At 38.1% G+C, this 202082-nt stretch overlaps 18 protein-coding genes and 1 pseudogene across 28 annotated transcripts; 13 read left to right on the forward strand and 6 right to left on the reverse strand.

Annotated features, from left to right (window-relative positions):
• Positions 1-6213: 6213 nt before the first annotated feature.
• On the forward strand, positions 6214-12499 carry LOC131780983 (probable oxidoreductase PXDNL). The gene is made up of 6 exons (XM_059097622.2): positions 6214-6768; positions 9234-9477; positions 10005-10186; positions 10843-11126; positions 11483-12042; positions 12405-12499. The coding sequence occupies exons 1-6, from the start codon at positions 6214-6216 to the stop codon at positions 12497-12499; spliced, it is 1920 nt and encodes a 639-aa protein (XP_058953605.2).
• Positions 12500-26826: 14327 nt separating this feature from the next.
• On the forward strand, positions 26827-32747 carry LOC131781030 (peroxidasin-like). Its single transcript, XM_059097671.2, has 8 exons — positions 26827-26913; positions 27571-27612; positions 28318-28921; positions 29230-29473; positions 29643-29824; positions 30389-30693; positions 31284-31864; positions 32249-32747. Exons 2-8 carry the CDS (start codon positions 27599-27601, stop codon positions 32275-32277), a joined length of 1959 nt encoding a protein of 652 aa, XP_058953654.2. The 5' UTR covers positions 26827-26913; positions 27571-27598; the 3' UTR covers positions 32278-32747.
• A 3743-nt stretch (positions 32748-36490) lies between these two features.
• Positions 36491-62640, reverse strand: LOC136278896 (uncharacterized). Its single transcript, XM_066162062.1, has 3 exons — positions 61935-62640; positions 36959-37237; positions 36491-36722 (listed from the first exon to the last, which is right to left on the reverse strand). The coding sequence occupies exons 1-3, from the start codon at positions 62159-62161 to the stop codon at positions 36512-36514; spliced, it is 717 nt and encodes a 238-aa protein (XP_066018159.1). The 5' UTR covers positions 62162-62640; the 3' UTR covers positions 36491-36511.
• LOC131781037 (peroxidasin homolog pxn-2) lies at positions 42939-51626 on the forward strand. Its single transcript, XM_059097680.2, has 8 exons — positions 42939-43064; positions 45683-46187; positions 46495-47264; positions 47496-47674; positions 48097-48401; positions 48521-48777; positions 49399-49735; positions 50208-51626. The coding sequence occupies exons 2-8, from the start codon at positions 45688-45690 to the stop codon at positions 50284-50286; spliced, it is 2427 nt and encodes an 808-aa protein (XP_058953663.2). The 5' UTR covers positions 42939-43064; positions 45683-45687; the 3' UTR covers positions 50287-51626.
• On the forward strand, positions 60287-67936 carry LOC131780993 (peroxidasin homolog pxn-2). 3 transcript variants are annotated; one of them, XM_059097632.2, is made up of 8 exons: positions 60287-60401; positions 62655-63132; positions 63755-64533; positions 65022-65200; positions 65269-65582; positions 66019-66272; positions 67038-67377; positions 67472-67936. In XM_059097632.2, the coding sequence occupies exons 2-8, from the start codon at positions 62660-62662 to the stop codon at positions 67527-67529; spliced, it is 2397 nt and encodes a 798-aa protein (XP_058953615.2). In that variant the 5' UTR covers positions 60287-60401; positions 62655-62659; the 3' UTR covers positions 67530-67936. The 3 variants fall into 3 exon arrangements, with proteins under 3 accessions (XP_058953615.2, XP_066018154.1, XP_066018153.1); XM_066162057.1 differs by having other exon boundaries at positions 60291-60401; positions 62652-63132; XM_066162056.1 differs by lacking the exon at positions 60287-60401 and adding an exon at positions 61308-61350 and having other exon boundaries at positions 62652-63132.
• A 4424-nt stretch (positions 67937-72360) lies between these two features.
• LOC131780991 (peroxidasin homolog pxn-2) lies at positions 72361-81287 on the forward strand. Its single transcript, XM_059097631.2, is given in 9 exon segments — positions 72361-72472; positions 75986-76240; positions 76243-76462; positions 77096-77874; positions 78369-78547; positions 78622-78935; positions 79372-79625; positions 80403-80742; positions 80838-81287. Coding segments are annotated over 8 exon segments (2421 nt in total). The 5' UTR covers positions 72361-72472; positions 75986-75990; the 3' UTR covers positions 80923-81287.
• Positions 81288-86080: 4793 nt separating this feature from the next.
• LOC131781010 (myeloperoxidase-like) lies at positions 86081-94128 on the forward strand. Of its 2 annotated transcripts, none has more exons than XM_059097652.2 (8): positions 86081-86119; positions 88437-88914; positions 89550-90328; positions 90822-91000; positions 91076-91389; positions 91777-92030; positions 92809-93148; positions 93244-94128. In XM_059097652.2, the coding sequence occupies exons 2-8, from the start codon at positions 88442-88444 to the stop codon at positions 93326-93328; spliced, it is 2424 nt and encodes an 807-aa protein (XP_058953635.2). In that variant the 5' UTR covers positions 86081-86119; positions 88437-88441; the 3' UTR covers positions 93329-94128. The 2 variants fall into 2 exon arrangements, with proteins under 2 accessions (XP_058953635.2, XP_058953634.2); XM_059097651.2 differs by lacking the exon at positions 86081-86119 and adding an exon at positions 87398-87489.
• A 3487-nt stretch (positions 94129-97615) lies between these two features.
• On the forward strand, positions 97616-101875 carry LOC131780981 (peroxidasin homolog pxn-2-like; annotated as a pseudogene).
• A 2869-nt stretch (positions 101876-104744) lies between these two features.
• LOC131780980 (peroxidasin homolog pxn-2-like) lies at positions 104745-112041 on the forward strand. Of its 4 annotated transcripts, none has more exons than XM_059097621.2 (8): positions 104745-104858; positions 106924-107110; positions 107745-108523; positions 109097-109275; positions 109345-109658; positions 109873-110126; positions 110980-111316; positions 111404-112038. In XM_059097621.2, exons 2-8 carry the CDS (start codon positions 106929-106931, stop codon positions 111411-111413), a joined length of 2055 nt encoding a protein of 684 aa, XP_058953604.2. In that variant the 5' UTR covers positions 104745-104858; positions 106924-106928; the 3' UTR covers positions 111414-112038. The 4 variants fall into 4 exon arrangements, with proteins under 4 accessions (XP_058953604.2, XP_066018157.1, XP_066018158.1 ...); XM_066162060.1 differs by having other exon boundaries at positions 111407-112038; XM_066162061.1 differs by lacking the exon at positions 109097-109275 and having other exon boundaries at positions 109556-109658; positions 111404-112041.
• Positions 112042-113603: 1562 nt separating this feature from the next.
• LOC131780968 (peroxidasin homolog pxn-2-like) lies at positions 113604-122895 on the forward strand. The gene is made up of 8 exons (XM_066162084.1): positions 113604-113654; positions 116787-117249; positions 118479-119257; positions 120064-120242; positions 120318-120631; positions 120903-121156; positions 122010-122346; positions 122442-122895. The coding sequence occupies exons 2-8, from the start codon at positions 116792-116794 to the stop codon at positions 122497-122499; spliced, it is 2379 nt and encodes a 792-aa protein (XP_066018181.1). The 5' UTR covers positions 113604-113654; positions 116787-116791; the 3' UTR covers positions 122500-122895.
• Positions 122896-133668: 10773 nt separating this feature from the next.
• On the forward strand, positions 133669-141298 carry LOC131780967 (peroxidase mlt-7). The gene is made up of 8 exons (XM_059097599.2): positions 133669-133822; positions 135605-136091; positions 136300-137060; positions 137392-137570; positions 138323-138636; positions 139134-139390; positions 140063-140402; positions 140678-141298. Exons 2-8 carry the CDS (start codon positions 135610-135612, stop codon positions 140748-140750), a joined length of 2406 nt encoding a protein of 801 aa, XP_058953582.2. The 5' UTR covers positions 133669-133822; positions 135605-135609; the 3' UTR covers positions 140751-141298.
• Positions 141299-142356: 1058 nt separating this feature from the next.
• On the reverse strand, positions 142357-143868 carry LOC131780975 (low density lipoprotein receptor adapter protein 1-like). Its single transcript, XM_059097611.2, has one exon. The coding sequence runs from the start codon at positions 143750-143752 to the stop codon at positions 142712-142714; it is 1041 nt and encodes a 346-aa protein (XP_058953594.2). The 5' UTR covers positions 143753-143868; the 3' UTR covers positions 142357-142711.
• A 2977-nt stretch (positions 143869-146845) lies between these two features.
• LOC131780976 (DGAT1/2-independent enzyme synthesizing storage lipids-like) lies at positions 146846-154491 on the reverse strand. The gene is made up of 8 exons (XM_059097612.2): positions 154217-154491; positions 152583-152750; positions 151791-151864; positions 151167-151289; positions 150032-150095; positions 149430-149505; positions 148702-148765; positions 146846-148335 (listed from the first exon to the last, which is right to left on the reverse strand). Exons 1-8 carry the CDS (start codon positions 154425-154427, stop codon positions 148219-148221), a joined length of 897 nt encoding a protein of 298 aa, XP_058953595.1. The 5' UTR covers positions 154428-154491; the 3' UTR covers positions 146846-148218.
• A 292-nt stretch (positions 154492-154783) lies between these two features.
• LOC131781035 (uncharacterized) lies at positions 154784-157219 on the forward strand. Its single transcript, XM_059097678.2, has one exon. The coding sequence runs from the start codon at positions 154879-154881 to the stop codon at positions 156484-156486; it is 1608 nt and encodes a 535-aa protein (XP_058953661.1). The 5' UTR covers positions 154784-154878; the 3' UTR covers positions 156487-157219.
• A 5907-nt stretch (positions 157220-163126) lies between these two features.
• LOC131781039 (putative Polycomb group protein ASXL2) lies at positions 163127-171476 on the forward strand. Of its 2 annotated transcripts, none has more exons than XM_059097682.2 (13): positions 163127-163331; positions 163440-163519; positions 164463-164574; positions 164998-165031; positions 165351-165733; positions 166112-166291; positions 166840-166867; positions 167543-167622; positions 167914-168023; positions 168593-168666; positions 168936-169009; positions 169154-169185; positions 169293-171476. In XM_059097682.2, the coding sequence occupies exons 1-13, from the start codon at positions 163266-163268 to the stop codon at positions 170104-170106; spliced, it is 2067 nt and encodes a 688-aa protein (XP_058953665.1). In that variant the 5' UTR covers positions 163127-163265; the 3' UTR covers positions 170107-171476. The 2 variants fall into 2 exon arrangements, with proteins under 2 accessions (XP_058953665.1, XP_058953666.1); XM_059097683.2 differs by having other exon boundaries at positions 166115-166291.
• A 2464-nt stretch (positions 171477-173940) lies between these two features.
• LOC131780979 (26S proteasome non-ATPase regulatory subunit 10-like) lies at positions 173941-176909 on the reverse strand. Of its 3 annotated transcripts, XM_066162149.1 has the most exons (3): positions 176774-176909; positions 175235-175349; positions 173941-175029 (listed from the first exon to the last, which is right to left on the reverse strand). In XM_066162149.1, the coding sequence occupies exons 2-3, from the start codon at positions 175269-175271 to the stop codon at positions 174233-174235; spliced, it is 834 nt and encodes a 277-aa protein (XP_066018246.1). In that variant the 5' UTR covers positions 175272-175349; positions 176774-176909; the 3' UTR covers positions 173941-174232. The 3 variants fall into 3 exon arrangements, with proteins under 3 accessions (XP_066018246.1, XP_058953603.2, XP_066018247.1); XM_059097620.2 differs by lacking the exon at positions 175235-175349 and having other exon boundaries at positions 176774-176890; XM_066162150.1 differs by lacking the exon at positions 176774-176909 and having other exon boundaries at positions 175235-175499.
• Positions 176910-176930: 21 nt separating this feature from the next.
• LOC131780970 (eukaryotic translation elongation factor 1 epsilon-1-like) lies at positions 176931-179963 on the forward strand. The gene is made up of 4 exons (XM_059097604.2): positions 176931-177088; positions 177919-178119; positions 179157-179312; positions 179722-179963. Exons 1-4 carry the CDS (start codon positions 176972-176974, stop codon positions 179791-179793), a joined length of 546 nt encoding a protein of 181 aa, XP_058953587.1. The 5' UTR covers positions 176931-176971; the 3' UTR covers positions 179794-179963.
• Positions 179964-179968: 5 nt separating this feature from the next.
• Positions 179969-189801, reverse strand: LOC131780969 (leukocyte surface antigen CD53-like). Of its 2 annotated transcripts, none has more exons than XM_059097601.2 (9): positions 188717-189321; positions 186273-186353; positions 185581-185629; positions 184970-185022; positions 184632-184706; positions 183893-183961; positions 182899-182997; positions 182274-182357; positions 179969-181869 (listed from the first exon to the last, which is right to left on the reverse strand). In XM_059097601.2, exons 1-9 carry the CDS (start codon positions 188783-188785, stop codon positions 181492-181494), a joined length of 957 nt encoding a protein of 318 aa, XP_058953584.1. In that variant the 5' UTR covers positions 188786-189321; the 3' UTR covers positions 179969-181491. The 2 variants fall into 2 exon arrangements, with proteins under 2 accessions (XP_058953584.1, XP_058953586.1); XM_059097603.2 differs by lacking the exon at positions 188717-189321 and adding an exon at positions 189641-189801 and having other exon boundaries at positions 179971-181869.
• A 915-nt stretch (positions 189802-190716) lies between these two features.
• Positions 190717-198888, reverse strand: LOC131780973 (histone acetyltransferase KAT8-like). The gene is made up of 10 exons (XM_059097610.2): positions 198674-198888; positions 198514-198585; positions 197728-197897; positions 196675-196728; positions 195024-195188; positions 194275-194364; positions 193575-193715; positions 192854-192947; positions 192599-192749; positions 190717-191783 (listed from the first exon to the last, which is right to left on the reverse strand). The coding sequence occupies exons 1-10, from the start codon at positions 198873-198875 to the stop codon at positions 191567-191569; spliced, it is 1356 nt and encodes a 451-aa protein (XP_058953593.1). The 5' UTR covers positions 198876-198888; the 3' UTR covers positions 190717-191566.
• Between the last annotated feature and the right edge of the window lie 3194 nt (positions 198889-202082).

Genomic DNA, 202082 nt, shown 5'->3' on the forward strand with positions numbered 1-202082 from the left:
TTTGCAGAACTGAAGTCTGTGAGTTTTGTTTATAATGCTCTACTTAAATTTTGTTAGAAAGGTATAACTGCATGCTCGCAACACGTTAAAGAGTAACCCTAGTTGCAGGAAACTTTTTTGTCTTCCTTTGACAGTACAAAGTCTGTTACAGTTCAACGTACATTAAATTTTATCGTGTACATTTAGCCTTCGTATTCCATTTTTTATTTCAATATTGCTTCTTTGAAGGCCACTGAGAAGACTCAAACAAATCTTTAGTCGACAGATCACACACGAAATAATAATAACAGTTTGGTTTGTGTTATTGATACCTCGAATTTTTCGGTTAAAAGGCCCACCCGTTAAATGTCGCAAAACTAGAACGACAATGACTACTACTTTGGCCAGGGACTTCGGTGAGATTGAATTTTAGCGCATTACTAAATGACCATATAGCAAATTATAGAAAGTTTTCTTGGGCAATGGAGGAGATTACAAGTCATTCTTACTTCAGTTCAGTTCAGTTCAGTTTATCGAAGTTTTGATAATTATACGTGTTTCTTAATAATTCAATAAAAGCCTGCCACAGGTCCCTTGTGATCTTAAAGGACACATGCAACCTCTTCGTGTCTGATGTTATTGCAATTTTGGAAGCGATATTTTTCCAGGGATTACAATTATTTAATTCTCCGTGAATTCGAGAAGAAATTTGCATCCATTTTGACCTTTGAAAAGTGCATGTGGAAAACTTGCTTCCTCTTATTTCTGTACGAAACTGTGTCAAAAAACTTTCACTCACTTGTGTTGTTCGATGGCCATTTGGCATATTTTCATGCAAGGAATTATCAAAAATATGAGTAATAGAAAATCTCAATCGAATGAGCTTGAAAGAGAATTATATCCAAGCGTGGTATTTAAGTGTAAGCCTAAGGTCCAGGCATTTTCGCGCAGGGTGAAATAACTACCGATTCCAAACTCACCAACATTCTGTTACCAGAATATCAAAAACACGACTCTCTTCGCTTTACGACCGTGAAGGCAAATTTTCACTTCAAATGGAGCTAAATTGATCGTAGTGAATAAAAACATCATAAATCTCCATCAGCAATGAAAAGTGACTGAGCCACTCAAACGTCTCGCTTGTCCACAAAACTTTTTTCTGAGACTTCAGTTACGTGTTCCATGTCCTTCTACCATATAAGGTGCTATCCATTTTAAAAGTTTTACTTAAAAACCTCTAGGATGAGACAAGAAACTCTCCGACTAAATTTACCTCACATTGATCATTTGTTAAGAGGGTTTCATTGTTCTCATTCTTAAAATCTCAGCGAAGAACGGTAATGGTGAAAGAGGATGAAGAGAGTCTGGGAAACCTCCAGATGGGCCAAGAGCTCGGCCAGAATCTAATTTTTGGCCACTCAACATCAAAGAGGCTCACTGACATAAGTTTAAAAGCTTTGAACGCGTTTTCCAAATTCACTGAGCTGTGGTGTGATCAAATTCGTAAACTAAGAAGGGCGAGGGTCGACCCGCTCAGCGTTAACAACATCTTTACCAAAAATCGCATGCTCATAGAAAATTCACGGACTTAACATATGAAAATACAATCTTGTTCGGTGTTAACTAGTCCAAATCAAGAAACAAATGCATGCAAGTAAACTCTGTAAACATATGCAAACAAAACATTTTCAACTCTATTCAACTGAAGACTACGTATGGCACTGAAATAAATCTCTAACACCCTCAGGAAGATCGCCATATTTGGGGTGGCGACATCGAAGGGTGGTGCCACTGGACACGTCGGGACGCGCGGCGAATGGTGGGTGAACAAAACGACGGGATGCGTGGCGCCAAACGCGATTTTAAGAGCGTCAATACGTATTTTTATGGAAAAGCAACGTCGCATCCACGCTTCGCACTATTACTACTTAGTCAAACGCACACCTCACGGGGCGTGTTTTATTCAAGAAGTCAAGATAACTTACAGTGGCCCCTATTGTATACGAGATGCTAAGAAATGTCTTATAATGGTCCGCCAGTTACAATGCATGATTGTTTCCTAAACGACCTAGCACAAGTTTAGTCCAATATAAACGGCCTGAAATCACGCTCAAAATGTTCAAAAACACGTGTCCTGTATTGATACCTCTTTCTCTGGCACTTTGCAATCACGGCGTCCACTATAACAAAATACTGGCTAATATTTATAACAAACAACCTATCTAAAGTTGCGGAAACTTAAGTTAGAAAGCGCTCGCGATTGTGTCCTTAACAAAGTAAATCCTTGATCTCGAGGGTAACGCTTTTTTCTAGGGCATTGTATTGTCTTTTTTGTCCTGTTTGTGGCAGTTATAGTAAAGATTAAAACGCAAATCTTATAGATTCTACGAAAAAGTAGTTTACTTCGGTATTGGCATGGGAACCTTGGGCAAAAATGCGAAAGTGGAAGGTCTTAAGAATTTTCCATCCATGTTGGTCGCTAAGAGAAAAATGCTTAATTCGTTTATCATGGTAAAAAAATCTTAAAATATCTTGCGTAAAGTTTTATGTTGACGACAAAACCAGACTGGTCAAAGTAAGAAGGACTGTAAATCAAATTATTTTGTCCAATTTGCAAGATATTTGGTATTCCACTTAGCAGCCACTTACGAACGATAAATGTAAATAAAAAGGTCGGGCAAGTACACGTTTATCATCATGTTTTAATCACAAGCATCAAAGTTTGAGTCTTTACCAAAAAAATAGCCTGTAAATAAACATCGTCTCTTCTAATTCTGTTACGCGCATCAGATGCCGAACCAATCCTCTCATGTGGTTTTTTTTGTTTTTTTACGAGTCACTTTAAAACGATCGAATCAAACATCGAATGTTATTGATTCTGAAATCAATATTTCCTGGATCTTCCAAAAATACATTTGTTTTGAAAACAAAACATGCATTGTGCAAGTTTCAGAGGCATGTTAGGAAGTTAAGTTAACAACTGGACTTGTTTACTATAATCGTACTACACTACCCTTAAAAATATTGCGAATTTCCATCTTTCCTTCATGAGCACGTACGAGTAGTTCAGCGATTTCAACGGTGCATACAAGCAGTCTTCTACGTAACAATTCATAAAATCACAATGTATCGTAACAAATATCGAACTGGGATTGTGCTCTTTAAAAGATGTAGGACCTCATATTCGTTTTTCCTAGTTAGGAAAACGCAAGTTAAATAAAGTTGCTTCAGTTTTCGTTTTAATATTTAGTGCTTAAGCCGTACGGACTTCATATGTGCAACGGAGCATGGGGGAAATATCACTTCGCTGATATTGTTCAATATTTGAAATAATTTATTATAATATAATAAATTATTTCTAATATTGAACAATATCAGCGAAGTGAACAATATTATCGTTCGTTGTCAGGAATAAGTGTGAGCTTATGTGAGCTTGATCTTGCTCTACTTAAGCTAGACTCCCCACTTTTCCATTTGGCAATACCATCAAGCTTTCTTAGCGAAGGTAACGTGTTAATCTTGAGTCTAGGTAGCCGACAACGACTTCTTTCTCACTTTTTCTTTCCACCTCGGTATAATACAAGAAACTTAAGCCCAGAACCTTTTATCATAGTGAGGTTTTTTATATATGAAATGAGTTGAAAAAAAAAAACCTTCCTAGGTGCCAATGGTGGGTTGAAAAAACTTATAATAATTTTTGACACTTGTTCGAGAGTTAGATACGCAATAGTTAATACTATGTTTCATAAATGTTCCTGAAGTGGTTCTCAAACATTTTTACGTTTATGTGAGGTCAAACTGAAATATTTGTAAATTTTGTTCTGTCTTTTTTTTTCTACAAAGGTGTAACTTAACAAAAAAGCGAAGAGGAAACTCAACATGATGGCATTAATGAGGTATGTAAGTGTTTGTTGTTGGCGATATCATTTTGGCCTGTGCCTTAGAGTTTTGTGTCAAGAATTTAGGCCATGAGCGCAGTTTGTTACGTTTTCCGAGGACTTTCAAGTAACAGAGAATGCTGACGTTGCAATCAAAAACACAGTGACACCTTAAAAGCTTTCTTGCATGGATTCTTACTTGTGCAAGGAGTGTTATTCGAAAGAATTCCGTAACATCCAAGAAGACACGAGAAATTATGTCTTTTCTATACCAAGGCATTCTTTTTCAGCATTAAAATACAACTAACTCGAAAAAAGAACCGACCCAACGAACAACTAGGAAAAGGACAAAAGACCATTGAGGCACGAAATTAGAGAGGCAAAACGAGTGGAAGTAGAGTAAAAAACAAAAGATCAAAAGGGTGAAATAGTAAGATAACAAAGAAAGGTAACAGAGACGCACGGACCGAAAGGACGAAAAAAAAAAACGGAAGAACTAATCAGCGAAATAGAAGAGTAACAAACAGAAAGAGCAGAAGAACAAAAACAACAAATGCAAAAGACAAAGAGTCGACTAAGCTCCTTAACGGCCCTTTGCAACAATGAATTGGCCTCAAATAAACATAACACCGAGTTGTGCGTTTCCTCTTTACCCCCTCGACACATTCATCAAAGACAAAAAGAAAAAACATATAACGAACTATATAGTGGTTGGAGACTAAATTGAATGAATCACGGAAAAACAACGCAAGCGTTGCCGAAGGCACTCAAAAATTCAAATACTGCATGGAGTGTCACCTTTCAATTTTCTAGCCGAGGTCTCTAAAAGAAGTAGCAATGATTTTTGAAATAAAATCTACAATAGCGCCAAAAGTTACCGTATTATTCATTATACTATCGCCAAAAATCGTTAATCGTTGTGAACACACTTGCAGCGAAGTAGAATAGTTTGTCTCATGATGTGGTCAGCTCCGACGAGGATGATACTTCATCTCAATATTATTTATTGTCTTAATGGCGACGTGAATAAATCATAAACAGCTTTCAAGAGAAAGACGATGTAAATATAAGTTTTCGTTGAGGCAAAATTGCCACTTTAAGGTCATAAATTGTTTGGAAATGAGGGGGAAATCATTAGCGCATAAACGTAAACGCGCAAGCCAATGACTTTCCAGAATTTCCCATGGACTTTAAATGGTGAAGCTATATACAACGTATGAGAACAAGAGCTACCGTGACCTCAAATCGTAGATTGGGTCTATCTGGTGCTGTGAGCTCTCTGCTTCTCCCACGAATCTCTCCAGTTAATGTCAGATGGTGGGTGGAACCGAAAAGACAAGGCGGATGATGAGGTCTCATTCGCGGATGTACGTATGTAAAGTCTGAGTAATGTATAAATTAAGACGCGTGACCTCCGTAGTTTATTGATAATCTTGTGGAATGAAAGCCGTTGAAGTGAAAGACACCGAAGAAAATCCCTTGTATCTGCAATTAACTCAAGTTCTAAGCCTTCTTCATAGCCGCTCAAGTGCTTTTTACCGAGCAAACTAAATAACTAGCTTTGCATTTCTTCAAACAAATTAATAAAGGGGTAGGTTTCTGAAAAAAAAAGTAAATAAATAAAACTGTGGTGCTGCGTAGGTAGGGGTATTGCGAGATAATTGATTTTGACGAAGGGCTTGCACTCGAAAAATCAGCTTTAGAAACTCTTTACGATGGTCAAATTACATTATCGACTCAGTCAATAAAATCAAATTATTTCTATAAATAGGCGGTTTAGAGAAGCGGAAATGTGAGAGACTTTCCTGTCTGCCATCGAGACATTATGACTAAACCACCGCCATAAAAAGCGTTTGCCGCATAAAAAAAGAGATTTAAGTTTTCTATTTTGAGTTAATTATGTTGATATTTCTTTTCAATCACAAATAACTTTTTAGATCTCATTTTTCCTTTTTTTTTTTTTTTTTTTCTATTTCTCAAGACTCATCCAAGAAAGAAGTCTGGTTTTCCAGACTTACGGAGAAGTTATAAAATAAGAGTAATTTTTGTTTATTAAGACGTGCCTATGATTAGCCAAGAGTACTTATTTTGAACAAAAGGCTTTCTCTGGCTAACTTTTAGGGAGTTATGTCTTGAATATAAATGGTGCACATTGTCTTAAAAATAAACCTCGTATTGAGTCGATGGGAAAGTCAGGCGAGAGTTAAAAACCATTTAAGAGAAATAATGCAAGTGGTCTAAAATATTTAAGCGATTGTGCTCATCCTAACGTAATTATACATAGAAAAATTTTGAATTTGCACTGATTTAAAAAACTTGACACAGGTCTCTGCTATGTTTTATCTTGCTGATGGTAATGTGGAAGATCCCTTTATCTGTTGGAAATTTCTTCACGCGTGATGTCCTCCAATCGATACTGACAGAAAAGTGTGAGCCAGTGCCCTTGGCCGTTCAGTTAATCTGCTTCAGACGTCGTTACCGAACGTATGACGGCTCGTGCAATAACTTGTGTAACATTACAAAAGGCAGTGCCCTCAGACCGTTTGCCCGCCTTTTATCGCCAGCTTACGAAGACGGCACGTATGCACCTCGAACACTCGGATCGAACAACGAGTCACTTCCGAACGCAAGGAACATCAGCACGATTGTGTTCGTCAGCTCGACAGGCAACGACGACAACATGACACCGAATTTCACTCACGTAACAATGACGTGGGGCCAGTTCTTAGATCATGACATCACTTTAACCCAAGAAAACAACACAGCTGATTGTGGAAGTAACAGCCTCCCTTGCAGGGGACACGACGACGGATGCATCGGCATCGACATACTTAAGGGGAATGAATTGAAAGATAACCGAAGTGCAGTTTGCATTCCACTGCGTCGGTCAGCCATACAAGACGGCGAACAGGTTAGTGATGGACAAACTCGAGTCTCATTTCATTGCATTTGAAAGTTTAAAATACGTACCACTTTAAAAAGAAGGTCGAGATGGTGGTTCCCCAATAGCAATAAACAAAATAATTCTTGTTTCCTAATACTATCAAACATGTTAAGCTCTGACAATAAGTAAACATAATGAGATAAAATGAAAAGAAAAATCGGCTCAAAAGGCTGAAACAGTGAAAGAAACATGAGCCATCAATCTCATATCGAGAAGTAAATTGCCCTTTGCTACTCTCTTGATTACATTCTTGTTTTTATTGTTGTTTTTTTTTGTTGATAATCATGATTTTAAACAATATTATACTTAACAAGAATAAGTTTATTTTCTTGTCAGCTAAATTCATGGACTTTTAGCAAAATTACTAAATTTGACAAATAAATATATGTAGCTTAAGGATAAGAACATACCTAATCTTCCTCTGTGATGAAGACCATCATCTATGATCTAAGAAGACCAAGCATTATGTTGTCCATTATGTTGCCTGAACTTGGACTGACCCAGTGTGAGTTCATTCAGATTCCATGAGCATGCATCTGCTGAATGACAGCTGAGGTTCAGACTACAAGTAACTCACCAAAGTCTGATTAAGATGAAAGAAGTGAATTCTGACTTGATCATGAAAAAATTGTTTTTATGTTAGATTTTTGGACTAAAGCTCAAGTATAAATTTGCAAGTAGTAACTACATGTACCCAATGATCTCCAAGTTTTTTTTCTCACTGCTACAGTTGTTAACACTGCTGCTAAAGTTCTTTGCCAAAGTTGCATTTTTATGCAAACATTGATTTCACTCTCTTGTCAAAATTGTCAAGTGCTGAGCTTTAATTTTCACCCACTAATGAAAAACTCCATGCATAAAATTGTAAAGACTAAATTCCTTTGGATGCCCATTACTTTATAGTCCCTGTTTTCAACTAAATTCAGTTAACTTTATTTAACATTACATCTCATTATAACATTAAACAATCATACACCACAGTCCAGTTGCAATTTCTGTACTTATTGTTTTCTGGAACATTTGCCTCATTTGTCAAAACAGTTCCTCATCTGTAATTCAAGTGGAAAAAGGAGCGGTTCTGTTTCTCCTTGGCTTCTCAGTGGAAGGCAAACAACAATAGATCCTGATCAACACTGAGCTAGCCAAGCAGAAAAATTTAAAGCCAGTCATGAATTTATTTGTGTGATGTATTATCATCACTATCTGAAGCGTTTTACAGGCAGCATGAAGATATTTAAAGTCTTGGGTCCAGTTGTTTAACCCTTTAACTCCCAGATCAAATTTGTCATTCTCCTTACTGTCAACCACACAATCCTTATAATGTTAGTTCAGAGAATTTAGCATTGGATCAACTAATTATCCCCAAATTGATAATTTCTTTATTCTCATCACTTATCTGGTTGATATTGCATTGATATTGTAAGAAGAAATTCTGTCTTGGTCACTCATGGGAGTTAAGGGGTTAAAGGGTTAAAGAGCAGATAGCGCTATCCTACGGATAAATCGTTATCCAGCAGTTAAGTGTCAAGGAAAAGTACTACGCTATCCACCAGATAAAGATTTATCCAGTGGATAGCGTTATTAATATTCACCCTTCGAACAACCGGGACCTTCACCTTGTAGATGTAAGATCATGTTAAGTTTCCCCATGAATAGTAGTACAATTTTCTACCATAAAATCCCCGACTTCGTAAATTCCAATGTTAAAACAAACTTACCTTGATCTCATGTGTTCTTCCTTTACATCCCTTTGCTCACTAACTGCGATATTTGCGTGAGCGCTGCATAGCTAGCAAAAACACTTCCAAGTTTCCCCATCTTGACTATACGACTTTTAACAGATCAGGATCCCTTAACTACAGGGCCACATTTAAGACCTCAGTTGTATGATAATAACGAAATTCTGCACTTTTCCATTTGTCTGTTTTGGGTCCAACATCGAAATTTACGAAACAACAAACAACAACTTCAACTCGCAACTTTTGTGGCCAACTCAGTGAGACCATGCAAGAAATTCTTTCACAGGCTTACTACAAAGATATTTTCGTCGAAAGGATCTCTTCCTCGGCGTCTTTCGAATGCTTTGTCCACAACTGAGTTTTACTGTGGTTACATAATCCCGCCGACCTCCATTTTGAATGTAGCGGTTTGGTGGAAGACCGCTGGATACATTATTGTGGCGCATAAGTAGAAAGTAGACACATAGAAGGCTAGTTTCGCACATTCTATTAAATTTTATTTTTAATTTTTGCCTGCCTTTTTGGGTACCTCTTTTTAACAAAATTTTTTCATTAAACTAAAATACTGTTCTAACAATAAGCTGTAATTCATACTTTACATTTGTAAACGGCAACAGTAGATATTAGAGAAAACGAGCCAATGTTTTCACATTTATCCAAATTTCAATAATCTTATCTTTTAAATATATTCAGGTAAATTTGGTGTCAGCTTTCATTGATGGATCCCAGATATATGGAGCAAACAGAAGAGAAGCTGATCTCCTTCGTGACCGCACAGCTAACCTTGGTCTTCTTCGAGTTGCTTCATTCCCATTGAGCTCCGCCAAATCTCCTCTCCTGCCAAAAGCTGAGGCGCAGACATTCTGTAGGTCTCATAATCCTACGAAAAAGCCTTGTTTCTTGGCTGGCGACCATGCAAGAGTAAATGAAAACCCAGGTAACGTAAATTTCCTTTCTTAACGAATATCGCATTTCTAGTTGACGGGCATTGGTACTACACGTTTTACGAGATGTGTTCATATTTCCTCTTGCATTAGAATATCCCTGTAAATGATGGTTTGAATGATAGATGAAGAAAAATTTTCATATTTATAGCTTTCAAAGGGGGGGGGGTTTGGGTAATCACATGGTTTTCAGGAGAACAGAGGAGGGGAATCAGTCACCACAAACAGAATGTAACTGGGGACTGTAGAAAACAGACTGCCAAGAGGCTGGGATCATAAGGATATAACAGAGCCTTGATGGGGAATTACGTTAATTTTATCGTGACACAATAAAATTCCTCCGACCCCACCCAGGTGATAAATAATGGACGGTTCCTAAGCTGAACAGATTACTTGCTGTCCCCCAAAAAACACGATATTGTTGGGAAAGCCTATTCTTTGTCATCAATTTTAACTTTTCTTTCTGTGCCTTTCCAATATTTACTTTAAAAAATGGCAAATCTCTATGAATTGTTTACAGCATTGGTGGCCATGCACACAATCTGGGCTCGCGAACACAATCGTATCGCAAACTATCTTCATGTTCTTAATCCATCATGGCAAGATGAGAGGCTATTCCAAGAGGCTCGAAAAATTGTGATCGCTAAGTTACAGCACATAACATATAACGAATGGCTCCCTATCTTTTTCAATGAAGATCTGGTAAGTGTCTAAATGACATCGTTACCTTCGAAAAACATATCTATAGCTTTCTGCTGTTCTTCTTAAAATGTCCCTATCCCAAAAGTCGCGCAAACTTGCCTTGAAAACCTCGTCGTAGGTCGCTGTTGTCTGAAAAGTTGACTAGGAGAGCATTCTGTTCACCACCTTGTTCATTAGTTTGAAAATAAATTACCAACTCTTGCCAATCAGAATTCAAGAAAGAATCGGCAAAAGGGGTTAACCAATAAAAAGTTATTATATATTTTCTTACAAGAGAGTGACGTCACAAAACACGATTTTCGTAGACGTTCCCTCGCTTCCATTTCACCTTGGAGGGGGAGGGTACGGCTAGGTTGTGCAAGGTCATCCTCGCCATTTTAAACTTCACGAACACTTTATCTCCCCGAAGCGATGTAAATTCTCCGTGAAACTTCTCCCCATAATATCATTTACTTTATTCTTGACAAATTAAACTTGTAATGAGAATGCGCAACTGAACTTACCAGGTGAAAGTTGTTATCTAAATCTAACACCAAATTTACAAGGAAATGTGTAGCAGCTAGTGGGGAGAATTAATAATCATATCTTGGGAGTAAAAGAATAACACATCTTTTCTTAACTGTACCTTATGTACCCTATCTCTGTCTCTATTTCAGCGAAGACGTGCAAACATCTTACTAGAACCAAAAGACACTTTTTTTAGTGGTTATAACTCGCAAGTTAACCCAGAAATAACGAACGCCTTTGCTACGGCAGCTTTGAGAGTCGGTCACACCTTAATAAAAGACAACTTGGGACAATTTGGTAGGCAATTCAGACAGCGTGGGTCAATTTCAACCAAAGCTTTCTTCGACCCGTCACCTTTGTATGCACAGAGTGGTAATGGTTTGACTGGAATCCTTTTAGGACTTGTGACTCAAACGTCTCAAAAAGTGGATAGGTAGGTGTATCTTTTCTACTTTTACTATGGAGATGCCTGGAATAGCTCCTATCGGCAGAATCAGAGAATCCATGATAAGACCCTTTGATAAATTAAGTGATAAATTAATAGCTTAGATAAGCAGAGGCCCAGAGAAACCCGCAAGATAGTGAGGACAATGATTACTAGAATACCTCAAATCCTAAAAATAATAACGTTCACAAAATAACAGGGTGGCAGTCGAAAGAACCCAATGGTACCCACGGCGGCCTGTGGGACCGATGATGTCAATGAACGAGAAACGAAGATGATGCCAATAAACAAGAGACGAAATCTGAATACGGCGTAGTGATATTTAAAACATTTATACCTTTCAGGTTTTTTGCACCAGCCGTGCGAGAGAACCTCTTGATGAAAGGCTCAACATTTGAAGGTATCGTGGGCGATCTCGCCGCCATAAACATCCAACGTGGCCGTGATCACGGTTTACCCCCATACAATCAGTTCAGGGGTATGTGTGGTCTGGTGCGTGCCGCGTCCATTGACGATCTCACGAACATAAACGCGACACAGAGGGAACGACTACGAATGGCATACAATGATAACGTAGACGACATAGACTTGTATGTAGGGGGAGTAAGTGAGGCCCCTTTACCAGGAAGCATACTAGGTGGAACTTTCTCTTGTATTCTCACCAGAGGATTTGAAAATCTTCGCGTTGGAGACCGGTTTTGGTACGAGAGGAACGATTCCTACACTGGATTTACCACAGGTCAGCTGAATGCAATAAGAAATGCAACTCTAGCTCGAGTTCTGTGCGACAACTCGGATGGAATTCTGAAAATTACCCCAAATGTTTTCCGCGAGAGGAGTGGGTCCAATAACCTGACGTATTGTGATGACTTAAGAGTTGTCAACTTAAATGAATGGATGGAAGGTAAGTCATATAATTTACGCTAAAATAGACAGTGGTTTACGGAATACACAGCCAAACATCGCGGCGTTTTTTGGGATAAATATAGTTTCTAAGACAGCATTTAATTACGTAAATCAAATGAAATTAAATTAGGATAGTTTACTTCAATCCCCCGCCTCCCTTTACCTTGGAGAGGAAAAGGATTGGGCCATATTAAATTTTTATTTGAGCAGAGGGGAAGAAGAAAACTCACATCTCCTCAAATAAATCAAATTTATTTTTGCTTGATTTTTCTTTAACTTCCTTAAAAACCCCAAAGTCAGTCCAACCAGCTATAGAGTTCATCTTTTTAATTTCTTTTTTTTGTCTTTTTAAACCTATAGAACCAGGCCACAACGAATCTTGCCAATATGAGACTGTCGCTAAGGATGTTATCCCTCAGGATGTAAAGTTTTCTGACGCCTCTAAATCTGTATAACTATATTCTCTTATGAAGAAAGGGGATAAGTTTCTGAAGAAACTGTGGTGCTGCGTCGATGGGAGAGTATAACAGGTAATTTAGTGTGCACAACTAAGTTGAAAATGTAAATTGGTCATCGTAAAGAGTTTAAAGGCTGACACTTCGAGCGTTAGCTGTCGTCCATCGCCATGACGAAAGGGCTAACGCTCGAAACGTCAGACTTTAAACTCCTTACGGTGGTCAATTAACATTTTCAATTCAGTTGTTAACACTAAATTACTATATACTCTTATGGACAGGTCTTCCAATTCGGTTTTTTCCAGTTTTTCAAGATTCCTCTTTACAACTTTATAACAAACTGCGTACTAGAAATGTACATTTCTGATTGATACAACCACAGATATATATTGCCTATCACGGTCTATTCTTCTGGACTACAATGATCTATTTTGATACAAACCATCATGATACGTGGGAAGGGAAAATTAACTTGAAGATATTTGCATCACCGTTCAAACCACTTGTAATTCAAAAAGTTTTAAAATAGCTCATGATAAAATGACCATCGACAACAATTGATGCCGGTGCAGTGATGAAATGGAAAACGTAAGTTAACGAGAAAAAGATGAATAGCAGAAATCTACGTGTCCTTTTCCAATGCCCTTTTTGATATCATGTACACCAGATGAAAATAAAACAAAATGTAAGCTCATGCAAGGGCTTTTATTGACTTTAGTACGTGTCTGTTAGATTTTTTTCGATGAGGTTTTTGAACTGTGTAAGGTCTTTTGGAGCATTTACAACGAATGCCAGATATCTTTGTTTGTTGCATCATAATTAGTATTTTACATTACGCACCGGTGCAGTTCTAGGAGAGCGCTTGACGAGTCAAAACAGAACCTGACCGTGCGTGCTTTGTAAAGTAGATACAAGGTCAAAATATTTTGGTCGTATCTCTAAAAATTTCACCTCTCATTCTTAAAAATAAAAAGGTCTCTTTTCGTTAGGACTTTTTCCAATCACTGAGCTCAACACTGCTCTCCCTCAGTGTTGATATGGACTTAAGAGTCAGTCTGGCGGATATCGATCGTTGTTTTTACACTGAGGCATATCATATCATCACCTATACATGACACAAAAATCACGATAAAATGCGCTGAAAAAGAAGCCGTAAAAACGATGAACAAGACTTGTGGAATTAGCTGAGCTTAGGTCAGCCAGTGCTAATGAAATATGATCTAGAATCCTAAGAATCGCGTATGCTTTTTTTCCTGATCTACCTTGAAACAATCTAGTGTAAGGTCTCTACAGTGCGTTCACATTAATTTTTGTCTTTCCCAATCCCTCAGCTGTAATCAACTAGAGAAAAATAAGTGAATTTGGAGGTGTAAAAAATTAACAATTTAAAATTCAGTCTGTGTAAGGGGTAACTTCAACAGTTTAATCGATGCCTCAGTGACTTTGACCCCAGCTGTTGACAGGAACCTTAACAATGCATACCTTTAATACTTAAAATATCTCTGCCACAATGATACTTATGCAGTGAGTCAGCTGAAGTTTACATAAATTACCTCAAACTTACGAAAGGAAAATTACAATCGCAAAAGCCGCGGCGATTGAAACTGAAAGAAACAGTGGACCTCAAGACTTTTAAGATACATAGTGGGTTATCGTGAAAATACACTTAGCCATGATGAAAAACCCTTGTAAATCAAGCGTGGGCTGAAACACACGAAGGTACTTTCGGATTTCCGCAGAGTCACTTTAACTCAACTTCCTGACCAATTCGATTTTCTGAAGACGTGTTAGTTTGCAGGTATTACACAGAAGACTAATTCAAATGAAATAAATAGAATGAGTAAATGAAACTTAATGATAAAATTTGTTTCGGTTGAGTAATAAAATTTCCATAAAAAATTTCGTTACAAGAAATATCAACACGACTTAAAAATCTAAATGTCACCTTAAAATAATAAAAAAAAAGAAAATACGAATAAGATAGACCTAGAAAGTCTAATTTTCTTACGCTGTTTTAAACACCTTAAAAGATAGCACCGATCTAATTTTGTCCGTTATCAAGGTTCCATAATCGGTGCCAGGTACCCCAACACGTTGGTCTTTGGCAGCTTTAAGATGTTATTATTAATTGTATGATAGACAATACGGATTGTTTTCTCTGCAACTCTTAAAGTTTTCTCTCCCGCAGTGGACTATAACAGAAATTCTGCTTACTTATGCAATGAGTCAGCGGAAGTTTCCATCCTTCAATTTGAACTTGTGGGAGAGAAATCATAACCGTAAAAACCGACGCACGTGCCGAAAAGAAGCAGTAGACCGTATGAGAAGGCTAAGTTTTTCCTTGATTGCAATGTTTTCTCTTTCTCGAAAACTAGGGTAACGTTTGAACAATCCTCTAAAAATAAATTCAGGACTCCCAAAGCGTGTTTTATTATCAAGGTGAAATTGTTATTACTCATAATTAAAATTTGTACCGTTTGTATGAAATGCGCTTTACGAAGAAGTCACGTGAAATTCAGATGGAAGAACTTGTGTAATACGGATTAAAATTTTAGCTTGTTGAGATCATTGCTTTCGAATTCTAGCCTGCTCCCATTTGTTAGGATTGTTTGTTTGTATTCTCATTTTTTCAATCATCTACCGCCACGTATTGATGTTTTGCTGAACTTTCACTGATTTCAATCTTGATATCAGACAACTGTACTTTATTATCAATTCTAAAAGAGCCGACGTTATGGTGGTGCTCAAGGTAAACAGGAAAAAGCGAACGTTAACTTAATGCCGTCAGCATCCATCAGTTTGTACACCACAGTGAAAATAGTAGTCCTTTATGTATTCGGATTAGCAGATTTGTTATTCATTTCTGTTGGTTTGATTTAAAGATTATCGCTGCAAATTGATGTTTTGCGGAACTTTCACGATGTAATTCTTGATATCAGACATCTGTACTTCATAATCAATTCTAAAAGAGCCGAAGTTGTGGTGATGTTTAAGCCAAACAGGAAAAAGCGACCTTAATGCCGTCTGCATCTTTGTACATCACGGTGTACCCTTTATCTATTCGCTTTAGCAGATTTGTTATTCAATTCTATAATTTTGATTTTAAGATTATCAAGAGGTAAAGAGTGCAAGATTATGCTGCATTGGATCAGTTTCTCAATTCAGTAAACGACATACTCAAACTTGATTGCATCGGCGAGCAGGTCGGTCAGAAAACAGTGAACAAATAATTAAATAATTCTCACGGCCGAATCTAGAACTGTTCTGACGTTCTCAACTTTCCTTAACGAAGAACGCCTGAGAGCAAGTTACTCAGACTTAAGCACTGGCTTCCTTAAGATGTAATAAATACAGTGGATCACAAAGCTTCCTGACCAATACGTCTTTGTGGTTTAAGTTTCACCTCATTAATTGATTTCGAAATGCATGCGTGATAAACATTCGTTCGACCATAGACGTGGCAAAAAATATTGCAAAGATGACTGAATTATTATTAACAGAGTCCTATGGAGCCATTTTGTTTCCTCGTGCTACAATAATGATGGAATAAGCTCACTGAGAGATGATATGCGATTTTTCTTGTTGTGCTCTATTTACGTTGGTCCTGCGTGACCCCTCCTACTCCTCCCTTGGAAAAAAAAACAGACAAAGAAGTGCGCAGCTGTACGCATGTTAAAATATGTGGTAACATGTTCCGCGAGTGGTAAATAAATACGTGTTCAGCTTTCAAGAGTGGCACGACTTCACAAAATTGAAGAGTTCAGGAAGTTTAATTACAGTGACTCTGCAGAAATCCAAAACTGTCTTAGCGTGTTTCAGTTACTCTTGATTTATAAGGGCTCGAATTTTCTGCTTCGAATAAGCGTTATTGTTATGAATCGATCCGTGAAGGCGTAGCAGAAAACTGCCAAAAACGTTTAGGCTACATGAAATAAAAATTTTCATCGATTTTTTAGTCTTTGAAAAAAGAACCGAAAATCATGGAATAATGAAAGGGAAGATTCGAATATTAGTGGTTTGCTTCTGAAGAAAATCAAGAACAACAGTTTTGCATATGTCATATCTTCATCTGGGGATTTAAAATAAGAGCCGCGCAAGCGATGACGGCATCAAAGAATGATGAGTTTGCACTAAGTGTGCCGAGATGACGGAAATGTTTTGCGCATTTTGCGTGCTTTGTAGCCCTAGAAATTAACACGGAACCTACTATCAAAAGTGTCCTAATAATATGAATTGCATCAGAGTATGCTACTCACTTGCATACTTACTCGCCAATAAACAAAATAACCTTCATCCTCCCAACTTTCATAATCTTGCCAAGAGGTGGCCGATTGAAAAACTGAATAAAGTTGAAAGTTGAAAGTTAAAAGTTGTTGTAAATTCATTTCACGAGCCTTCTTTGGTCGCATACGAGCAAAGTGTCCTTCTGCATCACTTGGCGTAGCACTGAATACCTTCAAATAATCTGTGCTATTTATCATTAGAACTTCTGATGGGATACAGCATAGAGATAGATGACCCCTACATGTGCAAGACAAACAGCGTGTTGGCTTGGCTTCAACCAATATGGAGAAGCAGGCCTTACAAAAAGCTTTTCTATGCCTAAGATTATCCCTTAATATTGTTGGGGTTGTGGCTGATGCCTTCCTATCAATAGAGAAGTTAGCCGGTCGCATTTCATTAAATTACCTGCTCTCTATTTAGTGGTTATAACAGATAAACTTTGTTCGTCATAGATGGTTCGCAGGGTATCAGTTTCCTTCCTTATACTCGTACATGTAATTGTTTATCTAGATCTGTAGTAATCTCCTTTTTTGTGACAAGGAAAATCCTTTTCTAATAATCTCTCTCTCTTCAATCTTCAGCTCAACAATTTATCTTTTTGAAACATAGGTCTCACAAATATTATCACTTTTACAAAATTTTTCTAAGCTGACAAAATCGCAGGCGTATTTCATGGCCTCGACTTTTGGCCCAAAGCAAAGAGTATCAGGATGTGTTTCACCAACATGAACCTGTAAATTTCCATAAACAGATTGTGAAGAGGACATTTTGAAAAATTGTGCTTGAGCCTAAATACTATTATCATCATAATTTTCTCATTACTTCCTTATATTATTATCATTATCCCTATTATTATTATTATCATCATCATCATTATTATTTTTATTATCGTTATACTTGCCAGGGTCATAACATATATCGGAAAGAGTCTAGAATCGGTAATCGCATTACAAAACATTTTGTTTAAGCTGGTCCAGGGAAAACTCTCTTTTTTGGGAAAGGTGGTCTAACGAAGAATATGAAAAAGGATCAAGCCTTGTCATAAACAGTTATTTTTTACTTCTAACACAGTACTAGTTTGTTTAAGATTGATATAAATGTTCATTTCTCATTAACTTTTCTTTTTTTCTTTTTTAAAGAAAGCTTTTACATATAATTATATTTGCTTCATTTAGACATTTCGTTTAAAAGACATTCTCCCTAAGCCTGTAAATGCAGTTTTTCTTAATGTTATTTTGTTTTATTGGATTTATTTGCCATAAATAGTAAAGTACGATTAGATATCATTGGAGATTGCGCCATGAGAATTAAGTATTAATATAATTTTTCTATCATAATTATTACCATTATCATTCTTGTTATCAAAAAACGCGTTATTTCATAGAAGCCAACTTCTTTCAAATGGAGAAATTTAAAGTGATTTCTCCTAAATCTTAGGAGATGCGGTACTTTTTGCCCAAAATGACCGACAAAATCATAAAGAATTAATCCATGTACCCTTACGCTCTGTCTATTGTCAGTGAGTTTCTATATGAGCTTAATACAGAGGAATTTTGCGCAATGTTTTTTTTTTCTCCGCGGGTGATGTTTTCACGTGAATCAAGGTCTATCGTGTCGTGAAGTAAAAACCAGCTGAAAGTAAATACAATAGTCAAGTAAAACAAAGGAAATAATACACGAAGACACTAAACGATTAAAGCAAAAACACGCAACCTCCTGAAGCGCTGAAAAACGCGAGTAACCAAGTCAAGAATGATTTCAGTTTTGCGTTAGATTGGTTTAGAGGTTAGCGCAACCCTTCACAGGAAATGCAGATTTTTTCGACACTGCATTCGAATTTTATTTCCCAGTATATAAAAGCTATAATTTATGTGGCTGTTGGTGGAAATAAAGAGTAAAAAATCGTTTCCATACCAGATTCGTGAGACCATGGAGAGAAAAGTGGGTTTCGTGTTAGCTTCGTTCAACAAAAGTTATAATTTGTCGAACCTTACTAACAGATGGAAAATTCTAGCAGCCATTGTTATCAAGATGACGTAAAGCGACAAACAAATAACTCAATTAAGAAACACCCATATTACCAGTATTGGTCGAGGACAAAGTCGAAGACAAAGTGCAACACCTTCTAAAGTCATTTCGTGATGCACCTTTTCGTCTGCGGAAGATATCGTGACTTTTCCATTTTTGTGAGTTACCTTAATTATGTTGCAAGTTCTTCCTTTTATTATGTCATCTCATCACGTACGTTTTTTCATTAAAGTAGTCAATGATTTAGCCGAAGCCGAAGAGGGAACTTTCTAGCGGTTCAAGTGCAAGCGGTAAAAACTTCTGAAAACAATATTTTTTATGAGTTTATTTTGTTATGAAATAATCTTCCTTTCCTTTGAATCGCATCCCTTCCCAAAAAAGAAATCAATATTAAAAGCAACCAATATCACCTAGGACGCAAACCAGTGTGAATGAAATGAACCTTGAAGTCTTCAAAGGTTACGTTAAGTCTTATAACAACCTTAGCAGATTAAAAGCTATGGTGTCATTTTTAATCATTTAGTAATGTTTTAAACTAATGGTTGTCCGAGATGACTTTGAACATGAAGAATTTTTAGTCCCGGACTGTTTGATATTCATTCGATTTTTTTTTTGCGGACGTTTTTTCCGTGTCAAACCCAATCCCTATGTAACTCGTGATACTAGTCTATGACGAAGGTTATTTGAATATTATCTGAGATACAAACAATGAAACCATTCTCTATTTCTTTACCGAGCTCAAACATTACCATTTCTCTTATTCTATTTACAAATATGACGCTATCGACATTGCTGATCCTAGCAGTATGCAAGACGCGTGTCACATGAACTTCGTAATAGAGCTCGCTCAACGAAGAGTCTCAGTGGTAGAGCATCGGAGGTTCAATTCCTCATGGGAACTCAGAATTTTTTCTTTGTCCCACGCTAGTGACAAGACGAAACACATCTCTCTCTATTTCTTTACCGAGCTCAAAACTTACCATCTCTCTTATCCTAATAAAATCTGTGTTTTGTAAATTTGCCGGCTAAGCACATTCCATGTTCCAGTCACGGGGTGCATAATCCGACCACTGTAATTCGTAATGTTCCGACGGCAGCGCTACAAAAACATTCACATTACTTACTTAAACCTTGTTGATTAAACCGTTCACAAGAATTGATTCAAACTAGGGGACGCTTCCTTTTCATAACGGTGCTGACTCATTTTACCTCGTTTAAGCCAATTTGGATCCAGCTGACGTAGTAAATGTGCAAAATTAACCGGACTGTCGCGCTAAATTAGAACTGCAGAGAAAGCGCATCCAAAGAATGATTCCATAAGCAACTGATGATCAATTACTTTTTTAATTTCTCTTATTTCACCTTTGTCACCTAGTCAGTAAATTGAAACAACCACCCAAAGGAAAAAAAATGTAAACAATGAAAACACTCCATCAAAGTTTTCCTCTTACTGAACTCTCGCATTTCGATGGCATTATGATGGAGGAACGTGTTCAAGATTATGAGCGTTCATTGTTATGTAATCTTCCTGGAACTAACAAAGTTTACACTACGCGTTAACCAAAACAGAGAGAGGAATTTGCCGCAAATTTTAAGGCAATATCACTCTGTAAAATTTTATTTTCTAGCTTAGCACAACAACGGTTTTTAATGAAGCTGCTCCAGAAATTTAAGCAGTAGGCCGAAAATATCCAATTTGCAGTAGTGTCACGCGATAAACGATTCAGAAAGGCCCTTCTAGCTCACAGCTCTTTTTATGATTCATTTTTGTTCGAGCGTGTGATATGCGTGGTTTAAATGACCTAATTTGCGATAAATGACCCACTAATGGATATACTGATTCAACAATGGCTATATTGCTACAGTTTCACTAAACATTTGTAGACAAGTGCTTGGTCCAACATAACTTAATGTTTCAGGTCGTTTCAGTAAAAACCCAGATGAGCAAGCCAAGTAGATCGGTGTCATCTTCTGTTTCAAAGCTTTCAGTTAAAAAATCTCCTAACGTCAAAATACTTTAATGAAAAGCAACTGTAATTGAAAATCTTAGTTACATTTCTTGTTCTATTATCATTATTATTATTATTATTATTATTATTAGTGTTATTATTATCATTATTATTTTTAAAAAGTAGGAACCTGACAATATCCAGCCTTCATAATTTGTGTCGCATTAGCTTAGATTCTTACTAAGCAAAGGTCCTTTTCAATGTATGTTAACTCATTTAAAAGAAATCTTTATCTCTATTTGCTCACGTGCATATTGTTACAGCGATATCAGTCTCTCTCAAGCCTTGCGGGTAGATAAGTCGCGTCAGGCAATTTATAATTTATGTGCGTACTTCAAGAGCGATATCGACCCTCTTCATTCTGCGGTGGAAGATAAATCATAATTTTGAGTATTGTTTGTTTGATCATTAACCCCGTTAATGAATCACGTACTTGAATTTATTTGAAAAATAATTGACGCAAAGCGCTTAACAATAGATGTCACGGTAATGATATTGGGTAGTGTCTACAATGGCAAGAGTTTGTACTGAAAATCGAGATAATTACATTTCATGACGCAATTGTTTAAAAAACCTGCGCATTTAAACATACTGATGGCTCGATGGCCCGGTCTGATAAACTTCGCCGACAAACAAAACAACCCTCTTCTCTCCGAATTTGAAATCTTACCAAGACGAGGCCGAATGGAAAACTGTCTTCTTTCTGATCTGTCTCAGTTGAGGGTATTTGAATTCTCGCAGACCATCACTTCAAGTGCATCGCTTGAACTCGTCCAAAATCTATCGGGAGTTGCATAACAAGATATCCTAGTCACAGTTGATTAATTAAAGTTGTTTGGATCTCTTACATGAGCCTTCTTTAATCTTGTATGAGCAGTGTCAAAACTGAGTGTGTCACTGCAGCAGTTGGTCTTCTTGTGGCAATAATTACATATATTTCAGTTCTTTTTTGGCGTCAATCAGTATGCGCCTGTTTTCAGTGAACTATTGAAAAAATGATTCTCAGACAAAGAGATAGTAGAATTTTTCGAGTTCAAGTCTTCCTGTCCGTTTATTGCTGCGTGGGTTTCTTTCCAAATTTTATTTTAGAAGCGTCGATAGGGAATGTATATTGCATAAAATTCTTCAAGGACTTCCCTAAATCTGCACAAAGCCTTGTAGTACGTATTTCCGAAGACATTGCTTTGTTGGTTTTTTTCTTTTTTAATCTGTCCTCTTTTTGTATTGATATTACTCTCTGTCATATTTAGTAATACTTAATATACCACGACGTCAAAACATAAATCAAGTGACGTCATGGACGCCCACATACTTCCAGTGACAGGTGGGTTTTTATGCCGTAAACGGTTCCCTTAATCTGAAGTTTCGGGAACTTTGAAAAGTTTTTGATAATAAGTTTTATAGAAAGAATTCTGCGACGTCATCATGAAAGGTCGAGTTCCTCGCTGAATCTTTGTTTATGCCTAAGATATGAAATTAATGCTAGACGGACCCAATCGAAACAGCACTCTAAGAGCAAAGTTTCAGTGCCACTATTAAATATTTAAGCTTCCTTCTTTTAGCTTATTTGTTTGTTTTAAATTTTTCTTGTTCTATTCTTTCTTTCTCTGAAAGTGACAGTACCATATCCAAAATGAGAGATTTTGTGCCCGTTCTTCTCACTTTGAGATATGTTCACGCCTTACCTTCGAACAAAACTGTTAAAACCAGACTAGTCGATCAATAACCCGATTGCTAATCTAGTCATGTAGTGGTGCAGTGGTTTATTACACAGACCAATATTTTGTACGTCAGCTAATACGGTATATCAATTTTCTCCATCGAATTTCGGTCAGCTTCATACACTGAAATAGTTCACGTGAAGGCAATCACTGTCGCCGGCTTCGTCCTCTCTTCAGCTGGCACTACTCGTTCACGAAAAGCCTGATGATACATTGGCAGTCAGTTAAAACCAAACGGCGAAATTAAGACATAATTTAAACGGGGGGTGGGGGGGAGGTGGGGGCTTCTTTTTATAAAGGTCATTGGAGTAAATATAGATCTAACTGACGCAAATACTGCTATTCATTCTGTTGTATAGCGGATATCTCTTGCAACATTGAACTTCGTAATATGTAGTTGAAAACCTAATCACTTGACGACCATTACTTTTTAACTTTCTGACGTTACAACCATGTCATAATATATCTGCCACCTTCGCTACACATACTAAACATCCACACAATTACACTGCCTTTAAAATATTTTTTAGAGAAGATTAATGGGTATTCAAACCGATATATCTTGTTACATTAGATTCATCAGAAAGTGCTGCACATAAATATTTGGTTTGTCAAGCCAAAAGTAAGGAATGTTTCCACAGATCAAAACCTAACCAGTATTTCAAAGGGCGGATAACGCTATCCAGCGGATAAGTTTCAACAAAACGTATTGCGCTATCCAACGGATAGAGATTTATCGAGTGGATAGCGTTACCCACCCTCTGGAACAACCAAGTTTTTTTTTTTTGCTTAGGGCTAGCTTAGGGTTAGCACCAAAAGCTGAACGCTTATATCCCCATAGAATAGAGTCAAGTTTTCAAGATCATGAGCATTCCTGTTGTTGTGTAAACCTTGTGGAAACACGCACACTTTACACTTTACACTTCACACTCCACACTTAGACTAAGTAAAAAGTAAATAAGAGAGAAGTGCCCATTCATTGCGGGACTGAAATTCTGAGGTTTCTGCAATTTTATTTCAGTTCGGTACTTCAAGCCTTTATCATCAAGGTAAAAAAAAAAAACATGAATTGGTGTTATCTGAATCAATGGAGAAATAATTAGAAATATAATGTTTATAATTATCCATTTGAAAATCGGTGTTCATGCTTATTAAATATGTTACAGATATTCCTTCAGACCAGAGATATTTAAAACGGAGACAGAGGTTGATAAAATGAGAATTTACAGATAGCATGAGCGAAAAGTATCATTTAATTTTGACTAGTAAACGGAAGAATAAATCATCGGTGGACCATACCAAAATGATTTCCTTCTCCTGGTCACGTTTGATTTAGCAATAATGAGTTTGCAATATTTGAGTGAATGGCAAAATCCATGCAAAAATCGTTATTGAAGGAATAAGTCAATTTACCATGAATTTCTCGAGAGATTCGTCTTCTTTAGTTTACGGGAATTGAAGAACCCAACGCTCAGAACCATTCATTATTTTCTTATGTTGGATATTTCGTGTAGGTAAATACCTGGCGATTTGTTTGTGTTACAAGAAGATTCCGTTTTCACCTAGTCACGCAAACTCATTCGTGTAACTGGGAGAGCTGTTTACGACAACTGAGTGCTCAAAAGCAAAGACTTAAATATGGGCAAACGAACGAAGATTAAAAAAAAAGGTATAAGAAATAATTTCACGAAAGAAACCATAAGAAAACCTTCTTCAGCCTTACAACACCTCAGTCAAGATTCATTTTTGTTCTGGCGTCACATGCGTGAGTTAAGCGGTCTATTCATGACTAACGACCTTCCGATTCTTTAAAGGTTATATTGCCACTGTTTTTCTGGTCGTTTGAAGACAAAAGATGATATTGTGCGACAGTCACATATTAACTTAAAGTTTCAGTGCTTCAGAGAAAAGCCTTCTGATCAGCCGAATTTGTGTCACCTTCTAACAGCGACTAAACCTTTACTGTCCAAGTACTTACATGAAAAACAAATAGATGAAATTCGTAGTTATCTTTTTCTTGTTTTCTGACGAAAAGCACGTCACCGAAGATTTGAGAAAGTAGGAAACGGCTTGAGGTTCACAATATCACCTCATCTGTGTCATATCAGCTAACGTTTGTATGATTTGTTTGTATTTATTGACTCAGAGTATTCTAAACAGAGTATTTATTTCAAACTTGAGGACACACTTCTTTTGCTAGAAGATTAACATCGTCTTAAGTAGCAAGGGAAAGTCGAAACAGTGTCATTTTTGTTTTTAAATTCAAGGTAAAAAAAACTTAGACATTTAAAAAGACATAAATATCCTTCTGACGCACATGTGTATTGCAAGACCGATAATGATCCATCTTCAATCCGCCCGTGAATATACATAATGACGTAGTGTATTGTTTGTTTGTTTATTGTTATCGATAACGAAGTACGCTCTTAAAATTACTTGAAAAGCAATTGAGCTACGTTGTAGTATAACGCAAAGCGCTTAAAAACCAAAACTATTGGGTAGTTCCTACAATGGCGGGACTTAACTCACAATACCAAATCACAATAGTTCTTTTAATGACGTAATTGTTGTACATTTTTGCGCAATGAAACACACTGATGCCTCGATGGTCGGGTCTGAAAAAGACTTGAACAAAAGAAAAAAACTGGTTGAGAAGTAAAGCTTAGTTTGCAAGATGAAGAACAGAAAACAGTGCATTCCGTTTAGGCTTTTACAGTTTTTTGATCATGATTTGATTAAGTTATTTTATTGGACAACAAAGGTGTTGGTGCCTACATTAGGTAGTAAACGGGAAAAAAAAACCTCACTTTTATTTTGAATGAACAAATGCAACATTACTGTTCCCGATAGTTTTAGGTGCGCTCAACAATGAAATCATACAGACTATGTAGCAAATTCCTTTGGATGTTAGACTCATTTTGAAAGATCCTTGAAAGACCATTTTTCTGTCGCGTGACTGGATATAGACGAAAAGTAATTTATACCTTTATGAACGACACCGCAGAATTATACATATTCACCCTTGAATAGCGCTTATAACATAATCCCTTAAACACACGGAAAATTTTTTATTTTTGGAGACGGTGTAACAGTCGTGCTTTCACTTGAAAAAGAACAGAGACTAACTAAAAGAGCACAGAGAAATTAAGAGTACAACTTGTTTCCCTAAGAAGCATTTCCTTGGCATCGGTCATTTAATGCACCTTGTACACTAGATTTCAATATCATAACAACCCGAAGCTGAAACATCAATATCACGGCTGTATGGTGTCTGAATTCCACTTGTGAAATGAACTCTCAAAGAAAACTTACACGAAAGCTCGTTTAAACTGGGGTTGGGGAAGTTCATGGAATTTTTTAAAGTAATTTTTAAATTAAATGTTTAACCACCGCTACCTCGGCGAGGGTCAAATTGAGAGAATAAATATTGGCCTATCACGCAGCTGTCGCCATGGAATCTTGAAATTAAAATAAGAGACACAAGTTCGCAAATTGGACGAGGCATTCCAAGAAAGAAACCTTTCAAAACCTTTTACTCCTATAAAATAAACAATTTTTTTTCCACTAAGCATATGGTTTGATTTGCCTGTTTAGCTGGTTAACTATATACTAATTGCTGTAACTCATTACACTAGCTCCCTAAAGGCTTAGCACGGGGCAATTGTTTCCTCAAAGTAGCACACATTTGATCGACCGAATATTCTTAAAGCTTCATATTACAGTTTTCTCAAGTAACGAATGTTTTCATAAAGATCAAAATAGGTGAATGTAGTTGCAACGTTAACAGTGATTTTCAAAAGCGCCTTTTAGAAAGAAAATTAGCCAGGATAGTTGAATTGACGTGCTGGTGTAGTTTTACGTCAAAAAAATACAAATATATAATATCATTTGTTTCTTTGAACACATTTACTTCTGAAACCGATATAGGTTGATTCCGTGATCTATGAATCAATTAATTCAGGATGTTAGATGACTAAGGTAATGCTAATTTGTACATGCCAACGCATGGCTTCAAAATTACTTCCCTGTATTGAGGGACACCGGCCATTTAAGCCAATTAACTAATGCGTCATACAACAAACAAAAACAAAATATTGCCTTTGTGGGTCTTGTAACTCTCTTTGTGTTTGTTTGAAAATAATAGAGGACCAAAAATAAGTTAAGATATCAGCTTTCAAGGCTGACATTCTATTGTTTTGTCAAGGTAAAATTTTGGCCACTGAGTAGCAGGGCAGAGCCGACAGGATCATTTATAAGGAGGTACCCTTGTCACATCTGGCATTCGCAGCTAGGGTTTTCTACAGTAAGGGATACCTCAGGAGCGGAATAGCTTTGTCTTCCATTGGATTATTTGCCGCTTTGTCAATTGAAGGTATTTTGATGCTGGTTCATTTTTTGGAGTTTCATGTCTGTTTGCTTTCTTGTAAGGTGATTGGTTTGATTGTCTCCTAAACCCTGCTGGTGACAGTACCCCCTTTATCCCTATTTTTATTTCGAATGGTAAGGAGCAGCTTTCAGACAAGGGGGTTTTATGTTGATAAAAGGTCGATCTACAAGGCATCAAAGCATGTTCTTGTTTACGATGAGTTTTTAATTGCTATCGCTCATAAAAAAATTTTTTGGCAACATCATATCATGGATTGGAAGAAATAAATAAAAAAATGACATTATGGGGGACTATTCACTCTTTGTGGCCACATTCATGAAGATGAAAAGAGACTGAAGTTTTAAGTTCAGACATCAGTAGCGATTTTTGGTTTCCTTAGATTATAAGGTTTTACTTTGGAAACGAGTAGAAATGGATGGAACTTGCTTTCTAGTTTCGTGCTAACGCGGATCAGAAAGTACACAGTTAACTTAGCTCTCTTTGAATATGACAAACTCCTAGTACACCAGGTTAACTGAAGTAAATGTTTCTTAAAACAATTCATATGGACAATGTAGCAGTATAATAGTAACATGAAAACGCAGCTACCACCATTTGGTTAAAGTGCTGTTAACGATGCTGATACCATTCATTCATCAATAGGCACAGTAAGAGGCTGTCCAGACGCAAAATGAGGGCAACAAGGTACGTTTTAAAGTTAAAATGAAATTCATGACAAATTCTTGTTTGAAATACCTAGAATTAGAAACTTGTGAGACACACTTCCTCTCGTTCTAATACGGAGAAATTTTTGGCAATATTACGGTTTTATTTTATCAAGATTTCACTTGACTAAGATCTGGCCGCGTCAATCTCTAGTCTATGGGCACTTTATGGATCAAAAGAAAAAGTTATTTATTTTAAATATGTGGGCACCTATCTCCTCTCATTCATCATCATGCACAACACTTTATTCTTGACGAATTTCAGTTCTTAAATTGTGCATTACTTAAAGGTAACTTTCTAGCGGAAAAGACAAGTGGCTGATCAGTCCTAAGAAAAAAAAACAAGACATACATTCATCATTACAAAAAAGATCAAGTAGTAACAAGTTGAGAAATACAAAAACAAATTAAAAGAACATGATTGAATATTGGCCTTAAATTATTTGCTATTGCCGTCTTATCTGAGAAACTTTCTGTGTGAAGTGAAATTTCTTTAGTAAATTGTGCGACCCACTAAAGCGAAGGGATCGAACCGTTTACACGCGGGCGAATTCAATATACTCCAACGGACGACGCTCTTTACCTTATGAACACACCGCTGTCCTAGCTTGGCGTTGTCTCTGCTGATTAAAAACTCCCCATTGTAATGTTACTCACTTTCGCCTACGTTCCATTTGTTTTTCAGCTTCCTCGTGGGTGTTTTTCTTATTTTTGGTGCCCTAGAAGTACGTCGCACGTCCTGTTACATGGCAGCAACTCCTGAGTCAGATCTTGCAGATACACTTGTTCTACCTGGCTGCCATCGCCTTAACCTAAGAGAACGTTGTATCATGGGAGCTCAATCTGAATATCGCACCTTTGACGGCACATGTAACAACCTTTGTAATATTACCAATGGAGCCGCCGGTGTGCCATTTGTACGTGTTCCGGGCCTAGAACCTCCCACTGCTTTTGCACCAGGCTTCAAACCCCGAGTGGAATCGGTCATCCCTGGCAAACTTCTCCAACCATCAAGGAAAATTAGTACAACTGTCTTCGGCGGCACAGAAGATAATGTGAACGGCACTAATCCAAATTTTACCCACGTGACAATGACTTGGGGGCAATTCATAGATCATGATGTTACCCTTACTCCGTTAGTTCCAGGTGTAGAATGTGGGTCGCAGACTGAACCATGTCAACCCATGGACGGTTGCATCAACATCCCTTTAGTTAAGCCACTTGCTAATAATAGTACCCTACAGTGTATACCCCTTAGGAGGGCCTTACAGGATGAAAATGGCGAGCAGGTTAGTTAGAAATGACAACTGACTTTTTGTTTAAGATATGCAAAAAATAAATTTACAATGGTTAGTAACACTGATATCACATTGCAAGAAAAGGATAGGGAAAAAACCCGAGTAAAAAGTTAAAAATTTGAGAGCTGTTTTTCCTTTTCAAAACGAAACTCACATCTGAGGTGAGTTCCCGTTATCGCGTATGAAAGCAAAATGAACAAGAAGAAACATCGCAGGAGAAATAAGGAACCATCGTTCAATTAAAAAACGCACCTCTATGCTAAGCTAACTCCGGCATTTAATTCCTTTTCCTGTGGCAGCAAAACATCATAACTTCTTACGTGGACGCTTCAATGGTGTATGGTTCAAGCCTTGAAGCAGCAGAGGAACTGCGTGACCCAGAAAATCCGAAACTTTTGGCAATCATGGACCCCACAAAATCTGAAACAGAGCAGCGCTGTGCACTCCTTCCGCGAGCGGGGGGCGAAGCTTTCTGTAGATCTCCGAATACGATGGATAAACCTTGTTTCAAGGCTGGTGATGAGAGAGTCAATGAAAACCAGGGTAAGAGACTCAGAAAAAAATCTTTGTATCTGGCAATCACTGTTTTACCACTTTGGTTTTTTCCATTCGGCTTTTATGACCGGTATAGATCTTACTTATTGACCGATGTACGTAATGTAAATAAAATCGTCAAAAACTAATGCTAACGGGTCGTTCCTTTGATTGACAGCTCTCATGGCAATGCACACGCTATGGGTTCGTGAGCACAATCGTATTGCCAGAAAACTGGCGGAAATAAATCCAACATGTGATGATGAGGAAATTTATCAGTTGGCGAGGAAAATTGTGGCCGCTCAAATTCAGCACATCACCTACAACGAATGGCTTACAGTACTCTTCAGTGCCGAAGTTGTGAGTCGTACTATAGCAAAAAACTTACTAAAGTTCTTGTCCGTTTCACAAAAAGCCATAACCATATCACGTAACCAATCAGAACAAAGAAACATAGACGATGAGACCCAACAGCTTTATGGGAAATGTTCGTAAAGATACATAATCCGTAAATCACACTTCTCACTATTCTTGAAAAACCTTTGTTATGATATTCCTTTTCTTCCAGAAAATTGAAATAACTGTCATGTATCTGTGTACCCAGAGAGCGGCAAGGTCTCATCGTTCATTGTAAACGCTTTTTTCAAGTGTCAATGTTTTTGCGATCGAGTGTATAGAACGGTGTCTTAGTGACATGTTGTTCGGATACAACCCTTCGTTTGATTTGTTACCTCTTTGATACTCCTTGGATTCTTGCACTATTTTATTCACAATCCACGAACACTCAGATCTCAGTTATTTCTGTGCATGTGTTGCCCAATAGTCCATTACTTCTGCGGAAATGTTGCATGAAAAGTGAACGCGGAAGGTGTCGTTGCATATCAGCTAACTTGTTGATGGTTGTTTTGTTGTGTTTTGTCTTAGCTGGAAAAGGCAAACTTAACATTGGTGCCACCTGGCGAGTTTTTCAAGGGATATGATCCAAGCGTGGATGCAACAATTCAGAACAGCTTTGGTGCAGCAGTGTTGAGAGTCGGCCACACCTTGATTCGATCTTCATTCAACTTGATTGCGAATTCAAAGATCAGGAGAAGCAAGCGGCGCCTTTATCGCGGAAGTATTGCGACGGATTTTTTCACTCCACAGGACTTATTCCTTGGAATAAAATACAACTTCGTAGATGAAATCTTACACGGCCTCACTTTTGACTTAGCTCAGCTAATCGACAAGTACGTATCAATGCAATACATATACGAGTCTTAAGAGAGTGACAATTGATAAAATCGGAATTCTAATTCCCTTCAATACAAAGTTCCTAAGTACATTACACGTCTGATGTGTTACATATGTCCTTTCATAGCCCCTTCTCGATATTTTAAAATTCAACGTAAAACAATAGACCTCAGCACGAGACTCTGAAAAATCGAAGATTGCACCACTCCTCTGAAGGGTAAAAATTAGATTTCATACATTTTGTTAGTTATACCAGGGTTGTTATTAATACCTATAGAACGACACATGGAAATATGAACCGTTTCTAAAAAAGTGGCGATTATTTCGAAGGATTTTTGAATGAAAATCTACGAGAGTCTGTTTGATACAAGACTGAGTTGATTACTAACCCAAAGTTCATACAGTTGATTAACTAAACAGCTGTGCCTTTCCGTCATTATTGTTATTTAATGACACATCCTAAAGTGTCACGTCTCTTAAAAATCAGTGAAAGCACGACCTACATATGCATTTCGCCATATCTCACCAAAAATTTAGGAGGTCTAAGAAATGGTAATTAACAAAACATAACGATTTTCTTCTACAGCAACTTTGTTCCTGAAATTAGGGAGGATCTTGTTATTGAAGGACCTATGGACGGTATCAAGGCCGACCTTACTGCAATAAACATTGAGCGAGGCCGGGATCATGGCTTACCGCCCTACGTAAAATTCCGAGAACTTTGTGGAGCGGGGGAAGCGAAGTTCTTTCCTGATCTCTTGACCACAACAACCCAAGTAAACATCAATAAACTCAAACAAGTTTACGCAACTGTGAAAGACATCGATCTTTTCCCTGGCGGCCTAACCGAGTTCCCTGCTGAAGGAAGCGCAATAGGGTTCACCTACACCTGTCTTCTGACCGGGATGTTTAAAATACTTCGCAATGGCGATCGATTTTGGTACGAAAGAAGTAATTCTGTTGGGTTCACATTGCCTCAACTGGATGAGATACGTAAGACCTCACTGGCACGAGTGTATTGCGACAACACCGCTTCCATAATCTTCATTCAGCCAAAAGTCTTCCTTCCGCAAACGAACAAATTTGGAGATAATCCGGCAACAGATTGCGACAACCTGCCCATGGTAGACTTGGAAAAATTTAAAAAGGAGCCTGAAGAATCTAATGGTAGGTGCGGTTAATCTGTAGATGATTGAGCGGCAATGTGAGCAGCGACATAACGCCTAGCGCAAAAGGCAAAATCCGTAGGACAAGGTTTCAAACTTAGCCGGGTTTATCTATGTTGAGCTCTTTGATGAGAAGCCAATAGAATACAATTTACTCCTACTGTGCCCATTTTTACAAAGGAATATCCCGACGTACAAGCTTTGCACTTGTCAGGGAAACCTGATGAAATGCTGCGCATGCGTTAACTTCTAAGCATTCTAGTTGTTAATTTCTAAGATGTGTTGCAAAATTTATAATCCCTCCTTGTCAGATAAACCCAGATTGTCTTTCATTCGCTGTTAAAGAAACAGTTCTAAATATGTTATGTTTCCTCTCTCCATCTAGCTGAAGTACCTGCAGAAGTACCTGTCTGACGAGCTAAAGACCTGGCGTGTTCGATTTAAACTCACTGCTGATGAATATCACTGTTCTCTTTTTCATTCATTTATTTATTTAAAGGTGCCTCAAGTAAGCAATTAATAACCAGTTATTAAGTTAATCTATTAACCATCAACCAACTGTAACACTGATGTTATGCATTGTGTAACTGTTTTTACAGAAGGAATTTTGGCGAAAGATCAAGTGAAGAATGTGTGTAGCATGAGTTTTATGTCCGTGTGATATGATGGTTCATTTTTTCATGTTCGGTAGTTAAGTTATGGTAGTCCATGGTCACTTAAATTATTTATCAATTTAGTTGTAGACTTCAGTCGGTTCATGCCTAGTCAGAGGTAGACTGGGCCACTCATTCTAAAATATACATAGTTCGTATTCAACTCCAATGTATTACTAAGACAATGCCATGTAACTTTGCTGTTTAATTTGAGGAAATAAACCTTTCAGTTTGAAGAAATCTGCCTATCTGCTCGTAGTTAAGCAATTTCACCCTAGGGCCTCCGCGGAACGCTAGGTTCTTTGATTTACATGGGGGTGCGGATTCTCCTTTACGTGGTAAGTTCCTCTTTTTGCGTATTTGAGGATGAATTTCTCTTTAGGTATGAAAGTTCCTTTCTAAGATCTTTTGTCAACATAGTATCATGCAACAAATTACACCCCCACACATGATTAGTTGATACACTTCTCGTGAGCAACGTGAGCAACGTCCATGGGGTTCTTTCACCCCTCTCCCCATCCAATGTTGTCAATCGCCAATTCTTCTATGTCATCTTACAGACCAACATTGAAGAGGCAGAAGGGGCAGAAGGGGCAGAAGGTGCAGAAGGGGCAGAAGGGTGGGGGGGAGGGGAAGGTAGAATACTGTACCAGTCTGCAGTGTTTACAAAAAAAAAAACCATGAAACCAGCCGCAAAAAAGTTTAGGGCGAAAGTATTTGAGATTTAGTTTGCAATTGCGAACAAAAACAATCAAGGTTCCCAACAAGAAAATTGAATCAGATTAAATTTTTTGTGGAACTGACACTAAATCAGCAGCAACTAAGACGCGATTACCAATCGCCACTGTTGTTTAAATTTGTATCAGCTGAATTTGCAGGTAGTTCGTTAATGAAATGACGCTTCCTAATCCACTGAATATTCTCTTACCAGAGGGTCTCAATGGGGTTAACCGTTAGCCGTAAAACGGCCAAAATATTTAGCCGTTAGACGTAAAAATTGACAAATTTTAACCGTTAGTCGTAAAAAAAGTTAACCGTAAAAAATACGTCTGGTGGAAACAATGGAAAGGTGTTAACCGTTAGCCGGAAATTGGCCAAATTTTAACCGATAGCCGTAAAAGCCATCACCCCATCGAGACCCTCTTACCACCATATCTTTTTGAGTAACGACAGAAAGCGAGCACGATATCAATGTGAAAATGTCCTTTCTATGGCTTTTAATGATTCAATAATAAAAAACCTAGAGAAAACCCAATAACTTAGCCCTCTAGTCCTCTAAGCTTGATAAGGCGTCGAAAAAAATTCCTTAAGCTTTACTGTTTGTTGATGCCTAGAAAGCGATACCATTTAATAAGGGGATGGATTATTTCCATTAAAATCTGGACCAATCCTGGGCGGCTGAGAGAGGACACTAATAAGTGATTGACCCTCAGTTCCCGCGACCCAAAAGATATTGCAATGAGATGACAATACATTTGAAAAAACATTTTATTCTGAGTTGAGAAAAAATGCCTAGGAATACTCGAGCGAATGTACATGCTTCATTTCGGTAGCTTAACTAGCTGACCAGTAGGTTTGTTACAAGTTTATTGGCTTGTCTCTTGCAAGACAACAGCAAACTAATCAGAAAGTCTGTAAAGGTAAGGTTATTTTTTTTTCCATTTTACGGTTTTTTAGGCTGATTTGCTAGAACAATCGATTCGCTTTATTACTACGCAAGAACGGATCTTTTTTTTCCTGCTGATCTGTTGCGTTTTGGTTACCGCTTGTGCTACTTGCGCTGAATCGATCCTTGTGATCCTTATAATAGGCGGAAAATTTATGCATGAAGCCATTTGTTCTCGAAATGCTGCCAGTAGACGGACGCAGAGTGCGAGTCACAGATATTCAAATAAAAGAGGCACTCAAATTTTTAATTTCCCTCGAAAAAGAGAGGGTCGGATGGACCAGGAAAAAAATTTTTTTGATCTGCCATCGCCAAACTAGACAAAACGCTTTTGTTTTCCGCTGAAATTTTAACCAGACATGTCTTTCGTAACATGAAAGCTAAATGGTTAAAAAAGAATCCTGATTGTTTGTTTTGGAAGGCTCAGAGTCAAGACGGGTTCGGCTGAAGATAGGCGAAATTTTGGCGATTCCCAAAAATTTAGCAAGGGGTTGCACTTATTCAAGACTACTCGAAGACAGATTTTTTCACTAAAGAAAAACAAGAAATGCTCTATTGCGGTCCTTACTTCTTCATATTAGTTTTCCAAAGAAAGATAGTAAGCCGTACTGAGTAAGCATCGTCTCAATAACCCGGCTACTCGGTACAGTATATATTCTAGTCGGACAGTTCCCGCAGCCAAGATCAGCTGCACAGTCGCCTGCTGCTAAATTTGTAAAAGTGTTGTGAAGGAATGGTCTTAGTTCTTCTTATCCAACTTCCCAAGCTGAGTCTTTTTTTCTGAGTCTAATTTAACTAAACATCTTTGGAAAAAAATACACTTACGCCACATTGACTCCTCGAGGTGTCGGTTTGATCATGAAGTTAAACATTTTCTTAGAAATCGCTGGTTACTCGTAGGCGAGAGAACATGAGCAGCCAGCCCTAGCGTTTCCATTGTTATCTTTCTATGCAGAAATATCAACGAAATGTTGATTATTTGGTGCTTATTTACGGCGCAACTACTTAGGATTGCAAATTTGCAAGTGTCAAAAGCCGAAGGCGTTATTGACATCAGCGACGACGAAATCCGTAGATCAATACTGGAAGCCCGGGAGGAAATCTTAGATGATGGAAAGGAGGAATTTGAGAGCACAAGAGCAACCTGTGATAAACCTTATCATGCACAAATAAAGCCAGACCTAATCTATGGACAGCAGAAGGCAAGGATTTCGGAAATGATCACAAGAAAGCTTGCAGACAAAATTGGGTAAGACATGGGAACAGAAATGAAGGCTTTCACAGGACAATCATTAGGCATTTAAAACTGAGCGAATGATAAGGTTGTGAATACTAGGGCCGCGAATCAAACAGCAGCCATAGACAGGTACGCAGTTTTGCTCCATTTTCTGCGGTTTTGTTATGAATGAAATCTCAGTTTTATCGCGCCATTGCGGTGATCTCAAATCTTACCCTAAGAGTTATGTTTGTTTAACGATAAAATTAATCTATATCATATCTGGAAGCTTTATAAGAGCTTCCTTATCTTGGTGTTGGAAAATGTATGAAAATAATTTATTATCAAACGCCATTCAGTTAAAAAAATGATAAGCTAGTTGATTACCAGCCATTTTCTGGCGATCTTACTTTACAATTAGCTAGAGTAATTATTATCTTTTCTGTCTGTGGGAAAATAGTCCATTTAACTCTACAAACGAAGAGCAAATCGATACGGTAAAAGTTGATCCCGCGGAAGAATTTCCTTGAAATTACACTTTTTCTATTTTCGATTCTCATTAAGCTCGTTTTTGGGTTAATCTCATATCGAATTCCAGATCAAGAAAATAATTCTCAATTTTTAATTAAGCACGTTCATCACCTCTGTCTTTTAAGGTGACCATAAGTGTAAACAACTTATAATTTACTTCCTCCGCACTGAATTTACAACCAGGCAATTTGAACGAGCAGCACGTAGCTCTCACGTAGAGACATTACCTCGGGTACGCCCTTTCTTGTCCAAATTCTCTGTTTATCCTATTGCTGTGTAACAGTCTTCAAAGGCCATTTTCTCTTTAATCCATTTCTTTTTAAGTTCTACTTCCGTCAATAAGTTCGCTATAATTTAATATTGACAATCTTCAGTTCGGGCCATAACCATTTCTGGATATCGGTTTCGAGCTTTGTGATTGGGTGAGATCAAAACCAAAACAAAGCAAATTTGGCCAATAGGTGCTGGAAACAAGAAGAAGCTGATTTTTTTTTTTGTGGCGGCCATGTTGTAATGCGGTAGTAAGCTGAAACAAAATTCGCTAATAAGGACTGGACATAAGATACTATTAAAAATATTCGTTTATTTCAAACATTCAACATGCATGTCCTCGACATTCTCGCATTCTGGAAGAGCAAAGCGGATTCTTTCTAGCACAAATTCTTTGTAACGCTGTGGTCCTTCCACCAAGAGCGTCACAGGAATAAAAGCTCCTCCGCCAGCCTGTTTGTATCCGGAGAACTTCTGGGTAGAGCTTGGCCTTGATGTTACTGTCCGTTCTCCGTTGATTTCCCTTTTTGGGTTACAAGAAAACCAATTAAATAAGGTTGAACCAAATAACGCGCACTGATAACAATTGGGACGAGTGAGGTGTGAGATCGCGGAATCGGGACAATTTCATTTCTCTGCAGTATAGGTCGAGGAAAGACAATACCTTGCTTCTCTCCCATTTTTAAATAGACATTATCAATTTCAGTCTATCAACCCTTTACGAAAAAGTAATATTAAAGCAAGAAAACAGTAACTTACCTTTCAATCCTAGTTATTTTGCCACATCGGAGCAAAGCATGCAGCTGTATGTTTAGAAAGTGCTGAACCGTGCCGATCTGCTGCCCTTTGACATCTCCTAAAGTGTATGTCTTTCTCTGCGATTTGCTGAAAATCTGGACTTCTCTTAGAGCCTCTGGAATGCGTTCCATTTCTCGTGGAAGAAGACAAGTCAGTGCATGCGAGTCATACGTGTTGTCGTCTTCACTTTGAATAACAAGCGGTGTTCCACGTGGAGCTTTGATCTTGAAATTATGATACCTGGAAAATAAACGCCAATAAATACATGAGTGGGATAAAATAAAAGCAAGTAGTCACAATCTATATTAAGACGAATACACATGATCGAATTCAATGCAAGAGAATCATACAAGGTATTTTGCGCGCTATTGATCGATTCGCGGGACAATCCAGGTCTCAGAACACTACAAATTCGGTCCTACAGCTTTTAGTCAGCAATAATATGTCCTTTACAATTACCTTTTGATTTGAACACCCTGTATAGAAAGTTTGTTTAGGTAATCACTGCAAAATGTGAAAGCACGAGCGGTGTTTCTAAACGAGTTTCACAATTACAGACAAGTCCCTTGTGGTTTTAGACGAAAATTTCACTCTCATCAGTTCGTGTAGTTAAACTCCAACCTTTGTTTCCGGAATGCTGTAACAGAGACATTTCTTTATTTTCATCTTCATGCCGCTCTTATCGCACATTTCCCGGATACGATACCTAAAGATGTGAGAGCTCAGTGAACGAATACCTCTTTGTTTTATGTTTGCCCGAAGGAGAACTTTATCGCCGGATAATCACATTTATGTGTTAGATCCGTGATTTCCTGAAATTATTTTTTAGTGTGCATTCGCCTTGGCTGAATGAATCTCTCTGATGTCAAGATCGACATTGATTCGAAATTTCATCCAGAGCTCCGATTTAAAAGATTCTTTGTTTGTAGCACTGTCCCAGTGGCAGATTTGTGCCACAAAGACGACAAAGTGTCTCGAGATACTGAATGTGTTCATCCATGCTGTTGGCTTGATCTGAAATTCACAATGTAGGCTTATAAAGGTCCGATAAATAATTGTCCTTTTACTTTAAATTGGCCGGCCACAACGTATGGTTAAAATTTATTGTTTACACGATACTCCGATGGATCTGAACAAAGGAATCCGTCTGGTAGTTTGCACACTAACAGACTTTCAACATTCGTGCACTTGAGCAAAAACCTCGTGCACTCGATTGGAATTTTGACAAATTAGAAGCAAATTTATTCTAGTTTTTTAAAAGATTTTTTTTAGGAATCAAACCAACCGACCTCCACCCGACTTTTCAATTGTGTAATTGCTTGTCTTCTGTAATTTTGCAAGGTTTCATGGGATATGGGTAGGGAACGAAGTCGCTAGGGCTCGAATAAAGTAATGAGTGAGTTTCCTCGAGGTCCCACTACGACATCCATGTTGGTGACGTCATCAAGTATCCAGAAATGGTTATGACCCGGACTGATCTTTTTTTTTTTTGTCCGATCTCAGCCGCAAATGTTAGAAATTTAAGGTAGAAAGTCATTTTTATAGAGTCAACATCTCGGAGGAAAGTATACTTAGTATTCAGGATCTGTTTCATGTGATTCGCCAGTACATGTTAGTGTGAAATGATGATGGTGAAATGACGATGGTGAAAGATTGATAGCTTAGTAAGTGTCACCTACTTTTTTGCATAATTTTTGTGTACAATTTATTCCATTTAAACTGGGGAAATTAATGAAAACTTGTTCGAAGGGAAAAAAAGATAAAGCTAAAAGCGTCACGAGGCCCGAGGATGCAAATTATGACTTTGAAAGGAACAACTCGAGGAACGTTTTGAGTCGATGTTGTTTAAATTTTCATGATTTTCTCACAAATTATAAATAAAATTGTTCCATATGCTCTGACTTTTTACCGATCAAGTTTTTTAAAGTGATACTTTAAAAACCCTTGCTTCCAGCTGAATCAAAATGTACCGTGAACCGATGAAATGACGCGCTGATTAGTGCCAGTACAGGCATAAATCGGGTAAGTTTCGCCCACAACATCTCCTAAACGAGCACGGTGACCTATCTTTTTTACCGTAGTTTTCGAAGCAGACATTGATGAGGAACATTTAAGGAAAGTTTTAAAAGAATTGTTCAATAAATTTTGCTTCTGAAGAATCACCTTAATACGCACTCCTCCGTTGAGGAAAAGTTTTTTAGAATTTCGACCGCTGGATGGTAATGATGATCCAACCTTCACGCAACCCGGTTTCGAGAGCTCAAGAAAAGGGAAAGTTCGCAGTCCAAATTTACCCAGCACTGAGCAGAGCAGATGGTTCACATGATATCCTTCTATGTAAAGACCCATAGGTACCTATGAATAAAGGGAGTAATTTTCTAAAGAAAGTGTGGTGCTGCGTCGGTGAAAGAGTGTAACAAGGTAATTTAGTATCATCAACTGAGTTGATAACGTAAATTGGCCACCATGAAGAGTTAAAAAGCTGACGTTTCGAGCGTTAGCCCCTCGTCATTCGCTCTGACGAAGGGCTAACGCTCGAAACGACGGCTTTGAAACTGTTTACGGTGGCCAATTTACATATTCAGCTCAGATGATAGTACTAAATTACTCTCTGGTACCAATAGTTGCCCCATCTGCATTGCAAAATGGAACGTGCTGACAATTAACCATAGTTGTTCCTTTTATATCCTATGTTCTACACAGGGCAATATTTGGACCATGACATTACTCTAACCGCCCACCAAGTGACCAGTTGTTAAAAAATTCATGCCACAATTTGACAAAAGAATGCTACGGTATTTTCATCCCAGCTGACGATCCCCCCTTCCCCAAACTTGGTGTCAGCTGCATTGCTCTGAAAAAGGACGTCCCTGCTCCCAGAAGTGACCTGGCCGCACCACGATATCACACCAATATTTTAAGTGCCTTCATAGATGCCTCTCAAGTATATGGCGTGAACGAGAAGACTCTTTAGTCGCTGAAGGATATTGTAAAGGATGCAGGCCTTTTGAAGGAGATCCCACACCCCAGTGGTCCCTTATCCCATGGCCTGTTTCCACCATCAACGGGATTTTTGTCGCAGTGAGGACCTGGAGAGCCGACCGTGCTTCAAGGCGAGAGATGGCAGCGTTGACGTCAATGCAGGTAAACTGTATACAGCTTAGAGAAAAAAACGCAAAGTACGAAAGGAGCCCAGTCGCTATGTCTGAACGGATTTTGAAAATAATAACGAATCCAATTTTTAACTTTATAAGTTACCAGTTTCCACCTAAGACGTGTATGGCAGATAAAATTTAGATCGATCATCCGACATTTGGATCTTCTGCAATTTTTTCTAGCTATCCAAGTCATTTTGTTGTAATTTTCTCTCGACAAGACTATCAAATTTATGCCCGATTGGTCAGTTTATGACCAATTTATGTGTAGCCAATATAAATTGTACGTGAATTTCACACTTACTCTAATTTTTCTTTGTAAAGGTTTAGAGGCAATTCATACTCTGATGGTTAGAGAACACAATCGCGTTGCTAAAGAACTAAAATCAATAAATCCAAAATGGAAAGATGATAAACTTTTTTACGAGACTAGGAAAATTGTGGTAGCCCTGCATCAGCACATTACGTACAGCGAGTATCTACCAGAGATTTTAGATCGGAAAATTGTGAGTATAACTTGATAATCTCAACAATAACCTTAGGCCTTTTTGGAAAGATGCCGTCTAAACATGAAAAATTTCTCTCTAGCTTCCAGTTACGACTCTTTCCTCAATGTTCTTTATATAAGCGACTAAACATACGAATTTCTGGGGTTCGAACATCTCTTGCATTATTCTCCACATTTCAAGAAAGGAAACTCTTCCGACCTAGTGATCTGTGACCCATAAATTAATGTAATTTTTTCGATTAGTCATTTTAACTTTCGTCATTCTATACTGTCTAGTTTCTAGTTTCAATCTCTGTGCCTTAGGGTAAGTGGGAAATGAGGGAATACAGAACCACTTTTCGTGAGTGAAAGTCATTCTGTTAGTGGCTACCATAAGGTCTTCAATATATCGACGCAAACGCACTATTTAAGTCATTGTGCATGTCAGCGGCTATCTGAAAACTCTCCCATTAAACTAATGCAAAGTTCGCCGTTAGTCATCAGATTATTGGCTAGCTCAACGACCGTAATACAGTGTATATATATACGTTAACATTTTTCTGACTTTTAAATTTTACATACATAGACCGAAAAAAAAACGAGATTTATGAAGTTTATGTACTGAATAAGGTTTAAAATCCGTCAGTTCGGGTAATCTGCCGCGCGGGTGAACGGCCAGAAATTATAGTAAACAAAATAAAGACTAACAAAATAATTACGCTATTTAACTTAAAAGTTTAGGCTAAGGCTACGTGCGTGTGGTAAATTGCCTTTCCATCGAAGTTCTGCCAATGACCAGGAAGATTGCTGAATTTTGAGGTACTCAGTTTTTTCCAAGTTTTCAACGCTTTCAAGGCTATAATTTCGCGGACCAATTCGTTCCAAAAACACTCGACGCCCAATTAGTGCGGGCGTAACCAACTATTGCTACTGTTTCCTCAGATTGAGAAACATGAACTCAAATTATTGGACGAGGGATTCTATACAGGTTACAACAACCCTACCAACCCCTCCATATCTAATGGATTCGCGGTTGCAGCCTTTACATTCGGCCACAGTTAAGTAAAGGATATAATGAACCGATATGGTAAAAACTACGAAACGATATTTTGTGATGTCCATGACAACTGTTTACACCGGCGAATTTTGGGCCGACAAAAAGTTTATTTCAAACCAAAAAAAAATGCGTACTTTCAATTTTTAGAGTTGACGTTGAAGATGAAACGACAAACAATCTAAGGAGGAAGTTGAATATGGACGTTGACGAAAATCTAGTAATGTACGTAATCATATAACATACAATATTCCTGAATGGAGAGTTCGTGAGTGGAATGAGTCACGCTCCCAAGTCATTTGTCTTGGGCAGGGTGAGGTGTGAAATCAGTGACCGATTAACAATTGCCCCGTTCGTTGACTTAAGACTACGAAAAATTGTGTCAAGAATTGAAGACAGCGAGTTGTATCTCTAATGTTTCTATTTTTGTTTAGTAGATTCGACCTTTTTTCGTCGTTATGAATGTAAGTACTCAGTTCCTCGTGATATCTGCTGGCGAACAAAGTTATGTTCTTATTTCACTTTCACTTTAAATGAGCATTTTACTCCAACCTTCAGTTGTTAATAATGCTTTATGACGGTATTATACATTGGCCAATACTTTATAATTAGTGTATTATCACCAAAAACGCATTAAGTAATCAGAAAAAGAGGCTTCCCTCGCTAAAATGATACTGCTACCAAGTATCGCGAAAACCTCACCTAATATCACTTGGACAACTCGCACAAGCAAAAAACGCAACCTTTACTTTCTAATCTTTGTACTTAAAGCCGCCTTCTCCCTCGCCTATTATTGGTGCTTTCTGACCAGGTTAGGAGCGGTAAATGGGTAAAACCAAGAGTTACCAACGTGCATCGAAATTTTTCAGTTTTCATTCCTTTTAAATTAACACAAGTCAAACTCAGCCCAAGTGTTTAACGAATAATTTCCGCTTTCCGAGCACAACTTCCTCTATTCCATTTTTAGGGAATTATGGACACGTGAAAGTTGTAGGCGCAATGCTACAGATTTTCAAGAAAACAGGCTTAATGCTACACGGTGCTCAGAGTTATGATATAAATGTGTTTGCTACCTTTAGTTGCTCCCCACTGAGTTCATATGGAAGTTATCAAAAGTGTCACGCAGCAGCAGAAGTGCCACTTTCGAGTGACGGAGAGGAAGAGATCCACTTGAAACAGCTTGCGTGCAGAAAAATTTGCGTCTGCTTACGCCTCATTGTTCTTTCACGATAAGATCTAAGGGACAGAAACAATACAACTTTGGAGTGCAGTTCATGTCTAAAAATGTAAGTTCCGGGTTCGTGCTATAAAATCACTAACTTCACAAAGCTGTTCATTCGAATGCAAGATAAGAAGAGTTATCCAATTCAGGTAAGAATTACTTTCAAACATTCGAAAATACCGTTTTTTTTTTGTTCAAGACTTAATCATTTTATTTCCTGCAGACTTGAGCGTGTACATTCGCGTATTGAGCCATTTATTTTTCCACAAACTAAATCCAATTGTTCCAAAAGCACAGTTTGATAACTGGGTAATTCGTTATCTTCATTAAGTTATTTTCTTAAAGATAAATGTCCACAGTGACGATATACGTAAACTATTTTTAACAACGTAATAATCAAAATAAAAATTTAAAGCTATGGCATTAAGCCTGGTGGAATCTGATTGGGCCAATTTCGTTCCTAATTTTGCTCTTGAAAATTAAACAACTGTAAATCGTTCAGCAAGCTTATGTGTCTGAGGAAAAGTTTTCTCGAGAAATTTTGTATGGCATATAAAATCCGCGGGCAAATCACACACTATTATTTCATTTAATATGAAATTCACAGCACAATTGGCAAAGGATTTGAACAGATTTTGGAAAGGTTTTGTTGCAGATAGGTTTTGTTGCCCTTCTCTTCACTGAATGTCCGATATTTCGTCTTGTTCATCGTATTTCAAACTTTGGCTTAGATCGAACCGGGTTCTGTTCCCAAGTTTTGCTAGAGGTCGTTTCATTTAAAATACGCCCACTTGACCAGAATAATCTTCCTTTTTGCTTAAAAAAAACATTAAGAGCCGTGCCAAACGAATTAAGACAACCACACATGACTGATTTTTTAACTAAAGGAACTGACCAGAGAAAAAAGAAACAATTCTCGATAGAATTAACCAAATTATTAACTAACAAAGCGTTTTTTTTTTTCATTTCTGTGGGAAAAAAAATCGTTTTTGTAGATCTGTAAGCTACAAAAAAGTCAAAATTTCGTACTCTAATTTTCCTTGTTTCTTGTTATTATTAGTTCATTATGATAATTAATCCTTTTTAAAGCACAACAAATATCAACAGCAGACAAAAGAATTCACAATTAACTTAAACATGCCTAATACTGGAAACTCTTTAAGCAACGACACTTGAATTTTTGCTTAAACGAACAATATTATTATACTGCAACACGTAAATCCTTTCAGAGTCTTTTTAAGAACCTGAGTGCATATTAAGTATTTTGCAATACTTTTAAAGCATGATTGTAGGGGTTATTTCTGGGTGAAAATCGTATGTGTAACTAAAAATTTTGGTGGAGGGGAATTTTGATGTGTGACTGCTATTCTAGTGGCAGACTATCGTCTGACCTTTAGTGCTACAAAAGTTGATATTCAATATCAAGCATGCCAAATAACTTTTATTATAGAATAATTCAAATAGTACGCGCGCTCTGATTGGCCATAAAACCATTTTACATGAGCGTATGTAAACACGGTTTTCATATTGAATCTTCTCGCGGAGTTTTCCCTGCTATTTATTTAGCAGTAACTCAGTTTCTTTAAGTTTGTTTTGAGTACAGTAATGGAAGAAAAAGATTTTCCTAATTTTTCTTTGGAGTTTAATTTTCCCAGTATTCAAGAAACGACCAAAAAGCCAAATGAACAACAACGACAAGCACGTCGCTTTCCTTCGTTGCAAGAAGAGGCTCTTTCATTAGTTATTTTATAAAAGAAATGTAAAATGGTTTCCGTGTTTACATAGCCTCGATATGCTGGAAAGCTTCGCGTCGTGGTTTCCTACGCTTATCTCGTGTTCTCCCAACCTCCCGCGTGTTTACATCAGGCTACGTAAACACGGAAACCATTTTACATTTCTTCATTCTCCCATTTAACACATCGAGAATGCTATTCAATTCAGACGCCACAAAAGTATCAGGGAACTAGGCTTTAAGTTATTTACTCGAATTTACTCTGCTATTGCGTGTCCTGAACATTGCAAAAAAGAAATTATAACCAATGAAACTATAAAAAAGTGACATGGATGTACAAATTATTATTACACCTTGAGATTGCTATTCAATTCAGACGCCAGGAAAGTCTCAGGGAACTAGGCTTTAAGTTATTTACTCGAATTTACCCTGCTATTGCGTGTCCTGAACATCGCAAAAAGGAAATTCTAACCAATGAAACTATCAAAAAGTGACATGGATGTATTGGATATAAGATGATAGATAGCCAACTAGGCGCGCAGGTCCGAGTTGGCTATAGTCATCTCATGTACAACAAGCTCGAGTGGAATAATTTTTTTATAAAAACAACCCCAAATATAATATTTGATGATAAAATCTTATCAAATTTACCTTGTAAAAACAAATGGAACTTTACGATGTACAAAAACACTTCTGGTTTAACCCGTCTTCATGGCATTTCACATATCTATCGAGAAACTGTCAAATACTGCGCGCACGGTATTAAGCCTCATAACCCTGTGATGGCTAAGCCAATGAAACCACTAAATAGCATTACCAATGATCCAGTTTCTAATAAAATACATCATACTCGCAAAGAGGCAATATCGATTTTCACCCTTGACAGTTTTTAAAGTACGCGTACTATCCCGAGAAGAAGAAAAAGCCTTGAGACATGCTATTTTGATTGATAAGCATCATTTTAAACTGCATTTCCACGCTAATGATTAACAAGCAATTTCTTATAAAAATTTTGTCCCTTGTTGAATTCCTTAGCCATCATGGCCGTTTTTATCCTTAATGGTTTTGTTCTCATCTTGATCATGAGTCTGACGTCATCTTACGTCATCGACGACCTCTACCCGGACGAAACTGAAACTCTAGAAGACATGAAAAGCGAACTTCTAGAGTTAAATGAAATGAACTATATGGATCCCAACATGGACATTGGTAACAATCTGGACATGAGACAGGTTGAGGACATTGTTGTCCAAAAGGTTGCACCTGAGATCAAAGCTGCATTCGAAGCTCAGAACTACTCGTGTTGGATGGAAGCCCTAAAGAAGGTACCTTACAGACTAATATTGGAAAAAAAGAAAGACCAGCAACACGCTCTTCGAAAATTCTTCCAGGCATTGCAACATGGAAAAAAATCAACGGTAGACGCTCTAACGTGGTTGAAGGCCAAACAGAGCGAAGCTTGCAGCGCTTGCGCGCTGGCGAAACTCTGTAAGGATCCGGTGATTTGGAATCGTTTGGCCTTACCTGCGTCTTTGACAAGGTAAGCGTGAAGACAGTCGGCTAAATGTATTTATGGCAGTGTTAAGAGACAAGTTTCTTATATTTATAGCATAGCCGGTTGAGCACAGCTTGCAAAGCCTACTTTCTAATTAGTTTTAAGCTAAATTCCACAAGTATTATGAGACCAAGCAGTAAGAATATAATTTCCTCCATTTTCAGCCGAGAGTAAAAAGAAAACATGCCTATGGCTAAAGACCCTTGTTACACAAGGATGAAGATATAACATCATCCTGGTTTAAGGATAACGCTTCATTTATCTTTTTTCCCCTTTTTTTTTTCGCTTACAGTAAAAGGAAAGTCAAGCAATGCAAATTAAAGATACTGACCTTGGCGCACGCGTTCAACTACACAGAAGGAGAGAGAATAAGGTGTGACAAGAATTCCCGGTTCAGGGAAATCAATGGAACCTGCAATAACCTGGATAATCCCCGTTTTGGATCAATCCTTACTCCATTCAGACGTCTGGTGCCACCTGCATATGGAGATGGGATTTCGACACTTCGCAGAGCTCTCAGTGGAGACGAATTGCCAAACGCAAGGAACGTTAGTCGTTTTGTTCACGGCAGTAATGCAGCCCGCACAAATCCTGATTCCCCAAGACTGACTCACCTGACTATGAGCTGGGGGCAGTTCATGGATCACGATTTTACGCTAGCAGAGACACAAAGCATAAACTGTGAGTCGAGCAACTCAAACATAGAATGCATCAACATTGAAGTTCCCTCTGATGATGCTACCTTCCGAGACAGAGGCGTTACCTTCTTTCAGCTGGAAAGAGATGCACCTCATATGCCGAACACCATGTGCAAACTGACTCCGCGAGAGCACCGCAACACGCTAACAGCGTACATCGATGCATCTAACGTGTACGGTTCGACTGAGGAGGAGGAAAATAACTTACGAGCCTCGAATGGCTTACTGAGGATTCTGGAACCCCGTCACGGTTGCCCTATGAAGAGTTTGTTGCCTGCACAGCTGCCTGATCAGTTTTGTGTTTCGAAAGATCCAAATAGACCTTGCTTTGTAGCGGGAGACGAGCGCGTTAACGAAAACCCAGGTAAAAATACTAGTCTGTGCCAGCCATTACGCAAGATTCACTTAATAGAATAAAACCATCCAATCAATATGTATGTTGTTATCTGTCATGTCAGTATTCTTCTTGTGAGTATAATTGAATTTTGTTTTCGTGGATGGAATAAAGATGAATGTGATACGCCTATGCCTAGCAATAAAAGGAGTCAACATTGTTTTTACGTGTTTTGAACATCTTTTTTTCTTCGTTCTGCAGCTCTCATTTCCGTTCATACCATCATTACTAGGGAGCACAATCGAATCGCGACGTATTTTGGTGAGATGACACCATGGGATGGCGAGCAAATATACCAAGAAACAAGGAAAATTATTGGAGCAGTGCTACAATTTATAACATACAACGAGTTCCTGCCACTAATTCTGAGCCCTAAAACGGTAAGAAAAGTTACTCACTCCGAGGTTTCCCATCGAACCTTTTTGTCGAAAATCAGGCAGGATCCTCTTTATGTTAAATGCTGAAAATAATCACAGAAGGTTTTGCAGACGTTGTTTAGTGACGACACCCGGCATGAATTTCTGGGAATGAGAAACTCCTCATCAGCGACCATTGCATCATTTACTTTGCCTGTCTCACATAACGAGTCAATGAGTGCCCACGCTCAGAGTGACAAACAAAGTAATGATCAAATTCGATTGCAAATGCCCAGATAGATGTTGCTGTGTGGCTGTGGATGTTGCTCTGTGGCTGTCCGTCGTGCTGAAAGAAAGCTCGTTTCTTTACACGCTACTTTCCTTGAAACTGACGTAGATACTGACAGACAAATAATCTCTATTGTTTCCTTTAAAATTCTGCTCAGATCAAAAGAAATAACCTCAAGTTGTTGAAAGGAACCAAGTTCTTCAACGGTTACGACCCACGTATCAATGCTCAAATGTCTGCATCATTCTCTGTGGCTGCATTCCGGTTTGGTCACAGTTTGGTTCAAGAGGAGTTCATGCGTTTCACCCAAGATGGCTTTCAACACCACTGTAACAAAGCGGAATTTTCGCCAATCCCAGTACTGGACTTCGGCAACCCGACATACTTATATGACAAGTGTAATGGGGGTGTTGATTCCATCTTTAGAGGTTTGCTTAAAAGTCCCGCTGCAAAAATGGACGGGTAAGTGAAAACATAATTGTTATATAGTAGTGATAAGAATTGTACATTGTTTATGAGGAAGAAATCCTGTTTAAGTGCGTCTGAGTAAACATCGTTTTGCTGGGATCGTTTTCTTACAGGCGATTTTCAAGTTCCGTGCAAGAAAATCTGTTTCGAGGTGAGGGTGACTTGTCTGATCTTATATCCATAAACATCCAAAGAGGACGTAGTCGTGGCGTTGCTTCATACACGACATATCGCAACCGCCCAGAGTGCCAAATTAGTGCAAAGGTGAAAACGTTTGATGATCTGAGAAGAGCTGGCTTTGATCCAAACGACATAAACAAGCTGAGATCCCAGTACCAATCGGTTCATGATATCGATCTTTTCACTGGAGGTATGTAACTGAGTAAAATATTATTTTATGTGCAATCAGTGCTAACATTAGGAATCTTTAGGACAACTGATTTCTCGCATTGGTCAGCTTGTTCAGCTGGCTACAGCTTTCTTTTGGATGTGTGTGAGATTCTTTGAAACGAAAATACTCTTAAAGGATACAATATATAAGAACATATCATTTAACCGTTTAAATGATCTTAAAGTTTAAGATTTTGGGGTCGAAACCTGTAACACTCAGCTTCTAAGCGCTCTCAACCGAGCAAACAAGGGACCAAGTCAAAGGTAGTCTGATACTTTCGCTGTCTCATTGCCTCAACTCTAATATCGAGTCGTTTCAACCAGATTCAAAGGACTGGTTGAGAACAGGCATTTAGCCCGAGTTATCATCTCCCTCGGCCGTGAATCCATCTATAAAAGGCTACAGTTTATTACGTAGTACTTGAATAGTTAGATTTGTCCCAAATTCTCACTTCCGGTGAAGGGCACTCCCACATAAGAATCTTGGAGGTAGGTTTTGCCTTGCCACGATAAGCCTCTAAATAATCTTACAAATATGTAAAATGTCCCTCACAGATGGCAAAAATTAATTTACTAACTTCTTCATTCTCACATTTAAAAGGAGTGCTCGAACCTGTGGATTCAGACGGAGGAGTTCTCGGGCCGACCTTCCAATGTATAATAGCCGAACAATTTAAACGCCTCCGGGTAGGTGATCGTTTCTGGCATGAAAACGCTCCAAACTCTGCCTTGCACACCGACAAAACAGCTTTCACGTCTTGTCAACTTCAAGAGATAAGGAGGGTTAATCTTGCAAAGATAATCTGTAACAATGCTGAAGACATCCCCGCTGTTACAAGGAAGGCATTGGAACAATCAAGGATATTTGTCAGTTGCGATAAGCTACCTGACATGAACCTCAATGTGTTTAGACCAGGCTTCAAATGTCCGACTCAACGGTAAGAAAAGCTTAGTTTGAAACATTTGTTACTCGCACTCAGTCACTATGAAGCAAGGTTTGAAAAAGAAAAAGCCCCTCTTTTCCGCAGAGTCGGTTGATCTGATAAAGATTGACATTACATTTCAGTTCAATCCATCGGTGGGTAGAACTCGGGGAAATTAACCATGGAAATTATGTTGACACAAGTACCGAAATGCCTTTATTTCTTTACGGTTGACTTTAGAGATATTCAGGCGGCAATATATTTCATCCTCCTGAGAGTAACTTCATATTTATTAATTTCGAGAGAGGATTGAGCTAATCTTCGGCTAATTACTGACGACCAAACTATATTCAAACGAATGATGGCCACGATGAATAAAAAAATGAAAGTCACGACATCAATCACCACTTAAGCTCAAAATAGTTCATATAATTTTCATTTTATTTAAACACCTTATTGTCTGATTTTCTCTCCTTTTTCTCAACAGTTTGATGGCTGACTCCTCTAAGAGAGACACCGACTGGTATGGAGTTCCATCCACAGAAACATTTGACGAAACTTTTTAACCCACTTTTTCTCATCTTATCTTTTGTTAAATTTTTTTCACTTCGGCCGCATTAATTCGCTGACAAGTTGATATGATTCCACATACATTGGAGTATTCATAATTCGACAAAGTTGTTCATGCATGGAAAGACATCGTCGATGGCTATAAACGCATATTACGCTGAAATTAAACTTGGAAAAATGACTGGACTGAACATTCTTACCGTAACAAGGTTACATAACCTCTCGTCAGTTTTTCACATGAAGTACTTTATTACAAGAAGTTAACGACGCACTTTGTCGACACAATTTTAAAAAAAATCGCGTTAATTTAACGCTTCTTAATTTTTTAATTGAAATCACGCTATTTCACGCCATTGTTTACAGCACCTTTATTTCAATGACAAAACCTCATCTGCTCATAGCTCATTAGTCACTATCTGTCCGTTCTTCTTTATCAATTGAGTTAAAAATGCTGTTTCGAAAATTTCGCGTTAATTTCATCAGTGATACATGTAAACCAAACGTTTGGAAAGCCCTTATTACTTTGTGTAACGTAAATTTTCTTCACGTTGTCAAACTACAGTTTGACGATTACTACCAATTCATTCATGAAAAGACGAGGTGGTGAAGCGTCACCGTACCCGTAGGCTGAGGCATGAAAATCTTGCCCGCCATAAGAACATTCGCCCTCGAATCAAAATATTAAGAGCCATGAGATTGAAAAGTCTGCAATAATTTATGACAGCGGTAGCAGAACCCCCTACAGAATGTAAAACGAGAAATGCAAAGGCTATGGAAAACAAAACTGAGTTAAGTGTGTCTTAGATTGACGACCCCCAAAATACCTTCAAAACAGCTATGATCGACCGTCAAACTAAGCAACTAATAACGAGTATATTTTTAAAATTGTTCCGCGTGTTACCTTTTCATGATTAATTCTAAGTTAACACCAGACTGATGTTATTAAGAGCAAATGTCATGAACAGCCAAAGGAAAGACGAGGTTGACTAAGTGATTCTATGATCGCAGACGAATAATCATTTAATACTTAAGGCAATAATTACTGTAATGGGCTCTGTTGGATATGGTTATTTTAGTATGGACTCAATAAGTGGTTATCAACAGTAAGTTTCAAATAAAAGAAATTGACGATTCCTTTCTGGAAGAGGTTAAGAAGAGAAGCCGCAATTAGCCGCTGGAAAAAAAAATTGATTCATGCAAAACGTTTTGGTTAGTCAACCAACTCGTTTGTTGAACGCGTTGATGGCGGAAGATGGCGGAAGATGTGATTGACTTGGGAACCATAGAAAGTTGTTGTAGTTTTACGGTTTAACTTTTGCCCTACTCCACCGGCATATAAACGAAAAATAAAGTTCGCTCTTTTTCAGTCATCATGACTTAATAATAGTATAACAATAAATCTCCACTAGTCTAAAACTAGCTCATTTTACTTAAGAAACAGTCCTGGGTTATAGAAGAACTAACGCCAATCAGGACTTATCTATTTTTACTCGGTGGGATCCCCACTAATTTCCTAGGCGTCTCGTAAAATTGCCTCATTTAACAATAAATTGCGGTGAGAGAGAGGCAATATTTATAGGTGCCAGCACGGCACAGCAAACAAAGAAACAAACACTCATAACTTATCAAACACTCATTTGACTCAATGCCATTTACTTACAGTCACTTTCTTCTATCGTTTAAAAAGTGACCTAAGATAAACCTGAATAGATCATTCGTTGATGGAAATGTGAATGACGCAAAAAGGTTGACGATTACTGTCAATTCATTCACGAAAAAAAGACAAAAAAGACGATTCGGCGAAGCACTGGCGTGCCTGTAGCTTGTAGGCAAACATAGGAAATTCTTGTCTACCTAACAGCCAACAACCCCGGCCCAAGCAGCTCCTAACGAGAGTATAGATAATCGGTTATGCATACTCTACTTTCTACAAATAATCTTGTGTCAACCGGCTGACTGACGTCTGGTTGACTAGTACAAGGCGCGTTGGACGCCTACAAAAAAGATCATTCTAAAATAAATTTTAAAAAATCTCCATAGTTGTCCGATTCAGATCAAGCAAGTCACTGGATTTATCGAAAGAGGCGACTTATTTGCTCATCATGTTCTGTTTTCCTATAAGTGTAAATTGGTCACCTTAAAGAGTTGCTAAATCTGAAGTTTCGAGCGTCAGCCCTTTGTCTGACGAAGGGTTAAAACTCGAAACATTAACTTTAGAAACTCTCTACAGTGGCCAATTTGTATTATTAACTCAGTTAATAAAACAGAATTAGTTTTCATCGTGGTTTTCTGCGGGAGTGGGACCTTACGAGTCATAAGAATAGTCCGCAAAGATTCAGGACCATAGTTCCAATAATAGCAACTTTACAGAAAATGTTAAATTTGTTTGTAGGCAGTTATTGTTTCCTACAGCAAACCACAACTTATAAAAAAAATAACATTTTTTAAATGCTCTTTACCACAAGAAATCTCCCGCTCCCTTAATGCTTTAATGTTACCATAGAAATTTCCATAGGGTTAGAGGTTGAAATCCAAACTCTCCGCATACGGCAACAGGAGGAAAAACAAAGACGGTTAATAACTTTCTTTCTTTCATCTCTCTCTCTCAAATTGAACTACTGAAATCCTTAAAAAGTCCCCTTAAGTCTTGAACTTTAGCTTTACGGTGGAAGGAAACCACGGTTTATACACGGCATGTTATACCAAAAAACAAGCAAATTAACAAGCAAAGTAACAAGAAAACTCTGAGAATTTTTAAACACCATCATTACCACTTTATTTATAAAAATCGATCATTCAGACGATTCGATGAAGCGTTACACTGTATCTCTTTCTTTTGTCATCTCATGAACGCGTGAATTTGATGTTTACGTTTCCCCAAACAACCAGCTTCCTACCCACGCAAGACAAAGATAAAGTGTCAAATGAACTGAACACCCCTCAGATCACTGCTGACTGATAATTTAAAGTATCCACGGTCAGATTCAGTATCATTGACTGTCCCAGAGAATGCGTACTGCACTGGTAGAAATTGAAACAGAAAATTTACTGATAGCTATACACTGATAAAAAGTTAAGAAAGCCTTCTTGTCATTACATAAATGGCCATGGTAAAGCTTTTTCGTGAGTTTGGTGATAGCAGAAAAGGTAAAAGGAAAACAGCTTTGCTTTGTGGTAAGCTGGGAAAAAAGGGGGAAAATCAACGAAACAAAGAATGTGGTTTCAGTTTCTGCCGGAGTTCCCGTGTTCTTGCTTTTCCTGACAATATCCTCCAAAGAGTTCGAGAAGAAAAGTGGCTGCTCAAAAACCAATCGGTGCGGCGAAAAAGCGTTGATCTCTCTCCAAACTCGTTCTTTTGGACGTCGAAACAACCTTTCGCTCTACATTTCCTTCTAGCAACTTGCGATGTTTGCAACGTGGCGATCCCGAAAATCTTTGCGCAAACACAAGGATCCGATTACATTATGCTTCTTAGTATCATTATGTTTCCCGTGTTTAAGACTTTTAATAGGCGATCTCTGTAAGAGCGCTCCAGGGCATTTCGCATCGGAAAAAAGTTTTCCCTCAAACTTTGCCCAATAAACTATTTTTGGTAACAAGTAAATAAAACCACATTAGTTTCTGGAAATACCTCAAAATAAAATTTTTAGAGCTCTCAAAAGTCAACATCGAAAATTTCAAAAGTTGAATAGCCCTGTCCTCGTATCACACCGCATGCAACAAAAAATATTTTGTATTCTTAAAGTGTGTGATATATAAGGTGTATAAAATGCATTTCAATTTTGATATTCGTTTATTTAGAGGCTCGTCATAATTTATTTAAAAACACTCGTTGGACAGCTTTCTGAAATTGGTTAAAAGTACTCTTTCTTTCTCGATTGATATTGCTCAAGTCCAGACCAGACTATTAAAAACTCCGCTTTATTTCTGCTAATAAGATGTTTGGCTGAAGAAAAATATAAAAATATCTTGCACTTATTGATTTTCTTCGCCGAGGTGACTTCGAACTTTTAGCGATATTGCTAGCGTGACAGCCGATTATGCAAATTACTTCATTGAGCAAACTCCGACCGTTTTATATGAGTAGCTCAATAGATCTTAGATTTTAACCATTTTAAGTAGAAAATATAGTAGGACAGAGCTTTAAAACCACACCGATTAATACTTTAAGCATTTTAAAAGGCCAAAATTTGACAAATTTTATTATCTCGTGACGAAAGACGTCAACAACAACGTATCGAATATCATAATTTGATTAGCGCTCGCAAACTCTTTTTTACAAATTTGGCTTCTGTTATTTCATATTTGAGTTCTGATGGCTTACGCTATTCAAACCTGTATGAACATTTCAAAATTAAACTACAGGATTCTATTTAGTGTAACCGGCGATATTTGGTCGTCACATCTGTCTGCATAACAGTCTCTGTTCATAAGTTTGAAGAGTTCTTGTAAAAAAAGATATCGCATTCGCATAACGGCTGGGCGTTATAACTAGATTGCATAACAACTGCACTCCGAAATCATTTCCTCCATTCTTGCAAGAGGTGCTGCATTTGTATCTTGCATTTTGAATGCGAGTTCAAAATGTTCGCATATGTCTCATAGCATCTTGACTTTGAGACTAGACAACCTTGCTTCTCTTGCCAACGAGCACACATCATAGAATTCAAACATGATTGGATGTTTCAATCTATCTCATCCATTACTGTGTTCCTCGCCTCTCTCAAACACCCTTCGTCTACATCAGACGTGGATGCTTCTATCAAGTGGTCGTCTGCGTCGGTGGCATCATCCGATTCTTGTTGTATCTTCGATCGCTGTTTAAGGCACAATCTCGAGAAGAAACCCTGAATCTGTATGTTGGATAAGCACTCTGTTCTATCGAACATTCTCTCTCCATCTATTGTGCAAGCAGTTCGCATATCCTTTGCTACTTTCTCTGGGTTTGGTTTCTGCCAGTGTCTCATCCGATATTAAATTTCTGTTTCAAGTACTGCCTGAAGTTTTGCGAAAGCCGTTCACTTGCACCTCTCTTATGAAGAGCCCATCCCATGGGAAGCTTTGATGTATTTGTCAAGGGTTCTGTGGCCACTGCAACCAGTTCAGTCGAACTTTCACCCTCTAATGACAATGGCTGAAAGTAATGAACCCACTACCTCTTCACTTTGTCATAAAGACTTTAAGTCATGCTCGCAGGCACAGGACTTACATGATGAACTAACTAGTTCATATGGAAGTCAAGGTCGGCCTGGGTCTTAAAATCTTCATCGCAACCAGGTTCAGGGCATTGATAGGAACGTCGTTGCCATCATTGCTTTCTCCTGCTGATGCAGTTCGTCGAGCAGTAGTGGGGAAAAATGGAATCTCCTCCACCAGATCCGTCATTTTTTCTGTGGAAAAATTGCAATTTTAATTTTACCGAATAACCTTTCCAGGCCCAACATTAAACGCTCTCCAAACGCGCAGGCCCTCTTGTGTAAGTTGCTGAAAGTGGTAATCTTGATGTCCGAGCCCTCGTAGAGATGATACCAGCTTACTTTTGTGATAGCAGCCTGCTTCATCCGATCTTAGAAAGGCCTTTTTATTCCTGAATTTCGTAACTTTATGGTGACAAAGAGATTTTCTAGGACTGACAGCACTGAAAACCAGTCTTTTTGTACAGCTGTTAAGAAGGTGTACGTATCAGGTTACTTCCAGGCTTTCCTCCAGTCTTACAACAACGCTACTCACATGCCAATTAATTTCCCTCTTGGGAAACCATTCTGCTTGCTTTTCCCGGAACTTCATCGCTATGAACTTCACTGTCCAGTCAACTATTATAAATGCTTCATCTCCCTCCAAAGTATCGACAATTTGCTCTCAGGATATGCCCTCTCCATTCAAAGATCTTAGCGGCAGCATTTTTTGCTCCATACAGATAGTCTTCCGCTTGAAACCTACCCAATTGCATTGCGTACTCAGAAATAGCGCCTTTTACTTCTTCAAGAACACTCTTCAGCATCTCACAACTTCCCATAAGTGTGCCTATGCTTTGCGCAGACCCACATTTTGCCATAACTGAGTCTTCTACATCGAACAGGCCAGCCCTTGCAAAGATAAGCTCTCCTTCTGTGAAACTCTCTTTTGACAAATGGATTAAGCAGAGATGACTCTTTATTGAGTCAGTACTATGAGGCAAGTTAAACAAACCGGAAACTCCTCGTGAGTCTCCGAACGAAGTTTCTGAGGAACGCGACTGAAAACAGGACTTCTTTTGGCGAATACCGCTTCAAGAATTTAGTGTTATTAATCCCAAACAAACCAGTACCGAAGGAGACATATGAATTACAGCTAATACAATTACGCACTTTACAGTATAGATATAGCTAATTGTTGGAAAAATGAGGTCACACGTAACGTAATAATTTATTTCCTCAAAAATTGCGGAGTCCTTTTCCACAAGAACTCCTGGAGTTCTGAATAGAAACTTTCATAAAGACAGGTGTGCAGACAAAATTTCTCTTATTCCTGCCGACCAGAATTCGGATCCAAAAGGCGATGTTATCGCTGCTTTATTAAGAGGGGAGAAGCAAGTGAGGATAATTACACAATTGAATTATGTGACAGTGGTCACGGTGTATTTCATGTGTGCTGTTATCGCCGGTTACACTAAATAGAATCCTGTAGTTTGGTTTTGAAATGTTCATACAGGTTTGAATAGCGTAAGCCATCAGAACTCAAATATGAAATAACAGAAGCCAAATTTTCAAAAAGGGGTTTGCGAGCGCTAATCAAATTATGATATTCGATACGTTGTTGTTGACGTCTTTCGTCACGAGATAATAAAATTTGTCAAATTTTGGCCTTTTAAAATGTTTAAGGTATTAATCGGTGTGGTCTTAAAGCTCTGTGTACTATATTTTCTACTATATTTTCTACTTAAAATGGTTAAAATCTAAGATTGATTGAGCTACTCGCATAAAACGGTCTGAGTTTGCTCAATGAACTAATTTGCATAATCGGCTGTCACGCTTGCAATATCGCTAAAAGTTCGAAGTCACCTCGGCGAAGAAAATCAATAAGTGCAAGAAGTTTTTATATTTTTCTGCAGCCAAACATCTTATTAGTAGAAGTCAAGCGAAGTTTTTAATGGTCTGGTCTGGACTTGAGCAATATCAATCGAGAAAGAAAGAGTACTTTTAACCAATTTCAGAAAGCTGTCCAACGAAAGCTGTCCGGGGTAAGAAATAAGAAGTTCTAAACCAGTTAAGTTAGAGCTGTCTGGTTGTTCCATTGCGAAGAATCAAGTTGTCTTGCATGTAAGAATGTACTTTGTGTGATAGTTATCAATTCCAATTTTAAATGAAAATTCATATTTTTGTCAACCTTTAAGTCCGTAAGCGTCTAAGAGTTTGTAAACCTTCTACGTCTGTAAGCATCGTCCTTTACGCGTCAAAAGAGACCAGAACAATTTTTCGAAAAGTTTCGGAACGGGTTCTTTACTAGATGAGATTAAACTATACTTTATTCCAATTCCTTTCGTAAATAATCAGTTGTCTTTTACATAAAAGCCTAATCGTAATCCCGGGATAAATTTTCTCTTCTAAGGATATTGGTGATGATTGCAGCGTTCAGATGAACCTTGATTGAACTGTACAAGCGAACAAAACAACAAATGCGTGAACCACTGGGTTTTAACCAACAAGATTATATTAGCTGTCTTCACAATGGTACCACAATGCTAACTTATTATTCCCGCTCTTCATAGTGACTAAAAAGGTTTTTTTAACTTGTGTAAAGCCTGTTATAACATAGCTAGTAAATTTGTGTAATCAAATTCGATTGCGCGAGTGTGCTTCATATAACGCCTACGCCTCGAGCAACTCTTACGCTTCTTTCGTGCTCTTCAAACTTCCCAAGCGCTTCACATCTCAATGAAAGCACGCTAACGTATGAACCAATTGTTAATTATGAAATGAATAAATTACTGCCCGCTCAGTGAAGGGTCATTTCCGATGATATACGAGAGCGTTGACACTCGGCTTCATTCACGAGTTTAAAAAATAAACTGGCTTTGAATTTATACTGACCTAAAGATAACATTTTTGGGATCAAACCCTGCGTCTGTAGTTTATATTCTTCTTTGCTTTATTTCGCAGTTCAGAACAAACCCATTTCATTTTTACATATTGCGGTTCAGTCACAGGTCAAGACAGTCGCCTAAAGAAGTTAACACACCCAAGGAATACTCACCCACAGCTAATGTTCAAACCAAATTTATACGCATATACGTCAATTGAGGTTTACTATGACTTAAAAAACAAGGAAAATGAAGTCAATGAGTTAAACTGGCCAAAAAGCGCACGACAATTCTATGATAGATTTTGTAAAATAACCACTGGTTTGTTTGACGATAACGGAAGAAGTAAAAGGAACAAAAGGGTTTTCAGACAAAAACAGCCTCTTTGTAAAACCCTTTATTTCACCTCATTTGCCAGTAATTTCTCTGGTTACCATTAATAATTCTTTGACCTTGTTTTACATTCTCTTGAGAGCCACCTATTGACATCTTGCTGATTTTTTCCGCGTTTTATTTTTTGATCTCGTAAACACGGAAAATAATATTGACCTGAACATAATTAACTAGTTCCTTGTTAAAATACATTCATGTAATAACCTCAAACAACTTAATTAGTCGTTAGAGTTTGTTCGATAAATAACTAATACCAGGTACAATAAAGGAAAAAAAATTGCAGACTTGAAGTGCCTCTCACAAAAACCTTATCTCGGCAGCATTTGTTAATATTTCTCGGTTTATAATTCTTCGAATTCCTCTTCAGAGCCGAGTATTGATTACTGACAACACTGTTGTGTTTATTTTTAACCTTTGAATGCGGAATTTAGTAGAGACGTTTAGGTAATAGTAATAAAGACAATGAAAAAAATTAAAACTGAAAAATTCCTTGTTGAAGGACCTGCAGGCACTAAACTCAAAAAACTAATTAAATCAAAGCTACATCATAGATGTATGACCCAAAAATAAATTTAAGTCAACATCTTTTGGGACTTTAATTTAGATCCCTCAAGTAATCTTGAATGCGAAAACTGCAAGGCAATGAGGGTAAATTGGGCAGGTCAGCATCTAACGTAATAGCTTGTTTAACACTTGTTTACGCATTAGTATCGAAAGAATAAATCATCCGCGATCATTATAAGCAATGAAAAACATCACACCAAATTCAAATATTCTCTTTCATAATTCTTTACCTTACTGACCAGTAATTTCTCTGGTTATTATTCTTCGACCTTATTTTACATTCTCTTGAGAGCTGCTTATTGATCTCGTAAACGCGGAAAATAATATTGACCCTTAAAAGTTAACGAGTTCCTTGTTGGAAGACATCCATGCACTAAGCTCAAACAATTAGTTAAGTAGTCGTTAGAGCTTGTTTGATAAATATCCAAACTAGCGGGTACAATACAGAAAAAAAGGGTTTGCAGACTTGAAGTGCCTCTCACAAAAACCTGATCTCGGCAGCATTTGTCAATATTGCTCAGGTTATATTTCTTCAACTTCTACCTTCTCTTGAGGGCCGAGTATTCATTACTAACAATACCGTTGTGTTTTTTTTTAACCAATGAATGCGGAATTTGGTAGAGACCTTTAGTTAATAGTAATAATGGCATAATAATTCTTTGTCGGAGGACACACACGTACAAAACTCAAACAATTATTAAATCAAAGCTACAGTTAATTAATGTATAAACCAAGAATAAATATAAGTCAACATCTTTTGGGACCTCAGACTTCTAAAGTAATCTTGAATGCGAAAACTGCAAGGTAATGCAAATAAAATTAAGCCAAATGTTATCATTTCAACTGCAACCTTTTTGACGAGCCGCCTTTTCTAAAATTACAGACAAATCAAGTATTTTCCCTGTGTGATGAATCGATCGATAAAAAACCATTGTCTGGGGCAAACAATTATTTCAATGGCATTCAAAACTGACCACAACAAAAGACACAATAAGCTGAAAGAGTTCCTGTTTGGGGTTATAAATTAAGAAGTTTTAAGTCAGAAAAGTTAGAGCTATTTGTTCGTTCCAACGCAAAGAATCAACTGACTTGAAGGTAAGAATGAACTTTATGCTAAGTTAGTTATCAATACCAAGACTAACATCAATATTTCGTGAAGGTCTTTCAAATTATCATCTAGGTCTGTAAGCGCTTTATAAGCATATAAGCATCATTCTCGCGTCCGAATAGATCAAAAAAAAAATCTCGAAGGGTTTCGGAAAGGGTTCCAAAAGATATCAGATTAAGCCATATTTTGTTGCTTTCCATCCGAAAAGAATCGCCTGTTTTCAAATAAAAGACTTGCTCGTAATCACTGGATTAATTATCCCTTTTAGGGATATTGGTGGTGATTGCAGCATTCAAATCAGGAACAGAAAATACAAACACAGCAAAAAATTCCAAGACAACTAGTTTTACACAAATATGATTAAATTGGCTTTCTTCGATCCATCATGCAACAATGGTACCACGGTGCTAACTTTTTATTCTCATTTTTCTTAACGACTTAAAGGGTCTTTTGTCTGATTGACAGCCTGTTGTAAAGTGAATTGAAAAAGGTCCTCGCCGATGAACTATCAGAGCACCGACACTAGGCTCTACACACGAGTATGAAAAAGAAATGACTTTAAAAACATGCTGAGCTATATGTAATATCCATCTTCGTTTGTTTGTTTGTTTGTTCTCTGGTTTTATTTCACTCTGCAGAAGAGACCCGATAATGCGATATTGCAGCTCAGAAAAAGTTCAGGCATTCGCCAAAATTAAATAACATACACTTGGCGGAACCTCATGGCCCAATTGCTCACAGCTATTGTTCAAATCAAATTACTGACGTCAATTGTGGTTTAGAACCAGTGATTTCCTTGTTGGAGGACACCCTAGCACTACATTTCATTTGCTATACATCTCCGCAGCATAATAGTATGACGAAATTAGTTATGCCCAAGGAATAAGTTTTTTTTAGTAAACATTCTTATGGACTTCGGATTGCCAAAGTTATCTTGTAAGTGAACATGAACGGTTTAACTAAGCAAGGGTCATTAGGCCATGCATGATAATTATATGAAAAGTAGAAACCATTCTATGCTTTTAAAATTGTGAACCAAACTCGTGCTCGCACAATATTTTACATCTGCGTTTTAAAGTACTTTCCGTGCACTCTCTAAGCTTAAACATGCAACCGTACAGATAGAAATGAGAAATTTAAGGCAGAGTTCACAAGACATGCAAATCTGCAACAAAGAACTGTATACATATTAAAAGGTGATTGGGATTATACGAGACTGCTTTCTAAAGCAGACATAACTGACATTTGTATTTTAAATGAAACTTCTTTGGGATGATTTGCGAAAGCCAGTACCGGCAAACAGCGGACAGCTCTCTCTTGCAAATATATTTTGACGCTCAATTTTGAACTGTTCAAACGTTTGAAAAGTTTACACTACAATTCATTGGGATGAAAAATTTATTTCTTAATCTCTCAGTTACCAGAGAGTGAAGACTTTGACCCCTTGCTTTGCGGTGATTAATTTTCAACAATAATCTTGTTAGCTTCACGAAAGGATTCATCAACAAAGCAAACCTTACCTCAATCGCAGAGAGCGGCCGTTAACAACTATGTAGTAGCCCATCACCATCCTTTCACGATAGAATGAGTTGGGAAATATCGCCATTAATGGTTTGTTGTCAGAGAATATTAAAACTCTCCATACTTTCGCTATCACATGCCATAAATCTGACGAGGGGTTTGAATCCGCAACGCCTAGGTCAGACGTCGGATGCGAAGATGTCTTCAGTATTTGTTGATCAAACATTTCATCAATAATTCCTTGAAACACGCTACACGAGTTGTCCAAACGTATTCTTGCGTAGATTTTCCAAGACAATTTTTGCGAATTAGTATTAAATTAGTGTATGAGTTAGCTTTGAGAGAAAAACTTGCAAAGGGTTGCTCTAATTTCAGACTTTCATGTCTTAATGCGCATGTCCAAAATGAAGTTTTTATGCGCCGGTGGCCTTGATCGAGTTTTAGTGGTTTTCATTAGGAAAGTATCCACCTCGATTTCAAAGAATAAGTTCAAATCAAGTTTTATGTTGCTGTGACGCAGAAACCACCAAAGAAACAATCTAGTCTTGCGCTTATAAGAATCACGGCGAGTTTTAGAAGACTGTATTTTGCAAAAGTGAAAGTTGCTCATCAAAATTTCAAGTTCACTTTCAAAAGCAGTAATGTCATTACATGTCAATAATGAATTGATCGACCTCTATGTCGACGACTCCATATTACCCTATTTTTTTCTTCAGCAGACAACATGGTAGGACATTTTCTCTGTGCCTTGCTGCTTATCTTGGTTCTGGGATTTGAACAGGGATCCTCTTCTGTTTTGAACGACCCAGACCGGTTAGAGGAAGACACCTACACTACAGCAGACGTGGCGGATGACCTTGCCGAGCTGAATGACCTGGAAGTGGAACAGGTGCAAGACAGCGTGTCGGCCGACGTCTGCAAAGAGATCAAAGATGAATTCAAAGCCGTGCAGAAAAAGTCCATGGCTGAAGCCAAAAAAGAAAAACCTGATAGCATGATATTTTGGAGACAGGTAGAAGTTAGACGAAGTCTGAGAAGAAGCTTTCAGATACTACAACATGGTAAAAGATCAAAGGTGGACAACTCGATAGCGGTGAGGGCATTACGCAACGAAGCTTGTGCCAAGCATGCCATACAAGACATTTGTGAGACGACGAAGGTTTTGGACCTTTTAAACATACCTTTGAATACAAGAAAGTAAGTGTTTCCAAAAGCAGGACACAAAAATGACGTTCAGAGCTCAGTTACTTAAACTTACATTTTCAAAAATATCAAATTTAAAACCTTAAAATGCGCGCAAGTTATTTAGAACTTAAAAAAGTTGATGATCTTTCAAGGTGTCATGATCTCCATTAAGCAGGAACTCCTTAGCGACCTTGCTGCACCAAACAGCTCAACCGAACTCGAACCGAATTAGACTCCACTCAGTACAATTACTATTGCTAAAACCTTTTCAATGATATAAAGTTTGGGGTGGTTTCTTAAAAAGAAGCGCGCGCACGAATTTTTTCTTTTGTTTCAGCTCTTTAAGACACCCGCGAAGGATTGGATTAACCTTAATTCCTCAATTTTTCTTTGAACAAAAATCTGAACTCTTTCTCTCCAAAACATATTTTACTCTTTAGACCGTAATTTGTTGAGCCAAAGCTGCTAAAGTCAACCCTGGCCACGGCACCTCAACCTTGCTAATACCTTTATCGTCCTTTACAATTATCGGCGCGTTTGTTTTTTCATTTATAGCATTTCCAAATTTGTGGTGGCATTTTAGTTTCTAACGGAATTCTGTCAATAAACAAGTTATGTTTACTTTTCTCTTCAGGAGGAGGAGAAGAAGGATATGCAAGAGGAAGGTTCTTAAATGTTTAGAACACGAACCCCTGGGGAACATAAAATGTCCAAATAAGTCTGAGGAAAAAGCCCGTTTTAGAACAATTGATGGAACTTGCAATAACGTGAATCAACCCCTTTTTGGAGCAGCTGGTACTCCATTCATACGAGTACAACCAGCTGATTATGCAGATGAGATCTCGGCACCTCGCGTGGCAGAAAATGAAGACCAGTTACCCAACGCGAGAAACGTGAGTCGTTTCGTTCATGGCAGCAATGCAAACCGCCAAAACCCTAATTCTCCAAGGCTGACTCACTTAGCAATGAATTGGGGTCAGTTCCTGGACCATGACTTCACGCTGGCAGGAGAACAACATGTTATCTGTGAAACCGTTCCCTCTAATGAGTCAGAGTGTTTCAACGTTGAAGTTCCGGCCGATGATGACGTCTTCCAGAGCAGGGGTGTTACATTCTTCGAGCTGATTCGAGATGCTCCCTTTGAATTTAAGCTAGAGTGTTCACCAGGACCAAGAGAGCACATCAACACGATAACAGCTTTCCTCGACGCCTCCAACGTTTACGGCTCCGACGAGGAGGAGGCTGAACACCTTCGAGCACCCGACGGGACAATGAGAATTATGACAGCTCGTCACGGCTGCCCCTTGGGGGATCTTTTACCTGCACAAACAGATCCTGAGATACCGTGCGTATCAAAAGATCCTAACAGACCTTGTTTCGTAGCCGGAGACGAGCGCACGAACGAGAATCAAGGTGAGATCACCAAATCCCTTCATTCGATTCTCTGATTAAGACAAAAAGACCGTAGTATAGCGACCTTTTTCAAAGACGTGTCTAACGTATTCATATCGAATATTTACAATAAAACTATAAAATATTGTTACTTCTACACATGTAGACCACGCATTGTCAAAGGTTCAAGGTGTGAAGGCTTATACACAGACTTCCCTATTAAAACGTGACTGAAATGTTGGAATTGCACACGAGCTCTGTTTAACCCCTTTGGTCCCAAGATCTCAACACTATTGCTTCTGAATGTCAACCATACCTTATGTCGCGAGGAGAAAGTGCTTTTCGGTCATTTCAGGTCGTGAAATAACTCATACTCGACAAGCAATAAAGAGAGTGTCCTGCGTGGGCATTTTTCGGACATCTTCCAGTCGCAAGCCCTTCCATCTCCTCCTATATTAAATAGCTCTTTTATCTTCTTGCTAATGCTATATATTTCCTGGATACAACAGGTCTCATGTCAATGCATACGCTCTTCGTCCGGGAGCATAACCGAATAGCAACATTTTTTGATGAAAACACAGAATGGGAAGCGGAGCAGATTTACCAGGAGACTAGGAGAATCGTTGGGGCGGAATTACAATTCATTACATACAAAGAAGATCTGCCACTGCTTCTTAGCCCCAAAACGGTAAGTAACTGTTTTAATCTCTGTTTTTTTTTCTAATTCCAAACTGACTTCTTTTCTTCATTTTTTAGATCAGAGACAACAATCTCGCTCTGCTGAAAGGAACACGGTATTTCAACGGTTACAACCCTAATGTCAATGCTCAAATGTCTCAAGCCTTCTCTGCGGCGGCTTACCGATTTGGGCACAGTTTGGTTCAAGAGGAGTTTCTACGTTTAAGTCAGCATAGCTTTGAACACAAATGTAACAATGATTCTAAGTCAGAATTCTATCCCATCCCGGTAAAGGACTTTGGTAATCCAACCTACTTATACGATAAGTGTAACGGGGGTGTCGATTCCATTTTTAGAGGCTTGGTTAAAAGTCCAGCAGCCAAAATTGATGGGTGAGTAAGGAGGAGATTAATTTTTGATAGAACAGTTTTGTACGTATCTCTTGCCTGGAAGAAGCAAGCCAATCGATACGTTTTCATCCGAAGGGGGAAGGGAGGAGTTATTAAACGAAAGAGGAAAAGTGGTGGTTTTGCGAAAACCAAACAGTTCATTTCATGAAAACATCGAACGAAATATCGTTTTACCCAAATACTTCTGATTCAAACTTTTTACCTCGAGAAATTTAAACTCCGTGCTAGAATATTTGCTGGAAAAATATTTCCTATCAGGTAACTTAGAATGAAACGTCACTGCCAAAAAGTAATAAATAAGGTTCTTGAAAATTCCTATTTTTATAAATATTAATTATGAGTAGGATTATCAGTTACTCGATACACGATATTGATTTGCATACGATTGATCCTTGGGTTGGCCTGATTCTCTCCCCAGGCTCTTCTCCAAGTCTATACAAGAAAACTTGTTTCGAGGCCCCGGTGACTTGTCCGACCTCATATCCCTGAACATCCAAAGAGGACGCGAACGTGGTGTGCCTTCATACACCACATATCGAAACAAGTTTTGTAAAATTACGCCTATAGTAAACAGCTTCGAAGATCTAAAAGAGGCCGGCATTACCCAAAAAGATATAGATAATTTGAAGTCCCAGTACCAATCAGTCAACGACGTCGATCTTTTTGTGGGAGGTATGTCTGCGCCAGCTCAGCGTAATGCTGCCAATTAGCAAATTTTGATTGAATGTTGTAAAACCATATCACAAGGAGCCAATGAGGAGTGCAAGAAAAAGCAAGCAAACTGCCTCAAGCGTGGGAAACGCGAGTTATCAGTCCGTCTTTGGTTTAACTTTTTTATCCTCGTTGATTTGTTTTATAGTGACTCGAATTGTTTTCGACGTTTGATTGAATATTGCTTTACAATTTTTTAATTTAATCAAATGAGTAGGAGGTCGAGATATGTGCCTATTTGAGCTAAGTTCTTTTCCTTGCGTTTTTGTGGATCGAGACTGAATTTCTTGACTGAAAGTTAACGGCAAGCTTGGTTGAGGACGGATCTATTCCTTTGAAATTTTTCCTATAATTTCAGTAAATTTTCCAAAGATTTCTTTTGTTTCAACTGTCCGAAGACGAGTTCATGACTTTCTTAGCTTGTTACCACAATGCGGCAAAATCTTTTAACTTATTTGAACCAAGTACAAGCTATTTTTCTCCTTTTGCGGGATCAAAGCGGATGTTCCCGAACCATGCCCACTCGTGAAGCCAATTATAACGAAGGATTAGCTTTATCATGCCTACTCCAGGACCCACTCATTAACGAAGAAAAAAAAGGCTAGGCACTACGGAATGTATTTCACTTTCGTTCAGCCTACACAAGTGAAATAATTACGCTCTGGGGAAGAAGGTTTAAAATAGCGTTTGTGGTAATAATTTCTTTTTTGTTATGATTCTTCACAGGAATGTTGGAGCCGGCAGATTCAGAGGGAGGAGCACTAGGGAAAACCTTTCAATGTTTATTAGCTGACCAGTTCAAACGCCTACGAGAGGGTGACCGCTTCTGGCATGAAAACGCGCCAAACCCAATAAAGAACACTGATAAAACAGCTTTTACGCGATGCCAACTGCGAGAAATAAGAAAGGTTACATTGGCCAAGATAATCTGCGACAATGCTGAGAACATACCTTCTATCCCCAGGAGGGTATTGCAACAGTCAAAGACATTCGTCGATTGTAATAAGCTGCCCATAATGAACCTGGATGTGTTTACACCAAATTTCAGATGTCCGTGGCACGTAAGGTATGTTTGCAAGTATCATTGATGTGAAAGCAACTTCTCCTTAATTCCTTTCAATTTTGATTAACTGTTATTTGACTGTTTTGTTTTCCGACAGAGCCTGGGGTGACTCCCCAGACCTTGAGGATGAAGGTGACGATGGATTGACTGAGTAATTCGTCCACGAACATGGAATAATTCATCAGCCTCTTGACTCCGACTCGAAGATTTGTACCTTTTTTTAGAAAATAGTTTAAACAACTAAAATTCTTAAATGGAGTAGGAGAACTTTCAGCGAGATAGCTTGTTTATGAAATGTAACCTTTCTTTGTAACTGGCTCTGCCGTTTTCAAACTTACAGGGGATGGCACCCTTATTATTGCTATTCGTAGCCCGCAAGATGTTGCCATTGGTGTATCTGACAGGCAATAAGCTGATCTTGCTCTTGTTGTTGTTTTTTAGTTTTATGTAAGGAGGTTCCATGTGTAATTTTAACAAGGCTATCCAGATCATCAATTTTGGATGCTAGCCACATTTCGCCTCAGACATTAGTGCAGTAAAGTTAACTTCAGTGATGCATCAATCAATGTCTCGTTATTGACTATCAACTTACATGCGAAGAGGATCACTTTTTGAGTATCAGCCCTGGAGTCTAAGTTCAAGAAGATTTATGAACCACCTTTCTTGGTTGCTTAATCCATTACACAATAACATCAGTACGCATAATCTCCATACTGTTCTTGGTGTATCTTCTAAGGTGCTGAGAAGGAGAATATTTCAAACAATCAAAAGCTTGTTTAGTTGATGATCATTCTCTCTATTCCCGTGACCCTAATGAATGGGAAGATATTCATTTGTGAGGAAAAATTGGATGCTTGTCATTCGTAATTAATTAATTGTCAATACTCTGCATGAACTGAACTATCCGCCTCAGTATCGCCGGAAGCATCTTGTTTAAAAGCGATTTTCTGTTCATTGGAAAACTTGATGAAATTAACGAAGAGAAAGGCTTATGATTGGTCACCGGTTTAAGTGAGTAGTCGTGAATACAATTGTAGAGTTAACCCTTAACTTGTTGTAGCGTTCAGTCACTTTGCCACATGTGCAACCTCGAAACAGTTGAATTTCACTTCGATCCCCTTCAAACATCAGTTAAGTACAGTTGATTGAAAAAGCGAAAAAATAAATAAAAAGGTCTGTGGGTGAGCGCGTTAACCCTAGTCAGACATAAATTACTGGTTCGTGGATCTCCAAATCGTTTTTCGTATAAAACGGCAACGTCAGGCATCAGTAACACGTCCCTTGTCATTAAAGACCAACTGAACTTTGCACTCCATTTTCGATTTCCTCTTTCGGTAAAACTGGTGAATAATTTGACTCATGTGCAACCTTTTGGTTAATCAACCGGTTCGTGTTTCGTGTTCTTGTACGTCAAGGAGGAGTACTTGATGATTGCAGAGAATGCGATTGCCTTAAGGAACTCTCAACTCGAGCTCCCTGCTGAGAATACTCTAAAAATGTCGTTGGGTTTAAAATTAACTATAGCCCTACCCTCAGGCATTTAAAGGAAAAAACTTATTGCCGATAATACATTGCTTATTTTTCTTCTCTCTCTGCTTCGAAATCAGTGAGTTACATCTTCATTAAATTCCAACGTGTCTAAAACTAACTCAGTTGACTAACATTTTACGTTAGAAAAGAGACAAGGTTGATACGCTCTATCAACCTTGAAAACAAACAAAGAAACTCTCGCAACTATTAAAAACTCATTTTGATTTACTCATGGTGAATTTCCTTGCCATTTGATGGTGACCAGAAATAAAATTGTATAGATTAAATGTCCATTTAGCTTCAAAAGAGACAAACAAACAAACAAAAGTTTGGCAATCACAGCCAATTCGTTCACACGGCGGTGAAGCGCCACCGTGCCCTGGAACAGGGGTATGAAAATCTTACTTGCTCCAAGAATATTAACTATGGAATTCATATTTGAGTCAAAATATTAAAAGGCGTGAGTTTGAAAAGTCTGTAACACATTTATGATAGCGGTGGCAGGCTGTAGAACCCCATACAGAATGTGCCTGGGTAAAATGAGGAATACAATGGCTATGGAAAACAAAACAGCAATAAATATGTCCAAGATTAACGGACCCCCACAGAGGCTGTGATCGACCCTCAAAGCAGCTAGTAATGAGTGTATTTAATTGTTTCGCGTATTACGTTTTCGTGATTAATTCCAAGTTAACACCTGACTGACGTCCGCTACTGCCAAGAGCAGCCAGGTTTTTTTCAGCCTCTACAAAGGAAAGACAACATTGCTTCAATGGTTCTACGATCGCGGACGGATAATCATTCAATATTCAAGGCAATTATTACTATAATGGGCTCTGTAGAATATGGTTATTGTATTATGAACGCAGTGATTTGTTCAGAAATTAATCAGCAATGATAAGTTTCAGCCGCAAGAAGTTAAAAATTCCTTCGTGCAGGTGGTTAATAAAACAAGCCGCAAGTAGCCGAGGGAAAAAATAGATTCATGCAAAACTTTTTGGTTAGTCAACCAGCTCGTGTTTTGTGCTCCTGGCCAGCGTGGGCGCCAATTAGTGAGGTTGAACAAGTAATTAATGATGGCGGAGGATGTGATTGCCTTGGGGAAACTTTTAACTCCCTTAAAATACCATAGAAAATTGTGGTAGAGTTACAGCATCTACAGGAAAAACAAAGTTGTTACTAACTCATTTATTTATCTACGTTCTTCTCTTTCTCTTTCGAATTAAATGGCTGAAATCCAAATCAAATCCTTGCTAGTCTAGAATTGCCTCATTTCACAAAATAAATATTCCCAAGGTTGTAGGAGAAATAAAGGCAATTAGAACTTATCCTTTTTTTGCTCTCCTTTTTCTCGAACCCAGTGGGTGAGATCCCCAGCATTCCGAAAATTATCTCATTTCACCAAGATATGCGATCGAAGAAAGACAATATATATCGGTGTCTTTCCATTTTATGTGCCTGAGAAAAACCGGTCGATGGAAGTATAAAAATGACAAAAGTTTGACGATTCGGCGAAGCGCCATCGGACCGTGCCTGTAGACAGAGATAGAAGAATCCTGTCCACGAATGACCTAACAATCCGTCAAGCAGCTATGAACGAGTGTATGCAAAATCGGTTTTGCGTGATGTACTTTCCAAGAATGATGTTATGTCAACTGGCTGGCTGACGTCTGTTACTGGCTTGAACAAAGATTTCTACCGATTCATTCATAAAATTAATCAACCAGACGATTTGGCGAAGCATTACCATGGATCTGCTTTTCTTTTTTCTTCTCATGATTGCATAAATTGATGTTTGCGTTTTGCGTAAACAATCCTCGACCTGCAACACTCAAATCACTGCTACATAGCAACGTATAACATCCAGAAATTTCTTAACCCTTTTATCATTTTTTTTTAAGCTCATTTGTTATTAGCTCAGCAGGGGTTTCTGGTAGCTCTTATTGAACGTCAAGTAATAAAAAATCAATGCGAAGAGTCAGTTTATTTTGAAATTTATCATATCTATCTTCCTTGTTTAAGGTGCTCATTTATAAGGTTTATTCCTATTAGGATGCAGTTGTTTCTAAATAGCTTTTTATTTTCTGTGGAGGTTGCCAAATTAATTTGACAGCCCCGTCAGATTCAGTGTTATTGGTGGCACTAGTAGAAGAAGAAATTGAGATTTATTGATAGCTTCACTGACAAAAGCTCAAGAAAGCCTTCATGTTAAGCCATAAATAGCCATGGTGAGGCTTTTTCGTGGCTTTGGCGATGGCGGAAAACCTCAAAGGAAAAAATCTCTGTTCCTTGTGGTAAGCTGGAACAAAGCAGAGAAAAATTAACAAAGCAAAGGGTGTGGTGAGATTTAGCGGACTCTTAAGCTTACAAGTGTTTTTAATTTAATCACTGATTTCTGGTTTGCAACACGAAATCATTAGTCCATCGATCGTAAATATGATCCTATTCTACAATGCAACAGAAGTTTTGAGAAAAACTTTTAACTGTCGATTCATGATTCAGAATTAAGAGAAACAGAGAGTTAGTCTCTCCATCCGCTCGCCTCAACCCAAAGGGAGATTGACGGCAAATTGGGCAGGTCAGCATCTGACGTCATAGCTTGTTTTACACTTGTTTACGCAGTAGCATCGAAAAAATAGATCATCTGCGTCCATTACAGCCAATCAAAAACGTAACACCAAATTCAAATTTTCTCTTTCATGATGCTTTACCTTATAGGCAAGTTATTTCTCTTGTTATCATTCTTCGACCTTATTTTACATTCTCTTGAGAGCTGCTTATTGATATCTTGTTAATTTTTCTGGCATTACCACTGCGTTTATTATTGATCTCGTAAACGCGGAAAATAGTATTGACCTTAAACAATTAACGAGTTCCTTGTTGGAAGACATCCATGCACTAAGCTCAAACAATTAGTTAATTAGTCATTAGAGTTTTTTCGATAAATAATCAAAACAGCGGGTACAATAAAGGAAAAAGGGTTTGGAGACTTGAAGTGCCACTCACAAAAACCTGATCTCGGCAGCATTTGTCAATATTGCTCGGGTTATATTTCTTCAACTTCTACTTCCACTTGAGACGTTTAGGAAATAGTAATAATAATGATAATGGAACAAAAACCTGGCACTTAGTTCCTTGTTGGAGGACATGCACGTACAAAACTCAAACAACGATAAAATCAAAGCTAATTAATTGATGTATAAACCAAGAATAAATTTAAGTCAACGTCTTTTGGTACTTTAGATTTCTTAGTAACCTTGAATGCGAAAACTGCAAGGCAATGCAAATAAAATTAGGCCAAGTATAATCATTTCAACTGCAACCTTTTTGAGGAGCCGCCTTTTCCAAAAATAAAGACAAATCAAGTATTTTCCCAGAGTGATGAATCGATCGATAAAGAACCAATGCGTGTGGCAAACAGTTATTTTAATGGCATTCAAAACTGACCACAACAAAAGACACAATAAGCTGAAAGAGTTCCTGTTTGGAGTTATAAATTAAGAAGTTTCAAGTCAGAAAAGTTAGAGCTATTTGTTCGTTCCGAGGCGAAGAATCAACTGACTTAAAGGTAAGAGTAAACTTTATGCTAAGCTAGTTATCAATACCAATACTAATTTTTTTTAGTTATCATTTAGGTCTGTAAGCATTTAATGGTCTAAGTTAAGTCTATAAGCAAAGTTCTCGCGTCATAACAGAACGAAACAAAAATCTCGAAGGGTTTCGGAAAGGGCTCCGGACGATATCAGATTAAGTCATATTTTGTTGCTTTCCATCCGAAAAGAATCACCTGTTTTCAAATCAAAGACCTGCTCGTAATCACCGGATTAATTATCCCTTTTAAGGACATTGGTGATGATTGCAGTGATCAAATGCACAGAAAATACAAACACAGCAATAAATACCTAGACTACTAAATTTACACATATATAATTAAATTGGCTTTCTTCAATCCATAATGCAACAATGGTACTTCGGTGCTAACTTTTTATTCTTGCTTTCCTTAACGACTTAGAGGGTTTTTTGTCTGATTGACAGCCCGTTGTAACGTGAATTGAAAAAGACCTTGCCCATAAACTATCAGAGCAGCGACACTAGGCTCCATTTACGAGTATGAAAAAGAAATGGCTTTACGTAATATTCTTCTTGGTTTGTTTGTTTGTTTGTTCTCTGGTTTTATTTCACTGTGCAGAAGAAACCCAATATTGCAATATTGCAGCCTAGACAAAGTTCAAGGCCAGATTTGAGAAACACACGTTGCGGAACCTAAACGCTCAATCGCCCACAGATATTGTTCAAATCAAATTATTGACGTCAAATGTGGTTTTGAACTTAACACACAAGCCGAAAATGAAGTCGATGGGTTAAAATGACCAATTAGCCAACGAGAATTCTACGATAGAATTTGCCAAATGTTAGCCGCTGCCGTTCGTCTATTTGATGATAGAAGAAGTAAATGAAACATAGGGTTTCTTTTCAGATCAGAGCTTTGATATCTATGGTATTTTGCTGATTACTTTTCCACTACTTCAGACTTTATTTTCTATATAGTATGTCGTTTTAATTTACCTCACATTACGACGGCGGTTTTTTTCAAACTCACGGGAACGAGGAAATTAGAATTGATCTTTCGAACCAAAAACCAGTGACTTCCTTGTTGGAGGACACCCTGGCACTCCATTTCATTAGCTATATCTCTGCGGTATAATAATGTGACGGAATTGTTTAGCCTCAGTGTTCTCTGGCTTCACTTCATTGCGCAGAAGAGACCCAATATTCCGATATTGCAGCTCAGTCAAAGTTCAAGGCCAAAATTAAGTAACGCACGTCGCGGAACCTCTAGACTCAATCGTCCACAGCTATTGTTCCAATCAAATTATTGACGTCAAATGTGGTTTTGGACTTAACACACACGCCGAAAATGAAGTCGATGGGTTAAAATGACCAATTAGCCAACGAGAATTCTTCGATAGAATTTGCCAAATGTTAGCCGCTGCCATTCGTCTATTTGATGATAGAAGAAGTAAATGAAACATAGGGTTTCTTTTCAGATCAGAGCTTTGATATCTATGGTATTTTGCTGATTACCTTCCCACGACTTCAGACTTTATTTTCTATATAGTATGTCGTTTTAATTTACCTCACATTACGACGGCGGTTTTTTTCAAACTCACGGGAACGAGGAAATTAGAATTGATCTTTCAAACCAAAACCAGTGACTTCCTTGTTGGAGGACACCCTGGCACTCCATTTCATTAGCTATATCTCTGCGGTATATAAGTGACGGAATTGTTTAGCCTCAGTGTTCTCTGGATTTACTTCACTGCGCAGAAGAGACCCAATATTCCGATATTGCAGTTCAGTCAAAGTTCAAGGTCAAAATTAAGTAACACACGTCGCGGAACCTCTAGGTTCAATCGTCCACAGCTATTGTTCCAATCAAACTATTGACGTCAAATGTGGTTTTGAACTTAACACACAAGCCGAAAATGAAGTCGATGGGTTAAAATGACCAATAAGCCAAAGAGAATTCTACGATAAAATTTGCCAAATGTTAGCCGCTGCCGTTCGTCTATTTGATGATAGAAGAAGTAAATGAAACATAGGGTTTTTTTTCAGATCAGAGCTTTGATATCTATGGTATTTTGCTGATTACCTTCCCACGACTTCAGACTTTATTTTCTATATAGTACGTCGTTTTAATTTACCTTACATTACGACGGCGGTTATTTTTAAACTCACGGGAACGAGGAAATTAGAATTGATCTTTCGAACCAAAAACCAGTGACTTGGCCACGCTTAACAATTATATGAAAAGCAAAAATCATTTTAGGCTTTTAAAATTGTGAACCAAACTCTTGCTCGCACAATATTTTACTTCTGCGTTTTGAAGTACTTTCCGTGTACTCTTCAAGCTCAAACGTGAAACTGATGAAACCGTAGAGAAAGAAATTTAAGGCAGAGTTCACAAGACGTGGTCACCGTAAATCTGCATAGAAAATTTCCTCGCCCGGAAAAAAGAACTGCATACGTATTAAAAGGTGATTGGGATGATACGAGACTGCTTTCTAAAGGTGACATAACTGACATTAGTATTTTAAATGAAACTTCTTTGGGATGATTTGCGAAAGTCAGTACCGGTAAACAGCGGACAGCTCTCTCTTGCAAATATATTCTGGTGCTCAATTTGAAAGTGTTTAAACGTTTGAGAAGTTCACACTAGAATTCATTGCGATGCGAAATTTATTTTTCATTCTCTCAGTTACCAGAGAGTTGAGACTTTAACCCCTTACCTCGCGGTGATTAATATTCAACAGTAATCTTGTTAGCTTCACGAAGGGATTCATCGACAAAGCAAACCTTACCTCAATCGCTGAGCGCGGCCATTAACAACTTTGTAGTAGCCTATCACCATCCTTTCACGATATATCGGGAAATATCGCCATTGATGGTTTATTGTCAGAAAATATTAAAACTCTCCATATTTTCGCTCTCACATGCCATAAATCTAACGAAGGTTTTAAATCTGCAACGGCGACTGCCAAAGTCATACGTCGGATCCGAAGATGTTTTCAGTATTTGACGATCAAACATTTCATCAATAATTCCTTGAAACACGCTACATGAGTTGTCCAAACGTATTCTAATGAAGATTTTCCGTAGAGATTTTTTTTAATTCCTTCTAAAATAGCGTGTGAGTTAGGTTTAAGAGAAAATCTGGCAGAGTTGCTTTAATTTCAGGCTTTCATGTCTTAATGCGTATGACCAAAATGAAGTTTCATGCGCCGGTGGCCTTGATCGAATTTAAGTGGTTTTCTTTTAGAAACTATCCACCTCAATTTCAAAGAATAAGTTTAAATCAAGTTTTGTGTTGCTGTGACGCAGAAACCACCAAAGAAACAATCTAGTCTTGCGCTTATAGGAATCACGGCGAGTTTTAGAAGACTGTATTTTGCAAAAGTGAAAGTTGCTCATCAAAATTTCAAGTTCACTTTCAAAAGCTGTAATGTCATTACATGTCAATAATGAATTGATCGACCTCTATGTCGACGACTCCATATTACCCTACTTTTTTCTTCAGCAGACAACATGGTAGGACATTTTCTCTGTGCCTTGCTGCTTATCTTGGTTCTGGGATTTGAACAGGGATCCTCTTCTGTTTTGAACGACCCAGACCGGTTAGAGGAAGACACCTACACTACAGCAGACGTGGCGGATGACCTTGCCCAGCTGAATGACCTGGAAGTGGAACAGGTGCAAGACAGCGTGTCGGCCGACGTCTGCAAAGAGATCAAAGATGAATTCAAAGCCGTGCAGAAAAAATCCATGGCTGAAGCCAAAAAGAAAAACCTGATAGCATGATATTTTGGAGACAGGTAGCAGTTAGACGAAGTCTGAGAAGAAGCTTTCAGATACTACAACATGGTAAAAGATCAAAGGTGGACAACTCGATAGCGGTGAGGGCATTACGCAACGAAGCTTGTGCCAAGCATGCCATACAAGACATTTGTGAGACGACGAAGGTTTTGGACCTTTTAAACATACCTTTGAATACAAGAAAGTAAGTGTTTCCAAAAGCAGGACACAAAAATGACGTTCAGAGCTCAGTTACTTAAACTTACATTTTCAAAAATATCAAATTCAAAACCTTAAAATGCGCGCAAGTTATTTAGAAAAATGTATTTCAGTAAAAAAGTTGATGATCTTTCAAGGTGTCATGATCTCCATTAAGCAGGAACTCCTTAGCGACCTTGCTGCACCAAACAGCTCAACCGAACTCGAACCGAATTAGACTCCACTCAGTACAATTACTATTGCTAAAACCTTTTCAATGATATAACGTTTGGGGTGGTTTCTTAAAAAGAAGCGCGCGCACGAATTTTTTCTTTTGTTTCAGCTCTTTAAGACACCCGCGAAGGATTGGATTAACCTTAATTCCTCAATTTTTCTTTGAACAAAAATCTGAACTCTTTCTCTCCAAAACATATTTTACTCTTTAGACCGTAATTTGTTGAGCCAAAGCTGCTAAAGTCAACCCTGGCCACGGCACCTCAACCTTGCTAATACCTTTATCGTCCTTTACAATTACCGGCGCGTTTGTTTTTTCATTTATAGCATTTCCAAATTTGTGGTGGCATTTTAGTTTCTAACGGAATTCTGTCAATAAACAAGTTATGTTTACTTTTCTCTTCAGGAGGAGGAGAAGAAGGATATGCAAGAGGAAGGTTCTTAAATGTTTAGAACACGAACCCCTGGGGAACATAAAATGTCCACATAAGTCTGAGGAGAAAGCCCGTTTTAGAACAATTGATGGAACTTGCAATAACGTGAATCAACCCCTTTTTGGAGCAGCTGGTACTCCATTCATACGAGTACAACCAGCTGATTATGCAGATGAGGTCTCGGCACCTCGCGTGGCAGAAAATGAAGACCAGTTACCCAACGCGAGAAACGTGAGTCGTTTCGTTCATGGCAGCAATGCAAACCTCCAAAACCCTAATTCTCCAAGGCTGACTCACTTAGCAATGAATTGGGGTCAGTTCCTGGACCATGACTTAACGCTGGCAGGAGAACAACATGTTACCTGTGAAACCTTTCCCTCTAATGAGTCAGAGTGTTTCAACGTTGAAGTTCCGGCCGATGATGACGTCTTCCAGAGCAGGGGTGTTACATTCTTCGAGCTGATTCGAGATGCTCCCTTTGAATTTAAGCTAGAGTGTTCACCAGGACCAAGAGAGCACACCAACACGATAACAGCTTTCATCGACGCCTCCAACGTTTACGGCTCCGACGAGGAGGAGGCTGAACACCTTCGAGCACCCGACGGGACAATGAGAATTATGACACCTCGTCACGGCTGCCCCTTAGGGGATCTTTTACCTGCACAAACAGATCCTGAGATACCATGCGTATCAAAAGATCCTAACAGACCTTGTTTCGTAGCCGGAGACGAGCGCGCGAATGAGAATCAAGGTGAGGTCACCAAATCCTTTTATTCGCTTCTCTGATTAAGACAAAGAGACCGTGGTATATCGACCTTTTTCAAACACTTCTATAGCGTATTCATATCGAACATTTACAACAAAACTGTAAAATATTGTTACTTCTACACATGTAGACCACACATTTTCAAAGGTTCCAGCTTCAGGTGTCAAGGCTTACACACAGACATCCTTATTAAGACGTGACTGAAATGATGAAATTGCACATGAGCTCTGTTTAAACCTTTTGGTCCCAAGATCTCAACACTATTGCTTCTGAATGTCTACCATACCTTGTGTCGCGAGGAGAAAGTGTTTTTCGGTCATTTGAGGCCGTAAAATAACTCATACTCGACAAGCAATAAAGGGAGTATCCTGTGCGGGAATTTGTTATGCATCTTCCTGTCTCAAGCCCTTCCATCTCCTCCTATATTGAATAACCCTTTTATCTTCTTGCTAATGATATATATTTTATGGATTCAACAGGTCTCATGTCAGTGCATACTCTCTTCGTTCGGGAACATAACCGAATAGCAACATTTTTCGGTGAAAACACAGAATGGGAAGCGGAGCAGATTTACCAGGAGACCAGGAGAATCGTTGGAGCGGAATTACAACTTATTACATACAACGAAGATCTACCACTACTTCTTAGCCCCAAAACGGTAAGTAACTGTTTTCATCGCTGTTTTATTTTTTTTTTCGAATTCCCAACTGACTTCTTTTCTTCATTTTTTAGATCAGAGACAACAATCTCGCTCTGCTGAAAGGAACACGGTATTTCAATGGTTACAACCCTGGTGTCAATGCCCAAATGTCTCAAGCCTTCTCTGCGGCGGCTTACCGATTTGGCCATAGTTTGGTTCAAGAGGAGTTTCTACGTCTAAGTCAGAATGGCTTTGAACACAAATGTAGCGATGATTCTAAGTCAGAGTTCTATCCTATCCCAGTAAAGGACTTCGGTAATCCAACCTACCTATACGAAAAGTGTAACGGGGGTGTCGATTCCATTTTTAGAGGCTTGGTTAAAAGTCCAGCGGCCAAAGTTGATGGGTGAGTGGGAGATGAATTTTTAATAGAACATCCTTTAACGTATCTCTTGCCTAGAAAAAGCGAGCCAAAAGATACGTTTTCATCCGAAGGGGGAAGGGAGGAGTTATTAGGCGAAAGAGGAAAAGTGGTGGTTGTGCGAAAACTAAAACAGTTAATTACACGAAAACATCGAACGAAATATCATTTTACCCAAATACTTCTGATTTAAATGTTTGACCTCGAGAAATTCAAAATCCGTGCTAGAATATTTGCTGAAACAATATTTCCTATCAGGTAACTTAGAACGAAAGGTTAACTGCCAAAAAGTAATAAATAAGGTTATTGAAAATATCCTATTTCTTTATTAATCATGAGTGGGATTATCAGTTACTTATTAATACACGATATTGATTTGCATACGATTGATCGTTGACCGTTGGTCTGATTCTTTCCCTAGGCTCTTTTCCAAGTCTATACAAGAAAACTTGTTTCGAGGCCCTGGTGACTTGTCCGACCTCGTATCCCTGAACATTCAAAGAGGACGTGAACGTGGTGTGCCTTCATACACAACATATCGAAACACGTTTTGTAAAATTACGCCTATAGTAAACAGCTTCGAAGATCTGGAAAAGGCTGGCATCAACCGAAAAGATATAGATAATTTGAAGTCCCAGTACCAGTCAGTCCACGACGTCGATCTTTTTGTTGGAGGTATGTCTGCGCCAGCGTAATGCCGCCATCCAGCCAATTTCGATTGAGTTTTGTGAAACCAAATCCAAAGTAATCTCCATAGGGAGCCAATCAAAACTCAAAAAGAAAGGAGGGGGAAAAGCAAGTAAACTGACTGAAGGACAGGAAAACGCAAATGATCAAGTCGTTTTTGTTTGAAGTTTTTCATCTGATTGTTTAAGACGGGGACGTAACTTTTCTTGACCGGCCACAAAGAAAAGTGAATCAAAACAAATGCAATCCCGGACTACTTTATAGAGTGCATTTCGATTGAGTGTCGTAGTTCTAAAACCAAAGCGATCACAACTACCAATCAGTACATAGGCGCATATCACAAGGAACCAATGAGAACTGCAAGAAAAAGCAAGCAAACTGCCTCAAGCGCGGGGAAACGCGAGTTATCAAGCCATCTTTGGTTTAACTTTTTGATCCTCATTGATTGGTTCTAAGGTGGATCGAGTTTTCTGGACCAATAACAAAGCATAGTAAAGAAAAACCAAAGCAGTCTTGAATTGTTTTTGATGTTTGATTGAAAATTGCTTTACAATTTTTAATTAACTGAGTATTTGGTCGAGATATGTGCCTATTTGAGCTATTTCTTAGCTTGTAACCACAATGCTGCAAAATCTTTTAACGAATGTGAACCAGGTACACGGGTGTTCCCGAACCTAACCACTCGTGTAGCCATTCATAACGAAGGATTCGCTTTATCACGCCTACTCCAGGACCCACAAAAACCTTTGTTATGATTCTTCACAGGAATGTTGGAGCCGGCAGATTCAGAGGGAGGAGCACTAGGGAAAACCTTTCAATGTATATTAGCTGACCAGTTCAAACGCCTACGAGAGGGTGACCGCTTCTGGCATGAAAATGCGCCAAACCGAATAAAGAACACTGATAAAACAGCTTTTACGCGATGCCAACTGCAAGAAATAAGAAAGGTTACATTGGCCAAGATAATCTGCGACAATGCTGAGAACATACCTTCTATCCCCAGGAGGGTATTGCAACAGTCAAAGACATTCGTCGATTGTAAAAAGCTACCCGAAATGAACCTGGATGTATTTACACCAGATTTCAGATGTCCGCGCCAGGGAAGGTACGTTTGCAACTATTATTGATTTGAAAGCAACTTCACCTGAATTCGGTTTGAACTTTGATTAACTGTTATTTGACTGTTTTGTTTTCCGACAGAGTTTTGGGTGACGGCCCAGACCTTGAGGATGAAGATAAAGAAGGATCGACTCGACTGAGTAATCCGTCCACGAATATGGGATAATTCATCAGCCTCTTGACCCCGACTCGAGGATTTGCATTTGATTAATTCTAACTGGGTTTCATGTTTTAAGCTTAATTTGCGCATGATCAAATTTTAAATTTAAATTCTTAAAATGGAGTATGAAAATTTTCAGCGAGATAGCTTGTTTATGAAATGTAACGTTTCTTTGTAGCTGGCTGTACTGTTTTTCAAACTTACAGGGGATGGCGCCCTTATTATTACCATTTGTAGCCTGCAAGATCTTGCCATTGGTGTATCTGACAGGCATTAAGCTAATTTTGCTGTTGTTGTTGTTGTTGTTTCGTAGTTTCGAAACGATCGCCTTAGATATTAATGTAGTAAAGTTTACTTCAGTGACGCATCAATCAGTGTCTAGCTCGTTATTGACTATCAACTTACATGCGCAGCGGATTCGGCACTTTTCGAGTATCAGCCTTATAATCTAAGTTCACAAAGATTGATAAACCATCTCGCTTAGTTGCTTAACCCATTACAAATAACATCAGTAGGCATATTCTCCATACTATTCTCTGTACATCTCCTTGGGTGCTGACAAGGAGAATATTTTTAACAATCAAAAGCTTGTTTAGCTGATGATCAGTTAATAAGGGACCTTAATGAATGGGGTGATATTATGAGAAGAAATTGGATGTTGCACTCTTAATTAATTGTCAATACTCTACGTGAACTGAACTATCCGCCTCAGTATCGCCGGAAGCATCTTGTTGAAAAGCGATTTTCTGTTCATAGCAAAACTTGATGAAAGAAGAGAAAGGCTTATGATTGGTCACCGGTTTAAGTGAGTAGCCGGGAATACAACTGTAGAGTTAACCCTTAACTTGTTGTAGCGTTCAGTCACTTTGCCACATGTGCAACCTCTAGACAGTTGAATTTCACTTCGATCCCCTTCAGACATCAATTAAGTACAGTTGATTGAAAAACCAAAAAATAAATAAAAAAAAGGTCTGTGGGTAAGCTCGTTAACCCTAGTCAGACATAAAATTACTGGCTCATGGATCTCCAAATCGTTTTTCGTATAAAACCGCAACGTCAGGCATCAGTAACACGTCTCTTCTTATTGAACACCATCTGAACTTTGCACTTTATTTTTTAACCTTAGAAATTTCTACTTTTTGATCAAACTGCTGGGCACCGTCGCGAATAGACTAAATTCCCGACAGTTGTAAATTTAATTATTCACCAAAATGCCTTCGAAGAGTTCTACTTCGTACAGGGCACTTTTACCAGTTCTTTCTTTAAAAATTTCTCTCTGTAAGCCAGCAAATCTTGAACATAAAAAGGGGTCAACATGTTCCCCTAAGCTGTATTTTGGTTCACTCGATGTAAAGATCTCTGACAGTGACAGTGCATCTTTTTCTACAATACCCCCAAAGGCCCTGTTACGCTGAGTAAAAGTACATCTTCACAGAAGTAAAACCTTTTTAAATCTACACTCCGTGAAAATAAGTTTTCTGAATTCGGTGGATATTTCCGACTGCCGGGCATTTAGTCTATTTGAGATCTTGCCCGGTAGTCTTTTCAAGTGTCGACAACCAAGCGATTTTGTGGTTCGATAAGCTCGGAAAAATGATGTTAGAATCACATGGGATATGTAGACAAACATCGAGTTTTCCCAATAGCTTTTATTTGAGGTTTACTGCAATGTTTCCCTCCATATTTACTGAGCTTGAAGCTCTCCTTTACTGTCACGCCACAGTGGTATAGGAGACAACATTTTACGAAACCAGCGTGACCTCCCGAGCTTTAAAACATGCTTGGTACGTTCAAGCTAACCAAAGCCAACGCAATCCTTTGAATCGCTTGGTATTTCTAAATAAACTCGAATATTCCGAATAGTCTGTCCAAAAGCGTAAAATTCCTAAGTGGCAACAACAGAGCGATGTTATAGGATGCACAATCTCGGAAAATTTATCCAGTTAAGGAGACTCCATAGGGTTTCATGACTGCGTGAGCTTTAAAACTGTCAACATGAAAACAAACACGGCGGCTCGATACGATCGCACGATTGTTATCTGAAATGGTGTGTTAAAAACAGTTTCACACAATACATTTTTTCTGTGATGGAACCTGGGGTTTCCAGCAACTGCACCCGTAATATTCCTAGGCCTTCTACGCCTAAAGAAGAGGTCAACCGAAAAGAAGACACTGTGGGACAGACGAGGCGACAGATTCGAAAGTTTACACATGCTCAGATAGAGATCTTGGCGAAGTTCTATTCCATTACGTAATTTTTTGTGACAAAGAAAATAAGGATCTTTCGAGCAAGATTTATCGCGTTTCCTTGAGTGGAACTTCCCAAGATTTGCTGGACCGCTAAACATAATTGTGCCCTTCCTGGTGTCTGTTGATGAAAACAGTCATAAGAACAAATTTGAGACAGAGGAAGAAACAACAAATTTAGATTGCAAATAGCGAGAAAACTGCCATTGTAACCCCTATTTTTTTCGGCTTTTAAATAATCAGCAGGACAAATTTCACAAATTGTGAAAATTTAAGAGATTTTACCGAAGCAAAGGCAAAGCAAAATTATCGCTGGCGAGCGCCTCCCTTCGTGGAGCCTTTGCTTAATAACGAAAATCACTTTGATAATATTTACTACAGCAAACGATAGTCCGAACCTTACTCATCTCCCTCTTGATGGCTTTTAGTGACATAGAAAGGCGAAAAGATAAAAATTTCAGTCTAGAAAAAGAATACGCTGGCGCGCGCGCCAACATTGAGGAAAAACCCTATGGAGCCACCTTAAACAACAGTTTAATATTTAAATCGCTTGAAATTTCTAAACATCTGATATTACAAGTTTGGAAACAAACTTCTGATATAAGAAAGTTGGAAGAAACTTTTAATGGAAATTCTGTGAAAATTTCTGACTGCCAGGCATTTAGTCTATTTGAGACCGTGCCCGGCTGTCGGGCATTTAGTCACAGCGTAAATTGTAACCTTTTTAAAGAGCTGCATTTTCCAAGAATATAGACAAATCAAGCATTTCCTCGGTGTAAAAAATCGATCAATTAAAAACAATTGTTTTGGGCTAAAATTTATGTTAATTACATCAAATTTAATATCTGGAATCGCTCGACATTTCTAAACAAACATTTGATATTAGAGGGTTAGAAGAACCTTTTAGTGGGAATTCTGTGAAAATTTCTGACTGCCAGGTATTTAGTCTCTTTGGGACCGAGCCCGGCTGCCGGGCATCAAGTCACGCATAAATTGTAATCATTTTGAAGAGCTGCCTTTTCAAAAAAAAAATGAACAAATCAAGAACTTTCTTGGTGTAAAATTCGATCCATACAATAATCATCGTTTTGGGCAAATATTTATTTTGATCACATCAAAATTCCCACAACAAAAGACGCATTAAACAGATAAAGTTCCTGTTTGGGGAAGTAAGAAATTTTAAGTCAGAAAAGTTAGAGCTGTTCGGTAATTTCATTGCGAAGAATCAACTGACTCAAAAGTATGAATGAATTGTAAAAGTTAGTTACATGCATCTACACTTATACCTTAATCAATATTTCCTACATTATTTAATAGCCTTAGGGATATCAAAAAGTCTCTATTACTTTGGTCTAAAAGCATCGTTCTCGCGTCATAACAGACCAACAAATTATTCGAAGGGTTTTTGGAATGGCCATGGGTCCAAACGAGATCAGATTATGTCAAAGAATCGGCTGTTTTCAAATAAAAGACCTGAGAGTAGTTGCTGGTTAATAAGCCTCTTTAAAATTTGGTGATGATCATAGCCTTAGAAAGATCGGTTAACTGTAATCCAGTCAATGTTTGTAGACCATATAGAGAATAATACATGAGCGCGCCTAGATATAGAGTTTTTCTGTGAGTGTTACGGCATCTAAAGATAAAAAAAGTAATAACTTATTTATTTATGTACTTTCTTCTCTTTCTCCATTGAATTGAATGGCTGAAATCCAAATCAAATCCCCACTAGTCTAGAATTACCTCATTTCACGAACGAAATATTCGAAAATATCAAGTCCCCACTAGTTTAGAATTACCTTTTTTCACTAACGAAATATTCGCAAGGTTATAGAAGAAATAAAGCAAATTAGAGCTTATCTTTTTTTTGCTCTCTCTTTCTCGAATCCAGTGGCTGAGATTCCCTTGTGCTCCGAAAGATTATCTCATTTCAAAAAGATATGCGATAAAAGAAAGAGAACATTTATGGGTGCCTTTCCATTTGAAAGTGTTTCAGAAAACACGGCCGATGGAAATGTAAAAAAGGCAAAAGTTTGACGATTCGGCGAAGTACTACCGGACCGTGCCTGTAGTTGGAGATAAGAAAATTTTGTCCACCAATGACCTAACAATCCGTCAAGCAGCTATGAACAAGTGTATGCAAAATCGGTTGTGCGTGCTCTACTTTCCATGAATAATCTTATGTCAACCGAGCGATATTAAAGGTGCACAAGCTCGAAGAATTTATCCAATTAAAAAAAAAATTAATATTTGGAATCGGTTGACATTTCCAAACAAACATATCATATTAGAAGGTTGGAAACAAATATCTGGTATTAGAAGGTTGAAAGAACCTTTTGATGGAAGTTCTGTGGAAATTTCTCGCTGCCGGGTATTTACTCTATTTGAAACCGGGCCTGGCTGTTGCACATTAAGTCACAACGTAAATTGTAACCTTTTTGTAGAGCTTCTTTTCAAAAACAGTGAACAAATAAAGTGTTTTCACGTAGTAAAACATTGATCAATAAAATACCATTGTTTTGGGCAAATGTTTATTTTGATTACATCAAATTTAATATTTGGAATTGCTTAACATTTCTAAACAAACATCTGATATTAGAAGGTTGGAAACAAACATCTGATATTAGAAGGTTGATAGAACCTTTTGACGGAAATTTTGTGAAATTTCTCACTGCCGGGCATTTAGTCTATTTGAGACCGTGCTCGGCTGCCGGGCATTAAGTCAAAGCGTCATTTGCAACCTTTCTTTAAGAGCTACCCTTTCAAAAATATAGACAATTCAAATACCTTTTCGGTGTAAAATCGATCTATAAAATACCATTATTCTGGGCAAATATTTATTTTGATAACAACAAAAATTACCACAACAAAAGACGCATTAAACAGATAAAGTTCCTGTTTGGGGTAGTAAAAAAAGAAATTTTGAAGTCAGAAATGGGAAGAATCAACTGACTCGAAGGTAAGAATGAATTGTGTAAGTTAGTTACATGTATCTATACCATTACCTTAATCAATATTTCCTTCATTATTTAATAGCCTTAGGGTCATCAAAAAGTCTTTATAACTTTAGTCTCAAAGCATCGTTCTCGCGTCATAACAGACCGAAAAACTATTCGAAGGGTTCTTGGATTGGCCATGGGTCCAAACGAGATCAGATTAAGCCATCGAAAAGAATCAGCTGTTTTCAAATTAAAGAACCGAGCGTAGTAACTGGTTAATTAGCCGCTGTAAGAATATTGGTGATGATCATAGCGTTAAGAAGATCAGTAAACTAAACTCATCAATGTTTGTAGACCATATAGAGAATAATACATGGGCGCGCCTAGATATGGGATTTACCTTCGAGTGTTACAGCATCTAAAGGAAAAATAAAGCTGGTAATAACTTATCTATTTATCTAGTTTCTTCTCTTTCTCCATTGAATTGAATGGCTGAAATCCAAATCAAATCCCCACTAGTCCAAAATTGCCTCATTTCACTAACGAAATATTTGCAAGGTTATAGGAGAAATAAAGCCAATTAGAGCTTATCTATTTTTTTTTGCTCTCTCTTTCTCGAATCCAGTGGCTGAGATCCCCTTGTGCTCCGAAAGATTATCTCATTTCAAAAAGATATATGCGATAAAAGAAAGAAAACATTTATAGGTGCCTTTCCATTTGAAAGTGTTTCAGAAAACACGGTCGATAGAAATGTAAAAAAGGCAAAAGTTTGACGATTCGGCGAAGTACTACCGGACCGTGCCTGTTGTTAGAGATAAGAAAATCTTGTCCACCAATGACCTAACAATCCGTCAAGCAGCTATGAACAAGTGTATGCAAAATCGGTTGTGCGTGCTCTACTTTCCATGAATAATCTTATGTCAACCCAGCGATATTAAAGGTGCACAAGCTCGGAGAATTTATCCAATTAAAAAAAATTAATATTTGGAATCGCTTGACATTTCTAAACAAACATCTCATATAAGAAGGTTGGAAGAACTTTTTTGTCGAAATTCTGTGAAAATTTCTGACAACCGGGCATTTATTCTATTTGAGACCGTGCCCCGCTGCTGGGCATTAAGTCACAGCGTAAATTGCAATTCTTTCGAAGAGCTGTCTTTTCCAAAAATATAGACAAATCAAGTACTTTTTCGGTGTAAAAAATCGATCTATGAAAAAACTATTATTTTAGGCTAATATTTATTTTGATTTCATCAAATTACCACAACAAAAGATGCATTGAAACGATAAAAGTTCCTCTTTGGGGTTATAAAATAAGAAATTTTAAGTCAGAAAAGTTATAGAGCTGTATGTTCGGTAGTTTCATTGCGAAGAATTAACTGACTCGAAGGTAAGAATGAATTGCTACATGTAGTTACATGTATCTACACCAATGCCTTATTCAATATTTCCTACATTATTTAATAGCCTTAGGGTCATCAAGAAGTCCTTACAACTTTAGTCTAAAAGCATCGTTCTCGCGTCATAACAGACCGAAAAACTATTCGAATGACATTGGGTTCCAGACGAGATCAGATTTAGCCGTATTTTTTTTCAAAAATAATCGGCTGTTTTCGAATCAAAGACCTGATCGTAATTATTGGTTAATTAGCCCCTTTAAAGATATTGGTGATAATCATAGCGTTAAAAACATCAGCAAACTAAACCAATCAATATGTAGAGAAAAGTACATGTGCGTGCGTACATATGGAATTTCTCTTCGAGTTTTCGAGTCAATAGCTCACAATTTTCAATAATTGACTTAGTCCTTACTGAAAGAAGAAATCTTTCAGGGACACAGCCAAAAGGGCCTGTGGAAAGCCTTCCAGTTGACGATTTTCGTTCTCAGCCGCGAGAAATGCCATCACCAGAGCCACTGAATACGCAACTTTTGGTTTTTCTCTTCGTATTTTGGTTTTCTTCCCTTTATAAGAAAGTTTTAACGTCACCGTCTGAAAGCAATACGGATTTTTCAGTGTTTTAATATCTATAATTCGAGAAAAATTCCGTTAAACAACATTGGATTTAGAAGAATGAAGGCTTTGCTGTTTGTTCATCAACCTGACTGATTGACGCGAAAGGCGAGTGACGCGTCAGCAACTAATTGGCGATATCAAACAAACTTGAAAAAATATCGTACTTTTTCACGTGTGTTGTTACGGCTTTTCTCAGGGCTAGAAATCCTTGTATAACACCGTAGTTTATATGTCGTCAACCATTTTTTAGCAGTAAAATCAATAATTAATTGAATGAACTGTGTGTTGACGGCTCCAAGTTACTTCGTTTTCCATTTTTTAGACAATATGGCAGGACGTTTCCTCGGTGCTTCACTGCTCATCTTGATTGTGGGATTTAAGCAGGGATCCTCTTCTGTTTTGAACGACCCAGACCAGTTAGAAGGAGACACCTACACTACAGCAGACGTGGCGGATGACCTTGCCGACCTGAATGACCTGGAAATGGAACAGGTGCAAGACAGCGTGTCGGCCGGCGTTTGCAAAGAGATCAAAGCTAAATTCAAAGCCGCAGAGAAAAAATCCATGGCTGAAGCCAAAAAAGAAAAACCTGATAGCCTAATATCAGGGAGACAGGCAGCATCTAGAGCAAGTCTGAGAAAAAGCTTTCAGATACTACAACATGGTAAAAGATCAGTGGTGGACGACTCGAAAGTGCTTAGGTCGTTACAGAATGAAGCTTGTGTCAAATGCACCATACGAAATATTTGTGAGACGAAGAAGGTTTTGAACCTTCTAGGAATATCTTTGAAGATGAAAAGGTAGGCTTCCAAAACCAAAACACAAAAATGGCGTTCAGAGCTTAATTACTTAAACGTGCATTTTTAAAAATGTCAAATTAAATGCGCGCGATTTATTGAGAATAATGTATTTAGGTTAAAAAGTTGATAATCTTTCAAGTTGTCATGATCTCCATTAGGCTGGAACTCCCTAACGACCATGTTGCAGCAAACAGCTCAACCGAATTCGGACCGAACTAGATTCCACCCAGAACAATTACTATTGCTAAAAACCTGTTCAATGATATATAATTTCGGGTGGTTTTTTTAAAAAAAAGTGTGTGCATGGTTTTTGTTTTCTTTAAGGCACCCGCGAAGGATTGGATTAACCATAATTCCTTAACTTTTCCTTGAACGAAAGTCTGAACTCTTTCTTTCGAGGACATATTTTACTCTTGAGCTTAAGCCTACGTTTTTCTTTACACCGTAATTTGTTGAGCCAAAGCTGCTAAAGTCAACTCTGGCCACGGCACCTCAACCTTGCTAATACCTTTATCGTCCTTTATAATTACTGGCGCGTTTGTTTTTTCATTTATAGCATTTCCAAGTTTGTGGTGGCATTTTAGTTTCTAACGGAATTCTGTCAATAAACAAGTTATGTTTACTTTTCTCTTCAGGAAGAGGAGAAGAAGGATATGCAAGAGGAAGGTTCTTAAATGTTTAGAACACGAACCCCTGGGGAACATAAAATGTCCACATAAGTCTGAGGAGAAAGCCCGTTTTAGAACAATTGATGGAACTTGCAATAACGTGAATCAACCCCTTTTTGGAGCAGCTGGTACTCCATTCATACGAGTACAACCAGCTGATTATGCAGATGAGGTCTCGGCACCTCGCGTGGCACAAAGTGAAGACCAGTTACCTAACGCGAGGAACGTGAGTCGTTTCGTCCATGGCAGCAATGCAGACCGCCAAAACCCTAATTCTCTAAGGCTAACCCACCTGGCCATGATTTGGGGTCAGTTCCTGGACCATGACATAACGCTGGCGGAAGCTCAAGGAGTTACTTGTGAAACTGTTCCCTCTACTGAGCCAGAGTGTTTCAACGTTGAAGTTCCGGCCGATGATGACGTCTTCCAAAGCAGAGAAGTTAAATTCTTCCAGTTGGTTCGAGATGCTCCCCATAAATTTAAAGAAGAGTGTTCACCTGGACCAAGAGAGCACACCAACAGCATAACAGCTTTCATCGACGCCTCCAACGTTTACGGCTCTAACGAGACGGAGGCTGAACACCTTCGAGCACCCGACGGGACAATGAGAATTATGACACCTCGTCACGGCTGCCCCTTAGGGGATCTTTTACCTGCACAAACAGATCCTAAGATACCATGCGTATCAAAAGATCCTAACAGACCTTGTTTCGTAGCCGGAGACGAGCGCGCGAACGAGAATCAAGGTGAGGTCACCAAATCCTTTTATTCGCTTCTCTGATTAAGACAAATAGACCGTGGTATATCGATCTTTTTCAAACACTTCTATAGCGTATTCATATCGAATATTTACAACAAAACTGTAAAATATTGTTACTTCTACACATGTAGACCACACATTTTCAAAGGTTCCAGCTTCAGGTGTCAAGGCTTACACACAGACATCCTTATTAAGACGTGACTGAAATGATGAAATTGCACATGAGCTCTGTTTAAACCTTTTGGTCCCAAGATCTCAACACTATTGCTTCTGAATGTCTACCATACCTTGTGTCGCGAGGAGAAAGTGTTTTTCGGTCATTTGAGGTCGTGAAATAACTCTACTCGACAAGCAATAAAGGGAGTATCCTGTGCGGGAATTTGTCATGCATCTTCCTGTCTCAAGCCCTTCCATCTCCTCCTATATTGAATAACCCTTTTATCTTCTTGCTAATGATATATATTTTATGGATTCGACAGGTCTCATGTCAGTGCATACTCTCTTCGTTCGGGAGCATAACCGAATAGCAACATTTTTCGGTGCAAACACAAAATGGGAAGCGGAGCAGATTTACCAGGAGACCAGGAGAATCGTTGGAGCGGAATTACAACTTATAACATACAACGAAGATCTGCCACTACTTCTTAGCCCCAAAACGGTAAGTAACTGTTTTCATCGCTGTTTTAATTTTTTTTTTCGAATTCCCAACTGACTTCTTTTCTTCATTTTTTAGATCAGAGACAACAATCTCGCTCTGCTGAAAGGAACACGATATTTCAATGGTTACAACCCTAATGTCAATGCTCAAATGTCTCAAGCCTTCTCTGTGGCGGCTTACCGATTTGGTCACAGTATGGTTCAAGAGGAGTTTCTACGTCTAAGTCAGAATGGCTTTGAACACAAACGTAGCGATGATTCTAAGTCAGAATTCTGTCCCATCCCAGTAAAGGACTTCGGTAATCCAACCTACCTATACGAAAAGTGTAACGAGGGTGTCGATTCCATTTTTAGAGGCTTGGTTAAAAGTCCAGCAGCCAAAGTTGATGGGTGAGTGGGAGATGAATTTTTAATAGAACATCCTTTTACCTATCTCTTGCCTGGAAAAAGCGAGCCAATAGATACGTTTTCATCCGAAGGGGGAAGGGAGGAGTTATTAGGCGAAAGAGGAAAAGTGGTGGTTGTGCGAAAACTAAAACAGTTAATTACACGAAAACATCGAACGAAATATCATTTTACCCAAATACGTCTGATTTAAATGTTTGACCTCGAGAAATTTAAAAGGTTTAAAAGGTTAACTGCCAAAAAGTAATAAATAAGGTTATTGAAAATATCCTATTTCTTTATTAATCATGAGTAGGATTATCAGTTACTTATTAATACACGATATTGATTTGCATACGATTGATCCTTGGGTTGGTCTGATTCTTTCCCTAGGCTCTTTTCCAAGTCTGTACAAGAAAACTTGTTTCGAGGCCCTGGTGACTTGTCCGACCTCGTATCCCTGAACATTCAAAGAGGACGCGAACGTGGTGTGCCTTCATACACAACATATCGAAACACGTTTTGTAAAATTACGCCTATAGTAAACAGCTTCGAAGATCTGCAAAAGGCTGGCATCACCCGAAAAGATATAGATAATTTGAAGTCCCAGTACCAGTCAGTCCACGACGTCGATCTTTTTGTTGGAGGTATGTCTGCGCCAGCGTAATGCCGCCATTCAGCCAATTTCGATTGAGTGTTGTGAAACCAAATCCAAAGTAATCTCCATAGGGAGCCAATAAGAACTCAAAATGAAAGGAGGGGGAAAAGCAAGTAAACTGACTGAAGGACAGGAAAACGCAAATGATCAAGTCGTTTTTGTTTGAAGTTTTTTCATCTGATTGTTTAAGACGGCGACGTAACTTTTCTTGACCGGCCACAAAGAAAAGTGAATCAAAACAAATGCAATCCCGGACTACTTTATAGAGTGCATTTCGATTGAGTGTCGTAGTTCTAAAACCAAAGCGATCACAACTACCAATCAGTACATAGGCGCATATCACAAGGAACCAATGAGAACTGCAAGAAAAAGCAAGCAAACTGCCTCAAGCGCGGGGAAACGCGAGTTATCAAGCCATCTTTGGTTTAACTTTTTGATCCTCATTGATTGGTTCTAAGGTGGATCGAGTTTTCTGGACCAATAACAAAGCATAGTAAAGAAAAACCAAAGCAGTCTTGAATTGTTTTTGATGTTTGATTGAAAATTGCTTTACAATTTTTAATTAACTGAGTATTTGGTCGAGATATGTGCCTATTTGAGCTATTTCTTAGCTTGTAATCACAATGCTGCAAAATCTTTTAACGAATGTGAACCAGGTACACGGGTGTTCCCGAACCTTACCACTCGTGTAGCCATTCACAACGAAGGATTCGCTTTATCACACCTACTCCAGGACCCACAAAAACCTTTGTTATGATTCTTCACAGGAATGTTGGAGCCGGCAGATTCAGAGGGAGGAGCACTAGGGAAAACCTTTCAATGTATATTAGCTGACCAGTTCAAACGCCTACGAGAGGGTGACCGCTTCTGGCATGAAAATGCGCCAAACCGAATAAAGAACACTGATAAAACAGCTTTTACGCGATGCCAACTGCAAGAAATAAGAAAGGTTACATTGGCCAAGATAATCTGCGACAATGCTGAGAACATCCCTTCTATCCTCAGGAGGGTAGTGCAACAGTCAAAGACATTCGTCAATTGTAAAAAGCTACCCGAAATGAACCTGGATGTATTTACATCAGATTTCAGATGTCCGCGCCAGGGAAGGTACGTTTGCAACTATTATTGATTTGAAAGCAACTTCACCTGAATTCGGTTTGAACTTTGATTAACTGTTATTTGACTGTTTTGTTTTCCGACAGAGTTTTGGGTGACGGCCCAGACCTTGAGGATGAAGATAAAGAAGGATCGACTCGACTGAGTAATCCGTCCACGAATATGGGATAATTCATCAGCCTCTTGACCCCGACTCGAGGATTTGCATTTGATTAATTCTAACTGGGTTTCATGTTTTAAGCTTAATTTGCGCATGATCAAATTTTTAAATTTAAATTCTTAAAATGGAGTATGAAAATTTTCAGCGAGATAGCTTGTTTATGAAATGTAACGTTTCTTTGTAGCTGGCTGTACTGTTTTTCAAACTTACAGGGGATGGCGCCCTTATTATTACCATTTGTAGCCTGCAAGATCTTGCCATTGGTGTATCTGACAGGCATTAAGCTAATTTTGCTGTTGTTGTTGTTGTTGTTTCGTAGTTTCGAAACGATCGCCTTAGATATTAATGTAGTAAAGTTTACTTTAGTGACGCATCAATCAGTGTCTAGCTCGTTATTGACTATCAACTTACATGCGCAGCGGATTCGGCACTTTTCGAGTATCAGCCTTATAATCTAAGTTCACAAAGATTGATAAACCATCTCGCTTAGTTGCTTAACCCATTACAAAATAACATCAGTAGGCATATTCTCCATACTATTCTCTGTACATCTCCTTGGGTGCTGACAAGGAGAATATTTTTAACAATCAAAAGCTTGTTTAGCTGATGATCAGTTCCTCAATTCCCGGGACCTTAATGAATGGGGTGATATTATGAGAAGAAATTGGATGTTGCACTCTTAATTAATTGTCAATACTCTACGTGAACTGAACTATCCGCCTCAGTATCGCCGGAAGCATCTTGTTGAAAAGCGATTTTCTGTTCATAGCAAAACTTGATGAAAGAAGAGAAAGGCTTATGATTGGTCACCGGTTTAAGTGAGTAGTCGGGAATACAATTGTAGAGTTAATCCTTAACTTGTTGTAGCGTTCAGTCACTTTGCCACATGTGCAACCTCGAGACAATTGAATTTCACTTCGATCCCCTTCAGACATCAATTAAGTACAGTTGATTGAAAAAGCAAAAAATAAATTAAAAAAAGGTCGGTGGGTGAGCTCGTTAACCCTAGTCAGACATATATGTTATTTGCCGGCTGGGAGGTCCGTATGGTGAAAAACTGTTACCGAGGTCTTGAAAATACTGCCCGAGGCCGTAAGCCGAGGGCAGCATTTTCAAGACCGAGGTCACAGTTTTTCACCATACGGACCGACCCTTAGCCGGTAAATAACATATTTATTGTTTTTAAACTTGACGAAATTCTTTCCGAAAGAACCCGAATGATTTCTGGCCGTAAACACGGCAAGATCTTCCATAAACTGAACAATTTTTGAGTGAGTAAATGGTAGTTGAAATAGAGGTGATGCAAATTTAAGAGAGATGCCTCAGCGAAACATTTTCATTTCCGTAACGATAAAGGTGATTTAAAAGGCTTCCAAACAAACTTTGAAACATTATTTTTACAAGTATCTGTCACAATCTGACACCTGTCAATTAGAGAGCGCGCAAGAAAAAAAAAGTGTAGGAACATTTGAAAACCAACAGAACTAGTTTGGCAAGGACTGTCACGACAATGTTTTCTTCAAAATCAGTCAATGATCTAACGGAAAGTATTATTCACTCTCATCGACCATTCATTCATGTACGAAGATTTACCTCTGTTCATTAAGTAAACAGCGAGGAAAGTAATTGTGAGTAAATTCAATTTTTTTATTTTGAAGTTGTGAGAGTTTGCTCGTTTGTTTGCTGTAATGGCGTGTTTAATTCTGGTCTTTCCTTCACAAAAACTAAATTCGAACGGCACACTCCAACGAGACACAAGGGAATTTAATGCGGCCTTTTCTCAAAAAATTCCTTCAATTTCTGTTGTGCAATTTACGGTACAAATGTCCAAATTGAACGGAATTGGAAAGACTCACCGGGAGCGTATATTTGTTGTAGAACTTAAATTAAAACTTCGCTCGCTCTTTCACTATGAACAAATTGCTCGAGAAAATTCAGATATTAAATGAATGAAAGTTCCATCGTTTAGTTTAACTGTAACCAAATACCTCACGTTTCAACTTTCTGGGTACTTTTTGTGAACGATTAAAATTAATTGCAGACGGTTTTTTGGCCGCTTGTCAACCACCGTAATGACACTATTGTTTATACAAATTCATTCTGAAACCGAAGTGATTTGATAGAGAGAAAAGAGAGGATTCATAAGTTATTTATCGGCTTGAGGTAGTGACCGACGTGATTGCTAAAAAATATTGCCCAGCCGGAAAACGAGGTATATTTATGAAAAATGACAACGAAAGTTGGGATCTACTCGGCGACTCACGAAAGCGTTACCGTGGCCCGTGGGCAGAGATAGGAAAATACTAACCGGGTAAAGAACCAATCAGATTCCAAGATTCGTTACCGTGCCCTCTAAAAAAACAATAAAAGAAAATCTTGTCCACCAATGACCTAAAAAACCGTCAAGCAGCTATGAACAAGTGTATGCAAAATCGGTTGTGCGTGCTCTACTTTCCATGAATAATCTTATGTCAACCGAGCGATATTAAAGGTGCACAAGCTCGGAGAATTTATCCAATTAAAAAAAATTAATATTTGGAATCGCTTGACATTTCCAAACAAACATATCATATTAGAAGGCTGGAAACAAATATCTGGTATTAGAAGGTTGAAAGAACCTTTTGATGGAAATTCTGTGGAAATTTCTCACTGCCGGGCATTTACTCTATTTGAAACCGTGCCTGGCTGTCGCACATTAAGTCACAACGTAAATTGTAACCTTTTTGTAGAGCTTCTTTTCAAAAACTGTGAACAAATAAAGTGTTTTCACGTTGTAAAACATTGATCAATAAAATACCATTGTTTTGGGCAAATGTTTATTTTGATTACATCAAATTTAATATTTAGAATTGCTTAACATTTCTAAACAAACATCTGATATTAGAAGGTTGGAAACAAACATCTGATATTAGAAGGTTGATAGAACCTTTTGACGGAAATTTTGTGAAATTTCTCACTGCCGGGTATTTAGTCTATTTGAGACTGTGCTCGGCTGCCGGGCATTAAGTCAAAGCGTCAATTGCAACCTTTCTTTAAGAGCTACCCTTTCAAAAATATAGACAATTCAAATACTTTTTCGGTGTAAAATCGATCTATAAAATACCATTATTGTGTAAGTTAGTTACATGTATCTATACCATTACCTTAATCAATATTTCCTTCATTATTTAATAGCCTTAGGGTCATCAAAAAGTCTTTATAACTTTAGTCTCAAAGCATCGTTCTCGCGTCATAACAGACCGAAAAACTATTCGAAGGGTTCTTGGATTGGCCATGGGTCCAAACGAGATCAGATTAAGCCATCGAAAAGAATCAGCTGTTTTCAAATCAAAGAACCGAGCGTAGTTACTGGTTAATTAGCCGCTGTAAGAATATTGGTGATGATCATAGCGTTAAAAGATCAGTAAACTAAACTCATCAATGTTTGTAGACCATATAGAGAATAATACATGGGCGCGCCTAGATATGGGATTTACCTTCGAGTGTGAGCATCTCAAGGAAAAATAAAGCTGGTAATAACTTATCTATTTATCTAGTTTCTTCTCTTTCCCCATTGAATTGAATGACTGAAATCCAAATCAAATCCCCACTAGTCCAAAATTGCCTCATTTCACTAACGAAATATTTGCAAGGTTATAGTAGAAATAAAGCCAATTAGAGCTTATCTATTTTTTGCTCTCTCTTTCTCGAATCCAGTGGCTGAGATCCCCTTGTGCTCCGAAGGATTATCTCATTCCAAAAAGATATATGCGATAAAAGAAAGAAAACATTTATAGGTGCCTTTCCATTTGAAAGTGTTTCAGAAAACACGGTCGATAGAAATGTAAAAAAGGCAAAAGTTTGACGATTCGGCGAAGTACTACCGGACCGTGCCTGTAGTTAGAGATAGGAAAATCTTGTCCACCAATGACCTAACAATCCGTGCTAAAAAAACCTGTTCAATGATATATAGTTCCGGTTGTTTTTTTAAAAAAAAAAGTGTGTGCATGGTTTTTGTTTTCTTTAAGGCACCCGCGAAGGATTGCATTAACCATAATTCCTTAACTTTTCCTTGAACGAAAGTCCGAACTCTTTCCTTCGAGAACATATTTTACTCTTGAGCTTAAGCCTACGTTTTTCTTTACACCGTAATTTGTTGAGCCAAAGCTGCTAAAGTCAACTCTGGCCACGGCACCTCAACCTTGCTAATACCTTTATCGTCCTTTACAATTACTGGCGCGTTTGTTTTTTCATTTATAGCATTTCCAAATTTGTGGTGGCATTTTAGTTTCTAACGGAACTCTGTTAATAAACAAGTTATGTTTACTTTTCTCTTCAGGAAGAGAAGAAGAAGGATATGCAAGAGAAAGGTTCTTAAATGTTTAGAACACGAACCCCTGGGGAACATAAAATGTCCACATAAGTCTGAGGAGAAGGCCCGTTTTAGAACAATTGATGGAACTTGCAACAACGTGGATCAACCCTTTTTTGGAGCAGCTGGTACTCCATTCAGACGAATACAACCAGCTGGTTATGAAGATAAGGTCTCGGCACCTCGCGTGGCACAAAGTGGAGACCAGTTACCTAACGCGAGAAACGTGAGTCGTTTCGTCCATGGCAGCAATGAAGACCGCCAAAACCCTAATTCTCCAAGGCTGACCCACCTGGCCATGAATTGGGGTCAGTTCCTGGACCATGACATAGCGCTGGCGGAAGTTCAAAACGTTATTTGTGAAACTGTTCTCTCTAATGAGTCAGAGTGTTTCAACGTTGAAGTTCCGGCCGATGATGACGTCTTCCAAAGCAGAGAAGTTAAATTCTTCGAGTTGGTTCGAGATGCTCCCCATGAGTTTAAAATAGAGTGTTCACCAGGACCAAGAGAGCACACCAACAACATAACAGCTTTCATCGACGCCTCCAACGTTTACGGCTCTGACGAGAAGGAGGCTGAACACCTTCGAGCACCCGACGGGACAATGAGAATTATGACAGCTCGTCACGGCTGCCCCTAGGGGATCTTTTACCCGCACAAACAGATCGTGAGACACCATGCGTGTCAAAAGATCCTAACAGACCTTGTTTCGTAGCTGGAGACGAGCGCGCGAACGAGAATCAAGGTGAGGTCACCAAGTGCCTTAAAAAAGACCGTGGTATATCGACCTTTTTCAAACAGGTTTATAGCGTATTCAGATTGATTATTTACGATTAAAACTGTAAAATAACGTTACGTCTACACATGTATACGTAGACCACGCATTGTCAAAGGTACAGGGTGTCAAGACTTGTACACAGACATCCCTATTAAGACGTGACTGAAATGATGAGATTGCACATGAGCTCTGTTTAAACCTTTTGGTCCCAAGATCTCAACACTATTGCTTCTGAATGTCTACCATACATTTGGTCGGAGGGGAAACTGCTTTTCGGTTATTTCAGGTAATGAAATAATTCATACTCGACAAGCAATATAGAGAGTATTCTGCGCGGGTATTTGTCGAACATCTTCTTGTCTCAAGCCCTTCCATCTCCTCCTATATTGAATAGTTCTTTTATCTTCTTGCTAATGATACGTATTTTATGGATACAACAGGTCTCATGTCAGTCCATACTCTCTTCGTCCGTGAGCATAACCGAATAGCAACATTTTTCGATAAAAACACAGGATGGGAAGCGAAGCAGATTTACCAGGAGACCAGAAGAATAGTTGGGGCGGAATTACAATTCATTACATACAACGAATTTCTGCCACTGCTTCTTAGCCCCAAAACGGTAAGTAACTGTTTTAATCTCTCTTTTTTTTTTTGTTTTTTTTTTTCGAATTCCCAACTGACTTCTTTTCTTCATTTTGTAGATCAGAGAAAACAACCTCGCTCTGCTGAAAGGAAAACGGTATTTTAATGGTTACAACCCTGGTGTCAATGCTCAAATGTCTCAAGCCTTCTCTGCGGCGGCTTTCCGATTTGGTCACAGTATGGTTCAAGAGGAGTTTCTACGTTTAAGTCAGAATGGCTTTGAACACAAATGTAGCAATGATTGTAAGTCAGAGTTCTTGCCCATCCCAGTAAAGGACTTTGGTAATCCAACCTAATTATACGATAAGCGTAATGGGGGTGTCGATTCCATTTTTAGAGGCTTGGTTAAAAGTTCAGCAGCCAAAGTTGATGGGTGAGTAGGAGATAAATTTTTAATAGAATCGAACATTCTTCTAAGTATCTCTTGTCTGGAAAAAGCGAGCCATTAGATACATTTTCATAATGAGGGGGAAGGGGGGATTTATTAGGCGAAAGTGGAAAAGTGGAGGTTGTGCGGAAACTAAAACAGTTAATTAGACGAAACCACCGAACGCAAACTCATTTTATTCGAATACTTTTGATTGAAACTTTTTACCTCTAGAAATACAAAATCTGTGCTAGAATATTCGCTGAAAAATATTTCCTATCAGGTAACTGATAGGAAATATTTATTATTAAAGCAATAAATCCAGTCATTGAAAATATCCGATTTTATATCAATTATGAGTAGGATTATTAATACTCAATACACGATATTGATTGGCACACGATTGATCCTTGGGTTGGTCTGATTCTTTCCCAGGCTCTTTTCCAAGTCTATACAAGAAAACTTGTTTCGAGGCCCTGGTGACTTGTCCGACCTCGTATCCCTGAACATTCAAAGAGGACGCGAACGTGGTGTGCCTTCATGCACAACATATCGAAACACGTTTTGTAAAATTACGCCTATGGTAAACAGCTTCGAAGATCTGCAAAAGGCTGGCATCACCCAAAAAGATATAGATAATTTGAAGTCCCAGTACTAGTCAGTCCACGACGTCGATCTTTTCGTTGGAGGTATGTCTGCACCAGCGTAATGCCGCCATTCAGCCAATTTCGATTGAGTGTTGTGAAACCAAGTCTAAAGTAATTACATCAGCCAATCAAAACAAAGCAAATCATCATAGGGAGCCAATCAGAACTCAAAAAGAAGGGAGGGGGAAAAGCAAGAAAACTGACTGAAGAACAGGAAAACGCAAGTGACCAAGTCGTCTTTGTTTGAAGTTTTTCATCTGATTGTTTAAGACGGCGACGTAACTTTTCCTGACCGGCCACAAAGAAAAGTGAATCAAAACCGACAGATGCAATCCCGGACTACTTTATAGAGTACATTTCGATTGAGTGTCGTAAATCCAACATCAAAGCAATCACAATTACCAATTAGTACATAGGCACATATCATAAGGAGCCATTTAGAACTGAAAGAAAAAGCAAGCAAACTGCCTCAAGCGCGGGGAAACGCGAGCTATCATATAAACTACAGTGTTATACAAGGATTTCTAGTCCTGCGAGCCTTTACGATTCTCATTACGAGGTACTTTGTCGGAACATTTTCGGATTATGGCTGCTGAAACACGTATCACTTTCAATGACAGTGACGTTCAAACTTTCCTAGAAGGGGAAAAAACCATTATGAGAACTAGGCACAAGCTCTTTGTTTCCTTTTGCAGGATCAAAGCCGGTGCTACCGAACCTCGCCCACTCGAGTAGCTAATCGTAACGAAGGATTCGCTTTATCATGCCTACTCCAGGATCCGAAAAAAAAAAAAACGCCAGGCACTAGGGTATATCTGCATTTCACTTTCGTTAAACTTACACAAGTGAAATAATTAAGCGCAGGAGGAGGAAGGTTTAAAACAGCGTTTGTAGTAATTGTTCCTTTGTTATGATTCTTCACAGGAATGCTGGAGCCGGCAGATTCAGAGGGAGGAGCACTAGGGAAAACCTTTCAGTGTCTATTAGCTGACCAGTTCAAACGCCTACGAGAGGGTGACCGCTTCTGGCATGAAAATGCGCCAAACCGAAGAAAGAACACTGATAAAACAGCTTTTACACGATGCCAGCTGCAAGAAATAAGAAAGGTTACATTGGCCAAGATAATCTGCGACAATGCTGAGGACATTCCATCTATCCCCAGGAGGGTATTGCAACAGTCAGAGATATTCGTCGATTGTAATAAGCTGCCCGAAATGAACCTGGATGTGTTTACATCAGATTTCAGATGTCCACGGCAGGGAAGGTATGTTTGCAACTATCATTGCTTTGTAAGCAACTTCACCTAAATTTCTCTCAAATTTAATTAACTGTTATTTTACTGTTTTGTTTTCCAACAGAGTCTGGGGTGACGCCTCAGACCTTAAGGATGAAGATGACGAAGGATCGACTGAGTAATCCAGAATAACATGGAATAATTCATCAGCCTCTTAATTCCGATTCGGGGATTTGTACTTTGTTAGAAAAACTATAGGTTATTTTCACCTCGGTTTAATGCTTGCGCATGATATAGATCGTATTTCAAAGCATTAGAATTCCTAAAACGGAGTATGAGAATTTTCAGCGAGATCGCTTGTTTATGAAATGTAACGTTTCTTTGTAGCTGGCTGTACTGTTTTCAAACTTACAGGGGATGGCGCCCTTATTATTACCATTTGTAGCCTGCAAGATGTTGCCATTGGTATATCTGACAGGCATTAAGCTAATTTTGCTGTTGTTGTCGTTTTTTTTAGTTTTATGTAAGGAGGTTCCATGTGTAACTTCACAGAGGCTATCCAGATCATCAATTTTGGAAGCTCGCCACATTTCGCCTCACATATTAGTGTAGTAAAGTTAACTTCAGTGATGTATCAATCAATGTCTCGTTATTGACTATCAACTTACATGCGCAGCGGATCATTTTTCGAGTATCAGCCCTAGAGTCTAAGTTCAAGAAGATTTATGAGTTGCCTTACCATTACACAATAACATCAGTACGCATATTCTCCATACTGTTCTTGGTGTATCTTCTAAGGTGCTGAGAAGGAGAATATTTCAACAATCAAAAGCTTGTTTAGTTGATGATCATTCTCTCTATTCCCGTGACCTTCATAAATGGGGTGATATTGTGAGGAGAAATTGGATGCTTGTCATTCGCAATTAATTAATTGTCAATACTCTACGTGAACTAAACTATCCGCCTTAGTATTGAAGCATCTTGTTGAAAAGCGATTTTCTGTTCAAACCAAAATTTGGTGAAAGAAGAGAAAGGCTTATGATTGGTCACCGGTTTAAGTGAGTAGTCGGGAATACAACTTTAGAGTTAACCCTTAACTTGTTGTAGCGTTTGTTCACTTTGCCACATGTGCAACCTCGAGACAGTTGAATTCAGTAACTTCGATCCCCTTAAACATCAGTTAAGCACAGTTGATTGAAAAAGCGAAAAATAAATAAAAAGGTCGGTGGTCAGACGTAATATTACTGGTTCATGGGTTTCCAAATCGTTTTTCGTATAAAGCGGCAACGTCAAGCATCAGTAACACGTCCCTTGTTATTGAAGACCATCTGAACTTTCCACTTCATACTCGACAGCCTCTTTCGGTAACAACTTAGGGAAAAATTGCCGTAAATAGCCGCAAACCGGTGAATAATTTGACCCATGTGCAACCTTTTGGTTAATCAACCGGTTCGTGTTTCGTGTTCTTGGCTAGCGTGGGCGCCACAGTGGTACGTAGAGGTGGAGTACTTGAAGATTGCAGGGGATGTGATTGCCTTACGGAACTCTCAACTCCTTTTATGCCGAAAAATGCCATAGCAGTTGCTGTTGGGTTGAAGATTAACTACAGCTCTACACTCCGGCATTAAGGGGAAAAATTTATTGTCGGTAATACATTGCTTATGTTTCCTCTCTTTCTGCCTCGAATTCAATGAGTGACGTCCTCATCAAATTTCAGCGTGTCTAAAACTACCTTAGTTAACTTCTATTTTACGTTAGAAGAAAGACAAAGTTGATACGCTCTACTACATCAAACAAACACCCTCTCGCAACTATAAAAAACTAATTTTGATTTGCTCACGGTGAATTTCCTTGCCATTCAATGGTGTCGTAATAGTCTTGTAAGCGTATCGCGTGATACTTTCTTTCTAATTTAGTAATTAAGCTAAAGGTCTGATGACAGTTGGGTTACTTAAGATTTAGGTGTATAACTGAACGTAGCACGGTAATGGCAGACTTGTAGTAAGAATGTTCGTGATATAGAAAATCAGTAATTGTCTGAAATAATTAGATAAGGAATTGCATAGGGAAATTGTGCGTATGCGTTTAGACTGGAACATCCTGTGACGTTGCGTGAGGTGTCATTCGTGCCGCAATAGTGCGTGCGGGTATAAATTACAGAAGTGTTGATCGGCGTATAATGAGAAACAGCTGTTAAAACCAAGTTGACAGGAAATATCTTGGGATTTTTAGTAAATCACGAATAAGTAATGTCAATCATGGATTTACGTACTTCAGGCGTGTATTTCCGTTGTAATAGCAGATAAATAGAATCACTATCTTGTAACTGAGACTTGGGAACGATTGAATGTAGAAAGTTCGGATATTGTATGGATCAATTTTTTTGCAAATTCCTTGTTGGTGGACATGCATGTACTAAACTCAAACAACAATAAAATCAAAGCTACATAATTGATGTATAACCCAAGAAGGTAATAGTAATTATGGCAAATTCCTTGTTGCAAGACATGCACATCTGCCAAAATAGTTTGCAGACTTGAAGTGCCCCTTACAAAAACCTGATCTCGGCAGCACTTGTCAATACTGCTCTGGTTATATTTCTTCAATTTCTACTTCCTCTTGAGAGCCGAGTACTGATTACTGACTATACTGTTGTGTTTCTTTTTAACCTATGAATGTGGAATTTGGTAGAGACCTTTAGGTAATAGTAATAATGGCAAATTTGAGAAAGATTTTTTTTTTTTGCACACTCCTTGTTGGAGGACATGCACGTATTATACTCAAACAACAATAAAATCAAAGCTACATAATTGATGTATAACCCAAGATTAAATTTAGGTCAACATCTTTTGGTACTTCAGCTTTCTAAAGTGATCCTGAATGCGAAAACTGCAAGGCAATGCAAATAAAATTAAGCCAAATATAACAAATATCAGCCGCAACCTTTTTGACGAGCCGCTTTTTCCAAAAATAAAGACAAATAGTATTGACCCTAAACAATTAACGAGTTCCTTTTTGGAAGACATCCATGCACTAAACTCATACAACTAGTTAATAAGACATTAAAGTTTGTTCGATAAATAACCAAAATAGCGAGTACAATAAAGAAAAATGGGTTTGCAGACTTAAGTGCCTCTCACAAAAACCTGATCTCGGCAGCATTTGTCAATATTGCTCTGGTTTTATTTCTTCAACTTCGACTTCCTCTTGAGAGCCGAGTGTCGATTACTGACAATACTGTTGTGTTTCTTTTTAACCTTTGAATGCGGAATTTGGCAGAGACCTTTACGTAATTGTAATAACGGCAAATTTGAGAAAGATTTTTTTGGGGGCAAATTCCTTGTTGGAGGACATGCACGTTGTCTGTGCCAAATAGTCATTTTAATGGCATTTACAACTGACCACAACAGAAGACACAATAATCTTAAGAGTTCCTGTTTGGAGTTATAAAATAAGAAGTTTTAAGTTAGAAAAGTTAGAGTGATTTGTTCGTTCCAGTGTGAAGAATCAACTGACTTGAAGGTAAGAATGAACTTGATACTAAGTTAGTTATCAATACCAATACTAATTGTTTTTAATTATCATCTAAGTCTGTAAGGACTTAATGTTCTAAGTTAACTCCATAGGCATCGTTCTCGCGTCATAACGGACCAACAAAAAATCTCGAAGGGTTTCCGAAAGGGTTACAGACGATATCAGATTAAGCCATATTTTGTTGCTTTCCATCCGAAAAGAACCGCCTGTTTTCAAATCAAGGACCTGATCGTAATCACTGGATTAATTATCCCTTTTAAGGATATTGGTGATGACTGCAGCATTCAAATGAACAGAAAATACAAACACAGCTATAAATAGCTAGATTATTAATTTTACACAAATATGATTAAATTGCAATTGGCTTTCTTCAATCCATTATGCAACAATGGTACCACGGTGCAAACTTTTTATCCTTGCTTTTCTCAGTAACGACTTAGAAGGTCTTTAGTCTGATTAACAGCCTGTTGTAAAGTCGATCTATCAGAGCACTGACACTCGGCTCTTTCGCGAGTATGAAAAAGAAATGGCTTTAAAAAACATGCTAGGCTAATACGTAATATGGGTTAAAATGACCAATTAGCCAACGAAAATTCTACGATGCATGCTGCCGTTTGATGGCTATGGTATTTTGCTGATTACCTTCCCACGACTTCAGATTTTATTTTCGATATAGTATGTCGTTGTAATTTACCTTACATTACGACGGCGGTTAGTTTCAAACTCACTGGAACGCAGAAATTAGAATTGATCTTTCAAACCAAAAACCAGCGACTTCCTTGTTGGAGGACACCCTGGCACTAAATTTTATTAGCTATATCTCTGCAGCCTAATAATGTTACGGAATTGTTTATGCCTCAGGAATAAATTTTAATAAACATTCTCATGGACTTCCGATTGCCAAAGTGATCTTGTAAGTGAACATGAACAGTTTAACTAAGCAAGCGTCATTAGGCCATGCATAATAATTATATGAAAAGCAGAAATCATTCTTGGCTTTTAAAATTGTGAACCAAACTCGTTGTCGCACAATATTTTACATCTGCGTTTTAAAGTACTTTCCGTGTACTCTCTAAGCTTAAACGTGCAACCGTACAGACAGAAATGAGAAATTTAAGGCAGAGTTCACAAGACATGCAAATCTGAAAAGAAAATTTCCTTGCCCGCAACAAATAACTGCATACGTATTAAAAGGAGATTGGGATTATACGAGACTGCTTTCTAAAGCAGACACAACTGACATTAGTATTTTAAATGAAACTTCTTTGGGATGATTTGCGAGTGTCAGTACCGGCAAACAGCGGACAGCTCAGTCTCATGCAAATATATTTAGCAAACCTTACCTCAATCGCAGAGCGCGGCCGTTAACAATTTTGTAGTAGCCACATCACCACCCTTTCACCATAGAATGAGTTGGGAAATATCGACATTAATGATTTGTTGTCAGAGAATATTGAAAATCTCCTTATTTTCGCTGTCACATGCCATAAATCTGACGAGGGGTTTGAATCCGCAACGGCGACTGCCAAGGTCAGACGTCGGAAGCGAAGAGGTTGTTGATCATACATTTCATCAATAATTCCTTGAAACACGCCACATGAGTTGTCCAAACGTATTCTTATGCAGATTTTCCGTGGAAAGTTTTACGAATTCGCTCTGAATCAGCGCGTGTGTCAAACTTGCAAAGAGTTGCTATAATTTCAGACTTTCATGTCCCAATGCGCATGACTAAAACGAAGTTTCATGCGCCAGTGGCCTTGATCGAATTTTAGTGGTTTTCTTTTAGAAACTATCCACCTCGATTTAAAAGAATAAGTTGAAATCAAGTTTTATGTTGCTGTGACACAGAAACCACCAAAGAAACAATCTAGTTTTGCGCTTATACGAATCATTGCAAGTTTTACAAGACTGTATTTTGCAAAAATGAAATCAATGAAGCTTATCAACATTTATAAGTTTAATTTTAAAAACAGTAATGTCAATTCATGTCAATAATGAATTGATTGACCTTTATGTTGACGACTTCAAGTTACTTTATTTTTCTCTTCATTAGAAAACATGGCAGGATATTTTCTCAGTGCTTTGCTGCTTATCTTGGTTGTGGTACTTGAGCACGGATCCTCTTCTGTTTTGAACTACACAGACCGGTTAGACGGAGACACCTACACTACAGCAAACGTGTCGGCCAACGTCTCCAAAGATATCAGAAAGGAAGCCATGGATTTATGGAAGATTAGAAGGTAGGTTTCCAAAACCAGAACACAAAAATGACGTTCAGAGCTTAATTACTTAAACCTGCATTTTCAAAAACATCAAATTTAAAATCTTAAAATGCGCGCAATTTATTGAGAAAAATGTATTTTTGTAAAAAAGTTGATAATCTTTCAAGGTGTCATGATCTCCATTAGGCAGGAACTCCTTAGCGACCTTGCTGCACCAAACAGCTCAACCGAATTCGAACCGAATTAGACTCCACTCAGTACAATTACTATTGCTAAAAACCTGTTCAAGGATTTGGGGTGGTTTCTTAAGAACTGAAGCGCGCACGATTTTTTTGTTTGTTTGTTTGTTTTCTTTAAGGTACCCACAAAGGATTAGATTAACCATAATTCCTCAACTTTTCTTTAAACGAAAGTCTGAACTTTTTCTCTCGAGAACATATTTTAATCTAGAGCTTACGCCTACCCTTTTACCGTAATTTGTTTAGCCAAAGCTGCCAAAGTCAATTTTAGCCAGGGCGCCTCAACCTTGCTAATACCTTTATCGTCCTTTATAATTACTGGCGCGTTTCTTTTTGCCTTTTTTTTGTGGTGGTATTTGAATTTCTAGCGGATTTCTATTTATAAACAAGTTATGTTCACTTTTTTCCTTCAGGAACAGGAGAAGAAGGATATGCAAGAGGAAGGTTCTTAAATGTTTAGAACACGAACCCCTAGAGAACATAAAATGTCCGAATAAGTCTGAGGAGAAGGCCCGTTTTAGAACAATTGATGGAACTTGCAACAACGTGGATCAACCCTTTTTTGGAGCAGCTGGTACTCCATTCAGACGAGTACAACCAGCTGATTATGAAGATAAGGTCTCGGCACCTCGCGTGGCACAAAGTGGAGACCAGTTACCTAATGCGAGAAACGTGAGTCGTTTCGTCCATGGCAGTAATTCAGACCGCCAAAACCCTAATTCGCCAAAGCTGACTCACTTAGCAATGAATTGGGCTCAGTTCCTGGACCATGACTTAACGCTGACGCGGAAAAAAACTGTTACCTGTAAAACCGTTCCATCTAATGAGTCAGAGTGTTTCAACGTTGAAGTTCCGGCCGATGATGACGTCTTCCAGAGCAGGGGTGTTACATTCTTCGAGCTGATTCGAGATGCTCCCCATGAGTTTAAGGTAGAGTGTGCACCAGGACCAAGAGAGCACACCAACAACATAACAGCTTTCATCGACGCCTCCAACGTTTACGGCTCTAACGAGATGGAGGCTGCACACCTTCGAGCACCCGACGGGACAATGAAAATTAGGACACCTCATCACGGCTGCCCCTTGAGGGATCTTTTACCTGCACAAAATGATTCTGAGATACCATGCGCATCAAAAGATCCTAACAGACCTTGTTTCGTAGCCGGAGACGAGCGCGCGAACGAGAATCAAGGTGAGGTCACCAAATAACTTCATTCGCTTCTCTGATTAAGACAAATAGACCGTGGTATATCGACCTTTTTCAAACAGGTCTATAGCGTATTCATATCGAATGTTTATAATAAAACTGTAAAATATTGTTACTTCTACACATGTAGACCACGCAGAAGGTAGAAGGTGTCAAGACTTGTTCAGAGACGTCCCCATTAAGACGTGACTAAAATGATGAAATTGCGCATGAGCTCTGTTTAACCCTGTTGGTCCCAAGATCTCAACACTTCTGAATGTCTGCATAATTTTCTTACGGTATTAGTTCTTGGTAATTCGTAAATCAAATAATATACCCTTTTTTGATATGTACGCTATATCGTCACCTTTCTACTTGAGGGAGTGCTCGTGTTGCGAGGAGAAACTGCTTTTCGGTCATTTCAGGTAATGAAATAACTCATACTCGACAAGTAATATAGAGAGTATCCTGCGCGGGTAGTTGTCGAACATCTTCCTGTCTCAAGCGCTTCCATCTCCTCCTATATTAAATAGCTCTTTTATCTTCTTGCTAATGATATATATTTTATGGATACAACAGGTCTCATGTCAGTTCATACTCTCTTCGTCCGGGAGCATAACCGAATAGCAACATTTTTCGATAAAAACACAGGATGGGAAGCGGAGCAGATTTACCAGGAGACCAGAAGAATAGTTGGGGCGGAATTACAATTCATTACATACAACGAATTTCTGCCACTGCTTCTTAGCCCCAAAACGGTAAGTAACTGTATTAATCTTTGTTTTTTTTTTCGAATTCCCAACTGACTTCTTTTCTTCATTTTGTAGATCAGAGACAACAACCTCGCTCTGCTGAAAGGAACACGGTATTTTAATGGTTACAACTCTTGTATCAATGCCCAAACGTCTCAAGCCTTCTCTGCGGCGGCTTACCGATTTGGTCACAGTATGGTTCAAGAGGAGTTTTTACGCTTAAGTCAGAATGGCTTTGACCACAAATGTAGCAATGATTCTAAGTCAGAGTTCTTGCCCATCCCAGTAAAGGACTTTGGTAATCCAACCTACTTATACGATAAGTGTAATGGGGGTGTCGATTCCATTTTTAGAGGCTTGGTTAAAAGTCCAGCATCCAAAGTTGATGGGTGAGTACGAGATGAATTTTTAATTGAACATTTTTCTACGTATCTCTTGTCTGGACTGAAAAAGCGAGCCAATATTATCATTACAGCAATAAATCCGGTTATCGAAAATATCCCATTTCCGTAATATTAATTATGACTAGGTTTGTCAGTTACTCAATACACGATATTGATTTGCATAAGGTTGATCCCTGGGTTGACCTGATTCTCTCCCCAGGCTCTTTTCCAAGTCTGTACAAGAAAACTTGTTTCGAGGCCCTGGTGACTTGTCCGACCTCGTATCCCTGAACATCCAAAGAGGACGCGAACGTGGTTTGCCTTCATACACAACATATCGAAACACGTTTTGTAAAATTACGCCTATAGTAAACAGCTTCGAAGATCTGCGAAAGGCTGGCATCACCCAAAAGGATATAGATAATTTGAAGTCCCAGTACCAGTCAGTCCACGACGTCGATCTTTTCGTTGGAGGTATGTATGCGCCAGCGTAATGCCGCCATTCAGCCAATTTCGATTGAGTGTTGTGAAACCAAGTCTAAAGTAATTACATCAGCCAATCAAAACAAAGCAAATCATCATAGGAAGCCAATCAGAACTCATAAAGAAGGGAGGGGGAAAAGCTAGAAAACTGACTGAAGAACAGAAAAACGTAAGTGACCAAGTCGTCTTTGTTTGAAGTTTTTCACCTGATTGTTTAAGACGGCGGCGTAACTTTTCTTGACCGGCCACAAAGAATAGTGAAACAAAACTGACAGATGCAATCCCGGACTACTTTATAGAGTGCATTTTGATTGAGAGTCGTAATTCTTAAACCAAAGCAATCACAACTACCAATCAGTACATATCATTAGGAGTCATCTAGAACTGCAAGAAAAAGCAAGCAAACTGCCTCAAGCGCGGGGGAACGCGAGTTATCTTATAAGCGAGCCTTTACGATTCTCATTACGAGTTAGTTTGTCGGAATATTTTCGGATTAAGGCTGCTAAAACACTGAAAAATCCTTATCGCTTAAGGACAGTGACGTTCAAACTTTCCTAGAAGGGGAAGAAAACCAGCATGGGAACCAGGGACAAGCTCTTTGTTTCCTTTTGCGGGATCAAAGCCGGTGTTACCGAACCTCGCCTACTCGAGTAGCCAATCATAATGAAGGATTCGCTTAATTATGCGTACTCCAGAATCCAAACAAAAAAAAAACGCCAGGCACTGGGGCATATCTGTATTTCACTTTCGTTAAACTTACACAAGTGAAATAATTAAGCGCAGGAGGAGGAAGGTTTAAAACAGCGTTTGTGAGTAATTGTTCCTTTTTAATGACTCTTCACAGGAATATTGGAGCCTGCAGACTCAGAGGGAGGAGCACTAGGGAAAACCTTTCAATGTCTATTAGCTGACCAGTTCAAACGCCTACGAGAGGGTGACCGCTTCTGGCATGAAAATGCACCAAACCGAAGCCTGGACACTGATAAAACAGCTTTTACGCGATGCCAACTGCAAGAAATAAGAAAGGTTACATTGGCCAAGATAATCTGCGACAATGCTGAGGACATTCCATCTATCCCCAAGAGGGTATTGCAACAGTCAAAGGTATTCGTGGATTGTAATAAGCTGCCCAAAATGAACCTGGATGTGTTTACACCAGATTTCAAATGTCGGCAGAGAAGGTATGCAACTATCATTGCTTTGTAAGAAACTTCACCTAAATTCCTCTCAAATTTGATTAACTGTTATTTGACTGTTATTTTTTCCAGCAGAGTCTGACTGAGTAATCCGTCCACGAACACAGAATAATTCATCAGCCTCATCAGCCCCTTGACTCGGACCCGGGGATTTGTACTTTGTTAGAAAACTATAGATTATTTCGACCTCGGTTTAATGTTTTAAGCTAGATTTGCGCACGATGTAAAGTGTAGATTAAAGCATTAAAATTCATAAAATGGAGTATGAGAATTTTTGTTTATGAAATGTAACGTTTCTTTGTAACTGGCTGTACTGTTTTCAAACTTACAGAGGATGGCGCCCTTATTATTACCATTTGTAGCCTGCAAGATGTTGCCATTGGTGCATCTGACAGGCGTTAAGCTAATTTTGCTATTGTTGTCGTTTTTTTAGTTTTATGTAAGGAGGTTCCATGTGTAATTTCAAAAAGGCTATCTAGATCATTAATTTTGGAAGCCACATTTCGCCTCAGATATTGGTGTAGTAAAGTTAACTTCAGTGACGCATCAATCAGTGTCTCGTTATTGACTATCAACTTACATGCGTAGCGGATCACTTTTCGAGTATCAGCTCTAGAGTCTAAGTTCAAGAAGATTTATGAACCACCTCTCTTAGTTGCTTTACCCATTACACAATAACATCAGTACGCATAATCTCCATACTGTTCTTGGTATATCTTCTAAGGTGCTGAGAAAGAGAATATTTTTAACAGTCAAAAGCTTGTTTAGTTGATGATCATTCTCTCTATTCCCGGGACCTTCATGAATGGGAAGATATCCATTTGTGAGGAAACATTGGATGTTAGTCATTCGTAATTAATTAATTTTTAATACTCTACGTGAACTGAACTATCCACCTTAGTATTGAAGCATCTTGTTGAAAAGTGATTTTCTGTTCATAGCAAAACCTGATGAAAGAAGAGAAAGGCTTATGATTTGTCGCTGGTTTAAGTGAATAATCGGGAATACAACTGTAGAGTTAACACTTAACTTGTTGTAGCGTTTAGTCACTTTGCCACATGTGCAACCTCGAGACAGTTGAATTTAACTTCGATCTCCTTCAAACATCAGTTAAGTACAGTCGATTGAAAAAGCGAAAAATGAATAAAAAGGTCTGTGGGTGAGCTCGTTAACCCTAGTCAGACATAAATTACTGGTTCATGGATCTCCAAATCGTTTTTCGTATAAAACCGCAACGTCAGGCATCAGTAACACGTAACTTGTTATTGAAGACCATCTGAACTTTGCACTCCATTTCTTAACCCAAGAATTTCTACGTTTTGATCAAACTGCTGGGCACCGTCTCGAATAGACTGAATGCCCGACAGTTGTAAATTTAATTATTCACCAAAATGTCTTCGAAGAGTTCTAATTCCTCTCGTACATGGCACTTTTACCAGTTCTTTCTTTAATAAAAAGTTCTTTCTGTAAGCTACCAAATCGTGAACTTGGCAATAATTCAGCATGTTTCCCTAAGCTGTATTTTGGTTCACTTGATGTAGAGATCTCCAACAGAGGCGGCGCATCTTTTATCACAATACCCCCATATGAGATATGCAGACAAACATCGAATTTTCCTCATAGCTTTTATTTGAGGTTTTCTGCATTTTTTCCCTCCACATTTACTGAACTTGAAGCTGTCCCTAACTGTCACGCCACAGCGATCTCAAGGCAACATTCTACGAAACCAACGTGACCTCCCGAGCTTTAAAACATGTTTGGTACGTTCAAGCTTGACCACTGAAACAAAAACAACGTAATTCTTTGAATCGCTTGGCATTTCTAAATAACCTCGAATATTCCAAATAGTCTGATCAGAAGCATAGAATTCCTAATTGGCTCGGAGAATTTATCCAATTAAAAGACAATTCCATACATGATTTGGAACTGCTTGACATTTCTAAACAAAGATCCGAAATTCTTAAGAAAGTTGGACGAACCTTCTCATGGAAATTCTATGAAAATTTCTGACTACCGGGCATTTAGTCTATTTGAAACCGTGCTCGGCTGCCGGGCTTTAAGTCACAGCGTGAATTGCAACCCTTTTGAACAGCTACCTTATCTTAAATTATAGACAAATCAAGTATTTTCTCGGTGCAAAAAATCGATCAACAAAAAACCATTGTTTTTGGCAAATATTCATTTTGATTGCATCAAAATTATCACAACAAAAGTCGCATTGAACCGATAAAGTTCCTGTTTGGGGTTATAAAATAACAAATTTTAAGTCAGAAAGGTTAGAGCTGTTCGGTAGTTTCTTTGCGAAGAATTAACTGACTCGAAGGTAAGAATGAATTGTGTACGTTAGTTACATGTATCTACACCAATACTTTATTCATTGTTTCCTACATTATTTAATAGCCTTAGGGTCATCAAAAAGTCTTTATAACTCTAGTCTAAAAGCATCGTTCTCGCGTCATAACAGACCGAAAACGTAGTCGAAGGGTTTCAGACGAGATCAGATTAAGCCGTAATTTTTTTCCGAAAAGAATCGACTGTTTTCAAATCAAAGACCTGACCGTAGTTATTGGTTAATTAGCCTCTGTAAGGATATTGGTGTTAATCATAGCGTTAAAAAGATCAGTAAACTTAACCAATCAATATGTGTAGACTATATTGAGAATAATACATGGGCGCGCGTAGATATGGAATTTCTCTTCGAGTGTTCAACTCGTCACCTTACTCGTTCGCTGCGCTTACTCGTGAGCTATCGAGTTGAACATGAGAAGAGAAATTCCATATCCACGAGCAACATGTATTATTTCGATTATCGTGTAAACACAATAGTCTTTTACTGGAAAGAAAAGTCGACTTTATTAACGAATGAAAATAAAAGGATCAACGATCCCCGAATAAAAATTGTAATGTGCATTGGCGCTAAGGCTCGAGATGAAAAAATGCCTTAAATCACTACGAAATCAACAATGGGCGTAATTTTCAATAAATAATTAACTTAGTCCTAACAGACAAAAGAAATCTTTCAGGTACACAGCCAAAATCGGCCTGTGGCAAAACTTGCAGTTATCGATTTTCGTTCTAAGCCGCGAGAAATGCCATCACCAGAGCCACTGAATACGAAACTTTTGGTTTTTCATTTCGTGTTTTGGTTTTTTTCCCCTTCTAGGAAATTTTAACATCACTTTCTGTAAGCGATAAGGATTTTTCAGTGTTTTAATAGTCATAATCCGAGAAAAACTCCGTCAAACAACCATGGATTAAGAATAGTGAAGGCTTTGCTGTTCGTTCATCAACCTGACTGATTGATGCGAAAGGCAAGTGACGTGTCAGCAACTGATTAGCGATATCAAACACACGTGACAAAATATCGTATTTTTTCGCGTGTGCTTTTACTGCTTTTCTTAGGGCTGGAAATCCTTGTATGACACCGTAGTTTATATGATAAAGTATGTTTAACTGACCAAGATTGAATTGGCTTTTTTCAACAACATTAGAAAAACGGTGCCAACTTTTTATTTCCGCTTTTCATAGCGACTTATAAGGGTTTTGTTCAAAAGGTCTGTGCTGATGAACTATCAGAGCACCGACATTCGGCTTTATTTAAGAGTATGAAAAAGAAATCGGATTTAAAAACAGGCTAAGCTTAACCTAACATTTTTCGAGATCAGAAACAGAAGCAGGAGTTTGTTTGTTTTCTTGTTTTGTTTTTTTAATTTTACTTTGGACAGTTCGCGGTTAAGGAAGAACCCATTTCACTTTTCAGTATCGCGGCTAAGTCAAACATCAAGAAAGTCGCCAAAATAAAGTGACACGCCTGAGAACCAGTGACCCAAAGCTATTGTTCGACGTTGAGACGTCAATTGTGATTTATAACTTGACACGCGTCGATGGGTTAAAAAGACCTGTAATACCTCAAGAATTCTAAAAAAATATTGGTCAAATGCTAATTGCTGCCGTTGGTTTGTTTACCAATAGCGAAAAAAGTAAAAGAGACAAAAGGTTTTCCCAGACTAAAACCTCGATGTCAATAATATTTCGCTGATTACCTTTCTTCTACTTCAGATGTCGATAGTCTATATTTTGTTTTAAGTTACTCAACTTTTTCAAACTCGTGAACGCGAAAATTAAAATTGACCTTTCAAAGAAATGACCAGCAACTTTCTCTGTTGGAGGATGGCGAAAGACGAAATTTTAAAAAAATGTTTTGTAAATGTAACCCAAACTAATTTTCGTACAACATTTCACATTTGCCTTTAAATATTTATTCCGTGCACGCTAAACTTTAATAGGTTGAGAACTGTCGGCAGAATTCATAAAAACCTGCAAACTGTAGCGAAAAATTCCATGAAACATAGAAAAATGGCATAAATGAAAACGCTTTTAAAGGCATTTTATTTAAATATATATAAATTTACAGATGTAAACCGACTTTCGCGCTTAATATTTGAAACCGTCCAAACTTTTAATAAGTTTACACTACAATTTATTAGGATACAAATTTTTCTACGTTTCACTCAGTTACCAGAGAGTTTAGAGTTTAACCCTTAACTTTACGGCAATTAGTCTCTATCAATAATGTTGTCTGGCAACAAAGTGAAGCTTACCTCAATCGGAAAGTGCCGCCATTAACACCTTCCACATAATCAAATAAAAAGACCTCCTTACACGATATGCTGAGTCACATCATATCGCCATCGATGGTTTGTCGTCAGAAAATATGAAAAATCTCCATATTTTCGCTGTCACAGGCCATAAATGTAACAAAAAGTTTGAATCTCTGACGACAATTGCCAAAGTCGGACGTCGGAGCATGCGAAGATGTCTTCGGCGTTTGTTGATCAAACATTTCAGCGATAATCCCTTGAAACACTTTAAATGAGCTGCCTTAATATGTCATTATGCAAATTTTACGTTGGAATTTGTGGGAATTCGTTTAAAATTGCTGCGTGAGTCAGCTTTAAGAAAAACATTTGCAAAGAGTCACGTCTTAATGCGCATGACCTAGATGAAGCTTTATGCCTCGGTGGCCTTGATCTATTGAAATCGCATTTGAGTGGTTTCCTTTTAGAAGCTTTTCACCTCCATTGCAAAGAATAAGTTTTAATCAAGTTTTCTGTCGCCATGACGCAAAAACCACTAAAGAAAAATCTAGCCTTGCGCTTATAAGATTCCCGGCAAGTTTTTGAAGTCTTTATTTTGCAAAAGTGAAAAAGAAAGTTGCTTATCAAGATATTATATTCACTTTTCAAGGAATCGAGTCTGTGTTTCGCAAATCAAGTTTGCTTTTTAACAATCAATCAAGTGGGATCACAGACGGCATATCACTCAAATCTAAGGGGAATAAAAAGCATTTACAAAGAGAATGTTGTCGTCAACCATTTTTAACAGTAAAATCAATAATGAATTGAATGATCTGTATGTTGACGGCTCCAAGTTACTTTGTTTCGCTCTTCATTAGACAACATGGCAGGGCGTTTTCTCAGTGCTTTACTGTTTATCTTGGTTCTGGGATTTGAGCGGGGATCCTCTTCTGTTTTGAACGACCCAGACCGGTTAGAAGGAGACACCTACACTACAGCAGACGTGGCGGATGACCTTGCCGAACTGAATCACCTGAACACGGAACTGGCGCAAGACAGCGTGTCGGCCGACTTTTGTAAAGAGATCAAAGATGAATTCAAAGCTGTGGAGAAAAAATCCATGGCTGAAGCCAAAAAAGAAAAACACGATAGCCAAGCAGCATCTAGAACAAGTCTGAGAAAAAGCTTCCAGATATTACAACATGGTAAAAGATCAGTGGTGGATGACTCGAAAGTGCTGAGGTCGTTACAGAATGAAGCTTGTGTCAAATGCGCCATACGAGACATTTGTAAGACGAGGAAGGTTTTGAACCTTCTAGGAATACCTTTGAACATGAGAAGGTAGGTGTTTCTAAAACCAGAACACCAAAAAGAAGTTCAGAGTTTAATTACTTAAACGTACATTTTCAAAAAGATCAAATTAAAATCTTAAAATGCACGTGAATTATCGAGAAATTGTATTTTAGTATAAATGTTGATAATATCGTAATCGTTTGTCTCGCGATGTAGTTACTTGAGATGTAGATCACGAAGTTTCAACTGCTTACTGCTAATCTTCATCAGGCAGTGGGGTCGACTGCTCACGCGTTGCCATTTGTATCACGGCGATCTTATGTGACTAGCGGATTTTGATCCGCATTGTTGCGGTAAGCTTTGGTTTTCCGAGAGGTCAGACTCCAAGTTATTCCCACGGTGGTTTGCTGTCGTACCGGTCTCCCTTTGTGTTTCTTTATCGTTGGTATCCACGGGTCAGGAATTTTGATGACTTTATCCCTGTTGATGTTATCAGGGTGAAGTCTTATGTGGATAGCATCCTTGACTCTTTTGGTATACTAGTGTGAGTCTAAATCAATAAACTTTACTTCGTTCCAAAGCAGGTGGTGGCCGGTCTTGTTGACGTGTTCAGAAACGGCGGAGGTCTGGGTACGGACTAAACGTACATCCCTGTCGTGTTCTTTCATCCTCTCGCATAGGTCTTCCCGTTTCACCAATGTAGACTTTGGCACATTCACAAGGAATTCTGTAAACTACGCCGTCCTGTCTAGCTGGATTGACAGTGTCCTTTGATCATACTAAACGCGACCTAAGAAAAAGAACACGATCTCTGTTAGGTCGGAACTCCCGAGTGACCTTTCGGCAGGAAACAGCTACACCGAATTCAGACTCAATTGAACTCCACTCAGTCCTTTTACTAAAAACGTTCTCAATGACCCTTATAGTATGGTTTGGTTTCTCAAATGCAGCACACGATTTTCTTTCTTTTCTTTTTTTTTTGAAGGCACTCGAAAGGTTTGGGGTAACCTTTATTCCTAAACTCTTTTTAAAAGGAAACTCTGACCCTTCTCCTTTAAGAAAATAGTTTACTATGGAATTTACACCCACTCTTTCTTTACATCGAAATTTGTTACCCAAAACTTAAAAAGTAAAATTCAAGCCACGGTACCTCAAACTTACTTATACCTTACTTCTCCTTTAAATTGATGATTTTGTGTGCATTTTTAAATTTCTTGTGACGTTTGAATTTCTCACTATACTTTGCAAATAAACAATTTATATTTCTTTTTTACCAGGAAAGAAAGAGAAAGCAAATGCAGGAGGAAGGTTCTTGAATGTTTGGAACACCGACCGTTAGGTGACATTGAATGTCCACATAAGTCTGAGGAGGAGGCCCGTTTCCGAACAATTGATGGAACTTGCAATAATGTGGATCAACCCTTTTTTGGAGCAGCTGGTACTCCATTCAGACGAGTACAACCAGCTGATTATGCAGATGAGGTCTCGGCACCTCGCGTGGCACAAAGTGGAGACAAGTTACCCAACGCGAGAGACGTGAGTCGTTTCGTCCATGGCAGCAATGCAGACCGCCGAAACCCTAATTCTCCATGGCTGACCCACCTGGCCATGAATTGGGGTCAGTTCCTGGACCATGACTTAACGCTGGCGGAAGCTCAAGGAGTTACTTGTGAAACTGTTCCCTCTACTGAGCCAGAGTGTTTCAACGTTGAAGTTCCGGCCGATGATGACGTCTTCCAGAGCAGGGATGTTAGATTCTTTGAAGTGATTCGAGATGCTCCCCATGAGTTTAAACCAGAGTGTTCACCAGGACCAAGAGAGCACACCAACATAATAACAGCTTACATCGACGGCTCCAACGTTTACGGCTCTGACGAGGAGGAGGCTGAACACCTTCGAGCACCCGACGGGACAATGAGAATTATGAAACCTCGTCACGGCTGCCCCTTGGGGGATTTTCTACCTGCACAAACAGATCCTGAGATACCATGCGTGTCAAAAGATCCTAACAGACCTTGTTTCGTAGCCGGAGACGAGCGGGCGAACGAGAATCAAGGTGAGGTCACCAAATCCCTTCAAAAAGACCGTGCTGTAACGACCTTTTTCAACCACCTCTATAGCGTATTCATATCGAATATTTATAATAAAACTGTAAAAATATTGTTACTTCTACACACGCAGACTCGCTCCATCAAGTTGATACCCTGTCGAGGCCTCTTCACAGACATCTCTGTTTAGAAATAACTGGAATGATGAAATTGCACCTGAGCCCTGTTTTATCCTTTTGGTCCTAAGGCCTCAACACTACTTCTGTCATACATTTCTTACATTATTAGTTCTGGGAATCTGTTGGTAAATCAAATGATATACCCTTGTCGATATAATTCCTTATTCTTGTCACCTTTCTGCTTGACGGAGTACTCATATTGCGAGGAAAAACCAGGGCCAGGTTTTTCAAAGCACGATTAACGTAACCCAGGGTTAGTGCAAATTTTTTAATCAATTTAATGGCTTTGCAAAGGTATTATTCCTTTTCTTTTTTTTTTTTCCTTTTAGTTTTAAGTCATATTGAGATAAAACCCAACAAAACCTTAGCTTTTAAACACGCTTATTTACAGGAGAAATTAAAGCCAGGATTAACTATTAATCCTAGATTTACGTTAAACCCCTTTCGAACAACCCGGCCCAGGTAGTGAAAGGATTCATACTCGACAACTCTAAGACCACACCCACAGCAGTAAAGGGAGTATCTTGCACAGCCGTTTGTCGGACATCTTCGTGTCCCAAGCCCCTCTATTTTATCTTGTATTGATATCTCTTTTTAACTCCTTGCTAACGATACATATTTCATGGATACAACAGGTCTCATGTCAGTTCATACTCTCTTCGTCCGGGAGCATAACCGAATAGCAACATTTTTTGGCGAAAACTCAGAATGGAAAGAGGAGCGGATTTACCAGGAGACCAGGAGAATAGTTGGGGCGGAATTACAATTCATTACATACAACGAATTTCTGCCACTGCTTCTTAGCCCCAAAACGGTAGGTTTTGTTTTTGTTGTTGTTTTTTTTTACTCCTAACTGACTTCATGTCTGTTACCTCTCTTCATTTTGTAGATCAAAGACAACAACCTCGCTCTGCTGAAAGGAAAACGGTATTTCAATGGTTACAACCCTGGTGTCAGTGCCCAAGCGTCTCAAGCCTTCTCTGTGGCGGCTTACCGATTTGGCCACAGTTTGGTTCAAGAGGAGTTTCTACGTTTTAGTCAAGAGGGCTTTGAACACAAATGCACCGGTGATTCTAAGTTAGAGTTCTCGCCCATCCCGTTACTGGACTTCGGTAATCCAACCTACCTATATGAAAAGTGCAATGGAGGTATCGATTCCATTTTTAGAGGCTTGATTAAGAGTCCAGCATCCAAAGTTGATGGGTGAGTAAGAGATAATTTTCAATTGAACAATCTTGTTTGCATCTTTTGTTTGGAAAAAGAGAGCCATTTGGGGGATATTGAGAGAACGAAAGAGAAGTAGTGTGTAAAAGAGAAAACAGGCAATCACAAGTCAAAATCAAACGAAAAAACATTGTACCCGAATACTTCTGATTTAAACTTTTTCCCTCGAGAATGCGCTGTGTAGATCCGCACGTATTAGTAGGATTTATCAGATTCCATTGATCCTTGGTTGGCTTGATTCTCTTCCTAGGCATTTTTCCAGCTCTGTTCAAGAAAACTTGTTTCGAGGCCCTGGTGACTTGTCCGACCTCGTATCCCTGAACATCCAAAGAGGACGTGAACATGGTTTGCCTTCATACACAACATATCGAAACACGTTTTGTAAAATTACACCAGCAGTGAACAGCTTCGAAGATCTAGAAAAGGCTGGTATTACCAAGAAAGATATAGATAATTTGAAGTCCCAGTACCAGTCAGTCCACGACGTCGATCTTTTCGTTGGAGGTATGTCTGCGCCAGCGTAATGCCGCCAAATAGCGATTGAGTATTGTGAGACCGAAACCATGTTTAAAGTAATCACAAAAGCCAATCAGAATAAAGGAAAATATCATAAGGAGCCAATCAGAACTCAAAAAAGTGGGGAGGGGGAAAAGCAAGAAAACTGACTGAGGTTTACTTTTCGATTCTCAGTGATTGGTTTTGAAGGTGGTGAGAGTTTTTTGGACCAATCACAAAGCAAAGTAAAACAAAACCAAAAGCAGTCCTGAATTAGTTATGACACTCTATTTTGATTATTTATTGTGTTTGAGGTCGAGGTATGTGCATATAACTTAATTTACTTTCTTTTCTGGGGAGAGAAACAAACTCAATTGAAAGTTCATGGCAGGCTTGTTTAAAAATGAATTTATTTCATGGAAAAAATATAAAAAGTTTGTATCGTGTAATTTCCCAATAATTTCGGTAAATTTAGATTGATTTTCTTCGTTTTAACTATCTGAAGATGTGTATGTGACTTTCTTGTTGCCAGAATACTGCGAAATCTTGTAGCGATTGTTAACCGGGTACACGTCCTCTGTTCTTTTTTGCCGCATCAATGCAGGGGATTCCGAACCTTCCCGCTCTTGTAGGTAATTATAACACAAGACTCCCTACATCATGCCTACTCTAGGACCCAGTCGTTTTAATCACGCTAGACCGAACCATTCTGCATTCCACTTTCGTTTAGCTCATACAACTGAAATAATGAAGCTCAGGATGAGGAGGGGCAAAGGTTTAGGCGGCCAATTAAAATGAGATCACATGACTGAAAACGATCCATAGCGTTTATAGCAAGTGTTGTTTTCATGATTCTTCACAGGAATGCTGGAGCCTGCAGATGCCGAGGGAGGAGCACTAGGGAAAACTTTTCAGTGTATATTAACCGAGCAGTTCAAACACCTACGAGAGGGTGACCGCTTCTGGCATGAAAACGCACCAAACCGAAGCCTGGACACCGATAAAACAGCTTTTACGCAATGCCAGCTGCAAGAAATAAGAAAGGTTACATTGGCCAAGATAATCTGCGACAATGCTGAGAGCATTCCTTCTATCCCCAGGAGGGTGTTGCAACAGTCAAAGATATTCGTCGATTGTAATAAGCTGCCCGAAATGAACCTGGATGTGTTTACACCAGATTTCAAATGTCGGCAGATAAAGTATGTTTGCATCTATCATTGCTTTGAAAGCAACTTCACCTAAATTCCGTCTGAACTTTGATTCACTGTTATTTGACTGTTTTGTTTTCCAACAGAGTCTGGAGTGACGCCCCAGACATTGAGGAAGAAAATGACGAAGGATTGACTGAATAATCCGTCTAAGAACATGAAATAATTCATCGGCTTGTTGGCTCTGATTAAAGGATTTGTACTTGATTTGCGTAGGATGTAATAGTGATTTTATGAGTTAAAGATCTAAATGTGGGTAGAAAATTTTCGCGGATATAGCTAGTTTATGAAATGTGACGCTTCTCTGTAGCTGGCTGAGCTGTTTTCAAACTTACCAGGGATGGCGCCCTTATTTTTACCAGTCGTAGCCTAAGATATTGCCGTTGCTGTATCTGAGAGGCATTAGGCTGTTGTTATTGTTGTTTTGTAGTTTTACGTAAAGAAGTTTTCATGTGTAAATCGACAAGGCCATCTAGATCAACAATTTTGGAAGCTTGTCATATTTTGCTTTAGTTATTTGAGGAGTAAACTTCATTGATGCACCAACTGGTGTCTCGTTATTGATTATCAACATATACATACGGAGCGGATCACTTTTCCAATATCGGCCTCTTAATCTCAATTCACGAAGATTTATGAATCGTCTGTCTTCATCACTTGACCCTCCTTGACCCTCTCCCCCCTACATCAATATGCATATTCTCCATACTGTTCTCTACATTTCTAATGGTGTTACAAGGGAGAATCTGGTAACAATTAAGAGTTTCTTTTGTTGGTGATTCAGACCACCGTACGGCGATTTTCTTTCCATAGGAAAACTCGATAAAATAAGAGAAAGATTCATGATCGAAGAGAAAGAAGTCGGGGATAAAACTGCAAATCTAATTGTAGTGTTCAGTCACTTTGCCACATGTACGACCACAAGATAGTTTATCTCAGTTCAATCCATCCCCTTAAATCATCGGTTATTTAGAGATGATCACAATAGTGAAGAAAAGGAGTCCGGTGGCTGAACTCGTTATCCTTAGAAGGACATAAAATTATTGGTTTACGAATCTTCAAATCGTGTTTTGCGCTGTACGGAAAAGTCAGGCATCAATATCACGTCCCATTTGTGGAGGACCATTAGCACTTTGCAATTAATTTTCGACTAGCTCAATTGTCTTTACTTCTGATACCCTTTTGCACCTAAACTTAATCTTAATAATGTCGCATTGACAAATAATCGAGGGATTATCATTTGTTCGTTTACCATCTCTTTTCAAGTTAAAGCCTTTATGAATAGTTACGAGCCTGGGTGAGGCCCTAGTGATTTTAACTCAAAGAACAATTCTTTTAAGAGTTCCTTGCTCGTCAATCATCGTTCCCTATAAAATTGACTGTTCTTCGAGGTACGCCTGGAGCGTCAACCCTATCCTTGCATCTCTACTGGGCAAAGAGAAAGGGAACTGAAGTAATTCACATAGTCGTATGTCCTAAAAGCAACAGCTAAACCCGCATGAAGCTACAACAATTAATAACGAGAACTGCGCTTCTTAATTAACATTCAAAAGGTTTCCTCTTTAAAACAACTCTTGTCCACAAGACTAAGAATTAAAAACACTTTTTGCATGATCATCAAAGCATTGTCAGATAAACCGAGAGTTCATCAACGATAAGTTATATAGCCCTCTCAAACACTAATTGTCCACGGCCCACCAACGACTCATTTACGGTGCACTTGCACGTCACGTACAATGAAGGAGCGGAAAAAACATCATGGCCGTATGTACAAATTTTCCTGTTTCGCTGACGACCAATATAGCTGAAAACAAACATGGACAAATTTCGACACAAAACACTAAAAGAAAAAGCTTTGTTGTGTTTAAATATTTGTTACAGCTAGCTTAAATGTTGCCATGATTCTTCTTTGGCAATACATTCTTTCGTTACTAAAGTGCACAAGCACTCGGCTTTTTAATTCGTTTCAAAGCAACATTGACCTTTCCATTTTCTCGCACCGATAGACTGACCTGTTAATTATATCCAAATGAATTCACCAGGGTGCAAATTTTCTCTGAAGAAATAGTTCCAGTGATATTTGCATGACAGTCAAGCAATTGGCAAAATATTCGTTAGCCGTTTGATTTTGAACTCTGGAACAACAGCAAAGTCTGGAGGCTTCAGTGTAACTGACGTCAAACTTTTGAAAACAAAACAAAGCGTAAAAATATGCAATAACTGGCCATCCATCAATTTCTTGATTTTCAATTATTTACTGTGTATGAAGTCGAGATATCAGCATATAACTTAATTTACTTACTTTACGCTTATGGGGAGCGAAACAAACTCAATAGAAAGTTCATGGCAGGCTTGTTTAAACATGAATTTATTTCATCGAAAAAATTTTAAAAGTTTGCATCGTAATTTCCCAATAATTTCGGTAAATTTAGATTGATTTTCTTTGTTTTGACTATCTAACATGTGTATGTGACTTTGTTGTTGCCAGAATGCTGCAAAACGGCTGTAACGATTGTTAACCGGGTACAGGTTCTTCGTTCTTTTTTTGCCACATCAATGCGGGGGAACCCGAACATTTCCCGCTCTTCTAGGCAATCATAACAAAAGATTCACTTCATCATGCCTCCTCGAGGACCCAGTCATACTAATCACGCGAGACACTAAAGCTCTTTTGCATTCCACTACCCATCAAGTAGACTTGTAATAAATGTGTAATAAATGTGTAACAGATACTTACCTCGTTTAGCTTTATTTATGAAAATAAGACTGAATAATTTACGACACCACGATTTGGTCAGGCTTTTGATTATTTAAGACTGATTAAGAGAATGCGTTCCACGCTTCATAGGATTTTCGTCGAACGACCTTGTAGCCTTTCGGTTCGGTCAAATACAAAAACGGCTCCTGTAGGAGCCACCCAATCTATAAAGGTCATAACCAACGAAAGTTCTATGTATTTCACTGTTTGACCCCATTATTTCTTGTTTCCGGTCGCCCCAGCTCCCACGCACATATAAACTTTCAAAATGGCCGTCGGTCAATTAAAATTTAAAACTTGTCTTGGTTCTAACTTGTTTGCAATGTTCGATAGCAACTAATTTAGACATGACTCAATCTGGGGGCGAACTTGACTTGGTGGGGTCGAACTCGAAAAGTGTGGGGGCGAACACGTTATAAGGTAGGGGCGAACTCGATAGGGGGCGAAAGCGATGGATACCGTAACACGTCCCTGTTTGTGGAGGACCATTTGCGCTTTGCAGTTAATTTTCGAGTAGCTCAACTGTTTTTACTTCTAATACCCTCTGGCACCTAAACTTAATCTTAGTAATGTCGCATTAACCAACAATCGAAGAAATAACATTTGTTCGTTTACCATCTCTTTTCAAGTGGTTCTCATTAAAGCCTTTATGAATAGTTACGAGCCTGGGTGAGGCCCTAGTGATTTTAACTCAAAGAACAATTCTTTTGAGAGTTCCTTGCTCGTCAATCATCGTTCCCTATAAAATAGTCTGTTCTTTGAGGTACGCCTGGAGTGTCAACCCTATCCTTGCATCTCTACTGGGCAAAGAGAAAGGGAACTGAAGTGATTCACATAGTCGTATGTCCTAAAAGCAACAGCTAAACCTGCATGAAGCTACAACAATTAATAACGAGAACTGCGCTTCTTAATTAACATTCAAAAGGTTTCCTCTTTAAAACAACTCTTGTCCACAAGACTAAGAATTAAAAACACTTTTTGCATGATCATCAAAGCATTGTCAGATAAACCGAGAGTTCATCAACGATAAGTTATATAGCCCTCTCAAACACTAATTGTCCACGGCCCACCAACAACTCATTTACGGTGCACTTGCACGTCACGTACAATGAAGGAGCGGAAAAAACATCATGGCCGTATGTACAAATTTTCCTGTTTCGCTGACGACCAATATAGCTGAAAACAAACATGGACAAATTTCGACACAAAACACTAAAAGAAAAAGCTTTGTTGTGTTTAAATATTTGTTACAGCTAGCTTAAATGTTGCCATGATTCTTCTTTGGCAATACATTCTTTCGTTACTAAAGTGCACAAGCACTCGGCTTTTTAATTCGTTTCAAAGCAACATTGACCTTTCCATTTTCTCGCACCGATAGACTGACCTGTTAATTATATCCAAATGAATTCACCAGGGTGCAAATTTTCTCTGAAGAAATAGTTCCAGTGATATTTGCATGACAGTCAAGCAATTGGCAAAATATTCGTTAGCCGTTTGATTTTGAACTCTGGAACAATAGCAAAGTCTGGAAGCTTCAGTGTAACTGACTTAAAACATTTGAAAACAAAACAAAGCGTAAAAATATGCAATAACTGGCCATCCATCAATTTCTTGATTTTCAATTATTTACTGTGTATGAAGTCGAGATATCAGCATATAACTTAATTTACTTACTTTACGCTTATGGGGAGCGAAACAAACTCAATTGAAAGTTCATGGCAGGCTTGTTTAAAGATGAATTTATTTCATGGAAAAAATTTTAAAAGTTTGCATCGTAATTTCCCAATAATTTCGGTAAATTTAGATTGATTTTCTTTGTTTTGACTATCTAACATGTGTATGTGACTTTGTTGTTGCCAGAATGCTGCAAAACGGCTGTAACGATTGTTAACCGGGTACAGGTTCTTCGTTCTTTTTTGCCACATCAATGCGGAGGAACCCGAACATTTCCCGCTCTTCTAGGCAATCATAACAAAAGATTCACTTCATCATGCCTCCTCGAGGACCCAGTCATACTAATCACGCGAGACACTAAAGCTCTTTTGCATTCCACTACCCATCAAGTAGACTTGTAATAAATGTGTAATAAATGTGTAACAGATACTTACCTCGTTTAGCTTTATTTATGAAAATAAGACTGAATAATTTACGACACCACGATTTGGTCAGGCTTTTGATTATTTAAGACTGTTTAAGAGAATGTGTTCCACGCTTCATAGGATTTTCGTCGAACGACCTTGTAGCCTTTCGGTTCGGTCAAATACAAAAACGGCTCCTGTAGGAGCCACCCAATCTATAAAGGTCATAACCAACGAAAGTTCTCTGTATTTCACTGTTTGACCCCATTATTTTTTGTTTCCGGTCGCCCCAGCTCCCACGCACATATAAACTTTCAAAATGGCCGTCGGTCAATTAAAATTTAAAACTTGTCTTGGTTCTAACTTGTTTGCAATGTTCGATAGCAACTAATTTAGACATGACTCAATCTGGGGGCGAACTTGACTTGGTGGGGTCGAACTCGAAAAGTGTGGGGGCGAACACGGTATAAGGTAGGGGCGAACTCGATAGGGGGCGAAAGCGGCGGATACCGTAACACGTCCCTGTTTGTGGAGGACCATTTGCGCTTTGCAGTTAATTTTCGAGTAGCTCAACTGTTTTTACTTCTAATACCCTCTGGCACCTAAACTTAATCTAAGTAATGTCGCATTAACCAACAATCGAAGAATTATCATTTGTTCGTTTACCATCTCTTTTCAAGTGGTTCTCATTAAAGCCTTTATGAATAGTTACGAGCCTGGGTGAGGCCCTAGTGATTTTAACTCAAAGAACAATTCTTTTGAGAGTTCCTTGCTCGTCAATCATCGTTCCCTATAAAATAGTCTGTTCTTTGAGGTACGCCTGGAGCGTCAACCCTATCCTTGCATCTCTACTGGGCAAAGAGAAAGGGAACTGAAGTGATTCACATAGTCGTATGTCCTAAAAGCAACAGCTAAACCCGCATGAAGCTACAACAATTAATAACGAGAACTGCGTTTCTTAATTAACATTCAAAAGGTTTCCTCTTTAAAACAACTCTTGTCCACAAGACTAAGAATTAAAAACACTTTTTGCATGATCATCAAAGCATTGTCAGATAAACCGAGAGTTCATCAACGATAAGTTATATAGCCCTCTCAAACACTAATTGTCCACGGCCCACCAAAGACTCACGTTGCGCTTGCATGTCGCGTACAATGAAGGAGCGGAAAAACATCATGGCCGTATGTACAAATTTTCCTGTTTCGCTGACGACCAATATAGCCGAAAACAAACATGGACAAATTGCGACACAAAACACTAAAAGAAAAAACTTTGTTGTGTTTAAATATTTGTTACAGCTAGCTTAAATATTGCCATGATTTTTCTTGGTAATATACTCTTTCGTTACTTCAGTGCACAAGCACCCAGCTTTTTAATTCGTTTCAAAGCAACATTAACATTTGTATTTTCTCGCAACGATAGACTGACCTGTCAATTATATCCAAATGAATTCACCAGGGTGCAAATTTTCTCTGAAGAAATAGTTCCAGTGATATTTGCTTAACAGTCAAAGCAATTGGCAAAATATTCGCTATCCGTTTGATTTTAAACTCTGGAACACCAGCAAAGTCTGGAGGCTTCAGTATAACGTCAAACTTTTGAAAACAAAACAAAGCGTAAAAATATGCAATAACTGGCCATCTTTCGATTTCTTGATCTTCAATTTTCTATCCAGTTCTTATCCCGTGAAATTCATCACCAATTTTTCAGATAAACAGATAATCTGTGCGTTAATATCAACGAGCGCACCAAATTGTTTCGTTCGTATCTGATAGAGTAAAAAAGAAAGATCGCAGTGATGAAAGCCTAGCCGACTGACCAAGAACTCGATGCTCACTATGGTTATCTATGCCCTATCGACTTAAGTATACAAGAAAACCGTCTCTGAGTCCTTTGTGCTTTCTCTCTTTGCCCGTACTCGCTTTATCTAAGGAGAACAATAGTACCGTTCAACTGCCGAGCGAGTAAATTGGAGAAGTCTGGCATTGCTATCAAACTAGAGTTAATTTTTTTATTTCATTTTTAGGAATACTGAAAAACAAACGACTAACTGGCACTACCTTTGAATTATAAATTTCAGACGTATAATTATCGTCGAAGATATTTGGTAGCAATTGACTCCCCAGCCAATATCATTGTATTTGTTATTGTTTATTTCATACAATATATTGCTCTGTTTGTCTTTAGACTCTCGTCCTTAAAATAGCTTTTGTATTCTTGAATTTTTCCGCATTTTTCTTGTTATCTCTCCATGTGAAATTATCTATGGTTCTTTGCCTGCTTATCGATTTTTTTACTGATGAACATTGAACACCGCGCTGAATATACGGTCGGAATTTGACAAAAAGCGCGCGTATCAGAGATTATTTTGTGAACATGGCTTTAGATATTTTGCACCCCATTGTGTAGAAAATAAAACATAAGCAGCAAAAATAAACCTGTGACAATCACGTAACTATATAGAAATTAAGAAATAGAATTGTTAAAGGTTGATTAACGCGCGTGACAGTAATGGTTGGAATTTCACTTGAAGCGATTTGATTATAACGCAAAGCAATTGGCGTCAAGTTGCGTCATAGCTTTTTTGTTAAAAGTTAGTGATACACGAGTTATCTTGACAGGAGAGCAAAATATCGTGTCTAAGAGCTAACAGCTCTTTTAATAGTCGAGTGCAAAATGCTTTTTACAAAGTGACACTTTAAACTGACTCATTTTCTTCAACGTGCAGTAAATTGGCTTAGATTTAGGCTATCACGCGTGAAGCGCTTAGTCATGAGAGTCAGTGTAGGCGTGCGGTGGACGTTACTTTAGAAGGAAAATGGGACGTGTTTTATCACTCATTTCCACTCACCAGAAATACGAATCAAGCACATCTAATTTGTGACGTCCTTAAATATTTTTACTACAAATAGAATTCGTGTTTTGACTTTTTAGAAAATGTTGACCGCGGCTCGATAACCTGTTAATTATGCTATAAGTTTTTCAAAACTAATGCTGGACGATTCAAGAATTTTGTTGCTCGAAGCTGCGTCCTTCGATAGATAATTCGCGGCGTTTTCGAGCCAGCAGCGATCCCTCTCGGTAAATTAGATGAAAAGTAACTTTTTATTTTATTTTGTGGAGAGACTTATCTTCAGGAAAGGTTAAATGAGAATTACAAGTCACGTAAAGCTCCAATAGTGCCGATTACACTTGGAGATTCACGCATCATACGATATCCTTTAAAAACAAATGTATTTGTCTTCCAAGGGCCGGGGAAGTATTGCGCTATGGATTTGCGGTGTGCGGTTTTTTACACATTTGATTGCAGTATTTTAGTGGTTTTCGCCAAATTTCAGTTTCAAATGTTTCTGAAATTTAAGATCTCTGAAACTGTAAATTGCGCGTAGTCTCCATAGTTGTTAGTGACTTAACATAATAAGCGAAAGCACTGGCCGCAGAGGGAAGGCATTCCAAATACTGTCCATACTTTCATTAGACTTATAGCCGGCAACAAGTGGCCTCTTAAGTCTTTTAATATTCACAGAGTTCGCTTCATGGACTCAGCCACTATTTTGGAGAGATGACATCGACAATGATAGCAAAATTAATCGTCATTCCATGTACAAATAATCAAGTAAATGAATCGAAAATCTACCTCTAAAGGAATAACGATACAACAGAGCAGTTGGTTTAAATTAGTGTCACAAGTTCAGAGAATTTTGGTAGGGGTGTGTGCATTAGAGGCCATTGACGTATTCGCGTCAGCCAATTAGATTCTAGAATTTCGTGCAGCGCGCACCGGATGTTGAGCAGTAAATAAAACTTTGGGTACAAAATCATCCTGCGCAAACCTTAACTAAAGTCACGCACAAAACGACAAGAACTTACGTCTTATTTGGAGTCACCTGGCACGTATGTTTTATACGAAACGTAATTGCATTGCAGTCACGTAAGATTTATCAAAAAAAAAAAAGAAAGAAACCTGTGTGAAATTTGCAAACAATGTATTTCCTACACACGTATAGTAAATAAAATATTCGAAACAAAAAAACCAATAAACTTAAGACTTATCAAATCGATGGAAAGGTTTATTTTGTTGATTTAATTTTTTTCTTGTAGGTTGAACAATATATTTTATATGATCAGGGCTAATCACAAGTACATAATCAGGCTAATCACAAGTAAATAAAAAAAGTGGTATTTCGTTATTTTGTGGTTTTGTTTTGTTTTGTTCTTTTTGACGTTACAACGCTCATCTCATTTACATCACTTACGGTCTAGCATCGATCATACAATGAACCCAATAGTTTATTATGGTATCGGTCCTGCCTGTTACAGATCAACATCAAATCCTTTGCGATCAACTCAAGCAAATAAAGTTTCAAGAATTTTGGATGTAGTCACTATCTCTGCAGAGGCAATATCCTTGCTAAACATAGCATTAGTAGAAATCAAAAGGCAGTCGCTAATCGCCTCACTGCGTCTTCATGTTATTGTGGTAACAAGAAAACAAACATGCGTCATGCCGTATCGCCTAAATTGAGGGATTTGGGAAATTATAAAAACCGATGTTCCCTCAAATAAATTAACCAACATAACGTCATCTACGAAACCCAGATTTTACCGCTCTGGCTTGCGGTTACCGCTTGGACACAAATGAATTCAATTCATTTATCTATCCTAATTATGTCATAACATTTAGCACGACTTCTAAATCAAAAGCAAAAGTTGAATAAAAAAAGCATAAAGCAAAGCACAGAAATGACACCTATAGTTTCACAGCGTGCTGGAACTACGAAAACTGTAACACTAGTCAATGGATTTCAGGCCAATAGTGTAGAAAACTGCATCTGTTGTGTGATCATGACAGAGTCAAAGCCATTGTAGTTTTTATTCTGTTTCAATAATGGCAGTTTTCGCATGCTAAAGTAAGCCCTACGGCAATTCGGACGAAAGCGGAAAAAGATGGAATGAGGAAGATTTTTTTTGGAAACGAATTTGTATGAAGACAAAAATAATTATCTCTATATACAAACATCGTCCATAATATCACTATCTGATCTCTAATATCAACCTCTGAGTTGGATCTCAAGGCGTGAAATGCTGTACTTTCTATAACTTCCGCTGCCCTTTCTTGTTCGGATGTGATGAATGCGGAAAATTGGACAGAATTGCGGCCAGGTGCGACAACTGCGCAAATTCCGCTTTTTCTGTGGGCAGAGCGCGTCATGTAAAAAACGAGGCCAGTATCACCGTAAAAATGTCAATGTACTTTGATGCTAGCAATCTGTTTTTAAACGCTTTTCATCAAAAGCTTCAACCTCTACAGCAAACGGCTCAGTTCTCGCTAATTTAGACCTCAATTAGTCTGTAATTATACTAATTTCCAAACAGGAAAAATTCTCATCACCCACAGCGACAGTCGTGAGCAAACAGACTTCACCATCACTAGAAAGTTCAGCACCGTCAAGATTGCAGTTGCAAATTCAGAAGAACAATCAATTTACCTCACACATGTAAAACACAACTTTCGATTTTTACCAAATATTGGACTGGTACCGACAAATCTGTTTTCCTTCTCAATTCTGCTGTAACAGGGGACTGAAGTCTTAAAATTCAAGATCAATTACACCTGTTCAAATTAAGTCTTCTAATTTTCCAAAAGATACACTCAGAATTTGCCCAAAACTTCGAATAAAAAAGTGAATGTTTTGGTTATTGACATCTTATCTATTGTTTGTATGGTAATAACCCTTTCATCGATTATTTTTAACAAGTTTATTAGGTGTTACAATACAGAATGTCTTTCCTCTATCTTACTTTAATTAGTTTTTATCAATTCTGCGCTTTACTGAGAAATGTCTCGACGTGAACCTGCAGAAAAGATGCCTGTCTCAAGAAGAGAAAGCTAAAAATCATAAAAATACTTTTTTCCTTTTTCCCCTTGATTTACGTAAACGGAGCTCTCAACCGAAGAGTTGAACAAAGAAGTCTTTCATCCATTAAACCTGCTTAGAATTCTTAACAATACAGAACTAAAACTGGGTTGCGACACGAAACTTTTTTTTTTCCTTGAAGATTTAGATACAACTAGCTCGCTGATTTGCTGTTTTTTGAGAAGTGTAACGTGATTGCAAACAACAGTTTGCAATCAAACTAAACTATAAGAGTTTGCCCAGAAACGATTCGTCAAAAGGTTATCAGGAACGTTAACAAATCAACACCAACCAGGAAAAATCATCCAGTTGAACAACCACAATTTAACAAATAACGAGAAAGCAAATTCAAATGTTAACGCGTCAAAGTAATCAAGTTTGATAACACATGCTTGACGATTGCGGGAAATTTCGCTAAAAACATCGCAGGAAAAGCGACTCTGTTACCGTACTAGAAACAAACGAACCTCTTCAAACAATTCGCGTGTACATGGCCCACGTAAGGGAGTTGATGCACGCACGAATATTCAAACAATACAAATGAGTTTCTTAATTGAATAGCTACCAAACAATTGGGCAATAATGACCTCAGAAAAGTTCCGGGTTGTTGGTATAAAATGAGCAGTTTAAAGCAAAGGGATTTAAGTCAGAAACAGAGAGTTCTACCAGAAGCAGCCGGCTTTTGAGCAGAAGAAACGAAGGATTATCAGAGGTAACTAAAAATCTCGCTGAATTTTGGGTATGACTGCGATCATATGAACAAAAACAAAATTAGTTGGTAGTAGTCTGTTAGTATACGCCGAACAAATTTCGTGTTCGCTCCTCGAGCTTAAAAGTCTTGGTAGCTTTAAGAAGTTGCACCTACAGCACTTCACAGACATCTTTCAAGCTTTTTCAATTTGTATCAGATGACCTTACAGCGATAAAATCCTTTAGGACTTGTCAGGCCTCAACTTATATGGGTACCTATTGAGAGTGTGACCTACATATGTATTTTTACCAAGTTCGAAGTCCGCGGTTCCGCGGTTCCACGGTTCCACCTTCAAATCTTATTTAATCTCAACCAACATCGATTAAGCTGTGTGTTTGTTTTCGCCTCTTACTTTCATGACTTGATTCAGCTGTCCTTGTAACATTCCGTTTTGTGGCTTTCTTCAGTGGAATTCCAAAGTGATGTGAGCATTTTGAAAGCGTTTTGCTTTATAAGTTGTACTTGATCACCTTCTACATATCGCCATTGTCTAGCGATTTTCAAGCCTGAAAGTAGATTCTTAGAACTTATCGCAGAATTGTTTTTTAAGAATTCGTTTAACATCCCTGAAGTCAATTTTCGCATATCGCACTTACATGTAATTTCTGCTCGACGAGTCCTGTATTAAAGGAAGAATAACTGAAAAAATTTCCATAGCATTCCACTTCAGAAAAGCGAAGAAAAACCTACTGAAACTTAAAAGTGGATATAGTTCGAGATCCCTTTTGACTGCTTAGACAAAGATGAGAGTCGATCAACTTCGTTGTGGGTTTTGCAAAGTATGACCGTGTTTGTTTTCTCGGATAGTAACTACCTCCAGTATATTGCGTGAGCAGGGCACAAAATCTGTTCACTTCAGAGTTGACGTTTCATGCCGTCGGCATTTTCATCAGGCGTTGTGCGCGCAACAAATGTGTGTCACTCAAACAGGAAAGAATGTATTGTCGTTATGCTTGAGCAGTTAACTGCTCACGCGATGATGAAAACAAACGCATTAGCAGAAACACGTTCACATGCATTTTTCTCGCATCGCATACCTCTTTAATCTCTGTTCTTTTCATTCGATGCTACTTCTGTCGGAAAAAAAGAGAGCAAAACCGGAGAAAATTTCCACCATTCCCCCTCTTAGAAAAGTGAATAGGTGCGTGGCTAAATGCCATTTGCTAGGGTGACCTCATGTGATATATGATCCAAAATGGCCGCTATCGGATAATTTGATGCTGAAGTAGCTGATACTAGCTTCCACTTTGCCGACTCAAGATCATGTATTCATGAGTTTCCGATGATCACCACACGGTAAGATTCCCTTGAAGGGTCATGAATCCAAAAACACAAAAGTAATGAACAAATGAAATTTGCAGAATTTACGGTTGAGAAGCCATTGATGTAGAAGTTCATAGGTGAAATTTTAGGATTACTCCCATTTTGAGAAATTAGCAAGAACTGGTAGAGAGGAAAAAGTTGGTGGAGGACAAAGTTTTTTCATCCATCATACAAATGTTTTGAAAGTGTCAAACTTTACATTTTTCTTTTTAAACAAACGACAACCTTTTCAATTTCGCTTTGTTCTTTGCCACTGCCTTCCACCGTGACCTTTTATCCCTCTCAGGGTCACTCACTCAGGTCATTAAAAGGGCTTATTTGTATTCTTGAGTAGAAAGTGTAGCAAAGCTTTTATCGATGACATTTTCGAAAGCGCTCAATTTCGTTACCTGACATGTAACCTTTTCCTTTTGACTTTAGCGAACATGGTGGGCCATATCCACAGTGGATTGGTCCTATTACTGATCCTCGGTTTGGGGATGACGTCTTCTTACATTATTGATGACCCATACCCGTCCAACAAAGAAATGGAAACAGTGGAGGACATGACAGATGAGATGACAAAGTTAGACGAAATGAGCGCACGGGGCATAGACAAAAAACGAGAACAACAGTTAGAAAAGCGAGACGCCAAGACAATAGTTGAAGGGAAAGCTGACGCTCTTAGAAAAGGATGCCAAGATGAGGCCGAAAAAGAGTATGATGAAAAAATGCTGGCGGAAAAAGAAGAAAGGAAGAAAAATGCCCTACTTAAATACTACATATCATTACAGCATGGGAAAAAATCTGTCCAAGAAGGTGAAAAGTGGCTTCAGGCAAAACAAAGTGAATCTACTACTGGTTGCCTTGTAAGAAAACTTTGTGAAGATCAAGAAGTCCTTGCACCACTTGGACTTTCTTCGAGTAGGTAAGGACAAAAACTATTGTACAGCGTTCGATAGATTATTAAAAGTTTTTTATTTCTATCGCGTGATAGTTGAGGGTAGAGAAATCAATTATCACGCATAGAGATCGAGAGAGAAAATCCTATTTGTTCCAGTGTAAATCTAGTATGCGTGCTTAAGTACACGGCCTAAATGCTCTAATGCTGTTTGTACTCCTTAATCTCTACACAGTGAAGAGAAGGACTGCGCATTGGCCATTTTTAGGTTATTTGAAGGCGACGTACACCCTGATGAAAACATAAGGTGCAATCCAAACGCTCGTTTCCGAACAGCCGACGGAACTTGTAACAATTTGGTTAATCCTAAACAAGGAGCAGCAGGTGATCAATTTCAGCGCCTGGTGGAAAATGACTACGCAGATGGCATCTCGGAACCTCGCGTAGCAAAGGATGGCTCAGAGTTACCGAACGCGAGGACAGTGAGTTTGGAAGTCCACGGAAGTAACGCAGACCGAACCAATCCTGATTCTATGGTGCTCACCCACTTGACAATGAACTGGGGACAGTTTATGGATCATGACCTCACGCTAGCAGAGTTTCCGGGTATTAACTGTGAACCTCCAACCAAAGACCCTGAGTGTGTCAACATTGAAATTCCAGAAAATGATGTCATATTTAGGTCTAAGGGTGTCTTTGATATTGAAATGGAGCGAGACTCTCCTCACGTACCAGAAGAGCTTGGCAAACTTGCTCCACGAGAACACACCAACAGTATTACAGCCTACATTGATGCATCCAATGTGTATGGCTCAAGCGAGGAGGAGGAGGATAATCTTAGGGCCCCAGATGGGTCATTGAAAATTATGAAACCACCACACGGCTGCCCTCTGGGCGACCTATTACCTGCAGCTTTCCCCGAAACGTTTTGCGAGTCTGTAGATCCAAACACACCTTGCTTTTTGGCAGGAGACGAGCGCGTAAACGAAAATCAAGGTAGGGAGAGTACTTAATAGTTCACCAGAGGCGAGGAGGGTCCGGAGTGAAGAAGGAGGGAAACGTGTCGTCTCGTTTAGGGCTGCAAACGAAATGTCATCTTTAAAGGGACGAACAAAGCTCGAGCCATACCCAGACTAGGTCCATTCACGGGAATTAATTTAAGGCTTTCTGACGAGAACTCTTACGTTTCAGAACTTTCAATTTCTAAAGGTCCCTATTGGCTGCAAACCCGCCCTTATAGCCTTACAACTATTAAAAATTGAAAAGTAGACAGTTTATAACGATATGCTGATTTATTTCCTTTTTTTCTACTTTTTTTTTGTCGCAGGTCTCATGTCAGTTCACACTCTGCTTGTTCGTGAGCACAATCGAATCGCAGCTTTCTTCGGTAAACGTACTCAGTGGAACCCAGAGCGAATTTACCAAGAAGCAAGGAAAATCGTTGGCGCGATCCTACAATACATCACATACAACGAATTCCTGCCCTTAATTTTGAGCCCCAGGACGGTAAGAAAAACGCTTGCGTTACAGTAATACTGTACTTAAGAGACGAGGCGACTATGTGTTCAGCGTGATTCATTCTCGAATCGGTGCTGCGTTTTCGGGGTGGTACACGTAACCCTCGAAAAGCTTTCCTGAATCCAGTAGGATAGATGAGTGGTAGAAAACTGTCAGAATTGCAGAGGGCTCATCTCCGATGGAATTGCATCCGTCTAGAAAGAGTAATAACGGAGGATTCTGGGAGGATCACATGGTTTTCAGTGGAGGGGGGGGGGGGGGGTCAGGAGTCTTTAACACAGATTAAAGGGGGGACTATAGAAAACTGACTGCCAGTGAGGTGGGATGAGTAGAAAAGTACAGAGCCTACATCAATATCAATATCTGGGCAACTGCCCACCTACCCCTCCACTAACCCAACATTAACCATAACTTGTAATCAATTAACTGTTGTTGGGTTAGGGGAGGGGTAGGTGGGCAGTTGCCCAGATACTGATATTGATCCCAGAGCCTTATGGGATGACCAGGTGTATTTTATGGTGACAAAACCAAAACGGTTGGTCCCTAACTCATAATATAGCAGAAGTAGAACTATTTCTGTTAAAGTCTGACTTTTAACCCCCACTTTAACAGAGCCGCACGCGAGTTGCACGCATTCTATTTCATTCTGGTTAATGGTGGGATATAATACTGCATTCGCATCAGAAGTGATATTAAATCAAATTAATGGATCTTTTTGTTTGATTTCCATGTGCTTCTAGAGAAGAGACTTTAATCTGAATCTGGAAAGAGGGACAAATTATTTTGAAGGCTATAGCGAGGATGTCAACGCCCAAATGACCCAGGCCTTCTCAACGGCTGCATACCGCTTTGGCCACAGTTTGGTGCAAGAAGAGTTCAGACGTTTTACTCAAGATGGCTTTGAACACAAATGTGACAAAAATTCAAAGGCAGAGTACCTGCCTATCCAAGTGAGGGATTTTGGCAATCCAATTTTCCTTTATGACAAGTGTAATGGAGCAATTGATTCTATTTTTAGAGGCCTGATAAAAATGCCTGCTGCAAAACTAGATGGGTGAGTGAAACTTACAAAGCGTTAACTGATTAAAGAAAAGTTCCGAGGAATTTTCAGTGGAGTGTCAAAAGTAATCGGGATTGCTTTGATTAAATTTGCCTCACTTCGCTGTGTGATTGGTCCAAAAACCTCGCACTACCTTCTAAGCCAACAAGAATCAAAACAAACACCAATTGTGACTTAGTCACTTGTGGTTTCCCGCGCTTGATGTTAGTTTGAGTTCTTATTCTCTCCTAGTGATATTATCCTTTGTTGTGCTTGGCTTCTTTGGTTACTTTGGGTTGGTTTTATGACTGTTAATCGAAAAGCGCTCCATTTGGGTAACATGAGGTCTGGAAGGTTTGATTGGAAAAAACCCCGTGCGAAGCAAAATTTGCCATAAGCTATGGACGAAACGACACTATAGGGGCCTCTGCCTTCATTTTTGGCTTTCTCTTTGTTCACTTTCTTCTTCCATGTGTAAGGACGTTCACTGATGTTTATTGTTCTTATTGTAGGCGTTTTTCCAGCGCGGTGCAAGAACACCTGTCGCGAGGTGAGGGCGATATCGCCGATCTCATTTCCCTCAACAACCAAAGAGGTCGTGAACATGGTGTTCCTGGCTACACAATGTATCGTAACCTCCCTTTGTGCAACATTGCACGAAAGGTAAATAGTTTCGACGACCTTAAGAAAGCTGGCTTTGATCCCGAGGACATCAAAAACCTCAAAAAAGTGTACAAAGACGTCGAAGACATCGATCTTTTTACCGGAGGTAAGTTCGTTACTAAGAAGAGAGCGCTTTTTGAACGTCGTAGAGAATCATAACCAATGCATTAAGGCCGATCAGAACACGGGAAAATACCGCAAGCCGAGGAGAATTCAAAGTAAAAAAAATAAGCACGGCTGCCTAAGGCGGAAAGCCATTAAATTCTTTAACAGTGAGTCAGAAACGATTCGATTTTCATTTGTTCATTGGAGAACAGTGAGTCAGAAACGAAATTCACTTATGGGCTGAAAGCTACTGGTTAACCTGAGTGATTAGTCTGTATGGGTTTCAACTATTAAAAGATTAGCCATCGAAAACGGTGAGAGTATCTAAAGGCAAGCTCGTTAGCGAGCCTTTACTTAAGTGTTTTGAAGAATCACTTCTACACAAAAATTTGGATAAAATAGTACACAAGACATTGTTGATGACTGAGTTCTAATGTACAAACTAGCAGTAGACTACACTGAAAGGGAGAGAGTGGTACGAAAACAGCGCAAATTTATATTTCCAAAGCGTTGACTCAAATCATCATGTCAAGGGGTGAGGTTTCCCTGTAGCTTCTCTCGATTCTCAGTCACAATTTCTACACTCTAAAAAGATGATAAGAATCCAAATGCTAAGAAAATAACTACACTGCGCCGCTACCTCTCATAATGTTTACTATTTTGCCGTTAACAGCAATGTTGGAACCTGATTCCGTCAACGGAGGGCTCCTAGGGCCAACCGCTCAGTGTATCATAGCAGAACAGTTCAATCGCCTTCGAGGGGGAGATCGCTTTTGGCATGAAAACGCACCAGATTCAGAAAAGAATACCGACAAGACAGCGTTTACGCGATGCCAACTTCGCGAAATCAGAAGAGCTAGTGTGTCCAAGCTTATCTGCGACAACATGGACTTCATCCCTGCAGTCCCGAGGTTTGGATTCATACAGTCCAAGACTCTTGTTGACTGTGATAAGCTTCCAGAAATGGACCTTGGAGTGTTCACAACACGCATATGCAATATCCCAGCCAGAAGGTAAGATAAATATTCGTCATTCAATATCATCCAAACTTGAGATCAAATCGACCAATCAGGAAAAAGGTCAATTTCACATTACTAATGAGAAGTCAAAGGTGCAAGTTTTACATCTGATTGGTTAAGACTTCATGGCAGTGCCAACGAGTCCTCTTGACAATTCTTAAGGAATGGTTGATCTTAAACAATGCAGACCTTCTGCTACCCCGCAAAAAATTGCTGGATGACTATAATTAAAGCAGTTGCTAACCAGCATATTCTCGTTCTTTCTTTAGTGATAGCGTGAGTAATGACAGCGAGAGTGGTGATACCGAAGTGGATGACTACCGCTTGAACGACGAGTTGTAAAGATCACGCCGGTGGAACGATGGAAACAGAAGAAATAAAACCATTTTTTTTTGCCATGCGTTTCACAACACATTCATCACATTCACTTCATAATTAAGAAGAAGCAATTTTTGTGCTGGGTTGAATACGTTTTCTGCGCGTGTTAGATAGCTGTAATTTTCGCGACAATCGTAATGTTGTTTGTCTAATTTAAACTTTAGGAGAAGCTTTGAGAAGCCACTTTTTCATAAATATCTACCTTACCAACTCCTCATCATATTTATTTCAAATTGGTTGCGATTTCGATATCTGACTTTAGAGTTTCCAATTAGACGTTTCTTCTTTAAAAGGAGCGTTTGCTTGGCAAAAACAATTTCTTTAAAACGTATTCAACCAAATGCACATGAGAAGTAACAATAATTTTTAAGGCTGCTGCGTTCTTTTTTATTACTATTATTTTCGCAATAACTTTTTGGAACAAGTTCAATTCAGTAACCGCCAGGGAATGAGTACATGGATGCTTTGTAATCATGTTTGAATACATAATAAAATGATGAAAAATCTTTCAACATGAGGTATAGACGTCTTGTTACAAAAGAACTCGGAAAGGTTCTGGGTGGGAAGATTGGACCTCAGTTTGGAAGAAATTCGTTTCTTACGTGAAATACTCCTTCCTTTTTCATCTGGGATTAGTCCTAAAAATTTGCTCCAGAAATTTATCATATTTTAGTAACCTGTGGTGGTGTAACTATGAGCGTTTATCATAAGATGCCCATGAAAAAAGTTAACCCTTTAACTCCCACGAGTGACCAGGACAGAATTTCTCCTTACAATATCAAGGCAAGTGATGAGATAAACAAAAACATCAATTAAGGATTAGTTGATCCAAAACTTATTCTCCCTGATAACTTTAAGTATTCCCATTACCTGTTTCCTGGATGTTGTACGAATATTGTAGGGAGAAGTTACATGTTAATCACTTCTGAAACTTAAAGGATTAACAGCGTTCGCTCATAGGTCTGCGTTTGTTCATATCTTACAATGCTGATATCCTAAGATATTGATAGCGGATTCGGGCCGGATTTGGGTTGAAAGAGTCATTGTCCTAGCTCGGTGTTGAGCTGAATGCACAAACAAAAAAAGAAGTAACTTTAACCCTATAACTTCCAAGATCTGATCGTCAATTCTCCCCTCTAGCTACTACACATTTCCTTGTAAATTGATTACGAGAATTTGGTGTTCAATCAAGGCGATAAATTGTATCTGATGAGTTTGAGTATTCTCACTACCTGTTTGTTGTGTAATATATGGATACTATCGTGAGAAGTTACAGGGTAATCACTTCTGGGAGGTAAAGGGTTATGATATCTTTTGCGACACACGGCTCAGTTTCAGCGGCATTGCCACGACCTTCCCTCCCCCACCCCCCTAATGTAGGATGCAAGAACATTACGGGTCTATCTCTTGCAATTATTCCTCACAGCTCACCCGCGCCTATTTATGCTCCTCTTTGGAGAAAGGCACAGCGACAATGGAGGGTCTTTCGATTGATTTGGTTCTCTAGAAAGTCATTTTCCTCCTCTGATTTTAATATATTGCATAAGTTATGTGGAGAGCTGAAACAAGATCAAAATTCCAAAATGTTTTTATTTTGTTACGGATCATTCAAAAAACGTTGTCACAATTGGCTCCTTCCTTTTTCGAGCGGTTCGGTACATTCACAGTCTAGCTGAAATTCTTTCAAACATTCCTTACGATACAAAAATACTTGTCGCAACATAAACGACTGAAACTCATTAAACAGTTTGGTAACTTCTGGAGCACATTGCGGGCATATTTGACCCCGGATTTCCTTTACTAATCACAATATTTTCTCCGACTGCGTGAGAAATTCGCAAGCGTCCACCCTCTACGATTTAACAATAAATAACTTGTTACTTTAAAAGAAATCTAACTAAACCATTCGGCCAAGTTAAGAGTATTCAATAAATCGTCGGGCGAGAGTAGTTTTGGAAACTGCCCCACACATTCGGAGCACTGTCACAACTTTGGAAGCCATGAAACATATTTCCGGGATGTCTGCTTGACGGGGCTACGAACGCAGAGTTTGAGCGACACTTCGACCTCAGTTCAGCAAATTCTGTAAACTCTTCTTCCATTTCATCACCCTTTTTCATCTTCGAGGGATGCAGCGAAGACGGACGAGTTTCTGAGTCAGATACGATTGACGCATTCGCTTTAAAACCGTGCGGGGGATCCGACGCGCTCCGCAAGCGGCAATCTGCAACACGTAGAAGGTTCTTATTCTGTTTGGGTGCCATTGTCTTCGGAATTGTCTCTTGGACCGATCGAAATCCATTTACATTGAGCAGGGGAGATTCTTTCCGCGAAATTAATGCACCATTCAAATGTTCCGCTTTCGCGGGTTGCGCTCCGTCCAAACACTCACCGCCTATTCCATCCAAGAACGTGCTTTTGCCCTCATCGTTGCGTACAAGCATTGTGTTGCTTGGTAAACCTCGTGCCAGTGACGCTTGATAACTTTCGTAATTGATCGTGAAAGCCAGAGAAAGGGCCTTGAAAAGTTCTCGTGCCTTGGCTTTGCTTTCGCACGCGAAGACAAATGCCTTAAATGGACTTTCTGCCCTGTCTCGTGCAATGAACACAAAAGCTTTCTCGTGAAAGTTGTCGATGTTACAGAAGGTTACCTTAGAGATCGGGAAATTTGCGATCAGTTTTCCGCTCGCTTCCTCGCTGACGCTCAACCTTTTCGAACACAAGTTTAGGATCATTTTCTTCTGCGTCTTACCGTTGCCATTTTTCCTCTGCTCTTCAAAGACTGTGGCTACGGGTTTTTCTGTCTTTCCACTACCAGTCCCGCTTGCTCCCGCAACTTCTGCGGATCCAATGTACCGTACGCTGTATTGTACTCCAGCAATGACTCGATCTTTCTCGTCCGCATCACTGCATGTGAGTTGTTGGTGTCCTTTGCGGGCAAAACTCGGGCTCAGTTTTGAGAACATTTTTCTACTTCTGACTCGTTGAAGGTCTGGCGCTTATGGAAGGTAAGTCCTTTTAGAGCATATGATCATCGCAACGCGACGAATGCACTTATAAGGGCAGAACAAGTGAAGCATGATACTTTGTTTATGGTTCCACTCTTACGTAATGGGATTACAACCGCATGCGCAAATGTCAAAGCCTTTCATCTATCCGTTTAAAAAGAGATTAAGCTAAGTGTCAACACGAAACTATTTGGATAAGAATTTTCCAATACTCGAAGTAAAAACAAACATTTTTGCAATGCCAAAGCACTAAGTAGTGGGAATCTACTAAATTTCCCTGCTTCAACCAAGAACAACGTTCTTACAAATCGAGAAGAGATGAAACACAGGAAGTGAATTATCAATGAAACCTATTAGCTGGCATGTTATCAAAACCGCCAGTTCTTTTGGTTTCCAAAACTGTTGTGACGTAAATTCACATGATCTGATTATGCCCCCTATGAAAGTGTCATGTATAAGGAATAAGGACGTCATAAGCTTCAACCTAGTGCGTGGCATTTTTCCGACATTAAGTTACATTAAAAATTGTATCACAGGAACTTGTGACGATAAATGCAAATGATTCTATGCAAGACTTTTGAAAAAAAACTGCTTCCCTACGAAGCACTGTCACGTAAATACGTTTCAAAGCGGGAGAAATTCCTTAGAGTGATTAAATTTTTGGCTCCAACAAAGCAGTTATTTAAATGTCAATACGACATTCCTTTCATCCTCCATGAATTGAGGATGAAAATGAAAGTTGAATTGAAGCACGTTGCTGAAAAATTATCATAAAAGAACCACTAACGTAGCACCCGTAAGGAGTATTGAAACGACTAAACTATTTTGCCTCTATTATTTTCTATGGAACAAAAGTTAAATCCAACGAAAACACAAAAGAAAAACAAAGACAAAATACGGCAGAGTTCTTCATAAATTGGATCGCGATCTTCCATTTACCAGGACAAACAGGGATATACTCGCCGACTTGAATAAAATGACGTCATTAACAGAAGACGCAAAATCCACTGCGGCGATAAGAGCGTATATGCGCACATTTCTAGTAAAAAAAAGCAACAGAGCACCGAGTGGAAAAACCTTGCGCAGCTTCCCGGCTCATCTCTGCAATCTCATCAATGTGCGCACAAAACTTCCATCTACACAGTCTAGCGTAATCCTGAAGCAAAAGCTCCAAAATTACTCTCCGAAAAATGAGAATCCATAATGGCTGTTGGTATATGTGAAAGAGAAAGAAGTTCCTAATTTTCACATACTATTAACTTGTTAGCACGAGAAGCAACGCTGAAAACCTCCTTCCACTGAGAACTGAAGGCAAAGTTCCATTTTTAGGAACGCCTTTTGGCACGGAATATGCTATCGAAATAGCGTAACGCCCATCGTCTTATTTAGAAATTGGATTAAGTTGAATTACAGATTCCTTTCAGGCAAAAAGAAATCTAGTCAAGTAGATTCCCTCTCCACAGAAAAAAACTAATCACAATCATAAGCAGCTGCTAAAAAAAGCATTGGATGCTCTGGAATAGGATGTGCTGTGCCTTGTACGTGACCCATAATGAAAAACAGGAAGTAGCAAAATAACCCTAGGAAACTTATCTGGCATTTTCCGCCGTTCAGGCGGACAAACAAACAGATAATAATTAACAAAAATTGAGTGACGTCACGGCGACTACACGCTGGTTCACTAACTGCGCCTGTAGATTGCTCTAAGCTGTGCTGTCATCCAAAGCTGGACCTCATAACCGATTGGGCGCTAGTAGTGATATGGTATGCTATCAGGATGCGTTTCACAAGTTCTGATTTATGAACGTGCACCATGGTTCACGAGTCATTTAGAGATGCTGAATGATTGATTATCGAGAAAATGCGGAAAAAATATCACTCCTTAAGAGCCTGCGCCGAGTCGAACTTGGTTGACCAACGCATGGTCCCCTCTACTTTCCACTCCAGCGTCTGAACTGAAAATTTTCAGATGTTCAACGCACATAATAGTTTATCTCAACCTGTCCACCTCTCAACAACAGTACATGCGCGATACCCATTTTGTTCATTATTGCAGTCTTTCGACCGATCCTCACTTTTAAGGATTTTGAGGCTGTTAAAAGGATTACGACTAGATTGGTTTTTGGCAATGCTTTTCAAGGCAGAAGTCCAGCTCTTCCGTTTGAGATAACGCCGTACAGGATGGCGGAAAGTAGCCAGACGGTATCTTGCTTTCACTTCATACTTCTCGTCTCACTCACGTGTGATGCTCACCTCTTTCAGCATTCTTTGCTTCACTGCACGACAGAGGAAGCCCAAAGAGGCGGATGTCGTTTCTACTGTTACCAACCCACAAAACTTCCTGCCATCTCTATGTTCCTGCCCTCCCACATGGGCTTCCAGTCTTTCGCGACGTACTGGAAATCACTTAATCCTTTACAAACTAACATCCTTATGCATGTTCTCCGTACTGTTCTTTACACATTTCCTAAGTTCTAACAAGGAGAATTTGTGAAACCATCAAGAGCTTCGTTAATTGCTGATCGTTTCCTTTATTCGCGTGACTAAAACATTTGATTCAAGGCATAGATTGTAAAGAGAAATTAGAACCTTGTCACTATTAGGGATTGAAAGGTTAACAGAAAGCGCTTCTACGATACACGATTGAGGATTTAGGTATTACGATGGCTCCGAAGTTTTTAAGATCCCTCGAACATTGAATGAACAAGGTAATCCACCCTTCAAGACCGCACAAAATCAGCCGACGAGAGAGGAAAAATTTCAGCTTTCTGTCTACCTTTTTATGTCCATGCTTGGTTTTTGTTTCTTCAAAGCAGCGGGATAAAGTGTTAGCAACAAGGCGAGCCCTTATTGGCTGAAACAGCATGGTTTATCAAAGTACAGGAGCACAGCAAGCTAGGGTGAACTGTAAATGTAAGATTTTTGCTTCTGTATTTTTGCGAATGTGACCGAAATCAAACATTACTCATGGCTCAAACAAACACCCAGTCCTTGAGAAGCGAACGTTAATTATCAATGTGCAAAACCGATGTGTAATCAGTCGAGGGAGTGTATTTGTAAATAATAACAATGATAATCATCATCATTGCAATAACAACAATAATAATAATTGGTAATAGTTGTAATTTCAATAATCTGGCATTCTATAATACAGTATGTGATTTTGAAATAAACTATAATTACGTCAAGTTAATTTTGTACTCGATAAATATAAAAAAATTTAAAGATGTCGGATTTTTCATGTGTTAAAGTTTTTATCTCAACTTTTTTTTTAACCGTTATTAAAGCATCATTTAATAAATAATGTTGCGCTATACAGACATAAAAAATATTGAGAATTAAGAACTAGTGATTCCTCTCCACTCAACAAAAAAATCATAATAATTTTCAAGATATAAAGAGGATTTCACATGCCCATGTGGAGATGCCTTCCTATCTTAGAGTGCTGATGGCACCATGAGAAGATAAAATTCACATCTCCCAGTGGAATGAGACAATTTCCCATTTTAAGGAAATAAAATACATTTTCCATTTTGTAGCAAAAAGGCTTAATTCATTTGTAGTAATATTGATAAAGTAAGGAAAAAAAAAACACTTTCAAAAAAGCATCATCAGGGGTTTATCACTTTATATTTGAAAGACAAGTGCAGAGAGTTCGTGCTGTTCTGAGGATGTCATATTTTGGAAACTGGAGAAAAAACTAGGTAATAAACTATAAAATGAATTATGAATTGATGAAAGTAAAAATTTCAAATTAAAATATGATCATTGCAATTCAAGAGTGCTATGTCCCTATGCTGTACATGCACACTAAAGTATGAAGTCACTTATTTAATTTTGAAAGTGGAAATGTACAAAAATATAATATATTAATTTAAAGATTGTTACATACAAATATATATTAAATTTTAGTATTATTCCCCAGCTAATAATTGCTTTTCTAACTGAAAACAAATTATGTGATAATTCAAAATATGCCCTTTCTTTTTCTGTTCCTATCTAAGAGAAATAATTTGTACTGTCAGAAGTAATATAATAGACCTCTGGTTTGTATGTTTCATTTACCAATTCCAGGTCTCAAATGAATTCCCAGCTTTATCCCTTGTAAATTATGTGTTAACATGTACATGAATAAGTAGAAATTTGAAAGATAAAGTTCCCTAGAGTATTATCACTTGACCTGGGGTGGTAAATGAAACATACAAACTGAAGATATCTTTTGACTTCAGTTGCACAAATGTTTAATCAAGCATGTAGCTGGCTCTGAGATAAATATCACCTCAAAAATATTAAGTTAATATTAATCACAATCAATTGATTTGATTCATTAATTTTGTTCCCACCAATCAGCTTAGAAAATTTATGGTCAGGATTCACTGTTTCACTTACTTGTTATCATGTAGAGGCCTGAAAGAAATGTTAATTTACTTGGCAATTTTCACAGAGCTGTTTTTCAATTTCCATCTGTCTTGGAGTGCTGTAATGATGCTACCAGGTAACTTTTGGTGGGTCAGTATCAGTTCTTGGATTCCCTTCTGAACCTAAGAAAAATTGTTTTAGCCCCTTAACTCCCAGAGGTGATAAGCAATGTAACTTCTTCCTCTAATATGTATACATTATTCAGAAAACAGGCACTGAGAATACTCAAACTTTTCATGTAGAAGTTGTCATCTTGATTAAACACCAAATTATTGTAACTAACTAATAAGGAAAAGTGTAGAGGCAAAAGGGAGAATTCACAATCTAATCTTAGGAGTTAAAGGGTAAAACAAATTGGTCCTAGTTGTTTGAAGATTGAATGACCATAGAGCAATTCACTGAAATTACCTTTTGTAATGGAAATGTCACATTAAGACAAAGCAATACAAGGAACTATCACAGAATCAGTACAAGAGTTATGTCTGTACCTTCCCAGCTAATTCATCACTGGTCAATTTAGAATCAAAGTAAATAGGATCTCCTATGAAGGTTCTAAAATCAAAAAAAGAACAAAGAACAAAAAGAATTCAAGGGAAATTGGTTGAGTAAATGTGGGTTCATATTACAAAAACCCCTTCTCAACACTTAAACCTTTAACTCCCATGAGTGACCAAGACAGAATTTCTCCTTACCATATCAATACAATATCGAGCAGACAAGTGATGAGAATAAAGAAAAATCTTAATGAGGGGATTATTAGTTGATTCAATACCAGATTCCTCAAACTAACATCGCAAAAACTATATGGCAGACAGTTAGGAGAATTACTAATGAGATCTTGGGAGCTAAAGGGTTAAACCTTTAGAAAGGTAGCTAAAGCTAACCTCTACTAAGAAGAGCATTCCTCACATGTGATATTCAGCATAGACTTCAAAACAGTTTCAGTGGTAGTGAGTCACAACGTAACCCTTGTCACAAATGCTAAAACATTTGGCAATGAGCACTTGTTAATGAGGAAGCACAAAAAATCAGACCACAAATATTGAACAAACAATTTCAACTTGGAAAGAGTTTTACAGCTTACTCTGGGAACTTAATTCCATTTTCAAGCTGACGGATCAGACATTGTAAAACTTGGGTAAATTGGTCACTAATCTCCTCCAATCAGAGAATCATAAGTCAAAATTTTTTTACAATGAGCTTTTAAGAAATATACCTCAACTTGACAGGAAAACCACCATACAATGGAACAAGTGGTAGCTTTGTCCATTCATATAACTTTCGAAACCATTCTGCAAGATGGTCAATTAAAACTCTTATCATCTTTAAATTAAGATTAACTTGCGATGAAACCGTGTTGTATTCTTATAATGCTCTTCATAACTACCGGTAATTGTTCAAGTCAGAGTGGGTCTAAATCAAAACAAACAATCAGGCAAGAGTTTCATAGTAATTGTACAACCTTACTCAAGATTAAAACATGATACTAATTAAAAGTTTCAAACGTAGTAAGTCAATGATTTACCTTAGGGAACAAAAAAAGCATGATATTTGGACCCGCTGAACCCTAACACTGGTATTGCTATTCTTAAACCTGTTCTCTTTACATTTCCTACTGTGCTGACATAAAGGATTTGTTTGACAAAAACCAGCTTCTAAAATTAGTAATAATGTCCTTTGTTCTCATGACTTTCACATTTGATTCAAGGGGAATACTATAAAGAGATATTAGATGCCAGTCACTCTAAGGGGCTAATGAGTTACATTAGTTTTTTCTTCCTTCAGTCTCTTAAAATCATAAATATCCCTTGTACTCACTGCGTCCAATTTGAATGGAGCGGATGGCTTCTCTTACATTCTGTGTATAAACAGGATAGATGGGCTGTGGAGAGAATGACAGAGAAAAACCTGCATAATGTAAGAAACATGGAAGTGAGCAGTCATCTGCCCCCCTCTCCCCTTTCCACATCCTCCCATCCCAAGTAACTTTGCCATGCCGATGTTGTTGATGCAAAAGTTACGAAATGATATTTCGTTTACCAAGTGTAAGCGAATGCAACTGGAAGCTGCATTAGTTAAAAAATCTGAACTGACATAAGTTCAAAATCAGTCCAACTCCAACATCAAAACAAAAAGTTCACTACTGACAATATTTCACTAATTTTTTTACATGGAGCAAAGTAACTTTTGTATGGAGCAAAGTGACTTTGATTATGGAGCAAACTGACTTTTGATTAAAGCGAAGTGACTGGGGACGAAATGACCATGAGGTGAAGTGACTGGATACCTTTCATGTTCTAAGGGGTAAGACAGTGGGGGTCCTGTATGAGAAGGGGGCTGAAGAAGAAGCATTTTCCTATTCTCCCTTAACCTTATAACCATGATCTGAATTAGCTAAGATGAATTTCTTTCTGACTCTAACCTAAAAGCCAGGATGAACTTGAGACCCTATTGGGAGCTAGGTAACTGAGTATCCCGTATCCTTTTAATATTTAGCCTTAATATCCCTTATCATGTTAATTCCACTGTTTTGTTTCCCTAAAATCTCTCAGTGTAGCCTAAATATCCCATATTGCATTAATTCCTTGGTTTGTTTCCCTATAATTTCACTTCAATACCCTGAAATCTCTAGTTTAAATACACCACATCCCATTAATTTCATCCTCAAGTATCCCCTTTTTTACCCAAATGTCTTGTATCCCTATACCCCTAAAAGGACCTTGAGCTTAAAAGGTTATGCCTTTTTATAATTGATAACAGTGGCTGAGGTGAAATTGTGCATTAAAATATTGACAGGGCTAGAATTTCAGCTTGAAAACTGAATGGCTTTTCTTATATGAACTGAATACCAAATTCCACCAAGTAACCACACCAGCCAGGGTGCTAAACAGACCTGAAATGGAGAGCCTTTCAATTTCCCTAAAGCAGAATGAATCTGTGATTAAATACTCACCACTTTGGCCTCAAGAGCTACTTTGGCAAATCCTCGCCTTCCATTCCATATCATAGTGTAATATTCATCAGAAAACAAAGCTTCCCTAACACCTCCTGGAGAAATGGCCAATAAGTCACCATTCTAGAAAAAGAATTTCCCTCATCAGTGAACAACAAGAAACTTAAAACTATGACTGTGCACCTTTTTTTTTATAATGCCAACTAAAAGTAATTACGACAGCCTATTATATTTTTAAAGGAGGGTGCATGGCAAAAAAGCCCTTATTCCAGGTGATTAACTTGTAACTTCTCCCTAAAATAACCATACATTATCCAGCAAACAGGTAATAAGAATACTCAAACTTATCAGGTAGAGGTTGTTATCTTGATCTTACACCAAATTCTCTTCACTAATTTATAAGGAAATGTGTAGCTGCTAGAAGGAAGAATTAAAATTAACACACAGAGTAACCTTGGATCTTAAACTTAGAGATGTTTATTGTTTGCCACTTGAGGGTCAAAGACACACCTAAATCAAGTTCAATCCTGGGTTCTAGGTTATCACTGAGAGTTAAAAAGTTTTGGTCTTCTATTAATAAATTCAAATTAACTTTTAATCATCATTTATCAGCAAAATTCAAACCTTTAGAATCTCCACACATTGCTCTCTGGAGCGTCCTTCTACAGCTCCACAAACTTCGAGAAGCAACTGAATACCTTCAAGAAAATTAGGTATAAATAAGGTTAAAGGATATGGTGTAGTAACTATCAAGAAAAGAGTTTAAAGGTTCAAATTTTTGTAAGGGATCATTTACTGCATATGAGTGTAATGTATGTCTCAATCTGCTGTTACGACAAATTTACTTGATAATCAAGATTTTAATTTCACTCTCACTCACAGGAATTGTTCATTAAGCTAATGATTGGGCAATGTCTTTTTCTTTTGTTATTTTATCAATTGTTTTCAATCAAATTTACAAGCTGATTTGATATATTATTATGTGTGTGTAACCATCGGAGAGTGCAGACAAAGTTTCTGAGTGATACAACATTGTAAAAATCAATAGTCTCATATTAGTTTTTTGCTGTTTTGCTATAACATTAAGATCGATTTGAAGTGTCCTGTTTTTACTGATGTATAGGAAAGAAGTATATTGGTTTTACAAACTTAATTGCACAATAGATAATAACATGTCAAAGTTAGACAAAAGTTTTGAAACATTCTCTACATGCCCAAATCCATCCACCCACAAACCTGCTCAACAACTATTGAAATAGTTTGAATGTATAAAATTCACCATAACATATCTTTTCAAACCTGTTTTGATTTTTCCATTTTCTTTTTTCATGCCACTTTCCCTAATCCTCTGCAGATCATCAGTACAACTAGTAACTAAATATTATTTCAGCCTAGCAGGCCATAACAGCACAATACCTGGTATATGAAACAAAAATGTAGCTGCCACATTCCTCAGCCTTCTCTTTTTGCAAAGCAGTAGTCTAGATAGTATATAATACATATCCAGAGGCAAGGCCCCATGATAGTATATCAATAGTGCTGGTCCTTTGTCTGGTAACTTCTCCATTCCCACAAGGTCATAACCTTGAATGAAATAAAACAATAATTGACCTCAATTTTTGTAAAATTTCATAAGGTAGAAAACTGTGACAAAAAAATATAAAGAAAGAACTTAGCTTTGTAATGAGCCTGGAACAAAAAGTCAGAGTTCAATCAGAATCCCCAATCAGAATCAAACCCCAGACTTTTTTGTGTTTGGCAATGATCTCTCGGTGAATTAGCTTCAACTTTTTACCCTCCATAACTGACTGATATGTAACTTCTCCCTATAATATCCATACATTATCAGGTAAAGAGGTGATGAGAATATTCCGACTTATCAGGTATAAGTTATAGCTTGACCTTACACCAAATTCTCCTAACTAATTTACAAGGAAATGTGTAGCAGCTAGTGAGGAGAATTAACAATCAGATCTTGAGAGTAAAAGTGTTTAAAAAAGTCAATCTCTTCATAATAATTTCTTAGTAGAACATCAGAAATCAGAAATATCAAAATTTTAAGACTGTTTTCCTCATATTTATATACATATAGGTTATTTGGTTTAGGAACATAAATATTACATAACTTTCCTCTCTAGAATATTCATTTCTCTCAGTGCCCTTGCTTTCAGGCAAATGAGGAATCAAATTTCTAAGGATTTTCTTTTCTCCCATTAGTTTAAGGATAACACTCCCACAGCACGCCCCTGACCCAATGACCCAGCAAGAAAACATGAGCTACTGGGAGAAAAATTTGGCTCCAACCTGACTAAAATCACACCAACAAAAATAACTCAAAGGAAAACAGCTTTTTATGACAACTCAATTTGTGTTTTCATACAAGTATTGTAGTACTGAGTCAATCTCAAGAAATGGTTTTAGGTAAATTGATTTTGAAAGAGACCTCTATGAAATATTTTTTTTGAGACCTGGGTCATTGGCACCCTCTCGTGTTTCCTGTTTCTCAAATGAACGTGATGGTTAAAAAAAAAACATGCAGAGATTAACCATCCTTAGTTTGCTGTCTTAAAAAGTAGAATTACAAATACTTTTAGGTTTTAAGTAGATTTAATTCATCATGTATAGCATGGGCGGTAAAAAATAAGGAATATTCTATTGCAAAACTTGTAAGTGACACCCCTATGAGAGATCACAGGATTTCCGGCTCTAGTTTCAAGAACGCACACAAGCTAGCTTTGGCCATGCAACCGGTAAGAAACATTTTAACGTATGCACCCAACGTAAAATTGCTAAGGTTGACGAGCTAGCCTATTTATGAGGCTACAGATGTATATTACTAAAACGAATAGAAATTGTTTACGTTCAATAGCTAAAACGACTGTTTTGGGAAAATCTGCAAAAAAGAAGAAAAAAAGAAAAGCGCAAACTAGAAGAGGCAGCAAAATACATGTGCGTATGTGCATCGCGCACCCATGAAACCTGTCTACTATTTATCAATTTCGCGAAGCACTTGCAAGAAATACCTTCGTGACTAAAATTGTTTTTCTTACCATGCCAAAGGGAGCCATGCGCATCGAACACAGCTGCAACCGTTTGCATTGCACCGTCCCAATAATTCTCTGAGTATGCGTCGAAAATCTCGCGCCGTCTGTGACGATAAACGTGCAGAAAAACTGCAGCGCCATACATCATGATAAGCATTACAACTGGATAGACAAAGGCCACGACAAAAGGCGAGAGAAGGACCATTAGCCAGTCCATGGTTCTACTGCGCGACCTCACTTAACTACGCGCGGGTCGCGGTTCCGGTGAGATTTTTATCTTTTGGAGAGGAACCTGGTCCTCACTCTCTAATCAGTTTAATCAGCTGAGATGAGATGTATCCCTTCATTTCAAATGTCCTTAAGTGTACCCCGATAAAATAAAAAAGCGCTCCAATGGCTGCTTCGAGCAAAAAGATTAAATAGAACTTCTTATATTCACTGCTTACAAAATTTTCCTCATTTTCTTTTTTAATGTCAATCTTTAATTGCATATGTTAAAGTAACTCATTGTACTAACCTACACCACACCCTATTTAACCGCTGACATAGAGGAAGTATTCCAAACGGATCCAATTACGAATGCCGAAAATTTTACCGCTCCCTTCAAGACCAAACAGTCGCGATCGTGAGAATGCTATTTTAGCAGTAGAGTGACTACAGAAAAAGTGATGGATCCCCACCTACGAAATTTGATCTGGAGTGACATCGAATACAGACTCTTCGAGTTTGTTGATCGCTTTCCTTTGCCTCAAATTGTCAAAGTGCAAGAAGGTTACTATGGCCCAACTGAAGACTCATGCATTGGGGCCGAACAGATCCTCACGCTACATTGCGTGAAAACTACAGAGAAAGTTTTAGCTCGAGACAGAAAGAAACGAGAGCTTCATATTCCTTTGAACTGTTCACAGAAGGTCGAGCTTCGTCCCGCCGAGTTCAGAGGAATTTACGAAACCGTGGAGGAAATTAGTAGAATTCCAGCGAGATTTGTAAGGGTGACCCAAGGGTATTATCTGGAAGAAGAAGCAGTGAGCCTGAATCCCGGAGATAAACTGGAAGTGATCCGCGTGGAGCATGGAATTGGAGGGAAAGAGGACTGTGTCGTGTTCCTTACTGAAGAGCGCAACCCCATTCGCTTACCTTTTAGTGTCAGTGCTGGATTCCAGTCCCTGCTTGATGGACGGGAGTACTATCTGAAGGAGCTAATGATGTCGTCATTTAAGCTGCCAGTCTACTTTCAGTTCACTGAACCACCTTCTATCACTCGAAGATCAAGTGAGGGCGTTTTTAACACATCACTCGGGGTGCTGTCATTTGAAAAAGTGTATCAAGATTCTACCATTATTTGCACTACTAAAGAAGGTAGCGTTAGAACAGTGGTCAGCTGCCCCAAAGATCTTCCAGTCACAATCAATGTGGCTCGTGGGGCACTGTCAGATGACAAGGATTATGTCCGCATTTGTCGCTTGTTTCACGATGGGGTCAGTCTTTTGAAGATTGAGAACATGGAGATACAGAACATTTATGCATCGAGGAACACCATCAGGGAGTATGAGTATATTGCAGATGATTCATCACCACCCCCACCTGTTCCTCTCCGTGAAAGTGCAGAGGACTCTTCTTCATCCAGTAGTCAGGTACCTGGAGCAAGTAACTCTGATTCTGGTGATGACAGCCATGAATACACTTACATTGACGAACCTGTGCCAGACAAATTCACCCTTTCCCAAGACCTGAAGCCAAATGGTGTCCTACCATCTGATGGTAAGGCTTCAGCAGAAATGGTGAATCTTGATAAAAATCTGGATAAAGTGGCTATCAATCATGATGATGAAGATGATGATGCCTACCAAAATTATCCTCCTCCTGTCATGAAAGGTGTTGAACCAACCACAAATAAAGAGCCTGTCAAACCTCCACGAAAATCAAAAGAGGCAGCACAACAGAGTCCTAAAGAGAATAAGCCAGAGGTAAAAAAGATCCCACCAGCTATCAAGCCAAAGCCACCTTCAATAAAGGCCAAGCCAATGGGGAAGCAGAATGAGAAAGAGAAACAGTTTGTTGTACCAGATGATCTCTCCCAAATGTCCATAAGAGAAGTGTCCCAATTTTTGAGACATTACAGTTTTGAGAATTTTGTGGAATTATTTGCTGAAAATGAGGTGGATGGTGACCTCCTTGTCAATCTGACTGAGGAGGAGCTTAAGGCACTGGGGCTGAATGCTTTTCAGTGCAAGAAAATATCAAGACTTGTCAATGGATGGAGACCTAAAAAGTAACTCTGAAAGTAAGATACATGTACAAGCAGTATACATTTTCTAATTTTGGACATTAGAGTTGGTTCATAGTTTTAAATCTTGGTTAACTTTGTTTATAAAAAGTGTGCTCAGTTCAATATTTTCTCAACTCTTTAACACCAAATATCAGATTGTTAATTCTCCCCTCTAGCTGCTACAAATTCCCTTGTAAATCAGTTAAAAAAATGTAGTGTTTGATCAAGATAAATTCTATCAGATAAGTTTGAGTATTCCCATCACTTGTTTGCTGGATAATGTCTGGATATTATTAGGAGAAGTTGCATGTTAATCATCTCTGGGATTTAACAGGTTAATACGGTTTTCACATATATGATTTTTTTTATATATGAAATATGATTTGAGTTATCCTTGATTGTATGCTCTGATAGAGTATAAAAATCATCATCTATACATCAGTATGCATATTGTCTAATCTGTAGATTTCCTGATGTACTGACATAAAATAATAATAATAAAGTGAATATTTATACAGGATAGCCCTACAGTGCAAGAGTACTTAGTGTTATCAAAGGGGTCCTGCTTAAAAACATAAAATATAAGGATAAAAAAAGGAAAAAAATGACTTTGTTACTTATGCAAATGTAAACTACACTATAAAAAATATTCATCTACAGACTTCCTAAATAATAAGCTACCACTAATCTGCCTAGTTTTTATAGGTAAAGAATTAAAAGTTGAAGTGCCTAAAAAATAATATCTTTTCCAAGCAAATTCAAGTTTTACTGAAGAATCTTTGTAACAATCAAGAGCTTTCATTGGCAGCCATTTCCTTTATTCTCATGACCTTAATGTTTGATTTAGCAGCAATACTGTAAGGAGAAATTAGATGCATGTCACTTTTAGGGGTTTAAGAGTTATTAAGAAATTCAATATTGGAACCATTAACTTGTGTTATTGGTTATGTATGTTAATGGTATGTTTTTTTGTAGTTAGCAATGGTACAGTAACTCTTAACCCTTTAACTCCCAAGATCTCAATAGTGATTCTCCTTACTGTCTGCCATACAGTTCTTGTGATGTTAGTGTGGAGAATTTGGTATTGGATCAGCTTATAATTCACTAATTGATATTTTTCTTTATTCTCATCACTTGTCTGCTTGATATTGTATTTATAATGTAAGGAGAAATTCTGTCTCGGTCACTCACAATTAACACTAACAATTAAGTTCTCTTCTCTAATGTAATACATAATCCAGCAAATATTGATGATTACAGAAAATCATTTCAATTGTAGGTAGCATCATGGTATAACACTACTTAGAAAAAAACTATTTAACATTCTCCTTACATGTTCACAACAAAATTTTTAAAAAGCTAGATGGGAGAATTATTGGTGTAACTTTTGGACAGCCATGGTTCAAAAACTTGTTTCTTTAATAAGAGTTTTACTGAAATTGTAATCCTCAAAATATTTCATGTTTTATTAGGTGGCCAAGTTAAGTATTATGCTATACAGACTTGCAAGTCTTTAAAGATTTACCTGTTAACTTTGTTTATTGATAAGCTTTTACTATATGTAAGCTATTTGTTTAGTTATTGAAAGGAGACATGCAATGTTATAAGATACTTATTGTAAGAAACATGCTGGAATCATGTATGTTATCATAGACTTTTATATTTTAACAATGCTACAGGTAACATTTCTGTTCATGGCGTAAGAGAATTTTCTATATCAGTGGCAGCATTGGGGGGGGGGGAGATTCTTCCAGAAACACATTATTTAATGTTAATTAAATATCACAAAGTGTGGATGGTGAGCAAGACAGAATGTAATAATAATTATCCAATAATATATTCAAGGTATGATTTTTTGTAGTTAGCAATAGTACAGTAACTCTTAACCCTCTAACTCCCAAGATCTCAATAGTGATTCTCCTTACTGTCTGCCATACAGTTCTTGTGATGTTAGTGTGGAGAATTTGGTATCGGATCAGCTTATAATCCACTAATTGATATTTTTCTTTATTCTCATCACTTGTCTGCTTGATATTGTATTTATAATGTGAGGAGAAATTCTGTCTTGGTCACTCATGGGAGTTAAAGGGTTAACAATTTAAATTTTGTAATAAGCACAATACTTGCCCATACATATTTTGATTTGCCTCACTTAAAGCTTGCTGTAGAGTGATTAAAGGACAACAAAATAAAATCCATGTCAGATTTTGATTGAGTTTGGTAAGATTCCTGATAACTTGATAAAATTAAGGACACTTGTAGCTCCTTCTCCTTTCCATAATCCAATCATCTATGGGAATAAAAGCTAAAGATTACACAGTGAAGCAGTCATCAATATCCCTTGACTCTTCTCAACCAGCATGAGCTAAAATAATGAAAATGTTGGAAGATCGAAGTAATTTTGCTTCAACTTGCACTCACATCTGGCCTTTTCTCTGATATTCTTTATTTGAATTCTAAAAATAGCAGAAAACACATTTGGACATATGCTAATCCAGACATGATTAGATGGTCGTCATGATCACACACTTTATCTTAAACATCTTGGGAATCTTGTTCCCTGACAAGAAATTTTATTTGGTTCCAAGTGGCACCCATAGTTCACGTCTTCAATTTTAATGATATTTAGAGCATGCCAGCATTTTCTTGTTATCATTTTTTGGAGATATGAGGATCTATAATTGCACTTGATCCAAAGAGGAGAAAGTATGAAGAATTCTACAAGAACTATGATGCAGAGAAAGTTGCTGAACAGATGTGGGTCAAGGAACAAGCTCATCAAGCACAAGCAAAATTGCACTATGCTGAAAGAATCAATTATAGTGCACATGTATCACCAACAGGCAGGAACTAAACTCCTTTAAATAGCTTATGAAGTAATAAAAGATTTCTTTCTCTGCTATTCTAAATTTGCATTAAACTTAGTTTTAAAAAATGTGTTTCTACAGAATTATAAAACCAATTCTTAATCCATGCTTTTGCATTATAAAATGTGTTTTGCAGCTATGGAGTTTGGATTGTCAAGGTTGGGTTACTTTTGGTGGGATCAAGACATTACAGCCTGGCTCATTATAGCCTGCAGAGCAGGTGTCTTACTTGGGCAAGCTAGCATTACAAGCTAGCCTCCCCCCTGCCTCTCTATTCTTTTAACTGTCCCTCACCCCCTTGGTACAAATTCCTTTCTTTCCTCAGAGTTTGAATTGTCAAGGTTGGATTGCTTTTGATGGGATCAAGACAGAGTATAGCTCACTAAAAACCTGCAGAGAGCAGGTGTCTCATTAGGACAAGCTAGAGTTACAAGCTCACCATTGTATATCTGGCTGGACATATTTGACTTAGAGTTAGGAGGACAGGGTAGTGAGCTAAGAACCCCCCCTCCTTTCTTTTGACTGTCCCTCATCCCCCTGCTACAAATTCCTTTCTCTCCTCAGTCTTCTGCTGCTGTAAAATCAAAGATGGCAGCTATTATTTTCACCAAAAAATACTGAGCACTTGGTTGCCAAACTCATGACTGTTCTGTAGACTAAGCTCATGACAGAGTCTCCTTCTTAATCCCAAATTCACAAGTCTAGGTTTTGATTCCTAAAGGGGACTCAGAATTTTTCCTCTGTTCCATGTTTGAGAGAAGACACAAAATATCTTTCTTCATTCCTTGCTTAGACCCACCATGAAAAAAAAAGAGGGTTCAGTAAAAATATTTGTAATTGTATCAATGTAGCATAATTTTTCCACTGGTTTTGAAGAGAATTGCAGCACAGATATTGAGTCTAAAAGAAACTGTGGTGCTTCATCGGTAGGGAGTATTACATGATAATTTGGCGATATTAACTGTGTTTATGATTTAGATTGGCTATTGTCGAGAGCTTCTAAACCTGATGTTTTGAGCATGAGCCCAAAATCAGACCCAAGCATAATACATGTATGGTTGGATATAACCATGAGCCATTACAACAACTTTTTATCATACAAGTTAACAGTTCAAAAAGCAAGAAAATTATACAACTTTATTTTAGTTGATCATGAAAAACAGCCCGATTAAACTACCAGAAATGAATTCAAATGAGTTTGCACAAAATAAATTTTATGTCTTTACAAGTGTAATAGTTAAAGCAATAACAATCCAGCTTAAAAGGCTTGCTTTCACAAGAAGAAATATTGACACAAACAAGTAGAATTTAAGAAAAAAAAAATTACAGAGATGCAGCTTTCATCAATGTGTTGACTGTTGGAAGAAATCTAGAAGGAAACAAAGATACAATTAATGAATGTGCTGCTTTCACAATTAAGTATGTCATGTAGCCACCAATGAGCACTCTCCAGTAAGAATGCTTCTCACTACATGACATTCCTTTCCATGAAGTTGATTCCATACCAAATGTCATGCTCTTAACACAGATAAATGGAAAAATAGTGACCAACATTTGCCTATCAAAGAACCACAGGTACAAAAGTAGAATTATATGACTGTGAGATGGTATGTGAAGTTTTTCACAATCGCTATAGAATCCAATGGTTTTTTTTCCAAACTATCATGAAATTGCTGACTACAACTCAACAAGATCTGCTTTTATTTATTTTTTTATTTATTTATTTCTCTTAAAAAGTGGCCATCTTCAAGACAGCTGAATGGCCATCTAGCTAAAAGCTTGGTTGTCATCAGAAAATGTAATAGATGTGTAATCTGAATTGAGAAGCCAGCTTAGTAAGGATAAATAATCAAACTTCCTAGTAGCACTATACATCCAAAAAGTATTTCTCATTATTTACTGTTTCCATATCAAAATGAAATCAGGATATTTTTTTATTGCCAAGGGTGTGTTAATACCAGAAAACCCCCATAAAAAGACACATAGCGCAAAATGGAAGAACCATCAACAAACTCAAATCATGTTTGAAACCTGATCTAGGAATCAAACCTTAGCCACAGCAGTGCAAGGCCAGCACTCTTCCAACAGTTATATATTGGTCTCTTTCTGTTAATTATCTCCTTAAGAAGACTTACCTACTGTGCTTGTGCTTGACGAGCTTGTTCCTCAACCCACATCTGTTCAGCAACTTTCTCTGCATCATAGTTCTTGTAGAATTCTTCATACTTTCTCCTCTTTGGATCAGCATAGCCAAACTTCCATATGCAGCCAGCAATAATGCCCAGCCCAATGGACCTCAAAATAGCTCTTTGGAGGTTTTTCTGCACAAAGCCACGAAGTTGAGGAGGTGCCATAACTGAGGGAAGATGCCAATATGTGTATGTCATACAAACTTCTTGAGTTTCAACAACAACTCTTTATACCCTAACATTAACATTGAATTTCATATTCTCTGCACTGCATATTCTCTAGGATACTGAAATGAAGAATTTTTTTGACAACCAAAAGCTTCTTAAATTAGCAATCATTCCCATCATTCTCATGACCTTTACATTTGATTCAAGGGTGATATTTTAAGGAGAAATCAGAAGCCAGACACTTTGGGGGTGAAAGGGTCAAGGTTTCCAAGAAGCTTCTTTGAAAACATGGCACTGTATGCCCTATTAAAAGGTAAATCAGTGCTGTAGGCCCAAGTTCTCTTGGTATATCTCACATTTGAAAAGAATTATAAATTTAATTCAACTTCTTGCCTGCTTTGATAGCTGCGTTTGTAATTCACAAAGCAATCAAATAAGTACAAGATCGCAATAACAACAACATCATTTCGTTACTGGGTGATCATCGGGTATAAATTGCCCTAGGTTCGCCAGTTTAGCCTAAAACCGATTACGCTATTACAATGATATGTACGAAGTGTAATCTCTTCGTATAATTCCGTGAGTTTTTAAGATATATCAGCCTGGATTGAAATTATCCCGAACGATGACGATATTTCGGGCCCAAAATTGAAAGCCAAAAGCATTCAAGAGCACAAAAATAATAGGGATGTTTGAAAATCATAAATTAGACAAAAAAATAGAACTCAGATTACCTGAAAATCCACAAAATAGAGAGCTAAATAACCCTATGGTTTAATTCCACTTGAGTTCGCTCAAATTCGTATAACTAATACAGCTTCTGCGCGTAATCAACTTGGGTAAGTTTGCTGGCCGGATGTACCGTAAGACACGAACAGTGCACGAAATCTACAATACCAGTATCTGCGCCTGGCATGGCACCGATCCAGCTTATAGCTAAGGTCTTGAGGAGCCCATTAAGTTATTGCAAATAAGGAGTTGCAACATTCTCCTTTAATTGGTTTGGATAGCAAGGTAAAACATCGGCATTGAAGCGGAGTGTCTGAGAGATGCAACCGCCGGTCCGATCTTATGAACATTTCTGTTCTCCGCGAAAATTATCAGTTGTTATTGAGATAGACAGGAGCTCGTTCGCAGCTTATGCCCATAGAATATAGCGCAAACTTTGGCTAGTTTATGCCAAAATTTTTTTTTGCGAAAACAACATGCCTCGATCCAAGCTCTTTAGCGAAAGGGCTCAATCGCAGCTTATGCCCATATAATTTAGCGCAAACTTTGTCCAGGTTACGCCCGAATGTTTTTTTGTGAACAACAACATGCCTCGACCCAAGCTCTTTAGCGAAAGTGACTCTCACAAAGGCGTGGTGGCGCGGTCAGTTTTAAAAACTTCCTGTAAAATTGTCACGTGATCCGTTGTGTTCGTTCGTCTGGTGCAAAATGGCGGTTTGATCGTCTGATAGATTCGGCATTAGACTTCAAATCTTGCCCATGCCTGACAATTTCCAACTTGAAAACGATCGGATTCTTACGGTATTATCGAACGCTAACGGTTCTTTCGGGAAATGAGTACGGAGAAGGGCGAAACGAAGAGAAAGAAAGGTATAACATGGGCTGAAGCCGCCAAACAGGTAAACTGCAATGGTGACACAATGAATGCAATGTCAGCTGACTCGGAGCTCTACGATTTTTTCTAAGCAGTTACATCATTAATTGAGGAGTATCAATTTTACTTGTAGGTGCTAGAGAGGTCTACCGAGCCGCTTACACATAAAGACATCCTCAAAGTCATTAAGGAAGAGGGTTTGCGCGATTTGAGGTAAGTAACAGCGATGCGTTCTTCGCCAGTTTGTGATTGACAGACTTGAAGATTAGTGGCAGTTCATTGATTTTGTTGGTGAAGAGGTCCCTTTTTCGTGATCATGACGTTTTTATAAGGCCTGTGTAATATTTGACCCCAGTATAGTACAAACTCACCAACTGTAAAATGATTTTGAACAATCGAAACAAAGCTAAGGTATTTCGAGTAAAGTTGCGCTTTATGGATGCTGGCGACCTTTACTTTTTAATCTACAGTATAACATAGATTGGTACGAAGATTGAGTTTTTTCTTTATTTTAGCAGGACTTTTGAGCATTTTATTACCTATTCAAAATTGGCCGACTTTTTTTGGTTCGATTTTTTGCTACGAAGAAGATTGTATAAGTATTCGTGAATCAATTTAGAGGGGGAATGGGAAGGAATATACCAACTTTGGGATCTTGGACCATCTCCAAGTTCTTCGGAATTGAATTCCTTAAATATCAAATTTTTGTGGGCTATTAGCCAGGGAGGCTTTATTTTGATATTGCTCTGTTTGGTTTGTATATTATTTTGTTTCAATTATTTCCTTTGTTATTTATTTATTTATTTATTTGTTTTTCAATAGTTTTGAGTTCATGCACATTTTTAAATTTTTGTTGTCTTTTGCAATGAATGCTGCGTGATAGAGAGAATACACCATAATACCATAGAAGGAATTGAGATTTAGAGTGATAATAATTATTGACCATGAATTGAATCTTGCAAGGGTAAACATTCACTCTTAATGGAGTGTTGTCAGCCAAGTATCATCACCATCATCATTGCAGTTCCTTCCCCTCTTCCCTTGTATCTACCAAACCTCTTTGAATTCATAATGAAAACTATTGCATGTGACTTTTGAGTGAATCCTTTGCCCTATGATGACATATACTTCCTATAATCCTATTATTACTTGACAGCCGTGGGACAGCGCCCTTAGCGTGTCTTAACGCTATGCTTCACCATCACTCTCGTGGGCCAAATGATCTATTTATTAAAGTCGAAGGACGAATGAGTTGTTACCGACTCAATGTAAGTGCTGATGGCTTTGCAACCAGATTTACTTGAACAATAGTGATTTGCCAAGATGAGCATTTTACTGATAAGTAAGCTGAAATTCTTACATTGAATTGGGAATTAAACCCAAGTGGAATCCTGAATTTTCCCGTTTCCTTGGGAAAAACAAACTGGTTTCAATAATATGGAAAAGCAGTTCAAGCTCAAATTATTAAGATTTTCAAGAAACATAGAGTATGAAAAATAACGATTCTAATGTTTATGATTTCAAACCTAGCAGTTGAAAGAGTTTTTGTCTTTTTCCTTTCATGAAACTTTGCTATCTGTTTAATTACACTGGTCCAGTAGTAACAATTTGATAAGAGTTAAACTTAAGACTCAACCACATTGTGATTTATCTGTTCAATACTAAAACTGTTTGTTTTTTTTTCATTAAAGCCAAACAGGGTTGAAACTTCAGGAGAAAATTCTGGTGAGTTGCATTTCACTATGTCTCTTAGTTTAGTTAATCTTTAACTCCCATTAATGACCAAGACAGAATTTCCTCTTACAATATCAATACAATATCAAGCAAACAAGTGGTGAGAATTGAAAAAGCAATTGTCAATTAGGGGATTATTATTTGATCCAGTACCAAATTCTACTTAGTAGCATGATAAGAATTGTATGGTTGTCAGTAAGGAGAATTGTCAATGTGATCTTAGGAGTGAAGGGGTCAAGAGTGAAGCTTTTATATCCTTAGCGAATGAAAGATTTTTGGTTTCATATTTATTTTATTTGCTATATCACAGCACAAGACTCTGATTCTGACCTTATGGATATGACTGACGATGCAGAATTTAGCATGTTCCTTGATAAGGAGAGTGTGAATGGATCTCATCTCAACAATGGAAAAGTTAAGTTACCTATGGGAACAAATGACATTGTAATGCCACAGCTGAAACCACCGCCGCCCAATCTGTCCCCTAGGGAGACCAAACCAAAGGCAGCACTTACAAAAGATGGACGACTACAAAAAAAACGGGGTCCAAAACCTGGACCTCGCAGTCAGTCATCAAACAAAAGACCAAGGTTGAGTAGTACAAGGCCAGTGCCAAAGATGGTGTTGAAAAATCTCAAAGTAGGTACCATTGAAAGTGGATCAGGAAGTAATGGAAGGAGTGGGAATGGGAAAGTAAGTTTTGTTTGCTATTAATGCTATGCTTGATTTGATAAACGGTAGTTGAAATATAGCCTGGAAGTAAACGAATTGACATTGTAAGATTTTCTCTCTGACTGGAGGTTAATAGTACACACATCAGCTTTGAAAAATGTTTACAGTGGTCAATTTGCATTATCAACTCAGTTAATAAAACTTAATTATGTCATAAGATGAAACATGTTGAGTGAACTGTGAATGCCCAATTAGATTCATTGCCACCACTTGAAAAGAAAAGCAGCAGCTTTGAAATTAGAAGATAATCCTGTCATAAGCAGTTGCTGCAATTGGGAATTAATTTCCAATGTAAGCAGGGATGAGTATGCATCACAATAGTTATTATTATTTACTCAGCAGGTGAAGGCTCCATCCGTTCTCATTCCACCCTCATCCAAACTCATACCTCCATCTAGTGCATCTGTTACAGCCAATGCCATCGCAAGCCACAGCTTTCCCAGGGTTCCAAGTTCAGTTGATGGTCTGGAAGCTCAAGAAAAATTGGAGAAATTTTCTGACCTATGGACATCATCCAAGGTTGGTATCCTGTGGTGTTAGCTAGCTTCTACTTGGTACTTGATTGAATTCTCATGGTAGAGTTATGGGTGCTTTGGATACCTTTCAATGTTTTTTCACGCACTCAGCTTGCATTATTTTGGTTATGTCCCTGAGACAAACAAAGTGAAGTTCTTTAGCTGAAATTCAACTGTCAAGCCTTAACTTTTTGACTCATTGCAATATCACCTTGAATGAAACACTAAGGTTATGAGAAAAGGAACTGATCACCATCGGAAGAAGTTCTTGATTGTTACACAAATTCTCCTCATCAGCATGTAAGGAAATGTTTAGAGAACAGTATAGAGAATAACCATATTGATGGTAGGATGTAAAGAGTAAATTAAAAGGTTTTGAAAACTTTACAACATTGCTAGAAAGTTTTAAGTGTTGGTTGATGCACATGGAAAATAGATTGCATTTTATCCTAGACTGTGAATATTAATTGAACTGTGGTACATTCCTATGGTAGAATTGCTGGTATAAATTTTGTATTTCTGATTGCACTTATGGATTGAATCCTATTTTAGCCAAGAAGATACAAGAAAATGAGTGTTGGTGAGTGTTATCAGACTAATGCTTGTTAGCAATTATGGTTACATGTTTTGAGTATATTCAGAGAATACAGTAAATAGTTGACTCTTTAACTCCCAAGACTTACTAAGGGGATTTTACTTTACTTTATCATTACATTTTTAAGCAGAAGGGTGACGAGAGGAAAGAAAAATATTGATTAAAGGATATTGATTGATTCAGCAAGAAATTCTCAAAGCAAAAATCAAGAGAAATGTATGGGAGACAGTGTTGAGTATTGATGTTTTGATCTTGGAAGTGAAAAGTGTTCACGCATTTAGTCATTTTGCTGATCAGTCCCAGCTTTAAGATCCAACATGTTATTACCAAAACATGCAGTAAAGTTCAATGCCAAATTTATGAGCTCTCTGTATGCTGTGATCAGTTGTTCTCGTAACAGACATTTTGAATCCAAATTTACCAGTCTCAACTTTGGAATGTGACCTTTGAACCTAAGAAATATTGCACTTATTTCCTGAGTATCTCAGGTTGAACTCAACAGTGTGCTGTGTATAGAGGTAGTGAACAGATACTGTAACAACTCTTTTATCAGTGTTGTCCACCATTCTGAAAGCTCCTTACAAAATTGTGAAAGTCCTGAGCATATCAGCAGTATTCAAGGATTGCAGGATACTTAATGTATTCTGTTTAATTTTTCAGCTGCACAGTTAAAGAGAACTAAGGAAGGACGCGTAGACATACAGTCTCCAGACTCGATTCTCACTAGTATTCCCCTTCGTGTAAGTAATGTCCTTTGGTCATCATTTTTGTCACAGTCCTGCAAAGGAACATGACTTTTCAATATTTTGTTAACCCTTTCACTTCTCTTAATGACCAAGAAAGAATTTCCCCAACGATTTCCATACAATATCAAGCAGACAAGAGATGAGAATGAAGGAAAATATAGATAAGGGAATTATAACTTGATCTGATACCAAATTCTTTAAATTAACATCATTAGAATTTTATGGTACATTGTAAGGAGAAGATATATTGTGTTGAAAAATTAATTCTACGTAATCTTTTTGCAGTCTCTCATCAACCAGCGAACATTTAATATGTTGCCACAATGGTATCAGTACAAGTTAGTGACTTTACTACCAAAAGTTGACCGGGCAATAGGCCATGATGGAGCTTTAAGGTTTGTGCTTGGCATCCGTTGCTGATGCAAAGAAACAATATTGATCAAAACTTTGAGTCATTTTCATGTCTCAGTTAGATAGAGGAGAACCAGACAAGGGAATATTTGGATCTAGGTCATGATAAATGAATGGAGAGCTGGCAGGGGGCAGTACAACTCTTTCTCTTTCTCTTTTTTACGTCTACCCATCCTTCCCTACACAGGATAATTTAGAATTATCAACTGAGTTGATAATGTAAATTGGCCAATGTAAAGAGTTTCAAAGGTTTTGTCAGCATCCTGAAGCTCAAAACATCAGCTTTGAAACACTTAACAAAGGCCAATTTACATTATCAACTCAGTTGATAATACTAAATTACCCTGCTATACACTCCACCGATGCAGCACCAAAGTTTATTCAAAAACGTACCCCCTTTATTCATCTGCCCAACACAGGTCAGCTTTTACTATGGTTTATTTTGAAATTGCATGCGCTAGGCCGTACAGATCTTAAAAGGAATTTCCTTATTTCTAACTAAATGTTTTTATGAGCAGCAGTAGATCAACAAACTGTTCTTTTTTATTTTCAGACCATCACACACTGCATTCACAAATGAGTTCTTTGCAAGTGCATGTCATTCTTGGAAAGACAGGCTTCAGGATGGTAAGAGGCATAACTTTATGGAGCAATTTTCAATTTATTATTCGAAGTAATCTGGGAATTATGAAAGCATTTACTCCAATACCATCCAGACTGGTCATAAATTGTTTTGTCTTATTAATTTTAAAGTAGCTAGTGATTCAGGAACAAGTAGCCAACACGGGGAACACTGTTAATACTCCAATCTATCATGTGGGACAGTCAGCAAGATCGCGTTTTTTACTAACAACTTCTAGTTTATGTTTCATGGATTGATTCCTTCTGCCCCCCAGGTGACTTTATGACTGATATGCAACAGAGGATGAAACAGGAGGAAGAGAGACTTGCAAAATTGGATCCTTGGAAGGTGATGCAGAACGTAGTGTGTGATGATCAATTATTTGTGTGGCGCAAAGGTTTTTTTATTCTTAATTGTTAACAGTTACCTTTGCTGCAAAGTGGTTGACTTTATTATGTCTTTTCACACCCGCGTGAAATTTTTGCTTTGCAGGCCAAGTTCTTCGAGCCTGTCTGGGGAAAAAGGTATGTTACCTTGCTTTTGAATTTTTTTTTGTGTTTGTATCAAAAGGCGACCGTCAAAGAGAGGAATGACTGTACCACTCTTTAACTTTCCCTTATTTTCCGCACAGGAACATTCCAGACAATTCTTTATCCCAAGACCCTACAGATTCCTACTTCACAGCCCCACTCTCCCCGGCGCCAGCCTCGTCACCAAGAAGCACCATGACTGCAAACCATAAGGATCCCACCCTGGGTAGGTCACAACTCAAATCACCAAGGGTGGCAAGTGGTATGATACAACCGCTGACAGTACCTGTACAAAAACTACCGGCGCATTGTCTTCCTAAACGAGTCACCGAGTCAAGGAGATCCGAAGCCGCTAAACAGCTCCGTGCGAACGCACGTACGTCTCGACCGCGGTCCATACCAATTTACAAAATGGTCACTGTGGCGGTTGCCACAGAAGCTCTTAAAGCTGTAAGAACTTGCGCTCCACCGTCCATGCTTACTGCTAGTACGGTGTACGCGAAAAAACGGACAATAAAGACGCCTTGTAGTGAGGCTTCAACTGACAGCGCGTTGTCTCGAGAAACGTCAGCAGCTTCCATTTCTACTCCGTCGATTCTATCCCACGATGCTGTAGAGCTCCGTGCTCCCGCCTCCCTCATAAAACCGAGACCTCCATCCCGTGCTGCCATGCGTCAACAGGTGGCAGCCAACCGGGAGGATCTAACACGACGAGGCTCTGCTTCGGGCACTGCTACAAGAGGTGGCTTTACGTCGACTACGGTGTCCGCTAAGAACTTTAACAGATCGATGCTGCTTAAGAGTTGTTCTTGCCGTCTGAAAGCGATGGAGGTTTGCAGAAAATGCGGAGCATTCTGCCACGATGACTGTATCAGCGCGGCCCAGCTCTGTAACTCGTGCGTCAGTGTTAACTGACCGACGCCACATGCAATATGTTCATATCATTCTGGTCTTAAAAATTAAATTTCACTTGTCCTTAATAGAGATAATCGCGCTTCCGTTGCCACCAGAAAGTTAACACCTCACGGTTGAGTTTTTGTTCACTATTATTATTATTTCTCTGTTTGCTTTTACCTTTGCTTTTTGAGATCTTTCCAAATGTTAGACAGATTTCGCTTGATGTGAATGCCTCGTTGGCGTCAAAACCGCGCGATTTTTAGTACTAAATACTTCGCCTCCATGAACAAGACCAGAGGGAAAAGTTTTTACATCGCTTACCAGTCTATTTTTGATTTTGATTTCAAAAAAGTGTAAACTTAAACAAAAAAAAGCCGTCAAAAACTTTCAGGGTGACTGCGGTAGCGCGATAATAGCTGTAACATTTAAGGTAGACAAACTTTTAATCATCTTTTTTAAATCTTAAGTCGTATCACGATAACCGTTGAGCCTCAGGCTTTATTGTACAAGACACTCACTAACACAGATTGGTCACTTCAGGAGCTAAATCACAGTATATACATTTTGAAAAATTGTCCCCTAAGTTTTTAAGTTTGTGTTCTGTTCTATAGTCCAGTCTTCTCCTCCAAGATGCAATTTTCCTTTGAATGCCCAAAGGAATCTGGTATTGTGAAGGCTATCACTGCGCTCTGTGACTGATCCAGAAAACTCGCGCCACTTTTCAACCGATCACAATCTCGCTTGGTCACCAGCGTTTTCCCGCGTCTTTTCCAATTTGTTTGACGCTAGAATTCATTGGCACACGAGAAAATTTTACAATTGGTTGCTGTGGTTAGTTTTGTTTTTCGTTTACGACTCTCAATTGAGAAGGGCACAAACGGTACTTATAAACTAATGCAGGTATAGTGTCAGATTTGGCTAGAAGCGACACAAAATTTCGTGTTCCCTTGACCCTTTGTGACCAAAAGAGAATAACTCCCTACAATACTGATACATTTTCACGATACAAAGCGACGAGAAAATGGAAAAACATCCAGGGTATATGGTTTGATGAAACTCGAAATTCTCAGAACCAAAATTGTAGTAAAAGTATGGAACATGGTTTCAGAGAATTGTAAGTTTGAGAGCGAAAGGGTTTTAGTTCGCGATGTTGTGAAAAAACGACCAATCCTATCTGTAAGCTCCATGACATTCTGTTAACTGAAAGTTTCTTTATTTCTGTCGTAAGTAGAGTACAAGAACAGATAGGACAATTTATGAGAATTATGTTAGAAACATGAGATTATAATATTGTAAATAATGACTTCAAATGACCAGGTCAGTCGGATTTAAAAGAGGAAAAAAAATTATTACATTCAGCTGTCCTGGGCCGTTTTTAATAAATAATTGATGTTTTGACATTTTAATGTTATAATGAGATGACTGCTACCGTTGTCGTGTGGAAAGCAAAGGGAATCTTGGTGCCTTTTTTCCGAATACCGTGGAAGTTATCGTAGTTATCTTCTGAAACTGACGATGAAATTCAGGGATTCAGTGAGAAAACTCTGACCCATTCAGCCTCCAAACCCAAAGTTGTAACCATAAAAGACCGTAACGTCATGTAGCCTGGGAGTTTCTCCGCCCGTGGGAAAATTTAAAAGCAGTTGGGAGGAGGTTAGCAAGGGATCTGGGACTAATTACAATTGCCAGACCCTTTGCTGTCAGCTCCAGACCTCTTGCCGACTAATACAGGGAGTTTAAGATCCACGTTTGTTTCTAAATACGTGCAACCGCAAACGTCTAGGAATTACGTGACCAGACTCCAGTGTTCATGTTTGCCGTTTGCTGTCCGCGTTTGAACTTCGGGCAAGGCAATTTCAGGTACTTGAACTCCCTCAACGCTTTTTGTCTTCCTGTTCGAAAGTTCTCAAGAAAGTCCTATAAATATATGTGAGGTGAAGTCTTTTCTTTATAGCCAATCCGTTTGGGGCGCAAGGAAACCAATCTTTTGGCTACATTTTGTGCGTAAAATGAAAGACCCTTATCCTTCGTGTAATTCAAGATGGCGGCGCACATGTTGATTTTTTTTTTCGGTGAAAGCCGACATCGATCTATAAAGCTGAAAGTCTCGAAACTTCAAACCACAAACTGCTGGCCGCGGTTTGACATTTGCGGTGAACATATCTAAAACTCTCTAATGATGAGGGCTTGCTCGCAGGCTACAAGACAGGCTCATGAAGATAAATATAGGTCACAGCATGTCCTGCTCACTTTACTCATCGCCAATCACAAAAGAGATGATAAGTAGCTTAGCCAATCAGATTGCAGTATTGTGAAAAACACTAACATACTTTTCTTAATATGCGCGAAGAATATAACGACATAATACTTCAACACCGCTCAGAGCCATAACAGACGTTAACACATTATTGTAATGGTGTAGTTTGATCGTCCGGATGAGTGTAGTCCTGAGAAGGACTGTTGTCGGTAGGGGTGACTGACGTTTCGACAACCTGAGCGGAAGTCATCATCAGAGTCATGTGAATAGTTGTTGTCAGTCGAATGTTCTTAGTCTGGTTTTTATAAACTGATTGGTCAGTTTTGCCATGAAGTGATTGGCTTTAAGACTCAAGTGGCGTTCTCGATCCGTTAGTGAAGTTAGGTCGTTCTGTTCGGTTCGTTTGCAATGTTAATGTCGTGAATGAGTCGTTTGTATGGTGCCGGTGGTGGTTGACACCTGTTGAGAGGAGTCTGTTCCAAGTTAGTAAACCAATTGCGCTCGTCGTGTTAGAGTCCTGGTAGTTGTGGCTTTGTGTGATGTCGGGTTGTAGGATGACTCGTCCAGCAATCTGTCGGTATGTGTCGGTTTCCTGTAAACTGCTGTCCGTAGTGAGTTGTCGTCATGGCCTACCAGGCAGTCTAGAAAAGGTAGTTTTACCATTTTCTTCGACCTCTCTGGTAAACTGTAAGTCAGTGTTTTGTCTGTTGAGGTGGTGGTGCATCGATTTCGTCGTGTCGTACGGCGGTGAAAGTATTGTCAACGTAGTGTAACTAAAGTGGTATCGTTTGTCAGAGTCGAACGGGCGCTTTCCTCGATGTTCTGCATCACAATTTCTGCTACAACAACAGAAACTGGAGACCCCATAGCTGTACCGTGTAACTTTTTGTACTTTTTACCGTTGTGCCGAAAGTAAGTTGACGTAAGGCAAAGGTTTAGTAGGTCCATAATGTCTTCTGTAGGTAGCGGTGGAGGGTCGGTGGATTGTAGGATGTCAGTTATTTTCACATCAAATGACACTAGTTCGTAGACGTCAGGTATCTATACAGTCTTAGTGGCGTTAATGAAGTCCTCGGTGGATTATAGTTCACGTTTGGATTTGTCGGTGAGCAGTTGTAGTATTGTTGTCAGGTACTTGAACAAGTACCTGTCGACAATACTATAACCGCTCACCGAGCAGCCACGTAGATTAACTTTCGTAAAAACAAAACCAAAGTAATCACAACAGAAAGGAGCGGCTTTAGAACTCAAAATAAAATGAGGCGCGAGAAAACGCGAGTTACCAAGTCACGATTGGTGTAAGATTTGAATCTGACTGGTTGAGAAAGTAAGTGCAAATTTCCTGGACCAAGCCTTCCCTTTAGGGACTCTGCACTGCTTTGGTGCCTCGTTTATTGACTGAAAGCTTGGTACAGGCTCGAACAATTTTCTATCGAGTGTTTAAGGTAATTCACGAGTGCTTTGGTTTTTCTGAGCCGTCTGACCCCTCCAGAAAATTTTTTCACTTTTTCAATTGGTAGGATTTGAACGAAAACTAGTTCAAGCAAAATTTTCCTAGAGCCTCTGCAATCATTTTTAATCCATCGACTATTTTATTGTTTTATATTGAGTGAAAATTTGTAAAAATATTCTCATGATACTATTTACATACAACTGCACTTAAAAAATAATATCTTTGAATCGATACCGCAATAAGAATAGACTATTTGATATCCAATAATATCAAAAGTAACATGATGTCACAATTACAAAAGGGGAAATATTCTATCACTAAGCTTTCGTCGGGTAAAAATTGGAAACATCATGGCTAATTCATAAAAGACACATGTAACCTATGAGGTACGTGGAAATATTCGCTAAGGGTAAATTTAAGAGGGTAAAGGAATTTTACAGTTCGTTCGGGCCACTCTCCAGTTTGAGTTTCCTTTGCAGGGTAATAGGAAGTGGTAACCTGTCAAAGCCACGTATTCCTGAGTATTTCCTTATTCTTTCTCTTATAACAGAAAGACACTCCGGTTCAAGACTTAACATTGTCGTACATTTGGTAGCCAACAAGAATTCCTGGATCGCGCTTGATTTACACCTGTCAATCGCAGTCAGGCCACAATAATCCGATTGGTTAATTTTCGCTCCAAAGGACACCATCGCCTTGACAGCGTGTTCAAATTGACCAATCACAGCCAAGTGCAGAGGAGTGTACCCACAGTAACTTTCTCTAGCATTCAAATCTGCTCCACAGAGAAATAGCGCCTTTGCACTGGCTTCGTTGCCGTTCTGCGCTGCAAAGTGTAAAGGTGTGTATCCCGCGAAATTTCGCGCGTGAGCATTTGCGTTAAAGCGAACCAGTAGCTCTATGAGAGCATAATTGTTGTGCATTGCAGCAAAATGAAGAGGAGTTTCACCAAAGAAAACGCCGCTACTGTAATTCACATTAGCTCCAAACTCGCATAGAAGTTCAACAATGTCCAACATATTTTCTGCTCTTGAAGTTGTCAATGCCAAGAGAAGAGGACTGTAATCTAACGAGTCGACACCATTAACGTTCGCACCTCGTAACAGCAGACTGTGCACGAGTTTTGGTGGCGCGCCGGAGCGCAGCGCAGTCCTGAGTTGGCTGTCTAATAACTCCCGGCTAGTAGAGTGTACTGAATCGTACTTGAATCTTTTAAAAATACTTCGCAACCCTGGAAGATATAAAAAAAGTACGCAAGTTTACAATATTAAGTGAATGCCAATTAAATCATTTTCCTGTTACTGTTATAGCCATGTCTCATTAAAAGACTTTTCCATCTCATCTATGACCTTTCCGTCCTCAGGAAGTTGTATTCTCGTATTTTAGACTTATGGCGATATTTACATAAACGATAAAACTACTCGCAAAATATTTGCCTTGCTCCTTTGTACACTTCACCCTAGTTCTTGGCATCGTCAATTTGTTCTTGATCACTGCAACTTGAGGAATCCTTCACAATGGCCTGGTTCGATGCACCTGCTCACTTCTTTGCTGCCAAAAGAGATGAAGATATTCCTTCACGTTTGTGATAACCTGTAAGACGCTGATTCATCTACAGATTAGTTGATAATTATCCATAACCGATGCAGTCAACATTTTGGAAAGTTTTTCCAAAATTACGACGGTTTATTATTCAATCAGAGATCACGTCATAAGCTCGTGCAACTCAGGAGTCAAGTCAAAGATACGCGCGCGTCAAATTGCGCATGTCATACCCCCTCCAGACCCTCCCCATCGATCTGCCATTATAATTATAAGGGTAGGGAGGATGAGGGTGATTCCCGTGACTCTCTCTATAACAGTCTTCCCGAACAGCGACTGGTTATCGAGCCTAAAATAAGGGTCGACTTGAAAACGAAAATCTTAATAATTAGACCAGGACTGAGACCATGAAAATGCTAAACAGCATAATTTAGCTGTCATGAAAGCAAATTCACACATCCGACTCTACAGTAAATAATTTTAACATTATGTGCTCCACTGGTAGAAGGCGTTAAAATTTGGTCTTTTCTTTGTTCGAAGCCCAATGACAAGAAGAAGAAACATGAATATGGAACCCGGAAAAACCAGGACTTTTGTTCACTAATCGAGTGAAATTCCAGTGAAGGCAACTTAGATAACGTAATGGGTGCAATGAATAAAGAAATGCCGATTCTCAAATATCAACAACCGACAACTTTTAGACGGAATTTAGAAACTCATTACGTTTTGCGTTTTTAACGAAAACCTCGAAGTTAGCACTATTGCGTTTTCGCACTTTTGTGTGTTCAAAATTAACAATTTATTCAAATTTCCTGAGGAACATGGAGTTGAAGCCCTGTACAGAATATGAATGGATTAAGGGGAAAAGATGTGACAAAATAACTCTCCAGATCATAAAGTGTCGTGATAAAGGTTAACTTTTTTGTCTGTTCTCTCTAGTTGTCATTGGTTCAAAATGTTGGTGCCACTGAATAATTTACCACCTGGCAAATATCAACAAAGAAAATGTACACCTAAAAAGGTAAATTGCTCAAAGCGGAAGACAACGACGTTGTTTTTTTCCATATTTTCCGTTGTTTTTGTAATTCATACAGCCATTTTGACCAGGACCCAGTTAGGATATGTCTGTTCGTTGAAAGGGAGCATAATGCAATACATACTGTTCGTGAGTTAAAATGCGCAAAAAGTTCTCGTTTGACTTTCCTTAAATGTGCGTCAGTTCAGCAAGTGCCAAATTAAAATTATTCCGTTCTATAATCTAGCAAAGCCTTCGAGAAATATACAGGCAACACAACATTTCTACATCTTCGAGCGAATGGCTCATTGGAGACAATAAACACAAACTTTACCGCGAACTTGAAAATCGCTCGTAGGTAAGAACAGTAGTGAACAAACCTAAATCAATCAGCTAGATTAGAGAAATAAGCTCTTACTTTTTAAAACTTGTCCCGGATGAAGCCTTTGTCCTTTCAACATTCGCCACGCGTTCTTCACAAAATTTTATGGATTCTGTTTTCTGTTTTTTCAACGCAAACCGTCTTTGTTGTGACTTTCTTTGTTTCTGGTTTTTACAAGCGTAGTACTGGGTGCGAACCAATCTACCAGCGGTTCTTTCCTTGAAAATTTTCAACATGGCTGCAGTGCTGGCGGTGAATGGTTGTGCAGAAGTAGAAAATTTGCTACAATTTTGCAATATTTCGAAAGAAAGGATTCGTGTGGAAGAGCAAAAAGAGTTCACCTCACCTAAGGTAGGGAATTATTGAGTTATTGTCTAAGGAAAAATTAATTTTGTTAGGTAGGCAGTATTTTCTTTATTAATATTAAAATTTCATGGCGCGTGATTGAAACTGGGGGCGATTTAGCCAGTTGTGGAGTTATTGTTTCTCATCCACTAAGCTTTGTGTTACTTCTATGACTTACAAATATAATAACGAGTAACAAAGATTACAAAACAAGTGGAGGGGGAGGGAGGGGGTGTGCTGCGACTGAATTGGGCTTGGATTTGAATTAGCTATACCAGCAGTTATATATATTTTTTGAAAATCTGGTATATCCAATAGATCTGTCCCATGCGGATGATGAAGGTCAATTCCTCTCAATATAACGAGTGGTAATGGGTCTTTCCGTTGTTACAGTCCAATTCAGTCTGTAGTCATATGGGTTATTAACGATATCAGACTAACACAAGGCAGGAGTCTGATTTGATAATTAAAAGTATGATTAGAGACAAAATTGTACAACAAAAAGTTCTTTTACCAATTAATCAAAACTATGAAAAAATCTGGGAGATAAACTAGCCATCGGTTACAGTGTAAACATTTTCATGAAAACAACAGGTAACTGGGCAAAATGTTAAAAACACTGTCCAATTACAAGCACGATTTGCACACTGTCTCTTTAATGCTCAAATCAGTCTGGTGAACCAATCACATTCAATAATTTTGTTATAGTTTTGAGTAATTGTCTTATCTCTAATTTGAACATGATTCTTTTCAGATAGCCATAAATCCATATTCATTTTGCACTATTTTTTTAAAATTTCCATTGTTAATTACTTCACTTTGGTGTGATTTTCTAGGAGCCAACTTTGACCTTTAGTTCAGGCGAAACAGTAACTGGTGTGCGAACAGTAGGGGCATATCTCTCCAGAATATCAACTCAAAAACTTCTTGGAGGGTCAGCTCTGGAGAGAGCTCTAGTAGATCAGTGGATGGAATACTGTCAGTCACATTTGGAATCTTCTCTTCAGGATGGAACTCTTATCAAAGGGGCATTAAGAGTAAGAGTCTTTCTTTCTAAGTGACACACACTGTTGTTTTCAAGTTGGATTTTTAACCTTTTAACTCCCAGATATGAAAATATATCCATACTTTATCGAGTGAAAAGGTAATAAGATTGATCAAACTAATCAGGTAGAAGTTTTTATCTTGATCTAACACCATATTCCTGTAACTAATCGATACGGAAATGTGTAGCAGCCAGAGGGGAGAATTAACAATCAGATCTTGGGAGTTACAAGCTTAAAGTTTCCTCAATAGTTGACAAATTTCAAGGGTTCTCAAAAAGATTGGAAGGGGGCAAAAGAAGAAAAAATTCAAAGTGTAATGTGAGTAGAACTTAAATTAAGCTGTTAGAAATCACAAAGCAGTTATTGATCAATGGCTAGGTGCCCTCACAAACTGAGAACCCAGTACTTCTGTTAAGTAGTGAACTTTCAATCAAGAATTATTAACCTGTTTGATATTTTTCATTTTTCTCATCACTCATCATCTTAATATTGTAAGGCAAAATTTTGTCTTTGTCACTCATGGAGTAAAAGGATTGAGCAAAACCTGAAGGCCAATCAGGGCATAAGAGAATTTGTTAGGAGTCAGTAAGAATTGGATAATACCAGTCCTTCAAATTTTTACCTTAAATTAACCAGTTACTTATTTATCTTCTTTCAAAACTTTCCATTTTTCCTTTCACTTTTCCAATTAATTTATTTCATTTATTATTTTTGTCTTTCGATTGGTAGCATAAAGCCGCTTTTGATTGTGTTGCGACTGTTAACCCTTTAACTCTCAAGATCTCATTAGTAATTTTCCTTACTGTCTGCCAAATGATTCTCACTATGTTAGTTTGGAGAATTTGGTATTGGATCAATTAGCAATCCCAAATTTTTTTTTTTTAAATTCATTACTTGTCTGTGTGATATTGCATAGATATTAAATAGAAAGGAGAAATTCTGTCTTGGTCACTCACGAGGGTTAAAGAGTTAAGGATGTAGTAATCAAGATCCAACTGCTTATGTCTTAGTTGAACATTTTTCCACAGTATTTGGATAAATCTCTGTCTAGAACAGTATATCTGGTGGGCTGTCAGTTAACACTAGCTGATATCATGTTGTATTATGCACTTCATCCTCTAATGCTGGAGCTTAGCATCCAAGAAAAGGAACAATTTATTAACCTTTCAAGATGGTTTAATCAGGTAAATATTGCTTGTAGTTCACTGAATTATCTTACTCCTTGGTCAAGTTCTACTAATTTTTCTTTCTTTCAAACGTAATTTTCTATGCCCAATATAAATGAAATAAAGAATTCAAAACTGAGTACGATTTAACCTCAACACATGCAACACACTGATCCCCCCTCCCATGTTCAGGGTATTCATGGCTTGTCTGTCCAGCATTAATCAAGTGTTACAAACACATGCGTGTGTATCTCCCTTCCATTAATATTAATGCAAAATTAAACACCTACTTGATCATGACATGAATTTGTCTGTAAACAGAGGTAAAATTTTTCTTTGTCTTGTTCTGGTGTTATTAAGTCTTATCAATTAGTTACATCAGTCCTTCACTTTATCATCATGTATCTTTTTTTCATGATTAACACAGGTGCAGTATTACCCTGGAGTCCGACAATATTTGCCTGAAGTATCATTTCTACGCAACATGCTCTACAGTTGACATTGTGGTACATCATTTGATTATATGAACTAATATGTATTTTACTGCTAAGACGTATGCCCTAATTCCCAAATGTGTTGCCAATTATGACTAAATAAATTTATTACTTATTCTGTCTTTGAATGCAATGCTATTTTGTTTATTACAGTAGAACTGTAGAATGAGTCAAACCCATCAACATTATTTTTTTTGTTTACTTTTATTGGCATAGTTCTTTGTGTAGTGTTTTTTTTGTCATAAGTTATGAAGAACAAGTTTTGATACTACCACTCTTGCAGGCTGAATAAAATATGTATTTACTTCCAGACTGGCAAAACAATCTCAAAATTGCAGATGCAGTGTTAAATGCAGACAGTAATAAATTATTTGTTTTCTATGTTAACTTGATGAATATATTGTTCTATTTGCTACTTTTTTTTTAATAACTTCTGTTAGAGCTAAAATGCCATGCCCATTCCTATCTCTACAAAATTGTACCTTAAAAATAATATGCTACCTAATTAGCTCAACAATATTCGTTTTTTTTTTAAATTCCCCCTCTGGAATCCTCTTTAATATGAGTCTCTTTATAAGAGTACAAACATTTTTTAAGGATATATATGTTGTACATAAAATAATCCTTGTACATCACTTGTATGCTTTTAACACCACAATATACAAAATATTTCTCAAAACTACCTGGGCAGAAGTAGGTGCCTTTTAGATACTTGCTGTACACACTTGCAATAAATTAAGCCTTTTCCTTAAAAAATAAAATAAACTGGAATTCTTTTGTTGGTCCTGTGTATGTTATAGCTCAATATGGCTGATGGGAAATTCAGAGAAATAAACTACGTAGATTTAATGTATATAAACAATGCATAAACCAGCCTGAATAAGACAATTATAGTGGTATAACTTTCTCTCCCTCCTGCTCTAAATTACTCACTCATAATGGCTCACACTTAACCCTTAAACTCCCAAGATCTGATTGTCAATTCTCTCCTCCAACTGCAACATGTTTTCTTGTAAATTGGTTATGAGAATTTAGTGTTAGATCAAAATAACAACTTCTACATGATATGTTAGAGTATTCTCTTGACCTAATTGCTGGATAATGAATGGAAATTACCAGGAGAAGTTACATGCTTATCACTTATGGGAGTTAAAGGGTTAACATCAGTAAGCATATTCCCCCTGCTGCTGTTCTCTATACATTTCCTAACGTGCTTACAAGGAAATTTATTAAACAATCAAGCAGTGGTGGATCCAGACCTTGAGCTTGGGGGGAGGGGGTTGGTGCTTATCCTGCAGGTCTTTCTTCCTTCTGCAATTCCCTTTTTTTACCCGAAAAAGGGGGAGCTCTATCAAGAGCTTCTTTAATTAGTTAAGGATCATTTCCTTGAGTCCCATGGCTCCAATTTTTGATTCAGGAGTGATATTGTGAGGATAAATTAGATGCTAGACACTTACAGGGGTAAAAAGACTAAAGACATTGGCATCACACAGAATATAAACTTGTGCACTATATGCACTAAGAAACTCACAATGCTCATTCAAGCACTTAAATATGTAATTTCCCTTTACAGTTGTTCATTAAATCCTTTCTGACAGACTATTTACAGTTATACCTTAAATACTCTCAGGCCCCACATGGGGAGTTACTTGTATACCAAAACTAAAACTTTTTGTTCCATGAAAAAAAACAATTTTGTCAAACTATAACTTCAGGTCAAGTAAGCTAAAAACAGGGTTATATTTTGGATTGATTTTTGCCCATTCCTTTCTTTTGATATTGCTTCTAATGGGTCCATCTTCAGAATCTTCAGACAAAGGAGTAGCACTGTCATTTTGTGTTACTTCCTCAGGCTCAGCTTTAGCTGGCTGTGGTGTGGGGCCAGAGTTCCCCTGGCCAGGGTTCAAATAACCAGGGTTCAAATAACCAGGGCTCCAATAGTCAGGGTACACATTTTGCACTTGTATTGGCGCTACAGCTATTGGCTGGACATTAATCGGCACTACTCTTGTTCGCCTTACTGTTCTGTCACCAGACTCAATTGCTGCAATCAGCCGACAGGTTCCTCCCAATATCAACATCTTAAAAAGATTTCAATGGATATAAAACAGTTAACCCTTTTACGCTGTAAAATCAGTATACATCTTCTCCATACTGTTCTCTATAAATTTCCTAAGGTGGTGATAAGGAGAAATTGTTTAACAATCATGAGCTTCTTTGGTTACTGATCTTTTTTGTTATTCTCATGATCTCAATGAATGATGCAGCAGTATTATTGTATGAAGAAATGAGGTGAATGTTCAACTTTTCAGGTTTAAAAGGTTATCTACTCTAAATGTTTAAAAATCTGATGTTTTCTGCACTTATCAACCTACAGAAAATTTCAACATTCCTCTTGCATAACAAATAACTTGGCTTGTTTTCTAAACTTTGTGGCTTTCTTTATTTTATACTTTAATATTTTGGAAATATTTCGCTTAAGTACCTGCAGAACAGCAACAATAACTGAACATGTTGCTAAGATAACATGGTTCCTCTTAATCCAATCCATGAGATTTGTGTAGCAGTCCTGGAGAGATTGCACAAAAATGAATAGGTTTTTTGCCATATTTTCTGATAATTATTACCTTACAAAAGCAGTTGGGGATTAAAAAAACTGAATCCTAACATTAATCATTTATCTTTTTGAAATCAAAGAATGAAGTTCGACCTCTCAATGTTGTTAAGGCAGCATAATACAATACATATATTCCAACTATTAGAAACACAAAGAAGGAAGGTTTTAGTGTAGCACAGCCATGACCACAAGTGCCAAAGGCCTTAGCATTTGGGTAGGAGAGGATCTGAATTAATCCCCATCCAAAATCTTAGAACCAAGGCCTCCATCTAAGATGCCATTTCCTATATTTTGAGATCACAAATATGAATCCCTGAAATTGAAGTAAAGGTAATAAAAGTCCAAGATACCCCCTGGAAAATGATAAAGAATGGTTCTGAAAAGACCAGTAAAGCAGCGAGAACATTTATCTAAGCTTTCTTTTTTAGGAGAAGCTATAATGGGAGGGTTGGATAACTGACATTAAGAAGAAGCAACAGAATGTTCAGTTTACCTTCAATCTTTTGTTTCCTGGATTATCATCAACAAAACAGGATTTGTCGGAACTTGACTTATGGTTGAGGTTTATTGGTGATAGACCGCAGCATTCAAACTTGAATTTGAAAAAGTAAATAAAATGAGTAAATAAAAAGAATATAACTAGTTTATTAACCCTCTAAACACCACAACAGACAGAGGCTTGTTTTGGGACCAGACAGTTAAGTAAATGTGTATATCCTACATAGATAACTCACTAGACCATTACATAAAAGATCTTTGACGAATACAATAAACCAACAGTCCAGTAATCAAGAATAAATTACAAACATGAATGAGATTAAGATACAATCAAAACTGTGAATGATGTTGGTGGGAGGGAAACTAAAACTTTCTTATTGCTAGAAATAAACTTGTTGCTTGCTTGTTTGCTCACTAGATTACTAATAAGACGTGCACAGATATCTAAGCAGTAATATACTAATTAGTATGGTGAATAGCCATTGGCTTTACCCAAGTCTTATGACTTGTATGCTGAACAAATTGCTCAATCTTAAGGAAAGGGAAAATACTAATATGCACCCTGCCTATACCCAGTCCAGGCCTCTTAGCTATCAATGTCTAGATTCATATTAATAGAGATTGATATTCACTTACACCCTAACATCAGTATGCATATTCTCTATACTGTGCACAACACATTTCTTGCTGTACTGACAAGGAGTGTTTGTTTAATAGTGAAGAGCTTCTTAGTTGGTGATCATTTCCTTTTAATTATTCTTTGCATCCTTAATTTTTGCTTCAGGACTGATATTGTTAAGAGAAATTAGATGCTAGTTACTCTTGGTAGTCAAAGGGTTTAGCTTTATGTGCTCAAAGAATACATAATAGCTTCATGTTTAGTTACTTGGAATGAGTGCTATGTTAGACTTAAATAATTTATTACCAGTCGATGGTGTCTTTATTTTAGATTTGATTCTGAATAATGGTAAATTGAACAGCATATTCACCTTTTCTTGAATGAGGATTCTAACTTCATCAGTAGTTTCATCCCAGTTTGTGGCAATATGATCTTGTATCTAAAATATATCATGAATAAAACAAAATTCAAATTGTAATCTTTTACACCCTAATATCAGTAAGCATATTCTCCGTAATGTTCCCTGAAGTACTGACAGGGAGACTTAAGCTAACAGGCAAAAGCCTGTTTGCTTTACTTTCGTTTCGTCAATTCTCTTAACCTTAATGTTTGACTCAGCAATGATACTGAAAGGGGAAATTGGATGCTAATCACTTTTAGGGGTTAAAGGGTTATCAATGCTAGATTATCTTCCCCTATCAGTAAAAACTGTGATTAAAATCTGTAATTGATGTACACTATTTACATGGGTCCTTGATCTCTGTTTATTGATCACCGAATAATGACTCCATAATGTAGATGGGTGAATGCAATTTTGAGTCATTGTGATGTAAGTTAACCCTTTACACCCTAACATCAGCATGCATATTCTCCATACTGTTCTCCATACATTTTCAAAGAGGCTGACAAGGAGAATTTGTGTCACAATCAAGACCTCCTTTAGTTGGTGATCATCTCAACTATTCTCATGACTTTCATGTTTGATTCAGGGGTGATATTGTAAAGAGAAATTAGATGTTAGTCACTCTTAGGGGCTAAAGGGTTAATAGAACTTTTGATATTTTAAATTTAGAATTATCATAACATTTATGGTATTAAATTTCACGTACCTGGTCTTTTTCTACGTAGAGATAAATAGCTACACCAAGTTCAGCCAAGAGTAAAATTAACATAAATGCAAAGTACTAAAAAATAAGGGAAAAGAAATGAAATGTAAGGAAATAACTTTAGCTCAGCAGTTGTTGTGTTTTGTTGGACAGCAAATTGCATGTTGGGAAGTGCTAAGATTATATTCCTTTGTTTAATTCAACCTTGAATGTAGTTTTACAGCAATACCATGTCAGGCTGGAAATTATTTTTTGGGAGATGTAATTGATAGCATGTTGAGTATTTATGAGGGGAACTTGAGTGTTTTAACTTGGGTATTTATATTGAATTTGATATTTACCGCTCTTAGTAGGTTGTCTTTCATTAGGATAATTCCACATGATCCGATAAATCCTGGTATCAACAAAAGAGAGTACATGCTGATAATGTGAAATTAAAAGTAGGGTTTTACTCTACCAAACTAAATGAAGACACCTTCACACAGACGAGCACTAAAAATGAAAATGGGGTCATTTGCTGGGCAATCTTTAAGTAAATTCAGTTCTTCAGAGTGTGCTGAATTTCTTAATAAATAACTTCAGTAAATCCCACCTTTCCTTTGGTAGGTAAAAAGGACATTTGTAATCAGGGAAATTTTATGTCATGGGATGGTTGGGGACAATGGTTTGATAGGGAAGAGTTCATTTCCCATCTCTTATAAGGAGAGAGGGGGAAGAGCATGTTACATTTCTTTTGGTCAATGCACTGAGGATAGAACACTTGTAGGCGTTTAGGTCACGGTCACACCAAGAATTTAGCTGCAGTCTACCTTCAATTGAAGAAAAACTTGAATGAGGTTTGGCTTCATTTTGAGGTTTGATAAATAGTTTTGTCCAACAGCCTTGCACATAAAAATTTGCAAGATCTCCCCCTAAAGGCTTTAATTTGCATGCAGTAAGAAGGAGTACATACCAGTGATAAATACAAACGATGACAGCACAATATAGCCGATAGTTACGTTCTGTTAAGAGGGAAAAAAAATCATCAGCGTTATGATTTTAAAATAACCATATATTTTGGTTATTTCTTTTCTTATTTTTTAAATCTGCGTTATGAGGAGAAATCCTCTTTTTCTCAGTGTTGTTAACCAATGTGTTCTCGAATTCTATGTATTGATTAATGTATTCAAGGAAGACAACATATCCAGCCCTCCCATACCGGAAATTGTACCATTGAGGACTAAACCCTCAAAATGATGTAAAAATCTTTTCTACAGCCCCCCTTAGGTTTATCACACCAGTAAGGGAGGGTTATACCTCAAGCCCATTGAAAAGGGGATCACTGGCCAAATCATTCATCACAGAGGGTCTCTATGTCAAAAATGTGATAAATGTCATGTAAATTCTTTTTTGTTCATCTTTTAAGCTTCATTTGAGTCTACGAGGACTTATGTTAACTCATTTCCCCTTCCCCATTAATTGCACGTTTCCCGATCAGGCTCACAGGGGTTCTGATCACTATCAGAGTCCGAGGCACCAGAATCTGTATCGCCTGAAACATCCCTCTCCTGGGCTTCACCTACTTAGTAATGTGAAGAAGTGCACCTTTACTTGCATTTTCTTTATCTCATTTAGCTGCCAAAGGAAAACAAACGAAAAACACACCTGATTTCCAGCCAGGTGTTTATACTCCGTGTCTTGTGTTGTTACCCATATCCCAAGGCCAAGCATCACAGAGCCTCCAAGCTGTAGAGAGAGTAAGACTTCAGTTGAAGGGCTTCTCTTGATTATTGTCATGAAAATGCGTATAGGGAGCCGGCCACAAAGGTGTCACAAAATAGTACGCCTAAAAAAGGTGTGGGGTTTGGTGATGGATAATGGCTGTGCCCTCATCGGGGTGTATTCCACTCTTGACACCATGTTTAACCAAAACTGAATTTAACCCTTTACACCCCAGCATCAGAATTCGTATTCTCTAAACTATTATCTACAAATTTCCTTCGGTACTGACAAGGAGAATCGGTTTAATAATCAAAGCTTCAAAGGATGGCGATCAGTTCCTTTATTCTCGTAATCTTAGATGCTGGTACGTCACTTATAGGGTTTAAAGGGTTCACGGGAACAACCTAGAGGCGTTTCATGGTAGCCCAAAGAATATATTTTTGTATCCGCCGACTTTTTCCAAATTAAAATGTGAAATATTTCGTCATTGGTCAGAGGTTCACATAACAACTATACGAAACATAGGCATAGGTAAGCGACGTAACGATTTGTGTTGCTAAGAACTCTCGGTCTGAAGGCCTGTTTTTGATAATCATTTTTTGTCGGGTATCCGCTTATTGACTTTACATCTCGATCGTCTACAACCACAACAGAACTTCAATGCCACATTGTTTACACTGATAGTATAATTGTAAGGTTTCGTATGAAGAAAAAAGTTGTATAAGGAACTGAACAGAGAAAAAACTCAAAAATTCGTTAAATTGTTTCTTTTTTTATGTATCACAGTGTCAAAGTTTTAATTGCTCTTCTTTTCAAAAGCTACACCAAAGACCAAGAGATAAACGACAAAAGCGAGGCGACCATTTTTTTTGGTTTTTTTCGTAAATGTTATCTTTTTCATTTCCTAAGACACCAGTTATTCGTAGATCCAGCGTGAGGTACGTGCGCTACAACTATCTTTCAAATACTCCAATATGACATTTCTTTTAGTGAAATCCAAAGCGTTATAACCCCCTTAATTACTCCAGCTTAAAGCATGAATGTGAATTCCAAATGAAAAAGGAAACCTCTGCTGTGGACTTAATTGAACTAACGACAATCTGTCGTCTTTAAACCTTTGCACAAAAAGGACCCAGAAAACAGTTGACTATACACGTCACTCTGAATGTTTTCCTATGTAAATAGCTGATGACTACTCCAATTCTTAATATGAAGTTTTAGACGGCTTTAGCAATTTATTAATCTCGTACACTTTTGTTTTTAATGCACGAGAGGAAATGACGGAGCCACGATTGCGATTCAAAAAGATTTTTCATTGTATACCTTATAAACCAGGTTTAGCAATAGTTTGGTGATGGAAATTAAAAAAGAGATTCAAAATGGATTGATTTTTAAAACTGAATGGAATAAATTATAAAGATGACGAGGTCAAACTTCCCGAATTTGTTTTGCTAGTCTAAAGCATGTTTGGTTTTAGAAATTAAAGTGTTTTTAGAAGACTTAGCGGAGTGTTCCAAAATTCTCCGCCGACGAAAGAATATCTAAAATCATGTATTGTCTGTGAAAAGAAAATCAAAGATGATCAGATTCAAACTTGAAATCAAAATTTATTGACCCAGTTTATCTAGCAAAACTGAATCAAGTACAATGAACCGAATCTATTCCTTGCTTGAGTCAAGGTTCATGAGTGCAAGCGAAGCTGATGAACACCGTCACGTCTGTGAAAGCATATGATAAATTATATTTTTCCAGTTTCGACGAAGCAAGTAGGAAATCTTGTATAAAATTGAAAACTGTCCGGAAACCATCACGAATCTTCAGGAAAAATTATTTGACAACGCAATTAGTAGATTTTACAATCCCATCGACGATACGGCAAAAATCAGGAATTTTCTTGCGTCGAAACCCCAAAATCCAACTGAGAATTGTTCATTTACAACACACTGGGTATATAATATCGACATTCATATTAAGTCCGTGAATTTTCCTTGTAAGCCCACTTCAAAATGGTTTCTAATAGACGCGTGGGTTTCATCTTTCATGATCAGTTTACCACAAACAATCACGCGATGTAAAATCGCTTTCTTTAAACGAAATTCTTTCATCGACTTTGAGCATAGATAGTACTTGATACTGACAGAGTAAAGATCTCTGAAAGTCTTTTAACACTAGAGTGAGATAAGTTTAAGCGATAGAAGGGTTTTTGGAAAACGATGCGGGATTGAAATGGTGTTTAGTTATGCTTCATTGGCCAGTGAGAGTAGCTGTGCGCACTTGGCTATTATGAACTATACAATACTGTCTACGCGAAATTGAAGGATTACCTGTGTGAATTTTTTGTGTCACTGGTAGACACAAAAAGATTTGCTGCTTTTACAAAAACTTACCCAAACCAGGCAGTTCATAGTGAAGACACTCCAGCGGACACAGACTGAAAAATTATTCATGTGAACCATAATTTCCTAATGTCTCTAAGGTCGCACTTCTATCTCAAATCAACGAGACCTAGTCTAGAAAGGTGTCTATGTCTGATCATCCGTAAAAATAATGATATTTCTCAAAATTGTAATGCGGTAACAATGGCGATATCATTACTGAATTCCCAGTATTTCTGCCATAAAATCTCAGTTAATAGCGTGTTGTCAGACATCACAGAGGTAACGCTTGGACGATTTTTTCTTTTGTAATTCAAACCAGGTCAAGGGCAATACGTGTCACTCATGCAAAAAAGCCCCGGAATGGATTTTGAAATACCCCATACTATTTGAATTGTGATATGTCAGCCGGAACTCTTTCAAGAGCTGAAACAAACATTCCTTGTTGCATGACAAAATGCAATTAAGTTTCTGTTTAGAGAGTACTTTTCCATGGCTTTGTTCCCCGTCTGTCTTCCTCTCAGAAAACCCTCACTGAAACATTCAAATGTTAAGCTCATAATTCAAGTGAGAACCCTCACTGTAACGTTAAAGTATTACGCTCACTGTAGCCTTTGTCAAGGAAACGGAGTAGAGACTGAAATGAGGCTTTAAAAATTCAGTTTTATGGTTGTATTTGTTTGATCATGTCACGATCAAACAAATATGATTTTGGCAGATTGCTTTGGCAATTAAATTTGAACAGCTTAACTGGCATGTTCTGTAAATCGTACTTGCCTACTGGTACACATTAAATTAACAAGTAACTGTGAGATCAAGTAATGAAACTACGTTGGCGTTCTCTTTTAAGAGTATTACAGCGCTGTCGCGAAACGAAGAAGTTTGAAACAATTTGCATAAAGGTAGTAGTGATTTCCTTAATTTTCCAGCACTTACCAAAACAACTGTTGTAAATGTACACAAAGTATATTTCAAACACACGGCCATTTCATATTTCCAGAATCCTTTACACCTGTGCTTTTTCGCTCGCAGAAAGTGATGCTTGGATCATATGGTCACCGAAGCGGAGTGTCTCTCACGGAGTTGTGGAAATTAATAGACTCAGTCATTGCTATCTAATCAACTACGACAATGCTCATATGACGTCAAACATTCCCTAAATTTCTCTCATTCGCTGCTACTAGTAAACTCGGCTAATACTTATTCTAAATTTTAGGAACAGGGAAGACCATTGGTCAGATTTCATAAACAATCACAGTGGTGTTTGACGTTAATTTAAGCTAAATTTCGCTCTATTTTTAAAACACAATTACTTACTCCAGTGGATATAAAATGATAAAGAATGGAAATTACGAACACCAATGAATCATTTTAAAGATGCTGACAGATTTTCAATAGGCCGAGGCACGCATTTACATGCATAAGGCCTTGCTCGTGATGATGCAAATAAACTTTTAGTTCAGCTTTGTAGTTTCCTATTTAACTGTTGGTAATTTAATTGCCAGACACATAAACTTAATTGCGAGACATCTTTTAGAAACAAATGAATAAAGGGGTAAGTTTCTAGAGAAACTGTGGTGCTGCGTCGGTGGGAGAGTATAGCAGGTAATTTAGTGTTAACAACTGAGTTGAAAACGTGAATCAGCCACCGTAAAGGGTAAAAAAGCTGACGTTTCGAGCGTTAGCCCTTCGTCAGAGCTAACGCTCGAAACATCAGCTTTTTTACCCTTCACGGTGGCTAATTTACGTTTTCAACTCAGTTGTTAACACTAAATTATCTTTTAGAAACAGTTTCCAATGTTTAACGGGGTTTTTGGACTAAAACAAGAAAAACTCTCTTTCCCCCCAGTCCGTCGAGTGCGAGACATGAAGAGCGAAAACTGGGAGGGATTGTCATGGCGTTATAGGTCTACAATCGTTGCCGACGTGCAGGGAGGACTCGTTTTCCACTTTGTTCAAAGCGTTTAGCACTTATCACCGTTAAAACTAGGAGACAATGAAAGCAGCTCTACTTGAAAGTATTTGCCTTTAATACAGGTTTATACACGTGATAATAAAAAACACGAGTTTGCGATGGTGTGTTACTAAAGTTGACCCATTAGACGGAAAGCAAGAAAATCAAACGAGGACGACAACATCTGCACTCTTCAAGTGTTCGATCAAATGGTTAAAATTTCAAAGTCTGTATTTCATTCTTTGTGGGTAGATGGATCTTATGCACGAAATGCAGTTTCAAAATTAAAACAGCAGCTTACACGTTAGCTCTGATGGGGACCTTGACGTCCATAAAAGCTAAACGATGCCTTGTTCTTTATCACTCAAGGCAGTTTCCGACACAATGCCCAGTAGTCTTGGCCAATATGTAACTGTACTTTAACAACGCTTTTCATAATTTTTCCAAGCCTATCATCACGTAATCTATACTAGTCCGCATGGTCGTTTACTTTTCAAATTGCTAAAGTATTTCCTGTTAATTTACCTAAGTTTTCCCTGATACGCGACAACGCACCTCAACTGCTTCAGGTTTTTTGCTATATCAGCTCTTAGACGTAATACTATAAACAAATAGATGTTTTTGTTCCACATCTCAAGTCGATAGTCATTCTCCTGCGAAGCCTTGAAGGTTGTAAACCGAGTGAAACTCACAGAAGACAAAACGCAACTGAAGACCAAAATCATTCACAACTCTCAGACTATGTAACTTTCCAACTCTATTGACCACCCAAGCAAGAAAATCCCTCTAGTTATTGGAAATCTTCACACCTCAACGTGCTTCCAGCTTATCGTTACTTAGCCTTCCCATGCAGACCACAACTACCTAATTATGATCGGTTCCTATATCTTGTTGTTGGTCACACCAGTTCAATGCTTCAACTTTTTGATTTTCTTTCCTGGTGGAGCCCACCTCAGACATGACGTGTCTACTGACAGTACTGGTTTGCGGTAGTGCGCACTCTTGACATGCTCCTCGACAAGTTTGGGCGTGACACATATCACATGTTGACCTTTCCAATATTTCACCATGTTCAACGACTGCAATGTATTGATGATGTCCTCCTGTGTAATACTTGTCATGTTACTTCGGAAAATAAAAAGGAGAGAGAATGCTAATGAATAAATGCCGCTAATAACAAACATTGTGATCATTCCGATATCGCGACCTCTTCTCAGTTTCTATTAACCCTTTAATTCCCACAACAAATTTGTAATTCTCCTTACTGTCAACCATACAATCCTCATAATGTTAGTTCAGAGAATTTAGTATTTGATCAACTAGTTATCCCCCACATTAATATTTTTCTTTATTCTCATTACTCATCTGGTTGATTTTGTATTGATATTGTAAGGAGAACTTCTGTCTTGGTCACTCAAGGAAGTTAGAGGGTTAACCCTTTACACCCCAACATCAGTATGCATATTCTCCGTACTGTTCTCTTCACATTTCCTATTACACTAACAAGGAGAATTTGTTTCACAATTAAGAGCTTCTCAAATTAGAGATCATTTCCTATATTCTCATGACTTCAACATTTGATTCAAGGTGATACCGTAGGGAGACATTAGAAGCCAGTTACACTTAAGGATTATGGGACACAAGTAGAAGTATTGCTACTCCTCTTAGAATGGAAGTGAGACAAGCACAGGACTCTCCCCCCCCCCCCTCACCAAGTTATGCCTGTACCCAATACCCAATACCCAATACCCAATACCCAATACCCAATACTTCTAGATGCAGAGAGCCACTGGGATAATTAATTGTCTTGCCAAGGACCCAATCAAGAACTTTCATGACCTCTCTCAACAATCCTTTGCATTAGGCCCAAGTGAACTTTCCACAATAAAAAATCCTCAATTTCCCCATGCTGAGACAATAGTTACAAACTCTACAAAAACCTAAGATCCTTAATGGAAAGTGTTCCTCTGAAGTTCCGCAGTATGTCCAGTAGAATCCAGGACCAGTAGCTTCTGTAACTTAACTTGCCAAGATCTGACAAGGGCTTTTCTGGTGATCCAACCATCTGCTCGATTTTGGACAATTCATAACCTAACAAAACCATCAGATAAAAATAATCACGTTGTAATCCACTGAGAAGTCCCTGTTTTATGGACAGAGCAGAACTTCAAGTAGCAGATGTGATTTGCACTTACTGAAGGCTATCAAGAATTTTCCATATCCTTTTCGCTGATAGGGTGGTAAAGTCAGTATACATGCTACATTGTTACCATCCGGTGATTCTTTCTCCTGGGATGAAGGAAAAGAAATAATTCCTTTCAAAAGTAAGTTAGATTATTCTACTGCCTAACAAAACATAGCCCAGCTAATGTAGTACAAAATTGTAAGCTTGTTTTGATACCACTGAAAAGCACTCTAAAAGAGAAAAAAGGAGAGTGAACTGAGAGTGTCCTGTTGCAAATTTCTAGTTCAGGTTTTTGTTACTGAATTGAAAAGTGCTCTAAAGAAGAAGGGCAGAGTAAAACCCCGCCTCCCCCTGCCAAAAAAAACAAAAACAAAAACAAAAAGGTGTTGCATTGCAAAATTTCTCCTTTCGATTCTCTGTCACTACATAGAAAAACACCCAATTGGGGAAAACACACCTCAAAAGGCTAGCAAGCCAGCAAGATTTGATTGTTAATTCTCCCCTCTAGCTACTACACATTTCCATGTAAATCAGTTATAAAAATGAGAATTTAGGGTTAGATCAAGATAACAACTTCTGCCTAATAAGTTTGAGTTTTCTCATTACCTGTTTGCAGGATGATGTATGGATATTATAGGGAGAAGTTCCATGTTAATCACTCCTGGGAGTTAAAGGGTTAATCAAGAACTGAGATATTCACCCTGCATTATAAACTTACAGTCTATCTTTACCTTGGAGAAGTATCCAACTAGATGGGCACCTTCTCTGTCCACTTCAGTTAGCAAGTAAAACAAGAACGGTTCCACATCAAAGTACAGAGTCTTGTGATCCAGGAATAATTTTGCAAGGAGACAAATGTTCTGACAATATAACTGCAAGGATGAAAAAGATTAGTTTACCCACACATATAAGTAGCAATAGAAGTATGCTCGCGAGTAAACTTCTCAACCCTTTCACTCCCAAGATCTCATTAGTAAATCTCCTTACTGCCTGCTATACAATTCTTATGTTGTTAGTTAACAGAAGTTAGTACTGGATCAACAAATAATCCCATAATTGATATTTTTCCTAATTCTCATCACTTGTCTGCTTGATAATGTATTGATATTGTAAGGAGAAAGTCTGTCTTGGTAATTCAAGGAGATTGGGGTTAAAGTAGTGTATAAAGAAATTACAAACAGTAGGAGAGGATAAGTACACAACACCCCCTTAATGAGTTGTTCTTGAATTCTTCTCTACCAAGCGGTATAAAAAATGTGGCTCCATGTATAAAACATTTCCACATACTCTGTAATATTGTACTATCATCTGTTAAAAACACAACATGCATGGCAACACTAAGGTCTTAATTCATCAGTTTAATTCAACTCTGTAAAGAAAAAGTACAAAAATAACAACTCAAGTTTTAAAACAAAATACCAGAGCCAGCACCTTATTTTCCTTCCCATCTACTTCATACACTGAAATTGTTCCTTTGCGATATATTTCTTTCCCAGGAGGCTGTCGCATGCTACACCTTCCCTAATATAAGATCAGAAAATCACAGAGTGAATAAAAATTAATACAATAAAGCCATACATTTATTTACATACCCCAGTGTTGGGTTCTTACTACTGCTCAGAAAGTCCAGAGTTTTTTTTGTATAGCTATAGCCAACATAAGCTGAGGAATATTACAAGACAAGTAAAAACTCAAGTACGTCATATAAATAATTTTATGTATCAGGAAATGAATGAAACCAGGAGACTGGTTTCTGAGCTAAAACCACTACTACTATTCCATATGATTACATTTTAACCCTTTAACTCCCAAAAGTGATAAACATGTAACTTCTCCCTAGAGTATCCATACATTATTCAGCAAACAGGTAATGAGAATACTCAAACTCATCAGGTACAAGTTATTACCTTGATTAAACATCAAATTCTCGTAACTAATTAATAAGGAAATGTGTGCCATCTAGAAGGGAGAATTAACAATCAGATCTTGGGAGTTAAAGGGTTAAGACATGGTTTGACATTGGTAAAATCACCACGACTTTTAACAAAAGGATGCCAGATATTGTATCGAGGAAGACATTGACATTCAATCAACATAGTGGTTTTACCAACAGATGGCTTGTTATGATGGTACTGGCATCTCGTAATTTAGCCAGAGGTATCCCCTGTTTTAATCCTTACCAAGTGCTTTTTGTATGTTTCCTCAAACTTCATGTACTTGATGCAATATTCACAGACCCACAGTTTATTCTGCTTTCCATATTCCTCAGGGAAGGGTGAAAAGTACCAAGCATCAATCTCATATTTGCCAAACTGGATCTTATCTACATACTTTATCTTGGTGATCTTTAGAAGACATAAAAATCAAACAAACAAAACAGGAGCATTAATAAACCTCTGCTGCATCCTTGAGAGCTATTCACTTTTCAATCTTTTCAGTGCTGTGGAAAACTTTATGTGCTGATCTCTGAAAGAGCCGTCCAAGGGGTTTTGCATGGCAAAAAGGTTTTGCCTCAAACTTTGCCCATTCAACTATCTTTGGTATTAAGTATATAAAACCACATTGGTTTCTGGAAAAACATTGACAAAAATTTTGAGAGCTCTCAATTATCAAAGCTGCAAAAGGCCCCTTTTTGACCTCTTGCAACATCGAAAATTACAGAAGTTGCGAAGCTCATTCCTCATAACACACTACATACAGCAAGAAATCGTTTGTATTCCTAAATTGTGTGATATATAAGGTTTGGAAAGCATTTCAATTTTGATATGTGTTTATTCAGAGGTTCACCATAATTTATTAAAAAACACCCGTAAGAAATATTTTTTTTATTGAAAAACACCAGACTAGGCCATTGAAAACTCCAGTTGATTTCTTCTTCTAAGATGTTCAAAAGCATAGAAATGTGAAAACATCTTGCACTTTGCTCTCTAAACTCAAATATAGAAGAGCAGAGACCACTTTTTTTTAAAAAAAAGTTTCTCATTGACACGTTGAACACTAATCAATAAGATATTTGATATGCTTTGTTCACCTTTTTCATCAGGAGACAAAATCATTTGCCTGAATTTGGCAGTTTAAAATGTTTAGAAAATTAATCAGTGTGTTCTAAAACCTCTACCTACTACCTTTCCTTTTTAAAATGGTTAAAATCTCAGATTTATGAGGCTACCAATATAAACAGTTGGAGTTTGCTCAACAGACTAATTTGCAGAATTCTGCTGTCATTTTGACAAAATCACTAAAAGTTTGAAGTCACTGAGGAAAAGGAAATTAACAAGTGCAAGATGTTTTTACATTTCTATGCTTTCAAACATTTCATTAGGAGAAATCAATCAGAGTTTCCAGTGGTCTGGTCTGAACTTGAGAAATATCACCCACCCATAAATTATGGCGAACCTCTGAATAAACACGTCTCAAAATTGAAATGCTTTCCACGATAGAAAGTAAGATAGTAAGATAGCTTTATTACACAATTTGAGAATACTAACAATTTCTTACTGAGTGCAGTTTGTTACGAGGAGCGAGCTTGTCAACTTTTGAAATTTTCAATGTTGCAAGAGGTCAAAATATGGCCTTTTGCAGCTTTGATTATTGACAGAGGCTCTCATAAAATTTTTCTAAGGTATTTCTAGCAACCAATGTGATTTTATTAACTTCTTACCAAAGATAGTTAGATGGGCAAAATTTGAGGCAAAACTCTTTTCTACTGTGAAACGCCTTGGATCACCACTTAAATTCTCACTGCCAGGTAAAAGTGTGTTAAGATTATTACAAAATAACTTTAAAAAAAACCTTACTTTAGTTAAAAAAAAAAAAAAATTACAAACTTACAGCTTCATGTTCTTTCTCCAAGGCTGCCGTTGTAGGATCCATTTCTGCATAGGTCTGTAAGGAAATGATTCAACACTTTAATCCCTGAGAGTGACTAGCATCTAATTTCTCCTTTCAATATCATCCCTGAATCTAACATTAAGGTCACAAGAATAAAAGAAATGATAATCAACTGGAGAACCTCTTGAGTTTTAAACAAATTCTCCTTGCCAGTACATCAGAAAATGTATAGAGAACAGTATGGAAAATAAGCATACTGATGTTAGAGTGTAAAGGGTTATGGCAAGATGTTTCTTATACACATGGGGCATGTATTAACACCATCGTAACCAATGTATAACTAAAATGGGTAAAAAGGGGCAACTTGATGTAACAAATTTTTATAAAAGGTATGGTTCACCATGTTTTTTAAGACTATGCCCTATAGCTAAGAAACTTAGGCAGTTTTGATTTTTGTATATTTCACAAACTGCCCTTAATGTGCAAAAATAATTTTTAACAGAAATAAAAAAATAACTCAAGGAAAATTGCTACATTTATTTTCTAATTAATACATCCGTTTTTCATTCATTTCCATTTACTTTCTGATTATGTTGTTTCAGGCAAGTATTTCTATCTAAGATCTGATAGAATTTAGTGCAATAGCCCTTATAAGTAGACTGTCTCATAGAGTCATACAGGTTACGAAAATTGCTGAGTTGACTTTCTGAAAACTTAGTCCCTCGTAAAATTTTCAGCCAAATTCCAAAAACAAAAATTTATTCTTACAAAAACACAACAGACTTCTAAACCAAAAAACAAAACTCCCCGTGTACTGATGCATAGACAACTTTGGGATTGTGACTTATTTGGAATCCTACAAAAGTTAATTACCTTGTGATCAGCTTTTAAGAAGAATTACAACAGGAAGAATTCCAACTTTGACGAAAGATCAATCCATAGAAATGACAAAGTTTACGATCATCAATGTTAAAAAAATGGAATATCTAAACTACATCAAGTGCGCAGATAACCTTTAAAAATTTAAAATTATGATATTTCCTTTCAACTTACCTTCTGAACATGATTGATTTCATCATGTTTGCGTTTCTGATTTCTCGTTAGTTTCCTTTCTGGACCTTCAATGTCAATTTTCTCCTCTACAATTGGAACATGCATGTGGACGTCTTTCTGTTGAAGATCAACTCTTTCCATTGGGACCCACTCATCCAGGCGTCTGTTGACTTCAATGACAGGGACCATTTTTTGAACACTGTATGTCGATAACTTGCAACTATATTTTTGTTGAACATTCTGATGCAATTTGCTAAAAATGTCATTCACAAGTTCACATTTACTCTTCCCTTTACTAAAACAAGACTTGAGCTTATAGAAAATGAAATTTTTGTTTTTATCTGGAAATTTTTAGAAACTTGGATAGACCAGGTTTAAGACTGATTCCATTCAAATTACAACTGCCTCTAAAGTCAACTAAAGAATACAGAAGAAAGAAAATTAATTTGGTTTAATAACTGTGATCACAAAAATATGGGAAAATAAGTCCTCTGTGTAAAGTAACACGTTTAAATATATAACCTAGGTCCAAATAAAAAAAAAAGCAGATTTTAATGACGTCACGTTCTCAGCGACGTCACATTCTGGGAATAAAAACGTCATATTGTTAATAGTAACAGTGACATCTATCACTTTTAGGGGGGAATACAAACCCACCGCCCAGATAAAACATCACAAAGGTCGTCGATTATCTTAACTATGTTGTGAGATTTTTTTTAGGAGCCTTTCTCACAAAAATGAAAAGCTTTGCAATATATCAACAGAAAGCGAAATAAAGTAACTTACATCCATGATAATGAACGTAATACTCCGATTTTCCCTCATCTACCGGTCTTATGTGTATGATTTCAGCAGGATCTATTAATAAAAGTGAAAAAATTAACAAACAACGGACCGAAGCTACGAGAAAGAACGAAAGTGAGTCAGCAAAATTTTTCGAACGTACGCCATTGCTGATCGGATGGTCGTTGCACTAAACACTGTCGTTCCGCATCTAATACTGAAACCTCAGACGTTTTTCGAGTCTTAGAGCTTTTCTCTTCCAATTTCTTCGGTTTTGAACCAAGATCTCGCTTTTCCTCTTCAGTTTCAAGGCCATCTTTCTTGATTTCTCCGTTCACACCCGGCATGTTGTTGTCCGAGTCCATGTGCCATAAATAAGGTCCCGTCATGCTTAGTGAGCTTCTTCCCAGTTTGTGACAGGTTTGTGGCGTTACGTCGCGACTGGCGTTGCGTTACTGGTTTCTATGTAGTCCTTTAGTGATCGGGCTAACCATGAATTACCCTAAAAATTATCTAAAAATAAGAGAGAACAATATTCGGAACATCATATCACAATAAGACTTCACGTGCCTCAACATATTTTAATCTGTGGTTTATTTACCGAGCCATATGTCAAAGTGGCTTTCAATCTATGATACTTCATAATTTCATAGCCAGTTTAATTTTCTGTTTCAGAGACAATGAATTTACAACTTGTTTGTAAATAAAATTATTTTCATCCGCCCTCTCTTAGAATTTCGGAATCTGATGCTTTTAATTGATGTTTTGAGCTCGCTATATGGACAATTAAATTTACGAAAGGAAAGGGTGAAGAATTTTGAATATTAAAGAAGCTTGAATCAATTTCTTTAGTTCTAATAATCAAGATCAAATTATCAGAGTAGCTGATGCGCATGAGTAAACCGCACTGCAGTTCCGTGATACTCACTCTTTCACTTATCTTTGAAATGATAATGATGATTAGAACGGAGGCAAGATGTACAAATTGCAAAAAATAGCAACAACAAGCTTAAGAGTTATTACCTACTTTTTAACTTCATTTTCATTTTTTTTTCTCCTTCATTAAAATTGATCACCCACCTAGCGTCCAAAAGTTAATCAAAATCAAGATATGCCGGAAAAATCACAAGAGCTCTTCTCCCAGTATGTTGGAGAGAAAATTAAATTTAAGGAAAGTGGTCATCGCGCAGAAATGTACAATATTTTGAAGTTGCATGGAACCACCTGCGCCTGTGGTTACAGCATGTAAAGATACTGGACACATTTTAAAATCAGTCTCCTCCTTTGAGATTTTAGGGAGCCCGAACTGTGCAGTGCATTAATCACCCCAACTATTGCGGTAAGCGAAAAAAAAAATTGCTAGACTTTTTTTAAGTAGTAAGACGTGATATTTCATGCGTGACAAAACTTTGTTGCGTTTTAACCTCGACTAGCTGAAAATCCTGGTAAGTGGCCGCTATAACGATTAATACCATAATTTTGTTTTCCAAGTCGTTCATCGTATAGTTGATGGATCTTTGTCCTTTGAGTTTGAGAAACCAATCTGTTTTTCGGCGGAAACAATCTTCGCTACCATTTTTGGCGAACTTCACGCAAGGACACAAGAACTTATGCGTGTAGCCCGCATAAAGTTTCTACGTAGTTTTTCGCGCAGGAAAATGTAACAACTAATATTGATGCGGGTGATTCACAAGTGTATCATGGAGATGGGATTTGGACATTAATGGATGGTAAGCATCAGAAAAGGGGTTTACATTTTGATTCTCTACGCTAGCTTGTGTGACAATCCACCGTGTGAAAGTAAATTAAAAAGGTACTTTTTGTCTTTTGTTTGCTCATATGTAAACAAATAGAATACGGAATTAATATATTCACGAAATTTTGCATTGTGTGTGTTTTTAGAAACAATAGCTCATGAAAATTCTGCTGAGGGCAAAAAAAAATGTAATAGAAACTCGAGTTTTAAGTTGATCCTTCTTCACAGATGTCGCCTAACTGGAAATTATAACTTATCATCAGACTGCGTCACAATTACGCAGGCCAGCCAGCTCGTTTAAACTCTGAAGGTGTACTGGAAGCTGAATCATTTTCAATTCGGTGAGTTGCGTCTGTAAAACGATAAATACATTGATATCAAGACATTTAAGGAGGAATTTCTTCGCCAACATGCAAAGTATTAATAACTCCATAGAGGCAAACATTTGGCGAGTTACATTCTGAGGGAGCCCCCTGCTACTAATTATTTTATTATCCTCTCTACGATACCAGATAAACCAAATAATTGAGTTCATTTATGTAAAACATCGGACACCTCTACGATAAAAATACGGTAACAAAAATCAATTTTGGATCATCTCCTGACCTAAAAGAGTGACATCGAAAAAAAAGTTGACATTCCGTGTGGAGCGATAAGGCTAACCCACAGGGAGACCAATCACCCAGCACAGACTCGGTAAAGTTGTGTTTTTTTTTTCGTTTATAAGTTCCTAATTGCAATTTTTGCCAAAAATTTGCATAAGATCAAATCGAAGAAGAGATGCGAGTGTTTTTTTTTTCGGTGCAGAAAGGACCAATGGAGCGTCTGTGTACCACAACTTTCTGATACTAAGCAGTCAACAGCAAGCGTAGCGGAGCAAGAAAAACAGCGCAATACGTTTTGTGACTGCGTTAGTTTGCATCAAGATTTAGGCAGGTATACAGCTGTTATTGAAATCCTTGCCGTTATCGAACTATGATAACTTGCTTTTTTTTTTTCGTTTGTGTTTCCAGTGAGAAAGGCGGTGAGATATTAGAGGCTATAATCTCAGGTTATGATGTGGCCGTGTGCTTAGTCTGCCGGAGCTTTTAGGACGTGTCACACGTTTAATATAAATTATGGGTCCAAGGCGAACTTTGAGTCCTCGAAAACAACTGACGTACCATGATTAGTGACCAGTGCATTGCTTCAAAATAAATGCGAGAAGCAAAGTTTTACAAGGGACAACCTAAAATTTGACGCATTTCAAATTTGGATGCAGCGTGAGTCTGGGAAAATTGATACGGCCAATGATTTTTTTGAAGCACTGCGCGGGATCCTTCCGGGATCTAGCCGTGATTCCCACCAAGATTCCCAGCAGCGCTCTTATTAAGATTTCTCGAGGATCTCGCAGTGATTGCCACTAGGATCCCCCGGGCATCTTAACTTATATCCGCCCGTCATCCCGCCCGGGTTTTTGCGAGGATCCCACCAGAATCTTGCGGGGATTCTCGAGAGATACTGCCTGAAATTCTCGTAGGGTTCGACACGATATTAGCTAAATTCACGTGAGTACCTAGCCTTATCTCGCCTTGCCCCGTTTTTGAACAAATTTACACGATTTAGAGTTACTGGGATAATTCGTTTTCAGGCCTTTCTCGACTGTGTGTCGCTTGACAGCTTGTGTAGTGGTGCGTTACTTAGTGTTTGGAGAACGAGCCTCCACAAGAAGCATAAACACCAACAGAACACTTTTCTATAATCTCCTGTGATTACCAGTTATACTGAGACCTGTCTAGTAACCGATTTAGTCCGAAGAACAGCTGAGGATATTTTG

Source organism: Pocillopora verrucosa, chromosome 2, assembly GCF_036669915.1.
Source record: "Pocillopora verrucosa isolate sample1 chromosome 2, ASM3666991v2, whole genome shotgun sequence".
Lineage (NCBI taxonomy): Eukaryota > Metazoa > Cnidaria > Anthozoa > Scleractinia > Pocilloporidae > Pocillopora > Pocillopora verrucosa.

Bases quoted from the DNA above. Each gene is read 5' to 3' on its own strand.
- LOC131781037 (XM_059097680.2), top strand. From the start codon at position 45,688: ATGGCCGTTTTTATCCTTAATGGTTTTGTTCTCATCTTGATCATGAGT. The intron at 47,265-47,495 runs GTAAAAATACTA...TTCGTTCTGCAG, and splicing joins GCGCGTTAACGAAAACCCAG to CTCTCATTTCCGTTCATACC. The intron at 49,736-50,207 runs GTAAGAAAAGCT...TTTTCTCAACAG, and splicing joins TTCAAATGTCCGACTCAACG to TTTGATGGCTGACTCCTCTA.
- LOC131780979 (XM_059097620.2), bottom strand. From the start codon at position 176,816: ATGTTGAAAGGACAAAGGCTTCATCCGGGACAAGTTTTAAAAA. The intron at 175,030-176,773 runs GTAAGAGCTTAT...TATATCTTCCAG, and splicing joins TCCGGGACAAGTTTTAAAAA to GGTTGCGAAGTATTTTTAAA.
- LOC131780969 (XM_059097601.2), bottom strand. From the start codon at position 188,785: ATGGTTCACATGAATAATTTTTCAGTCTGTGTCCGCTGGAGTGTCTTC. The intron at 185,630-186,272 runs GTGTGTTTTTCG...CCCTCTTAACAG, and splicing joins AACACCTGGCTGGAAATCAG to AACGTAACTATCGGCTATAT. The intron at 185,023-185,580 runs GTATGTACTCCT...TGTTGATACCAG, and splicing joins ATCGTTTGTATTTATCACTG to GATTTATCGGATCATGTGGA.
- LOC131781035 (XM_059097678.2), top strand. From the start codon at position 154,879: ATGGATCCCCACCTACGAAATTTGATCTGGAGTGACATCGAATACAGA.
- LOC131780980 (XM_059097621.2), top strand. From the start codon at position 106,929: ATGGCAGGATATTTTCTCAGTGCTTTGCTGCTTATCTTGGTTGTGGTA. The intron at 107,111-107,744 runs GTAGGTTTCCAA...TTTTTCCTTCAG, and splicing joins GATTTATGGAAGATTAGAAG to GAACAGGAGAAGAAGGATAT. The intron at 109,276-109,344 runs GTAAGTAACTGT...TTCATTTTGTAG, and splicing joins TGCTTCTTAGCCCCAAAACG to ATCAGAGACAACAACCTCGC.
- LOC131780993 (XM_066162056.1), top strand. From the start codon at position 61,323: ATGGACTTCGGATTGCCAAAGTTATCTT. The intron at 64,534-65,021 runs GTGAGATCACCA...TGGATACAACAG, and splicing joins GCGCACGAACGAGAATCAAG to GTCTCATGTCAATGCATACG. The intron at 66,273-67,037 runs GTATGTCTGCGC...GATTCTTCACAG, and splicing joins CGTCGATCTTTTTGTGGGAG to GAATGTTGGAGCCGGCAGAT.
- LOC131780983 (XM_059097622.2), top strand. From the start codon at position 6,214: ATGTGGAAGATCCCTTTATCTGTTGGAAATTTCTTCACGCGTGATGTC. The intron at 6,769-9,233 runs GTTAGTGATGGA...AAATATATTCAG, and splicing joins CCATACAAGACGGCGAACAG to GTAAATTTGGTGTCAGCTTT. The intron at 9,478-10,004 runs GTAACGTAAATT...AATTGTTTACAG, and splicing joins AAGAGTAAATGAAAACCCAG to CATTGGTGGCCATGCACACA.
- LOC131780976 (XM_059097612.2), bottom strand. From the start codon at position 154,427: ATGGACTGGCTAATGGTCCTTCTCTCGCCTTTTGTCGTGGCCTTTGTC. The intron at 151,290-151,790 runs GTTTGAATTTTG...TTCTTTTTCTAG, and splicing joins AATGTGTGGAGATTCTAAAG to AATGGTGACTTATTGGCCAT. The intron at 149,506-150,031 runs GTGAGTACAAGG...ACCATCTTGCAG, and splicing joins CTCCATTCAAATTGGACGCA to AATGGTTTCGAAAGTTATAT.
- LOC131780970 (XM_059097604.2), top strand. From the start codon at position 176,972: ATGGCTGCAGTGCTGGCGGTGAATGGTTGTGCAGAAGTAGAAAATTTG. The intron at 177,089-177,918 runs GTAGGGAATTAT...GTGATTTTCTAG, and splicing joins AAGAGTTCACCTCACCTAAG to GAGCCAACTTTGACCTTTAG. The intron at 179,313-179,721 runs GTAAATATTGCT...TGATTAACACAG, and splicing joins TTTCAAGATGGTTTAATCAG to GTGCAGTATTACCCTGGAGT.
- LOC131780973 (XM_059097610.2), bottom strand. From the start codon at position 198,875: ATGGACTCGGACAACAACATGCCGGGTGTGAACGGAGAAATCAAGAAA. The intron at 198,586-198,673 runs GTACGTTCGAAA...TTTTATTAATAG, and splicing joins ACCATCCGATCAGCAATGGC to ATCCTGCTGAAATCATACAC. The intron at 192,948-193,574 runs GTAAAGATAGAC...CCTTCATCCCAG, and splicing joins TAGTTGGATACTTCTCCAAG to GAGAAAGAATCACCGGATGG.
- LOC131780968 (XM_066162084.1), top strand. From the start codon at position 116,792: ATGGCAGGGCGTTTTCTCAGTGCTTTACTGTTTATCTTGGTTCTGGGA. The intron at 117,250-118,478 runs GTAGGTGTTTCT...CTTTTTTACCAG, and splicing joins ATACCTTTGAACATGAGAAG to GAAAGAAAGAGAAAGCAAAT. The intron at 120,632-120,902 runs GTGAGTAAGAGA...TTCTCTTCCTAG, and splicing joins CCAGCATCCAAAGTTGATGG to GCATTTTTCCAGCTCTGTTC.
- LOC131781039 (XM_059097682.2), top strand. From the start codon at position 163,266: ATGAGTACGGAGAAGGGCGAAACGAAGAGAAAGAAAGGTATAACATGG. The intron at 164,575-164,997 runs GTAAGTGCTGAT...TTTTCATTAAAG, and splicing joins TGAGTTGTTACCGACTCAAT to CCAAACAGGGTTGAAACTTC. The intron at 167,623-167,913 runs GTAAGTAATGTC...ATCTTTTTGCAG, and splicing joins TCACTAGTATTCCCCTTCGT to TCTCTCATCAACCAGCGAAC.
- LOC131781030 (XM_059097671.2), top strand. The intron at 28,922-29,229 runs GTTAGTTAGAAA...TTCCTGTGGCAG, and splicing joins AGGATGAAAATGGCGAGCAG to CAAAACATCATAACTTCTTA. The intron at 29,474-29,642 runs GTAAGAGACTCA...TTTGATTGACAG, and splicing joins GAGAGTCAATGAAAACCAGG to CTCTCATGGCAATGCACACG.
- LOC131780975 (XM_059097611.2), bottom strand. From the start codon at position 143,752: ATGTTCTCAAAACTGAGCCCGAGTTTTGCCCGCAAAGGACACCAACAA.
- LOC136278896 (XM_066162062.1), bottom strand. From the start codon at position 62,161: ATGTTTGATCAACAAATACTGAAGACATCTTCGCATCCGACGTCTGAC. The intron at 37,238-61,934 runs GTAAGGTTTGCT...TTTATTTTCCAG, and splicing joins GGCCGCTCTCTGCGATTGAG to GTATCATAATTTCAAGATCA. The intron at 36,723-36,958 runs GTAAGTTACTGT...TAACCCAAAAAG, and splicing joins AAAATAACTAGGATTGAAAG to GGAAATCAACGGAGAACGGA.
- LOC131781010 (XM_059097652.2), top strand. From the start codon at position 88,442: ATGGCAGGACGTTTCCTCGGTGCTTCACTGCTCATCTTGATTGTGGGA. The intron at 88,915-89,549 runs GTAGGCTTCCAA...TTTTCTCTTCAG, and splicing joins ATATCTTTGAAGATGAAAAG to GAAGAGGAGAAGAAGGATAT. The intron at 92,031-92,808 runs GTATGTCTGCGC...GATTCTTCACAG, and splicing joins CGTCGATCTTTTTGTTGGAG to GAATGTTGGAGCCGGCAGAT.
- LOC131780967 (XM_059097599.2), top strand. From the start codon at position 135,610: ATGGTGGGCCATATCCACAGTGGATTGGTCCTATTACTGATCCTCGGT. The intron at 136,092-136,299 runs GTAAGGACAAAA...ATCTCTACACAG, and splicing joins CTTGGACTTTCTTCGAGTAG to TGAAGAGAAGGACTGCGCAT. The intron at 138,637-139,133 runs GTGAGTGAAACT...TTCTTATTGTAG, and splicing joins CCTGCTGCAAAACTAGATGG to GCGTTTTTCCAGCGCGGTGC.